This window comes from Myxine glutinosa, chromosome 6, assembly GCF_964187855.1.
Source record: "Myxine glutinosa chromosome 6, kmMyxGlut1.1, whole genome shotgun sequence".
NCBI lineage: Eukaryota > Metazoa > Chordata > Myxini > Myxiniformes > Myxinidae > Myxine > Myxine glutinosa.
In genome coordinates, this window is record NC_136266.1 from 62,290,222 (window position 1) to 62,505,721 (window position 215,500).

The following is a 215,500-nucleotide window of genomic DNA, read 5'->3' on the forward strand; positions in this document are numbered from 1 at the left end:
CCATTTTGTTGGAAGAGACGTAATGCCGATGCTTTCGATATTTGATGATCATTTTCACAATCGTTTTGTTTGTGTTTCACACTGAATGAAAAGCATAAAGGAAGAGCATGGCAATTGTGATATGTGACAGGTCCGACGATATGTTCGGCATGAACGACATATAAATCAAAATAGCGGTGCGTGGAGAGCCAGCTGCTGTACCGCCGTAATGACATCAGACTAATCACATCACCCTGTCATGTGACCAGATCCTCAGCTCTGACTGGTACACTTTTGAGGGGACATAAATACATACATACTGTCGCGCGACCATCTTTGATTAATATCAGGCGGTCACGAATGCTGATCGCGAAGGCCTTAGCCCCCGAGGCAAAAACTCAATGGCGGATTCCAAAAACAATAGCTACACCAAAGCGCGCGGGATGGAGGGGGGTGCGAGACCCCTGCAGCCTTACCTGTTAAAATTAACCACACAGAAACTGCATTCAGGTATATGTACAGAAAATAATATAAGGGTTTATTAAAGTAAAAAGGCAAGGACAGGAAAAGCATGCTCCGGGATAATGAATATCCTAATCGGGACGTCCCCACACGACAGATCTCAAACACAGACGAGGGAAAGGAATACCAAAAGAAATGTCTCGTCATGCAATTGTGAACGCGCAACTCGGTCTTATCTGTCCGTCGTCTTCAATCTCCGTTGCCCACACCCGGCTTCTTTCGTCCAGCGGCATGCCTCGCTCCAAGCTCCAAAGCACCGAGCACCAAGCACCGAGCACCATGAGGCTGACCCTCGCGCACGGTGGACAAGCCAACAAGGATCTCACCGGGACTGCCAACTCAAACCGTGAACGGCGAACCGAGCTGGTCAACTGCTCACAATTGCCAGGGCCGGGATCTCTGTCCGAACCGCTTGCCAACTGCTCTGGCTGGGAAAACTTCCGCGCTCCTCAACTCGGGCAACTCTCTCACTCACTGCCAAATCTCTCTCCGTCCTTCCAACTAGCTTCTCGTTCCAGACCAACTCGACCAACTCTCGTGCTCTCCCTCTCGAACCAACTGCCCAAAATGGCGTTCGACGCTCGCTAATATCTGCTGGCCGGTGACGTCAGCCTTGACGCACTGCCAACCAATCAGTCCCTTCCACCGAACCTCCCAGCTTCGCTCAGGCCCACGCCCACCGCGCCACCCAACCACACTCCCTACTCTGTGCTCATAGCGCGTGCTATTCGAGGTGGATAGGCCAGCCGGAGGTGCAGGTGGCGGCAGCCATTATCGGCGGTGTCCCGGCCTGGTTTCTTTTCCTGCCCGTCTTCCAAAGTCATGTCAGGGAATGGATTTAGTGTTGCACTAAGGGTCCTATCTCTGGTGTCTAAGTGGTTGCGGTGCCAAAAGGGACAAAGGTTTGGCTGACCAGGTGAGACACACGGGGGCGCTACTCTTTAATCCCTAACTCTACTTAACACACGAATCTCCTGGTAGGTTCACAACTATACTCCTTAACCGACAAAACGCCCACACATGAAACTTGTTACAAGGTCAGATTCCTTACCGTGACAGACGAAGCACGTTACCTATTCAGATCTATCTGGCTCTACATATTGCTACCCCACCCGACATAACACAGCCCCCCCCCCCCTGGAACCGTAGCTCCTGCAAGGTTCACTGCAGGCGCTACCATCCCAGTTTTAACACTTACTGTCACACACTTAATTAACCTATGAAATAAATCAGGAGGGCTGTGGGAAGTGAGTCGGACTTCCTACCTATACTCCTTAACATGCTAAACCCCTTAACAATCATGCAAGCAAATATGTCCATTTTCTTCTTTGTTCCTGCGGAGGGAGGAAACAAACAACACACCAAAACTAACAACCACAAAACTTAACCTTAACCAGAAATTCAAAACTCTAAACATTTGTACATCCACAGACTACAGACCGTGTCCCCCTGGTGGATGCCACAAGACACAACCTTACCTGTGGGGACATCCCCAATGCGTCCCTAAATTTCCACGGGCCCTGTCCAGGTGTTACAGGTGAGTGACATGGCTCGGTGGATTTCGCCCACATTCATGCAACACAAACCCCTTATCCACTCATTCTCATTCCAAAACCCATCACACTACAAAATCATTTCAAGCACTTATTTCACCCCCTTGCAGGACCATGGCATTGATGTCATTCACATGTGTGCATTCCTCAACGAGGCAGCGGGGAGGTACCGCACAAGTAAGATGGTGGGGGCGCCTCAGGCTGTGGTGCCCGCAGTCCCAAAAAGAAGTCAACTGACTCACAAGTTCATTGCCCCCCCCCCTTACCTCTTGGCCCCATGACAGTCCAACAGCCCCTTTCCGTCGTTACCTCGCCGGTGAGGGTCTCCACACACCAGGCTCCGTTGCCTCCTGCTGCCGCGCAGCTCCACGGGTCGCCGGGGTCTCCTTTACCCCAGGGTGCCCAACCAGACCCTCCACCGATGAGCTCCAATTTCGAGATACCACTGGCTGCCAGGGGTAATTGCCGCAGAGGGGGGGGGGGGGCAGGCATCGTTCCTCAGAGCTTGATCCATACCTGTGGACACACACACCTTCCCCACCCACAAGACCCCAAAACACACTTCCTCCCCCGCTGCCATTCAATTCTCACACAACTCAGCACAATTCCAAAGATGGTGTAAAAATTGTTACAAGGCTTACCATGGCCTGCTGCATGTGAAATCCCCCATTCACATTTGCCATTACACATTTCCAAAAGCACAATAATCACCACTCATTGTCTCCAATAATCATCACTCATCCATTTCCTCCAACCTCACGACCACATAAAAACACATAAACCACAACACCAACACAAACGCCACCCACAAGACTCTGTGGCACACAATCCATCCCCCTCACCGACCATGTCATCACTCTCACCCGCCTCCCAACTCCAAATTACATGTCCCCAATTTCCATAGCAAGTCCTGCAGCCTGGGACAGTACACATCAAGGCCTTACCTCTACCTTGATATACAGGTAACCAAGGTTGGTCAGGTCCAAAGTGCAATCCACCCTTCACAATCCCAAAATTTCACATTGGGCCTACCAAATTTCACCAAATTTCTCTATTGTCCCCACTACACTGGCAGGTATGTGGATCCGCATCCAACGGTGATCATCACTACACAACTACCTGTGGCCACAACAGCTCTGCACCTCTACCATGCAAAGGTCATCGGGACAAGGTGAGCAGTCAAAATGCCAACATGGCCCATGAGTGTCCATAAGGGTGCGACCGAACATCCATCCTTCGGCCCCCCTGCAAGGAACACAGCTGCACCAGCCCCAGCTGGCCAATGTGGTGAGCACCTGCTGCCAAAAACACACTACCGCACGCACAACCTCGGCCCTGGGGGGCACGGTCGCAGTGCGTGGCATCTCTACAGGCACGTCCCCTGCACCTCCACATCGTCCCCCAGTCCGACCACAGAACTGCAGCCCCCACCCCCAGTGCTCACCCACACTTGACCACACCAAGGTCCAGTCGACAGCCATGCTCCACCAGGAGACCCACCCAGAAGACATGGTCCACACACCTCGGACACCAATAGCACCACGTTGACCCTCAACTACACAACTAGATCTCCATGATCCCGTGTCCCAAATATCAGCACAGTCACCCCCCGCAACCAGTTGAAGGCTGTGTCCTGCTACCCTATCAATTTTTATCACAGCCTCCAACACTTTTGTCTACACACCTGGATCAATAATGGTGTCACAAAACAATGTCCACCATTTCTCTTCACAAAATTCACCCTTAAATTTGCATATAACCCACAGATTACCCATGCCAAACATTTGTCACAATTCACTAACATCACCAAAGAAAGATGCTTTGCCATACACATGCCGTCGGAGGCTCGATCTCCCGATCCTCCAAGATCCAAATCCAGCCCGGAGACAAAACACTCCCCCAGCTGGGTATCCAATTTCGGAGCCTCCTGTTCCCAATTGTTATGCACGGTGAGGGTCCCCACGGTCACCACAACCACCTCCTCGGACCAACTCACCTCATCACCCAGACTCCTTTGGGCCTGGTCAACCTTGTCCTCCATGGGACTGTCCCAGGTCCACAGCAGCTGGATCACATCATGCTCATCATCATTAACCATCAATTCTGGCCCCATCAGGCCTTGATCAATAAATACCCGGTCCGGCTCCATCGCACGGACCCCCAATAACTCCACCCCCTCTTGCACTGAACCACCGCCCTGGTGCTGCACAATTCCGAATTCATCCCCCGGTTGATGTGTTGGGGCATCCACCCGGTCCCGATAAACCTCCAGGTCATGATGTGGGAAACGTTCCCAACGACAATTTTGGCACTCCATGCTCGCCTGTCGGCATTCCCCATCTACCTCTTCACATGGCGTTCCCGGTGCAATTCCCTGCTCGTGAGCAACATGCACACCTGCATAGGCCGTACTCTCTCCCATTCCCAATTTGGCTTCCCCCTGCTCCGATTCAAATTCTGCCACCCTTGGCTTCTCCTGTGCCCCAACGGCGCCAAATCTCCTCATTCCTCCTTTTAGTTCACTCCCCTGGGACTCCATTTTGTTATTCAATCCCACAATTTTATTGTTCATTTCTCCCATATTTTCATTCAACCTGTGGCGGACACAAAAGCCCACTGGCGTGGTGACATCATTCCGCGCACCAAGTGGGCGGTGGCCACGCCCGAGGAGTAGGCGTGGCCTCATGATATACACCGGGCGCCCAGCCCGGAGCGGTAGAGTGTTACAGTGAGCTCTTACAATAAAGACGTTTATATGTTACCGCTTGTCCGCTTCCTCCTTGCTCACAAGCAGCGCGCGTAACGCCGCGCTTTACTGGTGACCCTCGACGTTGGATCTGCCGGAGCGATCCTTCCACACGCGACGCCATCGCCATGGCCGACTTCGTCAAACTTCCGGAATTTTGGGAGGCTCAGGCCGAAGTCTGGTTCGTCCAGGCCGAAGCCCAATTTCAGCTTCGGCGCCTCACCGGCGATGACACACGCTATTGCCACGTCGTCGCCTCCCTCGGGCCCGGCATGGCCGCTCGAGTTGTGTCCGTCCTTCGCCACCCACCGAACGGCCACAAGTACGAGGCACTCAAGCGGCTACTCCTAGCCACGTTCGGCCTCACGGACGACGCACGGGCCGACCGCCTCCTGGATCTCCCCGAGCTCGGTGAGACGCGCCCGTCGGTCCGAATGGACCATATGCTGTCACTGTTGGGCAACGAAGCCCCCGGTTCGCTATTCCGGGCGCTTTTCCGGCACCAACTTCCAGCGCAGGTTCGCCTCGCGTTGGCCGGGACCGAGCTTACGGAACCCCGAGCATTGGCAGCCGAGGCGGACAGGTACTTCGCCGCTTCGGACACGCGGGCGAGCATCGGCGTGGCCGTCACGGCCCTCGAGGCTGATGTTCAGCAGCATGTTCCACAGCATCAGCTTCTACAGCATACGCAGCATGCTGATACGCACCTCCTGAACGCCGCCACGCCCCGCCCACCGCCGCGGCGAAAACCGCCACCGCGGGGAAACCCACCAACTCCACCGGCCTGGCGGAGCCAGCCGCGCTCCTCCAGCTCCACCACCTGGTGCTGGTTCCACGCCAAGTTCGGCCACGAAGCTCGGCGGTGTCATCCGCCGTGCTCCTTCAACGGGTCGGGAAACGCCCGGGCCGGCGCTCGATAGTGGCGATGAGCGCCGGCCGTTCGAGCAGCCTGCTGTTCATAACGGACACCTTCTCCGGGCGCCGTTACCTGTGCGACACGGGAGCGCAGGTGAGTGTCATTCCCGCCAGCACGTCAGACAAGCACGCCGCGGGTGGGGGCCCCGCGCTGCTTGCCGCGAACGGGACGCCCATCCGTACGTACGGAAAACGCTGCCTCTCTCTGCGGTTTGGAGGGCAGGTTTTCCGATGGACGTTCGTCACCGCCGACGTGCCCATGGCACTGCTTGGCGCGGACATCCTGTGCGCTAATGGGCTCCTGGTCGACGTCAAGCGCAGACGTCTGGTCCAGGCCGAGACGTTCAGCTCGCTCGCTTGTGCGTTGCCCAGCTCAACGAGCGGCTTGCCAAGCGGCTTGCCGAACGATTCGGTTCCGGCCACGTTGGTCTGTACGCTTCCGGCAGCGGACGCATTCACCCACCTCCTCGCCGGCTTCCCGGCCCTCAGGCGGCCCACCTTCTCGGCGGGGGCCGTCAAGCAAGGGGTGGCCCATCACATCCCCACCGTCGGGCCACCGGTCTACGCCCGGGCACGCCGCCTCGAGCCGACGAAGCTGGCGGTGGCAAAAGTGGCGTTCGCTACCCTGGAGCGACTCGGCATCGTTCGGCGCTCAGAGAGCGCTTGGGCGTCGCCGCTGCACATCGTGCCGAAGCCCGGCGGGGGATGGCGACCGTGCGGGGACTATCGCCGTCTCAATGACGCCACGACTCCCGACCGCTACCCCGTCCCCCACATTCAGGACTTTTCCGCCCGTTTGGCGGGCAGGTCCTTCTTCTCGAAGGTGGACCTCATACGCGGCTACCATCAGGTCCCCGTCAGGCCGGAGGACGTCCCGAAGACGGCAGTCATCACGCCATTCGGACTCTTCGAGGTCCTGCGCATGCCCTTGGGTCTGAAGAATGCGGCTCAGGCGTTCCAGCGACTGATGGACAGCGTCCTGCGCGACTTGGATTTTGTCTACGTCTACCTGGACGATATCCTCGTCGCCAGCGCGTCCCGCGAAGAGCACCTACGCCACCTCCGCACGCTCTTCGAACGCCTGGGCCAGCATGGCCTGATTGTGAACCCCGCAAAGTGCCGGTTCGGCGCCGCCACAATCGATTTTCTGGGGCACCGTGTCACCAGGCACGGAGCCGTCCCCCTGCCGGCCAAGGTGGAGGCGGTGAAGGGGTTTCCGCGCCCCCGCATGATCAGAGGGCTGCAGGAGTTCCTGGGCATGGTGAACTTTTACCATCGGTTCCTGCCCCGTATCGCCCAGCTCCTGCGCCCCCTGCACGAAGCTCTCCGAGGTAAGCCGGGCAAAGGCGACATTACCTGGACCGAGCAGATGGACACGGCGTTCACGGGCGCGAAGCTCGCCTTGGCTAACGCCACCATGCTCGCGCACGCGGCGCCCGATGCACCGATCTCCCTCACCACCGATGCCTCGGACTACGCGGTGGGCGCGGTGCATGAGCAATGGGTGAGTGGAGCTTGGCAACCGCTGGCGTTCTTTAGCCGGCAGCTTCGCCCGCCCGAACGCCGTTAGAGTACCTTCGACCGCGAGTTGCTCGGACTTCACTTGGCGGTCAGGCACTTCCGCCATCTGCTCGAGGGCCGTGCGTTCACTGCCTTCGTCGACCACAAGCCACTGATCTTCGCGATGGGCAAGGTCACCGAGCCGTGGTCGGCCCGGCAGCAGCGTCACCTCTCGGCCGTGTCCGAGTACACGACGGACATCCAGCACGTCGCGGGGAAGGACAACCCGGTGGCGGATTGCCTTTCCCGGGCCGTCGCCCACGCAGTCCACCTCGGCATCGACTATGCCCGGATGGCAGCGGACCAGGCCGCTGACCCCGATGTCCAAGCCTTGCGGACCGCCGTCACGGGCCTCCGCGTCACCGAGGTGCCGTTCGACGGCGCGGGCGCGGCCCTCTTGTGCGACGTCTCCCTCGGGCGTCCTCGCCCCATCGTGCCCGTGGGCTGGCAGCGCCAGGTGTTTGACGCCATCCACGGCCTGTCCCACCCGGGCGCGAGGGCCTCCCAAAGGCTGATCGCCGACAAGTTCGTCTGGCATGGCCTCCGGAAGGCCGTCCGCGGCTGGGCCAGGACGTGCCTCGCGTGCCAGCGCGCCAAGGTGCACCGGCACACCCAGGCCCCGTTGGCCCCGTTCACGGTGCCGGAACGCCGGTTTGACCACGTCCACGTGGACCTGGTGGGACCTCTGCCCCCCTCGCGGGGTTTCACCTACGTCCTCACCATGGTGGACCACACCACCCGGTGGCCGGAGGCCGTGCCCTTGGCGTCGACAACGGCGGCCGATGTCGCGCAGGCTTTCATCGCCACCTGGGTCGCCCGGTTCGGCGCCCCCTCAGACATCTCATCCGACCGCGGCCCCCAGTTCACCTCGGAGCTCTGGGGGGCGGTTGCGCAGGGGCTCGGGGTCCGGCTGCACCGAACCACGGCCTACCACCCCCAGGCTAATGGCCTGTGTGAGCGATTTCACCGCTCATTGAAGGCCGCGCTCCGGGCCACCCTCCGCGACGGCGGCTGGGTCGACAGGCTCCCCTGGGTCCTGCTGGGCCTCCGGACGGCGCCCAAGGAGGACCTGCGCGCATCCGCGGCGGAGTTGGTCTTCGGGCAACCGCTGCGGGTGCCGGGCGAGTTCCTCCCCGACTCCACGGCACCATGGTCCGCGGGACAGCAGCGCTCTGCTCTGCAAGAGACCGCCCAGAGGTTCGCCCCGGTGCCAACGGCATGCCACGGGCACCCACCGACGCACGTCGCCCCAGAGCTTCGCACGGCGGAGTACGTCTTCGTCCGCCACGATGCCCATCGGACACCACTGCGGCCCCCGTACGACGGGCCTTTCCGCGTGCTGCAGACCGGGGCGAAGCACTTCACCCTGGACATCGGCGGTACTCCTGACCGCGTTTCGGTAGACCGCCTCAAGCCGGCCCACCTCGATGTGGACCATCCACCGCCAGTGGCCCGACCCCCACGTCGGGGCCGCCCTCCTGCGGGCGGACCCCCGGCACCTCCCAGCCCCGCCGCCACGCCGCCCCCCGGTCCTGCACCCATCCCAGGGGCAGCCAGGGGCATCCCACCTGGCATCCCTGCACCCCGGACGCCGCCGATCGCCAGGGGGCGCTTCGGCCGGGTCATTCGTCTGCCCCGCAAACTGGCCCTCCAGGTGCGCGGGAATTCTGGGGGGGCGCGTGTGGCGGACACAAAAGCCCACTGGCGTGGTGACATCATTCCGCGCACCAAGTGGGCGGTGGCCACGCCCGAGGGGTAGGCGTGGCCTCATGATATACACCGGGCGCCCAGCCCGGAGCGGTAGAGTGTTACAGTGAGCTCTTACAATAAAGACGTTTATATGTTACCGCTTGTCCGCTTCCTCCTTGCTCACAAGCAGCGCGCTTTAAACCCATCAATTTTTCCATTTATTCCCCGAATTTCCCGAAGCAATTGATCCAAAATCTGGTCGTTTATCGGGGCCGTCCCAACGGCGGGGAAAACTCCACCACTGCTCTCCACCCCCTTCACTTCCGACTCACTCCCTAAACTGACAGAAGCCTCGCTACGCACCTCCATCTCGCCGACCTCCGACATCCGCTTTGAGGAAGGTCATTTCCCGCGCGCGTATTTATTTTTAATTCCGAAAACAAAATTTAAATTTTTCGAAGACGCGATATCGTGCTCCGTATGTCCAATCGACTATACAAATTTCGGTTCCAAATGCTGGGCGGGATTTTTCACCCAGCCGGCATCGACTCGCTACCTCCGGACAATGGCCAGACGACCTGATTCCACTCCAGAACCTGATTCCAAAAAAAAGTGGCCAGACGGAAGCCAAACATTTCAATCTTGGTTTCATCAGACCACAGAATCTTGTTTCTCACAGTCTGAGTCCTTCAGGTGGTTTTTTGCAAACTCCAAGCGGGCTTTCATGTGTCTTTCACTGAGGAGAGGCTTCTGTCTGGCCATTCTGCCATAATGCTCAGATCGGTGGAGTGTTGCAGTGATGGTTGTCCTTCTGGAAGTTTCTTCCATCTCCACACAGGATCTCTGGAGCTCAGCCAGAGTGACCATCGGGTTCTTGGTCACCTCTCTTACCAAGGCCCTTCTCCCCCGATTGCTCAGTTTGGCCGGGCGGCCAGCTCTAGGTAGAGTCCTGGTTGTTCCAAACTTCTTCCATTTAAGAATTATGGAGGCCACTGTGCTCTTGGGAACCTTCAATGCAGCAGAGATTTTTTTTGTAGGCTTCCCCAGATCTGTGCCTCGACACAATCCTGTCTCTGAGCTCTGCAGCAGTTCCTTCGACCTCATGGCTTGGTTTTTGCTCTGATATGCATTGTCAGTTGTGAGACCTTATATAGACAGGTGTGTGCCTTTCCAAATCATGTCCAATCAATTGAATTTACCACAGGTGGACTCCAATCAAGGTGTAGAAACATCTCAAAGATGATCAAGAGAAATGGGAGGCACCTGAGCTAAATTTCAAGTGTCATAGCAAAGGGTCTGAATACTTATGTCAATGTGATATTTCACTTTTTTCTTTTTAATAAATTTGCAAAACTTTCAAAAATCCTGTTTTCGCTTTGGCATTATGGGGTATTGAGTGGAGATTGATGAGGGAAAAAATGAATTTAAACGATTTCATCATAAGGCTGCAACATAACAAAATGTGAAAAAAGTGAAGGGGTCTGAATACACTATGTGTGTGTACATGTATACACACACACACACACACACACACACACACACACACACACACACACACACACACACACACACACACACACACACACACACACTCAGACAGATAAAGGTGACATAATATAACAAATATCATGAAACATTTACATTTTGTAGTCCATTGTATAATTTAAATAAACATAAATGCAAATTTCGCATGTGGAAAAAGTAAGTACACCCCTACATTTATCACTACTTCAAATACCTAAAATTAGAATCAGGTGTACCAGCTCAGGTGCAAATGATTAGAACATCGTTAGAGAGGATCTTGGAGGAACCTGTCTTATTTAAACCTTAGACATTTAGTTTGGTTTGCTCTTTGTTGTTGAAGTGTGCGGCGTCACCATGCCGAGATCAAAAGAGCTCTCTGAGGCCTTCAGAAAGAAGGTTATAGATGCCTCCGAGTCTGGGAAGGGATTTAAAAAGATCTCCAAACAATTTGAAATCAATCATTCGACTGTCGGGAAGATCATCTACAAGAGGAGAAGATTCCAAGCAACTGCCAACTTGTTCAGGCCAGGCCGCCCCAGCAAGTTCAGCCCGAGAGCAGACCGCAAGATGCTGAAAGAAGTCTCTAAGAACTCCAGAATGTCATGACGGGACCTACAGGTAGCTCTTGCCACTGTTGATGTCAAAGTGCACGAGTCTACCATTAGAAAGAGGCTGCACAAATTTGATCTACATGGGAGGTGTGCCAGGTGGAAACCTTTTTTTTTTTTTTTTTTTTTTTTTTTTTTTTTTGTATACAAGATCGAGGCTCGTGAAAGAGCGAAGAACTCTGCTGCTGTCCAGAAAGAACATCAGGGCTAGACTAAAGTTTGCCAATGAACACCTTGGCAAAGACCAGCACTTCTGGAACAATGTGCTCTGGACAGATGAGCCAAAGGTAGAGCTATTTGGCCACAGTACCACAAGACATGTTTGGCGAAAACCAAAGACAGCATTTGACCACAATAACCTGATTCCAACTGTACAGCATGGTGGATTGGTGGTGGAAATATTATGGTTTGGGGCAGCTTTGCTGCATCAGGGGCTGGGCAGCTCACCATCATAGCATCCACTATGAATTCTTCATTGTACCAGAGGGTGCTTGAGGATAATGTGAGGCCATCTGTCGGAAAGTTGAAGCTCAACCAAAGGTACACCTTCCAACATGACAATGACCCTAAACATACCAGTTAATCCACCAAGGAATGGCTGAAAAGAAAGAAATGGAGGGTTCTGGAATGGCCAAGTCAAAGCCTGGATCTAAATCCCATCGAGATATTGTGGGGGGATTTGAAACGAGCTGTGCATGCAGGAAACCCCTCAAACATCGCACAGCTGAAAGAATTGTGCATGGAGGAGTGGGCAAAAAATTCTCCCAGTCGATGTCAGAGACTGGTAGACAGTTATAAGAAACGCCGACTTGAGGTTGTTTCTGCCAAAGGGGGCAATACCACCTATTAGAGCCAAGGGTGTACGTACTTACTTTTTCCACATGCGAAATTTGCATTGATGTTTATTTAAATTATACAATGGACTACAAAATGTAAATGTTTCATGATATTTGTTGTATTATATCACCTTTATCTATCAATATTGTTGAAATGAAGATCAAATAGCTGTATGTTGAAATATGTTGAAAAAGTCAAAACTTTACATGGGGTGTACTTAATTTTTCACGTGACTGTATATATATATTTCAACATATTGTTACAGACACGACTTTGATGTTAAAGTGGGCCGAGCGGAATGGCCGTCGTGTCCGCACAAATTACCCGACTATACTCGCCGTTGACGAAGTCGCGCTACGCTGGCTCAATAAGAAAAAGAAGACACCCGGCTGGATTACAATCACACAATACGACACCAACGTTTCGATTCTCAAGTATATTCGTACGGAAAAAGGTTAGATTACAGGGGCTAGAGGTATATTACAGGAAGACAGGCACTTAGACACACTCTTATATTAACCCCGGACAGACGACAGACACACGGGACAAAATGCTGACTCACACGGGGGTTGATGAAAAGGAAAGGCAGGTCGCGATGGCTCAAGGTGCACTCTTGGCTCAAGGCAGAATCGACTCGGTCCGGTCCAGAGATGCGGGGAGGTATCGTCGCGCTGGGGGTGGCGGTGGCTTCTCTCTCCAGTCTCCAAGCTGAGGCGCATCTCACGTCACGTCCGGCAAGCGGCTGCGTATATCCGGCGGGGAGTGACACGCCCTCGGCTCGTTAGCTCCGCCTCGTGGAATCGGCACGTTGCTTCTCATTGGGTGCGTGCGGGGGGGGTTACTGGCTCCGCCCCCGACGAGGAGCTGACAGCCAGCCCCTTCGGGGTAACCCCGTGGAGCGCATGGTCTGGAGCTAATCGAGCCGGTGTGAGGACGCATCCTCCCCCGCTCCGCCGCCATCCCCTCTGTTGTTGTTGTAATTGTTGTTGTAGTTGTTGTTATTGTTGTTGTTTGGGGAAGAAGATGGGAGGAGGTATGGGAAAGGTCCTAAACTCACTACTGATGCCATATAATCACATTCTGGTGCAACGAAGAGTCATAATTAATGGAAACGAGGCCTTAACTGACATAGATTAAGAATAACTAGGAAGATGTCCGAAAGTTGGCTACGTGTGGTGCGGTGGACCTGGGCACGACATTTAATGGGGGAATAAGGGGAAGGTCGGCTCTACTGATTGTTATTTACATGCAATGGGACTAGGGAATGGGGGATCGGGGAAAGTTGGGGAGTATTGGAGAAAATAGGGGAATATTTACAAGCGGATATGGAGGCCAAATTCCATATTCGCAACATTGCACCCTTCTCTACCCTCGGGGCGTCCCGACCCGATAAATTTTTACCTACTTTAGTGTGGCACGCAATGTAGTTCCCTCTACTATTAACTCTACCCTGAGTGCGACAGTTTTACAGATATTCACAAATGAGTAAATATGTCCCCCTGCGACGTTGCACCCTTCTCCTCACAGAAACACACCCACAGGATAACCGAATCCGGAAAGAATTCTCAAACTAAACATACAGCCGGTAGGGAGCATTATTTACAAGATTACGCTGATATCTACACTACGATCCAGGACCTGTTTTTGGAGGAACACATGCAGATGTTATGCATAGAGAGAGCGCGCTTGCCACCATCGATACACCAACCCACGAGTGCTCTGTGGCCGACGGCCTTTAATAACGTGCAGAGCACCCTTTCCGAGCATCAACAGCACCACCCCACCACCAATCGGTGCAGTCACCATGGTTCATTGGAATAAAAATAAATTCGACAACCCCTAACCCTGCAGGTGTCTCTTGCTCTTCTTGTGGTGCACTTGGTGGTGTTAACTATTAGTGGTTCACCTGTATGGCATAGGTGCCACGTTGACCCATAGGTCCATCCCCGGGTGGTGCTTGGCCGCAAACGAACTGCGGTCCATTGTGGGTGGCCACAAACATTGCGGTCCATATGGTGTATCGATCCCGGCAGCAAACAGCGAAAGTGCAGGCCCACAACTGCGCAGCCAGCACCTCTCTCTCCTCTCTCTCTACCCCAAAGCCAGATCCTCGGAGGTGGGAGACAAAAGAAGCAGACAAGTGAGTAAGGTGGTAAGGGCGCAAAAGTGCACGCAATGTAAGGTGATGCACACTGGGGGCACATGGGAACCAGGTGAGACAGGTACGTTCCTATCGTACGCCCCCCCCCCCACCAGGTAACCTACATGGCCCCTCCCTTACCCCTTACTGTATCCACACAACACAACACTACCCATAAACATCTACTTTACAAATCAACAAACATCCCTACTGTCTTCCCCGTTCCTCCCATATACCAAATTCGTCTTCTCTCCCTCCTAACCAATCAAATTTGCCATTTTCAACTCTCATCAAAATTTGCCATTTTCAACTCAACATCAAAATTTGCCATTACCAATTCATCATCAGTCCCTCCTAGGGAGGGAGAGATGGAATCACCCCAATGTCTCATCCACGTCGTGATGCGTCTCACAAATCCTCACAGCAATTCTCATTTCTGCAACACAACCAAAGAAAACACAGGTGTGGAGTCATCATCATCACCACAGGTAAGTGGCTGCGTATGGTGCGACAGGTTCATCAATCCTAACTATTTCCTAAATGACTTTAACAACTTTACACTACCCGGGGTCTCTCTCCGGCCAAACCATTGGCCCTCTTACACTATGGGTTCTAAAAACCAATTCCCATTGGCCAAACTGTGGTGCTCTTCAATTTGGGGTCTCACTCCCCCGATTCATCTCCCGGTGCCCTCGCACAATTTCTGGGCTGCGGCGTGTACCTCTCCCAGTGGGTCTACCCACCTGCACACCTCCACCACTGTAGTTGCCTCCGAGCTTACCTGCTCCTTACCCTAACCTATCTACCTGGGGAAGGCCCTCTGGCGCTCTCCCCACTCCGTGCCCTCTCTGGCACTGGGCTACCCGGGTCCATCCTCCGGATCCTCGGGCCCCATCCACAACTCTACCGGCTCCCAGAGCCCACCTGCGGCCTCACCTGGCCGACATCCTCACAGTGGTGGAGTGCCCAACCAACTACACGCACTAACAGGCTACACGCCCAGCCATTTCCACAACACTAATGCACCCATTCACAACACCATTCTGCAACCGCACCACAAATGCCAATATCCAACCACAATTTACCTATACCCCCTACCTAACACTTACACTACCCGCCCCGGGTACTCGTGAAAGGGGTCCACTCTTCCCCCATCCACACCTTCGCACCATGCACACCACTCCGTACCACTCACTCCAACTCTCTCCACACACCTGTACCTGCACACCTGTGCTCTCACACCTGGTGCCACCTGCACCCTTCTCTCCCCAAGCGCATTCGCGCTGATCCACACACTCACTACTCATACACTGCTCCACACACCTGTCCAGTTGCACACCTGTGCAATCACACCTGTTCAATTCTCACACACACGGCATCATCTCAGCTAACTACTCCCTTCTGAAACTTGCGCTTCCCAGTCGTCCCTTTAACTATTGCGCTCCCTCGTCATTATCATCCATACTAATCTACCTGCGTCCCCACTACAGGTATCAGTCACTAACTAAACTTAACGTCACCTAATGTCATCTTCTCTAGATCCCTACACACCATATCCTAACCCACCCGGGCTAGTTTTCACTGCCATACACCCCCATAAGCTATAGCGCATTTGCCCCAGCTGTGAGGGATGGTGGATTTGCCATCCCACCACATCGGGGGTCTCTCACTACCAATTTTGCACATCTAATTTCAACAAATTAAAAATTTGCCAATCACTGCCCATCATCTGCCAATCACTACTGCCAATCCCTTGCCAATCATCAAATTTTGTTTTTCTCTAATTTTGGGTCCAAAACACTAACCTCATCACCCAGTCTACTCACTACTGCCTCTCGGTGCGCCAATCCCTGTCCAAAGCCCGGCTTCGTAAAGCCAAGCAATGGATGCTGGTTGTTCTGTGCCAGTGGCTGGCTGCATCCTGCCTTCGGTGCAGGGAAGGAGGTTTACCCGGGCCGAGATCCCACGCATCACCTCGGCGTGGAGCCATCCAATGTCCCGATCTCGACCTGCCGGCACGTCTCAACAAAAAGTGGTCGCCATAACGACCCTTCCTATCCAGCTGCCCGCTCCGCCTAGTGGAGCACGGACGCGGCCGTCCCACGCGAGGCCCAGCGTGGATCGCGCACGGCGGTCCTTTCGAACCCGCCGTGGCTCGGATCCCCGCTGGTTCTCGCGGCACGCGAAGCCCGGCACGCACCGAGGGCCCGATTCGGCTATAAGTCGTTCTAAACTCGACCCCGTCTAACGTCGATGCTTCACCTGGACGCTTACACCCCGCAGCCCGTTCCTTGCTCACACATCCAGCTGTGCCCATGCTCCTCGTACCCTTCCTTACACACCCAGGTACCCTCATTCCACTCACAGCCTTGGTCACACACCTGACCACCGAACACTTTGGCACACATTCGTCGCTCGCACACCTCACCAATACACCGCTTCGCACCCCCTCCTCGGTCACCTCCTCTGTGACAATCACAGGTGTGCCCTCATTCGCACACCCAACCACGTGCCTCACCACCAACTCCAGCGTGCATTCCCACTCACGCTCTACCATTCCAGGTGTGCATCCTTCTATTCCAGGTGTACATCCTCGCTCACCTGTCACAACTAACTCACGCTCCATGTCACTCTCACTACTTTCACCTCCATTCCTGACAGCGCACTCATCCTTACTCTTGACAGCGCACTCTTTCCCCATGCACCTGTCCGTCACACACCTTTCTCGCGCACACTCTCCCGTCACACCCTCTGTAACACTCACCACAGCTGTGCATTCTTCCTTGCCTTTGACAGCGCACTCTTTCCCCATGCACCTGTCCGTCACACACCTTCCTCGCGCACACTCTCCCGTTACACCCTCTGTAACACTCACCACAGGTGGACACTCTTCCTTACTTCTGACAGCGCACTCTTTCCTCATGCACCTGGCCGTCACACACCTTTCTCGCGCACACTCTTGCGCACACTCTCCGGTCACACCCTCTGTAACACTCACCACACCACGCTTCCATGTGCTCCCTCGCACACGCGCTACGACCGACTCACTCTCGCCAGCACACTCACTCCTTGGCACGCACTTTTTCCTCACACACCCCAGAGTCGGACTTTCTTGCACACCTCCTTTTTCGCACACCAGACCTGTCGCACACCTCACCAACGGCCTTTCACGAACACCCGGGTCCATCTCGACCCCCAAGCTTCTTAAATCCCCTGGCGCATCATACGCACGACCATATTGGTCACCACTTACACCGGGTCCTCTTCCTCTTCGCTTCTCCTCCATCACCTGCGAATCCCTCATCCGGTTAATGAGCACATCACGATCCAAACACAGACTTTGGACCAATTCTTTTATCTCCTCTTTTATCTCCTTGTTATCCCCTCTCCGTCGCTTCTTAATTTCGCTCACCCCCTCTTCCACTTCTTCTAATTTGTGCCTCACCTCTTTTATTCCCCGGTACGTCTCCTCAAGCTCGTCCTCCAAGGCTACCTTGACCGTTTCCATGTGCGTCCTCACCTGCCGGTCCTTCGTCTCCATTACCTCTATCACCTCGTCCAACCTCGTTGTCAGTCCCTCACGTACCATCTGACATTCCCTCTTCGTCGCCACCAAGTCATCTTTTAGTTCTCTCTGTGTCGCCTTTAAACCTCCTAATACCGCAGTGTTCCTTTGAACCTGCTCCGTTAGTCCTTTTTGTCCCTCCGTCAGCTGTTCCACCTCCTGCGTCAGGACCTCTATGCCCCCTTGTAACTTTACAGTCCCCTTTCTCACCTCTTTCTCCATGTGCTCCTTACAGTGCCTCACCTCCTCGCGCACTCCTCCGACCTCCTCACTCACTCCTCTTCTGATCTCCTCTCCCATCACTTGCATCTCCTGCCCAGATGCCACCCTCATCTGCTCCATTTCCTCCCTGTGAGCATCCAGTTTGGTTTCTACCCCCATTCTGACCCCCTCTATCTGCTGCTCCATTTGTTTAACTTCCCTTTCCGCTTGGTCCCTCATGTCCCTCAATTTGCCTTCCATACTGTTTTCTAACCCCTCTAACCCCTTTTGCATCCCTTCCATTTGATTCTCTTGAGCGGCCATTCTGTTTTCTACCCCCATTAACCCATTTCTCACCTCTTTTATCCCGTTGTCTAACCCCTCAAAATTATTGTCTAACTTCCCAAATTTCTTGTCTAACTCCTCAAAATTATTGTCTAACTTCCCAAATTTCTTGTCTAACTCCTCAAAATTATTGTCTAACTTCCCAAATTTCTTGTCTAACCCCTCACCAGTACCCCTCGCTTCGTCCCTCATTACCCCCATTTGGCCCTCTAATCGCTCACCCTGAGCCCTCATTCCCACAATTTGGTCTCCCATTCGTTCCATAAGGGCCCTCATTTGCAACATAAAAAGGTTCGGATCCACCAGGGGCGCTGCCACGGTCGCGGGCGCGGTGACCAGCGAGGCGCCATTTTGCGCGTCTGCTACCCTCGCTGCTTCGCTCTCCTCACGTCCCTCAATTTGGTCCTGGACCGACCCTGCCTCACTCTCCCCTACCGGACCCCAGCCGTCTTGATCCGCCATAGCGCGACTTGCAAAATTCGAGTTTCGTAAAACAAAACAAATTTCGGCCGCTCCAAATTTTGACCAAATTTTTTTTTTTTCCTCTATTCGTTTTTTTTTTTCAAAATTTGGTCGGGCCTCGAATCTCACTCCCGACACCAATTGTTACAGACACGACTTTGATGTTAAAGTGGGCCGAGCGGAATGGCCGTCGTGTCCGCACAAATTACCCGACTATACTCGCCGTTGACGAAGTCGCGCTACGCTGGCTCAATAAGAAAAAGAAGACACCCGGCTGGATTACAATCACACAATACGACACCAACGTTTCGATTCTCAAGTATATTCGTACGGAAAAAGGTTAGATTACAGGGGCTAGAGGTATATTACAGGAAGACAGGCACTTAGACACACTCTTATATTAACCCCGGACAGACGACAGACACACGGGACAAAATGCTGACTCACACGGGGGTTGATGAAAAGGAAAGGCAGGTCGCGATGGCTCAAGGTGCACTCTTGGCTCAAGGCAGAATCGACTCGGTCCGGTCCAGAGATGCGGGGAGGTATCGTCGCGCTGGGGGTGGCGGTGGCTTCTCTCTCCAGTCTCCAAGCTGAGGCGCATCTCACGTCACGTCCGGCAAGCGGCTGCGTATATCCGGCGGGGAGTGACACGCCCTCGGCTCGTTAGCTCCGCCTCGTGGAATCGGCACGTTGCTTCTCATTGGGTGCGTGCGGGGGGGGTTACTGGCTCCGCCCCCGACGAGGAGCTGACAGCCAGCCCCTTCGGGGTAACCCCGTGGAGCGCATGGTCTGGAGCTAATCGAGCCGGTGTGAGGACGCATCCTCCCCCGCTCCGCCGCCATCCCCTCTGTTGTTGTTGTAATTGTTGTTGTAGTTGTTGTTATTGTTGTTGTTTGGGGAAGAAGATGGGAGGAGGTATGGGAAAGGTCCTAAACTCACTACTGATGCCATATAATCACATTCTGGTGCAACGAAGAGTCATAATTAATGGAAACGAGGCCTTAACTGACATAGATTAAGAATAACTAGGAAGATGTCCGAAAGTTGGCTACGTGTGGTGCGGTGGACCTGGGCACGACATTTAATGGGGGAATAAGGGGAAGGTCGGCTCTACTGATTGTTATTTACATGCAATGGGACTAGGGAATGGGGGATCGGGGAAAGTTGGGGAGTATTGGAGAAAATAGGGGAATATTTACAAGCGGATATGGAGGCCAAATTCCATATTCGCAACAATATATATACACAACAGGACCGGAAGTCCTGTGTATATATATATATATACACAATATATATATATACACAACACAACGCAACACAACAACAGGTATTTTAAGGCCATTTTCCTTGCTAGAGCGGGGGTTAGCCTTGCTAGCAATCTTCTCCATTTTAATCCTAACAATCTTCTCCATGACAATCCTCTCCATTTTGCCATATTTTCCGCATCTCCCCTTGTTAACCCCCTTGCCCGCATTTCTTCTTCCACCATCTTTAGCCAAGTCTTTCTCGGTCTTCTCCATCCTCCACTTCCTTCTGCATTCATTTCCATCATTCTTCTCAACCAGTCACTTTCAGCCTTCCTCAACACATGACCAAACCATCTCAACCTGTTTCTCTTCACAGCATCCATCACAGGCTCTATTCCCATCATCTTTCTCAATTCATCATTTGTCTTCCTCTCTCTCAACGATGCTCCACACATCCACCGAACCATATATATATATATATATATATATATATGTTTAAACTCCTTGTCCTTTAAGCTGGCCGTCCCGATCCTTTCGAAGTTATGACGTCACTTCCGGTCGGTGGTAAGTAGGGTTGTAAGCCTAATTAGTCTTAGTACCTAAGTACTACCACCGGCCGTAAAGCGAGGGGATAACTCCCACCCGAGCCGCAGCGTTAATGGATACGCCGAGCGAAGCAAGCCGTGACTCGGGCCGTTAACAAAGACTAACCCGATTCTGAGCGGTTTCCAAATCGTGCCACAGGTACTCAATCGAGAAAAGACTAAAACGATCGGATAAGAGGAAACCAGAGTAAGGGAAGAACAAAGAGTGGGTTTATTAATTATTTACAAGCAAAAGAAGAGGAAACGAAAGGAATATACAGGAGGAAGAAGTAGAAGCAGCAGGACACAGGGCAGGCTTACCTATACAGTCTTAACTTAACGACCCCAGGACAAACATACACACTCACACGGGATGGTAGCTGGTAGGGGAGGAAGGTCCAAGCAGATGTCCAGGCTCATTGTCCGGTCCCGACTCGTGCCGTGGTGGTGATGGAAGTGGGCCGGCAGCGCGTCGTTGTTGTTGACCGCGAGCGGACCTTACAGATATCGGGGGAACTGGGATGCGGCGTACGTAATACGTATTTCGTGCCAACGCTCTCTCTCTCCCGACCAATGTTCTTATCAAAGGCAGTTCGTATCAAAGGGCAGTTCGTATCAAAGGCAGTTCGTATCAAACGAGCTCCCTCACGCAGTTCCTCAAGTCCCCAAGTCCGTGGTAATCGAGCTCTCTCCGCGCAGTCCCATACAATCAGCAGTCCATTGCGCAGTCCTTGGCGCAGTCCTTTCAAAAAGGAGTCCCCCCGTGCAGTCCTTCAAAGGGCTTGGCGCATGCGCTTATATAATGCGCTCACAGATCAATGCGCGCTTCATCAAACCACACCCGCCATTGAGCTCACCTCAGCCCTGGTTGGTTGGCGAGGGCTCACCGGCTCCGCCATTGATGGTGAGTTGACGTGGCCACACCTCGTTCTTGTGTCCCGCCCTTTTTTTCCTCGGCCTGAGACCGCATGTTCAATGGCGTTTGGAGCGAGCGCTACGGCGACGAAGGCTCAATGCAGCGAACGCTGCTAATCAAACCACGTGACAATTTGGGGAGAGACGAGCCCCGACTGTAGGGGCGCATTATGGCGTAGCTTGGAGAGAGCGGCTACAAAATGAACGAAAGGACCTACTCCTTATTTGATTGATGCAACGCAGATTCAACTATTGGAAACACCGCCTTATCTGACACATAATAAGGAAATAACTAAAGTTCCTATGGTGGCCTGCGTGTTGCATATGGACTTTTTTTTTTTTGTATACTGAATCGAGGCTCGTGAAAGAGCTGACATTTACTTCACAAACAAATCAACCCGACAAACAAAATATATAAAAAGAGGGAGCGGAAGACAAGAGAATGGGAAGCACGCAAACACTTGAGAGCACACAACATTTAAGAGCAGGGAGATGTGTGGGAGGGAGAGGGCTTGGGGGGAGGAGGCGTGGGAAGGGGGGGGGGGTGGGAGAAGTATAAAACACAAGGACACCAAGGACTTCCAGGACAGAAGTTGGTATTTCAAAAAGTGGAATTGGGGTGAAATTATCGGGGATAGAAAAGATCAAGGTTTTGGATGGGGGAAGATAAGAGATCTTTGACTAACTTATAGAGAAGATAAGAGGGAAGGGAAGATAAGAGAATGACTAACTAAGGGTGCAACCTTTGACCTTTTCAATGATGGAAATTATTTACAAGTGTTTACAAAGTGAGGGTTCTAAAACCGCAACAATATATATATATATATATATATATATACTCTATAAACTTAAGACTACATATGTATGTCAAAGGGACAGTGGGATAATGAAATAATATGAAGGAGACAGTGTCTGGATTGGAGAGACAAAAATATGTCACTCGACCTCGACCTCGAACAACAACATCCAGCAAAATGATAAAAGCCACTTGTGCCGGCAAAGGATAAACAACCTTTGGCCTTGTGAGGAAGTTGTATGAGGGAGTTTGAAAAGGAGAGACATCAATCAGGGATAGTCCTGAGATCTGACAAAACTCCTCCTCTCACTTTGATGTCTCACTTCATCTGCCCATTCACATGCGTTTGCCCTTGATTGTCATGGTGCGTTGCTGACCCAAAACATCACCTTGAATAGATAGGGTGGCTTATACCCTATTTCACTCACCCCACAGCTGCATCCTATGCCATTATTAATAATAATAATAAAGGAGTCTTATATAGCCCCATCAAGCTGAGTAAACGACCCTCATGGCACTTTACATTATCATGCGAACGCACACACACCGCACACACAAACATACACACACACAAACATACACACACACAGACACACCTTCACTCTTGCCCGATTCCTCTCCCTCCCCATTCAAAACCCACAGATGTGTACTCCCCCTCCTCCTCCCCTCCCTCCCCCGCACATGTACACAGACATACTCTCGATCTCTGTCCCACCTCAAACCAAAGGGAAAACAGGACTTAGACTTTGAAAGACTTGTGAAACAGATAGGTTTTGAGGGAGGTTTTAAAGGCAGGAAGAGAGTCAACATGTCGAACAGAGGAAGGCAAGTCATTCCAGAGCAGAGGTGCAGCAAAGGAAAAGGATTTCTCGCCAAACGACTTGGTGCTGGTGCGCGGCGGCTCTAAGGTCATAGAGTCGTCGCTTGAACGAAGCCGTCGCCGAGGTTCATAGAGAGTGAGCAAATCGGAGAGATAGTGAGGTCCCGTTCCACACAATGATTTATAACATAGTGTGCAAATTTTGTATTGCGCACGAGCAGAGACAGGCAGCCAGTGTAAAGATTCAAGAAGCGGAGTAACATGGTCAGACTTCTTCGCCTTACAGACAATGCGAGCGGCAGAGTTTTGAACCCTTTGTAACTTATCCAAGAGAAACTGAGGGCAGCCAGCATACAAAGAATTACAATAGTCTAGCCTTGAGAGGACAAGGGCACAGACCAGAGTTAGAGCAGCTTGACGAGTAAGAAAGTGGCGAATGGATGCAATCTTTCGCAGCTGAAAGTATGCTGATTTGCAAGTTTGAAGTACTTGCTTGTGAAATTGTGTTGTTATTCAATAACAATCAATGTAACAAATAATGTAACAATGTAACAAATAATGTAACAATCAATAAATTGTTACATTGTGTTGTGAAAACTCCTATATAAAGCTGAACTCAAGAAACATTCCTTCAGAGATTATCAGAGAGTTCTGTTGTACTGATATTTGTAATTATTGTGCTTTCTTTTATAACTTTGTTACTCTTGTAATTGCTGTTGGGCCTTTGTAATTGCTTTGTTCTCTGATCGTCTCTCCAATTAAACATTCTCAACTCGACCCAGAGTGGACATGACTCAGTTCCACGTCAGCTAATAATCTCTCATTGAATTTAAATTAACAATAATTCAGTTTTCTGTCTTCTACCGACTCCTCTCCGGCCTTGCTCCCCAGGCTCTCTCTGTGCTCTGTCCCCCAAATATTCCTACAGGTCGCACAAGATCTGCCAGCAACCCTCTTATGGTTAAACTGCCAAAATCAAGACTCTCTGCTCACCTTCACTCTTTAATTCCTCTTTTCTCCCGCCTCTGGAACAAACTCCCCCACTCCCTTCAATCCCACTCCTCCCTCCAGGTCTTTAAAACAGCTGTTCACCACCATCTCTTATCTTCCCCCATCCAAAACCTTGATCTTTTCTACCCCCATTAATTCACGCCAGATCCACTTTTTTTAAATACCGACTTCTTTCCTCGAAGTCCAAGCAGTGTCCACGTGTTTGTTTGTTTTTTTACCTCTCCCCCCCCCCCACCCCTTCCTATGCCTCCTCCCCCCCCCCCCCCACCCCTTCCTATGCCTCCTCCCCCCAAGCGCTCTCCCTCCCACAGATCTCCCGATGTCCCTGCTCTCCATCTTGTTCTCCCGCTCCATTTATCATATGTTTTATGTGCCAGTTTGTCTTTTTGTGATAAATGTTAGCTCGAACACGAGCCTCGACGTTGTGTACAAAATTTTTAAATAATAAATAAAAAATAAGAAAAATAAAATAAAATAAAACCATCTCGATATTTTTTAATAACATGATCTCAATGCTTCCAGGATCCATTTTTATTTACAAAAAATATTTATGCAAAGTAGAGACCACTGCAATTCTAGGTGTTGTAATTAATGAAAATTTGTCACGGACAATGCATGTGAATAACTTTTGGAAAAATATTTCTGGAAGTACTGGCATCATCAATGAGTTTTTTAAAATCCTAAAATAAATACTACTTTCATTATATTCTACTCTGATCTTGTCTAGACTGAATTATTGTTTACTTGCTTGGGGGAATTCCTTAAAGTTGCAGAGAGACAAGATTTCAATGATTCCAAAAAGAGAGTATTTGCAACAAAGGTTATCGATCTCATACAAACGATTTATTTCTTGAAAGCAAAATTTTAAAGACAAACGAATAGTACTTTATTCCGTTGGGAACCCTTTTGGTTCCAGCTGGACAGACAAGAATTACCAAATAACTTTGTGCAATTTCTGGTGTTTGGTCAAATCTGTTTCTGGTGTTTGTTCCCCTCCATCCCCTCCCTTACTTCAAACGGATGACTCCACAGCTGACACCGCACATGAAAAAGCCGAATGCCTCAACTCTGTGTTTGCCTCAAAAATCTTGTGTCCCGAACCCATCCCTCTCTGTTCGCACCTTACCCAGTTGAACCCAGCTGCTCGTGGACTCTGTGTCCTTCTCTCCTGACAAGGTGGAGAAGTTTCTGTCAAACCTCGACTCTGATTCTGCAACTGGACCAGACGGCATCAGCCCACGGGTCCTAAAATCCTGCTCTGCCGCTCTTTCTCACCCTCTCTCGGTTCTTTTCACCCTCTCTTTTGCTCAAGGTCATCTGCCAGCATCTTGGAAACCAGCAAACATTACCGCTTTACAGAAAAAATGTGCAAAAACGGACCCTTGCAACTACAGACCAATCAGCCTGCTCCCAATCATCAGCAAGGTCATGGAATCCATCATCGCTTCGGATATCAAATCCTTTCCCTTCTCCAATGGCTTGATCTCTGGGCATCAATTTGGATTCAGACCAGGTCACTCTACTCTGAACATGCCGCTTCTGCTGTCTCAACAATTGGTGGAGGCCCTCAATGCCAAAGAGGAAATCAGAGCCGTCTACCTTGACATATCTCGTGCCTTCAATACGGTCTGGCACCCCGCTCAGCTCACCAAACTCTCATCCTATGGAATCCATGGAAATCTCCACGCATGGCTTGTGGACTTCCTTTCCGGTCGCAGTCAATGTGTGGCCCTGAATGGAATTCTCTCTTCTCCCCTTCCTGTTCAGGCTGGAGTTCCTCAAGGCAGTTTTCTGGGCCCTGTGCTTTTTCTGGTCTTCATCAATGATCTTTCCGACTCTCTGGAAAATCCACTCTATCTCTTTGCTGATGACTTCACTCTCTGCCGCTCCATATCTCGACCATCAGATCGGCAGGCAGCAGCCTCTTCACTCTCTGCAGACCTGGAGAAAATTACAAACTGGTCAAACAAGTGGAACATGTCTTTCAATCCTGACAAATCTCACACTCTTACTATGTCTCTCCGAAAAGACCGACTGGACAACCCCCCCCCCCCCCCCCCCATCTACTTTCTCAACAATCCTCTCCAAGAAGTTCTGTCACTCAAGCTTTTGGGTCTCATTATCTGCCATGATCTTTCTTGGGAAAACCACATTTCCAAGCTGGCCTCCAAGGCCAGTCGCCGACTGGGCATCCTCCGTCGTGCGAAGTCCTTCCTTGGCACACCTGAGCCTCACCACATACAAAGCTTTCATCCGCAGCTCAATGGAATACTGCTCTCCCCCCTGGGCTGGTGCTCCTGCCTCACACCTAGCTCGGCTTCACGCTGTAGAAACCAAAGCTTTCAGGATCATTGGTATCTCCCGAGATGAATCTGATTCTGAGGGCCTTTCACTTCCTCACCGCAGGCAGGTTGGTGGTCTTTCTGTCTTCTGCAGGCTCCTCTCTGGCCTAGCTACCCCAGCCCTGTCTGTGCTGTGTCCCCCAAATATTCCTGCAGGATGCACAAGAACTGCCAGCAACCCTCTTCTCGTGAAACTGCCAAAATCAAGACTCTCTGCTCAGCTTCACTCTTTCATTCCTCTTTTCTCACACTCTCTTCAATCCCTCTCCTCCTTCCAGGTCTTTAAAACAGCTATTCACCACCACCTGTTATCTTCCCCCATCCAAAACCTTGATCTTTTCTACCCCCGTTAATGCACCCAAATCCACATCTTTCAATCCCCGACTTCATTCTTGAAATTCCTTGTCGTGTCAATTTGTTTTGTACCGTATACCTACCCCTTCCCCCTCCAGCCTTCTCCCTTGAACAGATCTCCCGGTGTCCCTATCCGCTACTGTTGTGCTTGTGTGCTTCCCTCTTTCTCCCCATCTCGTCTCCCCCTCACTTTATTGTTTTACATGTCTGTTTATGTTTTTTGTGTTTTATGTGCTAATGTGTGTTTGATGTGCTGGCTCTTAAACGAGCCTCGATCTCGTATAGAATTTTTTTTTTTTTAAGCCCAGAGAACCTTGCAGTGTTGGAGCCAGGGATGTTGTTTGACGCGGTGCTCTTCAAGGGAGCTAAGCACCGTGTTGTGCTGGCTGGCCCGGTATCGAGCGGAAGATGTTCGGCTGCCTGCTGCACGGCTCGGTGTGCTGGCGAGATTGACCGGCGCCATTGTTTGGGCGCTTCGACGTGTGGTCCTCTCGTCGACCGACCCCAACAAAGTGCTCGTCGAGACCAAAGCTGAGTGCCGGCATAAAGGGGGGATTTTATTTTACTTTATCTTTCCCATAGTCTCTTTTTGAATTTGCGTGTACATAGTCTGTCGGTACCTCAATTAGAATTATAGGTTTACCTCAGCATTCTTTTTACTTTGACGTACCATGAAATGGGGGTGAATAGGGACATAGCCCAGGAGCATTAGCCAAAAATGAAGGGGAAGCCTAGAAGAAATTAGTAGAAAGCTGATTTTTTGCACAGAGCTCCAGAATGTCATGTGGATACTCACAGTACAAAGTCCCACGAGTCCCACCTTGTGGCATTTTCAAAATTCAAGATGTCCGCCAGTCAGACGAAAAATGCATAAATTGCGATAACTTCAGCCTAGAACCTCATAAAAGTATACTTTTTATGTTTAAATGTATTTTTTAGCATCCTAGGATTTCAATAGAATATCTTTCAGTGACCTCAGATAATGATATGCAGAGATAATCCAAGATGGCTACTATTATTATTATGAGAGCCATAGCCTATGTGAATGTGTATTCTGCTATTTTTAATGCTTGCCGTTTTCTCTTCTACAGACTTTCGGCGTACCGGCCAAGAGCAAGTGATGGCTGAGCTGTGTGGCATTCCCACGTGTGGCATTAAATGTCAAATCCCCATTAGTCTAGTAGGAAGACTAGGTCCCCCTGCACCCCCCGGAGATATACTTCTAATAGTGTTTCTAGATTGGAAAAAATGTGTAGAAAATGACTAGCTATGGCCCCAAGCTGAAAAAATGTCCCACATACCATTTTTATGCAAATTACTGCTGCCATTATCAAAAAAACGATTTTTGACATATCTCAGCCAATATTGCAGATAATTGAAAAATGAAGGTGTCTAGACCCATGTTTTGAAGGGCATAGATCATGATAGAACTATTCATAACATGATTACATGTGTCTATGGTATACTAGTATGCTAATTAGTGCTTTATTTACAAAATAATCACAGTTTTACGAAATAATAGACTCATATTAAGGTCCGTCTACACAGACGTTAACACAAAGTTTTATTTTTCTAAATATTACAACTGTCAAAATAGTCCTAGCACTCAATGTGACCACTCTTCTCTTGCTTGTTTTAGATAAACATCATTAGCATTAGTGATTCTACACTGAGTCAGTCATCATCATTTTCATCGAAATCGTCAGAGTCAAACTCTTCTTCTCCTTCCTCTTCCTCCTCCTCTTCGTGCTCTCCTGTGTTCAGAAGATCCACCAGTGAGGTTGGTAGGATGGGACCACTGGACCACATTGGTTTCAACAGTCCTTCATCAGTCCTTATCCATCCTTGCTCCTCATAAGGTTTTGGCTTTTCGATGATAGGTTGATCGGCTCTTTTGTACAATGCTACGCGGTGGTTCACACGCTGGATGTGCGGCTTCAGGGCAGACTGGCATGGAGGAAGGCGAGCCAGATCAACCTTGGACTTGGATGTGAGGGTCTTGTCCTCTCCCACCATTTTTCGTAGCAGCTTGGCACGGACAATGTCCACTGATGACTCGCGACTCTGGCCGTACATCACACAGGTGAATTTTTCTAACTGCCTCTCCACCTCAGGGTTGGCATCCCAGTTGTCACCCAGTTCACCGAATGCCCTGTGAAACCTGGGATTCTTCTCCAGCTTTTTCAAGGGCCCGACTTTTCCCTTCCCTTTGAAGGCACTGGTGCAGTCTTCTCCGCTGAACACATAGTACCCCAGGAGAGTGGCACAGTAGTCCTCTCCCAGGGATTCTGCCAGCTCAGAGACGTTGACAAGTTGGCGATGCTTCCCTGACCCTGTATCCAGGTACACCGTCAGCTTGATGTTGTGGGCATGGTGGAGCAGGATCAGGAGGATGTCTGTGTCCGGTGTTCTGACTACAGCGTTCTTGTATCCGATGGTAGCAGCATGATGGAGGTACAGAACCACCCTGGTATCAGTCTCTTCCTGGTTGCTGTAGATCGTGGGGAGTTCACGTACCTCGACCTGAAACACAAAAAGGCACCGCATTTCAATCACCAGTCACTGCCAGTTTCAGATCTAGACAAACATCACAGGTAATCACCTTTTTTTCAGGAAAAATTACAAATTGAATCGCCATTCACGAAGGGCTTTCAATTTTACCTTGCCATTCGTTGAGGCAAGTTGGTGGGCCTTCCCCTCCACGATCAGCACAGCCATCTCTGTTCTCTCCAGCCTGGTAGCTGCCTCTTGTCCACTCCACACTTTCAGAAGAAGCTGGCACATCTGCTTTTTGTTGTCGTCATTTGCAAGGAACATTTTGAAGTCATATGGCTTCCTGGTTGCTGGTCCAGCCAGAATGATCTTCTCTGAGCTGCCCCGCCTCAGCCTTTCCTGCGCTTTGATTGACTCAGGATGGTAACTGTCAGTGGAGAACAGAAAGTGCTGCTTGGCCACCATCTGATCAAGCACCTGCAAGCATATCTCACCACATGTTGGGGGAAGGTTGGCAAGGGTATGCAGCAGCGCCATTCCATCCTGGATGAACAGGGCATCCTTGGGGTATTGCAGATCTTGTGGTGTGGTGTCCTCTAAAAGGTAGTGCAGAATGGAGGCTTTGTTGGTTTTGCAGAAGAACCCATCTGGTGTCCCAAGGCTAGGAGGCACTGGCATCAGGCAGTACTTCATGAGTTCTCCCAGGTCTAATGGCTCATCTTGACTCTGAGACTTGACAAGGAGCAGGAATGCAAGGTTGCTTTGCTCCTGATACTGGATGACCTGGAATGATAAATGGTGATTGGTTGATATGTACTACAGGAAGGACTACAGGTGAAAATTATTCATGTGCTATAAATTGGCATATTTACAATCTTTACATTGTTCATTGATGTGCACTGTCTTTAATAAACAAATTTGGAGTTCAATCTTGTATCTCAATATAGCATGTACAGGACGCCATTTAAAAATACAACATAAAATACAAAAGCACTTGGGTATTGGATTACATCCTTACCTTGCCCTGTGAGGATGTTAGTGTGATCTTCTTGTTACTAGCCTCCATGGTCTTGAGTTTCTTTCTCTTGATTGGGTTGAAGAAGCTCTCAGGTTCTCCGCTTTCCAGGCGCCTGATGAAGTCAGCTTTCGCAGCTTTCCCCACAGCTTCTGCTTGTAACACATCCATCTCAACATCCATGGGGACGGGAGCACCAGAGGCCAGGCAGTAGAGTTTGTCCTTATCAATGATGGTGAACGGATTGGTGAAGTTCTTGATAGTAGTTAGGGTTCGCTGAACGGCCTCCTCGCCTTTTCTGATCTCTGCCTTCTCTAGTTCACGATGTCTCCCTGCTCTTGGGCAGTCTGGGTCATCGATGAGATCCATCATCTCAAGATCCACCTGTAGAATACCCTGGCGAAGTTGGAGGGCAACATTTTGGTTCTTGTTTGTGCTTCCGAGTGTGAATGCTCGTGCGAGAGCATTGGAAACTGTTATGTTTGAGCTGTGCACAAGCCAGAAAGAAATGACATCACATTTGTCATGATCAACCTTCGTGAAGTGGATATGCTCCTTGATTGGGTCATTCTGTAGGCGTTTCAGTAGTTTCTCTGACCGATAATTTGAGTTCTCATATCCATTCAGTTTCAGTTCCTCGACATAGAGCAAGCGCAAGGAAGAAAGCTGTAGAACTTTATTCTGCTGGATGACCTGGGTTTGAATGTGTTCCAGTACTGAGTTGAATGCCTTTTCATGGGCGGCTGACATGCAAGCCTGCTCCTTTGGTGCTTCGGCTCTGTGAATCGCACGCTCATAGTTGTAGAATGCTGTGCGGAAAGCTTTAAAACATGACGGATGGTGTTTGGCCTCACATGCAAAGAGGTCTTTGTTTTTCACCTTTCGATGGAGTCGATAGAGACCCATTTTCTCAGCCCGTGTTTCGATTTGCTCCCATGCATTTTCTTTGTTTTTAAAGGATGGGAAGGTTGTAGGCCTCTCAGTATTGCGATGAGCATCTTTGGTCTCAACTTTCTCACAAAATATACACTCTGGCGGGAAGATGGGTTCAGCAGAACCTCCTGGTTTACGAGGAGAGTGATGCCATGATGAGGTTGATGGCCCTGGTTCTGTATCATCTCCCAGACGATGAAAGTGGCGGACAAAGTGCTTATAACACTTGCTGTGATATCCTACTCTTTCTAGGTCATCAGGAAGAGTTGCCGGGATCTGATCACATACTGATTGCATACGACATGGGGAGTCATGCGGTTGGTTGAGACGTCTATCCCGGATCTTTTGAAGCAGTTGCAGTTTTTCTGAAGCAGATCCTTTAATTTTACGGAGGGGCGTGAAATCCCCATGATCAGACATGGATGGTACATGAAGGATGCATGTAGGAGGAGAGCTTTGGGCTGCAGGTTCTACACTCCGTTTTCTTTTGGGCATGCTTGCTGTCGATGTCTACCATCACTGTTAAATGACAAATAAGAAATCACGAATGATGTTAAAAGTGCCTGTGAAAGGAGGCTCTGAGTTTTCAGTGAGGTAACAGAGGTTCTGAGTCATGTTCTACACTAGGGTACTTTTTAGCTGACTAAACCATGTTTAGTGGCATCAAAAGTGCTAATAGCTAAAACATCTAAATTCTTCCACACTAACGTTAGCTATCTAGGCCAATGAAACATTGTGCTAAGTTACTGTAGCTAGCTCAGCTGTCGTGCCTCTTTCTGGTTCAATTCATATACAGAAGTCAACAGATATGTCTCATGTTTGGCATTAACAAAAGTTTAAGTTACACCGACATTAGGAACATACTGTACATAGATGAGGCTAGCTTTAACGTTAGCTAACATGGTGCTAGCTGGCTCAGCTGTTATTCTGCCTGTTTATGATTTCATGCAGAAACTGAAGTCAAGAGTGTGAGTAACATTATAGTTAGCATCTTACCTGGCTAGATTGGAGGATGAATACCAAGAACAACACACAGATGGAATGGAAGACTGAACTTTCAACTGAGGTATTCAATAACATCAACGTTACCAATTGATACGAGCGCGCGAGCGCGCATGTTACATGGATGGAAATGTAAAATGGCAGCTATAGCAGCACTAATTTGGATCTCTAGTCTGTCATTTCTGCACTGTGATTGGATAACATAAAAAAATATGTTTGGGAGTTAACAGCAGGAGTTGGTAGATTTTACGTGGGCTGGGTGAGAAACCTTTAAATAAGCAAGTGAAAATCTCTCGCAATACAAAGTCAATGGTGGGAAGAAAAGTTGAGTGGTACCAATGTTACTGCCAATGTCCCGCCCCTATGCAAGACTCAGGAGCATCTTGTTGACATTTAACCTTGAAAATACCTGGGTTTAGACCCCTTATGTACCATGTTAAGTTATCTGCAGTATTAACGTATCCTTATCATTTGTAAAACTGATTATTTTGTAATTACAGCATTAATATGCATACTAGTATACCATAGACACATGTAATCATGTTATGAATAGTTCTATCATGATCTATGCCCTTCAAAACATGGGTCTAGACACCTTCATTTTTCAATTATCTGCAATATTGGCTGAGATATGTCAAAAATCGTTTTTTTGATAATGGCAGCAGTAATTTGCATAAAAATGGTATGTGGGACATTTTTTCAGCTTGGGGCCATAGCTAGTCATTTTCTACACATTTTTTCCAATCTAGAAACACTGATTAGAAGTATATCTCCGGGGGGTGCAGGGGGACCTAGTCTTCCTACTAGACTACATGTGTTGTTTACCTCTTGCAGGCCTTGTGGTCACAATGTGAAACATTTTGCATTAAATAAAATAATAGCAAATTAAACTTATCATGATTTTGATGTTTTTTTGCATTACAGCAGCGGCAATTTTGTCAGCCATCTTGGATTATATCGACATATCATTATCTGAGGTCACTGAAATATATTCTATTAAAATCCTAGTGTGCTAAAACATATATTTAGCCACGAAAAGTACACTTTTATGAGGTTCTCGGCTGAAGTTATCCATATTTATGTATTTTCCATCCAACCGGCGGCCATCTTGAATTTTGAAAATGCCACAAGGTGGGACTCGTGGGACTTTATATTGTGGGCATCCACATGGTATTCTGAAGCTCTGTGCAAAAAAAATCAGCTTTCTACTAATTTCTTCTAGGTCCTAACCTCATGCTCCTGGGCTAACAGCAAGGTGAATCGGGACACAAACTGAAAAAAAGTTCGGAAACTTTTTTGACTGAAAATTGATAACCATACTGATTTGTTGATATTTGGGCTGAAAGTGTTCTCTTGTTTTTTTTTAAAAGCAACTTATAGTCCCTATTAACCCCATATATGGGCTAAATAGGAATAAATAGGATTTTTATGGCTGTCCCCATTCACCCCGTTTTACGGGTGAATAGAGTCACTAATACAAAAAAATAATAATCAAGAAATAGGGACAGTTTGGAGAAACTTTTTATCCCATATTTTTTTCATTGGCACCGTGGTTTATATTATGGGTGCATATTATGTGCATCCATCTGAGCTATCAATTTAGCAATAAGTTGGAAACTCAGGATTGTTTCTTGATTATTATTTTTTTGTATTAGTGACTGTCCCTATTCACCCATAAAACGAGGTGAATAGGGACAGCCATAAAAATCCTATTTATTCCCATTTAACCCATATATGGGGTTAATAGGGACTACAAGTTGCTTTAAAAAAAAACAAGAGAACACTTTCAACCCAAATATCAACAAATCAGTATGGTTATCAATTTTCAGTCAAAAAAGTTTCCGAACTTTTTTTCAGTTTGTGTCCCGATTCACCTTGCTGTCCCTATTCACCCCATTTTACGGTACCTTATTTCATGAAACCATTATTTGTTGCATTCGATTTGTTGTATTGTTGATTTTCCTTGTCTCGTTTCTGTGTTTGTGGGTTTGAGGAATAAACCCTCAAAGGGGATTTAAGAGGTTTTATACCTCTCCCACCCCCCCCCCCCTTCCCATGCCTTCCCCCCAAAGCCCTCTCCCTCCCACAGTTCTCTCGATGTCTCCATGTCTCTCGGTCCCTGCTCTCAAATGTTGTGTTTGTGTCCTTCCCCCTCTCTCCCCATCTTGTCTACCGCTCCCGATGTTATTTGTTTTGTGTGTCTGTTTGTCTTTCTGTGTGATTAATGTTCGCTCTTTCACGAGCCTCGATCTTGTATACAAAAAAAACAAAAAACAAAAACAAACCCATATGGCTTTTGTCCGTGCAGGTAAGAACTTTGGCCCCCTCACTCGGGTACAACGTACCACCCACCAGTTTCGACGACGCGCCTCGAAATTTAAAACCGTTATGGCCATTCGTCACCCTGCTGTGTTTATCTCTCCGTGTACATGTACGTAATTACCTACGCCACCGAAGGTCGATGGAGGTTATGTTTTCTCCCATCTGTTTGTTACTTGCGAAAATTGAAGATTTTTCAAGTGTATTGGTTGGTCTTGTGCGTTATGCTGTCAGTCGCCTGCAGGTCACAATTTTCAACCAATCTTCACCAAATGATACAGTAGGTCATAAGCAAGAAGCCTATTGTTTTTGAAGTCAAAAGGTCAACATAGGCCAAAGGTCACCAAATTGGTCAAATTTCTAAAATCCTCAATTTTCATCAGATTGACTTGAAATTTTAGGAGGATTTGTAGACCAGGTCACTGAATTCAACCACCAATTATTTTTCAGGTCATCATAAGCCAACAACTTATTTTAGGGATTTCGCAAGTATCGTGCTATGCATGACATATTTCTTGTTTGTTTGTCTGTGAACAAGATATCTCAAAAAATTGTGGATGGATTCAGACGAAATTTGGTGGAGAGGTGGGTATGTAACACGCAAGAAATAATTATATCCGGATTTAAGTGATTCTTCACCATTGGGCGATAGGGCCAAAAATAATATATATAGCACGATATTGCAAAAAATTATGGATGGACTTGCACGAAACTTGGTGGACAGCTTGGGTGTGTGACAAGACCGAATCGATTCGATTTTGGTAAGATCTGAATATGGATTCGGATACGAGAATTATTTAATTTTTCAAGTGATTCTTCACCATTGGAAGATCGGGTGAAAAGCAATATATAACATGATATTTAAAAAAGTTGTGGACGAGCTATGAATAAACTTGGGGGACGAGTAGGTAAGGTGACAAGAACAAGCAGATTACATTTTTGTACAGGTCCGAATCCAGATTTGGCCACTTATCTGTGGGATAGGAAAAAAGAAACTGTTCAGCCTGGTGGAGGTATGCGCTCTCCCAAGTGCCGTTCTCAATAATAAATGATTCGACTAATCTGTTAACTGGTTTAACTTGACTGAGCCGAGTTATTCCACCACAACTCCTCAGTTTGTTCAATCCACCTCCTTCCAGGTCATAAAGCCAGTAGGGCATAAAGCCGGCTTCCGGTCCGGTCTGGAGAGGACGCTGGCGTTACTTGTTCGCCGCTTCGCCGACTGGGCCATTGTACATAGTTTGCTTTTATGGTGGTCGTGGCGGATTTTTGACCGTTGGGTCTGCCCTCTGCTCGGTCCCGGCTCTGCTCCTGGCTTCGCCTGCCCGGCTCCTCCACTGTTTCCTCAGGCCCGCTCCGGTTGTTTGTGGCCGTTGTTTGCGGCGGTGGTCTTGATAAGCTGCTGCGGTCGTTTGCCGCTGCGTTTGCCGCTTTGCCTCCTCGACCTTGGCCTCGTACTCGTCTTTCGCACTCCCTTCGCTCCTGCCTGGCATGGCTCTGAAGTACTCCGCCGCAAGGTTTCTTCTGCTCAATACTCGCTCCACCCCATCATGCATCTCTGCAATCAAGTACCACGGACTCCTGCGACGACCCAGATACATTCATAGAGGCTCCGGTTGTAAGTTTGTTTACTTACAAACAGGTCACTCCATTCCCGTACTCTGGTCGGCTCAGCGCACTCCCACTCATCGTCCCAGCGCACCTGGTCACAGCAACGCACACGATCGCACCTCCTGTCTGCAAACCCTGGCTAAATCACCTGAGTTCTTCCCCACCGTACAAAACAACAAGCTCACCCTGTTCAATACCCAGTCCCTCAACAACAAAAGCCTCATCCTGAACGACTACATTCTGGATAATAAACTGGACTTTCTCTGTCTCACTGAAACCTGGCAACAACCTCTGGACTACTTCTCACTCACCCTCACTACACCCAATGGATATTCTTACATCAATAAACCACGCTCGGAGGGCCGAGGTGGTGGAATTGCCGTAATTCACCGACAAGACATCAAGACCAGCCTCATCTCCATCTCTTCTGCTCCATCATTTGAACACCTGGCTTTTAAACTCTCTGGTCACACACAGTCAGTCATGGCTGTCGTCTACCACCCTCCCAAACCACACCGATCATTCCTGTCTGACTTCTCCTACTTTCTGACCCAGCTCTGTTCCCTCTCCCCCTCAATCCTCCTCCTCGGCGATTTCAATATCCACATGGAATCCACCGACTCCACAATAACCACTGACCACTGATTTACTCACCTGCTTTAACCTCACTCAACATATCAACTTTCCTACCCAGAACCGTGGTCAATTCTGGACCTTGTCTGCTCTACTGGATAAATTTTGCACCATCTCTCTGGCTCCGACCTCACCCTCTCTGACCACTTAGCCATCACTATGACCATCAACATCCCCACCCCAGCACCAAGGCATTATCGCAGGATCAACTTCCGTAAGCTAAACGCTCTTTCACCTACCTCATTCTCATCCACCCTCTCTGAAAAAATGTCCACTTCTCCCTTCGTTGACCTCCACACCCCTTCTGACCTCACTGACTACTACAACCACACTCTCTCCTCCTGCCTTGACCAGCTTGCACCTATAAAAACCAAAACAGTTTCTTTCACCCATTCTGCTCTCTGGTTTACCCCTGAACTCCACCTGATGAAAACTCGTGCCTGCCAACTTGAAAGACTCCGCAATAAAACAGGTCTCACAATTCACTCCCAAGCCTACAAGGACCACCTACAACACTACAAAGATGCCCTCTCCCACGCCCGCTCCGCCGACTACTCTCAAATTATCCACTCTGGCTCCGGAAACCCAAAAGCACTCTTCTCTACAATAAACAAACTCCTCAGCCCCCTGAACACCACCACTCAGTCATTCACAGTAGACAATTGCATCTCCCTCCTTTCATTCTTCCAATGAAAAATTGACATCTACAACAGCTTAACCACCACCGCACCCGCTCCCCCTCAAACCACCTGCCCCCCCCTTATCCTGCCAACCCCTGTCTCAATTCTCCCCAGTCTCCCCTACTGACCTCTCTGAACTCCTCATAGGAATGAAACCTGCCACCTGCACTCTTGACCCCATCCCCTCCAGCTTTGTCAAGGCCTCCCTTCCTGCTCTCTCTCCACTTATCACTGCAACAATAAACTCCTCCCTGTCTACAAGCATCGTCCCACCATCCCTCAAAATTGCTGCTGTTACCCCCATTCTGAAAAAACCTGGACTCAACCCTGACACCCTAAATAACTTCAGACCCATCTCCAACCTACCCTTTCTGTCAAAAGTTTTGGAACGCGCTGTAGCCACTCAACTCAAACATCACCTCTCTGCCAATAACCTGTATGAAACATTCCAATCCAGATTCCGCTCCAACCACAGTACTGAAACTGCTCTCCTCAAAATCACCAACGACCTTCTCCTCTCCTCTGATGCTGGCAACCTCAACATTCTCATCCTCCTCAACCTCAGCGCCACCTTTGACACCATCAATCACACCATCCTCCTCACCCGACTTGAAACCACCTTTAACATTACCGGCACTGCCCTCTCTTGGATCAAATCATACCTCTCTGACAGACACCAGTTCATCTCCATCAATAACTGCAAACCCCCCACTGCTCCCCTCCCCCAAGGTGTCCCCCAAGGTTCAGTTCTTGGCCCCCTCCTCTTCATCCTGTACCTGTCCCCCCTTGGTCACTTAATCTGCCGTCATGGTCTCCAATTCCACTGCTACGCCGATGACATCCAGCTTTTCATCTCCACCAAGTCCATCTCCACCGCCACCCACTCTATCCTGACAAAAAACTGCATCACTGAAATAAAATCCTGGCTTCAAATCAACTTCCTCAAACTTAACTATGATAAATCTGAAATAATCATCATTGGCCCAAAAACGCTCACCAAATCCACCCGTAACTTTGCCCTCAACATCGACGGTTTCCCAGTATCCACCTCCCCTCACATCCGGAATCTTGGCATCTTTGACCAAACCCTCTCCTTCGACAAATACACTAAACAGATCACAAAGACAGCCTTCTTTCACCTGAAAAACATCGCCCGTCTCCGTCCATCCCTCTCCTCCACGGCTGCAGAAACCCTCATCCACGCCTTCATCACCTCCCGTCTGGACTACTGCAACAGCCTCCTCTATGGTTCACCCTCAATAATCACCAATAAACTCCAATACATTCAGAACTTCGCTGCCCGTCTACTCACCCATTCCCGGACCCGTGACCACATCACCCCCGTCCTTTCCAAGCTTCACTGGCTCCCTATCCCCCAGAGAATCCAGCACAAAATCCTCCTCTTGACCTACAAAGCCCTCCATAACCTGGCCCCATCCGACCTGGCTGACCGCCTCTCCAGACACACTCCCACCCACAACCTCCACTCTGCTGGTACCAACCACTTGACCCCTCCCCCCCCCCCCCCCCCATCCGGACCAAATTCAGATCCTGGGGGGACAGGGCCTTCTCCATTGCTCCTCCCACCCTCTGGAACTCACTACCTCACATCATCAGAGACTCCTCCTCACTCACCACATTCAAACCATCACTCAAGACCCACCTGTTCAACACTGCATTCAACATTTAACCCACAGCATTTAACCCCTGACGATCTCTTCTCCTTCTCCTTCCTCGCCCTGGTGTTGGGCTAGCGGCTAGGGTGCCGGCTTAGGATCCTGGGTTCGAATCCCGGTCGATCGCTGAATTAACGCCAGGGGGGTTGACTCAGCCTGTCATCCTTCCGAGGTCGGCTAATTGAGTACCAGTTCACTGGTAATTCCCTGTTTGTCGTTAAAGGCGGCAAAAAGGGTTGGCGTCAGGAAGGGTATCCGGCCGTAAAACATTGCTTCAAAGAGGGGAGCAAAAAAACAACCACGGTTCCCAAAAAAGGCCAACCCCCGCTTTGCGGGGAAAAATGGCCTCTAAAGGTGGTTATTTTATATATATATATTTACCTATTGATTTTTGTCTTTTTGCACTTGTTTTTTGTACTCTGTCAAAGCGTCTTTGTGCTTCTTGAAAAGTGCTATATAAAATAAATGTATTATTATTATTAGTACACCATGACCTCAGGTCATCCTCTTTTACACACAAATTTTTACCTCCCAACTCTCCCATTTTACCTGTGGGTACCATGTCTCCATCCATCTCCTCTTCTCCTCCTCCTATTCATTCACATTGCTTTACTTGTTGCATCCATCTGTTCTCCACTTCCCCATCATGGGGGCATTACTTTCTACCCTCAATCACCTCACAGTACTACAAGCATAGATTTTGTGTACCAAAGGCCCCTGAAAACACCCATGAATGAAGCCCTTGTGACAACGCAATTCACCAGAGATCCGCAAAGATGTATTGCCTCAGTATAAGGCCGGCTTTACATGTATGAGCTGTAGAATGAGGATGGTGAAACAGGTGAGGCAAAGAATGAACCAGGCATTTGGTAGACTGCAAAATAATGAGAATTTCTCATCGATTTTATTTAAGAATCAATAATGTAAGTCCACAAGGCAAAGTTTAAAAAAAATAAAACATTTTGGGTTAACAATCTTTTTTTTGTATGTCATTTATTGAATACTGGCTCAATGGAACTGTGTTATCCACAAACCTTAATGCATCGTCAGCAACACAGATGGACTGTCAGCATTTTCTCACCACTCCCAATCCTCAAATGCACATTCCAGCAAACAACGACAGAGACCCAAAAAAACAAGGATTCAAATTCCAGAAAACATCATGCACCAAGGTGATTAAAAAGATTCACACATTCCCACTGTATATTCAGTCATAAAAGTTGAAAAGTTTCTGTTTATACAAAACTGCTAATGTTATATTGGAAACCCTGGCTGATGATGCAGGGAACGCACGTTCAAATCCCATATATTGAATTTGGCCCTTGTGTTGCACTGAAAAGTACACCAACATCAATTTCTGTCCTGCATGTGAGTTATGTATAAAGCTACTCGCTGAGCCTGTGGTCACTTTAAAATATTGGATATTAAAATAACTTTGTCAAACACACACTCCCAATAACATGTTGCAAAAACTGCCGAGTTAAATGAATAGGCAATAATAATCACTCGACATACTCACTTTGGTAACACCCACCATGGAAGCAAAAATGACCCATCCATTGATGAGCTATTAAAAATACAGTACTAATAAGCTGCGTTGGAGTGGTGAACTGTCCAGGATTGTAACCATAAAAAACTGCTTCGGTAGAACCGATGCTTTGTATAGACAATAGAGCATGGTGCCAATTACTCAAAATGAAAGTTAGTCCTGATGGTTTTGGTGCTCTTGCTCTATTGTTTATAGCTGTTGTCGTATATTATTTGCATGACTTTTTCGAATCCTGTCCCATAGCCTTTGAATGGATGAGGTTCCATGTGAGACCTCATATGCTTCTTGAGTAATCCTAACATAGAAAAACCCCGACCACATTTAGAGCACTTGTGCAAGTGCATTCCATGGTGAGTAGTCATGTGCGTTGTCAAGTGATGTAACTCAGCATATGCTTTATCACATTCAGGGCACTTGTGCGGGCGATCTCCATTGTGAGCCCTCACATGTATGTTCAAGACAACCGATGCTGAAAAAGACTTACTACATACATCACACTTGTATGGTATTCTCTTTTTGAGAACATTCCTCTTGTGTTTGAGCAATTTTCTCTTAAGTTTCATATTGTTATGACTGGAGCTGGATCTGTATTCAATGGTTATGTCTTGAGGCAGTGAACTTGCTGTCTTGCTGCGTGTGACTCTCCTTTTCTCAAAATTATCTTCTGAATGTTCTGGAAAAACACATACAAAAGAGACACAACATCAAAAGAAACACATACAAAACACATACATCATTGGTTTTTTTAAATAACAGAACACAATGAAAAAAATGAATTCAATCTTATTACTCTGACCTATTGTTTGTTTTTAATCAGAATCAAAATACAACAAACACAGATTAAATCTTATTACTCCCAGACTCATTTTGTTTTATCAGAATCAAAATACTGTTACGGGTGACGGAGATGAGGACAAGTCAGAAACGTCACTCCCGACTAAGTGTGTTACGGGGTGACTAATGCAAGCGACACTAGGTCCTTTCCCCAGCCTGCGGGGCCGAGGCCCACAAGTTGACCTAGCAGTTGTTGGAAGCTTGAACTTTTGGCTTAGTGCAAGGAGTTTAAACTGCCACACTTGCGGCTCAGGAGAGCTTGCAACCGGATCCAACAAATGTCAATCAAACAAAATAAAATACAATTAATTTACTTCAAGGAATGCAAAACGATACAATAAGCAAATCATACAAGTATGACGATGGACTTAATTAATTAATAATGACAGACTGAAACAATTAACACAGGCCACATACATCCGATATGAAAGGCCGACACAACATCAGACACACAGACCCTCTATCTAACCGAGGGAAGGGAAAGGAAGCAAATGAAAAATACAATACTCGCAGGAAATTTAAATAAACCGGGATATGAGGATGGGAATGGAAAGGGGTTCAGGTCTGTTTGAAGGGCAGGTTAATCGATGCTCATCAGATCGGTGCTTGGCGGGAACAAAGGTTCATCGATGCTCGTCAGAGCGATGCTTGGTGGGAACAAACGTGAATGGACCAGTCATCAAGCTCTGCAATTCCTTTCTCCTTTGGTCCCTTTCCTTTCGTCAACCTCCTAGCCTGGTGTTGGCTTTGCGGTTAGGGTGCCGGCTTGGGATCCTTGGATCCTGGGTTTGAATCCCGATCGATCGCTAAATTAACGCCAGGGGGGTTGACTCAGCCTGTCATCCTTCTGAGGTCGGCAAATTGAGTACCAGCTTGCTGGGATGATCACAGTGTGTACCCCGATTTAGAATAGGTACACCGTATCCCTGCACATCGTAAGAGGCGACCATGAGTTGGCGTCAGGAAGGGCATCCGGCCATAAAAACATTGCCTCAAACAGGGAACCGTGATTGTCATGGGGCCCGCAAGGCTAACCCCCGCTCCAGCGGGGAAAATGGCCTTAAAAACGATCATTCATTCATTCATTCAACCTCATTCATACAACACAGCAAATCCCTCAGAAACTTCATCGAGGTAGACTCCTTCATAGAGCACACGCCGAGCCCGTTCACAGCATGAAGCATATGTCGTTTTCCACAGAGAGCCAAAGAAGCACCTTTTTCCACAGAATACACTTTTTCTTTTTGTCCACCTCCTTCAAGCCCAATGAATCCTTCAGAAAGTTCGTAGAGATCGAGTCTCACACCAACACGCTTACTGAAGCCGTTCACACCACGAGCAAGGATTGCATTTTTAGCGCACCGCCAAGAGACGCTCTTCTTCTTCCTACTCATTCTTTTCCTGCACTTTCTTGCGTCCAAGGAAAAGGGTTGAATCATTTCCAAAGCTATTTTGTACACCACCAACAGTCAAAATCACGTGGCGTAAAGGGAGTGGATATGGGGTTAAACTTTAAGAAAAAGAAAAAATAAATACGAAAAGGTCCTATTTGGGGATACACAGCTGAACCGGCATTTTTAAAATGCAATACACCCCAAAATGACATGAATCGTCTATGCATGCTTTGTAAACGATTGACATTCCCACAAATGTAATACAATAAACAAGGATTAAATCACATTACTCCGAGACTCATTGTTTTATCAGAATCAAAACACAAAAACAAGGATTAAATATTGTTACTGCCAGACTCATTGTTTCGTTTTTATCGGAATCAAAAGGCAAAGTACAACGGCACTCTTCGATGTTGTGACGTCGACCGATGTGCCTCCGCCCCACATTATTCCATGATTATACTTAGGTCTCCCAAGTTTGATTTAAATCCCCTCAGCAGTTTTCAAGTGTCACATTTTTAAGTGACCTGGTCTCTGGACCTTTGATGGCAAAAATCTAATAAGTTCGTCTTTTCATCCAAATATATACTTGTACCAAATTTGGTCAAAATCCCATCACTGGTTCACAAGTTAACACAGTAACAGACCTTTTGCCTAACGGGACTTCTGACCTTTTACTTCTTGAGCCCATTATGCAATTAATTTATCTTTACATTATGACACATAATTCTCAAGTTTGATTTAAACCCCTTCAGCTGTTCTAAAGCGATCACATTTTTACCTGACATGACCACTGACCTTTGACCTCTTCATGCCATGATCCAATCAGTTCATCTTTGCATTATATATACTTACACCAAGTTTCTTTAAAATCCCATCACTGGTTCACAAATTGGCCCGGTAACATAATTTTTACTTAACATGACCTCTGTTCTTTGACCTCTACACTAAAATCCATTCAGTTCATCTATGCATCATTATACATACCTGTGCCAAGTTCGACGAAGATCTCTTCAGCCATTTTATGTTATCGCGGCAGCGAAATAATGGTAACGTAACATGACCTTCAACCTCTTGACCCCAAAATATAATCAGTTCATCTTTGCATCATCTATCTATAATTCCAGTAATCTCTGTGTGAATGTCTGTGTGTCTGTGTGTTTGTCTGTGACCGCTGTTTCTCAACAACTACCGGTCCGATATACTTGAAACTTGCCAGGTATATTGCTGGGGACCCGAGGATGTGCCTTTTCAAGGTTTGAAATTAATCGGAGAAGTAGTTACCGAGCTATGGCAATTTCTTTACCAAACTCCGCAAGCCGTTCGCTTTGGACCAAACCATTTCATGTAAATAGAGGGGGGGGGGGGGGGGGTTCTGTGGTCGTTGCGAATGGACCAAACCATTTCATGTAAATAGAGGGGGGGGGGTTCTGTGGTCGTTACTGCCACGTGGTTTCAAAGTTTTTTTTTGTTGTTGTTGTTTGCACGCATGTTTTTTTGCACGCACGTACGGGCACCCACGTACGGGCACGTCCTAGTCTATCTATAATTCCAGTAATCTCTGTGTGAATGTCTGTGTGTTTGTCTGTGACCGCTGTTTCTCGACAACTACCGGTCCGATATACTTGAAACTTGCCAGGTATATTGCTGGGGACCCGAGGATGTGCCTTTTCAAGGTTTCATATTAATCGGAGAAGTAGTTACCGAGCTATGTCCAAAAAACGATTCAACCAATCAGAGAGCAGCGAGCTATCACGTGTGCCGAACGTGCCGAACAGACTCTGCCTCGGACGGCACATTTGAGAGCGTATTCATTTATTTCACGTTGGCAAACTATGTTGCCGCTATGTTGGCGTTAAACTATGTTTTAAAACTAATTAAAACTAATTTGCGATTCTTTCGCTTTCCTGCGCGTTTGTGCACGCTATGGCGATTTCTTTACCAAACTCCGCAAGCCGTTCGCTTTGGACCAAACCATTTCATGTAAATAGAGGGGGGGGGATTGTCACCGTACTCGCAAGCCGTTCGCTTTGGACCAAACCATTTCATGTAAATAGAGGGGGGGGGGATTGTCACCGTACTCGCAAGCCGTTCGCTTTGGACCAAACCATTTCATGTAAATAGAGGGGGGGGATTGTCACCGTACTCGCAAGCCGTTCGCTTTGGCTTTGCGAATGGACCAAACCATTTCATGTAAATAGAGGGGGGGATATAATTTTAGATATATAAAAAGTACGGGCATGCCCTAGTAATATATAATGATACCAAGTTTGATGAAACTCCCATGACTGGTTCATAACAGCTTGGTAACATAATTTTTACCCAACGGGATGTCTGACATTTGATCCTAAAATCGAATCGGTTCATCTTTACATCATTAAACATACGTGTACAAAGTTTGACTTAAATCCCCTCAACCATTCTCAAGTTCTAAACGTATTACAGACGCTGACATTTTGACCCCAAAAAACAAATCAGTTAATCTTTGCGTCATAATACATACTTGCACTGTCTTTGGTCAAAATCCTATCACTGGTTCACAAGTTATCGTAGTAACAGGATTTTTACCAAACATGACCTCTGTCGTTAGATCTCTTGATTCCAAATCTATTCAGTTCATCATTACATCATTACACACACATATACCAAGTTTGACTTGGATCCCTTCAGCCGTTCTCAAGTTATCGCAGTAACGAAAACCTCACAGACAGACGCACAACCTGAAAACAATGCATCCAGCGACAAAACAAGGAATTAAATGTTATTGCTCCCCGACTTTTTTTATCAAAATGAAAATGCAAAAAAAAAACAAGAATTAAATCTTGTTACTCCGTGGTCCCACCCACCTCCCCAAATCCAGGCCAACTCGTAATCAAAATAAAACCCAATTACTGCACTATTGTCCCAAGAAGGAAGATAGGTTTGGTCAAAATTCACATGCACATATTACATACATACATACATACCTACATACATAATGTTACAGACGCGGTTGTGGATGTTAGTTTACCGAGCGGTTTGGTATGACCGCGTCTGCACAGTTTACCCGATTATGCTCGAACGTTGACTAAGTCGCGCTATGCTAAATCAATGATGGAAAAGACACAACGGCTGGATTAAAATGACACGACACCAAGGGTTCAGTTCTCAAGACCTCCGGAGGAGGTTATATTATTGCGGAAGGTCAGATTACAGGGATGAGAGAGACAGCATAGTAAGGTAGGCACTTAATTACGGTCTTATAGTAGCCCCGACAGACGACAGATAAACAGGACAAAACTGACTCACACGGGGATTGATGGCAAGGAAAGCGGGTAGTCGATGGCTCAAGGTGCACCTTGGCTCAGGGACAGGATACAGTACGGTCCAGTAGATGCAGGGAGGTCACAGCGCTCGGAGGTCGCGACTGGTTCTTTCCTCTTCAAGCTCGGGGCGCATCTCACCTCACATCCGGTAAGTCGCTGCGTATATCCGGCGGGGAGTGACACGCCCTCGGCTCGTTAGCTCCGCCCCAGATGGAATCGGCCCGTTGCTTCTCATTGGGTGCGGGGGTTACCGGCTCCGCCCTTAACGAGGGGCCGACAGGCAGCCCCTTCGTGGTAACCCCGTCGGCGCACATGGGTAATGGCGGCTAACCGAGCCGGAGTGAGGACGCACACTCCCCGCGCCGCGCCGCGCCCCTCTGTTGTTGTAGTTGTTGTTGTTGTTGTAGTTGTTGTGGTTGTTGCATGGGGAAGATGGGAGGAGGTATGGGGAGGTCCTAAACTCACTACTGGTGCCATACAATCACATTCTGGTGCAACGAAGAGTCAGAATTAATGGAAACGAGTCCTTAACTGACATAGACTAAGAATAACTAGCAAGATGTCCGAAAGTTGTCTACGTGAGATGCGGTGGACCTGGGCACGACATTTAATGGGGGAAAAAGGGGAAGGTCGGTTCTACAGAGTGTTGTTTACAGACAATGGGACTAGGGAATGGGGGATTGGGGATAGTTGGGGAGTATTGGGGAAATAGGGGAATATTTACAAGCGGATATGGAGGCCAAATTCCATATCCGCAACATTGCACCCTTCTCTACCCTCGGGGCGTCCCGACCCGATAAATTTTTACCTATTTTAGTGTGGCACTCAGATGTAGTTCCCTCTACTATTAACTCTACCCTGAGTGCGACAGTTTTACGGATATTCACAAATGAGTAAATATGTCCCCCTGCGACGTTGCACCCTTCTCCTCACAGAAACACACCCACAGGATAACCGAATTGCGGAAAGAATTCGCAAACTAAACATACAGCCGGTAGGGAGCATTATTTACACAAGACTACGCTGATATTTACACTACGATCCAGGACCTGTTTTTGGAGGAACACATGCAGATGTTATGCATAGAGAGAGCACGCATGCCAGCATCGATACACCAACCCACGAGTGCTCTGTGGCCTTACGGCCTTTAATAATGTGCAGAGCACCCCTTCCAAGCACCAAAAGCACCACCCCATCACACAGTCAGCACCATCCGGTGCAGTCACCATTGTTCAATGAATAAAAATAAATTCAACAACCCCTAACCCTGCAGGTGTCTCTTGCTCTTCGTGTGGTGCACTTGGCCTTCTGGCTTCTTTCAAAAATAAAGAAAGGCGCCAACCGCGTCCATTTCTGTATTGTGGCCTTCAGTGGTGTCAACTAAAAGTGGTTCACCTGTATGGCATAGGTGCCACGTTGACCCATAGGTCCATCCACGGGTGGTGCTTGGCCGCAAAAGAACTGCGGTCCATGGTGGGCGGCCACAAACATTGCGGTCCATATGGTGTATCGATCCAGGCAGCAAGCAGCGAAAGTGCAGGCCCACAACTGCGGATCCAGCACCTCTCTCTCCTCTCTCTCTGCCCCAAAACCAGATCCTCGGAGGTGGGAGACAAAAGAAGAAGACAAGTGAGTAAGGTGGTAAGGGCGCAAAAGTGCACGCAATGCAAGGTAATGCACACTGGGGGCACATGGGAACCAGGTGAGACAGGTACGTTCCTACCGTACGCCCCCCCCCCCCACCAGGTAACCTACATGGCCCCTCCCTTACCCCTTACTGTATCCACAAAACACAACACTACCCATAAACATCTACTTTACAAATCAACAACGTCCCTACTGTCTTCCCCGTTCCTCCCATAAACCAAATTCGTCTTCTCTCCCTCCTAACCAATCAAATTTGCCATTTTCAACTTTCATCAAAATTTGCCATCTCCAACTGAACATCAAAATTTGCCATTACCAATTCATCATCAGTCCCTCCTAAGGAGGGAGAGATGGAATCACCCCAATGTCTCATCCACGTCGTGATGCGTCTCACCAATCCACACAGCAATTCTCATTTCCTGCACACAGAACAAAGAAAACACAGGTGTGGAGTCATCATCATCACCACAGGTAAGTGGCTGCGTATGGTGCGACAGGTTCATCAATCCTAACTATTTCCTAAATGACTTTAACAACGTTACACTACCCGGGGTCTTTCTCCTGCCAAACCATTGGCCCTCTTACACTATGGGTTCTAAAAACCAATGCCCATTGACCAAACTGTGGTGCTTTTCAATTTGGGGTCTCACTCCCCCGATTCATCTCCCGGTGCCCTCGCACAATTTCTGGGCTGTGGCGTGTACCTCTCCCAGTGGGTCTACCCACCTGCACACCTCCACCACTGCAGTTGCCTCCGAGCTTACCTGCTCCTTACCCTAACCTAACTACCTGGGGAAGGCCCTCTGGCGCTCTCCCCACTCGGTGCCCTCTCTGGCACTGGGCTGCCCGATCCACACCCGGGATCCTCAGGCACCCACTCACAACTACCGGCTCCCAGAGCCCACCTGCGGCCTCACCTGGCCGACATCCTCACAGTGGTGGAGTGCCCAACCAACTACACACACTAACAGCCTACACGCCCAGCCATTTCCACAACACTAATGCACCCATCCACAACACCATTCTGCAACCGCACCACAAATGCCAATATCCAACCACAATTTACCTATACCCTCTACCTAACACTTACACTACCCGCCCCGGGTATCCATGATGGGGGTCCACTCTTCCCCCATTCACACCTTCGCACCATGCACACCACTCCGTACCACTTACTCCAACTCTCTCCACACACCTGTACCTGCACACCTGTGCTCTCACACCTGGTGCCACCTGCACCCTTCTCTCCCCAAGCGCATTCGCGCTGATCCACAACACTCATTACTCACACCCTGCTCCACACACCTGTCCAGTTGCACACCTGTGCAATCACACCTGTTCAATTCTCACACACACGGCATCATCTCAGCTAACTACTCCCTTCTGAAACTTGCGCTTCCCAGTCGCCCCTTTAAACTATTGCGCTCCCTCGTCATTATAATCCACACTAATCTACCTGCGTCCCCACTACAGGTATCAGTCACTAACTAAACTTAACGTCACCTAATGTCAATCTCTTCTAGATCCCTACAATATAACCTAACCCACCCGGGCTAGTTTTCACTGCCATACACCCCATAAACGATAGCGCATTTGCCCCCCCCCTGGGAATGGTGGCAGGGATGCCCCCCTTACCCACTGGGCCCATCGCTCACTACCAATTTTGCACATCAAATTTCCACAAATCAAAAATTTGCCAATCACTGCCCATCATCTGCCAATCATTACTGCCAATCCTTTGCCAATCATCAAATTTTGTTTTTCACTAATTTTGGGGCCAAAACACTATCCTCATCACACAGTCGACTCACTAATGCCTCTCGGTGCGCCAATTCCTGTCCAAAGCCCGGCTTCGTAAAGCCAAGCCATGAATGCGGGTTGTTCTGTGCCAGCGGCTGGATGCGTCCGGCACTCGGTGCAGGGACGGGGGCTTACCCGGGCCGAGATCCCACGCACCATCTCGGCGTGGAGCCATCCAATGTCCCGATCTCAACCTGCCGGACTGCCTCAACAAAAAGTGGTCGCCATGACGACCCTTTCTATCGGGCTGCCTGCTCCGCCTAGTGGAGCACGGACGCGGCCGTTCAAAGCGAGGCCCAGCACGCACCGAGGGCCCGATTCGGCTAAAAGTCGCTCTAACCTCTAACCCGGTTACCTTCGATGCCTCACCTGCATGCTTACACCCCGCAGCCCGTTCCTTGCTCACACATCCAGCCGTTTCCATTCTCCTCGTACCTTTCCTTACACACCTCGTTACCCTCATTCCACTCACAGCCTTGGTCACACACCTGACCAGTGACCACCGAACACTTTGGCACACATTCATTGGTCGCACACCTCACCAACACACCTCTTCGCGCCCCCTCCTCTGTCACCTCCTCTGTGACAATCACAGGTGTGCTCTCATTCGCACACCCAACCACGTGCCTCACTACCAATTCCAGCGTGCATTCCCACTCACGCTCTACCATTCCAGGTGTGCTTCCTTTCTGACCTGTCACAACCAACTCACGCTCCTTGTCACTCTCACTACTCTCACCTCCATTCTTGACAGCGCACTCACCCTTACTCTTGACAGCGCACTCTTTCCCCATGCACCCGTCCGTTACACACCTCTCTCGCGCACACTCTTGCGCACACTCTCCCGTCACACCCTCTGTAACACTCACCACACCGCGCTTCCATGTGCTCCCTCGCACACGCGCTACGACCGACTCACTCTCGCCAGCACCCTCACTCCTTGGCACGCACTTTTTCCTCACACACCCCAGAGTCGGACTTTCTTGCACACCTCCTTTTTCGCACACCAGACCTGTCGCACACTTCACCAACGGCCTCTCACGAACACCCGGGTCCATCTCGACCCCCAAGCTTCTTAAATCCCCTGGCGCATCATACGCACGACCATATTGGTCACCACTTACACCGGGTCCTCTTTCTCTTCGCTTCTCCTCCATCACCTGCGAATCCCTCATCCGGTTAATGAGCACATCATCACGATCCGAACACAGACTTTGGACCAATTCTTTTACCTCCTCTTTTATCTCTTTCTTATCCTCTCTCCGTCGCTTCTTAATTTCGCTCACCCCTTCTTCCACTTCTTCTAATTTCTGTTTCACCTCCTTCATCTCCTCGTGCGCCCCTTTAAGTTCTTCCTCTAACTCCACTTTATTTTTTTCTATGTGCTCCCACACCTCCCGCTCTTTAACCTCCATCACCTCTACCACTTTGTTCATTTTCCTCGTCAGGTCCTCATGTACCGTCTGACACTCTTTTTTAATTACCCCTACGTCCTTTTTCATCTCCTTCTGTGTCGATTTTAAACCCTCTATTACCGCTGTGTTCTTCTTTACCTGGTCCCCCAACTCCTTTTGTCCCACTGTCAGTTGTTCTACTCCCAGCGTCAACTCCTCTATACCCCCTTGCAATTTTACAGTCCCCTTTCTCACCTCCTTCTCCATGCGCTCCTTACAGTGCCTCACCTCCTCGCGCACTCCTCCGACCTCCTCACTCACACCTCTTCTGATCTCTCCCATCACTTGCATCTCCTGCCCAGATGCCACCCTCATCTGCTCCATTTCCTCCCTGTGAGCATCCAGTTTAGTTTCTACCCCCATTCTGACCCCCTCTATCTGCTGCCCCATTTGTTTAACTTCCCTTTCCGCTTGGTCCCTCATGTCCCTCAATTTGCCTTCCATACTGTTTTCTAACCCCTCTAACCCCTTTTGCATCCCTTCCATTTGATTCTCTTGAGCGGCCATTCTGTTTTCTACCCCCATTAACCCCTCCTGTATTTCCCCAAATCTATTGTCCAATTTCCCAAATTTCTTGTCTAATCCCTTAAAATTATTGTCTAACCCCTCACTGGTACCCCTCGCTTCGTCCCTCATTACCCCCATTTGGCCCTCCAATCGCTCACCCTGAGCATCCATCCGGTTCCCCAACCGCTCACTATCAGCCCTCATTCCCACAATTTGGTCTCCCATTCGTTCCATAAGGGCCCTCATTTGCAACATAAAAAGGTTCGAATCCACCAGGGGCGCTGCCACAGTCGCGGGCGCCGCGACCAGCGAGGCGCCATTTTGCGCGCCCGCAACGTCGGGCGCAACGACGCTATTTTGTGCGTCTGCTACCCTCGCTGCTTCGCTCTCCTCACGTCCCTCAATTTGGTCCTGGACCGACCCTGCCTCACTCTCCTCTACCGGAACCCAGCTGTCTTGATCCGCCATAGCGCGACTTTCAAAATTCGGGTTTTTATATTTTGTAAAACACAATCAAATTTCGCCGTTATAATTTCGAGCGCGGGAAACGCGCTCCGGATCGAATTCTGCCTCCCCAACACCAATTGTTACCCTAGTGGTACAATTGGTGTTCCAAAATTTGGGCCTAATAAATTTAGTCCCAGGTCCGAATCCGACACTCCTGACACCAAATGTTACAGACGCGGTTGTGGATGTTAGTTTACCGAGCGGTTTGGTATGACCGCGTCTGCACAGTTTACCCGATTATGCTCGAACGTTGACTAAGTCGCGCTATGCTAAATCAATGATGGAAAAGACACAACGGCTGGATTAAAATGACACGACACCAAGGGTTCAGTTCTCAAGACCTCCGGAGGAGGTTATATTATTGCGGAAGGTCAGATTACAGGGATGAGAGAGACAGCATAGTAAGGTAGGCACTTAATTACGGTCTTATAGTAGCCCCGACAGACGACAGATAAACAGGACAAAACTGACTCACACGGGGATTGATGGCAAGGAAAGCGGGTAGTCGATGGCTCAAGGTGCACCTTGGCTCAGGGACAGGATACAGTACGGTCCAGTAGATGCAGGGAGGTCACAGCGCTCGGAGGTCGCGACTGGTTCTTTCCTCTTCAAGCTCGGGGCGCATCTCACCTCACATCCGGTAAGTCGCTGCGTATATCCGGCGGGGAGTGACACGCCCTCGGCTCGTTAGCTCCGCCCCAGATGGAATCGGCCCGTTGCTTCTCATTGGGTGCGGGGGTTACCGGCTCCGCCCTTAACGAGGGGCCGACAGGCAGCCCCTTCGTGGTAACCCCGTCGGCGCACATGGGTAATGGCGGCTAACCGAGCCGGAGTGAGGACGCACACTCCCCGCGCCGCGCCGCGCCCCTCTGTTGTTGTAGTTGTTGTTGTTGTTGTAGTTGTTGTGGTTGTTGCATGGGGAAGATGGGAGGAGGTATGGGGAGGTCCTAAACTCACTACTGGTGCCATACAATCACATTCTGGTGCAACGAAGAGTCAGAATTAATGGAAACGAGTCCTTAACTGACAGACTAAGAATAACTAGCAAGATGTCCGAAAGTTGTCTACGTGAGATGCGGTGGACCTGGGCACGACATTTAATGGGGGAAAAAGGGGAAGGTCGGTTCTACAGAGTATTGTTTACAGACAATGGGACTAGGGAATGGGGGATTGGGGATAGTTGGGGAGTATTGGGGAAATAGGGGAATATTTACAAGCGGATATGGAGGCCAAATTCCATATCCGCAACAATACATATATATATATAAAAACATAAATATCTATATTATAATAGGCGAAGGTGATTCTGTCAGTCTGTCCGGGGGTGTGGCTTAGTCCGTTTGCAGAGTAGTTCCAAACGAAGCTTTAATTTTTATCGATGGTTTTAGACTCGGTCAGAAATAATTGAGAACATTCACGCACACACGGGAAATTGCCGAGATATATTTATAAAAATCGCGCCACGATGACACGCGAAAATACAGTGCCTAAAATAACATTCGGGAAAAATGTCGACATATATTAAAAATTCGCTTTTTCTTTTCCGTTAAGATATATTACTTTTACGTTTTATGACAGTCGGCACAAAAACGACATATATATCTTCGTTCTTTCTTATTTCATTCAACATTATTATCCGGAAGTAAAATATGCTTCAGGAAATTACCGAGAGATATTTCTTCGTTTTTTTTTTATTAGTTATGTGCGCATACACTTTAAATAGGTTTATTTGAAATCTTTAATTTTCACAATGTAATTTACTTGCCATTTGTCATTTGATAATTACGAGACACTTCCTCTTGAGGATCGTGACAATTCATGCGTTGCGTGGAAACTTCCATTTCCAAAATGAATGCGACGGTCGATGAAGAACGCAGACTTGAACAGGATGCAGCAAGAAAAGGAATGAGATGGGCAAACGAGTCCGTCAACGAACGTCAATGCAGACTTGAACAGGATGTAGCAAGAACCGCACAATGCTGCTGCAACAACGATGAGGAGTGTTGGAGAGGAGCGAGGGGTTGGAGAGCGAGGAGCGAGGGGTTGGAGAGCGAGGAGATAGGGGTTGGAGAGCGAGGAGATAGGGGTTGGAGAGCGAGGAGATAGGGGTTGGAGAGCGAGGAGATAGGGGTTGGAGAGCGAGGAGATAGGGGTTGGAGAGCGAGGAGATAGGGGTTGGAGAGTGAGGGCCGATTTGAGCGGAAAGTGAGGGCCGATTGGAGCGGAGAGGAGTGTGAGGAGGTATTGGAGATGAGTGTGAGGAGGTATTGGAGATGAGTGTGAGGAGGTATTGGAGAGGAGTGTGAGGAGGTATTGGAGAGGAGTGTGAGGAGGTATTGGAGAGGAGTGTGAGGAGGTATTGGAGAGGAGTGTGGGGGTATTGGAGAGGAGTGAGGAGGTATTGGAGAGGAGTGAGGAGGTATTGGAGAGGAGTGAGAAGGTATTGGAGAGGAGTGAGGAGGGATTGGAGAGGAGTGCGAGGGATTGGAGAGGAGTGCGAGGGATTGGAGAGGAGTGCGAGGGATTGGAGAGGAGTGCGAGGGATTGGAGAGGAGTGTGAGGAGGTATTGGAGAGGAGTGTGAGGAGGTATTGGAGAGGAGTGCAAGGAGGTATTGGAGAGGAGTGTGAGGGGTTGGAGAGGAGTGTGAGGGGTTGGAGAGGAGTGTGAGGGGTTGGAGAGGAGTGTGAGGGGTTGTAGAGGAGTGTGAGGTGGTAATGGAGAGGAGTGCGAGGGGGAGTGGCATTGGAGAGGCATGAGCGTGGAGAGGAGTGAGGGGTCACATATTATGTGAAATAAATAAATTGTGTTCCTTACACCATTTTAACCATTTTGTAAAATTTAATGTGCAGCATCGAAATCAAGATGTCCAAATGTCACACACGTCCATACCCGTGGGATTCCCACGGGTGACCCCACTAGGTTGTGGAGGTATTGGAGAGGAGTGCGAGGAGGTATTGGAGAGGAGTGCGAGGAGGTATTGGAGAGGAGTGCGAGGAGGTATTGGAGAGGAGTGCGAGGAGGTATTGGAGAGGAGTGTGAGGGGTTGGAGAGGAGTGTGAGGGGTTGGAGAGGAGTGTGAGGGGTTGGAGAGGAGTGTGAAGGGTTGGAGAGGAGTGTGAGGGGTTGTAGAGGAGTGTGAGGAGTTGGAGAGGAGTGTGAGGAGTTGGAGAGGAGTGTGAGGAGTTGGAGAGGAGTGTGAGGGGTTGTTGAGGAGTGTGAGGGGTTGGTGAGGAGTGTGAGGGGTTGGTGAGGAGTGTGAGGGGTTGGTGAGGAGTGTGAGGGGTTGGTGAGGAGTGCGAGGGGTTGGCGGGGAGTGTGAGGGGTTGGCGAGGAGTGTGAGGGGTTGGAGAGGAGTGTGAGGGGTTGTAGAGGAGTGTGAGGGGTTGGAGAGGAGTGTGAGGGGTTGGTGAGTGGTGAGGGGTTGGAGAGGAGTGTGAGGGGTTGGTGAGGAGCTGGCGAGGGGTTGGTGAGGAGCTGGCGAGGGGTTGGTGAGGAGCTGGCGAGAAGTGCGAGGGGTTGGCGAGGAGTGCGAGGAGGTATTGGAGAGTGTGAGGAGGTATTGGAGAGGAGAGTGAGGAGGTATTGGAGGGTGTGAGGAGGTATTGGAGAGGAGTGTGGGGGTATTGGAGAGGAGTGAGGAAGTATTGGAGAGGAGTGTGGAAGTATTGGAGAGGAGTGTGGAGGTATTGGAGAGGAGTGAGGAGGTATTGGAGAGGCGTGAGGAGGGATTGGAGAGGAGTGTGAGGGATTGGAGAGGAGTGTGAGGAGGTATTGGAGAGGAGTGTGAGGAGGTATTGGAGAGGAGTGCGAGGAGGTATTGGAGAGGAGTGTGAGAGCTTGGAGAGGAGTGTGAGGGGTTGTAGAGGAGTGTGAGGCGGTAATGGAGAGGAGTGCGAGGAGGTATTGGAAAGGAGTGCGAGGAGGTATTGGAGAGGAGTGTGAGGGGGAGTGGCATTGGAGAGGCATGAGGGTGGAAAGGAGTGAGGGGTCACATATTATGTGAAATAAATAAATTGTGTTCCTTACACCATTTTAACCATTTTGTAAAATTTAATGTGCAGCATCGAAATCAAGATGTCCAAATGTCACACACGTCCATACCCGTGGGATTCCCACGGGTGACCCCACTAGGTTGTAGAGGGGTTGTAGAGGAGTGCGAGGAGGTATTGGAGAGGAGTGCGAGGAGGTATTGGAGGGGAGTGCGAGGAGGTATTGGAGAGGAGTGAGGAGGTATTGGAGAGGAGTGAGGAGGAGGTATTTGAGAGGAGTGTGAGGGGTTGGAGAGGCATGTGAGGGGTTGGAGAGGAGTGTGAGGAGTTGGAGAGGAGTGTGAGGAGTTGGAGTGTGAGGGGTTGGAGAGGAGTGTGAGGGGTTGGTGAGGAGTGTGAGGGGTTGGTGATGAGTGTGAGGGGTTGGTGAGGAGCGTGAGGGGTTTGTGAGGAGCGTGAGGGGTTGGTGAGGAGTGTGAGTGAGGGGTTGGTGAGGAGCGTGAGGGGTTGGTGAGGAGCGTGGGGGGTTGGTGGGGAGCGTGAGGGGTTGGTGGGGAGCGTGAGGGGTTGGCGAGGAGTGCGAGGGGTTGGTGAGGCGTGAGGGGTTGGTGAGGCGTGAGGGGTTGGTGAGGAGTGTGAGGGGTTGGTGAGGTGCTGGCGAGGAGTTGGTGAGGGGCTGGCGAGGAGTAATTGGAGAGTGTGAGGAGGTATTGGAGGGGAGTGTGAGGAGGTATTGGAGAGGAGTGTGAGGGGGTATCGGAGAGGAGTGTGAGGGGGTATCGGAGAGGAGTGTGAGGGGGTATTGGAGAGGAGTGCGAGGGGTTGGAGAGGAGTGTGAAGGGTTGGTGAGGAGTGTGAGGGGTTGGAGAGGCGTGAGGGGTTGGTGAGGAGTGTGAGGGGTTGGTGAGGTGCTGGCGAGGGGTTGGTGAGGGGCTGGCGAGGGGCTGGCGAGGAGTAATTGGAGAGTGTGAGGAGGTATTGGAGGGGAGTGTGAGGAGGTATTGGAGAGGAGTGCGAGGGGGTATTGGAGAGGAGTGCGAGGACGTATTGGAGAGGAGTGCGAGGACGTATTGGAGATGAGTGCGAGGACGTATTGGAGATGAATGCGAGGAGGTATTGGAGAGGAGTGCGAGGAGGTATTGGAGAGGAGTGCGAGGGATTGGAGGGGAGTGTGGGATTGGAGAGGAGTGTGAGGGATTGGAGAGGAGTGTGAGGGATTGGAGAGGAGTGTGAGGGATTGGAGAGGAGTGTGAGGGATTGGAGAGGAGTGTGAGGGATTGGAGAGGAGTGTGAATGGTTGGAGAGGAGTGTGAGGGGTTGCAGAGGAGAGGAGTGTGAGGGGTTGGAGAGGAGAGGAGTGTGAGGGGTTGGAGAGGAGAGGAGTGTGAGGGGTTGGAGAGGAGTGTGAGGGGTTGGAGAGGAGTGTGAGGGGTTGGAGAGGAGTGTGAGGGGTTGGAGAGGAGTGTGAGGGGTTGGAGAGGAGTGTGAGGGGTTGGAGAGGAGTGTGATGGGTTGGAGAGGAGTGTGAGGTGTTGGAGAGGAGTGTGAGGAGGTGTTGGAGAGGAGCGAGGGGTTGGAGAGGCGAGTGAGGTGCGATTGGAGAGGCGGATGAGGAGCGATTGGAGAGGAGAGTGAGGCGCGATTGGAGAGAGTGAGGCGCGATTGGAGAGGAGTGAGGCATGATTGGAGAGGCAAGTGAGGCGTGATTGGAGGGAGTATGAGGCATTGAAGAGGAGTGTGAGGGATTGGAGAGGAGTGTGAGAGGAGTGTGAATGGGTGGAGAGGAGTGTGAGGGGTTGGAGAGGAGTGTGAGGAGTTGGAGAGGAGTGTGAGGGGTTGTAGAGGAGTGTGAGGGGTTGTAGAGGAGTGTGAGGGGTTGGAGAGGGTGAGGGGTTGGAGAGGAGTGAGTGATTGGAGAGGAGTGTGAGGAGGTATTGGAGAGGAGTGTGAGGAGGTATTGGAGAGGAGTGTGAGGAGGTATTGGAGAGGTGTGTGAGGAGGTATTGGAGAGGAGTGTGAGGAGGTATTGGAGAGGTGTGTGAGGAGGTATTGGAGAGGAGTGTGAGGAGGTATTGGAGAGGAGTGTGAGGAGGTATTGGAGAGGTGTGTGAGAAGGTATTGGAGAGGAGTGTGAGGAGGTATTGGAGAGGAGTGTGAGGTGGTATTGGAGAGGAGTGTGAGGAGGTATTGGATAGGACTGTGAGGAGGTATTGGAGAGGACTGAGGAGGTATTGGAGAGGAGTGTGAGGGGGAGTGGCATTGGAGAGGCATGAGGGTAGAGAGGAGTGAGGGGTCACATATTATGTGAAATAAATAGTGTTCCTTACACCATTTTAACCATTTTGTAAAATTTAATGTGCAGCATGTAAATCAAGATGTCCAAATGTCACACACGTCCATACCCGTGGGATTCCCACGGGTGACCCCACTAGTATAGATATATAAGCATAAATATATGTATGCAGGCACGTACATATAAACACACAAAGATACATAACGTGCTTGTAAGTACTTGTAAAAGGTATTATATTTGAAGTGAAACCTTAACCTGAGAGCAATTGACTGATTTTTCAATTGCCTGGATCAATTGGGCACCGATTTGCAAAGCGGTTTTGATCCTTTCAGCCCAGAAACTCTCCAAGCAGCGGATCCACAACCCTGACCACAGGTCCACATCAGTATATTACTCATCAATGGGCCCACAACCTCAAACTTGTGCCGAGGCAGTCAGTCAACACAGCAATGCAATATCCTTATTCAAACATATTTAATTATTACTATTATCTTCAGTATTACCACATACGAACTTAAATCATACATCACTTTTGTGGAATTTTCTGCACAAACCATCCAATCATGTTCTTGTCTCCACTCCTATAAAAGTGGTGAGCCATGACCATTTCATGTTATCCACTATTCCTATTCCAAATCTTTTTTTCCTCTCACTGTTTCTCCACATTTGCCCTGTTTGTCAGCTTTTTGTGGCTACTTGGCCCACTTGCTTACCTTGTCCTGTCTTCACGTCCATACTTACACTGCCTATGTTTGTTTTCCCTTCATTCCATCACCATGTTAATGTCACCGATCCATCTCTTAGATTTTGTTATTAAAAACGTAACAATTGTAGGTTTCTGCTCACCAGTTTCAGAAGATGAACCACTGCCATTTACTGTAAAATCTGGATCTTCATCATTGCTATAATCTGACTCTTCATCACTGCTATTTCCCATATCATCTGGATCTTCATTACCTGCACACAACCCATTGTCAGTCATTTGCAAGGACAACAGTTACAATCTTGTTAACCATTTTGACATTTGTTCATGTTAAAAGTTTATATGTTAACTACTCACGAAATAATGTAAACCTGTCATATCCACAATTGCCATGCCCGACATTTATATGGCTAAAACATAAACTTCCGGGAGTATGCGAGGCAGCGCTTCATTGCCTATACACCGCCCAAAAAATGGGAGAGTTTTCCACGAACTGTTCCGCAGGTCCCTGCTATTATCTGGGTAAATTTAAATGCCAATTTTCCCAAACCAATACCGATTTTCATTGAACAGTGGCTCCTAGAAAGAGCAACAATGGTGTTGAATTTTCTCCATTTGTGCACTATTTGCCCGACAGTGGATGGGTGGAGCCAAACATATTTAGAAATGGTTTGTAACCCTTTCCAGACCAAAGAGCATCAGCAATACTTTATCAGAAACCTCTTTTGATCGGGAATGACACGCTTCCACAAACCTGTGTGGTGAAGACCAGACTGATGGTGATGAAGAAAGTTTATGTTTCAATTTAGGACAGGGCCACCCAAACTCACTCCTGATTGTCATCCCATTGACTGAAACACCTGACTAATTATCCCCTTGCTTAATTGAGGTGATTAACCTGGAGGTTCACATACTTTTTCCAAAAAAAGAAATTGAACGTTGGATCATTTTGCTCATTAAACAAAATGAAGAAATAGATGATTTTGTGTGCTCTTTGTTCAAGCAAGCCCTCTTTATCTATTACTAGAATATAAGGCCTGTCGCTTCACTGACGGAAATACCAATCTTTGCTGCGATGGCTAATCTATGGGGGAAGAAAGAGAAAAAAAGAAAAAAGAAAAAAGGGATTCCTGGGAGATCCCGCTCTCCATGCAGGGATAACCAACGTGTCACATGTTGGCATTTGCAGTTTTGACACGCATGTCCATGTAACCATAAAAAAAAAAAATGTAATTTTTTTGGGATCACAAACACTCCCGGTAGTAATCCAAATCCACCGTAGTTGGATTTATTGATATCCGTGAATCCGTTCTCAAGTTATAACACGACAGACAGATACAGCTCCTTTTATAATATAGATTCGGACATTAATGAAAATCTGATTACATTTTAGTTGAAATTTATGCAGAAATACAGAAATTTCTAAAGGGTTCACAGAATTTTTTTCTCACGACTATGTATAGGCCCATGATGCTTGAGCACAGTGAGGTGATTGATCTTAATTATACCTGAAGCTGTCGGGCTTTTACCTTGAGCTCTATAGCTTTATTTGGAACTTGTAATCATTTGTTTAAACTGCAAATGAGTACAGGTAAAGAACCATGAGTCATGTCTGATGTACATCGTGATGTACAGACACAAAGGGATGAAGGAGAGGCCGAGAACCCAAACCCACCGATGATTGCACTGGATGGAAGCTCGGTCAACATGAACATAGTTTGAAATTAGCCATTAAAAACTGGCGCAAGATGACAAGAAGCATGGAAAGACTGGTGTCAGACTCGTGTGATTTGGAAGTTATTAAACAAAGACGAGATCTTCTTGAGACACACATGAACGATGTTTTAAAGGCATATGGTTTACTTGATCAGAAAACACCATCGACACACATGGATCCAGATACTGACTTGCACTATCAATCTGTGGAACAGGATAGTTACCATCTGTCCAAATCTAATGCAGATCATATTCGCCACGTGAGGGCAGAAAGATGCCCAGGTTTCCCTGAAGTCGAGCTTCCACCAAATATAATGTTTCTCGGTCCTCAAAAGCATGAACTTCATCTGCGAAAGCTGAAGCTCTGGGGGAACGCACTGCATTGAAGACAAAACAAATCTATTTCCACTTGGAAGCGAAGAAAAAAGCAGAACTTGCAAGGCCTCAAACAGAAGCTCAAGCGGCAATTGCAAGGCTTCAAACTATGAAGGAGCTTGACATGGCAGAAGCTAAAGTAAATGTCTTTTGCGAACTTGAAGTGAAGAGCGTTCTCCCCCATTAAGGGAGTTATCTAACCCTAACCCGAACAATAATTTGAACCTAAATGATACAATTCACGAAAGGTGAGCAAAGTCCCATTGTTTTGGTGGAATCAAGCAATTTGTTTGAAAATCACAAACCCGGATCAATACATGAAGCATTGTTGGACTCTTGTGCTGATGAAACTTCGAACTCTTTAATAAGAACGGAGGATTTCTGGGTGTTTCGAGCAAGATCTGTTGCCTTTTCCGGATCATCTTCACCAGCACACAGTTCCACATTGAAACCTCAAACAATGAATCAACTTGAAAACAACACTTTCTTAAAAATAAAACAGAACCTTTCCATGATAAATAAATAGCACCGCAAAGCAGGCATAACCCCTCAGCCCATGCATGGTGAAAGGAAGCATTGATGATAATTTGTTATTTGAAGAGAAGTTGTATACAGAGTAGGATTTTGCAGTAAATAAATTTTTGCCCATGAACCCATGAACCCATTTCATGCCCATGAACCTTCCTCGACTCAACCCCAACACACATTGCAAAAATGGATTTAATCTGACAAGCCGTTCTGCTCAAAATTGACGGAAACAAATTTCAAGATGGCTGCCGTGGCGGTCATATTGAAAATCGCAGCGCACCCATGAACCTTCCTCGACTCAACCCCAACACACACTGAAAACATGGATTTAATCGGACAAGCCGTTCTGCTCGAAATTGACGGAAACCAATTTCAAGATGGCTGCCGTGGCAGCCACATTGAAAATCGCAGCGCACCCATTTTCGAAAGGAACCTTCCTCGACAACCCCAACACACTGCAAAAATGGATTTAATCAGACAAGCAGTTCTGCTCGAAATTGACGGAAACCAAAAGTTGACGGACGCCCGGATGGCTGCCGTGGCGGCCATATTGAAAATCGCAGCGCGCTCATTTTCGAAAGGCACCTTCCACTACTCAACCCCAACACACACTGCAAACATGGATTGAATCGGACAAGCAGTTCTGCTCGAAATTGATGGAAACCAAATTCACCAAACCAAACTTTCACCCCAAACTTCACCAAACTCTCCTCCTTTGGTATCCATGGAAATCTCCACGCATGGCTGGCCGACTTCCTCTCCAGTCGTAGTCAACGTGTGGCCCTGAATGGGTTTCTCTCATCTCCTCTTCCTGTTCAGGCTGGAGTTCCCCAAGGCAGTGTTCTGGGTCCTGTGCTTTTTCTGGTCTTCATCAATCATCTTCATCATCAATATCCCTGGTGTTGGCTTGGCAGTTAAGGTGCCGGCTTGGGATCCTAGGATCTTGGGTTCGAATCCCGGTCGATCGCTGAATTAACGCCAGGGGGGTTGACTCAGCCTGTCATCCTTCCGAGGTCGGCAAATTGAGTACCAGCTTGCTGGGATGAATGATCCCGGTGTGTACCCCGGTTTAGAATAGGTACACCGTATAACTGCGCATCGTAGGAGGAAACCAAGGGTTGGCGTCAGGAAGGGCATCCGGCCATAAAAACATTGCCTCAAACAGGGAACCATGATCGTCATGGGGCCCACAAAGCTAACCCCCGCTCTAGTGGAGAAAATGGCCTTAAAACGATCATTGATTTTTCATATATCAATGATCTCTCCGACTCTCTTGAAAATCATCTCTATCTCTTTGCTGATGACTCCGCTCTCTGCTGCTCCATTCCTCATCCCTCAGATCGGCAGTCTGCAGGCTCCTCACTCTCTGCAGACCTGGACAAAATCACAGACTGGGCAAACAAGTGGAACATGTCTTTCAATCCTGACAAATCTCACACTCTTACGATGTCTCTCCGAAAAGACCGACCGGACAACCCTCCCATCCGTTTTCTGAATAATCCTCTCCAAGAAGTTCTGTCACTCAAGCTTTTGGGTCTCACTATCTGCCATGATCTTTCCTGGGAAAACCCCATTTCAAATCTGGCCTCCAAAGCCAGTCGCCGACTGGGCATCCTCTGTCATGCGAAGTCCTTCGTTGGCACACCTGAGCTCCTCACCACATACAAGGCTTTCATTCACAGCTCAATGGAATACTGCTCTCCCCTCTGGGCTGGTGCTCCTGCCTCACACCTAGCTCGTCTTCACGCTGTTGAAACCAAAGACTTCAGAATCATTGGAATCTCCCACGATAAAGCTATCTCCGACGGCCTTTCACTTACTCACCGCAGGCAGGTTGGTGGTCTTTCCGTCGTCTACCGACTCCTCTCCGGCCTTGCTCCCCCAGCTCTCTGGGCTCTGTCCCCCAAATATTCCTACAGGTCACACAAGATCTGCCTGCAACCCTCTTATGGTTAAACTGCCAAAATCAAGACTCTCTGCTCACCTTCACTCCTTCATTCCTCTTTTCTCCCGCCTCTGGAACAAACTCCCCCACTCTTCAATCCCACTCCTCCCTCAAAGTCTTTAAAACAGCTGTTCACCACCATCTCTTATCTTCCTCCATCCAAAACCTTGATCTTTTCTACCCCCGCTAATTTCACCCCAAATCCACTTTTTTGAAATACCAACTTCTTTCCTGGAAGTCCTTGGTGTCCTTGTGTTTTATACTTCTCCCACCCCCCCTTCCCACGCCTCCACCCCCCAAGCCCTCTCCCTCCCACACATCTCCCAATGTCCCTGCTCTCAAATGTTGTGTTTGTGTGCTTCCCCTTCTCTCCCCATCTTGTCTACTGCTCCCCTTTTTATATACTTTGTTTGTCCGTTTGATTTGCTTGTGTGATAAATCTTAGCTCTTTCACGAGCCTCGATTCTGTACACAAAAAATAAAAAAATAAAAAATTCAAGATGGCTGCCGTGGCGGCCATATTGAAAAGCGCAGCATGCCCATTTTCGAAAGGAACCTTCCTCTACTCAACCCCAACACACACTGCAAAAATGGATTTAATCGGACAAGCCGTTCTCCTTGAAATTGACGGAAACCAAAAGTTGACGGACGCCCGGACGACAATACCCCTTAGCCCAATTTGGGCTGAGGGGTGAAAAGTAAAATTAAGTTGAGTCATAAACAATTTCCATGTATTGTGCATTCATCCACCAATAGGATGGTGTTTCCTTTGTACTTCACCACATTACTTGTTTCAGAAAATTGAAGGTGCTGAAAGTTTGAAAACACGATTTTGAATAAAAAACAAAAAAAACAAAAACGATATTCGAGTAAGGGTAAAAACAATCTCTTGAACAACTTGGTGACAGCAATAAACAAAAACACACTGCGGCAAAATTTTGAATGGGCAAAAATTATGGATATCTAACTTTATTCACACAAATTATAAAATTTAACTTCAAAATCTGGATAACACATATCGAACTACACAATACATCACTGAAATTTTGTTGAAAACTAAAAAGAAAAGAATAAATATTGGAAAGCAAACATTTGATAGAAAAAGCTGCCCGAGTCAATATCACATACCTGAGTTAGGGTTTACTCTGTTATTGTTCCGTTTGCGGTTGCGGTTGCGGTTGTCATGTATCTTGGTCCCATGTGCACTACTCGTGCTGGGCAGCTGAACATTTCCAACTCCAGCACGTGTGAATGAGGATTTCAAGAGGCGTAGTTTCTGGGCACAGATATGAAACTCTTGACTTGCAGGTTCAAGCATCGAGCAGAAAATGTGTACCAAAGAAGAGGCAGTAGGCTGGACACCTCGTGGCTTCACACAAGATTCCATGAATCGGTGAATCTCCGCATAAATTGCAAAAGGAAACTTTTGTTTTGCGCGAGAGAGGAGCTCAGTTGTCAACAAAACTGACTCGGTGCATGCCTGAAGCGCATCACGGCTCTTAATGTCCAGGTCCGTGACTAGGGCTTGGGCTGTTTCTGGTCTCAGGCCCCGTGTCTGCAGCCACCCTGGGAAAGTCAATTTTTCAGTCATGGCCTGTTGAAGACAAAGAACCCCACTTAATAAAAAGTAAAGGTTCCACATGACTTCTTGCCCCCATGGTCTTCAAAATCACAGTCATCACCACTCAGGTCTAAATGAACATGTATACGGCATTCAATAAGTCATATTAATGATATACAGTGCTCACAATTGCAAGATAAGAAATGCATGAGACATATATAGAAATAGGAAATACATTTATACATTTGCTTATACTTGTTATTTTGAAAAAAAAATAACACGTTGTTATTTGTTGGGCAACAGGATGTATCTTGTTCAAAAAAAACTTCTTGAAAGCCCTTTGCAGATCACCTTCCAATATGAAGCTATTTCAACCAAAATACTGATTGACTATTTCATTGGACAAACAGCTGGTCCCTGAGATAAATTTACACAAGTTCCATTGCAAAATAAACTCTGTCCATCCAAAGAAAGATTAAAGTTTGCAAAAAGTTTTTTTCTCCCCAGTCAAAGCTGTTACAAGATGAATATAACACACGACTATCGGGGACGTCTCTTTGCTGTGGTGTCGGGGCGGGGATGCAAGTCCAGGGGCCAAACCTTCCTCATTCTTCCCCACTGCCCAGATTCGTCAGAGCGATGTGGTCATGGTCAGAATGCCGATCGGTCCCCATGGCCCAGCCCTTCCCCTCTTGTCTCCATCTCTTCTCTCTAACTGTCGTGGTGCTGACTTTGTGAAGGCAGGTGTACACCAACCCATCCTGGTTGTAGGGGATCTCTGGGTCGCTCATGGGAGATCGATAGGCTGTCTCCATGCTGCGGCCTTGTTGAAGCCAACAATCCAGGGCTATAAAACTTCAACAACCTATGCCATTATATGGTCCATGCCATACTTACTACATTCTAGCTATGGATCCCCTCTCCCCATTCCACATAATATTTACATCTAATTTAACCAGAAGTTGATCACCTTTGAATGTCAATTATGTCTGGGTTTACAGTGCCTGTTTCTGAAGGTGTGTTTGTCCAAACGTACACACAATGCAATCTACATCGATCTTTCCAAGTCGCACACACCCAGTTTGCAAAGCAATTAAATTGGGTTATACATTTTAGATTAAAAACAACGTTAAATTACAAAAAAAAATCGATTTATCGATAGGCTTTAAGGGTGTCACAGCCCGTGGCTTATTTTGTGAAAGGAGTCGCCACAACAAATACTTTGGCAAGACTTTGCATTCTTTGACATTCAATGCCGTATAAACTAGAACGACACTCTTCAACGCCACGACGTCGACCGATATGCCTCCACCCATATTATTACATCATTATAATACTTGTACCAAGTTTGATTTAAATTCATTCAGCTGTTCTGAAGGTATCACATTTTTACCTGGAATGATATATGACCCCATAATCACTTCTTGTTTACATCATTATACATACTTGTATTGCATTGTTGTACATTTTAAAGGATTAGGAAGAAAAGTACAAATAACTAGAATGGCATTCGGTAGACAGCATACATACACGAGGCTGACAGTTAACAATTTGCATCCCACCGATAGGCTAGATCTGGATCTGACATTAACCAAAAGCTATTCGGTTATTTTTATTTATTTTGTATACAGAGTCAAGGCTTGTGCAAGAGCTAACACATTACACAGGAGACCAGGCACAGACCCATAAAACATACAATAAATAAAGGGAGCGGGAGAAAAGAGAGGAAAGCATACAATCACAACAACGGTCGAGAACAGGGAGGTTGGAAGATCTGTGGAAAAGAGAGGGCCGGTGGGGGGTGGAGGTTGGGAGGGTGGGGGGGGGGGTGAGAGGTAAGGGGTACACGGTATAAAACAAATCGACACGACTAGCAATTTCAGGAAAGAAGCTGGAGATTGAAAGAGGTGGAGACGTGGATTTGGAATGTTTTAACGGGGGCAGAAAAGGTTTGGGGGGGGGGGGGGGGGTAGAAAGCTCAGGGGATAGAAAAGATCAAGGTTTTGGATGGGGGAAGAAAAGAGATGGTGTTGAACAGCTGTTTTAAGTACCTGGAGGGAGGAGTGGGAATGAAAAGAGTGTGGGAGTTTGTTCCAGAGGTGGGAGAAAAGAGGAATGTAAGAGTGAAGGTGAGCAGAGAGTCTTGATTTTGGCAGTTTCACCAGAATAGGGTTGCCCGCAGATCTTGTGCGTCCTGCAGGAAAATTTGGGGGACAAAGCACAGACAGGGCAGGGGGAGCTCGGCCGGAGGGGAGTCAGAAGAAGACAAAGACCACCGACCTGCCTACGGTAAGAGAGAAAGGCCCTCAGAATCAGCTTCATCAAGGGAGATACCAATGATTCTAAAATTATGAAACCTTTGGTTTCAACAACGTGAAGCCGAGCTAGGTGTGAGGCAGGAGCACCGGCCCAGATGGGAGAACAGTATTCCATTGAGCTGCGGATGACCACCTTGTATGTGGTGAGGGGCTCAGAAGTGTCCATAAAGGACTTCGCACGACGGATGATGCCCAGACGGCGACTGGCCTTGGAGGTCAGCTTGGAAATGTGGTTTTCCCAGGAAAGATCATGGCAGATAGTGAGACCCAAAAGCTTGAGTGACAGAACTTCTTGGAGAGGATTATTCAGAAAGTGGATGGGAGGGTTGTCCAGTCGGTCTTTTCGGAGAGACATGGTAAGAATGTGAGATTTGTCAGGATTGAAAGACATGTTTCACTTGCTTGACCAGTCTGTGATATTGTCCAGGTCTGCAGAGAGTGAGGAGGCTGCAGACTGCCGATCTGAAGGTTGAGATATGGAGCAGCAGAGAGTGGAGTCATCAGCAAAGAGATAGAGCGGATTTTCCAGAGAGTCAGAGAGATCATTAATGAAGACCAGAAAAAGCACAGGGCCCAGAACACTGTCTTGAGGAACTTGAGCCTGGACAGGAAGGGAAGATGAGAGAATTCCATTCAGGGCCACATGTTGACTACGACCAGAGGAAGTCGGCAAGCCATGTGTGGAGGTTTCCATGGATACCATAGGAGGAGAGTTTGGTGAGCAGAGCGGGGTGCCAGACCGTATCAAAGGCACGAGATATGTCAGTGAGACAGCTCTGATTTCCTGTTTGGCATTGAGGACCTCCATCCATTGTTGAGACAGCAGAAGCAGCATGTCCAGAGTAGAATGACCTGGTCTGAATCCAAATTGATGATCCGAGATCAAGCCATTGGAGAAGAAGAAGGATTTCATGTCTGAAGCAATGATGGATTCCACGACTTTGCTGATAATTGGGAGCAGGCTGATTGATCTGTAGTTGCAAGGATCGGTTTTTGCACCTTTTTTGTGCACAGCAGTAATGTTGGGTGATTTCCAAGCTGATGGCAGATGTCCTTGAGCAAAAGAGATGTTGAAGAGAACAGAGAGAGGGTGAGATAGAGCAGCAGAGCAGGATTGTAGGACCCGTGGGCTGATGCCATCTGGTCCAGTTGCAGAATCAGAGTCGAGGTTTGACAGAAACTTCTCCACCTTGTCAGGAGAGAAGGACACAGAGTCCAAGAGCAGCTGGGTTCGACTGGGTAAGGTGGGTACAGAGAGATGGGTTTGGGACACAAGATTTTGAGGCAAACACAGAATTTTGGCATTCAGCTTTTTCACATGTGGTGTCACCAGTTAGCCTTTTGAGGGAAGGGAGGGGATGGAGGGGGAACAAACACCAGAAACAGATTTGACCAGACGCCACCAGGATTTGGAGGAGGGAAACAGGTTTGAGCGTTCAGTTTTGAGAGTAAAGAGATTGTGTCTCCTGGCTCTCCTGAGGGTGGAGAGCTTGTTCTTGTAACTTATTCAACTCATCCACCAAGTTTTGTCATAGGTCATCCACAATTTTTTGAAATATCATGCTGAATATTGTTTTTAATCACACAAATCACTTCATGGTAAAGAATTACTTTAAAAAAATACTTGATTCTCGTATGCGGATCCGCATTCAGATCTTCACCAAAATCGAATTGATTTGTCCTTGTCACACTCAACCTGCCCACCAACTTTCATCCGCATATGTCAACAACTTTTTGAGATATCATGCTGTATATCGTTTTTTGCCCCCTCAATAGTGAAGGATCACTTAAATTCCTAGGATCTAGATCCGGGTCTTCACCAAAATCAAATAATTTTGTCTGTGTTACATGCCCAATCTCTTCAAATTTCATCCGAATCCATCCACAACTTTTTGACATATTTTGTTCACAGACAGACAGGGGTAAAAAAAACTTAACCTCCACCCACCTATGGTGGTGGAGGTAATATAAGTATTAAAATACACTTTCAGTATCGTCCTCTGTGACAGTAACATTGAAGAAATAGCCACCAATCGTTTTTAATTTGACGACTGCGGCCATTTTTGTGACGAGGTGTTCCACTCGCGAAACGGGGGAGAAGGGAGATGGGGTGGATGAAGGTAGTTTTAGGGTGAAGAATGTACAACAGTGACCATGCAATATCCCTCTAAGAGACCCTCTCAGACATGACACTTCAATCTATGCCTGGTGTTTGTTTAATGGTTAAGGTGGCTGGCTTACGGTCTTAGGGTTTTGAGTTTGAGTCACTGTCTAACCGTTGAATTAACACCAGGTGGGTTGACTCAGCCTGTCGTCCTTCCAATGTCAACAAAATGAGTACCTGCTTATTGGGGTAAAAATCCATTTGAGTATCCTACGGCGAGTATCCTACAGCACCCATCCAGTATTGTACTCAGCCAATCAAACTGTCACGGCAGCTCCGATGTGCCTCAAAGTGTGAAAGGGATGGTTGTTATTATTATTATTACACATATCTCCAATACTTCAAGGTACCTATCTAATTGCAATTTAAACCTATCTACCGTTTCTACTGCCACTAGCATTCCAGGGAGACCATTCCATGCATTAACTACTCTTCGAATGAAAGACCCTTGCCTTACTCTCGTCTTAACTGTATTATTTACTCCCAGGCTGTGGCCCCTGGTCCTATCACTCTCAAATAATTCAGCTGAAGAACTCGTCTGCACTTGGCTTGTCAACACCCTCCATTATCTTAAACATCTCCATCAAATACTTTCATATCCTCCTCCTTTCTAATGTATTATTGGGTAAAATGTCAGGGCATAGAAAAGGCCCCTTTATAAAAGGGTACGGCAACATATAGAAAAGAACATGGGACATCCCATGGCTTATAAAAAATGTCGAACAATAGAAAAGAAGGGACATTCAAAAAATCTCATGTGCATGCTGGACTACCCTTGTGTTCTGAGGAGGAACCAAGTAATGCTCCAGAAAAGTTCATATAAAGGGGCGCACGACATCTGGAAAATAAAATACATTTACTTATTCATGCAGGTGTTTGAATCAAATTGGCACCCCCTTCTTCCACACTACACACAACTCCATGTCTCTGATCCTTCCTGCAGAATGAAGAATGTAGATATTGAATAATTTCATCACAAATAAAAACTCACCTGCTTCATTCCTACCTTTCTTGATTGCTGCACCTTTACCTGCACGGGCCACGCCCCCATAAGGCATTCAAACGTTGTACAAAGGGACAGAGACAGAGAGCGCTGAAGACGCCGCTTACCTGGGGCAGTGAGTGGATCCTCACCTGATCTCGGGCCGGCTATGGGGGATGGGAAAACACGTGCTCCCAGCTCTTTTGTTCAGAAGGGAGCAAAGTCCGAAAAGGCACTTTCTCCTTGCTTATCACGACGGTGAGCATACATTTGTACACGTCATCCATCGTTCGAATATATCAATAGTCGGAATAATAATTTTTTTAATCCTCTTTACGTATCAACAACTTTAACAAACGCATCATTGCACAATGCAGAACTCTGCCACAGCACATAATATGTACATTAGTACGATAGAAAAAGAGAAGAGTAAAAGATGGAAACGTGGGCTTGCAGCACCATGATGGTGGAATTCCCGGCACGAAACATTTACTCACCGACATGACGCAACGTGGCCAAAAGGCTGATGATCTGCAAGCTCTCACTGCCGATTAGAGTGTTCCACTTGTGGAAATAGATTCTGGCAACAGAAAATGGCGCCGGTCACCGAGCGTCCTGAGCCGAGCTGGTCCTGTTCGCTCACCCACCGCAGATTTGTGCTATTCGTGCGATGAATGTTCGGTCTCTGGGGCGGAGGAGGGGCGGGGAGGAGGAGGGGTGGTGAGAGCCTCCCGATCAACAACACGCGTGGACCCGACGAACCCCGATTCCGCCAGCCAATTGTTCACAAAATCACAATTCCGCTTTGTTTGTTGTTGTTGTTTTATGACTCCTTTCAGTTTTGTCCCTCCAATTTTCTTCGCCACTCCCGACCATCTATTGATTTTGTACTCAATATATAATTACGTGCAGCTTCCTCCAACGACACTACGCCATTATTATTGCACACCGCACCTTTCCTATGCTATCTCCAGGCGTTGCAAAACGTCATTTCCTGGCACCGAAGGGGCTTCGGCAGTGACGCACGCTGAAAGGGAGTAGCTTTTTCACTCTGGTTGTTTGTTTGGTACTTGCAAAATCGAAGATTTTTCAAGTATATTGGTCGGTTACGTTTGTGGTTCTGTCTATCTGTTTGTCACTGGCCTACGGTCACAATTCTAAACCGATCGTCACGAAACTTCACCAATCTGTCTAGGTCGTCCCAATTGAGAAACCTATTATTTTTGGGGTCAAAAAGTCAACATAGGCCAAATTTCTAAAATCCTCAATTTTCATCCGATTGACTTGAAATTTGAAGAGCACTTGCATATCGGGTCACTGAATTCAACCACCAAGTATTTTTGAGGTCAACATAGGCCAAAAGGTCAACATAGGCCAAATTTCTAAAATTCTCAATTTTCATCCAATTGACTTGAAATTTGAAGAGCACTTGCATATCGGGTCACTGAATTCAACCACCAAGTATTTTTGAGGTCAACATAGGCCAAAAGGTCAACATAGGCCAAATTTCTAAAATTCTCAATTTTCATCCAATTGACTTGAAATTTGAAGAGGACTTGCATATCTGGTCACTGAATTCAACCACGTATTATATTTTAGGTAAACATAGGCCAAAAGGTCAACATAGGCCAAATTTCTAAAATCACCAATTTTCATTTGATTGACTTGAAATTTGAAGAGGACTTGCATATCTGGTCACTGAATTCAACCACGTATTATATTTTAGGTAAACATAGGCCAAAAGCTCAACATAGGCCGAATTTCTAAAATCACCAATTTTCATTTGATTGACTTGAACTTCTAAGAGGATTTACATATATGGTCACTGAATTCAACCACCAACTATTTTTGAGGTCAACATAGGCCAAGTTTTTAAAATCCTCAATTTTCATCCAATTGACTTGAAAATTGAACAGCATTTGCACATTGAGTCACTAAATAGGGAAACTAACTATTTTTTTTAGGTCAAAAGGCCAATTCAAGGTCAACCTTCCAAAATCATCATTTTTCATCTGAAAAATCGTCGCTTTTCTTCCTATTGACCCGAGCTTTGATTAAGATTGTCAATTTTAATCTTGATGAAATGGACAATTTGCTGTGTCAATGGAGTTTTTTTTCTTGGGGTGGGGTGCGGATTTTGCAAGTATCGTGCTCCGCATGACGTCTTCTTGTTTGTTTTCTTGTTTGTTTGTTTGTCGGGGCGATTTCTCAGCCATCCTATGAGCTCGGAACCTGAAATTTCGGCACAATCATGAGCAAGTACTTTGTCAAAAACAGTATTTGTTGTTGTTGGATTAATCAATTAATTGATTAGTTATTTAATTATTAGTGACTAGCCGAATGCACCCGGCGTTGCCAGGGTTCTTTTTGAATGAATTTACTACTATAATTCAGCATTTACTCACGGCCGTAGAAGATTGACTACTATAATTCAGGTCAGCTTTTAATTGTGAAATAGGCCAACCCGGCCGAGGCGACCGCGACTGGCCTCGCCACCGAGCCTATAACCTTCCCAGGGCCCGTACCGACATTTTTTGTTTTAGAGGTTTCCTCCTATCTTTCACCGTTCAGGAGATTAGTCCGTGCAGACAAACAAACAAACAAAAACTTTCTTTTATTTATATAGATAGATTAATTAAGTACTTATATATTTCCTTTCTCTTCTGGGTATTATCTCAGGCACCTTTTGAGCTTGGAAACTGATATTTGGACATGATAATGACCAAGTGATTTGGTTGTCAAGGCTATTTTTGATTTATTGATTAATCAATTAATCGATTAATTATTTATTGATTAATACATCAATTATTCAATTTTTAATTGATGATTAATTTTATTAAATTCCCAAAAGTTGCATCTTCGGATGAAGCAGTGGTTTAGTTATGCCATTAGCCAATTGATTAAGAAATATTTTATGACAATCTTATATTGATTTTAATTAAGCAATTAATCAATCAATTATTGTACACCTCTCCCTCCCAATACAGTCTGGACAAGCTGCACTGCGCTATTGCCGGACGCCGAAGGCGCCCCGGCAATGCCGCGCTGGAGGATATTTAATTATTTGGCATGGGGCGGTGTACTTTGAATGTATCTGTACTTGTTATTATTATTATTTTATTATGGTGGTGTAGTAGTTGTGCAAACGGAACTACAGCGGCTCTCCATCGTTCCCCGAAGCAATGGCAATTGACGAGAAATGAGACCATTACTACCTTCGAGAGTTGGCGACAAAATCTGACGTATATTCCATCGCTTGACGCGAACTTTGCCTCCTTTCTAGCCGCCGATGTCACGTGGCATAAGAAGAGTGCTGCACACTCGGATAGGGGTTTTACTGATGACCCGGCCGAAGTCCCTGACGCTCAGCGCCGCTCAGAAGAATGCGCCCGCCCCTCGACCTCATGCTCGGGCAGATTGCTAATGTTTTCCCAATTATCTCACGCAAATCCATCATCAAGTCGTCGACGTCAGTAGCAGACATCTGGTAGGTCAGACAACATTTTGGTTTTCAATCAACAGGCGCTCATTTTTGAACTTGGATAATATTAGGCTTGAGCCAGATGAACTCCCGGAAGACCTATTCCAGCAGTTGACCGCCTTCTTTGAGGATAATCTCCTGACGGGTGCTTGTGGGATCACCCACCATGGGGAGGCTATCACTACAGACGAGGATGTGACCCAATCCCTTGAGAACACTGTTGTATACTTGTGGCGTCTCAGCTGTTGAACTGGCCAGTCCGAAGGAGACTGCTTCTCCACCTTCAAGGAGGTCGGGCCGTTCAGGCCGCCCTCCGGCATGGAAGCGGCGTGGAGATTGGCTCATGGAGTCGAGCGAGGCAGCAGAGTGGAGATTGGCTCATGGAGTCGAGCGAAGGATTAACACAATTTTAATGTTTAGTTTTATTCCAATTTTACAAGTGTTTGTCGGACCCCTCACAACATAGTCTTGCTCCGTTTATGTACTCCATGTGGCTTGAAAATACTTATTTTCAAAATGCTTGCTTAAAATGCTTGCCACTTATCATTGCAACAATAAACTCCTCCCTGTCTACAGGCATCGTCCCACCTTCCCTCAAAATTGCTGCTGTTACCCCCATTCTAAAAAAACCTGGTCTAAACCCTGACACCCTAAACAACTTCAGACCCATCTCCAACCTACCCTTTCTGTCAAAAGTTTTGGAACGCGCTGTAGCCACTCAACTCAAACATCATCTCTCTGCCAATAACTTGTATGAAACATTCCAATCCGGATTCCGCTCCAACCACAGTACTGAAACTGCTCTCCTCAAAATCACCAACGACCTTCTCCTCTCCTCTGACGCTGGCAACCTCAACATTCTCGTCCTCCTCGACCTCAGCGCTGCCTTTGACACCATCGATCACACTATCCTCCTCACCCACTTGAATCCACCTTTAACGTCACCGGCACTGCCCTCTCTTGGATTAAATCATACCTCTCTGACAGATGCCAGTTCATCTCCATCAATAACTGCAAATCCCCCACTGCTCCCCTCCCCCAAGGTGTCCCCCAAGGTTCAGTTCTTGGCCCCCTCCTCTTCATCCTTTACCTGTCCCCGCTCGGTCACTTAATCCGCCGTCATGGTCTCCAATTCCACTGCTTCGCCGATGACATCCAGCTTTTCATCTCCACCAAGTCCGTCTCCACCGACACCCACTCTATCCTGACAAACTGCATCACTGAAATAAAATCCTGGCTTCAAATCAACTTCCTCAAGCTTAACTGTGATAAATCTGAAATAATCATCATTGGCCCAAAAACGCTCACAAAATCCACCCATAACTTTGCCCTCAACATCGACGGTATCCCAGTATCCACCTCCCCTCACATCCGGAATCTTGGCGTCATCTTTGACCAAACCCTTTCCTTCGACAAATACACTAAACAGATCACAAAGTCAGCCTTCTTTCACCTGAAAAACATTGCCCGTCTCCGCTCATCCCTCTCCTCCACGGCTGCAGAAACCCTCATCCACGCCTTCATCACCTCCCGTCTGGACTACTGCAATAGCCTCCTCTATGGTTCACCCTAAAAAATCACCAATAAACTCCAATACATTCAGAACTCCGCTGCCCGTCTACTCACTCATTCCCGGACCCGTGACCACATCACCCCCGTCCTTTACAAGCTTCACTGGCTCCCCATCCCCCAGAGAATCCAGTACAAAATCCTCCTCTTGACATACAAAGCCCTCCATAACCTGGCCCCATCCTACCTGGCTGACCTCCTCTCCAGACACACTCCCACCCGCAACCTCCGCTCTGCTGGTACCAACCTCCTGACCCCCTCCATCCGGACCAAATTCAGATCCTGGGGGGACAGGGCCTTCTCCATCGCTGCTCCCACCCTCTGGAACTCACTACCTCACACCATCAGAGACTCCTCCTCACTCACCACATTCAAAACATCACTAAAGACCCACCTGTTCAACGCTGCATTCAACATTCAACCCACAGCATTTAACCCCTGACTATCTCTTCTCCTTCTCCCTCCTTTTGCTTTAAATATTTCCCTATTGATTCTTGTCTTGTTTTCTTGATTCTTGTCTTTTTGCAATTGTTGTTTTCATGTATTGTTATGCATTATGTTTTCCACTCTGTCAAAGCGCCTTTGGGCTTCTGGAAAAGCGCTATACAAAATAAATGAATTATTATTATTATTATAAAAATGCTTACTTTGATGTGCTTACTCTAATATGCTTATGTGAATATGCTTACTGCAAAATGCTGGAGGAACATGTAAGAGGCAGTTACGCCATTATTATTATTAGGGTGGTTGTTGTTGTTGTTGTGGTTTGCGATGGCTCCTCCCCATGCACCGGGGGTTTGGCGCATGCGCGGGCTGGCTCGACAGTTTGGCGCATGCGCGGGCTGGCTCGGCAGTTTGGCGCATGCGCGGGCTGGCTCGGCAGTTTGGTGCATGCGCGGGCTGGCTCGGCAGTTTGGCGCATGCGCGGGCTGGCTCGGCAGTTTGGCGCATGCGCGGGCTGGCTCGGCAGTTTGGCGCATGCGCGGGCTGGCTCGGCAGTTTGGCGCATGCGCGGGCTGGCTCGGCAGTTTGGCGCATGCGCGGGCTGGCTCGGCAAAGTCGGCAGTTTGGCGCATGCGCGGGCTGGCTCGGCAGTTTGGCGCATGCGCGGGCTGGCTCGGAAGTATGGCGCATGCGCGGGCTGGCTCGGAAGTATGGCGCATGCGTGGGCTGGCCCGGCAGTTTGGCGCATGCGCGGGCTAGCTCGGCAGTTTGGCGCATGCGCGGGCTGGCTCGTCTATAAACGTGGCCTACATACCGGCTGTTTCACCCTCTATAAACGTGGTCTACATACCGGCTGTTTCACCCTCTATAAACGTGGTCTGCATACCGGCTGTTTCACCCTCTATAAACGTGGCCTACATACCGGCTGTTTCACCCTCTATAAACGTGGTCTACATACCGGCTGTTTCACCCTCTATAAACGTGGTCTACATACCGGCTGTTTCACCCTCTATAAACGTGGCCTACATACCGGCTGTTTCACCCTCTATAAACGTGGCCTACATACCGGCTGTTTCACCGTCAACTTCCTTGCCTCAGCCAGATGTACTCACACTCACATGAGAGTTGTGAAATTCCGATGACGTGGCAGGGAATCAGTCCAAAATAATTTAAATTTTTTTTTTATATGTAGTGAGAAAAACCCAACTCCAAAAATATCTTTCTTTTATTATGAATATGGTGAATATAACTCATTGTGATGTCTGCAATAAGGACTTTAAATAGTGTACTACAACATGCACTTAGAATTTCCAAAGTTTAAAAATCTTTTATGGAAGAACCACCTTCGACCGCCCCCCACAGTCCCCGGAAGAGAGAAAGTTAGGGAAAAAAAAAAAACTCAAAAAAAAATAATTTTTTCCTTCTTTTATTTCAATAATGGAAATAAATATATTTCCCCTATTTATTTTGACATCCTTGAGATATCCCTGGGTGTGCCTCATCCCCATTCTTCCCCTCATTCCCCTAATTAAATTGCGCTGTTTTAACAGATTAAATTGATCTGGTGTTGGTGTGGTGCAGGCATGTTGACCCCTCCCCTCCCCCCAAAATCAAAATACCTCTGCCACCTTTGGTGTATGGAGGTTATGTTTTCACCCCAATCTGTTTGTGAACAGGCTATCTTAAAAAGTTGTGGGCAGATTTTGATGAAATTTGGAGGTTTGGGTGTGGGACAAGGATGAAATTATTAGATTTTGGTGAAGATCTGAATACGATAATTTTTTTAACTGATTCGTCACCGTTGAGAGATGGGGCCAAAAACAATGTATAGCATGATATTTCAAAAAGTTGTGGACGAGTTATGTATGACAAAACTACGTGGATGAGTTGGTTAGGCAACAATAATTTTTCACTTCGATTTTGGTTCAGGTCCAAATCCAGATCTGGCCTATTAGAGATACAAAACATAAACTGTTCAGCCTGGTGGAGGTATGCGCTCTACCGAGTGCTCGTTCTAGTGTCCTTGTGTGCTCGTGCAGGATGGATGAGATGAAGGCTACGACCAAAGTGCCACGACTTGACAGAACGAGATAAAGTTCCACAGCAAAAAGTATAAAAACATTTGAGCCAAAACTTATTTCAAACGGTATTTTATTCATTATTTCTGTTAACAAAACATTGCCGAGTTTCGTTTTCCATACATTTTCATGGGGAAAAAGCACATTTCCCATCCACTTTACATTTTAAAATTTTACTGCATTTGGTACTTGTGATACTCGTGTTGTATGTGCTTGCTCTTCTTGCATTAATGTGTGTGTCCATTTCTAGAACAGAGAATAATTGTAAAATTGCAAGACACAAATCGAATGAGTGATCTCTGAACTAAATTGAGGTTGGGGGCCTGTTGTTTGGAAAGGCTGTGGGTTTGATGAACGGAGTCCATTGTGGTGATGGCGAAGGAAAGACGTCTCCTGACCAATTGGTACTCTTTATTTTAACACCTTCAATTTTGATTGTAGCTTCTGTGTAATTTCTGATAAAAGTTGGGCTCCACTGATATGGTTTAAGTTGTGCTTTGATGGGTTGCAATCTTCAACGATGGGTGTCAAAAGGTGGAACGAATGCCACCGAGGGTCTCAAGTACATACCTTCTTTTCAAGGTATCTTTGTTCCACGTGCTCTGTTTGTCACCGAGTTTTGCTAGAACAGCATCCTACAAATGGATACGGTTCGAGCAAGACTCGGTGACAGAGCACATGGAACAAAGATACTTTGAAAAGGCACATACTTGAGACCCTCGGTGGCATTTGTTCCACCTTTTCTTTAGTAGTTCTTTAGTTGCGATCCTTTAATCACCATTGTCAGTCTTTAGTGCTTCAGATATAAAGTCAATCTTGCATCTTACCACTATGTATGGTCACCACAATGCTTTTAAATGTCCACAATAAACTAATGTGATCATGCTAGCTTTATCAAATGTTTGGAAAGAAATATATTATTGCCTTGCATTATTTTTTCAGATGAGAATGGATAACTACGTGCATGACAAGACTTTGCATGTAAAATTCTTCTGACATTACGATGACAAATTCACATCCTGAAAGGAAGCTGCTTGTGCTTTCTGTTTCCTCATTGCATCTGTCTGCGCTTTAGTGTGAATTTTACTGTGCTTTTGCAGTTTGTTATTCTGAGTAAAACCTTTACCACAGACAGGACATGTGAAAGGACGCTCTCCGGTATGCGTCCTCATGTGAATTTTCAACGTTACTTTCCGAATAAACTCCTTTTCGCAGAAAGAACACTTGTATGGACGCTCACCAGTATGGATCATCACATGCAGTTTCATATCACCAATCCGTTTAAAAGCCCTACCACAGACTGAGCACTCGTATGGACGCTCTCCGTGGTGCGTCCTCATGTGAATTGTCATTGACGACTTGTGAATGAAACCCTTTCCACAGAAAGTACACTTCAATGGACGTTCTCCAGTGTGGACCATCATATGCAATTTCATAGCCCTCAAAACCATAAAATCCTTACCACAGACAGAGCAACGGAATGGACGTTCTCCACCATGTACCTTCATATGAACTGGCAAATATGACCTCTTAACAAAGCCCTTTCCACAAATAGAGCATTCATATGGGCGCTCTCCAGTGTGCGTCTTCTTATGTGAATACAAGTGGGACAAACGAGGAAACTCCTTATCACAGACATTGCACTTGAATGGCTTTACTTCGGTATGAATCTTCATATGGGACTTCATGTAGGATAACCTTTTAAATTCCTTACCGCAGACATAGCAAGTATGGGAACGTTCTCTGGCGTGGGTTCTCATGTGATTTTTCATGTTATCCACCCGATTAAAAGTTTTATTGCAGATAGAGCACACGTATGGACGTTCTCCAGTGTGGACCAACAAGTGGCTTTTCAAATTCCTCAAATGCGCAAAGGTTTTACTGCATAAAGTACAATTGTATGGAAGGTTATCCCCATGGCAATGCATGTGGACCTTCAGGATCGCTAAATTGCTGAAAGCCTTATTGCAGACAGAGCACTTGTATTGATTCTTCTTCTTCTTCTTCCCAATATTCTTGTGTTTAAATGTTTTCTTTGGTTTGCTGCTGTGTTGGTAATTATTGTTCTTGTAGGTTTCAGATGGTGAGTCCTGGGAGAATGAGATGTTGTGCCTCTTCAAAGTTTTGTTCTTCAACACATTGGACCCTTCAGACTCCGTAGACTTCGTATTACTGACGTCATTTGCCGATTCTTCTGTAAAGAGAAGTACGCACGCAACGCAAGGCATATAACCTATAAAAAAGTAACAATGAAAGTGCACAAAATTGAACTAAATAGTAACTTATTTTGACATACACAAAGTAAACATCATGTGCAGCATCTTGCCCTGCTTACCAGGTACAAAAGGAGGCACAGCACTAAATTCCTCAAGAGCATCATAAGGTTCCTCTTTCACAATGACCTGGCTTGAAACCTCTGGAAAATCTGAAGCAATGCTGCCTTGCAAGTATGTTTCTTCCATCTGACCAATATCACCTGCACACAACCAGATGTCATCATAAAGAGGAAAATTGTCGACCCAAGTCAAATAATTTTCAGACTTTGAAGTACGTCCACAAAACAAATCAAAGACCTTTGTAAGAGAAAGAGTAATAAAATAATAATAGCAATGAAAAAAATCCCTTAAACTGCCATTTCATACAGGTTTTATATTTAGTTTTCTGCAGAGCAAGTGACGTTATCCATTCAATGACAGAAGCAGAAAATCTTTTTTTTTTGGTAACCTATAATGTTATTAAACATGGACAAAAAAAAAATTATCAATAATTTTTTTCACTTAACTGCTAAAACAGCTTTATTAGGACTGACATTGTACATGTCTAATTTCAAAACAAAACAAGTAGAGCTACATTCAAAATACACCACCCATGCCAAATAAATAACATATCCTCTAAAGTGACGTTCCGCAACCAATGGGTCGCGACCCAATGTTTGGGTCGCGGAGGATTTTCAATGGGTCGCACGATCGTTTCAGAAATCGCGGGAAAAAAACTTTATCGACGATTGATTTCTCCCGACTGAACAGAACGGAGATCAAACGAACACCGACACAAACTTTATAGTGTGGACTCTTCTACCGCGCTGTACCGATGTACCGCGCGTGCATCTGGTCAGTCAGATCATACGTTTAGTTTCCGACATGCCAATGCCCATTGCTTTTCATTCGAAAGATTGAGCTGTGAGTGTAAGGTACTCGCAGGCTAGAACCTGCACCCTGCGCAAACCTGAGAATCGCATTGTCGCCGCTTCAAAGCCGAATCGATGATCTTGTAGCCAATATGCAAAGTCAACCATCGCACTGATGTGGATAATCCACATCTACAATGTTGCTAACGGAACATTTGAATTAGGCTTGTAAGTTTCACTTTCGGGTTTAATCAGTGAAAGTTGTTTATTTAATGTTTTTCATGATAACGGAACATTGAACCTGGATATAAGTTCAGATGCATAATCGGGTTTTTTCAGTAAAAGTTATTCTTGTTTTTTTATCAGTTCATGTTACATTTTAAGTTCATCATCTATTCACGATGAAGATTAAAATAAAGTTCAAACACCTTATCTTGGCGTGTCACTTGAATAATTAAAGTTTTATTCTATTTCACAAAAGATACACCGCCAATGAATGTTGAGATTCATCTTCATCATTAAATCTTCATCCGGATTCATCGTAGGGGCGGATTCATCTCTTCCGAAGCTGCTAACAAGGCAGGGAGTTTACGCCTGATTGGCTGACAATAATATCAAGTGGGCGGTGTCTGTGATCGAAGTCGCTGCTCATTCTCAAGGGGGGCGTGGTCTCTCGCTCTCTCTCTCTTCATGGTCGTGGGGATCCGTACAAAATAACAACAAAATAAGGAGTGTTTGGTATGATTGTCGCCACTTTGCTTTATTGTTCAATTACGAATTGTACTACTGTACAAAGATGATGAACCGAACCCTTACCAATATATTAACGTCATAAGCAATTGATATTTCCATGACGGTTTGTGGGGAGGCGGGGGGGGGGGGGGGGTTCGATGGGTCACGCCTGGATGCCTGGGTTTTTTATTGGGTCCTGGGCTAAAAAGGTTGCGGAACGCAGCTCTAAAGTACAGTAAGGCGCCCGGCGATGCCGCCGTGCAGCAGTACAGCACATAGGCAGAATTAGGAAGGAGCGGTGTACAATAAATTGATTGATTAATTGCACAATAAAAAAATTTTAAAATCGTAAAATAATTCATTTTTATATCAATTCATTTTAATCAAGAATTCATTTCTTAATCAATTGGCTAATGACATACCTAAACCACCACTGTTTCATCCGAATCTAACTTTTTGAAAATAAAGTATTTAATCAAAAAGTTAAATAATTAATCAATTAATTGATTCATCAATAAATCAAAAATACCATTTACAGCCAAATCACTTGGTCAATATTGTGTTCAAATATCAGCTTCCGAGCTCAAAAGGTATACAGTTTTTAAAGCTTTATCTCGCAAAAAGCTATATTTTATCGAAGAGGAGTGTTCAAAAAGTTTATGAATAAGATACTATCGCGCAACTCCAGTTAACACCAGTCGCGGATGGCCTAAAGTCCTAAACGGTCTTATTCGGAGGCAACAACCAAACACGGATTCGGCTATATGTCGCTCGGGAGGAAGAAAGAAAATGGAGGCTGCGGCAAAAGCTTACCTTCAGCGCACCGACGTAGCTCCGGTTCTGTAAGGGGATTAACTCAAGTGGGCACAGGTTTAACAGGGGATGCAAAATAATACAAGGGTTTATTAAAGGAAAAAGGCAAGGACAGGAAAAAGCACGCGCCGGTAACAAATATCCTAATCGGGATGTCCCCACATGACAGATTTCAGAAACGAGACGGGGGATATGAATTAATAAAAAGAACATGTTTGTCGTATAATTGGGAAAGGTAATGTTGTGTGCAGTCTTATCTGTCTGTAGTCTTGTGTGTAACACGGCCCCGCCCGGCCGCCACCAGGCCCCGCTCCACGCTCCGATCGTTTGCACACAAGGTAGGCCCCGTTCCAAGCTCCGATCCTCTCGCCGCCCACGAGGTCCGTGCACCAGGCACCACGCGTCCAACGCAGGCCAGCGAGCTCCACACAAGGTCGACCCTCAACTCGAGCACGAACACAGAACGACAAAGAACGGCAAAGGGGGGAAGAGAGCACGAGTCCACCGCACGCCAAGTGCCGCTTCGAGACAAGTTCAAGCCAACGAAGCAGCTCATACAATTGTCTCACCGGCCAGACCCAACTGCTCGCCAACTCCTCTGCTTGCCAACTCACTCACTCCACTGCGTCTCAAGACTCACTCGGCGCCAGACCCACTGCCGCGCAACTGCTCTGCACCAACTGCTGGCCAACTCACTCACGAAAGTCCTGCCGCCCCTCGTATCACTCCGCGACGGTCACGTCAGCCTTGGCGCGCCACCCAATCAGTGGCTTCCACCGAATCACAGGCCTGTGGTGTCGTCATAGCATGTGGCACTCGAGGTGGATAGGCCTGTCGGAGGTGTAAATGGCGGCGGCCATGTGGCGGTGTCCTGGCCTGGTTTCCTTCTGCCAGTTCTCTTTCACAGTCATGTCAGGGAAGGGCGTTATTTTTTTGTTGTACTAGGGACCTATCTATGGTGTCTACCGGGTATGCGTGCCAAAAGGGACAAAGGTTTGGCTAACCAGGTGAGGACACACAGGGGCGCTACTCTTTAATCCCTAACTCTACTTAACACACGAACCTCCTGGTAGGTTCACAAGTATACATCTTAACCCGACAAACGCCTACACATACTAACTTAAAGGTACATAGATAGTGGGTTCTAGCTATCGCGACATCTCGAAGCATGTTACCTATTCAGATCTATCTGCTCTACATATCACTACCCCGCCAGACATAACAATACAATAGTCAAAGACACATTAACTTTATTATATTTTTTCAATATGGTATCCCTTGATTTCAGAGTCCTTCCTCCATTTGTCCTTCAAAATCAATTCCTCCATATCAATAATATACAAGGTTCCAGATTGCTCCTTCAACTATATCCCAGTTGTTTCAGTCAGTTCCTCGCCACAGCTGAATCGGCAGCCACACATGTATGACTTCAAATGTTGAACCAGAAAATGGTCACTGGGGTCCAAGTTCAGGATGTATGGGAGTGGGTAGTGGGAGGGTGAGGTGAGGGAGGTGGGGTGTGGGTGGTAATCCAACTGCTCAAAGTCAGTCACAAATGGCAGTCTCCACAACACAGGCCTTGTGCATAGGGGTGTTGTCGGGAAAGATGACACATTTAATGTTTTTCAAACATCCCTTGATGCGTTTTTCAAACATTCAAACATCCCATAGTGTTTGTCCTTGATGGTCTGATGCAGTTTTTCATGAAGTTTTCAGAATATTCCCCTGCGAATGTAGATTTGTGAGTCATATAGTCAATCAGAAGGACTGCCTTGGCTTCCCAGAAAATTGAGGCCAGGCTTATGCCAGCTGAGGGTCAAAATGACGGTTCTGGAACACTTTTACCTTAGAACCACTAACCTTACTCTGATGATGTACTCATATAACCTTCATAACTACACGTCTTTTATTTACGTATTAATCGTTCTAAAAAACAACTTGGATTGAATTTATTTTTTAAACAAAGTTCTTATTTTGTGGTGCTAGCAGAAGTACCCGGCATTGCCGGGCGGGGGAGGGGAGGGGAGGGGAGGGGGAAGGGGAGGGGAGGGGAGGGGGAAGGGGAGGGGAGGGCAACGGGGGGGGGGGGAGGGGAACGGGGGGGAGGGGAGGAGAGGGGGGAGGGGAGGAGAGGGGGGGAGGGGAGGAGAGGGGGGGAGGGGAGGAGAGGGGGGGAGGGGAGAAGAGGGGGGGAGGGGAGAAGAGGGGGGAGGGGGGAGGGGGGGAGGGGGAGGGGGAGGGGAGGAGAGGGGGTGAGGGGGAGAGTGTGGGGAGGGAGGGGGAGAGTGTGGGGAGGGAGGGGGAGAGTGTGGGGAGGGAGGGGAGGGGGGAGGGATGGCAGGGGGAGAGGGGTGGGAGGGGGGAGGGGGAGGTTGGGGGGAGAGGGAGAGGGGAGGGGGGAGGGGAAGGGGGAAGGGGAGGGGGGAGGGGGAAGGGGTAGGGGGGAGGGGGAAGGGGTAGGGGGGAGGGGGAGGGGGGAGGGGGAAGGGGTAGGGGGAAAAGGGAGGGGGAGGGGGAAAAGGGAGGGGGAGGGGGAAGAGGGAGGGGGAGGGGGAAGAGGGAGGGGGAGGGGGAAGAGGGAGGGGGAGGGGGAAGAGGGAGGGGGAGGGGGAGGGGGAAAATGGAGGGGGAGGGGGAAAAGGGAGGGGGAGGGGGAAAAGGGAGGGGGAGGGGGAAAAGGGAGGGGGAGGGGGAAAAGGGAGGGGGAGGGGGAAAAGGGAGGGGAGAAGGGGAGGGGGGAAAAGGGAGGGGAGAAGGGGAGGGGGTAGGGTGGAGGGGGAAGGGAGAGGGAGGGGGGATGGAGGGGGGAGGGGGAAGGGGGAGGGAAGGGGAGGGAAGGGGGAGGGAAGGGGAGGGAAGGGGAGGGCCAGTCAACAATGACGTTGCAGTTCTCATGGTCGGAGAGCAGCACAACAATCGCGACATCGTCCTGCATCTTCGCAACAGCACGAAGCGGATTTTGGAGACTCACCGATCCTGTGACGCCCTCCAGTACCGGCGTTGCCGGGCGGGGGAAGGGAGACCCGTACATTCCCAACCCGTACATTCACCCTCTCGACTCAAGCTCACTCGGACAAAAGCCTCGCACAAATTACACCGTGAAGGCCCAATGGCCATGTCTATGCCACAAATCAAGTACTTAAGCGAGTCGGGCGCACTGAATTGAAAATATATAGAACGCTCATACTCCGTGAAAAGTGAAGCCGCCGTGTCGCCATCTTGGTTAGCACGACTCGACCAACTCGCTTCGCGGATCTCGTTTGTTTTGAACGTGTGAATTACGTGTGAACGCGTAACTGCGAGTTTATGGCGGCAAGGAACATCACGTGATCGCTCTGAGCGAATCAGCGCGCTGCTCTGCCACCTGCTCAGATTCCGTGTATAATATTCCTCGCTGAAATGCGCTGAGGTAAATATGAATAAAAAATATGGATCTCGTAAAGATGAAAGGAAAAAAAACCTATGTGGTGTGAACTGTGAATGGCAATGTTCCTCGCTGAAATGTGAAAAAACGCAATCGATTTTCGCTCTGAAATACGTGCGAACGCGTAACTGAGTTTATGGCGGCAAGGAACATCACGTGATCGTTGTGAGCGAATCAGCACGCTGCTCTGCCACCGCCTCAGATTCCGTGCATAATATTCCTCGCTGAAATGCGCCGAGGTAAAAATATGGTAAGAAAATATTATGAAATTTTTTTTTTTAGGTCGGCCATGTTCTTCCCAGGCTCAATGGCCATGTCTATGCCAAATATCAAGCACGTGAGCCTCTCCGTTTAGGAGTCTATCGGTAACATTACACACACACACACACAAACTGTGTTTTTATATATATAGATTTATCGGGAGAGCACGTTGATCACAGGACTTATCGGGAGAGCGCACCTTTGTGAGACCTATGAGATACGGCGCGCTTGATTGATTGAAGACTGAGAAGAAGAAGGGCGTGCTTGTTTAAGAGGACATTGGGGAGAGAGAGAGGGCGTTTGGCAATGAGCGTGCATTTATTACGTACGCCACAGGACACCAGCTTTCCCACGCTATATAACTGTCCGGTCGCGTTCAACCATACGCGGAGCTGCCTGCCGGGTTTCGCCCGCTGGACCGGAGCCTGGACCCCATCGTCGGACCTTCCACCCTACCAGCTACAATCTCTGTGTGAGTGTGTATGTTTGTCTAGGGTATTAAGGATAAGACTGTTATAAGACTGCCCTGTGTGCTGCTTCCTCTTCCTATCCTGTACATCCTTTTGTTTCCTCTTCTCCTTCTTGTAAATAATTAATAAACCCATCTTTGTTCTTCCTACCTTCTGGTTTCCTGTCCATCCGATCGCATTCGTCCTTTCTATCATTGGGTAAACGTGGCACGATTGAAACCGCTCAGAATCGGGTTTAGTCCCATTGTTAACGGCCCGGATCGCGGCTCGCTATCCGCTCGGCGTTTCCACCAATAGCCGTGGTTCGGGCGGGAGTTATTTCCCTGCTTCACGGTCGGGTTAGTAATTAGGTATTTTGGACTAAATTGACCAATCGCCATACCTAATACCGACCTGGAGGAACGTATAACCCCCAAGGACTCGGGTCGGCCAGATAAAAAGATAAGGGGATTAACCCCCCCTTGATAAGGGGAGCGCCGACGGCCGAGATCCGCAACAATATATACCGTATTGTTGGAAGATCCGTAACGTCTATGCTTTCGATATTTCATGAGCATTTTAACAATCGGTTTGCTTGTGTTTCACACTGAATGAAAAACGTAAAGGTAGAGCATGGCGATTGTGATATATGACAGCTTCGACGATATGTTTGGCAATGAACGGCATGTAAATCAATATGGTGGAGTGTGGAGAGCCAGCTGCATACGCCGTAATGACATCAGACGTAATGAAATTACCGTCATTATGACCATATCCTCAACTCTGATTGACATATGTTTGAGGGGACATATACATACATACGGACGGACAAACACTGTTCTAGACGGCTTTGCCCGATGGGCTACACCACCGTAAAAATTTCACTGACATTATGGGGCAATATGTGTAGATTAGTAACCAAAAAATCCAAATTTAATCCATTTAAAATCCAGGCTGTAACACAATAAGAAGTGAAAAAATAAATAAAGGGGTGTGAATACTTTCTGAAAGGACTGTTGCTTCATCATTATATAACCTCGCAAAACGTTTTGGATTATATTCTAAAACAATGACAACAGACATACATTCCAGTTTATAATGAACAAAGTATATATAAACTAGAACGACACTCTTCGACGTCACGACATAGACCGATATGCCTCAGTCCACATTATTATATCATTATACATACTTGTACCCAGTTTGATTAAAATCATTTCAGCTGTTATAAAGTATGACATTTTTACCTGACCTGACATGACCTCTGACCTCACCAAAATCGCAAAATCACCTCACTCACCTTTGATGTCAAAATAGAATCGGTTCATCTTTGCATCATATATACCTTTACAGGACCAAGTTTTTCTAAATACCATCACTGATTCACAAGTTGGTGTGGCAACATAAATTTTACTTAACATGACCTCTAACCTGTGACGTCTTGACTCCAAAATATAATCAGCTCATCTTTTCATCATTACACATAACTGTACCAAGTTTGACTTAGATCCCTTCAGCTGTTCTTAAGTTATCATGGTAATGAAATAATTGTAACTTAACATGACTACTAACTAAATCTTTGACCTATTGACCCCAAAATCGAATCAGTTAATCTTTACATCATTATACAAACCTGTACCAAGTTTGACTTAGATCCGTTCAGCCGTTCTCAAGTTATAAACCTATTACAGACTTTGACCTTTGACCTATTGACCCCAAAATCAAATCGGTTCATCTTTGCATCATAATACATGCTCATACCATCTTTTGTCAGAATCCCATCACTGGTTCACAAGTTATCGTGGGAACAAGAACTTTACCTAACATTACCTTTGGCCTTTGACCTTGTGAACCCAATATGTAACCAATTAATCTTTACCTCATTATACATATTTGCACCAAGTGTGAGTAAGATCCCTTCACCACAGAAACCACAACTTCATCAGCGGAGGCATAAATAAAAACATTGGGGAAATATCCCTGGCGCTCACCTGGTGGAATAAACAGTATACTGCACAGACTAACGATATTTTTAACCAATTTCAATGGTTGCTGGAAGACAGGGCAGCATGTAGAATCATACTAACATAACCATAAGACTTTTAAACAAAGAAACAAAAAAGTACCTATTTTGGGGTGCAACCCTGACCCCCAGCCCCCACCTTATGATTAAGGTTGTGGTCAAGTTTCATTGAAACGTCTATGTAGTTTCAGAGAAAAGATCGAATACCTATTGTACTTTGGGGGGGCGTGAGGGGGGAGAAACATGCCCTCCCCCCTATCGACCGACCGCCTTGGACCCCAATTTTTTAAAATGCCGGCAGCAAACGTTGGTACATCACGGGTGATGAATGGAACCCCAAAGATCCTCTCAGGGCCCGATTATTAGCTCATCTGGAACTAAGTTCCAGGGAGCTTTTGTGCTCGTGCGTCGTCCATCCATCAGTCCGTCAACACTTGCAACTTCTTCTCCAAAACCGCTGATGGGATTGTGACCAAACTTGACCACAACATTCCATTCATCACCCATGATGTACCAAAGTTTGTTCACGGCATAAAAAAAAAAAAAATCTTGCCCTAAGGGGTTCTATGGGGGGAGAGGAGGGGAGGGTTTCCCCCCACACCTCCCAAATAAGTATTTGCTCTTTTCTCTGAAACTACATAGACGAACAAACTTTGGTACATCATGGGTGTTGAAGGCTGTGGTCAGGTTTCATCGAAAGTGTGTGTAGTTTCGGAGAAGAAAGAAAAATATCTATTTTGGGGGAGGGGGGGGGGGTCAAGTCTGGACCCACTTTGACCCAGGTAGACCCTCTTATACCCCAATATTTTTTTAAATGCCGAGAACAAACTTTAGTCATAACATAACAAATATAATTTTTGCCAAATTTGGTCACAATCCCTTCAGCGGTTTCAGAAAATACGTTGCAAGTGTTTACCGACAGACTGACCACGCATCATCACATAAGCCCCCCTGAACTTGCAGGTGAGCTAAAAATAGGGGCAATACCCCTGGGCGCTCATCTGGTAAAATAAAGCAGTATACTACACTGACTGAAGGTATTTTAAACAGTATCACGGTATTTTTTTTTATTTATTTTTTTTATTTTTTTTGGATACTGAATCGAGGCTCGTGAAAGAGCTAACATTTATTTCACAAACAAATCAACCAGACAAACAAAATATACAAAAAGAGGGAGCGGAAGACAAGATGGGGAGAGAAGGGGAAGCACACAACCACAACATTTGAGAGCATGGAGAAGTGTGGGAGGGAGAGGGCTTGGGGGCAGGAGGCGTGGGAAGGGGAGGGGGGGGGGGGGGAAGAGGTATAAAACACAAGGGGACCGAAATTAGCGGGGGTAGAAATGATCAAGGTTTTGGATGGGGGAGGATAAGAGATGGTGGTGAACAGCTGTTTTAAAGACCTGGAGGGTGGAGTGGGATTGAAGAGAGTGAGGGAGTTTGTTCCAGAGGTGGGAGAAAAGAGGAATGAAGGAGTGAAGGTGAGCAGAAAGTCTTGATTTTGGCAGTTTAACCATAAGAGGGTTGCAGGCAGATCTTGTGCGACCTGTAGGAATATTTGGGGGACAGAGCCCAGAGAGGGCTGGGGGGGCAAGGCCAGAGAGGAGTCGGTAGAAGACGGAAAGACCACCAACCTGCCTGCGGTGAGTGAGTGAAAGGCCCTTGGAGTTAGCTTCATCGCGGGAGATTCCAATGATTCTGAACGCTTTGGTTTCAACAGCGTGAAGACGGGCTAGGTGTGAGGCAGGAGCACCAGACCAGAGGGGAGAGCAGTATTCCATAGAGCTGCGGATGAAAGCCTTGTATGTGGTGAGGAGCTCAGGTGTGCCAAGGAAGGACTTCACACGACGGAGGATGCCCAGTCGGCGACTGGCTTTGGAGGCCAGATTTGAAATGTGGTTTTCCCAGGAAAGATCATGGCAAATAGTGAGACCCAAAAGCTTGAGTGACAGAACTTCTTGGAGAGGATTATTCAGAAAGTGGATGGGAGGGTTTTCCAGTCGGTCTTTTCGGAGAGACATCGTAAGAGTGTGAGATTTATCAGGATTGAAAGACATGTTCCATTTGTTTGCCCAGTCTGTGATTTTTTCCAGGTCTGCAGAGAGTGAGGAGGCTGCAGACTGCCGATCTGAGGGATGAGGAATGGAGCGACAGAGAGTAGAGTCGTCAGCAAAGAGATAGAGAGGATTTTCAAGAGAGTCAGAGAGATCATTGATGAAGACCAGAAAAAGCACAGGGCCCAGAACACTACCTTGGGGAACTCCAGCCTAGAGGAGATGAGAGAAACCCATTCAGGGCCACACGTTGACAACGACCAGAGAGGAAGTCTGCCAGCCATGCGTGGAGATTTCCATGGATACCAAAGGAGGAGAGTTTGGTGAGCAGAGCAGGGTGCCAGACCGTATCGAAGGCACGTGAAATGTCAAGGGAGACAGCTCTAAATTCCTGTTTGGCGTTGAGGACCTCCATCCATTGTTGAGAAAGCAGAAGCAGCATGTCCAGAGTAGAGTGACCAGGTCTGAAACCAAATTGATGATCAGAGATCAAGCCATTGGAGAAGAGGAAGGATTTCATATCTGAAGCAATGATGGATTCCATGACTTTGCTGATAATTGGGAGAAGGCTGATTGGTCTGTAGTTGCAAGGATCTGTTTTTGCACCTTTTTTGTGCAAAGCGGTGATGTTGGCTGATTTCCAAGCAGATGGCAGATGACCTTGAGCAAAAGAGAGGGTGAAGAGAACAGAAAGAGGGAGTGAAAGAGCGGAAGAACATGATTTTAGGACCCGTGGGCTGATGCCGTCAGGACCAGTTGCAGAATCAGAGTCGAGGGTTGACAGAAACTTTTCCACCTTGTCAGGAGGAAAGGACACAGAGTCCAGGAGCAGCTGGGTACGACTGTGTCCGGTGGGTACAGAGAGGGATGGGTTTGAGACACAAGATTTAGAGGCAAACACAGAGTTGAGGCATTCAGCCTTTTCACGTGCGGAGTCAGCCGTTAAGCCGTTTGAGGTGAGGGAGGGGATGGAGGGGGAACAAACACCAGAAACAGATTTGACCAGACGCCACCAGGATTTGGAAGAGGGAGACAGATAAGAGAGTTCGGTCTTGAGAACGGTGAGATATTGTTTCCTGGCTCTCCTGAGGGTGGACACACACACTTGTTTCGGGCTTTGTGAAAGGAAATGAGATTTCCTTCCGTTGGATTTGCTTTCCAGGAGAGGAAAGCAAGTTGTTTCAGGGCAATAGCCTCACCACAAGATTCCGTGTACCATGGACGGGAGGAAGGGTATGACAACTGAAGACGAGATGGGATAAATCTGTGCATGAGAGAGAGCAATTTACTTTGAAAGAATTCCCAGGATGAGTTGATGTCAGAGGCGGTAGAGATGGGAGACCAGTCCAGAAGATTGATGGCTGCTTGAAGACCGTGCCAGTTGGCCTGAGTGAAATGCCAGACTCGTCGACGCTGAGGAGGCTCTGAGAATGGTCAGAGAGATGTCCACTTTGACAAGCACATGATCAGATGGGCCGATTGGAGCAGAAGAAGAGCAGCAGACATTTTCAGGGAAGTTTGTCATAACCAAAGCCAGAAGAGAAGATGCTCCGTTGACTGAGATCCGGGTCGGGAAATTGACAGATTGTGTCAGTCCCAGTGAGTCGCAGAAGTCCTTTGCTGAAGAGCCATGGCTGGTGAGAGAGGTACCCACACCCAGCCAACTGGCATGGTGACAATTGAAATCACCACATATGAGGAAGAGAGAGTTGGGATGGGTAGATAGAAGTTGGTCCATATTATCAGACAGCGAGATGTAGATGGAGTCATCGCTGTTTGGTGGACGGTACAACACACATATGAACAAAAGGTGGGAGCGAAGGGGAAGCCGTAGCCAGAGGTATTCCTGGGGGTGAGGTGGAGAGAGGGCAGTGGAGGGCGAGTGAGGAAGAGAGTTTTTTATAAAGATAGCAACCCCACCTCCAGGACGAGGCTCAGGTCTATCATACCGGAGGAGGGAGTAACCTGGGAGAGATACCAAGGCATCAGAGACATCATGAAGGAGGAAAGTTTCTGTTAAGCAGATCACATCTGGTTTGTCAGAAGCAACCTGTATGGAGAGATCAGTCAAGTTTGAGCGAAGGCCCCGGATGTTTGAGGTCCATACCGTTAATGAAGAGGAAGGGGGAGCATCGGGTCCAGAACAGGGGGGGGGGGGAGGGGTAGGGTAAGATGTGGAAGAGAATTTTAAACTTCCATTTTTAAACTTCCTTCCATTTTAAAGATGTGGAAGAGAAATTTAAGAGTAAGAATTTTAAACCAATTTCAATGGTTGCTGGAAGATAGAGCAGCATGTACAATCAACAACACAACAACATGCATTTTAAAGGCCATTTTCCCTGCTAGAGCGGGGGTTAGCCTTGCGGTCCCCATGACAATCTTCTCCATTTTGCCCTATTTTCTGCATCTCTCCTCGTTAACCCCCTTGCCCGCATTTCTTCTTCCACCATCTTTAGCCAAGTCTTTCTCGGTCTTCCCCGTCTTCTACTTCCTTCTACATTCATTTCCATCACTCTTCTCAACCAGTCACTTTCATCCTTCCTCAACACATGACCAAACCATCTCAACCTGTTCCTCTTCACAGCATCAATCACAGGCTCTATTCCCATCATCTTTCGCAATTCATCATTTGTCTTCCTCTCTCTCAACGATACTCCGCACATCCGTCGAACCATTCGCATTTCCACCCTTTCGAACCTTCGTTGCTGCTCTACGTTCATTACCCATGTCTCGCTCCCATAAATCATAACACTTCTCACACATGCAGCATACACCTTTCCCTTCAGCTTCAACGACAGGATGTACAATCATACTATCATAATCATAAGACTTTAGACAAACAAACAAATACCTACTTTGGGGGGCAAACCCCTACCCCCACCCCCTTCCCATATGCCTCCTTCGACCCTGATTTTTCTAATGCCTTCAACAAACATTGGTACATCACGAGTGATGAAAGTTGTGAACAAGTTTCATCAAAATTGTGTGTGTAGTTTTGTGGAAGAGAGCAAATACCTATTTTAAGGGGTCAAATCCTCCCCCGCACAAATCCCCTTGGACCCCGAACTTTTTATGCCGTGAACAAAGCTTGATGCATCACGGGTGATGAAGGTTGTGGTCATGTTTCATTGAAATTGTGTGTGTAGTTTCTGAGAAGACAGCAAATACCTATTTGGGGAGAGGGTGGGTGGTAACCCCCCACCCCCACTCCTGTAGACTCCCATAGGGCCTGATGTTTTTCATAACATGAACAAACGTTGGCACCACACGTGACAGGAAATGAATGGCCGTTCATTCGGAAATAAATTAATGAATAATCACTCGGAGTGACACTGGGCAAAACAGAACAAAGTAGAATGGCACTTGGTAGAGCGCATACCAGGCTGAACATGAACACTGAACAGTCTACCTTTTGTAGGCTGGATCTGAAAGAAAACCAAATCAGGCTTGTTATTACCACATAACCAACTCATCCACTTAGTTTTGTCATAACTCGTCCACAACTTTTTTGAGATATCATGATCTATATCGTTTTTGGCCCCATTTCTCAATTTTAGAAATAGGGCCCATGTTCACCTTTGGACTCAAAAATAATTGGTGGTTGAATTCTGTGACCTGATGTGCAAATCCTCTTTAAATTTCAAGTTTCAATGTGCAAATCTTCACAATCATTGGGCCCGCGATGAAGCTAACTCCGAGGGCCTTTCACTCACTCACCGCAGGCAGGTTGGTGGTCTTTCTATCTTCTACTGACTCCTCTCTGGCCTAGCTCCCCCAGGTCTGTCTGTGCTCTGTCCCCCAAATATTGCTGCAGGTCGCACAAGACCTGCCAGCAACCCTCTTGTGGTGAAACTGCCAAAATCAAGACTCTCTATTCACCTTCACTCCTATTTTTTCCCGCCTCTGGAACAAACTCCCCCACTCTCTTCAATCCCACTCCTCTCTCTCCATGTCTTTATAACAGCTGTTCACCACCATCTCTTATCTTCCCCCATCCAAAACCTTGATCTTTTCTACCCCTGCTAATTCACCCCAGATCCACTTTTGTGAAATACCAACTTCTTTCCTGGAAGTCCTTGCAGTGTCCATGTGTTTTATACTTCTCCCACCTCCCCCCAAGCCCTCTCCCTCCCACAGATCTCTCAATGTCCCTGCTATCAAATGTTGTGTTTGTGTGCTTCCCCCTCTCTCCCCATCTTGTCTACCGCTCCCCTTATTATATGTTTTATGTGTCTGTTTGATTTTTTGTGTGATTAATGTTAGCTCTTTCACGAGCCTCGATCTTGTATCAAAAAAGTTAATCGGATGAAAAATGACAATGTGGTTGACCTTTAACCTATGTTGACCTTTTCATCTAAGTTGACATCAAAAATAATTGGTCGTTGAATTCACTGATCTGATATGCAAATCCCCTTCAGGTATCAAGTCAACCGGAGGGAAAAAATTGAGAATTTTAAAAATCCCATCTAAGTTGATGACCTTTGGCCTATGTTGACCTCAAAAATAATTGGTGGTTGAATTGCTGAGGTGCTGAGGCCTGGGGTATTTTGGCCTGAGGAAACCAACTCAGAGTGGGTGAAACAGCCAGAAACCAGATCTACTCTCGCTTGTTTATACAAGACAAACAGGACCAAAAAGATCCAGTTACCTTTCTGATAGGATGCGCCTTTATCTCTAATATATAACATGAATTTATTTGCGGCCAAAATGATAAAGCACAAGAGGCACTGCATCTCATAACAAGCCTTCCTTCACATGGGACGGGGTCACAAAGCTGTCTGTCGCACCTGTAATTATGTTGTCGGCACGAAAGATCACAGTTGACATCAACTGTGTCACAGTGTCACTCTCGCTTCATTAGACTATATCTTTTATAAAGAGTAGATTCTGTATACTGGCAACATTTTCTGATTGGTGTTCATGATATAATTAACACCACCCTTTAGAGTCCTGTGATGTGGATATAGCAAAGACATGATGGACCAAATGGACTCCTTTGACTACTTTTCTTGCAGATAATTTTGAGGTTCGCTAAACTTTTAATTTCAAAATCCTGCAGTATTATTTTAATCAGGCATCTCATGATGACACATGCTGTATTGAAAAATATAAATTGTTAATAGCGAGTTTAAAAGTACCTCCTATTAATTATGTTTAAAATGTCATCATCACTCACCAAAGTGTGGCGTTAACGTTTCCTCTTCGGGATGAAGGCTACCATAGTGTGGAGTTAATGTTTCCTCTTCGGGATGAAGACTGTAGACATCTCTGATCCTGAATTCAAGCGCTTCATTAGAATTGTCCAGTTTGTTGACACCACCTGAAGGCAACATGTATTGAGACTCCACAGAGCTCAGCTTTTGTGCACAGTTGGAGAATTCCTGGCCCACGGTATTCAGCATGGAACATAAAACAGTAACTAGGGCAGAGCATGCCGGTTGGACTTGTTGTTGCACCCCGTAGGATTCAACGAAGTTGCGGAGCTCAACGTACATTGTGAAAGGCAACTTCTGTTTTGCAAATGTGAAGAGCTCAGCTCTCACCCATTCGGACTCAGTGCATGCGTGGAGTAACTTCTGACTCTCAATGCCCAGCTGCATGATCACTGCTTGTGCAGTATCTGCTCTTAGGCCTTGGGCCTGCAGCCATGTTAGGAAGGTCGCCGATTCAGACATGTCCTGGAGAAGACAAAACACACGCAGAGGTCATGCTCAATTTTTTTGGGGGGTGGTCCGCCAGGCCACCTAAACAGATTTTTTGGTGGCACGTAAATTATTTGATGGTGAATTTGTGAGTGATCTTTTTTATTAAACAGGAACAGAAGGAAGAAAAAAGGAAAAATACAATACAGGGAGGTACATGGAAAAAATAAAAATTAATTTCACCAAGCTGTAGTCTGACAACCAGCATCAAAGTGGTATCTAGTCAGTGGTATTTGCAAGTGTAAGCTGAAATAGAAATCCATTATACAGTACATTATTCACAATTAATTGGTTCACAAGTTATCAAGTGACCACTATATTCGTCATGTGTGTGCGTCTGTCTGTGTGTGTGTCTGTCTGTGTGTCCGCAGCATAACTACCCGATGATATCATCCGATCTTGATGAAACTTGGGTGGGGGGTTGATATCATGATCTAGTTGTGTCCTGCCTAGAGTGGGCGTATTGCGCCCATTGTGGGCAGAGCCACGCCCGAAAAAGATGTCTTTTTATGGGGTAATCGAGTTCAAGCTACATCTTCTCCGAGGGGTTTGGTGGAATCTGACAGAGGTTTCGGTATTTGGTGAGGCCAATGACATGTGTCTAGCCCCACAGAGCTCGATTTTTTATTTTTATTTTTTTCATTTCATTTTTCACCGAATTTTCGGTATTGTGTAGCTAACTAATGTCATAACTGATTATACATTATTTTCTATCTCATTTCAAGGTCAGTAACCTTCGTTTTGACATTTCCAGGCCTGGCCTGTCCGGGCCTGTTTCAGTTATAGTCCGTCCTTTGTCATTGAATACCGCTCGCTCGTGAACCATCGTTGTCTCCTGACTTGTTTTCTTTTAAACCTAACATTAACTAACTCTCGGTAGTTTTCTCAAGTTCTCCCCTCTCCCAACAAATCTAAAGATACAAATGAATAAAGTTCACACTCCTCAAAACACGGATTTGACACCATGAAACACAACAAAACATCCATGTGGATAATGTAAAACACACTTTATTCGGAAGTTACAAGTAAAACGTCATTTTATAGTCAGAGCCAGTGATAGCTGTCATTGTATAATCTATCTATAATTCCAGTAATCTCTGTGTGTCTGTGTGTGTGTGTGTGTGTTTGTCTGTGACCGCTGTTTCTCGACAACTACCGGTCCGATATACTTGAAACTTGCCAGGTATATTGCTGGGGACCCGAGGATGTGCCTTTTCAAGGTTTGAAATTAATCGGAGAAGTAGTTACCGAGCTATGGCGATTTAGCCGTTCGCCGTTCGCTTTGGCTTTGCGAATGGACCAAACCATTTCATGTAAATACAGGGGGGGGTTCTACCGTACTCGCAAGCCGTTCGCTTTGGCTTTGCGAATGGACCAAACCATTTCATGTAAATAGAGGGGGGGGGTTCTGTGGTCGTTACTGCCACGTGGTTTCAAAGTTTTTTTTTGTTGTTGTTGTTTGCACGCATGTTTTTTTGCACCCACGTACGGGCACGCCCTAGTATATATAAACGAGTAAAATTGCAGCCTCATGAACGTGCCAAGAAATGAAGACTTGGCCTATTGCCAGGTATGCTTATATCTTATTTATTAGACATCGTATGGACGTAAATGAACATCCTTTTTACTCTGCACGTATTTGCACATCACGTGCAGGGAATTCCACTCCCCTGTGCCTTGTATTTATTGTTATTTTTTAAAAATGCTTCTGTACACCGCCTTTGAGGCTTGGTTTGTAAGCCACTGTCCACAATTCCAAAAAGTTAATAATAAAATAAATAAAACTTTTGGTTTTCGCCCAACTTTTCAAACCTGAATAGTATGAAAGTACAGGATGTATAAACATACTGCATTTCCCATGTGCATGCACATGTAATTCACATGTGTGCATCAAATAAACATTAGAGATGATGAAATGAAATAGTAGTGAAATGCCTGTGTGCACAATTAGATTAATGAGTCGTAAGGCTGGGGAAATTCCTGAGATTTTTCGAAGTTATTGTCCCGTCGCACCGCAGAGCGAAAGGGGGACTATGGTTTTCCCCTCCGTCCGTGTGTGCGTGCGTGCGGACGTGCGTAAGCGAAGGACCGAATTCTAATTTGGTGTGTGGGTGCAACCCACGTCAAAATCCAAGATGCCCGCCGCCATGTATGTCTGAACCTTGTGAGCGGAATATCTTGAAAAATAAGCGAAGTACCAACTTCTAATCTGGTGTGTGGGTGTATCTAGGCATAAGGAAGAACGCTATTGAAAATTGGGTCGCCACGTCAAAATCCAAGATGGCCGCCGCCATGTATGTCTGAACCTTGTGAGATGAATATCCTGAAAAATAAGCGAAGTACCAACTTCTAATTTGGTGTGTGGGTGTATCTCGGCATAAGGAAGAACGCTATTGAAAAATTGGTCGCCACATCAAAATCCAAGATGGCCGCCACCATATATATGTCTGAACCTTGTGAGCGAAATATCTTGAAAAATAAGCGAAGTACCAACTTCTAATCTGGGGTGTGGGTGTATCTAGGCACAAGGAAGAACGCTATTGAAATTGGGTCGCCACGTCAAAATCCAAGATGGCCGCCACCATATATATGTCTGAACCTTGTGAGCGAAATATCTTGAAAAATAAACGAACTACTAACTTCTAATCTGGTGTGTGGGGGTATCGACGCATAAGGAAGAACGCTATTGGAAATTGGTCGCCACGTCAAAATCCAAGATGGCCGCCTTGCGTCTTCCACTTTGTCAACTCACATCACTTCACCGACGGGGGGACCTCGGCGTAACGCTTGTTATTTTAGAAGTAGTTATGTACATGTACACCTTAAAGTTGTATGACATATATACGTCCACTTTCACACATTCAACAGCACCTCTGAGTTCATATATATTTTAAAAACTAACACAACACGTTGAAAACTGGACAAGTTACATTTTCATTCAAACTAAAATAGTCATGATTAATAGTTGAAGGGTTTAATTTAAAAAAAAAAAAACTGTCCTTTTGTCGGTGTTGTCCAGTATTCAGTTCCCAAGCAGCTTGTTAGCGTTTGCCAAACCAGCCGTTCCTTAACAGTTTCATGGAATGCTTACTTGAGTGCTTAACCCACTTGCAAGACCTCTACAAGAAACTTGGCAACTAAACTTGACAGATTAATTACATGGCGATGAGGTTAAACATCTAGATTCTAGACCATGACTTATTTCAGCCATACCAATTAATTTGACCCTGGGGGGGGGGGGGGGGGGGAGATTTCAACACGACACGAGGTTAGAGGTGCAGGAAAAGCGGGTTTCTAGGAATCGAAAGTGGGTTTTCTTTTAATTATTTATTTTTCACAAAAGTCGTTAACAACACTGTCAGTGACAAAATTCAGCAGAACACTGGGATAGTCATTTATTGACCAGTAATGAGAAGGTAAGGAGGTTCCAAGTAATGTGAAATCAAACTTGGTGATACGATTTAAATATGTAATGATACATGTAAAATGCCATTTCACTTTTATGAGCGAGAGGAGGGGAGGCTTGACATTAGGACTTGAAGTCACATTTTCAATTTTCTCATTTGACATGAGGACAGTCTGTCAGTTTATCCATCACGCTATCTCCTCCTAAATGGTTGGCCAGAAATTCACCAAACTTGGTAGTTATTAGGCAAGGAGGTGCAAGAGCAGTATATTTTTGGCCCCAGACACTGGGGTGGGGTCAAAGGGTCAAATAACAAACTAGAATGGAACTCGGTAGAGTGCATGCCTGTACCAGTTTAAGTTTTGTACAGTTTACTGAACGGTTTATGTTTTGTATCCCACTGATAGGCTGGATCCGGACCTGAACCAAAATCAAATTAGCTCGTACTCGTCACCAACCAACTCATCCACCTACTTTTGTCATGTCGTCCACAACTTTTTGAAATATCATACCATATATTATTTTTGGCCTTCTGCCAAAGGTCTTCTGCCCCATCTCTCAATGGTGAATGATCACTTTAAAAAACGAAACATTTTTACCCTCAAATACAGATCTGAATTTGAATCTTCACCAAAATTGAATCAATTTGCCCTTGTCGCACCCCAAACCTGTCCACCACATTTCATCTGAATCCACCCAGAACTTTTTGAGACATCATGCTATCTATATATTGGCTTTAGCCCGATCTCTCAATGGTAAAGAATCGGTAAAAAAATTATATTAGCTGGCTCCGGATTTAGATCTTCATGAAAATGTTATTAAAATAACATGAGTAAAATGCGAGTCTGCATTTTTTTTTGTTATTTCACTCTGAACGTTTTTCTGGATTTAGATTTTTTTTTTATCTTGGAAGCAATCATTGATTGTAAATGATGAATATGTATACATATCTAATTTAGCCATTGGCTGCCAGACATGCTTTTAATAAACCATTTTGATTGATTTTTTAAAGATTAAAATTGAATCAATTCTTCCTTGTCACACACCCAACCTCTCCACCAAATTGTCTGAATCCGTCCACAACTTTTTGAAATATTATGTTCAGACAGGAGTGAAAACATAACCACAACCTTAGGTGGCAGAGGTAAAACTGCAATTATGGGCATATTATTAAATGTTTTTCAATTAAACTTTGTGTATGCAATTAACATTGGGGGACGCATTAAATATGTAACAATGTTTTCGGATTTGACCCCGGGTTCATGTCTCAAGGGGTGGGGACTTCCACAGGGGTCAAAATGAAAAGAAAACCTCAAAATTTGATATTGGGTCATTCCTGGTGGAGCTTTATGCCATCTTTTAACTTTGCTTTATGTGGGAGGCATGGGACTTTGCAAGAGCGTTCCATCGACTTCACTCCACATTTTTTTTTTTTACCTTGATGAAGCAATACGAAAAAATATAAAGGCACACAGGAGCACACAAACAACAACAGAAGCAACAACTGCAGCCACCATGACAGTAGCAGCAAATACCCGTTATAAAAGTTGCATTTTCACATATTTCACTTCATTTTACATCCTTATTAAGCCTCACAGATAGATATTCATTCATACATATCCCCCTACCAACCTATTCAAGGTTCCTGCAGGTTAAGAGAGTTGAAAAATAATGACTTTTAATGACTTTTCAGAGTCTAAGATACTGACTTTTTAATGACCCGGCTTGTACATAAAACCTTAACGTCAAACTTTACAACAGAACCAATGTAACAGTCATTTTGGGCATCATAATATACATTATATCAAATACTCAGCTATTTTTTATGATGAAAAATTAAAAACTAATTAAAAATGAAGAAATTAACTTTAAAAAAATTTTTTTTTTAAACTCTTAACTAAGTAATAAACAAGTACAGATACATTCAAAGTACACCGCCCCCATGCCAAATAATTAAATATCCTACAGCGCGGCATTGCCGGGGCTGGCGCCCGGCAATACCGCAGTGCAGCTCGTAGAGGCTGCATTGGGAGGGAGAAAAAAAAAAAAGAAAAAAAAAAAGAGATGTACAATTGCATTGCGAGGGAGAGGTGTACAATAATTCATTAACAAAAAGAAAATTTAAATTAAATATGTGCTTTCCCTGTTCGCATCGACTTCTCGTATTGACTTACCATTGGTATGTAGTTTCAGCATCTTTGTTTGACATTGGATTACTGCTTCGATACCTTTAGGAAAGGTACGCGTATTCTTTTTATTGTAATGATTTTACAAGTTTCATGAGCTTTTGCAAGTTTATGGGTCTTACTGTTTGTCTTATGGGTCTTCAACTGAAGGTGGCACAGGAATGTGGAATTTATTGGTTTGGCATTCACCGTTTGGAATCCCTCCCATGTGTAGCATGCATATCTCGGTAGTGCTACATACAGCTCAGTGGACCCTATGACATGTACAGTGCTACGGAGCAGTTTCGATCTCGTATCGAGGACTCACATTGTGCTACGGGGCCAAAGACTAGCGGCTTTGCACACATATATGTCCGTATGCACTTTTTCCCAAATTCCCAAATCTAATGACTTTTAATGACATGAGAGTAAATATAATGACTTTTAATGATGTGTGGGAACCATGCTATTCCATCCACTTTGACCCTTTTATTTCAAAAGGAAGATACTAAGCAGTATTTTACCAGGTTCAGGCTGAATGGGGCTGAGGAAACGTAATTCTGTGGCAAGTCTTGTCGTGATTGGTTTAAATATAAAAGATTCGGCAAAGGAAGCCTATTCATTTGGACCTTTAACCCCTGTGGAATTGAAGAATGAATGAATGAATGATCGGTTTAAGGCCATTTTCCCCGCTAGAGCGGGGGTTAGCCTTGCGGGCCCCATGACAATCATGGTTCCCTGTTTGAGGCAATGTTTTTATGGCCGGATGCCCTTCCTGACGCCAGCCCTTGGTTGCCTCTTACGATGCGCAGGGATACGGTGTACCTATTCTAGGCCAGGGTACAATCATTCATCCCAGCAAGCTGGTACTCAATTTGCCGGCCTCGGAAGGATGACATCGTTAATTCAGCGATCGACCGGGATTCGAACCCAGGATCCTAGGATCCCAAGCCGGCACCCGAACCGCTAAGCCAACACCAGGCTCCCTGTGGAATTGAAGGAAAGACATTATTTAGGGGCTGTGAATTAATTATTAAAGACGGAGTCAGGATTTTTTTTTTTTTTTTTTTAACAAGTTGGATCAGTTGAAATACAGAGGCAAATCAAATACCAGGATGGGAGACGCAAGAAGTCATTTAAAAAAAAAAAAAAAAACACCTTTAGAGGCCATTCAATTCAATCAAGAGGCCAAAAAACCACAATTGGCAGCAAGAAGTCATTATTGGAGGGAAATTATAAAATTAAATAAATGACATGTTCATGATATTTAATGATGATATAAATAAATGATATTTAATAAATATAATTCCGTTTGGAACAATATGTAATCGTCTGAGAGAAAATTGCGTAATGACGTAATTACGGTATGCACGAAACTGTTAGTGTTAAATTCGAGGCCGAGACGAGAGCACATTTGAAGATTAAAATCGAGGAGGATGAGGGAGGAGGTTGCCAATGAGGCAATATATATTTATCATTTATGAAATAGTTTTGGACCCCTCACACCCCCCCCCCCCCCTCATCTTTGTTCATTTACCCCACCTCCCTCGCGTACATAATAAATACAATAGATGAATAAATCCTCGACTGAAGCGTTTCAAAAGCCTGTCGTCTTCTCTTCCCAAGCTTTTCCCCCTTTCTATTGTCCACAAATAACGTAACGCCGTCTTTTTCTCTTCTCATCCTCCATTTCACCACCTCCTCATACCTCCCCCTCACGGTTCGGGACGTACGTAATGAAGATGGTCCAAAGACGTCATACAATTGGCAGCCATTTTGATTTCAAGTTCGGCTCACATTAGCTAGGCCCTATAGACCTACGGGGAATTTTAATAAGGACACGATTAATGAAAATAAATAAATCAATTCACGACGAGCCTCAGATGAAATGTGCACTCGAATGGGCCTCGTCATGTTGCACATTGAGGCGTCAAGTTGGCGCCATGGACGACCCAATTACGGAGCTACGGCGCCAAGTTCAAGGCGAAGGTCCCGCCCGGTCCGTCAGTCATTCGTACATTTATAATTCAAACGGAACGAACATGAAAATAAACTGTTTTCTCGTTCGCTTCTCCGTTCAAACGACAAAAAGGCGCGCAGGAATGTAAACCGTGAGGAACCGTCAGACTCACTTGAGGTTGCAGTCTCCCAGGCTCGGTGACTCGTCCTTGTGAAGACCTCTCTCTCGTGCTGAGGTATCCAATTCGTCATAAGCAACGGCAACCAAGAGAGGCCCGGGTACCTCGTAACCCCGAAGTCTGCAGCGCACACCACCCACCCACCCCAAACTACTGCAGATACCGTCACCCTCAAATCGATGAACGGCGAGGTACCCTTCCTGTGTACCATGTGGAGGTAAAAATGGAGGAGGGGGAAATAAAATAGTCCTTCACACGACCGAACCAACCAATCACAATCGCCGAAAATTAAATGTCCTTCAATGCATTTGACGATTCGCCAATAGAATCTCTCCACAGACAAATGCACAACGATGTGAGGATCGAGTGACGGGGGTGGGGAGTGGGGGTTGCAACGTCTTTTCAAACTTTTTTGAAAACCACTAAAAAAAAATTCAATCCCAAAAAGGTCACGCAGAGATGAGCGAACAACAGCACTGACAACCTGAACCCATTAGGTAGTCCACGTGCATGGGCAACAATCCGTGCACGAGTCCCACGTGAAGTCCACGTGCATGGCCAGAAATCCGTGCATGAGTCCCACGTGAAGTCCACGTGCATGGCCAGCAATCCGTGCACGAGTCCCACATGAAGTCCACGTGCATGACCAGCAATCCGTGCACGAGTCCCACGTGAAGTCCACGTGCATGGCCAGCAATCCGTGCACGAGTCCCACGTGAAGTCCACGTGCATGGGGAGCAATCCGTACACGAGTCCCACGTGAAGTCCACGTGCATGGGCACCAATCCGTGCACGAGTCCCACGTGAAGTCCACGTGCATGGGCAGCAATCCGTGCACGAGTCCCACATGAAGTCCACATGCATGGCCAGAAATCCGTGCAGGAGTCACACGTGAAGTCCACGTGCATGGCCAGCAATCCGTGCATGAGTCCCACGTGAAGTCCACGTGCATGGCCAGAAATCCGTGCATGAGTCCCACGTGAAGTCCACGTGCATGGCCAGCAATCCGTGCACGAGTCCCACATGAAGTCCACGTGCATGACCAGCAATCCGTGCACGAGTCCCACGTGAAGTCCACGTGCATGGCCAGCAATCCGTGCACGAGTCCCACGTGAAGTCCACGTGCATGGGCAGCAATCCGTGCACGAGTCCCACGTGAAGTCCACGTGCATGGGCAGCAATCCGTGCACGAGTCCCACATGAAGTCCACATGCATGGCCAGAAATCCGTGCAGGAGTCCCACGTGAAGTCCAGGTGCATGGCCGTCAATCCGTGCACGAGTCCCACGTGAAGTCCACGTGCATGGTCAGCAATCCGTGCACGAGTCCCACGTGAAGTGCACGTGCATGGCCAGAAATCCGTGCACGAGTCCCACGTGAAGTCCACGTGCATGGCCAGCAATCCGTGCACGAGTCCCACGTGAAGTACACGTGCATGGCCAGAAATCCGTGCAGGAGTCACACGTGAAGTCCAGGTGCATGGCCGTCAATCCGTGCAGGAGTCACACGTGAAGTCCAGGTGCATGGCCGTCAATCCATGCACGAGTCTCACGTGAAGTCCACGTGCATGGCCAGCAATCCGTGCACGAGTCCCACGTGAAGTCCACGTGCATGGCCAGCAATCCATGTACGCATCCCACGTGAAGTCCACGTGCATGGCCAGAAATCCGTGCACGTGTCCCACGTAAAGTCCACGTGCATGGCCAGCAATCCGTGCACAAGTCCCAAGTGAAGTCCACGTGCATGGCCAGCAATCCATGCACGAGTCTCACGTGAAGTCCACGTGCATGGCCAGCAATCCGTGCACGAGTCCCACGTGAAGTCCACGTGCATGGCCAGAAATCCGTGCACGCGTCCCACGTAAAGTCCACGTGCATGGCCAGAAATCCGTGCACGACTCCCACGTGAAGTCCACGTGCATGGCCAGCAATCCGTGCACGAGTCACATGCGAAACCCACGTGCATGGCCAGAAATCCGTGCAGGAGTCCCACGTGAAACTCACGTGCATGGCCAGCAATCCGTTCACGAGTCACACGTGAAACCAACGTGCATGGCCAGAAATCCGTGCACGAGTCCCACGTGAAGTCCACGTGCATGGACAGCAATCCGTGCATGAGTCAAACGTGAGGTCCACGTGCATGGCCAGCAATCTGTGCACGAGTCCCACGTGAAGTCCACGTGCATGGGCAGCAATCCGTGCACGAGTCCCACGTGAAGTCCACGTGCATGGGCAGCAATCCTTGCACGAGTCACACGTGAAACCCACGTGCATGGCCAGCAATCCGTGCACTAGTCCCATGTGGACTCCACGTGCATGACCAGCAATCCGTGCACAAGTCCCAAGTAAAGTCCACGTGCATGGCCAGCAATCCGTGCACGAGTCCCACGTGAAGTCCACGTGCATGGCCAGCAATCCGTGCATGAGTCCCACGTGAAGTCCACGTGCATGGGCAGCAATCCGTGCACGAGTCCCACGTGAAGTCCACGTGCATGGGCAGCAATCCGTGCACGAGTCCCACATGAAGTCCACGTGCATGGCCAGAAATCCGTGCAGGAGTCACACGTGAAGTCCAGGTGCATGGCCGTCAATTGGTGCACGAGTCCCACGTGAAGTCCACGTGCATGGGCAGCAATCCGTGCATGAGTCCCACGTGAAGTACACGTGCATGGCCAGAAATCCGTGCACGAGTCACGTGAAGTCCACGTGCATGGTCAGCAATCCGTGCATGAGTCCCACGTGAAGTACACGTGCATGGCCAGCAATCCGTGCACGAGTCACACGTGAAGTCCACGTGCATGGTCAGCAATCCGTGCACGAGTCACACGTGAAGTCCACGTGCATGGGCAACAATCCGTGCACGAGTCCCATGTGGACTCCACGTGCATGACCAGCAATCCGTGCACAAGTCCCAAGTAAAGTCCACGTGCATGGCCAGCAATCCGTGCACGAGTCCCACGTGAAGTCCACGTGCATGGCCAGCAATCCGTGCACGAGTCCCACGTGAAGTCCACGTGCATGGGCAGCAATCCGTGCACGAGTCACACGTGAAACCCACGTGCATGGCCAGCAATCCGTGCACGAGTCCCACCTGAAGTCCACGTGCATGGCCAGCAATCCGTGCACGAGTCCCACCTGAAGTCCACGTGCATGGCCAGCAATCCGTGCACGAGTCCCACGTGAAGTACACGTGCATGGCCAGCAATCCGTGCACGAGTCACACGTGAAGTCCACCTGCATGGCCAGCAATCCGTGCACGAGGCACACGTGAAACCCACGTGCATGGCCAGCAATCCGTGCACGAGTCCCACCTGAAGTCCACGTGCATGGCCAGCAATCCGTGCACGAGTCCCACGTGAAGTACACGTGCATGGCCAGCAATCCGTGCACGAGTCACACGTGAAGTCCACGTGCATGGCCAGTAATCCGTGCACGAGGCATACGTGAAACCCACGTGCATGGCCAGCAATCCGTGCACGAGTCACACGCGAAACCCACGTGCATGGCCAGAAATCCGTGCACGAGTCCCACGTAAAGTCCACGTGCATTGCCAGCAATCCGTGCACGAGTCACACGTGAAGTCCACGTGCATGGCAAGCAATCCGTGCATGAGTCCCACGTGAAAGGCCAGCAATCCGTGCACGGGTCACACGCGAAACCCACGTGCATGGCCAGAAATCCGTGCACGAGTCCCACGTAAAGTCCACGTGCATTGCCAGCAATCCGTGCACGAGTCCCACGTGAAGTCCACGTGCATGACCAGCAATCCGTGCACGAGTGCCACGTGAAGTTCACGTGCATGGCCAGAAATCCGTGCACGAGTCCCACGTAAAGTCCACGTGCATTGCCAGCAATCTGTGCACGAGTCCCACGTGAAGTCCACGTGCATGGCCAGCAATCCGTGCACGAGTCCCACGTGAAGTCCACGTGCATGGCGTGCAATCCGTGCACGAGTCACACGTGAAGTCCACGTGCATGGCCAGAAATCCGTGCACGAGTCCCACGTAAAGTCCACGTGCATGGCCAGCAATCCGTGCACGAGTCACACGCGAAACCCACGTGCATGGCCAGAAATCCGTGCACGAGTCCCACGTAAAGTCCACGTGCATTGCCAGCAATCCGTGCACGAGTCCCACGTGAAGTCCACGTGCATGGCCAGCAATCCGTGCACGAGTCCCACGTGAAGTTCACGTGCATGGCCAGAAATCCGTACACGAGTCCCACGTAAAGTCCACGTGCATTGCCAGCAATCCGTGCACGAGTCCCACGTGACATGCCCTGGAGCAGGAGAGATCAGAATCGATTTCGCGCGTTTTGCTCGTCGGGAAAACGCACAGGGCCTGAAAGGTCGACAAAACTCATTAACCATACTTTAATATACGTAAACAAATATAATGGTATTTGAATTATGAAAGAGGAGGAGAGTTTGGGTGGTGATATTAGGTATCGGGGTCTTTCACTTGGTGGTGACACTGGGCAAGACAAGGTAGTTGCAGCAGACCGGTAAATGTGTTTGAACTGGAATTAAATAATTAACTGGATGCGTTGGGGATAGAGGGGTACATCATACATGTACATTGGTAAGTATAGCAGCTGAGTTATAGATCGGTGATTGGATACTTGTGTCATATGAATGTACAGGTAAACGAGGTGTCTGCGTTGTTTGTTCATTCCTCACCTTTCAAACATATCCCCCAATAACAATAATTACAACAACACTCGGTGGAGCGCGTACCTCCGCCAGCCAGGTTGAACAGTTTACGTTTTGTATCCCACTGATAAGCCAGATTTGGATTCGGACCTGAAACAAATCTCATCACCTTGTTCTTGTGACTTAACCAACTCATCGACCAAGTTTTGTCCGAATGCGCCCATAACTTTTTGAGATATCGTGCTCACAAGACAGACAAACAGGGATGAAAACACAACCTTTGGTGTCGGAGGGGAAAATAATAAAATATTTTCAAAATCTAAATTTTTTGGTGTATATATATACATATATATATATATATATATATATATATATATATATATATATATATATATATATATATATATATATATATATATATACATATACGGTATATATATATATATATATATATATATATATACAGTATATATATATATACATATATATACTGTATATATATATATATATATATATATATATATATATATATATATATATATATATATATATATATATATATATATACTGTATATATATATATATATATATATATATATATATATATATATATATATATATATACGTATATATATATATATATATATATATATATATATATATATATATATATATATATATATATATATATACTGTATATATATATATGTAGTATGTAGTATGTAGTATGTAGTATGTATACCACCCAGGGATGTGTTTATTTACCAAGTTCATTGTGGAGTTCTCGCCAAGCTGCTTAAGCACTCGAGCAAGCACTCTATTCGAAACCGTTGATAAGGAACGGCTGGCTTGGCAAGCGCTAGCTAGTTGCTTGCTAACTGAACACATCGCTGCGTAGGTCTATGCTTGCGTTACAGTTCTCATCCTCCCTCACTCCACCACTTCCATTCCCCACAACCCACCCAGGCCATTTAATTAATGTGGTGTTGATGTAGCACAGGCTCGATGGGCCAAATGGCCTTCTGCGTCAAACGTTCCATGCGTAGCCTTGTGTGATCAGCTGGGACAGGATAATACAGGTACGAGGCAGCCAATCAAGAGAGAGAGAGAGAGAGAGAGATAGGTGTGTTCGGGGCCGGGGGAGACATCGGCATAAGACAAGTGCGAGGGGTCACCAGAGCGGCGTGAGCGCAGGTACAGGTTCTTTGTTTTCTGTCAGTTAATGGCGGCAAAAACTCTTCTCCATTTATTTTGCCGATATCCTTCATTATCCTGAACATCATCATCTAGCCGATCCCATCGTAATCACCTCCTTTCTAATGTAATGTATTGTTGCGGACACGAAAGCCCACTGGCGTGGTGACATCATTCCGCGCACCAAGTGGGCGGCGGCCACGTCCGAGGGGTAGGCGTGGCCTCAGGATATACACCGGGCGCGCAGCCCGGAGCAGGCCAGGCCAGTGCAGTGCTACAGTGTCCAGTGACCTCTTGTGAATAAAGACTCTTTTGTTTAACCGCGTTGTCCGCTTCCTCCTTGGTAGCAAGTAAGCGCGCGTAGCACCGCGCTTTAGTATAAAGCCCATTCCAACGACTGACTGACTAACGAACTGAATCACGGAATGACTGATATTAATCATTTAATGTTCGGTACCTTCCAGGTGTGGTAGAAAGGTGAACTTTTGCGCGCCAAAAAAAAATTGGGTTTAAAAAAAATGCCATACCATGTACATGGCGCCTATTTTGAAGAAAGATTGAATTGAAAGAGCCTCATCCTCCTTCTTTTTTTATTTATCCGGACGATCAACTAGTGTTTTTTTATTTGGCCTAAAGTATGTAAAGAGCGGCTCAGTTTTAATAGGTGAGGGCGAGACTACCGGAAGTAAACTGTAACACGTGCCCTTTTGTGGTTTGTTTTCAACGTATCCAATCACGTGACTCCGAGTCACGTAAACACGGGACTGTTGCACGAGTCCCACGGTGACTTGCACGAGTTGACTTGCACGAGCACGAGTTGCACGAGTCCCACGGTCACGGTGACTGTTGTCGCGAAGGGTGCACTAACCGGAAGTTACGTAGTTCCTCGGGCGCCGATACCGTAAAATACTCACGGAGGTATATTTTCATGGCGGTCAATGACGTCATATTGCTTTCGTGCGTGTTAAAAACATATCTCTTCAGGTAAACTGTATTTGGTTTTTTTTGTGTGTACTTGCATTCTAAACTTGCATTCAGTTGTATTTTGCGATGAACGACGACAATGACAACAGAACCGTTGAGATGCGGAAGAGCGCGCGGCGAATCTGCAACACGGATGCGGCCGCTACACGTCATTCTCAGCAGTCACACGTGTGTGTGAAGAGTGCGCGACGAATCTGTAACACGGAAGCAGCCCCTACACGTGTTTCTCGGGAGTCGGTCGGGCGCTTTGCACACGCTGCCGGGTTTCTTCGGAGCCGCACGGTTATATAGGAAGAGTTCGTCAGGAGTCGATCTACTCTCTCCTGGTACGTTTTAACTGTGAAGCGTCAGATTGCAATGCAAATCCAATGACATCGTATTACAAACACAATGCCTTGTTCATTGGTTGATAATTCTATGAAGTAAAAGTTGTTAATACTGTGTACAGTTCTACTTCTACTTCTATTTCTAGTCGCTCACTGTATACAGGACAAGACCATTTGCCATTTGGCCCACCATCACCATGCGATATCAGCAATATTAGTTATTACCATATTAATTTGTTTGTTTTTCTCTACTGATAATATGAATTGAGACGTCAAATTATTGTTACACCCTTCAATGCTGGTCATATGGACCTTTTATCCTGGACCACATGGCATATGGTGGGTGGTTGACATTGAAAAATTTAAATTTGGTATTACTGTACAGTGTACATTGTTTTTTTAGAACTCATCTTCCTCATTAATTTGCTGGCATCAAACAAGGGAGTGAATGTGATGCAGCAGGTACATATGGAGATGTCCTTCGGGGTAAAAAACTTGCAATTCCATCCAAACCATGGTTTTGCTTAAAATTATACATGTGGACCTTCTTGACACAGCTTGGATGTAAACAAAGTAAACTTGACAAAATGCTGATAAAACAAAAGGTGTTTTTGTTAATTAAGTCAGTGTTTGAAAGTTGTTGTCTTCTGCAGGCTATGGCTGAAACAGAAGACTTCGCAACATGGCTACAGTCCCAGGGCCTGAGAAGAGAAACGGTCCAAGTCATGGTCACGGAGCTGGGCATCGAGAGCCAAGAGTTACTCAAAGCATGTACCGAGTCTGATTCTGTGACAGCGGAGCTCTTCTCTCTTGCTAAACAAAAGTTTCCTTTCGCAATGTATGCTGAACTCCTCAGCTTTGTGAGATCATGTAGGGAACTGCGAGTTGTTAAACCTGCAGACTCTGCTCTACTGAACATTTTGTCCTCGATGCTCAACAATGTGAGCCAGGAATTCTCCAGCTGTGCCCAGAAGTTGAACTTCCTGCAGCCTCCATACATGCCTCATGTAAATGACAATGGGGAGCTGGAAACATCCAATGGGAATGGAGGAATTGGAATTGAGATCAGCGACTTCTGCAGCTTCCATATTAAAGAAGAGGCCAAATCCACACAACTTGGTATGAGATGTAATGGATTTTAATTTCTGTGGGGTTATTGTGTTTGTTATTAGTCCCCTACCGGTGTACACCGGAGGGGACTATAGGTTTGCACGCCGTCCGTCAGTCCGTCACGCAAAGAACAGTTTTCCGGACTTTTTTTCTAAACGCTTAATGCTAATGATTTCAAACTTAACACATGGTTTCCTCATGATAAGTTACAGGTCAAGTTCGAACTTCACGACGTTTCAATCATTTTTGACAAAGTTATGGCACTTTGAACTTTTGGAATTCTGATAATTCTGATGATCCTTAACTCAGTGCCATTTTAAGTTTTAATTTCCTTTAAAAACCAATTTCTCTGCAATAATAGGACCGATTGAGATAAAATTTTCACCATAGGAGGGACTCGGTCTGTAGAATATTTTAATGGTAATTATGACGTTACAGGTCACGTGGTTCGGCCGCCATATTGTTTTTCGTGAAAACACGAAAACCACTTTTTCTCTGCAACCGTTGAACAGATCGAGGCCAAACTTTGCAGGCAGAATCGCATACCCATGACGAACAAAAAAGTCAGGGAGCATGACATCATGCGTCACATGGTTTCAGAGTTATGACGTTTAAAAGCATGAACCTTTAAAACTGAGCTCCCCCCTCATTTTTGATCCAATCGAGGGAACAACTTCACACATCTGTTCAGCATCTCAGTCTACTAAAATGCCATTTTGGAATTTGCGATAGGGCACGTGGTTTGGCAGATATCGTTAATTAAACGAAAATATTTTTTTTTTAAATGGATATCTCTTGTTTATTCTAGAGTTCTCCTCAAGCCGCACCGCGCGCCCTCAGCCTCGTCTCGCGAATGTCAAAAGCGCGACACAGTGCGCGCTTTTGGGGAGGGGCGGAGCCAAGCCGAGCAACATTTATATGCACATTGATCATTGATCGTGAACCGGAAAATATAATAAATTACTGATATTTAGCGACTCGAAAGGTTCTTTATCAACGACTTATTTTCTCGTGCTTCTGCTGACCTGTGTGCAAGGTGTATAAATCGAAGTCCCGAGTGCGAATCACAGGTGAGCCCGTCCTGAGGTAATTAGCGATTGGGAACGATTCAGAACCTGTGGGTAAATAACCCTTGGTAATTTCCCCAACAGTTTTCCGGACGACAGACTGCCGGTAGGGGACATGTATTGCAGTGCAATACTCAGAATGCTTGTTTAATTTAAGTAATCTTCCAATACTTTCAGCAAAATTTGATAAGACCTTGAGCAAATGGGTGGTGACTAGGACAACTACAGCGAGTGAAATGAAGGAGTAAAAGTGAGGCTTTGATGATGAGCAATTTTGATCTTGAATTTAAGGCTGTTATGTAGATCCATTTATATGGAATCTGCATTGGTGTTGAGGTATTGAATTAATCATTCCTGGAAGAAATGACAGAATATTCGTTTTTGAAGGCTAACATCAGTCTGTGTCAACATATAAGATAAATAATGGATTTTATCAACTGAAAGTTGATAGGTTTTTGCAGCCATGGAAAATGAGGTTCGGCGAACGTTTTGATTGTTAGTCCTTTGTCAGAGAAAAGGAAATGTAGATGTAAGGGGATGTATGAAAGGTCAAGGGCTGAAGACCAAATAAAGTTGTGCCATTGATCAAGAGATTAATAACAAGAAAGACTAGAACAGCACTCTTCGACGTCACAACGTCGACTGATATGCCTCCGCCCACATTATTACATCATTATTATACTTGTATCAAGTTTGATTTAAAACCATTCAGCTGTGCCCAAGTTAGCACATTTTTACCTGACATGACCTTTGGCCTTTGACCTCGGGACCCCCAAAATCTTATCAGTTAATCTTTACATCATTATACATACCCATACCAAGTTTAAATTGGATCACTTCAGCCGTTCTCAAGTTATAGACCTATTACAGTGACATTTGACCCCAAAATCTAATCACTTAAACTACAATATTATACATACCTGTACCAAGTTTGAGTAAGATCACCTTAGCCGTTCTCAAGTTGTAGACCTATTACAGATTTGACCTTTGACCCCAAAATCTTATCAGTTAATCTTTACATCATTATACATACCTATACTATGTTTGAATTGGATCACTTCAGCCGTTCTCAAGTTATAGACCGATTAGAGACTTTGACCGTAGACCTATGACCCCAAAATAGAATCATTTGATCTTTACAACATTATACATACCTGTACCAAATTTGGTCAGAATCCCATCACTAGTTCACAAGTTATTGCGGTAACAGTATTTTTACCTAACATGACCTCTGACCTTTGCTCTTTGACCTCGTGACCCCAAAATCTAATCAGTTAGTCTTTACCTCATTATACATACCTGTGCCACGTTGGACTTAAGATCCCTTTAGCCGTTCTCAAGTTATCGCAGGAACGAAAGCCGAAGCCGGATGGACGGACGGATGGACAACCTGAAAACATAATGCCTCCGGCGACATCGTCGGCAGAGGCATAAAAAGGCAATTGGGTTAAAAAGATAGAGGAAGATGGAAAGGAAGAAAACAAACAAGGATAATTAAAAAAAAGGGGATTTTTTGTATACAGAGTGAAGATTCATGAAATGGCTAGAACAATGAAGGGATCAGGATGCAACAGAACAAAAGGAACAGTAAAGGGGTTGGGGAGATAGGGGGCTTGTGTGGGGAGGGTTAAACACAAACAAGCAGACTTTATGAACAAAATAGAGGAAGACTTAGATAAATAATAGGCGTGGGGAGGAATGAGGGATAGGGGAGGACATATGGGATGGACAACATGGATACAGAAGGAAACTCTCAGAAAGAAAAAGCTGGAAATTTAAAAGGAGGTGGGCTTGGGGATGAGGGGAAGGGGGGAGTGGGGGGGGGGAGTGGGGGGGGGGGAGGGGTGGTTAATGAGGGTCGAAAGAAATCATGGTTTTCGATGGATGATCTGAAATGGTGGCGAACAGCTGTCTTGAAGACCTGGAGGGAAGAATGAGATTGAAGAGAAGAGGAATAAATAAGTGGAATGTGCAGTGATTCAGGATTTTGTGAGTTTGGGGTTGATGGTGGCCCACTTGCACCTTGCCAAAACCTGCGGGGGTGGGGAGGGGAGGGGGAGAGGGGTTGGACAAAGCATGGAAAGAGCAGAGTGTGCAAGACCAGAAAGGAGGCAGCAGAAGATAGAGAGACCACCGACCTGTCGTCGATGGGAAAGTGATAGGATCATAGACTAGTGTTCCTGTCGTCGATCATAGACATGATCATCGTGAGATTCCAATGATCTTGAAAGCGCTGGTTTACACGGTGTCAAGTTGAGCAAGATGCGAGGCAGGGGTGCCAGCCCAGAAGGGAGAGCAGTATCCATCAATCTGTGGCTGAAGGCCTTGTAGGTGGATAGAAGTTCAGGTGTGCTGAGGAAGGACTTTGTACGATGGAGGATGCCCAGTCCATCCACAGCGTTTGGAGATCAACTTTGAAAGGTGGTTTGCCCAAGAAAGATCATGGCTGAGAGTGAGACCCAGGAGTTGGAGTGACTGAACTGATTCAAGAGGATTATTAATAATGAAGATGGGAGGTTTTGCCAGATTATCCTTTCAGAAAGAGAAAGAGTAGGATTTATCTGGATTGAAAAGCGCATTTCCATGTGTTTGACTCTTCTGATTTTGTCAAGGTCTAAGAGAGAGAAGAGGCTGCTGCCTGCCTATCTGAAGGATTGATGGAGTCATCAGCAAATCGATGAAGGGGATTTTCCAATCAGAGAGATTGTTCATGAACAATAACAATAGGATCCAAAGACTGCTTTGGCGCACTCCAGCTTAAACTGGGAGAGAAAATGAAATAATTCCATTGAGTGCCATACATTCGTTGCCAAAAAATATTTGCACCCTTGCACTTTTTTCAGTGCCTTGTTAATCTCCTGATTTCATGATTTCAGGAGATTTCATCTCCCACCACAGAACCCATGCTTGGCTACAATCTTGTGTCTGACCTCCTCAGACAATTCTCTGGTTTTCTTACTTTTCTCCATGCTCATTGCGGTACACACAGTGACACAAAACAGCAGAATGCCTCCTTTTCTCCATTCAAACTGGTTGAATGAGTGCTTTAAAAAAAAAAAATTGCAGGCACCTGTAACTCACTACAGGTGAGATCATTTCCAAAGTAAAGGAGAATCACCTGCTTGAAATCTAATTATTTTTAACAACTTCTATAAGGTGCCAATAATATTGTCCAGGCCATTTTAGGATTTCTGTGTGGAATAAGTGAAGATTTAGTAATTTTTCAGCTTTTTTTTTGTTTTGTTCCACTGCAAACCAAAGAAATACATATATGGATAAGAAAATATTTTTTAATTTCAACAATTTTCTGGAAGAAATGGTGCATTATTTGAAAAAAGTGCAAGGGTGCCAATATTTTTGGCCACGACTGTATGCTGGCTACAAGTGTAGAAGACGTTAGTAAGCCATGTGGGGAGTTGGCCTTGGATGCTATAGGCAGAGAGTTTGGAGAGCAAGGTGGGATGCCAGACTATTGAAAGCTCGATATATGTCTAGAGACAGCGCTGGTCTCATGTTTGACATTGAGAGCCTCCATCGATTGTTGGGTGAGTAGAAGCAGCATGTCCAAGTGACTTGGTCTGAATCAAAATTTTTGATCTGAGATAAGGCCATTGCAGAAATGGAAGGATTTCATATTAACTGCATTTGAGAATTAAGATAAATTTAAAAAATCTTCCCATATTTCTCATAATTCCACATCTGCTAAGTGTTACTTTCATCACGATTAATGGTATCACAGTTTTATGCATTCTTTAATTTTGTATTCAAGCCTGGTGTTAGCTTAGCGATTCGGATGCCAGCTTGGGATCATAGGATTCTGGGTTCGAATCCTGGTCGATCGCTGAATTAACGCCAGGGGGGTTGACTCGGCTTGTCATCCTTCCGAGGTCGGCAAATTGAGTACCAGTTTCACTGGTAATTCCCTGTGTGTCGTAAGAGGTGACTTGGTGGCAGGAAAGGCATCCGGCCATAAAACATTGCTTCAAAAAGGGGACCACGGTGCCCAAAAAAGGCCAAACCCCCGCTCTGCAGAGAGAAATGGCTTCTAAAGGCGGTTCTTTTTTTCTTTTCTTTAATTTTGTATTCATTTGAATGAATTGTTTTGACTGTGCTTGGGGGTAGACCAAGCGCTCTAAAGAAATAATAAAATTAAGAAAGTGTAAAACATTTGTTATCCTGCGGGGGTGGTATTTGCTTTGCACAAATGTGCCTAATTTCAGGAAAAAAATTATTTGTGCTTTTGGGCGTTTAGAATGCTACCAGCTTGGAAGCCCGTGGTAAAAATACCACAACAGAAAAATAAAAGGAAGCCTTTTTAAAATTGTGCTGGTTGAAAGAGCTAAATTGAGGCATTAGTATGATGCTCCCACATATTTGGATTGATTTGAAGCAACCTTTACTTAATATTTATATATTTCCCATAGGTTTGGAATAATTAGAAGCAACTTTTTACCTAATTTTGTTGTCTCCGAGGAGCATTTCATTGATTCGAGGGGAGGGGAGGGGGTGGGGGAGACAGACAGACAACATTAGCCGATGAAATATAGAGTATTGGGAAATTGCAAAATCGTATTTCGTAACAGCAAATATATTGTGGCGTATTTCTTAACAGCAAAGCAGCAAAAAAAAAAAAATATCTTAGCGATCAAAACAGCGGTCTGTTGCTTTATACACCACACTCATTCACCTTTTGGTCCAATTGAAAAGATTATAATTTTCCCGTATAGCCCTCGAGACAGACCGTAAGGACGGCAATTGTAAGCAAAATTCTCGTCACCGGCATCAGTCAGAGGGAACAAAGAAAACTGATTTTTAGCAAGGCTCGGGTCCCTAGATATGGAAAATGTGTGATAGCAGTGTGTAGCTCTTTGCCTTCTCTGTTTTATCACTCGATGATACAACCCTTCACCTAAGGTCGCCGGTTGCATATATTTCATCCAAAATGTATAGGGTCATTGTCAATTTATGGTGTCGTGTCTAAAGAATGTATACAAGTATTTTCGTCAAAGCTTTGTATTTTGTTTGCAAGAATATAAAATTCCTCATATAATGGTATAAAATTATGAACCATTGATAAATATAATAGCCACAATGAACTTTGAAATGTGATAGAAATAAGCACCCAAACCCGCTCAAAATGAGGTTTTTTCAATCATATAGTTTTACATTTAATTACCTCTGCCAGCAAAGGTGGATGGAGGTTATGTTTTCATCCCTGTCTGTCTGTCTCTGTCTGTCTTTGTTTGTCTGTCTGTCCGCTTGTGAACTAGATATCTCAAAGTTGTGGACGGATTCGGACGAAATTTGGCAGATATGTGTAGCGTATGTGACAAGGACGAAATGATTAGATTTTGGTGAAGATCCGGATTCGGATCTGGATAGAATTTTAAAAGTGATTCTTCACCATTGGAAGATAGGGCCAAAAACAATACATAGCAGGATATCTCAAAAAGTTGTGGATGGATTTGGACAAAACTTGGTGGACCGACCAAAACTTGGTGGACCGACCGGTTGGGTGTTTGACAAGGATGATTCAATTAGATTTTGGTGAAGATCTGAATATGGATTCGGATATGAGAATTATTTTATTTTTTAAGTGATTCTTCACCATTGGGAGATAAGGCCAAAAACGATACATAGCAGGATATCTCAAAAAGTTACGGATGGATTTGGACGAAACTTGTTGGACAGGTTGTGTGTGTGACAAGGAAGAATCGATTCAATTTTGGTGAAGATCCGGATTCTGATCTGGCTACTATAATTTTAAAGTGATTCTTCACCATTGAATGATATGGCAAAAAATGATAGATAGCAGGATATCTCAAAAAGTTGTGGATGGATGATTTTGATTAAATGTGATTCTGTATTGTGATTTTCAGGTCGACTCTCGGATACAAAACGTAAACTTTTCATTTGGCGGAGGTATGCTCTCTACTGAGTGCCGTTCTAGTTACTTAAAGACATCATGCACCCAAATAGCATCATTCATCAATAATTTGTCTCAGGAGCCCTTTCACAATATTTCGATACCATTTGCAATATTATCTGATGTATGTTGACAAGTATGTGCACCATTTTATGCAATGACCCTCAAATTACGATTTTTGGCAATTTTGCAACTGATTTTCACCACTCCTCTGCACCCCTCACTGTCCTCTCCCCCTCACTGTCCTCTCCCTCTCACTGTCCTGTCCACCCCCTTCTCCTCTCCACTCTCTCACCTCGATCTTTCTCTAATTATTAATGGGACCATCATGATAACTTAAAATGTAATGAAGTGGTATGTGTGGCTGGATGCCTGCATCTGAAGCCTTCCAGTCAAAACCCATTGTCTGGACAGCTGACCTGACAACCCACAATTGTAAGCAGGAAAATCATATGTCAGCTCAGCCTGTGCATATCTGTATATTTTGCGAAATGTGCACTTTGAACGTGTACACGTGTGTAAACGTTAAACCTACCGAGTCAATAAGCCTTAACTAGAATGTGTATTTGTCTGCCTCCCCCACTCCCAATATTAAACAACAACCAGTTTGACAGCAGAAATAAATGTAGTAATTATGTTCCATTTATTTTGCAGCTTTAACTGACAAATTAATCCATTATTAGAAAGATTAAAGAATATCTAACTGAGATAGAGTAAAGATGTATACATAGAATTAAATAAACCCAGATTAAAAAAAAAGCGGCATAGCAGATGTGTGCTTGCATTATCATACAGGGTTTATCTTGCTAGATTGGCATGCCGGACGGCTGTTTATTTCATATTTCCTTTGTCTCTATTTAAAAGGCATGAATTTTCGACTAGCTAACAGCTTAGCAAAGTGACCTAATCATATCGGATAATTAATGCATACACCAAAAATCCAATATGTATCTGTGTCTGAAATAACGTTTATAAACAACATGGCGGTGATAAAAAAAATTGCAGGTGCCGCCTCTCCATCCCGCCCAATAACGGAGGGAACTGATCTGATAGAAAGGTGGCATAAACCCCACCCTGAACGGATGGACAGATGGAGACTGGATGTTGAGGCCGGGTCCTTTTATAATATCGATTAGCAATGGAACGTGCACATGTTTACAGATTTTTGTAAACGCTTATAATTTTTACACGGTCACGATTTTTACAGGTAAAATACACGTACACAGTCACAGGCTTAATGCCTGCCATTTTTTCCCCCTATATTAAGCCAAAAGACGTCTTCGGAAGTCTCGTATACACAATCGCCATGCCCTATAACTTTTCCGTTCAGTGTAAAACAACCAAAACAATTGTTAAAAGGATCATCAAATATCTAACTATTGGAACCAATAAGCATCACTTTCCTTGTGAAGGTGAAAGCCTTCAGGCATATAGGCCTCAGGCTTCAGGTGACAGCCAATGGGCCAGTACAATTGCAATTTATCCGTGTTATATAACCATGATTTATATAACCATGATATATATATATATATATATATATATATATATATATATATATATATTTATATATATATTTATATGAACTAGGGCATGCCCGTACTATATCTATATCTAAAATTATATCCCCCCCCTCTATTTACATGAAATGGTTTGGTCCAAAGCGAACGGCTTGCGAGTGGTGACAATCCCCCCCCTCTATTTACATGCAATGGTTTGGTCCAAAGCGAACGGCTTCCGGAGTTTGGTAAAGAAATCGCCATCGCGTGCACAAACGCGCAGGAAAGCGAATGAATCGCAAATTCGTTTTTATTAGTTGTAAAACATAGTTTAACGCCAACATAGTTTGCAAACGTGAAATAAATGAATACGCTCTCAAATGTGCCATCCGAGGCAGAGTGTGCCCGCCACGTTCGGCACACGCGATCGTTCGCTGCTCTCTGATTGGTTGAATCGTTTTTTGGACATAGCTCGGTAAGTAATTGTCCGATTAATATGAAACCTTGAAAAGGCACATCCTCGGGTCCCCAGCAATATACCTGGCAAGTTAAAAGTATATCGGACCCGTGGTTGTCGAGAAACAGCGGTCACAGACAAACAAACGTACAGACAGACAGACAGAGATTACTGGAATTATAGATAGATGAATGAATGATCGTTTTAAGGCCATTTTCCCCACTAGAGTGGGGGTTAGCCTTGTGGGCCCCATGACAATCATGGTTCCCTGTTTTGAGGCAATGTTTTTATGGCCGGATGCCCTTCCTGACGCCAACCCTTGGTCGCCTCTTACGATGCGCAGGGATACGGTGTACCTATTCTAAACCGGGGTACACACCGTGATCATTCATCCCAGCAAGCTGGTACTCAATTTGCCGACCTCGGAAGGATGACAGGCTGAGTCAACCCCCCTGGCGTTAATTCAGCGATCGACCGGGATTCGAACCCAGGATCCTAGGATCCCAAGCCGGCACACTAACCGCTAAGCCAACACCAGGCTATACTGTATATTGTTACGGATCTCAGAGACGGCACTCCCCTTAGCAAGGGGGGGTTAATCCCCTTGGCCTGTTAAGCTGGCCGTCTCTAGTCCTGGTACTTATAACGCTCTTTTGCAGAGTGGAATTGGTCAGGGTTATGGGTCAAGGTGTTCTCCCGAATACCTTTACCAATCCCTCCGCAAAACAGGGAGACAAGTACCGCTTGAACCACGGACAAGATGGTATTTGCCGAGCGGTTTAGCAATCCGCGATTCGAGCCGTTAGCAATTGACTAACCCGATTCCGAGCGTTGGCCAAATCGTGCCACAGGTACTCAATCGAAAGAAAGGACTAAAGCAATCGGGGGAGAATGAAACCAAAAGGGGTAAGAAATAACAGACATTTATTAACTATATACAAAACCAAAACCAAAGAAGAGGAAACGAAAGTAATATACAGAAGAAGAAGAAGAAGAAGAAGAAGATAGACTTAAACAGTCTTATATTACCAACGCCCAGGACAGACAAACAGACTTACACGAAAGGGGAATAGCGGGCAGGAATGACTGGAAGAAGGAGAAGGTCCAGGTGGGACAGCAGGGCTGGAAGGTTCGGGCAGAGGCACAGCATGGAGGTCCGCTCCAGGTCCATGCTCCGGGCTGGAAGCGAACAGCCAGCGGCAGCTTCACGTATTCGTAGGGCTTTTCGAAGCAGCTTGTCAAAGAGCTCCGCGCAGCTTCGTCTCTCTCAGCCAGACCTCACCAAGCGCCGTCTCCAACCCAAGTCGACTCTCGTTCATCTCCGTAAAAAGGCTTCGCGCTGGCGCTTATATTACGTGCTTCCAAATCAATGCGCGCTTCATAGAGCCACGCCCGTGATGGTCTTTCGTCAGCCCTGGTTGGCCGGTAAGGGCTCGCTGGCTCCACCTCTGATGGTGCGTCGACGTGCCACACCTTGTTCTGGTGGCTCCACCCCCTTCTTCCTCGGCTTGACCGCGTGCGCAATGGCGGTTTGGGGCCAACAACCGAATCAAGGCAAGGAGCAGCGAACGCCGCCTGACTGTTACTTTGCGGAGACGATTGGAGGAATTGAAAGGGACCTATCTTATTTGATTAATGCAACGCAGATTCAACTATTGGGAACAGATCATTAACTGAAACACATAATAATGAAATAACTACGGAGAGGTCCTATGGTTCGCTACGTGTTGTACATGGACTAACTAGGGTGCGATCTTTAACAAGCCAATTGGTGGGGATATTTACAGGGGAACATTTATAAGGGAAACATTTACTAAAATTTACTAGTGAAGGTTCTAAAAACCATAACACAGCACCCGTTTTTCCTCTAGGGACGTCTCGGCCCAAAATAACTTTACTTAATGTGACACTCAGGTGTAGTAGCCCTCTACTATTAACCTTACCCTTGAGTGCGACAGTTTTAAAACAACTACGTATGTCCCGCCTGCTACGTTGCATCCTACCTAACAGACTCACGCCCACAGAATAACCGAATCACGGAATTATTCGTAAACTACACATATACGGTGGGGAGCATTATTTACAAAACACTAATTTGTATTTACACTGCAAACCCAGGACCTGTCATTTTGGGAGACAAAAAGATGTTTTTGAAAAAGAGGAAGAGCATGCACTGCACTGCACCGATACACCATACTCAAGTGCCCGGGGATGCACAATTCCCCCCCCCCCCTTTCCATGCCTCCTCCCCCCCAAGCCCTCTCCCTCCCACACATCTCCCTGCTCTCAAACGTTGTGTTTGTGTGCTTCCCCTTCTCTCCCCATCTTGTCTTCCACTCCCTCTTTTTATATATTTTGTTTGTCTGGTTGATTTGTTTGTGAAATAAATGTTAGCTCTTTCACGAGCCTCGATTCAGTATACAAAAAAATAAAAACAAAATAATTTTTTTTTGATATTGCAGTGCACCCCCGAGCACAAGAGCATCACAAGGCACCATCAGCACCAATAAGCACCATGAAACACACAAAGCACCATCCAGTGCTCATTTCACACATAAAAAGCAAACAAACTGTTGACCGGGTTGTCAGCTCCTGCTTCCTCTGCTCTGCTGGTCCGATGTTTCTTGTTGTTCTTGATCTTGTGGCTTGCTCCCTATTTGAAAATAATAAAAAGGCACACAACACGTCCATTTTTATTTAGGGCCAACAGGGGCCAACTAAGGGTGGTCCATCTGTATGGCAAAAGGGGCTACCTCACCATGGTCCGCAAACAAGGACTCTCTCTGGCCATCATGGCCGGCCCCAGCAGAGTGGCCAGGCCCCAACACGTGGGGTCCATCAGTGTGTGGTGCTTGGCCACAGAAGCGTGTGGTCCATATGGTGGTGCTAGGCCGCAAGTCGTGCGGTCCATAGGGTGGTGTACCGGTCCAGGCAGGCTGTGCAGCGGCGGCTCGGGCACACAAGTGCGGCTACCTGCGCACTCCCCCCGCGGACCCAAAAGAACAAGCCGTGAGTGGGGAAGGAAGGGACAAAGCAAGCATCGGAGCAAGGTCACAAGGGTACACATCCAAACAAGGTAATGCAGAGGTGAGGTGCGCATGGGAGCAAGCGGAGAAAGCTCGTCCCTACCGTACGACACCCCCCCTGTCACCTACCCTACCCCAATCCCTTACCCTGTATTTACAAAACTCTACACATTTACAAATTCGTCACTACTGTCTCGTCTTCCCCATATCTCCCCTAATACCAAATTGGTTACCAATCCCTCTAATTCAAATTTTCCATCAAGCCAATTTCTCATCAATTCCTCCAAAGGAGGAAGAGATGGAACAACAAGCACAATGGCACCCCCACGTCATGACGTGTCTCATCATTCCAAAACATTTGCACAGAAAACAATCAAACATGGTGTGGAGTCATATCACCCCAGGTGAGTGGCTGCAGATGGTGCGAAGGGATTTCAATCCTAACTATCCTCTAAATGGCTTCAACACTTTTACTCTACCCAGGGTTTTTCCCTGCCAAACCATTGGCCATCTTACACTATGTGGTTCTAAGAACCGAACTCCCATTGACCAGTCTGTGGTGCTCATCAATTTGGGGCCTCACTCCCCCGATTCAACTCCCTGTACCTTCGCACAATTTCCGGGCTGGGTCGTGTGGCGCTCCCAGCAGGTCCGCTCACCTGCACACCTGCGCCACTGTAGTTGCCTCAGAGCTTACCTGCTCCTTACCCTAACCTACCTGGGGAAGGCCCTCTGGCTCCCTTACCCCACTACCGCCCTCTCTGGCGTCGGGCTACCCGGGTCCGTCCTCCGGATCCTCGGGCCCCACTGAACAACTCTACTGGCTCCCAGAGCCCACCTGCGGCCTCACCTGGCCGACATCCTAACAGCGGCGGAGTGCCCATTTAACCAGACACACACTAACAGGCCACACGCCCAGCCATTTCCACTTCACGAATGCACCCATCCCAACACCATTCTACCACACGCACCACAGATGCCAATATCCAACCACAATTTACCTATACCCTCTACCTACTTTTAAACTACCCTCCCCGGGTACTCGTGAAAGGGGTCCCTCTTCCCCATCCACTCCTTTCACACCAACCACTCCACTCCACATATACCACATTACTCACTCCACACCATCCATTCCATCTATTCCATACTCCCTTCATTCCATGCTCCATTCACCCGTGCTTCACCTGCACTTGCTCACTCACCTGGGGCTCACACACACCTGGTGGCTCTTGCACCCGTCTTTCCTCCCAGGCTCATTCATGCAACGCAATTCACAATCACAATTACTCAATCATACACTGCATCATCTAAGCCGACTGGTTTCCTTCTGAAACTCGCCCCTCCCCCCCGGTCTTCCCTTACACTAGGTGCTCCCACGTCGTTATAACCCACTAAGCTATTCTACATCCCCTCTACAGGTATCATGTCGCTACTTAAATCTAAAGTTACCTATTGTCATCTTTCTCTAAATTCCTATCATTTTATCCTAACCCTCCCAGGCTAGGTTACACAGCCAAAACCCCATAAACTACTGCTCATGTGCCCGGATGGATGTGAGGGATGGCAGAGTTGCTATCCCTCCACATTGGGCATCTCCCATTATAAATTTTGCCCATCCAATTTTTGCCAATCCAATTTGTCAAACAAATGCACTATCCCTACCCTCGTCCATTAAGCTTCGAGCCTCGGTACGTCATTACATTCTCAAAGCGCGGCCTCGCAAAGCCGAGCAATGAATGCGGGTGGTTTGTCTACTGCGGTTGGATCCGTCCGGCATTCGGTTCAGGGGAGGAGGTTTACTCGGGCCGAGATTCCAAGGTCCACCTCGGCGCGGAGCCTTTCGGTCTCCCGCCCGATGGCCCAATCTTGCCCGGCCGGAACGCCGCAACCACAAGGGGCGCCGTCCCGACCCTTCCTACCTTCCCTCGAACCGGGCCGCCCGCTCTGCTTAGCAAAGCGCGGACGCGACCGTGCAGGGCGGGGCCCGGCGTGGATCGCGCACGGCGGTCCCTTTGAAACCGCCGTGATTACGACCCTCGCCGGTTCCCGTAGTACCCAAAGCCCGGCACGGACCGAGAGCTCGTGTCGGCTAAACGTCGGTCTAACCGCTATCCCGTTTAACGTCGATGCTCCCCGTACATGCTCACACCACCACGCGACTCTTCCCATACTCACACATCCAGGTGTCTCCATACACTTTGTTATTGCACTTTCTCTTACACACCACCCAGGTACACTCATTCTGCTCACAGACTTCGTTACACACCTGACCACCGCACACCTTGGCGCACACCGGTCGTTCGCACACTCCATCAACACACCTCCTCGCACCCACTCCTCAGTCACATCCTCTGTGATAACCATGGGTGTGCACTCTTTTGCACACCCAATCACGCGCTTCACCACCAACTCAGGTGTGCATTCCTGCACACGCCCAACCATTCCAGGTGTGCATTCTTTCTCACTTGCCACAACCAACTCGCACTCCGTGTCACTCTCACCACCACACTCTGTCGTGCATTCGTTCTCGCTCTCGACAGCACACTCTGTTATCATGCACTCCTCTGTTACACACCTTTCTGCGCACCTTCTTGCGCACCCTCTCCCGGTACATACTCCGTTCCACTCATGGGGGTGCATTTTTGCACACACCCAATCACCACCACACACCCTGGCTCACCAATACCTTTCGCACTCCCCATAGTTGGACATCCTTGCACACATCCTCTTTCCACGCACTCTGCACCAGCCGCACACCTCACCAGCGGCCTCTCACGAACACCCGGGTCTAGACCAACACCCAAGCTCGCTGAATCTCCCCTCACACCATATACATTTCCGAGCATATCGCCACTCACCTCGGCGCCTCTTCTCCTTCGCTCCTCCTCCGCCACCTGCAAACTCTTTATTTGGTCAGTAAGCACATCATCACGCTGTGAGCACAGACCTTGCACCAATTCCATCACCTCCTCCTTTATCTCTTTCTTGGCCTCCCTCCGTCTCTTTTTAATTTCACTTACCCCCTCTTCCACTTCCTCTAGCTTCTGCTTCACCTCCTTTATTTCCCGGTGCGTCCCTTCAATTTCTTCCACTAAGGCCACCTTGGTCGTTTCTATGTGCGTCCTGACTTTTTTTTTTTTTTTTTTTTTTTTTTTTTTGTATACAAGATCGAGGCTCGTGAAAGAGCGAACATTAATCACACAGAAAGACAAACAGACACATAAAACAAATAACATCGGGAGCGGTAGACAAGATGGGGAGAGAGGGGGAAGGACACAAACACAACATTTGAGAGCAGGGACCGAGAGACATGGAGACATCGAGAGATCTGTGGGAGGGAGAGGGCTTTGGGGGGGAGGCATGTGAAGGGGGGGGGGGGGGGTGGGAGAGGTATAAACATATGGACACTGCCAGGATTTCCAGGAAAGAAGTTGGAATTTCAAACAAGGTGGATCTGGGGTGAATTAGTCGGGGTAGAAAAGATCAAGGTTTTGGATGGGGGAAGATAAGAGATGGTGGTGAACAGCTGTTTTAAAGACCTGGAGGGAGGAGAGGGATTAAAGGGAGTGTGGGAGTTTGTTCCAGAGGCGGGAGAAAAGAGGAATGAAAGAGTGAAGGTGAGCAGAGAGCCGAGATTTCGGCAGTTTAACCATCAGAGGGTTGCTGGCAGATCTTGTGCGACCTGTAGGAATATTTGGGGGACAGAGCACAGAGAGAGCTGGGGGAGCAAGGCCAGAGAGGAGCCAGTAGAAGACAGAAAGACCACCTACCTGCCTGCGGTGAGTGAGTGAAAGGCCCTCAGAGATAGCTTCATCGCGGGAGATTCCAATGATTTTGAAAGCTTTGGATTCAACAGCGTGAAGCCCAGCCAGGTGTGAGGCAGGAGCACCAGCCCATAGGGGAGAACAGTATTCCATTGAGCTGCGGATGAAAGCCTTGTATGTGGTGAGGAGCTCAGGTGTGCCGAGGAAGGACTTCGCACGACGGAGGATGCCCAGTCGGCGACTGGCTTTGGAGGCCAGCTTGGAAATGTGGTTTTCCCAAGAAAGATCATGGCAGATAGTGAGACCCAAAAGCTTGAGCGACAGAACTTCTTGGAGAGGATTGTTGAGAAAGTAGATGGGAGGGTTGTCCAGTCGATGTTTTCGGAGAGACATAGTAAGAGAGTGAGATTTGTCAGGATTGAAAGACATGTTCCACTTGTTTGACCAGTCTGTGATTTTGTCCATGTCTTCAGAGAGTGAGGAGGCTGCAGACTGCCGATCTGAGGGAAGAGGAATGGAGCGGCAGAGAGTGGAGTCATCAGCAAAGAGATAGAGAGGATTTTCCAGAGAGTCGGAGAGATCATTGATAAAGACCAGAAAAAGCACAGGGCCCAGCACACTTCCTTGGGGAACTCCAGCCTGAACAGGAAGGGGAGATGAGAGAAATCCATTCAGGGCCACACGTTGACTACGACCAGAGAGGAAGTCCGCAAGCCATGCATGGAGATTTCCATGGATACCATAGGAGGAGAGTTTGGTGAGCAGAGCTGGGTGCCAGACCGTATCAAAGGCCCGTGATATGTCAAGGGAGACGGCTCTGATTTCCTGTTTGGCATTGAGGACCTCCATCCATTGTTGAGACAGCAGAAGCAGCATGTCCAGAGTAGAGTGACCTGGTCTGAAACCAAATTGGTGATCAGAGATCAAGCCATTGGAGAAGAGGAAAGATTTCATATCCGAAGCAATGATGGATTCCATGACTTTGCTGATAATTGGGAGCAGGCTGATTGGTCTGTAGTTGCAAGGATCTGTTTTTGCACCTTTTTTGTGTAAAGCGGTAATGTTAGCTGATTTCCAGGATGCTGGCAGATGACCTTGAGCAAAAGATAGGGTGAAAAGAACAGAGAGAGGGTGAGATAGAGCGGCAGAGCAGGATTTTAGGACCCGTGGGCTGATGCCGTCTGGTCCAGTTGCAGAATCAGAGTCGAGGTTTGACAAAAACTCCTCCACCTTGTCAGGAGAGAAGGACACAGAGTCCAGGAGCAGTTGGGTTCGACTGGGAAAGGTGGGAACAGAGAGAGATGGGTTTGGGACTAAGGATTTTGAGGCGAACACAGAGTTGAGGCATTCGGCTTTGTCACGTGCGATGTCAACTGTGTGGCCATTTGAGGTAAGGGAGGGGATGGAGGGGGAACAAACACCAGAAACGGATTTGACCAGACGCCACCAGGATTTGGAGGAAGGAGACAGGTTTGAGAGTTCATTCTTGAGTGAGGAGAGATAGTGCTTCCTGGCACTCCTGAGGGTAGACACACACTTGTTCCGAGCTTGGTGGAAGGAACTGAGATTGCCTTCAGTTGGATTAGCCTTCCAAGAGGCAAAGGCAAGTTGTTTCAGGGCAACTGCCTCACCACAAGATTCAGTGTACCATGGACGGGAGGAAGGGTAAGACAACTGAAGGCGAGATGGGATAAATCTGTGCATGAGAGAGATCAGTTTGCTTTGGAAGAATTCCCAGGAAGAATTGATGTCAGAGGCAGTGGAGATGGGAGACCAATCCAGACGATTGATGGCTGCTTGAAGACCGTCCCAGTCGGCCTGAGTGAAATGCCAGACTCGTCGACGCTGAGGAGGCTCTCTGAGAATGGCCAGAGAGATGTCCACTTTGACAAGCACATGATCAGAAGAACCGATTGGAGCAGAAGAAGAGCAGCAGACATTAGCAGGGAAGTTTGTCATAACCAAGTCTAGAAGAGAAGATACTCCATTGGCTGAGATCCGGGTCGGGAAATTGACAGATTGTGTCAATCCCAGTGAGTCACAGAAGTCCTTTGCTGAGGTGCCATGACTGGTGAGAGAGGAACCCACACCCAACCAGGTGGCATGATGACAGTTGAAGTCACCACATATGAGGAAGAGAGAGTTGGGAAGAGTGGATAGAAGTTGGTCCATGTTGTCAGACAGTGAAATGTAGATGGAGTCATCACTGTTTGGGGGACGGTACAGAACACATTTGAACAAAAGGTGGGAGCGGAGAGGAAGCCGTAACCAGAGGTACTCCTGCGGGTGAGGAGGAAAGAGGGCAGTGCAAGGAGAGTGAGGAAGAGAGTTTTTGACAAAGATAGCCACCCCACCACCAGGCCGAGGCTCAGGTCTATCATACCGGAGGAGGGAGTAACCAGGAAGAGATATTAAGGAATCAGAGACATCTTGAAGGAGGAAAGTCTCTGTTAAGCAGATCAAGTCTGGATTGTCAGAAGCAACCTGTATGGAGAGATCAGTCAGGTTTGAGCGAAGGCCCCGGATGTTTGAGGTCCATACCGTTAATGAAGAGAGAGGGGGAGCATCGGGTACAGGACAGGGGAGGGGAGGAGTAGGGTAAGATGAAGGATGAGAGGGGGAGGTAGGGAGAGCAGTTGATAGTGTGTCGGATGTTGCAGAAGAGTTCCAAGAAAGGGAAGGATGAGGAGGATGAAAGGTTTGATGGTGAAGGGATGAGGCGCAGTGAGGGGTTGTTTGAGGGGGGGGGCAGAGGAAAGTAGAAGGTTTGGGGGGGTGGAGGTATGAGATAGAAGGGAGACGAAGTGGGGAGGAGGCAGCTTGGAGGAGGAGGGGGGAGGAGGGAGAATTGGGGAGGAATCGTATGGGGGGAGAATTGAATGGGAGGGATTGGGGGGGAGTTTTGAAGGGGAGGAGTGAGGGGGGAGTTTAGGAGGGGAGGGGCAAGGGGGGAGTTTTGGAGGGAAGGGGCAAGGGGGAAGTTTAGAAGTGATGGGGCAAGGGGGGAGTTTAGGAGTGTAGGGGCAAGGGGGGGGATTTGGAGGGGAGGGGCAAGGGGGGAGATCAGGAGTGGAGGGGCAAGGGGGGAGATCAGGAGTGGAGGGGCAAGGGGGGGGATTAGGAGGGGAGGGGCAAGGGGGGAGTTTAGGAGGGGAAGGGCAAGGGGGGAGTTCAGGAGTGGAGGGGCAAGGGGGGAGTTTAAGAGTGGAGGGGCAAGGGGGGAGTTTAGGAGTGTAGGTGCAAGGGGGGGGATTTGGATGGGAGGGGCAAGAGGGGAGTTTAGAAAGTGGATGATTAATGAAAGACTAACATTGATAACAAATTGGGTTTGTTGTGATTTTCAAGTTAGCAATCCGATTCAGAACGATGGAGGAGGGATGGAATGAATGTGAATTTAGACCATGTAGTGAGGGAGACGTATAAGATTGAATTTATTTTTTTTGAAGTGGAATGAGTTGGAGAGGAAATTGAGAAAAGCCTTTTAAATAGGAAGAAAAACAGCGTGTTGTAATATACCACTGAATAAAACACAGAAGGGGAAAGGTTAAACATATTTAAATAATATTTAAACAGAACTGTGAACAATCTTATATGCACAAAAATACCAACGGGGGGGAGAGCCGAGAGGGACCACCACGAGTCACGTGAACAGGGCAAACGGTGGATGGCAAGGAGATTATGGGGGCGGGGCGAACAGCACACCTGGACAGAAAATACAGGATGAGACAACAGTACACGTGGAGAAAATAAAATAAATGTTTTTGTTTTTTTGTTTTTTTTGGGGGGGGGGGGGGGGGATTTAGAACGTTAGACAGAGTATTATGTTCGGGGTAGAAGGGAAAAAACCAAGAGCCAAGCAAAACACGCTTAAGTTAACAAAACACCGACGGGGGTACAACTACAAGGCCACACACGAGGAGCAGAACACGATTAATTAATTACGAGTTACAGGAAATTCAAACCAAAACTAACTATAATCAAACAATATCGCATGGACGATAAAATAACGAGTTGAAATTTGACAATCTATCTGGGGAAATGGGGGAGAAACACGTGGTCGAAGAACGAACGAACGAATAAGAATGAATAAACGAATGAGCACAGAGAAGGTAATGTCTTTTTTTTTTTGTTTTTTTGAGTTGAGATTTACATAAGGAAGTAGGCTTTGGGGTGGAAAGACTGGGAAAACAGAGAACGAAAGTTATTGGATCACAAACGACAGACCACTGAGAGAAAAACAAAGCCTCAAGGTTGTACAGTGTACACTGCACAAGGCCTCAAGACGACACGAATTAACACGATTTTCAATACAGGTATGAAAGATTTGCACCGAAAATCTTTGTCGGGACAATATACGTACATACACCATAAAATAAATACAGTTTTAACGAAAATACAAATGGGAACAATTACTTAACTTCGATTTCGATGGAGAGCGTGTGGAGCTGCGAAAAAACGAACCCTCGCCAGCAACATGCCTATTAGTCCAATTCCAACCCCGTTAACCCGACTTCCCGTTCTTTTGTCTCCATTGCCTCTACCACCTCCTCTAACCTCTTCGTCAGTCCCTCATGTACCGTCTGACATTCCTTCTTTGTCGCTATTAACTCCTTCTTTATCTCTTTCTGCGTCACTTTCAACCCCCCTATTACCGCCGTGTTCTTTTTTACCTGCTCCCCTAACTCCTTTTGTCCCACTGTCAGCTGCTCTACTCCTCGCGTCAGGTCTTCTATGCCCCCCTGTAACCTAGCCGTGCTGTTCCTCACCTTTCTCCATGCGTTCCTCACCCCGCTTTACCTCGTCGCGCACCCCCGCGACCTCTTCGATCACTCCGTGCCTTATATCCTCCCCCATCTCTCCTATTTCCTTGGTGGATGCCGCCCTCATCTGTTCCAGCTCCCCTTTGTGGGTGTCCAATTTGGTTTCTAGCCCGATTTTCACCTCCTCTATCTGCTCCCCCATTTGCTTGATTTCCCGGGCGGATTGCTCCCCCATCTCCCTCAATTTGCCTCCCATCTTGTCTTCTAGCCCCGTTAACCCATTCTTCACCCCTTCCATCTGGTTCTCCTGGGCGGCCATTCTATTTTCCAACCCCGTTAACCCGTCCTTTAGTTCCCCCATTTGACTACCCACGTCCTCCAATTGGCCTCCTAATTTGCCTTCTAGCCCTTCCAACCTGTTGTCTAACCCTTCAAATTTGTTGTCTAACCCCTCAAATTTATTGTCTAACCCCTCAAATTTATTGTCTAACCCCTCAAATTTGTTGTCTAACCCCTCAAATTTGTTGTCTAACCCCTCAAATTTGTTGTCTAACCCGTCAAATTTGCGGTCTAATTGCTCCAATTTGCTGTCTAACCTCCCAATTTGATCACTGGTACCCCTTGCTTCGTCCCTCATTTTATCCATCTTTGCATCCATTTGGGTCAGGAATAATCTGAAGTCAAACCCGATTGGCACAGCGGCCCCAGCTGCCACCGCGGGCTCGGCCTCCGCGGCGCCGCCATTTTGTGCTGCCGCGACCACGTGCGAGGCGCCACCATCTTGTGCGCCTGCAACCCCCGCTACCGCACCCTCATTGGTCTCCTCCTCCCTGGGGTCCTGGATTGCCTCTAACCCCTCTTCTACCTCCCCTACCAGCATCCGATCGCCTTGATCATCCATGGCACGACTTTAATTTAGGATATTAAACAAAATTTCAGCCGCTCAAAATTTTGACCAATTTTTTTTTCGATGGATTAAAATTTGGTTCGGGCTTCAAATCACACTCCCCGATACCAATTGTTATGGCCAATAGCACAATTGGTGTCCAAAATTTGGTCTAACAAATTTAGTCCCAGGTTCCAAATCCCAACTCACTCCTGACTACCAATTGTTCCGGATCTCAGAGACGGCACTCCCGTTAGCAAGGGGGGGGGGGGCGGGGGGTTAATCCCCTCGGCCTGTTAAGCTGGCCGTCTCTAGTCCTGGTACTTATAACGCTCTTTTGCGGGGTGGAATTGGTCAGGGTTATGGGTCAAGGTGTTCTCCCGAATACCTTTACCAATCCCTCTGCAAAACAGGGAGACAAGTACCGCTCGAACCACAGACAAGATGGTATTTGCCGAGCGGTTTAGCAATCTGCGATTCGAGCAGTTAGCAATTGACTAACCCGATTCCGAGCGTTGGCCAAATCGTGCCACAGGTACTCAATCGAAAGAAAGGACTAAAGCGATCGGGGGAGAATGAAACCAAAAGGGGTAAGAAATAACAGACATTTATTAACTATATACAAACCTGGTGTTGGGCTAGCGGCTAGGGTGCCGGCTTAGGATCCTACGATCCTGGGTTCAAATCCCGGTCGATCGCTGAATTAACGCCAGGGGGGTTGACTCAGCCTGTTCATCCTTCCGAGGTCGGCTAATTGAGTACCAGTTCACTGGTAATTCCCTGTTTGTCGTTAAAGGCGGCAAAAAGGGTTGGCGTCAGGAAGGGCATCCGGCCGTAAAACATTGCTTCAAAAAGGGGACCAAAAAAAACAACAACAACCACGGTTCCCGAAAAAGGCCAACCCCCGCTTCGCGGGGAAAAATGGCCTCTAAAGGTGTTTTTTTATTTTATTTTATTTTATTAACTATACACAAAGAATTAAGTTAAGCACCCCCCCGTTTTTTTACAACCTCGCACATTACAAGTTTGTTGTCGTCAAAACAGTGTAATATACCCATGATATTGCTATATTTTCTGGAGAAGTGATATTATGGTCACATAAAAACATAACAATCATGCCGTTTTCAATATTTTATTCTGAATAATTTAAGGTGAAATTTTTTGGGAATTTTAGGCATATTTTCACCTCAATTTAAGTATGGAGCTATAGGTCCATCACGGACAGTGTGGATGACGTTTATGTTTTCTAACGTACAGTCATTGTTCTGAGAAGACCTCTAGCGATCTTTGCGTCAATAACGTGTGTAGGACCCACGTGATCGGATCACTGACTCAACCAATCACTTTTTTTCACTTTGATCACTCAATTTCATCAATGGATAATTGCTAATGTCATACCAATCATTATTTGATCTCACATACCTTAGAATATATGCCAATGTATACATATACACAAAGAATATATATTAGGGGGTGCTTACCTTAATTCGTTGTGTAGGGGTGCTTAACTTAATTCTTTGTGTATATATACAAAACCAAAACCAAAGAAGAGGAAACAAAAGTAATATACAGAAGAAGAAGAAGAAGAAGATACACAGGGCAGCCTTAAACAGTCTTATATTACCAACGCCCAGGACAGACAAACAGACTTACACGAAAGGGGAATAGCAGGCAGGAATGACTGGAAGAAGAAGGTCCAGGTGGGACAGCAGGGCTGGAAGGTTCGGGCAGAGGCGCACAGCATGGAGGTCCGCTCCAGGTCCACGCTCCGGGCTGGAAGCGAACAGCCAGCAGCAGCTTCACGTATTCGTTCACGCGGTAGGGCTTTTCGAAGCAGCTTGTCAAAGAGCTCCGCGCAGCTTCGTCTCTCTCAGCCAGACCTCACCAAGCGCCGTCTCCAACCCAAGTCGACTCTCGTTCATCTCCGTAAAAAGGCTTCGCGCTGGCGCTTATATTACGTGCTTTCAAATCGATGCGCGCTTCATAGAGCCACGCCCGTGATGGTCTTTCGTCAGCCCTGGTTGGCCGGTAAGGGCTCGCTGGCTCCACCTCTGATGGTGCGTCGACGTGCCACACCTTGTTCTGGTGGCTCCGCCCCCGCTTGATCGCGTGCGCAATGGCGGTTTGGGGCCAACAACCGAATCAAGGCAAGGAGCAGCGAACGCCGCCTGACTGTTACTTTGCGGAGACGATTGGGGGAATTGAAAGGGACCTATCTTATTTGATTAATGCAATGCAGATTCAACTATTGGGAACAGATCTTTAACTGAAACACATAATAATGAAATAACTACGGAGAGGTCCTATGGTTCGCTACGTGTTGTACATGGACTAACTAGGGTGCAATCTTTAACAAGCCAATTGGTGGCGATATTTACAGGGGAACATTTATAAGGGAAACATTTACTAAAATTTACTAGTGAAGGTTCTAAAAACCGTAGCAATATATATCCCATTGTCTCTCTTCCTCTCCCCCTCCCTCTCCCCTTCCGTTTCTCCCCCTCCCTCTCCCCTTCCCATATATGAGAGTTCCATTCTGATCTTTCTCCCCTCATCTCTCTTTCTCCCTCTGGCTTTCTTTGTTCCGAATGCATGGTTACATCTTTTAAGTTACAAACCCCAAACTTGGGGTACAAATACGAGTTTGTGTTGGGGGTAACACAGACGATGTGGACGCGGTCTTACGCGTGGGAGTGGGAGTGGGAGTGGGAGTGGGAGTGGGAGTGGGGGTGGGGGAGGGGGGCAAAAATTATCTATGTAAATGTGTACCATGTAGCGCCACCGAATGGTGGTGGCAGAGGGTATTACAATTTCCTTTTGTACTTGGGCAATGCTGAGGTTAAAGTACTCATTGCACGGGTAAATTAATTTTGGCAGACAGGCCGAGTAATTGGTCTGTCAGCAAACCGACGGGTGGACTCCACAGTGGCCATGTTTTTGCTTCATGCACGTAACCCGGGTTATTTCATATTTTCGGTCGTGATCTAAGCAGCCTGTTGCCAATACACTGCCCAAATAAAGGGATGAGCAATTTGGATAATAAATGAAGGGTTTAGCCAAACTGAGCTTGCCACACTTATCCGCCAGGCAGCTCTCATTGTGTCGGGTGGCCATATGCTTGAAGCACTGGACCGGACGTTGTGTGATTTCATGCAGGAGGTTTTGCCATTCGGAGGCAAGGTAATTTTACTTGGTGGTGATGTTTTGGCTTTTATTTGGCGTGTCTTCACAATTCTGAGCACTTTGCTTGTAAAACACCTCACTTGTACTTCTCTAAGTGTATTATACAAATAACTCTTATCTTGGCCTCTGGTGCAAGGGATGTCAGGTATGTGAATGTTTTGATTTTGTTTTAATTATGTATTGAAAAATATTTTGAAGTTATCTGCCTGTTCTTTTATGCAGAGGATTTGATGGTGACAGGAAGCTTCCAAAGTGAAAATCCTTCAACTACCTTGAAAACTTTTCCCACTGAGATTGTCAAGGAAGAGCTTTGTAGACCTTATCATGAAGATTCTACAAATGTTGAACCTCCTGCAGCAGGTAAATGCATTACACAGGTGTGCGTACCTTTCGGTCATCCTGCCAGCCACCATGTCCAATAAGCATCAGAAGTTGGGCCTCAAGTTGTGATATCCCAAACACTGGGACTCTGGGAGAGTGGTCTAACGGGTGAAACAATTCGCAAACCTACACAATATATAAATATATATATACAGTGAAACCTTGACTTACGAGTTTAATTCGTTCTGTGACCGAGCTCGTAACTCAATTTGCTCGTTTCTCAAATTAAATTTCCCCATTAAAATGCATTGAAATGCTATTAATCCGTTCCAGCCCGCCAAAAACCACACCAATTTTTTTTTAAATATAAAGTATATATAAAAATATCTCGCGCTTTATATTTCACCTGTATGCAGCATACAAGTTGGCAGGATGGCCTGGACTGGAGGTACGCACACTTGACTCTAAACTGTCCAGCCTGGGTTTGAATCCCGACCCAGCTATAACCTGTCATGTCGGTGTTTCACAGGCAGGGTGATTCATCAATGTGTGTACCGCTAAACTGGGCGCCCCGTTTGCGTCCCATTAGTTGTTGGATGTTAAGGATCTCACCGTGTCTTCCACAAAGAGAAGGCGAGCTATCGCCGGCACTCTGAACAAGTTGTGGCCTGGCATGCTCTTCTCCTCTGCCGTTATATACGTCCTCCTCGGCATCTTTTTCCAGAAGAGCCCTGTCTCGTCACAGTTGAAGATTTGCTGGGGGATGTATCGTTCGGCTTCTATCAGTTCGGCAAAAGTTATAATAAAATCTTCAGCTGCCTTCACATCCGAGCTTGCTGCCTCACCATGCCTGACGACGGAGTGAATGCCGGTCCTCTTCTTAAAATTATCAAACCATCCCCGACTGGCTTTGAATGACTCTTCCGATGCCTCGTCCGTTGATGTTCCCGCCGTCTGCTGCACCAAATCCCCGTAAATGTCTCGGACCTTCTCACACATGATGCTCTCGGTCACGGTATCTCCTGCGAGCTGCTTCTCCATCTCAACCACACAAACAACAACTTCTCCATCTCTTCATGGACAGAGGTCCGGAGCTTTGAAATAATCTTAACGCCCTTGGCTGGCGTTATAGCCTTTATCGACTCCTTCTGCTTCAAAATCGTACATATCGTAGAAGTACTACGATCGTACTGCCTCACCAAGTCGACAACACGCACACCTCGCTCATGTTTTTCGACGATTGCGTGTTTTATATCCAAGCACATCATCCTCTTCTTCTTCTCAGTACTGCCCTTGGCATTCAATTTCTTAGGACCCATGGTTAAAACTAAGAAATTTTCCAAAATAACCAAAATGCGAAAACAAAGCAGCAGCGATATACGGCAGAGATGCTTGCACGGCAAGATAACCACGTGACCGGAACCCACCTGGTGGCGGGTGGCGTAAGCTCGTAACTCAGATCTCGGCTCGCATCTCAAAGCAAAAAACCGCCCGAGCGACGGCTCGTATCTCGGAAAACTCGTAAGTTGGTGCACTCGTAAGTCAAGGTTTCACTGTATATATATATTTTTTTTACATGTTGAAGCCTCCAGTCATGGACTAAATAGTCCTCATCAAGGCCAGACCTTAAATAAAAGAACTGCATGAAGAGAAATAAGAGACAGAATGTAAAGGTGAGGAGCGAAAATGAGTAAGAAAAGTGTATGATGCTAGTTTGCAAGAAAGAGCGATTAAAGCTAGCCCAGTAGCCTATAGTTTGAGTGAGACAGAAAGTAAGACCAGCAATCCTGATACGGATTGTGTAAGATGGTTCCGGGCACCACTTTAACGTTCCCAAGTCCAAACGGGAGTACTATCCTGAGCGGGTGCTGTCTACAACCTACGACCTAAAATGGTCTACAACCTACTTTTACCAAATAGAAACCACTCAATTCAGATTATGAGAACAGGATCATGCAAGATGGAAACAATGGGTAAGGCAAGCAAGCATCTCCGCCGCATCACTCACACATCTAGACAGAACACCACCATGCCATGCCAGCTTGCTAAACCGTCCAAATATGCCACGCACATGCACTCACAACTCACACCAGCTAGTTCACAAATGATGCAACCAAAATTATCATGCATTACCATTACACCGTCCAGGGAACCCTGGGGTGCATGGCATTGCTTCCTTCCCCTTCCTTTCTGGAAGTACATGAGCAGGAAAATGTTCATCCATAAAATACCAGATCACACCAAATGCGATCTGGGAATGAGTACACAGCGATGATTATGATGTGCTGAAGGTCTAACACTCCTTAAACTCCTTGCGTACGTGGCTGGAAATGGGTTTTGAACTGGATATAAAATTTCTGAAACATAAGCAATTTATAAAATTCTAAATGGATTATATCTAAAATGTATATAATTTATAAAATGTATATAAAATGCTAGAGCTGAAACATAAGCCTGAGGAAGTCTGTGCATCACAACTGAACAAGACCGATAGTCTAACAACGGCATAGCCGGGCTTGTTTGATACTTTAGTTGAAGAGGATAATATGACCTGGGTGGGGATACCAGTTAGCAAATAATGTAAGTATTATTTTTTTTTGACTTCAGGCATGGACAGCCAGTTCGTGAATGACTTGGGTAATAAAAATCGGCAAATGATGAACCAATAAATTCCACATTCCTGTGCCACCTTCAGTCAAAGTTCAAGCATTGACAGCCCGTTCTCTATATTTTCATTCCAAACAGCATCATTCATCATTCCAATCACAAATTGATACAATGGTGTATAGTATATAAAAATGTAACGCTAAATCACGATTGTATTGAGATATTATGAAACTAGCGAACCGTCATCATCTGTTCACTTCCGCATTTGGGAGCAAGGTTTGTGTGTTTGCATTTTTCAAAAAAAATTGCATTTTGTGTATTTCAAAATCATAATTTTATTGAGGAATTTCTGAAACCTACCTACCTTACGACACCGGCTGGGACCCCAAAACGTTCCACAGAAGGTTATTATATTTCCATTTAGTAAAATTTGCAACTATAATGGTTACTAAATGCGTCCCCCTGTCATGTGACCAGATCCTCAGCTCTTTGATGTACGTTTTTGTGGGGACAGACAAATGCTGTTATAGACGGCATTGCCCTACGGCCTACGCCGTAAAAATCATCTGAGGCTAATCTATGCTTTCCTGATTGTTTCAAATCAGTAGAGTAGTACCTAATATATATTTTTGTGTTGGCTGTGCCTCTATTTCTTCTGAACAATGGATAATCCTTTAAGAGGGTTCATTTATGAGAGTTCCACTCTGTTCTATTCTAGCCCTTCCACGAGCCTCAACTGTACACAAAAAATCCAAAACTGCCATAATATTGAAAAAAAAATTCCACATACATGGGCCATTCAAAAAATATATGAATAAAATGCAATTGTCTGGACACACCAACATTTTTTCTTGTTCATAATACAAATAGAATTGGTAAGATAGAAATATATCAATGTATTTTTTTATTGATAATATTCACCTCGTTAGGCTTTTTGGATGTCATCACAATTCTGAGCATCTTGCTTGTACTTGTACACTTGTACTTCTGTGAGTGTAATCCAAGAAACTATTCTCTTCGCCTATGGTGCAGGGATTTCAGGTATTTGAATGTTTTAATGTCCATTTTGTTTTAACTCTTTGTATGAAAAATATTTTGAAGTTATCTGCATGTGCTTTGATGCAGAAGATTTGATGGTGACAGGAAGTTTCCAAAGCGAGTATCCTTCAACATCCTTCGAAACGTTTCCCACCCACATTGACAAGCAAGAGCTTTATAAACCTTATGATGAAGATTCGACAAATGCTGAACCTCCTACAGCAGGTAAGTGCATTACACAGGTGAAAAAGCATGTAAATGAAAAAACGAAATGGATGTGAACAACAGTTCATATGTACTGTAGAACTTGATTGCATTTGTGAAGTTTGTTTCATTACCCCTATGTATACCCATTCTGTACAGATTGGTATACCCAGGGGTATACCTATCTAGAGTTAAGAGACCCATGAGGGTCTTTGATTTGAAGTTGGTGGTGGGTGTAGTCAGTGCACTTTGATAATTCAATAGAGCTCTGCTAATACGCTACTTTCAAAATGACGTATGAATCCTAATAAGGCCTTTTGTGCATGCGCAGTGTGTGTGTTTCCAGTGACTTGGTTCTGCTCACCGGGCACTTTTAACCTGCCATTGCTAGCGTGAATTCTGTAATCCAAAGAGTCTTTTAGACATAATTTTCAGCATTTCGTGATTAACCATTATTGTTCTGGTCCTGAATCAGACTCATGGAACTATAAGAAATACGAGAAATATACATGGATGAAAGTGTCGAGTTCCTATAATTTCCTGTTGGTGCATGTGAGCGGCGGCAGTGTATATACTACACGTACACACACACAGACGTTTTGTTTCTCCTTTTACCGATAGATGCAAAAATCTAGTGTAATTCCTCTTGTGACCCCGCACCAAACAAAAAATATTGTTGCGTATCTCCCGAAGCCCGTTCCCGTTACAAAGGGGGGGTTAAACCCATTTTTTCCCCCTGGGTCTTCGAGGCTGAATCGCCACTTCCGGAGCAAGCGTGAAAAAGGGTATCGGGACAACTTCGCACGTACCTTTAACCCACGCTGCCACGAAAGCGGGGACCGAACCTTGCACAAGCCACGCTTAATCGAGTGCGCCCGAGCGGTATGCGTATCATGTGACTCGTGCTGTTACTTATTATGGAACCCGATTCGTGCGGTTCTATTCGTATCATGCGAAGCCAATTGATGGAAGGGACAGGAACGGTCAAATCAGAGGAAGAACACAATTTTTTATTACTGTACAATGATCAGGATAAAGGAAAGGGGACACAGAGCAGATGCTTAACAATGTTAACTTATTACCCAGACAAAGGGCCCACTCACTCACACGGGAAAAGAAGAGAAGAAGTTCGCACGCCAAGCGCGCTTTGCCGTCGGTCCCTCCCGTGCAGCTCGCCTGGCGTGGCTCTCCGATGTTCACGGCACGTATGCAGGCGAAGGCAGGCAGGAGGAAATCGCGCATCTGTGGCCCGCCGCGGGTCGTCCTCTCGAGCGCGCGATTAATACAGCGCAGGGCACGGGGAAAGTTCGTGTACAATAGGCAATTCAATTCGCTCGTGCTGCAGGTCCACTCGCGTTCTCAAGCTCAACCCAACTCACTCTCACGGGGAACTGTAACTCGTCTCACAACTCTGACTCATCTCCCGTCTCTCTCCTTAACTGTTCTGCCAACTCGACTCTTTCTGAGGTGGGGGGACTCGGAGCAGGGTTTTATGGCCCTGCCCCAGAGTCTCACTCGAATGTTCCAAACCCCGCCTCTGGTCGTCGTGGTTAGCCACTCCCCTCGAGCCCTGATTGGCGGCTCGTTCTTACCGACCACTCCTCCTGCAGCGCCTCCCTCCGGCCTCGCTAGACCTGTTCAGGCCTGCCGCGTGGCATTTCAGCGCCAAAAGAACACCTAAGCTCACTGGCCTACTCAACGCAAAACTAAACACAGGAAAGGACTACGCTTACATTCACTAAGAAATAACTGAACTATCGCGAGGCTTCATGTTGTGGTGCGTCTACCTACGAGGGGGATTTAACCTTTATTCCAAAACCACAACAATATATATTTATAACCGCACTCACTGCCCATACAGCTCCCACTAACACCCACCCTCCTTCCAAACATTGTCAAGAGTAAATATTGTTTTAAACTTACCCTGTACATTGACAAGCTCCAGATATGACCAATGTTCACCTGACGTAATCCCTCAAGGTTCAAAGTCCACTCACTGGTAGTGATGGTCAAAGGCTTGGGTATAACCCCTGTCTACAAACTTTCGGGCCTTGCACCGATCCACGTGGCCTAAGGAGTTTGCAGTACAGGAAGCTGCACTCTCAGCTTTTTGGGCAAGGTCAGAAAGGCTCCAACTCTTTCATTATTCAGAGGCACACCCATTTCTCGTCTGAAATTTTCCAAGTATTTTTAGCTTATTTTTGAAGCTTTGTGAGCCATTTTAGGTAACATTCCTGGTCTCGCACTCACACTATATGTTTGGCTTCCCTGATGATCTCTGTTGCTAGGGGTTTATCCGCATGCATGCCGAGCATTCAGGGGTGGATTGCATCATTTTGAAAAATCCCGTATTGAGGCATAATTTTGGAAATGACCTAATTGATAGAATTTCAGCACGTTTTTTTTTTTCGTGAGAGAAGCACTATAATTTATTTTATTTATTTCAATAATTGGTGGAGAAGATTGTCATGGGGACCGCAAGGCTAACCCCCGCTCTTGCAGGGAAAATGGCCTTTAAAATGCCTGTTGTTTGTTTTGTATTTCAATAATTGGGGGAAAAAAGTTTGAAATTTTATTCCAGGACATCCTGATAATGGTAATTACAGCCAGCATTTTGTTTGCGAATCATGAGGGAGGCATTTTAAATTTGACCAATTACAGCAATTTGGTGTCTGGCAATGGTCTTGTCTTTTTCATTTGGGATGACAGGATGGCCAAGTTAAAAAAAGAGTTAAACAGGTCACAAGAAACATTTAAAAAAAGAAAAAAATCTCCCCAAAAACAACCAAACAAGGTAGGGAAGAATGACAAAGTAGGAATGACACCACAATACACCACCATAATCCTTTTACGGATTGCCATCATGACATCTTCACACGTTTCCATCTCAATCCCATAACAACTAAAATACACAATTACACAAACCCACACTAGAAATTGACAATTCCCTCAAACATATAAATCTTCACAGAATTGTTATTGTTATGTCGGCGGGGTAGAGTGATATGTAGAGTCAGGTAGATTTGTGTCGGTATCATGCTCCGATTGTCGTGTAGAAACCTCGATGTAATCAGTTATGTTTAGACTGTGTGTTTCGGATTAAGTGATATATTCGTCCCCGCCATGAAGGGGCGGGGCGTGGTAACTAGCTTCGGGCCTAAGGATGAAGTATCCCTTGTAAGTCTTACCCACTGTGATCTATCCTTTGTCCCTTATGGCACTGCACATAGACACTAGTGAGAAAGGCCCATTAGTACTCTAATTGAACAATTAAGAAATAATAACTAACTGGAAGCCAGACATCAAGACCAGGGTGAACAACCCCACCTGGTTGAACACACATCGAACAGGACAGGCGACTCTGTTAGGCCACACCCCGGAGAGCCACAACTGGTCGGGGGGTTTGATGGGCAGAGAGTGATTGGTTAGCGCAGGGAAGCACGATTGGACAGTGATTGTTGAGGAGGAGAGCGCGAAGCACTTGGCCAATGGTGAAGGACTGACGCGGGAAGAACATTCTAGAGGTCGGGAGGTGACGGACTAATTGGGCAGGGGAGAGAGATGACATCAGAGGAGGGATGATAAAATATCGATCGGCGACATTCTCTGGGTCGGCTTCTTCTTTTTCCATCCTTGGTCCCCTGTTTCCTTCCTTCCTTCGTCTTCTGGCTTTTGTCCTTCGTCCTTACTTCTTCTGATTCTGTGGCTGGTGTATTGATTCTGCACACGCCAGCGAACAGGCGTCAGTGGCGCGGTTGAGGAAGAGGTCGCGGTTTGTGGACTCGGTGAGAGAGGCGGAAGCTTCGCACGGCTGAGGCCATGCCGAACGCACCGAGAGGCAGCGAGACTTCACGGCGAGCGGTCGGAGGGGATTCAAGGCGCCCCTGTGGTCGAGTGGACTTCACGGCGAGCGGTCGGAGGGGTTTCAAGGCACCCCTGTTGTCGAGTGGACTTCACGGCGAGTGGTCGGAGCAAGTCTGCGTGCGTTCCCACCAAGAACGGAGCTGAGTCCAGACGGTGCGCTCGAGGCCGACGAGTGCAGGCGAAAGACCCCAACCGATCAGCTATGTCACACATAAAATGCTAACCCCCATTTACAGTGCATTCAGAAAGTATTCAGACCCCTTCACTTTTTGCACATTTTGTTATGTTGCAGCAACAACAACAACAACAACAACAACAACATGCATTTTAAGGCCATTTTCCCTGCTAGAGCGGGGGTTAGCCTTGCGGTCCCCATGACAATCTTCTCCATCTTGCCCTATTTTCTGCAACTCTCCTTGTTAACCCCCTTGCCCGCATTTCTTCTTCCACCATCTTTAGCCAAGTCTTTCTCGGTCTTCCCCGTCCTCTACTTCCTTCTACATTCATTTCCATCACTCTTCTCAACCAGTCACTTTCATCCTTCCTCAACACATGACCAAACCATCTCAACCTGTTCCTCTTCACAGCATCAATCACAGGCTCTATTCCCATCATTTTTCGCAATTAATCATTTGTCTTCCTCTCTCTCAACGATACTCCGCACATCCATCGAACCATTCGCATTTCCACCCTTTCCAACCTTCGTTGCTGCTCTACGTTCATTACCCATGTCTCGCTCCCATAAATCATAACACTTCTCACACATGCAGCATACACCTTCCCTTCAGCTTCAACGACACTCCCCTCCTCGTCAGCACGCCACTCAGTTCCCGAAACTTCTTCCATGCACATCTCACTCGAGCAACCATTGCCGAGTCTGATCCACCTTCTCCATTCAGCATGTCTCCGAGGTAGCAAAATGTTTTCACACCTTCCAGCTTCACGCCGTCTCCAAGATCCAACTCAACATTTCCTCCATCTGCAGCTCCTGTGCACACCTTACATTTGAATGTAGCTGCCACACTGGTTAATGACCCTCTCAGACCACTACATTTTTGATGAACCCACTCAGCGCACATTGTACATTGAATGGAGTTCACTCCGACACCCTTCCTGCACACAGCACAGGGCCACTTCCCAGTTCTTTCCACCTCACCACATGCTTTACCACTTGCCATCACCTTCGTCTTTCCAATATTCACCTTCAGACCTTTTGTCTCCATACATTCCTTCCACTTGTTCATCTTTTCCTTCAGTCCATCCATACTTTCCGCAATCAACACCAGATCATCTGCACACAACAACTACCATGGTAAACCCTCCTTTACGTTCTGAGCCAGCACCTCCATCACAGCTACAAATAGTAGTGGACTTAGTACCGACCCCTGATGCACTCCCACCATCACCTCAAACTCACCACTGTTCCCGTCCTTCGTCCTTACAGCTGTGCGCGCTCTTTTGTACATTGCCATCACTACTCTGATCAACCATTCCTCCACTCCTAACTTCCTCATTGCCCATGTCAATACTTTGCGTGGAACCCTATCGAATGCTTTCTCCAGATCAACAAACCCAAGAAACAACTTCTTCCTCTGTAACTTCTTCCTACAAAAAAATTTCTGCTGCATTGAAGGTTCCCAAGAGCACAGTCGCCTCCATAATTGGCGCGGTTGAGGTCTGAGAGTTAGGTCACATGAAAGTCCACATAATCTTGTTTCTCACAGTCTGAGAGTCCTTTCGGTGCTTTTTTGCAAACCCCAAGCGGGCTTTAATGTGTCTTTCACTGAGGAGAGGCTTCCGTCTGGCTACTCTGCCATAAAGCCCAGATCGGTGGAGTGTTGCAGAGTATGGTTGTCCTTCTGGAAGTTTCTCCCATTTCCACACAGGATCTCTGGAGCTCAGCCAGAGTGACCATCGGGTTCTTGGTCACCTCTATTACCAAGGCCCTTCTCCCCCGATTGTTCAGTTTGGCCGGGCGGCCAGCTCTAGGAAGAGTCCTGGTTGTTCCAAACTTCTTCCATTTAAGAATTATGGAGGCCAATGGGCTCTTGGGAACCTTCAATGCAGCAGATATTTTTTTGTAGGCTTCCCCAGATCTGTGCCTCGACACAATCCTGTCTCTGAGCTATGCAGGCAGTTCCTTCGACCTCATGGCTTGGTTTTTGTTCGGATATGCATTGTCAGCTGTGAGACCTTATATAGACAGGTGTGTGCCTTTTCAAATCATGTCCAATCAATTGAATTTACCACAGGTGGACTCCATTCAGGGTGTAGAAACATCTCAAAGATGATCACGAGAAATGGGAGGCACCTGAGCTAAATTTCAAGTGTCATAGCAAAGGGTCTGAATACTTATGTAAATGTGATATTTCCGTTTTTTCTTTTTAATAAATTTGCAAAACTTTCTAAAATCCTGTTTTCTCTTTGTCATTATGGGGTATTGAGTGTAGATTGATGAGGGAAAAAATGAATTGAAACGATTTCAGCATAAGGCTGCAACATAACAAAATGTGAAAAAAGTGAAGGGGTCTGAATACTTTCTGAATGCACTGTATGTACGCTGTGCGGTGCAATTCAAATGAGAGTACATCTATAAAATACATACTCTAAAACCACACAAAACAAGTCTGGGTGGTGTTACGTGGTCCTCCCGGTAACTACCTGGTCTCGGTGACCCCCGGACCGTGAGAGGAACTCCGCCAGAAAGATCAATGGTTTATACGCTTTCGTAACGCAATCAATATGAATTCCAGTCAATAAAAAACCCCACACCAAGGATCCGGAATAATCAATAATATATTCCCCGAGCCATCAACAATCAACACCCATCAACAATCAACAATCAACAATTAATCACCAACATTATTCAGGTGGCCTTCCTCTGTAACTTACGATGTTACAGATGGCCTTCCTTTTTTTAAATTTTTTTAATTATTATTATTATTATTATTATTCAGATGGCCATCTTATATATGTGTGTCCCCTTTCCCCACTCCCGACCCCTTGGGTACTCACGACCCCTTTGGTCTCTGTCCCTCACAATGTCTCTGGGCCCCTCCTGACCAAGATGATGGTCGGCTTCTCCGCACACGGGCGGTTGAACGAACCCCTGGCTGACGTGCTCCCAAACGTGCACGTCACGTACCGGGAACAACGGTTGCAGCGCACACCTCCTTGCCAAGCAAACCGGGCAAAGCAACGCGCCACTGCACTTGTCCAGCGCGCGAGGCCCCAGGTGCGACCCGTACGCGTCCTTGTAGACGGTGAGGCGAACTGTGTAGGACGCTGGGTTCCGTGCACGAACCCACGGCAACTTGATGTGTCAAGGGGTAATTCCTTTCGCCAGCCGTGTTTTCCAACGCAGCGTCAGACGCTGCTCAATATCGATACCCTCGCCTCGGAGCTCGGCGAGGAAGAGGAAGAAGATCGTCGCTTCTCCAGGACCTCGTGTCTTTTTCCTTCCGTTTCCGGTCTCCTTTTTCCCAGAAGGGCTCCTGACCCTTTAATCACAACAACCTTTAATCGACTACACATTGATAAGCAAAGACCTGAATAGTAATTCACATGAATTCGTAACACTTCCCCCCTTCAAGAAAGAAAGTTTGAACCCAGCGAAAACTTTCTTTGCCGGCCAACTTGGATAAACAAATCAGATAACTCACACCCCCAAATCATCAGTTCCCCCCGGGCACAGTTATCACTTTAAAATAAAGCAACAAAATTTCACACAATCCCCTAGATTAATTCCCTCTGGACCAAGCGTCAACCACTTCTAGTTTCTCTTGAATGACGGTTAAGAGGTGGTGACCAAAGCCCCAAAGTTAAACCTCTCGATAGCACTTTTTTTTTTTTTTTGGGAGGCCCAGCTGAGTATTCCCTACATGGACGCCTTAAGGAATGTGGAGTTCACGGTTAGTCCGGGGAGGAAAGTTCATTACATGGACGCCTTTAAGAACGTGGAGTTCACGGTTAGTCCGTGCAGGAAAGTTCACTACCTGGATGCCTTTAAGAACGTGGCGTTCACGGTTAGTCCGTGTAGGAGCCCCGGCTCGGCGGCTCCACCGTATATAGTGCTTCAACTTCTCCAGACTCCTAACAGTTACGGTGGGACCCCTTGTCCCAGCCGTTACCTGACTGGCGGTCTCCTTCTCGGCCAGTGCTCTGACATTCATTCTTTCGGGAGGTGCCGTAACTCTGGGAGCCTCCATAGTAATATCGGCTGCTGCCAACCCCAAAACTACCGCCAAGTTGTCCTCTTCTGTAGACCTCTCGACGCCTACGAAATGCCTTCCCTACTGTTATGGTCCGACCCTCCAAATCCTTACCATTCCAATTCTTCTCTGCCTCTCTGGCGTCTCTTGTGCTTGCAAACGTGACAAAGCCGAACCCTCTTGACCGTTGCGTTTCCCTGTCTTTTACCACCCGCACTTCCACCAGCGGCCCATATCTGTTGAAGACAGAGGTCAGAACTTCTTCCTCTGTGTTGAAGTTCAGTCCCCCTACAAATAACTTGGAACTTTTGTCGCCATTCCGAGCTGGGGTGGTGTTATTTCCCCTGCGGGGCTCTTTATCCCCCCTCGGGTTACCATAAATTTGCCCCCCGGCCAAATCATTCCCGATAATCACAGATACTCCCTCTACAGGAAGCGTGGCTTGTAAACCGACGGTGACCGGTCCTGACACCAAATCGGATTCCAAATGATATACATGAAGTGGGGCACTAACACAGCCACCGATCCCTTGTAACCGAACACTATCACCAGTTGCGGTACTCTTTGACAATGGCAAAATGTCTTCAAGCATTAAGGATTGATGGGCTCCTGTGTCCCTCAATACCCTAACAGGTCTTGGGTTCGTCAAGTCTCCCTCGAGGGAGACAAACCCCTCATAAATAAATGGTTGGTAACTCTTCTGTGGGCGATTTCTTACGCTAGCCATCGCATTCGGAGTAGTAATAGTCGGACTCCGCTCTGGGTTGTCCCTTTTCATGAGGTAACAACTGGACATCAAGTGTCCAGGTTTCTTGCAAAAAGCGCAAGTAGGCCTGGAGGAAAAACTCGTGGTCTGCCTCGGGCCCCCCAAAAAATAAGTTTGTCTTGGGCCCGTAGCCCCCTGATTTCGAACCGTTCGGGTATCAGCGTTGTCCCCATAATCATCTCGAGGCCGCCGCCATGTATTGTCGTTCTCCGCCCCTGCTGTTCCACACCTCCCCTGCGGAGACCTAGGCGAGGAGTTAGGTTCGTGGACCCCTATTCGGTGTGTTAAGGCATAATCATCGGCCATGGTGGCTGCGTCCCACAACTTCGGTACTTTCTTTTCCTGCAGGTACACTTTGATGTCCTCGTGGACACACTGTTGAAATTCCTCCACCAGCATCAGGTCACGCAATGCTTCGAAGTCATTCCCGACTCCTTTTGACTCACACCACCGATCAAACATGTTTTCTTTCACTCTAGCAAACTCCACATGGGTCTCACTCTCCCTCTTCCTGGCATTCCTGAATTTTTGCCGGTAAGCTTCCGGAACCAACTCATAGGCTTTGAGGATGTGCTTCTTCAATACCTCATAATCTGCACATTGGTCCATTGGTAGCGCCGAATAAATCTCTTGAGCTTTACCCACCAGCACACTTTGCACTAGTATGGTCCAGGCCTCCTCCGGCCAGTTTAACTGTCGAGCCACTTTCTCAAAGTGTGGAAAAATTTTTGCGACTTACTTTTCACTGAAGGGTGGAACCAGCCTCACATGTCTGCCCACATCCCAGGTGTTCTGGCTAGGTGTCGACCCCGTCAGCAAGGGTGGTACCTCTCCCCGTTCTCTCATTAAATCCAGCTCCTTGAATTTCATCTCTTGCTGAAGCGCCAGATCACGTTCCTTGAACTCCCTTTCGGCTTTTCTCTCCTCTGCTTCGAGTTCCCTGGCCGCTCTCCTCTCCTCTGCTTTTCTCCCTTCTAACCTTTCCTGGAGTTCTCGTTCCACTCTCCTTTCCTCTGCTTGGTTCTCTTCTCTCCTCTCTTTTGCTTTCCTTTCTTCTTCTGCTCTTTCCTTTTCTGCTTTCCTTTTTTCTTCTGCTAACCTTTCCTGGAGTTCTCGTTCCACTCTCCTTTCCTCTGCTTGGTTCTCTTCTCTCCTCTCTTTTGCTTTCCTTTCTTCTTCTGCTCTTTCCTTTTCTGCTTTCCTTTCTTCTTCTGCTAACCTTTCCTGGAGTTCTCGTTCCACTCTCCTTTCCTCTGCTTGTTTCCCTTCTCTCCTCTCTTCTGCTTTCCTTTCTTCTTCTGCTCTTTCCTTTTCTGCTTTCCTTTCTTCTTCTGCTCTTTCCTTTTCTGCTTTCCTTTCTTCTTCTGCTCTTTCCTTTTCTGCTTTCCTTTCTTCTTCTGCTCTTTCCTTTTCTGCTTTCCTTTCTTCTTCTTTGATCCGTTCCTGGCTCCGTAATTGCAACTCCAGTTTCCGGAGCTCAACGTCTTCTGGTTCTTCGGGTAGCCACTCCCAGGCTAACTCGTCCCATGTTCCTAATCCCACCATAGACTGTATCACCGTGGTCTGCAACTCTGCCTTCCTCAAATTAGTTCGGACCTCCAAGTTAAAATGTTTGGCCAATTTCAAGAGGTCCGCTTTTAGTAACGCTCGGAACTGTGCCTCACTCGGGGTTACCGCAAAGTTCTGTGCCACAAACGCCATGGTGCCTATCATTAACACCTGTTAACCTTCACCCAAGACTTTACCCCCAATTTCCCCAAAAATTTACCAATTAATACTTAATTAATAAATTTTAATTAATAAAAATATTATTTTATTATTTTATACAATTTTAGATGCCGGACGTAGACCCAATTGCGAATCCGCAAATCGTAATTTGGACGAGCCCCCAATTCTGTTACGTGGTCCTCCCGGTAACTACCTGGTCTCGGTGACCCCCGGACCGTGAGAGGAACTCCGCCAGAAAGATCAATGGTTTATACGCTTTCGTAACGCAATCAATATGAATTCCAGTCAATAAAAAACCCCACACCAAGGATCCGGAATAATCAATAATATATTCCCCGAGCCATCAACAATCAACACCCATCAACAATCAACAATCAACAATTAATCACCAACATTATTCAGATGGCCATCTTATATATGTGTGTCCCCTTTCCCCACTCCCGACCCCTTGGGTACTCACGACCCCTTTGGTCTCTGTCCCTCACAATGTCTCTGGGCCCCCCCCTGACCAAGATGATGGTCGGCTTCTCCGCACACAGGCGGTTGAACGAACCCCTGGCTGACGTGCTCCCAAACGTGCACGTCACGTACTGGGAACAACGGTTGCAGCGCACACCTCCTTGCCAAGCAAAGCGGGCAAAGCAACGCGCCGCTTGTCCAGCGCGCGAGGCCCCAGGTGCGACCCGTACGCGTCCTTGTAGACGGTGAGGCGAACTGTGTAGGACGCTGGGTTCCGTGCACGAACCCACGGCAACTTGATGTGTCAAGGGGTAATTCCTTTCGCCAGACGGGTTTTCCAACGCAGCGTCAGACGCTGCTCAATATCGATACCCTCGCCTCGGAGCTCGGCGAGGAAGAGGAAGAAGATCGTCGCTTCTCCAGGACCTCGTGTCTTTTTCCTTCCGTTTCCGGTCTCCCTTTTCCCAGAAGGGCTCCTGACCCTTTAATCACAACAACCTTTAATCGACTACACATTGATAAGCAAAGACCTGAATAGTAATTCACATGAATTCGCAACAGTGGGGATTTGCAATCTTATGCATGCAATTTGCATAATTTTGCAAAGCTTGACTGTCATACTTACTTTGAAACAAATTTTTTTTTTTGTAATGCTATCATTAAGGTGTGTGTACAATCTGGTTCATTTTGTATAGGTTTGTTTGGATTAACTTTATTTATACATAAACATTTTTTTCAGTATGTGATGATTTTCCAGAAACAACTACTTATGTCACTCATTTTATTTTTTTTACAGATACATCAACAGCTTGGTTCAGCCCATTACATTCCAAGAGATCCAAGATGTGGAACAAGGTGTCTTTGAAGAAGCACACCATGACACACACGCAGGAGTCACCATCTGAAATGTACAAGTGCATTTACTGTCATTATAGCAGTAAAATGAAGAACAAATTGTTTCAGCATGCGAAGATGCACATGAGGAATAACATGTATGAGTGTTTTGTCTGTGGTAAAACCTTTCCTCGATTACATAAAGTTACGGACCACATGATGAACCACACCGGAGAACGTCCGTACAAGTGCTCTGTTTGTGGGAAGGGGTTTAGACGGTTATCGGATAGAAAAGTTCACATGAGGATCCACACTGGAGAGCGTCCATACAACTGTTCCATCTGTGGTAGGTGTTTTAAACAGTCGGCACAGAGAGACTGCCACATGATGACTCACACCGGAGAGCGTCCATACAAGTGTTATCTCTGCAGTAAATGCTTTTCTCGGTCATCTACGTTGAAGATACATATGAAGACCCACGCCAGAGAACGCCCTATGATGGCAGAAATATGCGACGGATTCCCTAATTGAAGTAGCACAACCTAATGACTTGTTTCAGAGATTGTTTATCTCAAAACAAACTTGAGACTTGTTTCAAAACAATAAGTGGCGAAGCACCAAGACCTGCAAAATGATGAGAAAAAAAATTGAGATCATCCAAGTGAAAGTCAAAGCAACCAGAGTAATGAAGGAGAACCTTGTGGAGGAATTGATGGAAACGTTTGGAAATATTACAATGATCTACAATTGGAAGCTGTCTAAGGTTTAGTAAACATTTTTACAAGTGACCTTGCTGCAAGGATATTGTGATGCGCTTCTGGATGGAAGTTTGCAATGCCCTGAGAACGGAACTATTACAATTGCGAGAGTGGACAGCTGGAATTGGTTGATTGTATGCATGTTCGCTTATCCTAATCCTAACAAATGGTTTAATTCAGAGCCTAATTGCACGACAGAAGTAAACGAGCAACACCACCTTGTTGCTAAATGAATAATTGATAATAGACTCACGAGAACAAACAAACACAGTCATAAACTAGAACAGCACACGGTAGAGTGCACACCTCCGCCTGGATGAACAGTTTACATTTTGTATCCAGTGATAGGTCGGATCTGGATCCGGACATGAACCAAAATCTATCAGCTTGTTCTTGTCACCTAACCAAGTCATCCAACTAGTTTTGTCATAATCTGTCCACACCATTTTGAAATATGCTATGTATCGTTTTTCACCCTTTCACTCAATGGTAAAGAATCACTTTAAAACAAGACCTATAGTCTCATAACGGTGTAGCCGGGCTTATGTGATGCTTTAGTTGAATGGGATAATGTGACCTGGGCAAATACCAGTTAGCAAATAATGTAGAGATTAAATTGTTTTGGCTTCAGCCATGGACATGCAGTTTGTGAATGACTTGGGTTAAAAAACGGTGAATGGCAAACTATGAACCAATAAATTCCACATTCCTGTGTCACCTTCAGTTAAACAAGAGGCATTGACAGCAGGTTCTTTATAGTTTAATTCCAAACAGCATCATCATTTATGTGTGTTTTAAATATGCAATTTTAGCTCTTTCACGAGCCTCGATTCAGTATACAAAAAAAAGAAAAAATATTCCAATCACAAATTGATGCAATGGTATTAATATATCAAAATATAATGTTAACTCACGATTGTATTGAGATATCAAACCAGCAAACCATCATCTGTTCACTTCCGGATTTGGGAGCAAGGTTCGTGTCGATCCCATTTCAAAATCATATAATTGTATTGAGAAATTTCTGAAACCTCCTACCTACCTTACGACACCCACTGGGACCCCAAAACGCTCCACAGAAGGTTATTATATTTCCTTCTTGTAAAATATGAAACTGTAATGGTTACTAAATGCTGTGCACCTGTCATGTGACCAGATCCTCAGCTCTGATTGGTGTACGTTTGATTGGTGTACGGCTGCCAGTCGGCCATGTTTAATATCATAGCTAAACAAAATGATGTGCATATGTATACCATCATGTATTGTGTTTGTGCCAAATATTAACAAAATCTGTCCATACATGTCTAGAGATATGGTTACGCACGGATGAACGAACGGACAAGACCCAAACCATAAGTCTCCGTTTTGGGGTACCAGCGGGTGTCGTAAGGTAGGTAGGAGTCATTCACGAACCCGCTTTCAATGCCTGAAGTCAAAACAATTTAATACTTGCATTATTTGCTAACTAGTATCCCCACCCAGGTCATACTATCCTCTTCAATTAAAGTATCAAAGATGCCCGGCTACGCCGCTGTTAGACTTTCCGTCTGACTTTTCGTGACTTGTACTGTCAAAAACAGTCAGGCTGATTGATGAGTTTGCGTACGATTTCTTTTATTGTTCTTTAAACAGGCCTCATATGAAACTTTTACAGTTCAGGTTTGTATAACAACACTGTTGAGTGCTGGGAATGAGAATTAAGGAAAATCGCAAGATTTCCTAAAATCACCCAATAAAACGTTTTTTGAGGGGTCGTTTACCTTGTCAATGGATGACCAGTTAGTTGTGCCTGATGTCCATATAACAGGAGATCTTCAATGACTGAAACATATGCATATAAAATTGTGACTTACACATAAACATGCGCATATTGATGTTGAAAAAGTAGACATGTCACTTATATGATAAAACAACACAAACATTTTCTTTAAATACAAAAGTGGGGCTTGACAGGATGGCCTCGGAGTACACACACTTGGCTTTAAGCTGTCCAGCTTGGGTTTGCATCCTGATCCAACTTTAAACTATCGTCCTGGTGTTTCACAGGCAGGGTGAGGAGAGGGCAGGGGATCATGAAGATATGCATCACAAAGTAGAATTCATGGTGCTGATATACATCAGAATGTAGGGTTCATGGTGCTGATGTACATCACTATTTGTAGAGTTCATGGTGCTCATGTACATCACAATGTAGGGTTCATGGTGCTGATATACATCACTATTTGTAGAGTTCATGGTGCTGATATACATCACAATGTAGGGTTCATGGTGCTGATGTACATCACTATTTGTAGAGTTCATGGTGCTGATATACATCACAATGTAGGGTTCATGGTGCTGATATACATCAGAATGTAGGGTTCATGGTGCTGATATACATCAGAATGTAGGGTTCATGGTGCTGATGTACATCACTATTTGTAGAGTTCATGGTGCTGATATACATCAAAATGTAGGGTTCATGGTGCTGATATACATCACTATGTGGGGTTTATGGTGCTGATATACATCACTATGTAGGGTTCATGGTGCTGATATACATCACTATGTAGGGTTCATGGTGCTGATATACATCACTATGTGGGGTTCATGGTGCTGATATACATCACAATGTAGGGTTCATGGTGCTGATATACATCACAATGTAGGGTTCATGGTGCTGATATACATCACAATGTAGGGTTCATGGTGCTGATATACATCACAATGTAGGGTTCATGGTGCTGATATACATCACAATGTAGGGTTCATGGTGCTGATATACATCACTATGTGGGGTTCATGGTGCTGATATACATCACAATGTAGGGTTCATGGTGCTGATATACATCACAATGTAGGGTTCATGGTGCTGATATACATCACTATGTGGGGTTCATGGTGCTGATATACATCACTATGTGGGGTTCATGGTGCTGATATACATCACTATGTGGGGTTCATGGTGCTGATATACATCACAATGTAGGGTTCATGGTGCTGATGCACATCACGATGTGGGGTTTATGGTGCTGATATACATCACAATGTAGGGTTCATGTTGCTGATGCACATCACGATGTGGGGTTTATGGTGCTGATGCACATCACAATGTGGGGTTCATGTTGCTGATGCACATCACGATGTGGGGTTTATGGTGCTGATGCACATCACGATGTGGGGTTTATGGTGCTGATGCACATCACGATGTGGGGTTTATGGTGCTGATGCACATCACGATGTGGGGTTTATGGTGCTGATGCACATCACGATGTGGGGTTTATGGTGCTGATGCACATCACAATGTGGGGTTTATGGTGCTGATGCACATCACAATGTAGGGTTCATGGTGCTGATATACATCACAATGTAGGGTTCATGTTGCTGATGCACATCACAATGTAGGGTTCATGGTGCTGATATACATCACAATGTAGGGTTCATGTTGCTGATGCACATCACAATGTAGGGTTCATGTTGCTGATGCACATCACAATGTAGGGTTCATGGTGCTGATATACATCACAATGTAGGGTTCATGTTGCTGATGCACATCACAATGTAGGGTTCATGTTGCTGATGCACATCACAATGTAGGGTTCATGGTGCTGATATACATCACAATGTAGGGTTCATGTTGCTGATGCACATCACAATGTAGGGTTCATGTTGCTGATGCACATCACGATTTTTTTTTTTTTTTTTTTTTTTTTTTTTTTTTTGTATACAAGATCGAGGCTCGTGAAAGAGCGAACATTAATCACACAGAAAGACAAACCGACACATAAAACATATAACATCGGGAGCGGTAGACAAGATGGGGAGAGAGGGGGAAGGACACAAACACAACATTTGAGAGCAGGGACCGAGAGACATGGAGACATCGAGAGATGAGAGAGAGGGCGAGGGCTTTGGGGGGGGGGGGGGCATGGGAAGGGGGCGGTGGGAGAGGTATAAAACATATGGACACTGCCAGGACTTCCAGGAAAGAAGTTGGAATTTCAAGCAAGGTGGATCTGGGGTGAAATTAGCGGGGGTAGAAAAGATCAAGGTTTTGGATGGGGGAAGATAAGAGATGGTGGTGAACAGCTGTTTTAAAGACCTGGAGGGAGGAGTGGGATTGAAGGGAGTGAGGGAGTTTGTTCCAGAGGCGGGAGAAAAGAAGAATGAAAGAGTGAAGGTGAGCAGAGAGCCGAGATTTCGGCAGTTTAACCATCAGAGGGTGGCTGGCAGATCTTGTGCGACCTGTAGGAATATTTGGGGGACAGAGCACAGAGAGAGCTGGGGGTGCAAGGCCGGAGAGGAGTCGGTAGAAGACAGAAAGACCACCTACCTGCCTGCGGTGAGTGAGTGAAAGGCCCTCAGAGATAGCTTCATCGCGGGAGATTCCAATAATTCTGAAGATGTGGGGTTCATGGTGCTGATATACATCACTATGTGGGGTTCATGGTGCTGATATACATCACTATGTGGGGTTCATGGTGCTGATATACATCACAATGTGGGGTTCATGGTGCTGATATACATCACTATGTGGGGTTCATGGTGCTGATATACATCACAATGTAGAGTTCATGGTGCTGATATACATCACAATGTATGGTTCATGGTGCTGATATACATCACAATGTAGAGTTCATGGTGCTGATATACATCACTATGTAGGGTTCATGGTGCTGATATACATCACAATGTAGAGTTCATGGTGCTGATATACATCACAATGTAGGGTTCATGGTGCTGATATACATCACAATGTGGGGTTCATGGTGCTGATATACATCACAATGTAGGGTTCATGGTGCTGATGCACATCACGATGTGGGGTTTATGGTGCTGATATACATCACTGTGTGGGGTTCATGGTGCTGATATACATCACTATTTGTAGAGTTCATGGTGCTGATGTACATCACTATGTGGGGTTCATGGTGCTGATATACATCACTATTTGTAGAGTTCATGGTGCTGATGTACATCACAATGTAGGGTACATGGTGCTGACATAGGGCAAAGGGGGGCATTAAGCTCCACTACATTGTAAATGCATTTTATATTAACTTCCTGTACAAGAAAAACTCATTCTGATTGGTTCTTGAGTCACTTGAGAACATGGCCGGTGTATCATCAATAAAATATAATGCATTTACAATGTCGTGGAGCCTAATGCCCCCTGGAGCCTAATGCCCCCTGGAGCCTAATGCCCCCTGGAGCTTAATGCCCCCCTTTGCCCTGCATCACAATGCGTTCTTTCTCTGTACCGTCGTCTACCCTCCGTTAAGTGTCCCATCGAGCTCACACGTGTTTCCCTTATTTCGGATTTCTTTGAGTAATTCTCCAAAAGGAAATATTCAAATAACTTTCCTTTAATAATCTTCAAACATCCTCAAAAGCTGTTAAAATTACAACTCAAATAAGCAATTTAATACTTCGAAGGTATTCTGACCTCGTTCCTTCCTTTTTGGTCCTTTTAAAGGACGACACAATTCAGTTAAGTAATTAGACGTTTGTCAGTTGCACGAATCATCGATCGAGTCATTAAAACACAATGGAGTGAAGGGCGTGGCTTAGCGGTTACCAGGCCGTTGACGTTGAGTGAGGGGCGTGGCTTAGCGGTTTCCAGGAAGTTGATGCGGAGCGAGGGGCGTGGCTTAGCCGTTTCCACGCAGTCTCTGCGTCCATTAGGACAACCAGACTTTGGAACATAATGTATTTTCGGGGAGAGCGAGGTGGGGAGGCAAGGAGAGGGAGGCAGAAGGATAAGGGAGGGAGAGGGGGGGGGGGCATGGAAGGGGAGAGGAACCGGAGCAGGGAAGGGGGAGCGGGGAAAGACGAGAGAGAGGTGTAAGGGGTAGGGGGGGGAGAAGGAGGGGTGTGGAATGATAGGGAAGAGGGGAAGGGGAGTATTGGGAGGCAGAAGGATAGGGGAGGGGAGAGGGAAGATAGGGGAGGGGAAGCATCCAGACAGCTATTTTCATTTGTAAAAAGAGAAACTGCATAATAACATTTTATTCACTCAATTGAAATTATTATTTTTTGGACTGGTCAGGAAATGTGGCTGGGAGCAAATCCCACTAAAAACATACACACACAGATCATTGAAAACGAGCATGCCATGCTCACGTACGACCTGATGATTGTGTGGTGCTGTGCACACACGACTCGATTGCCAGAGAGGTAGGCCACAACGCGTGGATACAAACAAGTCTTTATTAAGAGCTCGCATCTCAGCACTGGGCGCCGGGCTCGAGCTTAGAGCCCGCATATATGCCCCGAGGCCACGCCTTGCCCCCGGGCGTGGCCGATCGGCCGAAAGGCGGGGCATGCATTTCAGTTCCCCGCCTGGACGCTCGCGCCACCCACTGGTGCGCGGAATTATTACCCCTTGTGCCCGCCACAATTGCATCGAGTGTGAACATCGAAAACAAAGCATTGCGTCCGGACATTGTACTCGGGAACAAAAAGGAAAAGACAGCATTGATGATTAAGATATCAGTACCCAGCGACTTTGGCCGAAACAACGCAGAAATCAAGAAAATGTCCAAGTACCAGGACCTCAAAAATGAGGTCAAGAGATCTTGGAAGCTGAAGAGCATCAAAAGTGTACCAGTGATAATTGGTGCAACAGGAATGATAAAGCAGAATCTCACTGAGATTTTGAAAACCATCCCGGTAATATTACCACAATTGAACTACAACTGGAGGCAATCCAGGGTTCGGTGATGATCCTGAAAATATCCCTTAGAACAAAACTCTGAAAAAGTTGAACAACTTGGTCTGTGAACCGTGATCCCTTAACGAAGCGGAGGTGGATACTTCGGGTCCTGGGAGGACTCTGCACCACCTGCTGAAACCCACAAATGGAGATAACAACCAACGAGACTGAGACACACACACACACACACACACACACACACACACACACACACAAAATCTCCCATATGAGCGCTTGTGAGTGGATAGAGGCATTACGGCCTGTTCAAAGTAGCGTTGCGGTAAACGTAAAGCGTAAGCACACATCTGAAGTTCATCAACATGACAACCCCAAAGCACCGAAGGTTTTCCTTTAAAGAGGCCTTGGTTCGTCCATCGGTGTACTTTCTACTTTTTAAAGGAAGGAAATAAATTAAATAGACTATAGACATAGTATGAGAAGGGACACATTCTTTGAATTCTATCTTTAATTCGATTTATCTTGCCTTCCTTTCTCGGAGATTTGCCCACGGAGTACACAGGTGTGACTGCAGAAGCCTCGCTGTCGATCCTGCTGGTTAATTATTTTCATTGTACTCAATTCCCGCTGTTTTATTATTTTCATTTTACTCAGTAGAGTTATACTTTGGGCACATTCCTTCATATTTTCTTCACTGAATATAATTATTTTATTTTTTTTGTATACAAGATCGAGGCTCGTGTAAGAGCTAACAATCACAAAAAAACAAACGGACATATAAAACGTATAATAAAGGAAGCGGGAGACAAGATGGGGGTGGGGGGAGGAAAACACACAAGTACAACAGTGGAGAACAAGGACATCAGGAGATTTGTGGGAGGGAGAGGGCTTGGGGGAGGGGAGTGGGAGAGGCATAAAACACATGGATACTGCTAGGACTTTCAGGAACAGTAGAAAAGTTAATGTTAATGCTTTGGCAATGTGGAGAAGGAGGAAGGCCAGCCTTGCTGAAAGCTGAGTAAAATATATACACTTAGTTATAAAAATCTCTAATGTGTTAAATTTTTCAGATTTCACTCTCAATTTCGATACTTATTAAGTGAACACAATCCGATCCTCAAATCCAGATTTTGATTATATGCTTTAATTATTTCATTTGAGTAGATCATGTTTCCAAGGCAAGGTATGTTGAATAGACCAAAAGAGATTGGCAGCTTGAGAACCCAGAAATGTGACAGTGGCTGACCAAGATGGCGGACCACAATTTTGGTAAGGCTTTTTCGGTTTTTGGTAATGAGCATTTATTGTTGGTTTTAACATACCCAGTTTTAATTGTCCCCCGTCGCACCGCGGAGCGAAAAGGGGACTATGGTTTTCCCCTCCGTCCGTGTGTGCGTGTATAAGCGAAGGACCAAATTCTAATTTGGTGTGTGGATGTAACCCACGTCAAAATCCAAGATGGCCACCACCATGTATGTCTGATGTCATGTATGTCTGAACCTTGTGAGCGGAATATCTTGAAAAATAAGCGAAGTAGCAACTTCTAATCTGGTGTGTGGGTGTATCTAGGCATAAGGAAGAACGCTATTAAAAATTGGGTCGCCACGTCAAAATCCAAGATGGCCGCCGCCATGTATGTCTGAACCTTGTGAGTGGAATATCTTGAAAAATAAGCGAAGTACCAAGTTCTAATCTGGTGTGTGGGTGTATCTAGGCATAAGGAAGAACGCTATTGAAAATTGGGTCGCCACGTTAAAATCCAAGATGGCCGCCACCATATATATGTCTGAACCTTGTGAGCGAAATATCTTGAAAAATAAACGAACTACTAACTTCTAATCTGGTGTGTGCGTGTATCTACGCATAAGGAAGAACGCTATTGAAAATTAGGTCGCCACGTCAAAATCCAAGATGGCCGCCGCCATGTATGTCTGAACCTTGTGAGCGGCATATCTTAAAATAAGCGAAGTACCAACTTCTAATCTGGTGTGTGGGTGTATCTTGTCGCGATCCCGACTGTGAAATGGTTCCCAGCACGGAATACGGACGTTAATGTCCGGGCTTCAAGTAGTCCACGGAGTGGACAGAGAGAACTCAATAAACCCAATTGTGTTTTAATCGGCCTTCTAGGGGTAAGGCACGATGCTTTATTGGCTCGATCACAAAAACCATAAATGGTAACAGAATGGAATACACTGCACAAAGCCTGCAGGAACTGTCGGCCCCAGAAGCTCCAAACAGGACGCAGGCAAGATCACTCGCGGTTCCAATCGACGATCTCCGGGACTCGGAGGGTAACAGAGTGGAATACACCGCACAAGGCCTGCAGGAACGGTCGGCCAGCAGCTCCAACACGACGCAGGCAATATCTGACTCACGGTTCCAATCCACGAGATCCGGGAATCACTCGTTCTCTTCCGGAGTTACTCACTCGTAAAATACAGAACGGTAAACGATCAGCCCAACGCGGCTGTCGTGAAGATTAAGGGAAATCCCTTTATCTATTTTCCACTCGGAGCCTTCGAGAGTCGCGTCCGTTGCATAAGATGGCGACCGCGCTCTCTCGACTCTCCACCAATCACGTGCCGAATCGCCTCCCGATCGCGTGAGGCTCCAAGGAGGCCACGTCACGCGGTGGGCGGGGCACCAAATCTGGGTGAGAACAGGTGGTTTCACCGGTGGTTTCTCACAGTCCTCCCCCCCTAAGTAAAAACCCCGTCGAATAGACGGCGTTTTTAAAACCAGTATTTGTAGTAGGTGCAAATCACATGGCAAGATGATGGCGGTAATCGCTAACAGGCAATTAACGCAATTAACAATTATTAACACTTATTAACAACAATAACGCAACAACGCAACAATACAACGCAACGCAATAGCGCAACAATAACGCAATTATTAACGCACAGGCAATTAACAGGCATTAACAGGTTAACAATGAACCAGTTTGGTTTTTTTTTTTTTTTCACACACAAATTTTAACACCATACACCACATTAATATCTACCCTACAAGAGTTACACTTCACACAAAGCCCAATAGAGAGGCAAGGGGGCCAAACTCAAGTTGGGGGAAGCGTTGACAGGAAGGAAACGGGCCGAGACCTAGAGCGGCGGGTACTCCTCCGGTGTCGAGAACAACAGTCATATGCGTAATGACCCCTTTCACCGCACTGGTAACATCGATCGTTCGGGTCGAAAGGCCTGCGGACCAAAGGGCGTCTGAAACGAGGCCGCCGCGACATGCCATTCGACATCTCGACGCACACACGCGATCCGCAAATTAACCTTCCATCAAGGGCTCTGACCGAATCTTCAGCATCTCGTGGCTCTTCAAACTCAACAACTGCAAATCCAGGTGGGTTTCGAGCAACCCATACGTTGCGGAGTGGTCCGTAATGTTCGAAGACCCTCCCTAGCTCGGCTTTCGCTGCTCCATTGCCCAGGTTTCCCACATATACCTTAGCATTAGCGTTCCTGCTGAATCGCGACATGGCGGGAGCGGTCCCTGAGGAGCACGGCACCTGAGGGTGGCTTGACGGGAGGCTCGGGTGGACTTCAGCTGACGCAACGTCACCGTCGGGAACTGGAGTCGAGGCGCTAGGCTCCTCGGGCCAGAGTGAAGATATGTCTGACTCCGCCACTCTCTCCGCCTGTTTACTCTGGTATCTAGTGACCCCCCCACAGGTCAGAGTCAATGACTCCTCCCTGGCCATGGCATCATTGCCAATCAGCAAGGAGACCCCGGGTATCGGGTAGTAGGGTACCACCACACAGGTCACTGGACCCTTAAAAATGTCACTCCGGACCTCGAGGAGGGCAAGGGGATACCGGCCAAGAACCCGGTCAATGCCCCGAAGGAGGGTATACTCGCCGGTATAACGCATCTGAGAGGCCGGAACTACCCCCGCCCGGAGAACACACCGTGTCGCCCCAGTATCCCGAAGGTATTGGGCCTCAAACTTCAGCATCGAATCAGGGCCACCCACTAAGGCTGTCCCTGAATAATCCTGGTACAGTGGATGAATGGAATTAGCCTCGGTGGCAGTGACCTCGGTCACCGATGCCACCGTCGTGTGCGAGGGCCCGGCGGATGAGCTCCACTGATCTCCCTCCGACTTAACAGGAGGGTTGCCTCGGTAGGCTGGACTAGCGGGATTAGAGAAGCAGCGGTTTTCACCGTGCCCCACGCGTTTGCAGAAATCGCACCAGGGCCCTGCCCTGGTCTGCGGCTCGCGACCGCCACCAGTGGAGGGCATCGGAAAACCCCTCCCCTCGATCCAGCCGCCGGGCAGACGGGGGGCGGTCTTGATCGCAGACTCCTCCGTCTTACGACGCGACTGCGTGACTTGCAGCATTTTGCACGCCAAAACATGTTTATCAATAAGGTTGACGCAGTCTGCCAAGGAAACAGTGTCTTTGTCGACAAGAAACAATGCTAAGTCAGGCGGAAGCTGTTGATCGATACGGTAACGCACCAGGAGTTCCGCAACCGCTTGAGGTAACTCAACCTTGCTCCCCTTGAACCATCTCTGCAGCTGTTCCAACAAGGCCCGCGAATGTTCCTCATAGGTTTGACTGGACTCACGAGTCCAGCTGAAAACATTTCTCCTATAAATACATGCGGACACCGCATAGGCGTTCAAAATCTCGGCCTTCAATGCCCTGTATTTGTTTGCGTCCTCGGTTGCCATCCTCGCATATACCTCCCTCGCCTTCTCAGATAGATGGCTCACAAGATGGCCGACCCACAAGCTCTCATCAATGCCACCGGCAGCCAACAACTTCTCCGCCATCTCCAGATACGCTTCTGGCTTCGTGTCTCCCGTCCAGTCCGGCAAACGAACATGAACAGTTTCCGGGACTCTTGCAGCAGACCCCTCTGCCCGCGGTCGTTCAGTCAACATTCGCAACTCATGCTCTCTGACGTGTTCAGCTTCTGCTGCTGCCTCTGCTGCTGCCGCACGCTCTCTCTCTCTCTCACGCTCTCTCTCTGCTGCCGCATGCTCTCTCTCTGCTGCCGCAGCACGCTCTCTCTCTGCTGCCGCACGCTCTGCCTCTGCCCTGTCATTCTCCCTGTTATACATGTCAAGTTGTTGAACCGGAGTCAGCCCGGTCCAGAAGGGCGAACGCATGCATTTAGTCATGATGGAATCGCTTCCTAACATATCGGGTTTAGTGACTGGGTCAAGGCTGATTGCGTCGCTCGCATCGCCACCCACGCGACTGTCAACATGATCAGGTTGAACTCTCACTTCTCTGGTCGACATAGCTTGGCTACGAGTTATCATAAGACAAGGCACAAAACACAACGCTCAAACACAACGCTCTGTTGGGGAAATACGACACGAACTACACAATATCACCACCGCACATCAAATTGCCAATGAGAAAAATACCACGTACAAATACTCACTTTTTTTTTTTTTTTTTTTTCGGTTGTTTGGAGGGATCCGAAGCTATTCACTTATTCGGCAGTGAAGCACCACCCAAGACAGCGTCCCACGGCGAGAAGGCTCCTCCAAGACGGCGCCCGCTGGCGAGAAGGCTCCTCCAAGACGGCGTCCGCTGGTGAGAAGGCTCCTCCAAGACGGCGTCCGCTGGTGAGCAGATGCAAAGAAGATGCAGATGCAGAATTCCCGTCTCAATTCGAATGTCTCTTACTTGAATGATCCTAGGACGAGCAACCCATTTGTCGCGATCCCGGCTGTGAAATGGTTCCCAGCACGGAATACGGACGTTAATGTCCGGGCTTCAAGTAGTCCACGGAGTGGACAGAGAGAACTCAATAAACCCAATTGTGTTTTAATCGGCCTTCTAGGGGTAAGGCACGATGCTTTATTGGCTCGATCACAAAAACCATAAATGGTAACAGAATGGAATACACTGCACAAAGCCTGCAGGAACTGTCGGCCCCAGAAGCTCCAAACAGGACGCAGGCAAGATCACTCGCGGTTCCAATCGACGATCTCCGGGACTCGGAGGGTAACAGAGTGGAATACACCGCACAAGGCCTGCAGGAACGGTCGGCCAGCAGCTCCAACACGACGCAGGCAATATCTGACTCACGGTTCCAATCCACGAGATCCGGGAATCACTCGTTCTCTTCCGGAGTTACTCACTCGTAAAATACAGAACGGTAAACGATCAGCCCAACGCGGCTGTCGTGAAGATTAAGGGAAATCCCTTTATCTATTTTCCACTCGGAGCCTTCGAGAGTCGCGTCCGTTGCATAAGATGGCGACCGCGCTCTCTCGACTCTCCACCAATCACGTGCCGAATCGCCTCCCGATCGCGTGAGGCTCCAAGGAGGCCACGTCACGCGGTGGGCGGGGCACCAAATCTGGGTGAGAACAGGTGGTTTCACCGGTGGTTTCTCACAATCTACACATAAGGGAGAACGCTATTAAAAATTGGTCGCCACGTCAAAATCCAAGATGGCCGCCTTGCGTCTTCCACTTTGTCAACTCACATCACTTCACCGGGGGACCGAGGCGTAACGCATGTTATTATAGATTAGGATGTTATTGAATGTAAATGTACAAAAAATGTTTTTTTACACTTATTAAAGGTGTTTTCAGTGCAAAAGACTTTAGACTTGGAACATTAAATGTTATTTACATTAATTTAAATGGGAAAATTGTTTCCAACAAAGTCAGACTTTTTTGGGACACATTGACGACGTTATAGCAAACCTTAAATGTATTTGTTTAGAATAAGCATAACATAATTAATTGTGAGGCTACATATGCATCGCTATAATGTGTAGATAGACATTCGTTATGAGGAAACCTGGCTGTTGACAATTTTTTATGAGGAAAACACACAGACAGATGACAAAGGAATGATGTAGTGGTTTATTAAAAGTGGGAATAGCAGGGGTTTATAAACATACAGTGGGAAGGGGATCACAGTTACCATCTCCTAACACAACCCTTGACATGGACTTATCGTTTTCACACAGAAACCACACACTTACGTTAAACATGAATAATGGCAAAAAAAGTCTATATAACCCGCCGTTACCCGCAATTCACCTCCACGCAACAATATTACTATACAATGTTTTCTATGTTTTTGTTTGTATTCCTTTCACCGTTCAACACATCGGGCTGCTGAAGCGGTTTCTTGGCTAGGGGTTACAATCTTGGATGGGTTACTTCTCCAGCACAGGCTACCTGTCTTAGGGGGCGGGAATTTGTAATTTGTTCAGGGTGCCGGCAAAAGCTCGCCTACTATTCGAGAATGACAAGGTGGGTAAAACTGTGTAACAAAAAAAAAACCAAAAAAAAAAACCTGTTATCTCTTGCTCCAATAAAATAAAATAAAAACCACCTTTAGAGGCCATTTTTCCCCGCAAAGCGGGGGTTGGCCTTTTTTCGGGAACCGTGGTTGTTGTTGTTTTTCGGTCCCCTTTTTGAAGCAATGTTTTACGGCCGAATGCCCTTCCTGACGCCAACCCTTTTTGCCGCCTTTAACGACAAACAGGGAATTACCAGTGAACTGGTACTCAATTAGCCGACCTCGGAAGGATGACAGGCTGAGTCAACCCCCCTGGCGTTAATTCAGCAATCGACCGGGATTCGAATCCAGGATCCTAGGATCCTAAGCCGGCACCCTAGCCACTAGCCCAACACCAGGGATAATGCTCCAATAATGCTGTGTAAAAGGGATATCTTCGTCAGGAAATCATTACCATACAGAGCAAAACGTCCTGTATCAATTTCAACAGCTTTGATGTCATATCGACCAGGAATGTCAAAATTATTTGCTCTTCCACCCTCTTTCTGTTCCATTTGCCATCATCTCGATATTCGGTATGTGCATTAAAGTAGGAAACACATGATTATAGGTGTTATTACCAAAACGATAAAAAACAAGTTTTATTAACTACATATAATAATTCACCTTGTATGAACAAGCCTCCAGGTCAAAATTCACGTGAAGTACCTTTGTGGTCCTACTTGAAGCAATTATAAACAAAGCTTTACAGTAAATTATTTGCAGCCACTTCCTTTGCCATTGGAGTTCAAATCAAGAACAAGGCTCTCACAGGGAAGCATACCAACCTTTACTCAGGTTTTCCTTCTAAGGCCAAACCATAGGTTGCTAAAAATTTCAACTTATTCGAGTCCTTTTTGTGAACATTCATGTGGGTCTTGACATGATGGGAATATTTAAAGGCCTTTTCACAGAGAGTGCACTTGTATGGACGATCTTCGTTATGAACGTTCTTGTGCAAGTAAAAGCTACTCGAGTGAGCAAAACATTTCCCACAGATCGAGCATACGTACGGACGCTCCCCGGTGTGAGATCTCATGTGCACCACCAAAGAGGAGGACTGAGTGTAACTCTTACAACAGAGGGAACACACGTAAAGTTTATCCTTCCTGTGGATCTTCATGTGCAAAGTCAGTTTCCTCTTGAGGTTGGTGTCGTAATGACAGTATCTGCACTTGAATGTGTCCTGCGATGCTCCGTGGGGATGTGCAACTGCGGAGTTCCTCATGGAAGCCTTTATTTTCAATGCTGGGTCACACTCGGAATTTAACCGCCCAATATTACTCGTCGATTGTTCTGTTAAAAAATGAGTAAATAGGGAATCGTGTGGCATTAAAGCAGTTGATGCGAACAATGTAATGACGTCACAAACGTTATGCATTGACATATTTCAGGATAAAAAGGAATTTCCCAACAAAGCACGTGCCGTGTTCAGCTCACCATCAATAGAAAAAGCAATGTCGCGGGCCTTCTGAGTGTTCCATGGCTCTTCCTTCAAACTCAAGGCAACGTTTTCTTGTAAAAGTTCCATTTTCACAGCATTTGCGCCATCTGCATACAACTCAATGTAAACCCAAGGCATCTATAAAATTAAATAATCATGACATCTTTCTTTTCTAGCTCTCGACTTGTCACCACCACCCCCCATATCATCATATGCTACACAGGTTAAAGACCACTCGTTAGTATCAACATTTCAGGGATTGGACTGAGCACATGCGGACGTAAAATAAATGCCATTTTCCGAAACTAAGTGAACTGTGTAAGAAGCAAAAACACGACTTCCATTCCACCAGCATCAGGAAACTCATTATAAGAAAATTATTATCCGAGCTGAGTTTTGTTGATGCAGGAACATTTCTTCGGCGAAAAAGATTTTGACTGCCCTTGTGTTATAACACACAAAAAAAATGATTTCCAAGAATTATGGAGATAGAGATTATATGGAGGCATTTAGTCTTTCCCTACAACAGTTTTCAGACTATTTATGCTTTTTCACTGTCGTGACAGCCACTCATTAATGCCTTGGAATATTGTAATCTTGAGCCAATGACATCACGATTTAGTTTGATGTATGTCGTGCTGCATAACGCAAATTGTAACTTGATTTCGATGCGATCTTGGCACTGAGGTAGGATACCACAACTTTGGGATAATTTGTGAACTCAAAATGATCACAATCAAAAAGCTTGATAATCCCATTGTAATAGAAGCAAAATGCATAACTCTCGAATGGCTGTAGCCATAAAATAATAACACACATGTACTACAAGACAAAGAAAAAATGAATTCAGTGTTGGACTATTTCTTGAAATAATAGCATATTTCAATCTTCCTGGCAAAATAATCTGTTTTTTATTTGTCTTGTAGTCACATATTTAAATAAAGCAGCATGTGGCTGATAACTTTGTGCAGGAAAGATCATGACAGGTAAAATGAAGCTAAATTATCACTATTATTGTTGACATATGTACCGGGGTGTGTACCCCGGTTTAGAATAGGTACACCGTATCCCTGCGTGTCGTAAGAGGCGACTAAAAGGGTTGGCGTCAGGAAGGGCATCCGGCCATAAAAACATTGCCTCAAAAAGAGAACCATGACAATTACAACTACATATGGGCAGGGTACAGCCCGAAGTACCCCGTGGGGGACCCCACTCCCTCTCGTCAAAACTCAAGGTGGGGAACCCGATCGAAGCAAGGGTGGAAATCGCTCCATTTATGACGACGAAAAGTCTGATGCCCGACGTGCAGATCGGTTTCTGAGGTTTGGGACATGGAATGTAGGGACAATGACAGGGATATCAGGAGAAGTGGTGGAAATATTGGTCAGAAGAAGAGTGGACATATGTTGTGTGCAGGAGACGAGATGGAAGGGAAGTGGTGTGAGAATGGTGAATGGTAGGCAGGGACAGACATACAAGTTTGTGTGGCAAGGGTGCCTGGAGGGCGTGAATGGTGTTGGTGTCCTGTTTTCTGAGGAGTTTGTAGACAGTGTGGTGAGTGTGACGAGAGTGAGTGAAAGGTTGATGATGGTGAAAATGATGATTGGAAAGCTATTGGTGAACGTCATCTCGGGATATGCTCCGCAGGTTGGTCGAAGCGATGAAGAGAAGGACAAGTTCTGGTGTGCAACAGAGAAGCTGATGGAAAACGTGAAAGATGAGGAAGTTGTTGTGGTGGGAGGAGACCTGAATGGACATGTGGGAAGGAGTATGGACGGTTTTGAGGGAGTTCATGGGGGTTACGATATGGTGTGAGAAATGGAGAAGGTGAAAGGATTTTGGAGTTTGCTGATGGAGCTGATTTGTTGATTTGTAATACTCAGTTCCAGAAAGAGGATAATAATCTTGTTACATACACGTGAGGTGGGTCGACGACAACCGTTGACCACCTGATGGTGGATAGGCGAGAAAGGGGGCACCTCTGGGACACAAAGGTGATCCTGGGGGAGGAGGCTGTTTCACAGCACCACTTGGTTGTCTGCGACATAAGGTTGAAAGGTGCGAGGAGAGCTCGGCGGGTGAAGTACCAACCGAGAATGAAGGTGTGAAGGTTGAAAGAGGTGACAGTGAGGCTGAGTGAGGCTGAGTGAGGCTTCATTAAAAGAGAGGCTGAGTATGGCAGAGGATGATGTGGTTGAGCTTGAAAGTGGTTGGATGTCAATGAAAGATAGTCTGTTGGGAGCCGTTGGTGAGGTATGTGGATGGACAAAAGGACCACCGAGGCACTCGGAAACATGGTGGTGGGATGATGAAGTTGGAAAGAAGATTGACGAGAAGAGGAAGAAGTTCAAGGAGTGGCAGAAGGCAAAGGGTACAGGGGCAGAAAAGGAAGAGCATGAAAGTTATAAGGCAGCCAAGAAGGCTGCAAAGAAAGAGGTAGCAAAGGCGCAGGAGGCATGCAGGAAAATGTTCGGAGAATGCTTGGATTTGGAAGAGGGTCAGAGAGCGGTATTCAGGATTGCAAAGCAGATAGCGAAAGAGAGGTGTGATGTGATGGGGGGGAGTTGCTTGAAGGATGAAGTGGGACAAATCGTTGTGGACCCAGATGGAATTAAAGGAAGATGGAAGAGATATATGGAAATACTGTTGAATGCAGAGAATGAATGGGATGGCAACATAGAGAGTAACCCAGTTTTAGGACCGGCAGAGAAGATAACCGAGAAGGAAGTTGAGGAAGCGATAAAAGCAATGAAGAGTAGAAAAGCGGGAGGGCCGACGGGAGTTGTGGGAGATATGTTGAAGGCAGCGGGAAATTGGGGTGTGAAGAGAATGACAGAGATCTGCAATCTGGTGGTGAAAGAAGGCCGCATTCCAGTGGATTGGGAACTGAGTACCCTCGTCCCTCTATACAAGGGGAAAGGTGACCCTCTGGACTGTGGCTCGTATCGAGCGATAAAGTTATTGGAGCATGGAATGAAGGTATTGGAAAGGGTGTTGGAGAGGAGGATAAGGAAGAAAGTGAAGATTGACGAAATGCAGTTTGGATTTATGCCAGGAAGAGGAATGACAGACGTGCTTTTTATTGTGAGGCAGTTGCAGGAGACGTACATGGAGAAGAGGAAGTAGTTGTTTCTTGGGTTTGTTGATCTGGAGAAAGCAGTCGATAGGGTTCCACGTGAAGTCGTGACATGGGCATTGAGGAAGTTAGGAGTGGAGGAATGGTTGATCAGAGTAGTGATGGCAATGTACAAAAGAGCGCGCACAGCTGTAAGGACGAAGGACGGGAACAGTGGTGAGTTTGAGGTGAAGGTGGGAGTGCATCAGGGTTCGGTACTAAGTCCACTACTATTTGTAGCTGTGATGGAGGTACTGGCTCGGAACGTAAAGGAGGGTTTACCGTGGGAGTTGTTGTATGCAGATGATCTGGTGTTGATTGCAGAAAGTATGGATGGACTGAAGGAGAAGATGAACAAGTGGAAGGAATGTATAGAGACGAAAGGTCTGAAGGTGAATATCGGAAAAACAAAGGTGATGGCAAGTGGTAAAGCATGTGGTGAGGTGGAAAGAACTGGGAAATGGCCATGTGCTATGTGCAGGAAGGGTGTCGGAGTGAACTCCATTAAATGTACAATGTGCGCTGAGTGGGTTCATCAAAAATGTAGTGGTTTGAGAGGATCATTAACCAGTGTGGCAGCTACATTCAAGTGTAAGGTGTGCACAGAGGGAGTTGCAGATGGAGGAAATGTTGAGTTGGATCTTGGAGACGGCGTGAAACTGGAAGGTGTGAAAACATTTTGTTACCTCGGAGACATGCTGAATGGAGAAGGTGGATCAGACTCGGCAACGGTTGCTAGAGTGAGATGTGCATGGAAGAAGTTTCGGAAACTGAGTGGCGTGTTGACGAGGAGGGGAGTGTCGTTGAAGCTGAAGGGAAAGGTGTATGCTGCATGTGTGAGAAGTGTTATGATTTATGGGAGCGAGACATGGGTAATGAACGTAGAGCAGCAACGAAGGCTGGAAAGGGTGGAAATGCAAATGGTTCGGTGGATGTGTGGAGTATCGTTGAGAGAGAGGAAGCCAAATGATGAATTGCGAAAGATGATGGGAATAGAGCCTGTGATGGATGCTGTGAAGAGAAACAGTTTGAGATGGTTTGGTCATGTGTTGAGGAAGGATGAAAGTGACTGGTTGAGAAGAGTGATGGAAATGAATGTGGAAGGAAGTAGAGGACGGGGAAGACCGAGAAAGACTTGGCTAAAGATGGTCGAAGAAGAAATGCGGGCAAGGGGGTTAACAAGGGGAGATGCAGAAAATAGGGCAAAATGGAGAAGATCGTCATGGGGACCGCAAGACTAACCCCCGCTCTTGCAGGGAAAATGGCCTTAAAATGCCTGTTGTTGTTGTTGTATTGTTGACATATGAAAATATGACAAGTTATAAATAGAAAAATGTATGTACATTGAATTGTAAAATGTATTTAAATCATTGTTTGGTTAAGTGTCAGCTCTTTCACGAGCCTCGATTCAGTATTTAAAAAAAAAGAAAAAGAAAAAAAAAGTCTGGTCAAATAGGTTTATGAGGCACATTGTCTCACGTTCTTCATGTTCATCGTGGAAATCGTTTTTCTACTTTGTTTTATTTTTCTGACAATTTAATTGATTTTCTTTTTCAAAAGAGAAGACCGAGACTTCAACTGGGGAGAAATCATGGAGGTGGTCCTTTGGGTCAATTGTGGTCTCGCATGACCAAATAAACAAGACTGACAGTCTAACAACGGCGTAGCCGGGCTTGTTATATAATTTAGTTGAAGAGGATAGTACGACCTCCGTGGGGATATCAGTTAGCAAATAATGTAAGTATTGTTACGTTTATGGGAGTAGGTAAGAGAATACCGTAGGAAAGGTATGATTGAATAGGAAATAGTATGGACCGTGTGACGTGTAGGATGCACTATGTAGGGAAAATGTAGCTTCAGGTTGTGTTTAAATGTTCATCATGTGAGGGATAATGACGTGTTAATTAGTATAAGGGATTAAGATTAATTTCCCCTGTTCGTGATACCCTCTGTGGCCATCCCTAACATTTATAACAGTTGCCGGCTAAGCAAAACATCAGCCGGCTAGTATTCACGCTCCATGGACACATACGGAAAAGACCAGCCCAGGGGAGGCGGGGCGAAAATGGTTGAATGGGCGGGGAATGGGACCGGCAGGCCACACCCCCTCCCACTCACCCCCCCCCCCCCACAACCCCCCGAGTGACGCGGCCGGATGACATGGGCAAAGTGCGAGCAAGAGACGTGGGCAAAGTGCGAGCAAGAAGCTTCGCCATTTTTGCGTCCTTGGGAGGACAGCGTTTTGTGTGGCGATCGTGAGAGAGCTTTGACTGCTGGGCTCTTCGGGGAGCTGAAGCCCGCGCTGTCCTTCCCCATGCCAAAGGAGTGCGAAGCGGTGGACGGAAAAATAAGGAAACTTTGAGGAACCGGAGAGAAAGAGGGCCGGCTACACCACTCACCTCACTCCTGGGTGCCCTCGGCGTTCGGTTTCACCGCCTTTTTTAGAGTTTCCCGCGCGGGTGGCTCCAGGGTCCGACAACTGCCGACCTTCCAAAGGATCCATTTTGGGCCAGCTAAGTGCCGGAGAGGGACTTTTATTTTCTTACTTTACCCTGTGTGTGTGTTTGTGTCTGTTGGAAGTACCTCAAGTTAGCATTTTTACCTCAGTTTTATTTTCGTTATTTTCATTCCCGCGCCTTTATTTTCTTGTAAATAATAATAGTTATTATTGTAAATAATTGTAGTAAATAATTTCTGGTCACTTCTGAGGTCCTCACCACATAAAAAGCTTTCATCCACAGCTCAATGGAATACTGCCCTCAACTCTGGGCTGGTGCTCTTGCCTCACACCAAGCTCGGATTCACGCTGTTGAAACCAAAGCATTCAGAATAATTGGAATCTCCCACGATGAAGCCGATTCTTAGGGCCTTTCTCTCTCTCACCACAGCCAAGGTAGGTGGTCTTTCTGTCTTCTATCGACTCCTCTCCAGCCTTGCTCCCCCTGCTCTGTCTGTGCTCTGTCCCCTAAATATTCCTGTAGGATGCGATGCACAAGATCTGCCAGCAATCCTCTTCTGGTGAAACTGCCAAAATCAAGACTCTCTGCTCACCTTCATTCCTCTTTTCTCGCACCTCTGGAACAATCTCCCACACTCTCTTCAATCGCTTCCCTCCCTCCAGGTGTTTAAAACAGATGTTCACCACCATCTCTTGTCTTCCCCCATCCAAAACCTTGATCTTTTCTACCCCCGTTATAACACCCCAAATCCGCCTCTTTCAACCCCCAACTTCTTTCCTGAAATTCCTAGTAGTGAAATTCCTTGTCGTGTTCATTTGCTTTATACCGTGTACCTTTCCTCCTCCCCCAGCCATCCCCCTTCCACAGAACTATCGACGTCCCTGTTCTCTACTATAGTTGTGTTTGTGTGCTTCCCTCTCTCTTCCCCTCTTGTCTCCCGCTCCCTTCATTGTATGCTTTATGTGTCTCTGCATGTTTTCATGTTCAATGTGTCATCTCTTACACGAGCCTCGATTCTGTATACAAAAAATAAAATAAAATAAAAAGTTTCATTTTCGTTGTCATGTTCTTGGTTTGGTTTTGGAATAAACCCATGTGTTCGTCAAGTTAAACGCTTCGTCTTTCTTCCATCCCACGCGTGTCATAACCGCCAGATTGGGAGATCGCCTCGGGAGTAAAAGCTGGTTCGGTTCATCCGTCCAAGGCTGGTGATAACTAGATGCAGAAGTGATAGTATAATTTTTTTTGATTTCAGGCGTGGACAGCCGGTTCGTGAATGATTTGGGAAAAAAACGGCGAATGGCAAATGATGAACCATTGACATTCCTGTGCCACTTTCAGTCGAACGTCAGGCATTGACAGCACATTCTCTATTTTCATTCCAAACAGCATCATTCATTATTCCAATCACAAATTAATCCGACAGTATTACTATATCAAAATATAATGTTAAATCACAATTGTATCGAGATATCCAACCAGCAAACCATCGTCATATGTTCACTTCTGGATTCGGGAGCAAGGTCCAGGTCGATCACATTTCAAAATCATAATTATATTGAGGAATTTCTGAACCTCCTACCGACAACTTACCTTACGACACTCGCTTGGACCCCAAAAAGTTCCACAGGTTATTATATTTCTGTTTCGTAAAACATGCAACAGCAATGGTTATTAAATGCTGTCCCCTTGTCATGTGACCAGCACTGTCCAGAGAGAAGGACCAATATCGAGCTGCAATCGACATCGGATGGAACAAGAGCAAGACTGCCACAACCAGCGTTCCACCCCACTCACGTTTGTAGTGGTCGTGTTCGGTGCAAGACATGTTTTGAAGGCTTGCAAGACATCATGTCACCAGGAAAAAGTTTCAAAGAATAACAGATGAATAATGATTTATGCAGTTTGCAAAAAATGGAAAAATGCCAATCATGAATATAATTGTGTGTTCGACAAAGTAGATTGGTCACAGGATGTTTAACACCGGACACATAAGTCCTGCAAGTCGAAATTTTTCAAATACACCTTTCTTATGCCACAAACTCCAATCACTCAAGATACCCAATATGTCAAGAGATGCAACAAGATGATCAGATAGAGCAGGATATTTCCCCAGTGAAGAAAAGAAGAAGCGGACATAGCAAGCTTGGCTATACTTCAAAGCGAGATGATCTGAAATGCTTAATATGCAATGAAGAAAAGTACCCAAAGGGAAGACGTCTACCAGTGCAAGCAATCTGATTGATGGAAAAGGCCAAATCGACACCGAAATAGTATGTCGAACCTCATATAAAAAACAACAATGTAAAGTATCCGGCAGGAGCAAAGAGAATACTTTTTACCCCAGCACTAAAATATCTGCTACCAGCCGATGTAGGATATCATAAAAAGACATGCTACTGGCCTTTCCTGAGTCCCGCTTGGAAACGCCAAATTGGCAACGAATTGAAGGATCCAAAATCTGATGAGGATGATGATCCAGTCGAAGAACTGTGCCAATTGATTGAAGTGCACATTCGAGGTGAAAAAGAGGTGTATACAATAATACAACCAATGTCCTCTTTGAATGATATCAGGTCTTTCAGGGGGCTGGCTCCATATTGCACAAAATATTTGAGAGCAAACCTGGAAGTGAGTGAGGTCCAGTAACATGTTGCAATTTCCCTTTCTCTTCGTTTCATGGACACACGGAACATATTTTTGATGTCAACCATTTTCTTTGCACCTTGAGGTATCATATACCCACCGAGATGATAATATATCACTTTGCCTGTCAAAATTAGCGGGATAATCATAGAAAGTCCACTGAGCACCTAAAAGTTTAAAAAAACGGGCACTTTGGGCACCTTGTTTCAAAAATTGGCCGTCACCATCGTTTTCAGCTCAATATTTTATCCTTCATTCATTTTACCCGAGAGGGTCTTCATGATTTGGGTCAATATCAATTACGAGTCTGATCGATAGCAGGGTCTGGTTTCAGGCAACTAATGCACCCACTCCGAACAGGAGCAACAGGAAGGGTTATGTTATTATCCTCTGTGGAGTATATAGATTGCAGTAGATCTAGGCTTGGGCCTCAAGACCATCAGAGGTGCAGTCAGTTTCCAAGTTTCCACCCTCACGCTCTCGCTGTGGTAATTAATAAACCTTTTGTTCGTAAAAACCTGTAAGTGGTCATTTGAGGTACGGGACATTGCCATTAAGCGCGATGGAATTGGCTTTAAAAATCCGGCAATGGGCTGATTGGAAAACACGCATGTGGTACCGTTCAAAAATTACGTAACACAATTTTTTTAGGCAGATGCGTACTACCTTGATTAAACCTCACTAATAATTTAACACCCGACCCAAACAAAGTCAATAAAATCTGATGTAACAAAACCGCACAGTGTATTATAATCAGCAGAGGCCTATAATGTGCTAGGCCCCGGAAACAAGATGGCAGCCATATCATTTTGTCTCGGCACTAGGGTGGAGTTATGCGACAGATGTGGGTGTGGTCCAGCAGCTGTCTGACCAATGGGTGCACATTTCGAAAATTGACCACAACAACAACAACCACAACCACACCCACACCAACAGCCACACAAAGCTCTTGTAGACCTGCGACATGACATAGGTTATAACATATAATAACAAGAAGACGTCATGCGGAGCACGATACTTGCAAAATCCCCCCCCGCCCCCCAAAGGTTTTCCATTGAAACAGCAAATTGTCCATTTAATGAAGATTAAAATTTACTATCTTGATCAAAGCTCGGGTCAACAGGATGAAAAGTGATGATTTTTCAGATGAAAAATGATTTTAGAAGTTTGACCTTGAGTTGACCCTTGACCTTTTGACCTCAAAAATAATTGGTTTTCCTATTTAGTGACAATTTGCAAATGCTGTTCAATTTCCAAGTCGATCAGATCAAAATTGGCGGTTTTTTCAGATGAAAATTTATGATTTTGGAAGTTTGCCCTTCAGTTGACCTTTGACCTTTTGACCTCAACAATAGTTGGTTTCCCAATTCAGTGAGGCAATATGCAAATGTTGTTCAATTTTCAAGTAAATCGGTTGAAAATTGACAGCTTTTCAGATGAAAATTGATGATTTTTGCAATTTGACCTTGAGTTGACCTTTGACCTTTTGACCTCAAAAATACTTCATTTCCAAATTTAGTGACTCAATATACAAATGCTATTCAATTTTCAAGTCAATCGGATTTAAAATGGCAATTTTAGAAATTTGACCTGCAGATGACCTTTGACCTCAAAATCAACAGGCTTCTCAATTGGGACGACCGATACAACTTGGTGAAGTTTCGTGACGATCGGTTTTGAATTGTGACCTGTCGGCCGGTGACAAACAAACAGACAGACAAACAGACAGACAGACAGACAGAACCACAAACGCAACCGACCAATATACTTGAAAAATCTTCTATTTTGCAAGTAACAAGAAGAAGTCATGCGGAGCACGATACTTGCAAAATCCGCCCCCCACCCCAAAGAAAAAAAATTCCATTGATACAGCAATTTGTCCATTTCATCAAGATTAAAATTGAAAATCTTGATCAAAGCTCGGGTCAATAGGAAGAAAAGTGACGATTTTTCAGATGTAAAGTGATGATTGTGGAAGGTTGACCTTGAGTTGACCATTGACCTTTTGACCTCAAAAATAGTATGTTTCCCAATTTAGTGACTCGATATGCAGATGCTGTTCAATTTTCAAGTCAATCGGATGAAAATTGAGGATTTTAAAAGCTTGGCCTATGTTGACCTTTTGGTCTATGTTGACTTCAAAAATAGTTGGTGGTTGAATTTAGTGACCATATATGTAAATCCTCTTAGAATTTCAAGTCAATCAAATGAAAATTGGTGATTTTAGAAATTCGGCCTATGTTGACCTTTTGGCCTATGCTTACCTAAAATGTAATTTGTGGTTGAATTCAGTGACCAGATATGCAAGTCCTCTTCAAATTTCAAGTCAATCGGATGAAAATTGAGGATTTTAGAAATTCAGCAAAGTTGGTGACCTTTGGCCTATGTTGACCTTTTGACTTTTTGACCCAAAAAACAATAGGCTTCTTGCTTTTGACCAACTCTACCATTTGGTGAAGTTTCGTGAAGATCGGTTGAAAATTGTGACCTGTAGGCCGGTGACGAACAAACAGACAGACAGACAGACAGACAGAACCACAAACGCAACCGACCAATATACTTGAAAAATCTTCGATTTTGCAAGTAATAAGCAGAAGAAAAACAACAGAGTCTCAGCCTGGAAGACTTGGTACCCTAATTATAAGATTGCAAAGGTTGAAAATATTTATGTACTTATTTGAAATTCCATGAAAATCATTCAGAAGAGTTAATCAAGTACTCGGCACAACCAGAGATTAACAATTAACATATTATTTAGTAAATCCGAAACATTTTCAAGATATCTGTAGCTTCGTTTTATGATTTCAGTTTGCAAAAGTGCTATGGCTATGGGTCATCGTAACAGTAATCATCTCTGTTGACCCTTACACACGACTACACAGTTTACCAAAAATATATCTTTGCATTGACCTGATAATCACAATGGTTCCAATGTAGGTAAAGGAAATTGTATCCTTTGGTATGTTGCTCTGCTTATGTGTAAACATGTACCTACCTTCCTTCGGGGATCGAATATTTAAAAACTCATTCGTCAATGATCCGCATGCTTTTTGTTCATCAGTCACAGCGCCAAAAGATTCTGATGATGTCAGAACACTGCCACATTGAAAAACGCTGGGATCCACCTGGTTTTCTGCATCTGCATTCCCAAAATAGCCATGGCATGGTAAACATTCAAAACAGTTGTAGATTTCAAATTATGCTATTTTGGAAATCAAAAGTTCATATTCAATACAATGGAATGTTCATCTATCTATAATTCCAGTAATCTCTGTGTGTATGTATGTATGTATGTATGTATGTATGTCTGTATGTCTGTGACCGCTGTTTCTCGACAACCACGGGTCCGATATCTATCTATAATTCCAGTAATCTCTGTGTGTATGTATGTATGTATGTATGTATGTATGTCTGTATGTCTGTGACCGCTGTTTCTCGACAACCACGGGTCCGATATACTTTAAACTTGCCAGGTATATTGCTGGGGACCCGAGGATGTGCCTTTTCAAGGTTTCATATTAATCGGACAAGTAGTTACCGAGCTATGTCCAAAAAACGATTCAACCAATCAGAGAGCAGCGAGCTATCACGTGTGCCGAACGTGCCGAACAGACTCTGCCTCGGACGGCACATTTGAGAGCGTATTCATTTATTTCACGTTGGCAAACTATGTTGGCGTTCAACTATGTTTTAAAACTAATTAAAACTAATTTGCGATTCTTTCGCTTTCCTGCGCGTTTGTGCATGCTATGGCGATTTCTTTACCAAACTCCGCAAGCCGTTCGCTTTGGACCAAACCATTTCATGTAAATAGAGGGGGGGGGGATTGTCACCGTACTCGCAAGCCGTTCGCTTTGGACCAAACCATTTCATGTAAATAGAGGGGGGGGATTGTCACCGTACTCGCAAGCCGTTCGCTTTGGACCAAACCATTTCATGTAAATAGAGGGGGGGGATATAATTTTAGATATAGATATAGTACGGGCATGCCCTAGTACTTTAAACTTGCCAGGTATATTGCTGGGGACCCGAGGATGTGCCTTTTCAAGGTTTCATATTAATCGGACAAGTAGTTACCGAGCTATGTCCAAAAAACGATTCAACCAATCAGAGAGCAGCGAGCTATCACGTGTGCCGAACGTGCCGAACAGACTCTGCCTCGGACGGCACATTTGAGAGCGTATTCATTTATTTCACGTTGGCAAACTATGTTGGCGTTCAACTATGTTTTAAAACTAATTAAAACTAATTTGCGATTCTTTCGCTTTCCTGCGCGTTTGTGCACGCTATGGCGATTTCTTTACCAAACTCCGCAAGCCGTTCGCTTTGGACCAAACCATTTCATGTAAATAGAGGGGGGGGATTGTCACCGTACTCGCAAGCCGTTCGCTTTGGACCAAACCATTTCATGTAAATAGAGGGGGGGGATTGTCACCGTACTCGCAAGCCGTTCGCTTTGGACCAAACCATTTCATGTAAATAGAGGGGGGGGATATAATTTTAGATATAGATATAGTACGGGCATGCCCTAGTCTCTTTTAAGGCGAGTTGGTCTGTGTCAGTGGACAAGATAAACAAAATTTTTTTTTTTATCAACCAGGAGTTGATAGTGCAGGTTTAGCACCAGGGGAAACAAGGTGCGGCTAGTGTTTAAATTGTTAGCCCTTTATCAAAGTAAAGGAGCTCTCTTTGTTCAATGAAAGGTGAACATTCAAAACGTCAGCCTCACCTCATTTCCAAAAGTGGGAAATATACTGCAACAACCTTTTTGATAAAATGTTTATATATATTGGGGGGATTGGGGGGATTGGGATTAGAAATCAAATTGGGGGGATTCGGAAGCAAATTGGGGGGCCAGTTGAAGGACGTGAATGGCCAAGCCAGAGAAATAAACGAGGGGTTAGCGAGGGAGGAAGCCAGGTGTGAAATAAAAGCATTGGGGAAGGACAGAGACCGCAGGTCGAGCGGGAAAGGCACACGGGTATGCGACGGGGTAGCACAGCTTGAGGAGCGCGGGTAAAGCGAGGCTGAGCAAAGCGCAGATACGTGGACTGGTATAGAAATCGCAACACGGGGTATGGAGAAGCCGACGACCGCCGAAGTAGAAAATAAAATTTTATTAGCGCTAGCGGTCGTCAAGGAAAAACAGAATGAAATAATTATAGTGGAAATCGGGATTAAGAAGACGGCGGACTTAGAAGTGCAACCGCGGGAGGATGAAATGGAATATGCCCAAAGTCCGTGTTTGCATCATGATGCCGTACTTGCTAATCCCAATAAAGATTTGCAGGTGCGTGTGGAGAAGAGGATCCCGAAGGTAAGCCGGGCTGTATATGGCGCGAAAAGGTTTGGCGCGAGAGGATTTTTCGCACGCTTGGGATCCCGGCGTCACCCGGGCGCTTGTGGAAGGTCCGTGGTGCGCTGTGTGAGAGGAAATGGCGCGCGTGTGCGAACGGCGTCGGAGCGTGAGTATGAAACCGAGAGTGAGGGAGAATGCACAATGGAGTGTATGTGTGAGAGTGAGCGTGATACAGAGAGTGAGATGGATGGAGAGAGTGTGCGGGAATGCACACCAGAGTTGGTTGTGGAGAGTGTGCGGGGATGCACACCAGAGCGCGTGATTGGGTGTGCGACAGGAGATTGCACACCCGTGGGTAGGTGTGCGCTGAGTGGGTGGATGCAAGAGTGCACACCCGTGGTGGTTACGGAGTACGTAACGGGGGAGAGTGCACGGGAGGAGTGCGTGGAAGAAAGGTGTGTAACAGAGGAGTGTGTGATAAGGGAGTGTATGGAGACGCCTCGATGTGTGAGTGTAGAACTGGTCGCGAGGTGTGGATGGGAGAATGCGAATCGAGCATCGACGCTGACCGGGGCAGCGCTTAGGCCGACGTATAGCCGACGCGAACTCTCGGGGCGTGGTGTTCTTTGTGTGCTGCGGGGGCCGGCGGGGATCGTTGCCGCGGCGCTCTTGCAAGGAGCGCCGTGCACGATTCGGGCCGGGCTCCGCCCTGTATGGTCGGTGCCGCGTCGTAGCGGCGACCAGCATGATTCCGGGGGAGAAAGGCCAGGTCGGACCTCGCCCCTTGGCGGGCGCGGTGCTCCGACCGGGGGAGGTTGGGTCATCGGGCCGGAGACCGAAAGGCTCCGCGCCGGGATGGCACCTGGAACCTCGGTCCGAGTATGCCTCCTCCCCAGAATCCAAAATGCCGGATGGACCCAACCAACTGGAGACTGACCATCCGCACGCATTGCTGGCTTTTCGAAGCCGAGCAGTGAAAATGCATTCCCGCACCAAGAGGCTCAAGTTTAATGGACAACTAGTAGTGGTAGTGATAGGAATGGTAGTTGTACCATTCAATTGGGGCACAGGAGCAGTAGTATTATGGGGTTTGGCGGTATGAACTAGCCAGGGCGGGTTAGGATAATCGTTAGGGATCTAGAGATGACTTTAGGAGACTTGAGATTTAAGTAGTGACATTGTACAAGTAGTGGGGATGTAGAGAGATTAGATGGATGATAATAACGAGGGAGTGCTTCGTATAAGGGATGACGGGAAGCACTAGTATTAGAAGGGAGTAGATAGCTAGATGGTGCTGTGTGTATGAGCTTGAGGTTTAGGCGGAAATGAGGCATTGTGATTGGAAGTCCTTGTAGTGCTGGTGAGCAAATGAGGCATTGCTTGAGAGCGATGTGTGTGCGTGTGAAAGTGTATGAGTAGAGTATTGAGGATGTGTGCAATGGCGATGTGTGAATGACTTGCAAAGGGTGCAAGTGGGAAACAGGAATGAGAGCACAAGAGTGTGCAAGAGAGCTTGGTGGTATGGAATAAATGGTGTGGAGTGAGTAGTGTGGAGTGCATGGTGCGAAGGAGTGAATGGGGGCAGGATGGACCCCTTCACGAATACCTGGCCGGGGAGGGTAGTTTAAAAGTAGGTAGGGGGAGTAGGTAAATTTTGGTTGGATATTGACATCTGTGGTGCGTGTAGTTGCAAAGTAGTGTCTTGTTGGGTGCATAAGTGAAGTGGAATGGATGGGCGTGTGAGCCTGTTAGTGCGTGTGGTTATTGAGCACTCCACCACTGGTAGTCTGTCGGCCAGGTGACGCCGCAGGTAGGCTCTGGGAGCCAGGTAGTGTTGTGTAGAGTTCAGCGGGGCCCGAGGATCCCAGGAGAGGACCCGGGTAGCCCAATGCCAGAGAGGGCATCGAGGGGGTAAGCGCCAGGGAGGGCCTTCCCCAGGTAGATTAGGGTGAGGATCTAGGCAAGCTCGGGTGGCGACGTTCAGTGGCGGAGGGGCGCAGGTAAGTAGACCTGCTGGGAGAGCCACACGACCCAGCCCCGAAATTGTGCGAGGGCACAGATAGAAAAATGGGGGGAGTGAGACCCCAAAATTGGGAGAGCACCACAGTATGGGCAATGGGAATTGGTTTTTAGAACCACATAGTGTAAAAGTGGTCAATGGATTGGCAGGGCGAGACCCCGGGTAGTTTAAGTGTGTTAATGTCATTTAGAAGATAGAGAAACTGTCTTCGCACCATCCACATCCACTCACCGAGGTGATAGGACTCCGCACGAGGTTTTGCAAGTATTTGGAATGTAAGACGCATCTTGACGTGGGTGAGACATTGTATGTGATTCCATCCCTTCGTTCTTGGGAGGGATTGGTTGACGAATTTGGTTTAGGGGAGATATGGGGGACGAGACAGTAGAGACGAAATTTGTAAATTGTAAATTGTGTAAATACGGGGAAGGGCAAGGGTAGTGTAGATGGACATGGGGGGGGGGGGGGGGGGGGGGGGGTGACGAACGAGTAGGGACGAGCTTTCTCAGCTCGCTCTCCCGCGCCCTTCATGTCGCATTACCTTGTATTGTGTGTACCCTTGCGCCCTTGCCCCCCGCTAACTTCTGCTTTGTCTGCCTCCCCACTCATGGACCATGGTCTTTTGTGCGAGGGGAGTGTGCAGGTGCCCTGAATTGTGCGGCCGCACTCTTGCTGCCTGCACCTTGCTGCCTGCCTGCCTGCTTGCACTGATACACCATATGGACCACACGTTCTGTGGCCTGGCACCTTTGGACCACACGTTCTGTGGCCTGGCACCTTGACTGGAGCAGACCATTGCTACCAGTGGTATCTTGTTGGCGGACCACTGTTCTTAAGTGGCGCACATGCCATGCAGGCGGACCACCTGAGTTGGCCCTGCTGGCCATAAATAAAAAAGCGGACGCGGTTTGTGCCCTTTTTATTAATTAATCCATCAAGTAAGAAGATCAAGCCAGGATCCATCGGCCCAGCAGTCAAGTCAAGGACAAGACATCATCCTTTATAACTTTGAAATGTTTTTGGTGCATTGGTGATAGTGCTTTTCATGCATTTTTAAATTATGGTGCATTTATTGTGCATATGGGTGTATGGTGTGTCGGTGCAGTGCATTGCAATTGGCATTTCCTCTTCTCAAAATCTCTCTTCTTTTTCCCACAAAAGACAGGTCCTGGATTGCAGTTTGTAAATAACTAGTAGTGTCTTGTAAATAACATGCTCCCCACCGGCTTAAATGTTTAGCTTGAAAATAATTCCGTAATTCGGTTAATTGTGGGCGTGAGTCAGTTAGGTAGGACACAACGCAGCAGGGGGGACATATCTAGTGTTAAAACTGTCGCACTCAGGGGTAGTAGGTTAAAAGTAGAGGGTAACTACACCTAAGCATCACACTAATTGTTAAAAGATAGTCCTGACCCAGGTCTCGGATTGGCTCGGGCCGAGCCTGGCAAGAGGAGGGGTGCAGTGTTGCGGTTTTGAGAACCCACACTTGTAAATAAATATAACATCATTAAAGGTTAAAGGTAGCACCCCATAGGTAGACCACAAGCAACACGTAGGTCACCATAGGACGTCAGTTATTTCATAATATGTGTTTAGATAAGGCCATTCCCAATAATTGCATCTGCGTTGCGTCAATCAAATAAGAGTAGGCCCTTCCGTCCATTTGGCAGCCTCCCCTCCAAGCAACGTCATTAAGCGCTAGTCATCGCCCTCGCCCTTTAGGGCCAGCGGCGTTTGCAACCTTGCTGGGCTTGCGCCAAAACCAGCCCAGAAACCCACGAGGTAAGGCCCGAGAAGAGGGCGGAGCGCCAGGATGGAGGTGCGGCCATGTCAACCAGCCGTCAGGGTGGGCCCGGTAAGCCATAACCAGCCAACCAGGGCTGGAGTGAGCTCGCCTGACAGGCGTGGCTTTTGGGCTTCGAGAGCGTTCGCTGGCTTGATTATAAAAGCGCGAACACAAAGCCCTCGTAAGGACTTATGCGGCAGCACTCGTCAAACAGGACTTATCGTGGTTGAGAGGTCTGATGGGAAGAATTATGAAGCAGCGCTCATTAAAGAGGTCTGAGCGGGGAGAGAGAGGCGCTTGACCTGGGACGTGCGCTTTACGAGGGAACAGAAGCCAAGCAGTGGTATTTCAAAGAGACGCGCTGTGGCAACCCGCTGTACTAAGGGCGAGCGCGCGGCACGCATTGCCACGAACTGCAGCGTGCAGGACATTGGGGAGGGGCGCTTGGAGCGAGTAGTGCGCATATTACGTACGCCAGTATACCAGCCTTCCCCCGGCATCATAATTGTCCGCTCGCGTTACACTACGTGAAGAGCTGCCTGCCGGGTTTCGTCTGCTGGACCGGAGCTGGACTGGAGCCTGGACACCATCGCCGGACCTTCTACCCTACCATCTGCATCCCCGTGTGAGTCTGGAGTCTGAGACGGAATCTGAGAGCAATCGGGCCCGTGTCCAGGGAATAGAGTAAGACTGTCTAAGGCTGCCCTGTTTACTTTTCCTTCCTCTTTCTTTCTTGTACATTCTTTCTTTTCCTCTTCTTCTTTGTACATAATTAATAAACCAATCTGTTCTTCCTATTTTCCTGGTTTCCTCTCAATCCGATCGCATCAGTCTTTTCTCTAATTGGGTAAGCGTGGCATGATCGCAACCGCTTAGAATCAGGTCTAGTCACTTGTTAACAGCTCGGATCACGGATCACTATCCGCTCGGCGTTTCCATCAATATCCGCGATTCTGGCAGGAGTTATTCCCTCGTTTCCGGTCGGCGTTAGTACTTAGGTAGTCGCGAATCCCTAGGCCTAAAAACCCTACCTAACGCCATGCCGGGAAGGACGTTAAAACCCCCAGGGTCGCGTCGGCCAGCTAAAAGACCAGCGGATTAACCCCCTCTTGATAAGGGGAGAGCCGACGTCTGAGATCCGTAACGATATATATATATATATATATATATATATATATATATATATATATATATATATATATATATATATATATATATATATATATATATATATATATATATATATATATATATATATATCTATATACATATATATATATATATACATATACATATATATATACATATACATATATATATATATATATATATATATATACATATATATATATATATATACATATACATATACATATACATATATATATATATACATATATATATATATATATATACATATACATATATATATACATATATATATACATATATATATACATATATATATACATATATACATATATATATACATATATATATACATATATATATATATATATATACATATATATATACATATATATATACATATATATATACATATATATATACATATATATATATATATATATATATATATATATATATACATATATATATATATATATACATATATATATATATATACATATATATATATATACATATATATATATATATATATACATATATATATATATATACATATATATACATATATATACATATATATATACATATATATACATATATATATATATATACATATATATATATATATATATATATATATATATATATATATATATATATATATATATATATATATATATATATATACATATATATATATATATATATGAAGAGCTCTATTCCAAAACGCGATAAACGCCAAAAAAAAAAAAAAGCGATTACCAGCTCCAACATTCGTGAACAGATAGTCGGTCAATATCACACATTCGTTTTTTCTCAAAACGTGATATCTCCCGTTAGTTTACGCAGCCCAGTTTAGATCTTTTTTGCAAAGTGCGACAAACGCCATGCCACTTTTATTCCAAACCGCGATATTGCCTGTCGGCCAATCCGCGTGGGGAATTTTCCACAACATGGCGACTTCCGTTGTTTGACTGTGGCGTAATTTTCTTGGACGTAATTTTCTGTAAAATGGACAGTTTTGATGGGATGGACAAAGCAGTGGTGCTTTCACCGGGAGGAAGAAAGCGTAAGTTGAATAAGGACAACCATGAACGGGAAAAAGCTAAGAAAATTCGCCATTCTGGTGCTGGTAAAGTTCCAACTGTGGCATGTAAACACACCGCTGAAAAAAATCAAAATCGTTGTCACGCTGATAAGCTCACAGAAGACGACCTCAGACTGAACTTTGACAAATTATACGGAAACTCAAAGAAAGCAGATCAGGACAGGGAATTTCTGCAGCTGATGACAATCACGTCTGTTAAGCGGCATCGCAAGAAGGTGGATACAGTTGGCAGAAGGAAAAACAGGAATGTTTCCGCGCAGTTCAGTCTGCTGACGGTGAACCACCCAGACAAGCTTCCTGTTTGTAAAGACACATTCGTCTCAGTACTGGGTGAGTTTTTGTATTGTTTTCATTGCAGATATCTTTCATCTGGAAGCTCATTGAATGTTATTCGCGTTTACTATTTGCACACCATTATGCATGCACCCAGATTCTCCACCACAGATAACATTTAAAATATTTACATAATCCACGTATGTCAGCGATGATCATGCATAAAAAAATTATTAGCACCGCTTCACAGCATCTCCAGGCAGATTCTACGTCGGAATCGAGGTGGTTGCAACTTTGCTGGGCTGATTAAAACAGCCACAGTCAAAATTATTTCTGTCTATCGGTTCCACAAGATTGATCCCCTGCACCCCATACGATATTAGCCATTTTATACCAGGTATTGCATTATTCTTTTGATTTTTTCAGGGAACAGCAAGGACAGAGTGTCCCGGGTGGCCCGATATTACGCGGAGACTGCTGAGGCTCGCCCAGAAAGAAGGGGAGGCGCCCGAAAAGTAGACATCAACAACAGCAAGAGGGATCTGATCTCCAATCACATTGGAACATTCACCTGCAGGGCCAGTCATTACAGCCGTAGGGGGGCTCCAGGGCGAAAATATCTCCCCACTGACTTGAGTGTGCACAAAATGCACCAGCTGTTTGAGGCACAAAACCACGCCCAAACCAGCTACTCTCTGTACTATTCCGTTTTCTCATCCCAATTCAACCTCGGCTTTGGCCATCCTGCCACAGATGCCTGTTCCAATTGTGCCAAATACAGGATGAGAATAAAGGATCCAAACATGTCAGAAGCTGAAAAGCAAAATGAAACAGCCTTGTTCATTTTGCATCGGCGAAGAGCACGAGCATTCTATGACCAGCTGGGAAGGGACGAAGAGGACTCCGTGACTGTTTGCTTCGACATGATGCAAAATCTAATTTTGCCCAAAACACCAATAGGCCAAGCCTATTATTCCAGACAACTCTACCTTTACCTGTTTGGTGTTGTTGTGCATCATGGTAAGGAGAGCAAACAGCTCAAGGAGGATGTCCACCTTTATGTCTGGCTGGAAAATCAAAACAAAAAGGACAGCAATATGACAGCTTCCGCACTGGATCATTGCTTCCGCCACCCACTCAATGGTCCACTTCGGGAGAAAAAAAGCCTTCGCTTGTTCAGCGATTCATGTTTTGGACAAAATAAGAATATGAATATGGCATCCATGCTCTTGGCACTTCAGCAAACAATTCCTGGTCTCAGGATTGAGTACACCTTTCCAATTAGGGGGCACAGCTTTTTACCAGCAGATAGAGTATTTGGGAGAATTGAACAGAGAGTTAGGAAAGTGGACACCATCCTGCTCCCAGAAGAGTACTGCTCAATTTTGAAAACATTTGGGAATGTCTACGTGTATGGAAAGGACTGGCAGTCGTTTGATTACCGATCAGCAACCAAACATCATGTGAGGACGAAGAAAACCTTCAAAATTAGTGAGGCCCGCATGCTAGAATTCACAAATGGCCAAGTGGGTTTTAAAACTTCCTACAGTGCTGAATACTGCCACCACAGTGTTTTGAAACGGGGCAAGAAATGGGCTGAATTCAGACCTGATCCATTACCAATGCAGACCACTGTAAAAGAGGCGAAGAAGCGTGATGTGTTTTCACTCCTTGCGGAAATAGGAGCGTCAGACGAAGTCTGGGCGTTCTATGATTCTGCTTTGTCAGTGGTGAGCGAGGCTGATGCAGCCAGCACTCCAGCAGTGATGAAGAGCCCGGACAGGGCTGACCTGCATTCCAATGCAAGTCTGACATTGAGAAACGCCCATCATTGGACTTGTGGTGTTTTTTAAGAACTGTCACACAGTGGATATATAGCGTTTTGGAAAAAAACTTCATTATTTTTGTTAATTTGTTGTGAAAAAAGATTACTAGATTTTCAGTTTGTTCTTTGATATGTTCTAATATTTGCATATTAAACATTGAAACAGAAAAAAAAGGAAGTTTGCTTTCTTTTCTTTGCTGTGCAGAAATTCTCATTTTACACAAAATGCTCCAAATGGATTTATAGCGTTTTGGAAAAGAGCTCTTCATATATACATATACATATATATATATATATATATATGTATATATATATATATATATATATATATATATATATATATATATATATATATATATATATATATATATTGTTGCGGATATGAGGATTGTATTTTTTTTGATTGTGTGTATTGTAGTGGTAAATTGTTGTGTAACATTGGTTGAATATGGCCCCTCCTGCCTCCAGAGTTGTGTATTCAGTAGCTTATATCTTATTATGTGTTTTAGAGTAAGGCCTTGTCTTCCATTAGAAGGACACTCCATTGCACCGAATCAATTAAGAATAGCTCCCCTTCAATACTTCCATTTCCCAGCCAAACTCTCCATCTGTGGGTAAAACAGTTCACAAGCGTGGGGTGCACGCCCTCTCATTTCGCTGCGATAGTGAATATGTGCTCCGTGCTCTGTTTGAACAGGAGGGGCGGGGTCGCCCGGGAGAGGCAAGCCCAGGGCGCGCCACGAAGGGCGGGGCTGTTCAGCCCCATGCCCAAATAAGGAAACAAGCCCGTGGCTCGCCACGAGGGGCGTGCCGTCGGCGCCATGCCCAAATAAGGAGACAAGCCCGTGGGATTACCATACAAGGTCACGAAACAGAGCACGGGGGGGAGGGCGGTACCGAAACCGAGGAGGGCATGTCAGACCCGCGCTGAAGGTTTTGGACAGAAGGGTGCGACGATCGCTGGGACAAGCTAGACCAGAGATACGGCAGATGAGTCCAGGTGCGTAAGAGGGTTGGCAGTCCACCGGGAGAGAGTTCAGAGTTGCACCGGAGTTGCGTGAGAGATACGAAAAGCCTTTGACAAAGAGCCGCTTCAACCAGCCCCGTTTCAACCCGCCGAGTGACCCTGCTGGCGTGCGCAGTAAAGCCGAATACATGGAGCTGCCGGCGTGCGCTGTAAAGCCGAATACAAGGAGCTGCCGCCTCCTCGCCTCCCGCCCGGAGTGGACCTGCTCGCTGTGCCCTGTGATCCCACCTGCTCATCCCTCCAAACGATTCCTACCCTTCCATCAATTTGCGTACGTGAGTTTGTTCTGTTCGTGCTGTCCTGGGTAGTAAACTAAGTCAGTATAAGCTCGTAATTTGCACTGTGTTACCTGCTTTTTCATGTCCGCTGTAAATACCCGTGACTGCTCTTTTTGCTTATGTGTGTGTAAATAATAATAAACTCCGTTACTCTTCTGTACGTCTTCTTCTTCCTCCTCTTTGCATTCGTCGTCTTAGTCTTTTGCCCATTGAATATCTGTGGCGCGATACGGCCAACGTTTGGGTGAATCGGGTTTAGTCGGGGAACAACTGTTCGGTCGTGGAGCCTCCGCTCGGCAAATATAACATCCTTAACCGCGTACCGTAACAATATATATATATATATATATATATATATATATATATATATATATATATATATATATATATATATATATATATATAGATATTGATATATATATACATATATATATATAGATATTGATATATATATATACATATATATATATAGATATTGATATATATATATACATATACAGACTTGGCATTTAATATGGAATATCTTTTTTTTCTTGACTTGGGTTTACTTTCTTAAATCAGTATATCAATCTGGTGAGTTTCTTTTACACTTTGGTGATTTATTTGTTAAAAGAACCATGTCACTGATTGTCTGTCGCAGCAAGAAGTCAATAACAGGATTATATCACAGGTGGCGTGGCAAAATGTACGGACAGGTGCATTTGTTGATTGGCTTCATAGTCGGGTATACAAGGGTTGTTGCGTTCTGTATTAGTGGAAAACAACTGCTGCACGTCTCCAAAAGTTATTGCCGCTTCCTCTGGAGATGGTCCGTCAACTCGACAATGCTGTTTGTCATGGAGTGGTGGCTTTACGAAATTACGGCATGAAACAGCGTGCTATTGCTTGGCAGTATGGCATCACCCAAGGTCAGGTGTCAAAGATCCTGAAACGAAATGCTCAGAAGGGTGTCCCTACTCCAATACCGAGGCCAGGACGTCCCCGCAGAACCACAAGAAGGGATGATCGCCAGCTGCACCGGTTAGTCCGCAATGGCCGTACCAAGTCAGCTAATCGGCTTAGGGCTGAGTGGCAGCAACTGACAAATGTGCCTGTATCCAGAAGGCTAGTCAACCAACGACTGGTTCAAGCAGGCTATCGTGCCAGGCATCCCCTGAGAAAGCCACGCCTGACCAGACAACACCGCCAGCGCCGATTGCAGTGGGCCAGAGAGCACCGTCAATGGCAGCCAGGACACTGGAATCACGTGATCTTCAGTGACGAGTCTAGATTTCTGGTCTATCGTCAAGATGGCCGCGTCCGAGTGCACAGACAAGTGCATGACGCCTACAACAAAGATTGTATAGTGCCAAGAGTCCAAGCTGGAGGTGAAGGGGTGACCGTTTGGGCTGCTTTTCATGCAGGGGGCAAAACTGACCTGGTTGTTCTGAATGGAAACCTGAACCAGTTCAAGTACAGGGCCATTCTGGAAGAAACATTGCTTCCATTTGCTCATGCAGCCTTTCGGGGAAACTTTGTCTTCCAAGATGAGAATACACAGCCTCATCGTGCTCGCATGATCCAACACTTTCTTGCTGACCGTGGTGTAGAGCATATGGAGTGGCCTGCCATGTCCCCGGATATGAATCCGATTGAGAACTTGTGGGCAGAATTAACGCGTCAAATCGACCACTTGGACCAGCAGCCGACCTCTGTGCGTGAATTGCAGCAGGCTATTGTCACTGCATGGCAAGCGATTCCAGTCCAAACCTTGGCCAATCTCGTGAACAGCATGCCTCAACATGTACGTGCTCTCCTGAATGCTCGTGGGGGTTACACGAAGTACTGAACTGTAATTTTACTGTCCGTAATCCCAGTCGTAATTTCACTTTTGTTTTTGTTAAAAAATTTTTTGCCTAATGTGCAAAATAAAGAGATACTTCTGGAAAACGTACAGAAGTTTAACACAGTACTGTCCATGAATTGAGTTCGATATCAGTTTACATCACTTTCAAGGATCAATTTATTTGTTTTGAAATGTCAAATGTGGTTTTTGTTTCTTTTAAAGGTCACATGAACAAAATCTAGAATAATTTCAACATAATTCCAATGAAATTTTGGTTCTAAGACATCTTGAAAAGTAAGTTCACACCCACAAAAATAATATTCCATATTAAATGCCAAGTCTGTATATACAGACTTGGCATTTAATATGGAATATTTTTTTTGTGGGGGTGAACTTACTTTTCAAGATGACTTAGAACCAAAAGTTCATTGGAATTATGTTGAAATTATTCTAGATTTTGTTAATGTGACCGTTAAAAGAAACAAAGACCACATTTGACATTTCAAAGCAAATAAATTGATCCTTGAAAGTGATGTAAACTGATATCGAACTCAATTCACGGACAGTACTGTGTTAAACTTCTGTGCGTTTTCCAGAAGTATCTCTTTATTTTGCACATTAGCCAAAAAAATTTTTAACAAAAACAAAAGTTAAATTACGACTGGGATTACGGACAGTAAAATTACAGTTGAGTACTTCGTGTAACCCCCACGAGCATTCAGGAGAGCACGTACACGCTGAGGCATGCTGTTCACGAGATTTGCCAAAGCTTGGACAGGAATCGCTTGCCATGCAGTTACAATAGTCTGCTGCAATTCACGCACAGTGGTGGGCTGCTGGTCCAAGTTGTCGATTTGACGCGTTAGTTCTGCCCACAAGTTCTCTATCGGATTCATATCCGGGGATATGGCAGGCCACTCCATATGCTCTACACCACGGTCAGCAAGAAAGTGTTGGATCATGCTAGCACGATGAAGCTGTGCATTGTCATCTTGGAAGACAACGTTTCCTCGAAAGGCTGCACGAACAAATGGAAGCAATGTTTCTTCCAGAATGGCCCTGTGCTTGAACTGGTTCAGGTTTCCATTCAGAACAACCAGGTCAGTTTTGCCCCCTGCATGAAAAGCAGCCCAAATGGTCACCCCACCACCTCCAGCTTGGACTCTTGGCACTATACAATCTTCGTTGTAGGCTTCATGCACTTGTCTGCGCACTCGGACGTGGCCATATTGATGATAGACCAGAAATCTAGACTTGTCACTGAAGATCACGTGATTCCAGTGTCCTGGCTGCCATTGACGGTGCTCTCTGGCGCACTGCAATCGGCGCTGGCGGTGTTGTCTGGTCAGACGTGGCTTTCTCAGGGGACGCCTGGCACAATAGCCTGCTTGAACCAGTCCTTTGTTGACTCGCCTTCTGGATACAGGCACATTTGTCAGTTGCTGCCACTCAGCCCTAAGCCGATTAGCTGACTTGGTACGGCCATTGCGGACTAACCGGTGCAGCTGGCGATCATCCCTCCTTGTGGTTCTGCGGGGACATCCTGGCCTCGGTATTGGAGTAGGGACACCCCTCTGAGCATTTCGTTTCAGGATCTTTGACACCTGACCTTGAGTGATGCCATACTGCCGAGCAATAGCACGCTGTTTCATGCCGGAATTTCGTAAAGCCACCACTAAATGACAAACAGCATTGTCCAGTTGACAGACCATCTCCAGGGGAAGCGGCAATAACTTTTGTAGACGTGCAGCAGTTGTTTTCCACTAATACAGAATGCAACAACCCTTATATACCCGATTGTGAAGCCAATCGTCAAATGTACCTGTTCGTACATTTTGTCACACCACCTGTGATATAATCCTGTTGTTGACTTCTTGCTGCGACAGACAATCAGTGACATGGTTCTTTTAACAAAGACATCACCGAAGGGTAAAAGAAACTCACCAGATTGATATATCGAGTTCAGAAAGTAAACCCAAGTCAAGAAAAAAAGATATATTCCATATTAAATGCCAAGTCTGTATATAGATATTGATATATATTGTTGCGGAAATGGCCCTTAGTGGTTTATTAAATATAGAATTAGTTCAGGTCCCCTCTTAGATGTATGTTTACCATAGATCGTCTGTACTGGGATGGTAGTTTTGTGTCGGAAGGTGTAGCAGGCTGTTTTGTGTGGTGCATTGGTGGTGTACAAGAGACGGTTCCCTTTTAATTACATCTTGACAATCAAACAAGGTGCAAGTTCCATTAAGACCGGCCTCGGTTGCAATGCCATGATCGAGGCAATGGATTGACGTGAGAAAGCGCGATTGAGCGGGCAAAAACGACAAGCGCCGTCAAAAACCGGAAGCGGCGCTTCGAGGGGTCGCTGAGGACGTGCGAGGGAGGAGGTGGAAAAAGACGCATGCGCGGATGGCGTGTGGACAGGCCTTGGCGGCGGGTTCCTGCCGGAGAGCTCTCTCCGCGCGTGGTTGAGCGGGAGAAACGGAAAAGCGCCGGGCATCGATGGCGCTACTGTACACGGTGTTGAACATCGAGCGGAGAGAGGGAACCAGACGCGCCATTAGCGCGTGTTGAACGGACGTTGCGCGCGCAGCTGAAAAGCACACGGCGGTTCGACGGGGCGCTTGGAGTGAGCTGTGCATGTGTTTGCTGAACGGTTGGGTTGAAAGCGAGTGCAACCGGAAGAACGAGAACCACCAAGGCGAGTGAGAATAACGGAGCTCTCTCTCTCTCGGAAGAAGGGAGTTCGACAATCGTGCTGATCGCGTGGCCGATAAGGAGAGCGGGTGGCCGCCATTTCGCGACGCTTGATGCGTGGCCGATAAGAGGGCGGGCCGCCATTTGGCAGACTGCAGGCCCAAGCGGGGCCTTCGAATCCGGCGACATCGGCTTGTTACGAGCTGCATTCGCCCTTTTCACATCTTCACCTCTCGTCCATCAACACCACCAAGTACCCCCTGTCTTGTATGAATGTTGTCCAGGCCTAAGGTTTATCTCGTTAGGGTCACCCCGCGAAACCCTTAATTGTAGCTCCCTAGATAAGAGCGGGTTATTACTCATAGTTGAATTATAATGTTATCGTGAACGCCTTGCTTGTTTTGTGTACCCTAATGTTCCCCCATTAAATCTGGTTGATTCGTATGGAAGTTGCCGCACTGCATTCATCTGTGTCGCATTGAAGAGCAATCCGCTCGATTTGTAATTAAAACCAAGCTGGCTACAGGTTGCGGCAGACTTCGCTCGGTCTCTGACAAACCCAACCTGTAGCGACGGGTGTCTCCCCAACTGGCAAGGCACAGGTGTAATTTGGTATCGCGATAGAGGCGCGTAACCCGAGATCTGTGTCGAACCAGCCGGCGTTGCACCCGTGGGACGGCCGTGCCGGGAGGCGCGACCCGTCACCTACAACACTGGTGTCAGGAGTGGGATTTGGACCTGGGGTGCATTTCGCACCCCGAACATCGATTGTGAGAGGCGCGTAAAGAGAAAAAAAAACAAACAAAAAAACACGTCGCTCGCAAATTCCAAATTTGGTTTCATTTTTATTTTGAGTGGATTGGGTGTCAAACTTCGTAATTTATAAAGGAAGATGGAGTCGCAAAATGGCTGCGCGGCTCAGCAGCGTGACACGAGGTGGGAGAGAATCGGTATTAAGAGTGCAACGAGCCGCACATCACGAAGAAAACGCTCCCACCCACCGATCCAAACCACGTGGTCACAGCATGCGTCATGGCAAAATAAGCAGGACGACAATGCGTACATTAACGAGCTTCATGCACGATTGGGGGATGCCTGGGAGCAGGTGGAGTGTAAGGAGGATTATATTGGGGAGTTACACACGAAATTGCATGAGGCACTACAGCAGGCAAGTGAGGTTCAGGAAAATGAGGAGCAAAGGGAGTCACAACAATTGGTCGATGCACAGGAACGAATTCACTGGACGGAAATGGCCTTGGCCGGCGCATTGCGAGACAACACAGATTCCAGATGGGAACGAGCACGGATTCTCGAATTGGAAGGCATAGGGAATCAATTGGTGGAAAAAGTCCAGGTACTACAGGGAGAAAAGAGGAAAGTAGAGGGGAGTACCCATGAGTTGGAACAACTGAAGGAAAAGGTAAGATCCGGTGATCAGACAAGAGAAAGCCTAGAACAGAAGATAAAAAGAGGGGAGGAATACATGGAACAAGAGAAGAGCAAACTGAACAAGAGAATAGAGAAAGAACAAAGCAGAAACTCCCGGGATCGGGAGAACTTGAAAAAGGAAAGAGAGGAACACGATTTGGAATTGGAACAACTGAAGGGAGAATTGTCTGAGAAATCAAGCCAGTTTCGGGAATCAGAGTACAGAGGAAATGAACTGGCACGTCAAATGGAAAGTAGCAAGGAATACGGGAAGAGGATGGACAAAAGGAGAGAGGAAGCATGCGAAAGAGTAGAGGAGATAAGTGAGGAAAAAGAGAGGATGGAGAGTGAAATGTTAAGGAAACACACTGGGCAGATTGAGCAGATAGAAGGTAAAGCAAGACTAAAAAATGAGATGGGGTTACAGAAACACCAAAACAAAGAAAGGGAATTACAAAACAAGCTGAGGATGTTAAGTGAGGAAAGAGAGAGGACGGAGAAGGAAACGTTAAGGAACCACACTGTGCAGATTGAACAGATGGAAGCCAAAGCCAGGTTAAAGAATGACATGGATGAAAGGGTAATGAAAGAACAACGAATGAAGCAGGAGAAGGAAATCAATCAATTGAGAGAAACGACGAGATTGGAGAATGAAGAACAAAAGAGACGATGGGATACGAAACAAAAAGAATATGAATTTGAAATTGATCAACTAAAAAGGAACTACACTGTGCAGATCGAACAGGCAGAAGCCAAAGCAAGGTCAAAGAATGAGATGGATGAACGTGTAATGAAAGAACAACGAATGAAGCAGGAAAAGGAAATCAATCAATTGAGAGAAACGACGAGATTGGAGAATGAAGAACAAAAGAGACGATGGGATACGAAACAAAAAGAATATGAATTTGAAATTGATCAACTAAAAAGGAACTACACTGTGCAGATCGAACAGGCAGAAGCCAAAGCAAGGTCAAAGAATGAGATGGATGAACGTGTAATGAAAGAACAACGAATGAAGCAGGAAAAGGAAATCAATCAATTGAGAGAAACGACGAGATTGGAGAATGAAGCACAAGAGGGACGGTGGCATAAGAAACAAGAGGAATATGAATCGGAAATTGACCAAGTAAAGGAGAAAGCAAGGGTGGAGTCCGCAGAGATGGAAAGACTCCGGAAAGGTAACGAACAACTAAAAAGGCTCAGAGAGGAAGAACGACTCAACTGGGAAAGAAAATGGAGCCAGGAAGTAGGGCAGCACAATAATGTGGGATGTGTGACGTCATCACAGGGAGGAATGTTAGTGGTGCAGGACTTGATTGGCATCACTCGTCGAATGAAACAACAATTGGAGCAAACCCTGGTGATGGAGACATGGAGGGAGTATACGGGGTTGTTGACTCATGAAACACATTTTGAGCAGGTCCAGCAAGTGAAGCTGACAGGCCCAGAGGAGTGTGGTGAACCAATGATGAGCGACCGGACCGATGTGACTTTGGAACGAAGCAGGTACGTGGGCATCTGCATACATGGTGCGGACGATGAGCTTAAGTTCGCAATTGGATTTGATGTTAATCAAGAGACTCCGTCCGATGGGGTGCACGTATGCGTGACACCTGAATGTGTGGATGGAATGCCTGTGGATGAAAGCTGTGAGCCCATAGTCCAGTTTACAGCACCGGGGTGTGCTGTCAAGGCCAAAACGTGTGTGAGTGCGGAGCATGGAATGAGTGGTGACGTAGGAAATAGGTTCGAGGTGCAAGGGGAAATAGAAATTCCACCAGGAGCAGGCTTTAGAAAGGGGATTGTAATTTCTCCCTCAGCTTCACAGGAACTTCGAGGTAGAGCGCAGATGCGTAGCAGGCGGCGTTGGCATGCGTCACATACTCCCTGGACCCATTTTCGAACAAGAGGGGCCCAGCAACGACACCGCCAGGTGTCCCTTGGTCATCGGACCTCTCTGAGGACACGAGGGGTTCGGCTAGCTAAATGGGATTTACCTGTCTTCAGGGAATTAAAGAGAAGAGGGGGAGGCCGCTCCCCCAAGTGGGGTCTACCTGACTTCCGCGAACCCTGGAGAAAAGGAGGGGGTGGACCACGACCCCAATTGAGACGTGACCCTTATGAGCCGTGGCGGAAAGGCGGCGGGGCCATGTAAGGGGTAATGAGGGATTCCTTCCCTCACTCCCTTTCCAATGAGCCACAGAAGCAGGCCAGATTGGAAAGAAAAAAAAAAAAGGGAATTCTTGACTGAAAATAATATCGAGAGAGATTGCAAATTGAGAGACTGACAGAAGAGACAAGAGTGGCACAAGTGGATGTGCGTGACTATTTAAAAAAAAAAAGTGAGAGAAATAGTGGGGACATGACAGACAGGGCGTTAAACACCCCTGCAAAAAGTGGAAGGTGTTGGATGGTGTTGTGGACTGGGTGTGTGGCACTGTGGAATGAATGACGAAGGTGTTTGGGATGAATGGCGTGATTGTGTGAATGAGGGGAGTGAGTGCGAACAATGTACCCTGTTGGTAGGAGTCTCCTAACCAAGTGAGTGTAGGTTAGGGGGACTTAGTGGATTTGACGTGGATTCTGGCTGCTGTTCCATTGTGCAGGCAGACTGCTAGGGGTAGGTGCAGCCAAGGTATGGTGGCACTGGCTGGGAGTGTGACATGGTATTGGAAGTTGGTGAGTCGGGAGGGGACACCAGACAGTAGGGTTTAGAGTGCTTGGAGAGCACAGTGTGGGGGCTAGAGAGCCACCCCTTATTTAGGAGCGCCAGAGGCGCGCTGAGGTGAACCCCGAGGTCGCTGGGTGTCCCCCACCACCTATTGGAAGCAGGCAAAGAGGCCTAGTTGTAGTCACACTCCCCAGCCAATGAGTTATGCCTGGCACCACCAAGTGAAGAAAAAGAGACAAATAAGGGCCTTGCCCAGGTTTAAAAGAATGGAACAGTGTGCCAGGTTGGGAAAAATGGGTCATTAGGATCATTGTGGCAATGGCAGGGTTTGTGCCATTGGTTAGAGCTTCAAGTAAAAGGTTAGGTTCGATGAACTCTCCTCCGCACCATTCATGTGTGACACCTGGTACGAGTCGTGTTGATGGGAAATTTGTGAACAAGGGCCAGGTTCGGTCGCCCTCTCCAAGTGCCAGAGAAGCCACCAGTGTGTCATGAGCACACAGATAACAATTGATTAAGAAGCACACCATCCTGTCAGCTAAAAAGTGAAAGGACTTTTTAAGAAGACCATACTAAAACAAGTCGTACCAAGATAAGTCAGGCAAGGAAGGTTAAGGGTACTCTTCATTTTGCCTGGGCTGAGGTCATCACCCCCACTTGCACCCTCAAGAATGCCTCCAGACTGCATTTGCTTACCATCGGTAGAACTGTGCCACCTGCTGTCCAAGGCAGGGCTTGTTGCCTGCTGCTGCTCGGTTGTGTGCCATGTGGGCCGAAGCATTTTTGTGGGCCATGGAGGCCAAAGTGCTTTTGCGGGCTGTTGCAGCCGAAGATTCATGCCGTCTTGTGGGCTCAGTGGGCCGAAGGACTCTTTGTGAGATTAGGCCACTGGGCCGACTGAACTCACCTGGTGAGAGGCCAATAAGGCCACGAAGTAAGGAAACCCCTCTGGGGTGAAGACACAACACTGCCGGGAGGAGGCGTGAAGGAGCGAATACGTCAAGAAGCGTTGAAACTCTGAATGTCTTGCTCCGATGTGAATATTGGTGTTGAAAGTAACATTGAATGCCCTCCTGCGCAAATGCATAATTAGAATGTTAAGTATTGTGCATAGAGTGTGGATGTGTTTGTTAGATTAGTGATCCGACACACTAGGATAGGGACATGCCAATCTTACTGATACTTTGCTTCTTGGAGTTAAGTGCTTGCAATGTTGTGGGTTAGAGTAAATGGGAGATTTGTGCTGTACGTTAGACAGGGCCATTCCCGCGGGCTGCCCCTAGTGGAGGCTCGGGAGAGCCTCGGGAGAAAGGTGGGGGTAGTGTTGTGGAAATGGCCCTTAGTGGTTTATTAAATATAGAATTAGTTCAGGTCCCCTCTTAGATGTATGTTTACCATAGATCGTCTGTACTGGGATGGTAGTTTTGTGTCGGAAGGTGTAGCAGGCTGTTTTGTGTGGTGCATTGGTGGTGTACAAGAGACGGTTCCCTTTTAATTACATCTTGACAATCAAACAAGGTGCAAGTTCCATTAAGACCGGCCTCGGTTGCAATGCCATGATCGAGGCAATGGATTGACGTGAGAAAGCGCGATTGAGCGGGAAAAAACGACAAGCGCCGTCAAAAACCGGAAGCGGCGCTTCGAGGGGTCGCTGAGGACGTGCGAGGGAGGAGGTGGAAAAAGACGCATGCGCGGATGGCGTGTGGACAGGCCTTGGCGGCGGGTTCCTGCCGGAGAGCTCTCTCCGCGCGTGGTTGAGCGGGAGAAACGGAAAAGCGCCGGGCATCGATGGCGCTACTGTACACGGTGTTGAACATCGAGCGGAGAGAGGGAACCAGACGCGCCATTAGCGCGTGTTGAACGGACGTTGCGCGCGCAGCTGAAAAGCACACGGCGGTTCGACGGGGCGCTTGGAGTGAGCTGTGCATGTGTTTGCTGAACGGTTGGGTTGAAAGCGAGTGCAACCGGAAGAACGAGAACCACCAAGGCGAGTGAGAATAACGGAGCTCTCTCTCTCTCGGAAGAAGGGAGTTCGACAATCGTGCTGATCGCATGGCCGATAAGGAGAGCGGGTGGCCGCCATTTCGCGACGCTTGATGCGTGGCCGATAAGAGGGCGGGCCGCCATTTGGCAGACTGCAGGCCCAAGCGGGGCCTTCGAATCCGGCGACATCGGCTTGTTACGAGCTGCATTCGCCCTTTTCACATCTTCACCTCTCGTCCATCAACACCACCAAGTACCCCCTGTCTTGTATGAATGTTGTCCAGGCCTAAGGTTTATCTCGTTAGGGTCACCCCGCGAAACCCTTAATTGTAGCTCCCTAGATAAGAGCGGGTTATTACTCATAGTTGAAATATAATGTTATCGTGAACGCCTTGCTTGTTTTGTGTACCCTAATGTTCCCCCATTAAATCTGGTTGATTCGTATGGAAGTTGCCGCACTGCATTCATCTGTGTCGCATTGAAGAGCAATCCGCTCGATTTGTAATTAAAACCAAGCTGGCTACAGGTTGCGGCAGACTTCGCTCGGTCTCTGACAAACCCAACCTGTAGCGACGGGTGTCTCCCCAACTGGCAAGGCACAGGTGTAATTTGGTATCGCGATAGAGGCGCGTAACCCGAGATCTGTGTCGAACCAGCTGGCGTTGCACCCGTGGGACGGCCGTGCCGGGAGGCGCGACCCGTCACCTACAACAATATATATATATATATATTGATATATATATACATGTAGGGAGCTGTAATGCCCCTCCCCCTTTGTATATCCTTGCTGCTTTACCAATTACCAAGTATAACCAATTATATGTTTTGTTTTGACTGCCTGCTGTACTCTTTTATAATACTTAGTTCTTTCTTGTGCATTGAGGATGTGTAATATCCTAATAAGGAGTTCTTTGCCTGTGAGCTCTTGGCCTGTGTGGGCACAATCTCTAGTTCCCCTTCCCTGGCCTTGGAGGCAACTGTTATCTCTCTGCCTCCCTCTAGACTTTGCCAATATCCTGTATTTGACACATTTATGAGTGTCCCCTCCTTTTGTACTTTCCCAACCAAGGTTTCTATACAGAAAGTTGTAAACATGTTGCCACATATGGCTGACCATCTCCTTATCTGAGTTAAACTATGAGTGGCCTTGATGAGCTTCCTCTAACTAACTGAACAACAGGATGGGACTATGGTGGGAGGGCCAATGAGCCCATTCTGTCTCTGTATCTTGTGAGCTAAAACCACACCCGATATTCCTTATATAAAGCAAGTTTAAATCGAATTATTTCAGAGCATCTTGCTGTAGTGTTGGTCATTTCATATGAGCTTCCTGCTTCATTCTGTTTCTCCGCAAGCTTGTGTAATCGAGTTCTAATAAATATATCCGTTGCTCCTTTTCTCTGAGTCTTCTGAGTCCCAAGTTCTAAGTCTCAATCCGACATACATATATATATACATATATATATATACGTATATATGTATATATATATATATATATATATATATATATATATATATATATATATATATATATCTATATATATAAAACACAGTTTGTGTGTGTGTGTGTGTGTGTGTGTAATGTTACCGATAGACTCCGAAACAGAGAGGCTCACGTGCTTGATATTTGGCATAGGCATGGCCATTGAGCCTGGGACGAACATGGCCGAGACCATATTTGACGAGATCCATATTTTTTATTCATATTTACCTCAGCGCATTTCAGCGAAGTACCCGCTAATCTCAGCCAGTGCGAGCAGCTCGCTGATTCGCTCAGAGCGATCACGTGATATTCCATCCCGTCACACGTTTGCACGTAATTCAGGGCGAAAAGCGATTGTGTGTTTTCACCTTTATGCGATCGTGTTTTGTGTCGATTTTGTGCGATATGAATTAAATTTTAATGCATATTTCGTGTTTACGAATTCGAATACGAAGGATTTCCCCTTTCCCCTTTTGATTTCGAATACGAATCGAATACGAGCTTGAGTCGAGAGGGCGAATGTACGGGTTGGGAATGTACGGGTCTCCCTTCCCCCGCCCGGCAACGCCGGTACTGGAGGGCGTGGGTCACAGGATTGGTGAGTCTCCAAAAGCCGCTTCATGCTCTTGCGAAGATGCCGGACGATGTCGCGATTGTTGTGCTGCTCTCCGACCATGAGAACTGCAACGTCATTGTTGACTGGCCCTCCCCTTCCCTCCCCCTTCCCCGTCCGTCCTCCCCCTCCCTTCCCCCTCCGTCCTTCCCCTCCCTCCACCCTACCCCTACCCCTCCCCCCCTCCCTAAATTTTAATGCATATTTCGTGTTTACGAATTCGAATACGAAGGATTTCCCCTTTCCCCTTTTGATTTTGAATACGAATCGAATACGAGCTTGAGTCAAGAGGGCGAATGTACGGGTTGGGAATGTACGGGTCTCCCTTCCCCCGCCCGGCAACGCCGGTACTGGAGGGCGTGGGTCACAGGATCGGTGAGTCTCCAAAAGCCGCTTCGTGCTCTTGCGAAGATGCAGGACGATGTCGCGATTGTTGTGCTGCTCTCCGACCATGAGAACTGCAACGTCATTGTTGACTGGCCCTCCCCTTCCCCGTCCGTCCTCCCCCTCCCTTCCCCCTCCCTCCACCCTACCCTCCTCCCCCCTCCCTCCACCCTACCCCCCCTCCCCCTCCCCCCTCCCCTTTACCCCTCCCTTTTCCCCCTCCCCCCACACTCCCCTCCCCCCCGTTCCCCTCCCCCTCCCCCCTTCCCACCCCTCACCCTCCCCCATCTATCCTCCCCCTCCCATCCCACCCCCTCCCCCTCCCCATCCCCCCCTCTTCTCCCCTCTCCCTCTTCTCCCCTCCCCCCCTCTTCTCCCCTCCCCCCCTCTTCTCCCCTCCCCCCCTCTCCTCCCCTCCCCCCCATTCCCCTCCCCTCCCCTCCCATCCCTCCCCCTCTTCTCCACCTCCCCTCTTCTCCCCTCCCCCCCGTTCCCCTCTCTCCCCCCTGTTCCCCTCCCCCTCCCATCCCATTCCCTTCCCCCTCCCATCCCTCCCACCCCTCACCCTCCCCATCCCCCCCGTTCCCCTCCCCTCCCCCCCGTTCCCCTCCCCCGCCCGGCAATGCCGGGTACTTCTGCTAGTATATATATATTGATATATACTGTGTGTGTATATGTATATGTATATGTATATGTATATATATATTGTTGCGGATATGAGATTGGCATCCATCCATATCCGCTTGTAAATATTCCCCTATTTCCTCAGTACTTCCCAACTATCCCCAATTCCCCATTCCCTAGTCCCATTTTCTGTAAACAACACTCTGTAGACCCGACCTTCCCCTATTTCCCCCATTAAATGTCGCATCCAGGTCCACCGCATCTCACGTAGACAACTATAGGACATCTTGCTAGTTATTCTTAGTCTATGTCAGTTAAGGACTCGTTTCCATTAATTCTGACTCTTCGTTGCACCAGAATGTGATTGTATGGCACCGTTAGGAAGTTTAGGACCTCCCAATACCTCCCCGCTGCTTTTCCTCACGGTTCAGCAACAACAACAACAACAGCAACAACAACGGCGGCGGCGCGGGGAGTGCGCGTCCTCACTCCGGCTTGGTTAGCCGCCATCGAACATGTGCTCGACGGGGTTACCACGTAGGGGCTCGCTGTCAGCTCCTCGTCAAGGGCGGAGCCCGGTAACCCCCCGCACCCAATAGAAGCGGCGGACCGCTCCATCTGGGGCGGAGCCAACGAGCCGAGGGCGTGTCACTCCCGCTGAGCATGCGCAGGAAGAGGGAGGTGACGTCAGATGCGCCCTCAGCTTGGCCACCTCCGAGCGCTGCTGATACCTCCCCGCATCTCTGGACTGGACCGAGCTGTATCCTGTCCCTGAGCCAAGGTGCACCTTGTGCTATCGACTGCCTGTCCTTCCCTGCCATCAATCCCTGTGTAAGTCAGTCTTGTTCCGTTTGTCTGTGGTCTGTCGGGGATAAGATAAGACTGTGTCTAAGTGCCCATCTTTTCTGTGCTTTACCTCTTGCCTTGTAATCTACCCTTTTCTGCATCACCAATTATATCCTCCTCCGGAGGTCTTGAGAACTGTACCCCTTGTGTCGTTTCATTTATCCCAGCCGTTGTGTCCTTTCCTTCATTGATTTAGCATAGCGCGATTTGGTCAACGTCGGGTGGAATCGGGTAAACTGTGCGAACACGGCGGCCATTCCGCTCGGCCCATCATAACATCTTAATCAGCCGTGTCCGTAACAATTGGTGTCGGGAAGTGGGATTGGACCCGAAGCGCGTTTCACGCGCTCGAAATTATTAACGGCGAAATTTGATTTTGTTTTACAAAAATAAAAACCCGAATTTTGAAAGTCGCGCTATGGCGGATCAAGACGGCTGGGTTCCGGTAGAGGAGAGTGAGGCAGGGTCGATCCAGGACCAAATTGAGGGACAAGAGGAGAGCGAAGCAGTGAGGGCGGCAGGTTCGCAAAATGGCGCCTCGCACATGGCTGCGGCGGCCGCACCCGCTGCACAAGTGGGAGGGATGGCCCAAATGCAGGCCCTCATGGAGCAATTTATGGCGCAAATGCAGGCGTCCCTCAACCTGCAGAAGGACGATATGAGGGCTAATAGTGAGCAAATGAGGGCTGATAGTGAGCGATTGGTGTGAGCGATTGGAGGGCCAAATGGGGGTAATGAGGGACGAAGCGAGGCTCAGAGTGAGCAATGGGGGTAATGAGGGACGAAGCGAGGTGGTACCGGTGAGGGATTAGACAAGAAATTAGAGGGGTTAGACAATGGGATAGAAGGGGTGAAACATGGGTTAATGGGGGTAGAAAACAGAATGGCCGCTCAAGAGAATCAAATGGAAGGGATGAAAAAGGGGTTAGAGGGGTTAGAAAACAGTATGGAAGGCAAATTGAGGGACATGAGGGACCAAGCGGAAAGGGAAGTTAAAAAAATGGTGGCAGCAGATAGAGGAGGTCAGAATGGGGGTAGAAACTAAATTGGATGCTCACAGGGAGGAAATGGAGCAGATGAGGGTGGCATCTGGGCAGGAGATGCAAGTGATGAGAGAAGAGATCAGAAGAGGTGTGAGTGAGGAGGTCGGAGGAAGTGCAGCGAGGAGGTGAGGCACTGTAAGGAGCGCATGGAGAAGGAGGTGAGAAAGGGGACTGTAAAATTGCAAGGTGGCATAGAGGAGTTGACGCTGGGAGTAGAACAACTGACAGTGGGACAAAAGGAGTTGGCGGGACCAGGTAAAGAAGAACACAGCGGTAATAGAGGGTTTAAAATCGACACAGAAGGAGATGAAAAAGGACGTAGGGGTAATTAAAAAAGAGTGTCAGACGGTACATGAGGACCTGACGAGGAAAATGAACAAGGTGGTAGAGGTGATGGAGGTTAAAGAGCGGGAGGTGCGGGAGCACATATAAAAAAATTAAGTGGAGTTAGAGGAAGAACTTAAAGGGGCGCACGAGGAGATGAAGGAGGTGAAGCAGAAATTAGAAGAAGTGGAAGAAGGGGTGAGCGAAATTAAGAAGCGACGGAGAGAGGATAAGAAAGAGATAAAGGAGGAAGTAAAAGAATTGGTCCAAAGTCTGTGTTCGGATCGTGATGATGTGCTCATTAACCGGATGAGGGATTCGCAGGTGATGGAGGAGAAGCGAAGAGAAAGAGGACCCGGTGTAAGTGAGTGACCAATATGGTCGTGCGTATGATGCGCCAGGTGATTTAATAAGCTTGGGGGGTCGAGATAGACCCGGATGTTCGTGAGAGGCCAAGAGTGAGGTGTATGCTGGTCCGGAGGGTATGGAACGAGGGTGCGAGCAAGAGGGTCCGGTGATGGGAGAGGTGTGAGGTGTGAGTGAGCAAGGTTGTGGTGGTATGGAATGGGTAGCGGGTTGCGGAAGTGTGACCCATGCATCGACACCAACAGGGGTAGTTTTTAGAGGGACAGGGGAGGCACGAGAGCCCCTTGGGGGTAATGTACTGTGGGGGACCGGCCGGTTCGGCCCCGCGCTGACCCCGCAAGGGGCGACGCACGGGGGTCCGGCAGGCGGGCAACGACTCGCCATACGAGGTGGTCCCACAAGGTCCCACTCGAGCCGTATGACGGTGGGTAAGGGTGGCATCCCTGCCACCCTTCCCATGAGTGGGGGCAAATGCGCGATAGATTATGGGGTGTATGGCAGTGAAAACTAGCCCGGGTGGGTTAGGTTATATTGTGTGTAGGGATCTAGCGAAGATGACATTAGGTGACGTTAAGATTAGTTAGTGACTGATACCTGTAGTGGGACGCAGGTAGTTTAGTGTGGATGATAATGACGAGGGAGCGCAATAGTTTAAAGGGACGACTGGGAAGCGCAAGTTCCAGAGGGGAGTAGTTAGATGAGATGATGCTGTGTGAGAACTGGACAGGTGTGTGGAGCAGTGTATGAGTAGTGAGTGTTGTGGATCAGCGCGAATGCGCTTGGGGGGAGAGAAGGGTGCAGGCGGCACCAAGTATGAGAGCACAGGTGTGCAAGTGCAGGTGTTGTGGAATACATGGAGTATTGGAATGAGTGGTGTGGAGAGAGTTGGAGTAAGTGGTACGGAGTGGTGTGCATGGTGCGAAGGTGTGGATGGGGGAAGAGTGGACCCCTTTCACGAGTACCCGGGGCGGGTAGTGTAAGTGTTAGGTAGAGGGTATAGGTAAATTGTGGTTGGATATTGGCATTTGTGGTGCGGTTGCAGAATGGTATTGTGGATGGGTGCATTAGTGTTGTGGAAATGGCTGGGCGTGTAGCCTGTTAGTGTGTGTAGTTGGTTTGGGCACTCCACCACTGTGAGGATGTCGGCCAGGTGAGGCCGCAGGGTGGGCTCTGGGAGCCGTTAGTGTCAGTGGGGTGCCTGAGGATCCCGGGGTGTGGATCGGGTAGCCCGTGCCAGAGAGGGCACTGAGGGGGTGAGAGTGCGAGGAGGGCCTTCCCAGTTAGTTAGATTAGGGTGAGGAGCAGGTAAGCTCGGGTGGGCAACTACAGTGGTGGAGGTGTGCAGGTGGGTAGACCTGCTGGAGAGCTACACGTCACAGCCCAGAAATTGTGCGAAGGCACCGGGAGATGAATCGGGGAGTGAGACCCCAAATTGAGAAGCACCACAGGTTACAGTTTGGTCAATGGGAATTGGTTTTTAGAACCCATAGTGTAAGTTGGCCAATGGATTGGCAGGGAAAGACCCCGGGTAATGTAAAGTTGTTAAAGTCATTTAGGAAATAGTTAGGATTGATGAACCTGTCGCACCATACGCAGCCACTTTCCTGTGGTGATGATGACTCCACACCTGTGTTCCTTTGTTCTGTGTTGCAGGAAGGGAGCATTGCTGTGTGGATTTGTGAGACGCATCACGACGTGGATGAGACATTGGGGTGATTCCATCTCTCCCTCCTTAGGAGGGACTGATGATGAATTGGTGATGGCAAATTTTGATGTTGAGTTGGAAATGGCAAATTTGATTGGTTAGGAGAGAGAGAAGTCGAATTTGGTTTATGGGAGGAACGGGGAAGACAGTAGGGACGGTTGTTGATGTGTAAAGTAGATGTTTATGGGTAGTGTTGTGTTTTGTGGATACAGTAAGGGGTAAGGGAGGGGCAATGTAGGTTACCTGGTGGGGGGGGGGGGGGGGGCGTACGGTAGGAACGTACCTGTCTCACCTGGTTCCCATGTGCCCCTAGTGTGCATTACCTAATATTGCGTGCACTTTTGCGCCCTTACCACCTTACTCACTTGTCTTTTCTTTTGTCTCCCACCTCCGAGGATCTGGCTTTGGGGCAGAGAGAGAGGAGAGAGAGGTGCTGGCTCCGCAGTTGTGGGCCTGTACTTTCGCTGCTTGCTGCCTGGATCGATACACCATATGGACCGCAATTTTTGTGGCCGCCCACAATGGACCGCAGTTCTTTTGCGGGCAAGCACCACCCGTTGATGGACCTCTGGGTCAACGTGGCACCTATGCCATACAGGTGAACCACTTATAGTTGGCCCCCCTGACGGCCACAGTTTAGAAATGGACGCGGTTGGCGCCTTTCTTTATTTCTAAAGAAGCCAGAAGGCCAAGGCACTCCAAGAAGGCAAGACCAGCGGCAGAACATCGGCCGGCTGCGACACCACCGGTGACTATGAACACTTTATTGGTGCACCGGATGGTGCTGACTGTACATGATGGGGTGGTGCTTTTGGTGCTTGGATGGGGTGCTCTGCACATTATTAAAGGCCGTAAGGCCACAGAGCACTCGTGGGTTGGTGTATCGATTGCGTGCTCTCTCTCTATGCATAACATCTGCATGTGTTCCTCAAAGAACAGGTCCTGGATCGTAGTGTAAATATCAGTGTAGTCTTGTATAAATGATGCTCCCTACCGGCTGTATGTTTACTTTGAGGATTCTTTCCGCGATTCGGTTATCCTGTGGGTGTGTTTCTGTGAGGAGAAGGGTGCAACGTCGCAGGGGGACATATTTACTCATTTGTGAACATCTGTAAAACGGTTGCACTCAGGGTTGAGTTAATAGTAGAGGGAACTACATCTGAGTGCCACACTAACGTAGGTAAAAATTTATCGGGTCGGGACGCCCCGAGGTAGAGAAGGGTGCAATGTTGCGGATATGAGATTGGCATCCATCCATATCCGCTTGTAAATATTCCCCTATTTCCTCAGTACTTCCCAACTATCCCCAATTCCCCATTCCCTAGTCCCATTTTCTGTAAACAACACTCTGTAGACCCGACCTTCCCCTATTTCCCCCATTAAATGTCGCATCCAGGTCCACCGCATCTCACGTAGACAACTATAGGACATCTTGCTAGTTATTCTTAGTCTATGTCAGTTAAGGACTCGTTTCCATTAATTCTGACTCTTCGTTGCACCAGAATGTGATTGTATGGCACCGTTAGGAAGTTTAGGACCTCCCAATACCTCCCCGCAGCTTTTCCTCACGGTTCAGCAACAACAACAACAACAGCAACAACAACGGCGGCGGCGCGGGGAGTGCGCGTCCTCACTCCGGCTTGGTTAGCCGCCATCGAACATGTGCTCGACGGGGTTACCACGTAGGGGCTTGCTGTCAGCTCCTCGTCAAGGGTGGAGCCCGGTAACCCCCCGCACCCAATAGAAGCGGCGGACCGCTCCCATCTGGGGCGGAGCCAACGAGCCGAGGGCGTGTCACTCCCGCTGAGCATGCGCAGGAAGAGGGAGGTGACGTCAGATGCGCCCTCAGCTTGGAGAGAGAAGACGCCACCTCCGAGCGCTGCGATACCTCCCCGCATCTCTGGACTGGACCGAGCTGTATCCTGTCCCTGAGCCAAGGTGCACCTTGTGCTATCGACTGCCTGTCCTTCCCTGCCATCAATCCCTGTGTAAGTCAGTCTTGTTCCGTTTGTCTGTGGTCTGTCGGGGATAAGATAAGACTGTGTCTAAGTGCCCATCTTTTCTGTGCTTTACCTCTTGCCTTGTAATCTACCCCTTTTCTGCATCACCAATTATATCCTCCTCCGGAGGTCTTGAGAACTGTACCCCTTGTGTCGTTTCATTTATCCCAGCCGTTGTGTCCTTTCCTTCATTGATTTAGCATAGCGCGATTTGGTCAACGTCGGGTGGAATCGGGTAAACTGTGCGAACACGGCGGCCATTCCGCTCGGCCCATCATAACATCTTAATCAGCCGTGTCCGTAACAATATATATATATATATATATTAGCAGAAGTACCCGGCATTGCCGGGCGGGGGAGGGGAGGGGAACGGGGGGGGAGCGAGCCCCTTGGCAAAGCGAGCGATTTTTTTTTTCATAGCGTCATAGCGTTTCATAGCGTTATAGCGATTTTTTTTTCATAGCGTCATAGCGGTCATAGCGTCATAGCGATATATTTTTTTCAGAGCGTCATAGCGTTCATAGCGTCATAGCGTCATCACGTGATCGCTCTGAGCGAATCAGCGCCCACCTGCTCTGATTCCGTTGATTCCGTGCGCTGAGGTAAATATGAATAAAAAATATGGATCATCAAATATTTTGAGTTCGGCCATGTTCGTCCCACGCTCAATGGCCATGTCTATGTCAAATATCAAGCACGTAAGCCTCTCCGTTTAGGAGTCTATCGGTAACATCACACACACACACACACACACACACACACACACACACACACACACACACACACACACACACACACACACACACACACACACACACACACACACAGTGTTTTATATATATATATAGACAAAAGTTAAATGTTTTTAACAAAAACAAAAGTTAAATTACGACTGGGATTACGGACAGTAAAATTACAGTTCAGTACTTCGTGTAACCCCCACGAGCATTCAGGAGAGCACGTACACGTTGAGGCATGCTGTTCATGAGATTTGCCAAGGTTTGGACAGGAATCGATTGCCATGCAGTGACAATAGTCTGCTGCAATTCACGCACAGTGGTAGGCTGCTGGTCCAAGTTGTCGATTTGACGCGTTAATTCTGCCCACAAGTTCTCTATCAGATTCATATCCGGGGACATGGCAGGCCACTCCATATGCTCTACACCACGGTCAGCAAGAAAGTGTTGGATCATGCGAGCATGATGAGGCCGTGCATTGTCATCTAGGAAGACAAAGTTTCCTCGAAAGGCTGCAAGAGCAAATGGAAGCAATGTTTCTTCCAGAATGACCCTGTACTTGAACTGGTTCAGGTTTCCATTCAGAACAACCAGGTCAGTTTTGCCCCCTGCATGAAAAGCAGCCCAAACGGTCACCCCACCACCTCCAGCTTGGACTCTTGGCACTATACAATCTTCGTTGTGGGCTTCATGCACTTGTCTGCGCACTCGGACGCGGCCATCTTGACGATAGACCAGAAATCTAGACTCGTCACTGAAGGTCACGTGATTCCAGTGTCCTGGCTGCCATTGACGGTGCTCTCTAGCCCACTGCAATCGGCGCTGGCTGTGTTGTCTGGTCAGGCGTGCTTTCTCAGGGGACGCCTGGCACGATAGCCTGCTTGAACCAGTCGTTGGTTGACTAGCCTTCTGGATACAGGCACATTTGTCAGTTGCTGCCACTCAGCCCTAAGCCGATTAGCTGACTTGGTACGGCCATTGCAGATAACCGGTGCAGCTGGCGATCATCTCTCCTTGTGGTTCTGTGTGGACGTCCTGGCCTCGGTATTGGAGTAGGGACATCCCTCTGAGCATTTCGTTTCAGGATCTTTGACACCTGACCTTGAGTGATGCCATAGTGCCGAGCAATAGTACGCTGTTTCATGCCGTAATTTCGTAAAGCCACCACTCCATGACAAACAGCATTGTCGAGTTGACGGACCATCTCCAGAGGAAGCGGCAATAACTTTTGGAGACGTGCAGCAGTTGTTTTCCACTAATACAGAACGCAACAACCCTTGTATACCCGACTGTGAAGCCAATCATCAAATGCACCTGTCCGTACATTTTGCCACGCCATCTGTGATATAATCCGGTTGTTGACTTCTTGCTGCGACAGACAATTAGTGACATGGTTCTTTTAACAAAGAAATCACCAAAGTGTAAAAGAAACTCACCAGATTGATATGTTGAGTTGAGAAAGTACACCCAAGTCAAGAAAAAAAAAAAATTCCATATTAAATGCTTAGTCTGTATATATATATATATATATATATATATATATATATATATATATATATATATATATATATATATATATATATATATATATATATATATATATATATACATACATATACAATCTATGTACTGTATGTTTATATATCAACGTAAAAAGCATAACAAATAGAAATACATTATGGCATATACCTAGGTGTTGGTTTCCGAATTCTTCTTTACGTTCCAGACTGCAGATGTCACTTATTCTGATTCCAAACACACGGTCATCATTTTCTGTTTGTCCAATGTCACTCGTGTTTGATACGCGTGTAGTTTCCATGAAGCTCAGCTTCTCAGCACAGCTGGAGAGTTCCTGACTCACAGCATTGAGCATCGAGTACAAAATATTCACGAGATTGGAGCCTTCAGGCCGGACATCGGACATCTCCCAGGAAGATCCCACAAAGCTGCGAAGCTCAGCGTACACTGCAAAGGGACATTTCTGTTTGATGAGAGAGAAAAGTTCAGCTCTCACTGTGTCCGACTCCACGCATGCTTGGAGCACCTCTCTGCTCTCAATGCCAAGCTCTGTGATCATAACTTTGGCCGTTTTTTTCTCTCAAACCCTGGGTCTGCAGCCATTTTTGGAAAGTCTTTGAAGGAGCCATATTCTGTAAGGGACACATCATGTGAGTACTCCAAACAATAATTCCCTTTTGGACATACGTCAATGTTTTAAGAGATTTTAAGAACCGTCATATTTTACAGATATTTGTCATTTACAGT

At 46.8% G+C, this 215,500-nt stretch overlaps 5 protein-coding genes across 10 annotated transcripts in view; 1 reads left to right on the top strand and 4 right to left on the bottom strand.

Annotated features, from left to right (window-relative positions):
- Positions 1-28,247: 28,247 nt before the first annotated feature.
- Positions 28,248-30,595, bottom strand: LOC144892721 (uncharacterized). The gene is made up of 3 exons (XM_078781038.1): positions 30,230-30,595; positions 29,380-29,994; positions 28,248-29,241 (listed from the first exon to the last, which is right to left on the bottom strand). Exons 1-3 carry the CDS (start codon positions 30,593-30,595, stop codon positions 28,393-28,395), a joined length of 1,830 nt encoding a protein of 609 aa, XP_078637164.1. The 3' UTR covers positions 28,248-28,392.
- Positions 30,596-39,962: 9,367 nt separating this feature from the next.
- LOC137429855 (uncharacterized) lies at positions 39,963-77,267 on the bottom strand. 3 transcript variants are annotated; one of them, XM_078779942.1, is made up of 5 exons: positions 77,214-77,267; positions 71,151-71,338; positions 64,757-65,222; positions 59,208-59,318; positions 39,963-41,302 (listed from the first exon to the last, which is right to left on the bottom strand). In XM_078779942.1, exons 2-5 carry the CDS (start codon positions 71,154-71,156, stop codon positions 40,812-40,814), a joined length of 1,074 nt encoding a protein of 357 aa, XP_078636068.1. In that variant the 5' UTR covers positions 71,157-71,338; positions 77,214-77,267; the 3' UTR covers positions 39,963-40,811. The 3 variants fall into 3 exon arrangements, with proteins under 3 accessions (XP_078636068.1, XP_078636069.1, XP_078636067.1); XM_078779943.1 differs by lacking the exon at positions 77,214-77,267 and adding an exon at positions 71,608-71,629; XM_078779941.1 differs by lacking the exon at positions 77,214-77,267 and adding an exon at positions 71,560-71,626.
- Positions 77,268-79,088: 1,821 nt separating this feature from the next.
- On the bottom strand, positions 79,089-104,797 carry LOC137429856 (uncharacterized). Its single transcript, XM_068120165.2, has 4 exons — positions 104,513-104,797; positions 96,284-96,785; positions 80,561-80,701; positions 79,089-80,419 (listed from the first exon to the last, which is right to left on the bottom strand). The coding sequence occupies exons 2-4, from the start codon at positions 96,780-96,782 to the stop codon at positions 79,224-79,226; spliced, it is 1,836 nt and encodes a 611-aa protein (XP_067976266.1). The 5' UTR covers positions 96,783-96,785; positions 104,513-104,797; the 3' UTR covers positions 79,089-79,223.
- A 5,462-nt stretch (positions 104,798-110,259) lies between these two features.
- Positions 110,260-154,976, top strand: LOC137429857 (uncharacterized). 2 transcript variants are annotated; one of them, XM_068120167.2, is made up of 5 exons: positions 110,260-110,361; positions 112,325-112,790; positions 137,569-137,706; positions 141,400-141,537; positions 153,341-154,976. In XM_068120167.2, exons 2-5 carry the CDS (start codon positions 112,328-112,330, stop codon positions 153,907-153,909), a joined length of 1,308 nt encoding a protein of 435 aa, XP_067976268.1. In that variant the 5' UTR covers positions 110,260-110,361; positions 112,325-112,327; the 3' UTR covers positions 153,910-154,976. The 2 variants fall into 2 exon arrangements, with proteins under 2 accessions (XP_067976268.1, XP_078636064.1); XM_078779938.1 differs by lacking the exon at positions 110,260-110,361 and adding an exon at positions 111,250-111,671.
- A 12,650-nt stretch (positions 154,977-167,626) lies between these two features.
- Positions 167,627-215,500, bottom strand: part of LOC137429878 (uncharacterized) — a 67,051-nt gene continuing 19,177 nt past the window's right edge. For 2 of the 3 annotated variants that reach the window (XM_068120221.2, XM_068120222.2), the window contains exons 3-5: positions 180,728-180,871; positions 169,509-169,619; positions 167,627-169,364 (exon numbers count right to left, since the gene is read on the bottom strand). In XM_068120221.2, coding sequence (XP_067976322.2) covers positions 168,859-169,364; positions 169,509-169,619; positions 180,728-180,871 — 761 coding nt within the window. In that variant the 3' untranslated portion in view covers positions 167,627-168,858. Of the gene's footprint in view, positions 169,365-169,508; positions 169,620-180,727; positions 180,872-214,924; positions 215,386-215,500 lie in introns of all 3 variants that reach the window. The other variant, XM_078779940.1, reaches the window with a different exon arrangement.

Coding starts and splice junctions, on each gene's coding strand:
- LOC144892721 (XM_078781038.1), bottom strand. CDS start 30,595: ATGGATCTCATCGATGACCCAGACTGCCCAAGAGCAGGGAGACATCGT. Junction 29,995..30,229: donor TAACATCCTCACAGGGCAAG/GTAAGGATGTAA, acceptor TTATCATTCCAG/GTCATCCAGTATCAGGAGCA. Junction 29,242..29,379: donor TTGCCTCAACGAATGGCAAG/GTAAAATTGAAA, acceptor TTTGTGTTTCAG/GTCGAGGTACGTGAACTCCC.
- LOC137429855 (XM_078779942.1), bottom strand. Junction 59,319..64,756: donor CAGAGTAAACCCTAACTCAG/GTATGTGATATT, acceptor GGTTGTGTGCAG/GTAATGAAGATCCAGATGAT. Junction 41,303..59,207: donor TGGTTCATCTTCTGAAACTG/GTGAGCAGAAAC, acceptor GTGTTTTTCCAG/AACATTCAGAAGATAATTTT.
- LOC137429856 (XM_068120165.2), bottom strand. CDS start 96,782: ATGTCTGAATCGGCGACCTTCCTAACATGGCTGCAGGCCCAAGGCCTA. Junction 80,702..96,283: donor AACGTTAACGCCACACTTTG/GTGAGTGATGAT, acceptor GGTTGTGTGCAG/GTGATATTGGTCAGATGGAA. Junction 80,420..80,560: donor TGTGCCTCCTTTTGTACCTG/GTAAGCAGGGCA, acceptor TTCTCTTTACAG/AAGAATCGGCAAATGACGTC.
- LOC137429857 (XM_068120167.2), top strand. CDS start 112,328: ATGGCTGAAACAGAAGACTTCGCAACATGGCTACAGTCCCAGGGCCTG. Junction 112,791..137,568: donor GGCCAAATCCACACAACTTG/GTATGAGATGTA, acceptor TCTTTTATGCAG/AGGATTTGATGGTGACAGGA. Junction 141,538..153,340: donor TGCTGAACCTCCTACAGCAG/GTAAGTGCATTA, acceptor TTTTTTTTACAG/ATACATCAACAGCTTGGTTC.